This window comes from Salvelinus fontinalis, chromosome 26 (genome assembly GCF_029448725.1).
Source record: "Salvelinus fontinalis isolate EN_2023a chromosome 26, ASM2944872v1, whole genome shotgun sequence".
Classification (NCBI taxonomy): Eukaryota; Metazoa; Chordata; class Actinopteri; order Salmoniformes; family Salmonidae; genus Salvelinus; species Salvelinus fontinalis.
This window is the reverse complement of record NC_074690.1, coordinates 28,823,404-29,065,922: the sequence shown is the minus strand read 5'-3', so window position 1 is coordinate 29,065,922 and position 242,519 is coordinate 28,823,404. Positions and strand designations below refer to the sequence as shown.

The 242,519-nt window shown below is 41.6% G+C and overlaps 4 protein-coding genes across 10 annotated transcripts in view; 1 reads left to right on the top strand and 3 right to left on the bottom strand.

Moving 5' to 3' along the window:
- Positions 1-9,176, bottom strand: part of LOC129824059 (sickle tail protein-like) — a 58,684-nt gene extending 49,508 nt beyond the window's left edge. The window contains 1 exon segment of the mRNA XM_055883352.1: positions 8,581-9,176. Within this exon segment, the coding sequence (XP_055739327.1) occupies positions 8,581-8,806 (226 nt within the window). The 5' untranslated portion in view covers positions 8,807-9,176.
- Positions 9,177-67,674: 58,498 nt separating this feature from the next.
- Positions 67,675-68,944, bottom strand: LOC129824537 (pancreas transcription factor 1 subunit alpha-like). Its single transcript, XM_055884225.1, has 2 exons — positions 68,249-68,944; positions 67,675-68,131 (listed from the first exon to the last, which is right to left on the bottom strand). Exons 1-2 carry the CDS (start codon positions 68,847-68,849, stop codon positions 67,923-67,925), a joined length of 810 nt encoding a protein of 269 aa, XP_055740200.1. The 5' UTR covers positions 68,850-68,944; the 3' UTR covers positions 67,675-67,922.
- Positions 68,945-82,328: 13,384 nt separating this feature from the next.
- Positions 82,329-209,880, bottom strand: LOC129824058 (disks large-associated protein 1-like). Of its 7 annotated transcripts, XM_055883345.1 has the most exons (13): positions 209,691-209,879; positions 178,522-178,586; positions 160,211-160,291; positions 117,324-118,459; positions 111,707-111,933; positions 106,740-106,935; positions 105,019-105,259; positions 88,545-88,939; positions 88,172-88,257; positions 86,618-87,057; positions 86,324-86,412; positions 86,058-86,225; positions 82,329-84,199 (listed from the first exon to the last, which is right to left on the bottom strand). In XM_055883345.1, the coding sequence occupies exons 4-13, from the start codon at positions 118,401-118,403 to the stop codon at positions 83,984-83,986; spliced, it is 3,138 nt and encodes a 1,045-aa protein (XP_055739320.1). In that variant the 5' UTR covers positions 118,404-118,459; positions 160,211-160,291; positions 178,522-178,586; positions 209,691-209,879; the 3' UTR covers positions 82,329-83,983. The 7 variants fall into 7 exon arrangements, with proteins under 7 accessions (XP_055739320.1, XP_055739321.1, XP_055739319.1 ...); XM_055883346.1 differs by lacking the exon at positions 178,522-178,586 and having other exon boundaries at positions 86,058-86,210; positions 86,321-86,412; XM_055883344.1 differs by lacking the exon at positions 178,522-178,586.
- A 4,970-nt stretch (positions 209,881-214,850) lies between these two features.
- On the top strand, positions 214,851-224,986 carry LOC129824057 (carbonic anhydrase-like). The gene is made up of 7 exons (XM_055883343.1): positions 214,851-215,564; positions 215,871-216,068; positions 217,415-217,533; positions 217,644-217,736; positions 217,858-217,920; positions 218,033-218,188; positions 221,596-224,986. Exons 1-7 carry the CDS (start codon positions 215,519-215,521, stop codon positions 221,713-221,715), a joined length of 795 nt encoding a protein of 264 aa, XP_055739318.1. The 5' UTR covers positions 214,851-215,518; the 3' UTR covers positions 221,716-224,986.
- Positions 224,987-242,519: the final 17,533 nt, after the last annotated feature.

Sequence of the window (242,519 nt, the reverse complement as noted above, 5' to 3'; positions counted from 1 at the left end):
CTTCACGGAGTCTGAAGGCTGAGAAAGTCAGCCTTGAAAATATGCTATGAAGTGGTATGTGACAAGGTTCATATGACCTCATGAGCTAGAAAAAACAACACATGTGAGATGATTGCGAAGGAGTCCTGGGAGAGCAAAGCAATACTCTACTAATGTTTTACTCTCCACTTCTGTCTGCTCCCAAGGCTACAATGCCATCCTATTCAGACCCCTCATTTACTAGTCAAAGTAATGCACTATGTAGGGAATAGGGTGCCATTTGGGACACTACCTAGCTCTATCAAGAATACAGCCCTCCTGATCACTAACTCAATAACAGAAGTTATGTCGTCCCCCCGCCTTTTGAAACTCCTGGTAGGACGTTGGCGTGTCTGTTAAGAGCTGACACTGAAAATTCACTTATCCTTTAATTATCTAGATTGCCCAACAACTTAATCAAAAACCTATCCCTGTATCCATTTCATGTAAAGATATGGGGAGGTACGCCTCACCCACTTGAAATCAAAACCTGTGTTCAAAGTCATTAACTTGACCCTTCAGTCAGTTTTCAAAGATGTTGCGTTGGTGGTATTTATGTGCTGCCTGATATAGCCTATAGCCTACTAGGCCTATATATAACACTGATGGCATACTGTAGCAATAAAACACCTAATATCACAGACAGACTTTCACAATAATAGCTGCCTCACATGACAACAACCTGTTGCTTGGTTCAGGGTACTATAAATATAATGAAAGTCTAAACTGATTATGTACTGTTTAATAATAAGACATGCCCTACTATGCTCAATATCAGCTTTTATTAACTTCGCCAACCACAGTTTCAAAATGAATGTTCTTCTTTTGCTGTGATTTTGTTGCATTTAAGGTAATTTGGCATGCTATCAAGAAGGATTAGGTTAATTACAATAGTTTCAGTAACCTTGTGTGAACTTGCCCCAACATGGCTTTAGGGTACACTAATCTAATGGGTTATTAGCATCAGCTCATACAGAATGCGCTTACGTCTTCTCCCCCTAGCTTAGTCACCCTTGTTGCATGATTTACATCTCATATTATGCTACTAGCACTAATGTGCGGGGGAGTGTTTTCAATAACTGGCTTGGTGGGGGCTGTCAAGCATGTGGCGTGCAACAGAACTTTACAACAACAATGAAAGCACAGAACAATAATTTCCTTATATACTGTGAGAGGTTATGGACACCAAGAGAGGGGGGGGGGGGGGCAGTGGATTTTGTATTTTCTTTGCCTCTATGGCACGATTAGCCATAACATATAGCTACAGATAATGAAAGGCTGTGTCTATGCTCCTCTATTGGACTGTCAATCTACCAGAGGAAAGATAAACAAACGCCAAAGAAAAGTTTCATTCAAAAGGGTTAATTTCAAGTTAAATAGGTACATATCTGCAGGTTAGATGGGTAGCTACTGTAAATCAATCTGAGTCAACCATCAACTTGGAAGAGAGGAGACATTGTTCCAGTTATAAGTGAGTCGTTTGGAGAATTGAGGATGGTTTTCCAAATGGGAGAGCAGGAATTATTTATATTGTTTACGGGGACACTGGCGTCCATGATGCCAACTGTATGCATCTCATCCCAAGACTACACCAAAGCCACAGAAATAGCCATGTCACGCCAGTATCACCTAAATCATTCTCAACAAGGAATCAACATGAAGTCTAAATGGACTGAGCAGCTGTTTCAGATTTTGTGTTGTGTTCATTGAAGCACGCATCACAGTTTGTGACTATATAAAAAGACAAATGTCAATGGACCTGTAGTGTAGAGGCTGTAGCAGTGGGAGGTGGGGGTTGGGACTGACGGGATAGGATGGGGCGGACTTCCGTCTGATCTGAAATCACGCAGCTGACAGAACAAATCAGGGTCTGCTAGCTAGGCTGCTGCCTGCAATGCTAATTTTTTTGGAAGCACACTCACAAGGGTTACATAACTGAAAATGAAGTGACTTAGTCCAAATGAAAAAAGTCTGTTATGTCTAATTAGGCACAGATAAGTATTTTTGTGGTCAATAAGGTATACAATGTAATGACTTGCAGAAAATATTATTCACATCCTGAATCCATTTCTACCCCACATCATAAAAAACAGTCTTCATGTTTCCATTGACAGAGAGCATTTGGGTACAATTTCACAAGGTTTGCACATTATGTGGATCATTAATCTGATAGTCATACCATCAGATTTGGCCATCAATTTAATCTAGCCTACTGAATGTTGCTGTTTAAAAGCATCAACTTTCAACACACGTCAATACTTAAAAACAGATCTCTATCTTTGGAAACAAGGTGTTGATAAGGACAACATTATCTTTATCTAAAAAATAGGCATCACTTTGAAGCTGAAACCTGTGAAAGCGTGTTGAGATCTGTTTTTGCTTTAATACTACAGTTTTGGGTGATCTTGTGGTTTAGAGATTCATTTAAACCCCCCTTTCTGATATCAGAAACATATGCTTGAACTGCAGGAATGATTTCCACCAGACGGTGTCCACTGCAAGTCTTTGTGAGGCACAAAAAAATGTAGATTCAAAGTGAAAACGATAGCTATGATTATATACACCATTCACAGATGACTGGGAGTGTTGAGGCCGAACAAACAATTAGAAATGGGCAGGTACGAGCCTCAAGCCACCGTTTAGAGATACAGTTACACTCTATGCTAACTCTAATAACTGTGAAACATCAAAAATATGTGACAATTAATCATACACACACGAAACGCAACAGGTTGTTTACTCCAAACAAAATTGCAAAATTACTATCACTCACAATAGAAGACCAGTACTATTCTATTTTATCCTATTTTAACTCTACTGTATGTCATTTGCATTTCACAGCAAGTGTGAGAAGATGTGTGAGAATATTTAAGCCGAGGGCTCAGTGTGAGAAAGATAGTTCATCACAAAGTAAGGAGAAAGGGAAGACATTTAAAAAAAGGATTGTTTAAGGCAGTGGTCGCTACCCCTAGCGGTGGAACTGCATTGGGGTTGCCAAAATGTAAAAATAATACAATATAGAAGTACATATAGATTATTGTATGAGTCAATATACAAACGTTTTGAGAAATATAATTGGAAAGATACAATTTTAATGAGTAAAAATGATTGATGTAAAAATGAAAAAGTACAGATTTTAAGGTTGTGTCATTAGATTTGCGGCGGGGTGAAATTATTGGGGAAAAAATGGGGTCCCCAGAAATTCTGGCGGAAAAAATTGAGTCCCCACTGAAAAAGTTTGAATAGCAATGGTTTAAGGGTGGTTTAGCGCAACAGTCTTGTATCATGTCCCGAGAGGAGAGCAGAGGATTAGTGTTCAGATCTTTCTCCGAATACATGGAGCCGCTGTTGTTAAGTCTGCCACTGGCAGCAGCTGACGATAGATAGACAGCCACAACAAACGTAATCTGTTAGTTATAGGACATGTATTGCAGCCATTATTCATCAGCTTAAACGACCTAGGGAACCTGGGGTGTAGCCTCTCCGTGCATGAAGCCAGAATGAAATTTACTTGTAAAATACACTGAGAACTGGGCTTGGAAATCTAGCAATATTTTCAGAACTCCAAGAGGAAGTTCCTTAAATGCTGAATTATGACATTGAGCGAATTTTCCTATGACTTTGTTAAAATGTTTCTGGAACATCGCACTTGAAAAACATCCCAATAAAAAGCTGCAAAGAAAAGGAAAAGAAAAAATGAAAGTGGAAAGCAAAAATACTTTTATACTTCTACTAGTGTGAATAGGCCACATGCACCTGTGAGTTGAATTCTCTCACACCCTCATTTGTACCCTGGATAGTGTGAGAATTTTTTTTTCTCTTTGTGACTGATTCCAGCTGCAGAGTTGGCAAAGTCAAATACAATTTGCAATCAGACGGTCTGCTGCAGTAGTTGCTTTTGAACAGTGGCAGGAGATTAACTCAACTCTACTGAAAGGGAATGTGATGATAAGAGGGCAAATGTAACTAATCAGCACAATGAGAGCTACAAGGATTGACCCGAGGGCTTAATCCACTGGCAGATGAGAGGGCCTAGGCAGAACAATGTGGTCAGACTCATGTGCTTCGCCCAGGAATGCATGACAATACAAAATGACCCTCTGACAGGGTGATCTAAGCTCTCTGCATACTGTACAGTAATTGTGTGTGTGTGTGTGTGTGTGTGTGTGTGTGTGTGTGTGTGTGTGTGTGCGTGTGCGTGTGTGTGTGTGTGTGTGTGCGTTTGCGTGTGCGTGTGCGTGTGCGTGTGTGTGTGTGTGTGTGTGTGTGTGTGTGGGCGTGTGATTGAAACGGGGGAGGGGGGGTGTATGACTGCTACGGCACAGAATCATGTACAGTCGTGGCCAAAAGTTTTGAGAATGACACAAATATACATTTTCACAAAGTCTGCTGCTTCAGTGTCTTTAGAAATTTTTGTCAGATGTTACTATGGAATATAGAAGTATAATTACAAGCATTTCATAAGTGTCAAAGGCTTTTATTGACAATTACATGAAGTTGATTTAAAGAGTCAATATGTGCAGTGTTGACCCTTCCTTTTCAAGACCTCTGCAATCCACCCTGGCATGCTGTCAATTAACTTTTGGGCCACATCCTGACTGATGGCAGCCCATTCTTGCATAATCAATGCTTGGAGTTTGTCAGAATATGTGGGTTTTTGTTTGTCCACCCGCCTCTTGAGGATTGACCACAAGTTCTCAATGGGATTAAGGTCTGGGGAGTTTCCTGGCCATGGACCCAAAATATCAATGTTTTGTTCCCCGAGCCACTTAGTTATCACTTTTGCCTTATGGCAGGTGCTCCATCATGCTGGAAAAGGCATTGTTCGTCACCAAACTGTTCCTGGTTGGTTGGGAGAAGTTGTTATCGTAGGATGTGTTGGTACCATTCTTTATTCATGGTTGTGTTCTTAGGCAAAATTGTGAGTGAGCCCACACATGAATGGTCTCAGGATGCTTTACTGGTGGCATGACAGAGGACTGATGGTAGCGCTCACCTTGTCTTCTCCGGACAAGCTTTTTCCGGATGCCCCAAACAGTCGGAAAGGGGATTCATCAGAGAAAATGACTTTACCCCGGTCCTCAGCAGTCCAATCCCTGTACCTTTTGCAGAATATCAGTCTGTCCCTGATGCTTTTCCTGGAGAAGTGGTTTCTTTGCTGCCCTTCTTGACACCAGGCCATCCTCCAAAAGTCTTTGCCTCACTGTGCGTGCAGATGCACTCACACCTGCCTGCTGCCATTCCTGAGCAAGCTCTGTACTGGTGGTGCCCCGATGAGGCAGCTGAATCAACTTTAGGAGACGGTCCTGGTGCTTGCTGGACTTTCTTGGGCCCCCTGAATCCTTCTTTACAACAATTGAACCGCTCTCCTTGAAGTTTTTGATGATCCGATAAATGGTTGATTTAGGTGCAATCTTACTGGCAGCAATATCCTTGCCTGTGAAGCCCTTTTTGTGCAAAGCAATGATGACGGCATGTGTTTCCTTGCAGGTAACCATGGTTGACAGAGGAAGAACAATGATTCCAAGCACCACCCTCCTTTTGAAGCTTCCAGTCTTTTATTCAAACTCAATCAGCATGACAGAATGATCTCCAACCTTGCCCTCATCAACACTCACACCTGTGTTAACGAGAGAATCACTGACATGATGTCAGCTGGTCCTTTTGTGGCAGGGCTGAAATGCAGTGGAAATGTTTTTGGGGGATTCAGTTCATTTGCATGGCAAAGAGGTACTTTGCAATTCATTGCAATTCATCTGATCACTCTTCATAACGTTCTGGAGTATATGCAAATTGCCATCATACAAACTGAGGCAGCAGTCTTTGTGAAAATGAATATTTGTGTCATTCTCAAAACTTTTGGCCACGACTGTACTGTCGGCTACCGTAGCACTAGCTGTACATCGTCAGATCTATTATTCATTTGTGGTGCAGAGAAACTTCTACAGAACTTCGATACAGCATCCTATGACTGATACAGTACATCAACAGAAAACAAAGAGTTAGTAAATTGCCACTAAAGGCTTGCAGTACAGCAGTGAGCGCCTTAGACTACATGCTGAGTATTACAAAACATAAAGAACACCTGCTTTTTCCATGACATAGACTGACCAGGTGAATCCAATTGAAAGTTATGATCCCTTATTGATGTCACTTGTTAAATCCACTACAATCAACGTAGATGAAGAGGAGGAGACAGGTTAAATATGTTTTTTTAAGCCTTGAGACAATTTAGACATGGATTGTGTATGTGTGCCATTCAGAGGGTAAATGGGCAAGACAAAACATGTAAGTGCCTTTGAACAGAGTATGGCAGTAGATGCCAGGTGCACTAGTTTGTGTCAAGAACCAGAAAGCTGTTGGGTTTTTCATGCTCAACAGTTTCCTGTGTGTATCAAGAATGGTCCACCACCCAAAGACATTCAGCCAACCTGACACAACTGTGGGAAGTATTGGAGTCAACATGGGCCAGCATTCCTGTGGAACGCTTTCGACACCATGTAGAGTCCTTGCCCCGACGAATTGAGGCTGATGGCAAAAAGGGGTGTTTGTATATGTTTGGTATATTCAGTGTATTCAGTGTAAGTTTGGTATACTCAGTTTAAGTCTATAGACATTAAAGGACCAGTGAAGTTTTATATACAGTATATACAATACCATTCAAAAGTTTGGGGTCACTTAGAAATGTCCTTGTTTTTGAAAGAAAAGCACATTTTTTGTTCATTAAAATAACATCAAATTGATCAGAAATACAGTGTAGACATTGTTAATGTTGTAAATGACTATTATAGCAGGAAACGTCAGATTTTTAATGGAATATCTACATAGGCGTACAGAGGCCCATTATCAGCAACCATCACTCCTGTGTTCCAATGGCACGTTGTGTTAGCTAATCCAAGTGTATCATTTTAAAAAGCTAACCAGTATGCAATTATGTTAGCACAGCTGAAAACTCTGGAGCTGATTAAAGAAGCTGTCACGTCCTGACCATAGAGAGCCCTTATTTTCTATGGTAGAATAGATCAGGGCGTGACTGTTTTTTTGTTTGTTATTATTTTCTATGTGGGGTTCTAGTTTAGTTTTTCTATGTTGGTGTTAGGTATGATTCCAAATTAGAGGCAGCTGGCTATCGTTGTCTCTAATTGGGGATCATATTTAAGTAGCATTTTTTCCACCTGTGTTTTATGGGATATTGTTTTGAGTTAGTGTATGTTACACCTCTTTGTTACGGTTTGTTGTTTGTTTCGTTCTTTCTTTGTTGTTTTGTGCGTTTCTAAGAAATTATATGTGGAAACCATATCGCGCTGCAGCTTGGTCCGATAATTATTCCGACGACCGTGACAGAAGCAATAAAACTGGCCTTAAGACTAGTTTAGTATCTGGAGCATCAGCATTTGTGGGTTTGATTACAGGCACAAAATGGCCAGAAACAAGAACTTTCTTCTGAAACTCTATTCTTGTTCTGAGAAAGGAAGGCTATTCCATGTGAGAAATTGACAAGAAACGGAAGATTTTGTACAATACTGTGTACTACTCCCTTCACAGAACAGCACAAATTGGCCCTAACCAGAATAGAAAGAGGAGAGGGAGGCCCCGGTGCACAACTGAGCAAGAGGACAAGTACATTAGAGTGTCTAGTTTGAGAAACAGACGCCTTACAAGTCCTCAACTGGCAGCTTCAATAAATAGTACCTGCAAAACACCAGTCTCAACGTCAACAGTGAAGAGGTGACTCGGGGATGCTGGCCTTCTAGGCAGAGTTGCAAAGAAAAAGCCATATCTCAGACTGGCCAATAAAAAGATTAAGATTGGCAAAAGAACACAGACACTGGACAGAGGAACTCTGCCTTGAAGGCCAGCAGCCTCTTCACTATTGACGTTGAGACTGGTGGCCTCCCACTCCTCCTTCTATTCTGGTTAGAGCCAGTTTGCGAACACACAAATGCTGATGCACCAGATACTCAACTAGTCTAAAGAAGGCCAGTTTTATTGTTTCTTTAATAAGCACAGCAGTTTTCAGCTGTGCTAACATAATTGGAAAAGGGTTTTCTAATGATCAATTAGCCTTTTAAAATGATAAACTTGGATTAGCTAACACAACGTGCCATTGGAACACAGGAGTGATGGTTGTTGATTAACAATGTCTACATTGTATTTCTGATCAATTTGATGGATTTTTAATGGACAAAATTTTAGCTTTTCTTTGAAAAACAAGGACATTTCTAAGTGACTCCAAACTTTTGAACGGTAGTGTATGTGTAATAGCTTTTTTTTCTCCATTTTTGGTGGGATGGAGTTTTAACCTCCATGGTGACAGTTAATAGACCAATAAGTAAGAGAGTTCCAAACCTTTTCTGCAATAAGTGTTCCCCACCCCACACAGACCGCTCCCAGACAGTTGAACAAAATTCTTGCTTGAGAAAATGCTTTTTACTAAGAAGATATTTTTGTTTAAATTGACATTTTAATTGAAAATAATCACAGTAAGGAATTTAATTGTTAGCCAAAAATGTTTTGTTGTTGAAATAAAATCAGCTGCATTGGACCTTTAAGACTTCCTACCTTTGGCTGTGATGGAGCCGGACTTTTGGTGTCCCCCCTCCAGTGGTGTCTGCTGGGCAGGTTTGGGTCTCACAGCATGTAGGTTCCCCTCACTCCCAGCCCTCATAAGCCTCTCCCCGACCCGCAGCATACAGGAGCGATTACCTGCTGGGCACTCCTTCCTCTGAGAGGGCTGCTTGGACCCTGCCGAGGAGGGTCTGCCCTGCCTGGATGACTTGGATGTCATCTTTCCACCAGTCAGATACTCCAAGGCGTCTTGTATATCCCTCCGGCTTGCTCCTCTCTCTCTCACACACTTCTGTCAGTCAGTCAATCCAGTTGGTAATCAAACTCTGGTAATCAAACTCTCTGGGTGATCTCTGTAGGCTGAGTGTCAAGTATTGACTGGACACGAAAGCTGAGCTGTCTGTCGCCTACAAGAAAAAGGTATTTTAAGACAAAGCCCAGCTCCTTAGTTAGATAGACTGTAGTTCATCAGCTGAGAGTCGATTCCACGTGTGCACTCTGCCGCGCTGTGCCTTGCAGTACGGTCTGCATTGGGAGAGTCACAAGCCCTCTCTCTCTCTCTCTGTCTCTCTCTCTCTCTCTCTCTCTCTCTCTCTCTCTCTCTCTCTCTCTCTCTCTCTCTCTCTCTCTCTCTCTCTCTCTCTCTCTCTCTCTCTCTCTCTCTCTCTCTCTCTCTCTCTCTCTCTCTCTCTCTCTCTCTCTCTCTCTCTCTCTCTCTCTCTCTCTCTCTCTCTCTCTCTCTCTCTCTCTCTCTCTCTCTCTCTCTCTCTCTCTCTCTCTCTCTCTCTCTCTCTCTCTGTTAATCTCTTCACATGCTTATAGTAAACAATCCTTAAATGATCCCACACTGTTGACAAATGACCCCTAATCTAGTCAAACGGCTGCCAGGGGTAAAAGTTAAACCCATCCTTAATATGAAGGTAATCTCAGAGCAGAATGTTTAGCCTACACCATATTAATTCATAAGGCTGCAAACAGCACAGATGATTACAGTTTGACAGTTGTAATGCGTCTGCTGGGAAGGCATGGATTCCAGCGCATGCAGGCAGCTACAGCCTCACTAACAGAGAGGCAGATATATTCTGTAGAGTAGTGAGCTCTGCTCTCTGATAGGCTGCCTCTTGGAAATCTGCATGCCCTCCCGAGCTGCTGGTTAGTGAAGCGGTGTATTAAAGAGATTGAGCAGAAAATGTTTGTTCTGCTGAGTGTGACTCTCTATAGAAGCTTTCATGTCATGATATTCAGATGGATGGGTTGGGTTAAATGCGTAAGACACATTTCAGTTGAAATCATTCAGTTGTACAACTGACTAGGTATCCCGCTTTCCTTTCCCCTCCCTAGTTTTGAAGAGTCGGAAGAATTCAGGAATGTCACGTTCCTGACCTATTTCTGTTAGTTTGTTATGTGTGTTAGTTGTTCAGGACGTGAGGTTGGGTGGGCATTCTATGTTTTCTGTTTCTGTGTTGGTTTTGGGTTGCCTGGTATGGCTCTTAATTAGAGGCAGGTGTTTGGCGTTCCTCTAATTAAGAGTCATATTTAGGTAGGCGTTGTCACAGTGTTCGTTGTGGGTGATTGTCTTCCGTGTCTGTGTTTGTACACCACGCGGGACTGTTTACGGTTTGTTCGGTTTGTGTAGTCTATGTTACCTATTCGTGCGTTCTTCTTGTTTTATGTAAGTTCGTCGTTTAGGTCTGTCTACACCGTTTGTTGTTTTTGTTAGTTTAATCAAGTTCGTGTTTTTTGTTAAATAAATATGTCTGTTCTCTACGCTGCGCCTTGGTTCCCTCAATACTCCTCCTCTTCCGAAGATGAAGAGGAGGAGGAATGCCGTTACAAGGAAGTGTAACTGACCCAGTGATGCTCCAAGTATCCGACGCTCTAAGACTCCAACGCTCATAGCCTCCATTGCCTCAAGAGGATTAGGATGTGAGATGTGTCAGTCAGATAAACAGAGCCAGGAAATCACAAATGAAAGCCACCATGTCAACTAAACACCCTCTCCCTAAGCATTTCTTTGTGGGCACATTTAGAAACTTACGTATGTAACGATTTATCGTAAAAGGCTGGCTGGGGTTGGTTTTTACATAATAATAGATTATGTTTGTATGTAATCCCCTCTATTTAAAGAGTACACACAGGGTATTGTGGTGAAATTCATCTGTCTGTGTTGCTGGTTGGAACTAACCTCATTCTTATAGCCATAGAAACCCACAGTACAGGTTCTCCAACAGTTAAATGTGGGGTAATGGAATGTGGTTCAGCTTCTCACTAAACCACTGATCTCCTCTCTCCCTATCCTACTAGACCTCCAGGAGTTAAACTAAATGATCTGTATTACAATCCTCTATTAAGTCCTGGCCGCCTCACAGTTAAATGACCCAGTTCAATCATATAGTATAAGGGACCGATTCTCTCTGTAGTGAGGGAGGACGAAGACTCTTCCATTGGACTGTTCCCTCACCATGATACTGACACAGGATGGTAAAACTTCATCATCATGAGAACAGCCCTGAGGGGTTCCATGGTATTTGTTAATGAGGAGTTTCTGCATTGGTCACAGAAGTTCCTGAATATTGGTGACTTAACATTTGTATGGCACTGAAACATTGAGAACAAGTCCTGCCATAATATTTTCTGTAGGGTGAAGCTTTGGCTTGCTGAAATTCTTACCTTGAAGTTGTAGGCTTAACATGCATTGGAGACTGTTCTTGTCTTCAATAGAGTAGACCCCCAAACTATCTAAAACACAGCCAAATAATGAAATACATGTTTATTCACAAAAGGACATCCACAATCTAATAAGACAACTAAGTATATTATTTACTTACAGAACATTTCAAATGGAGAGCATGTTTATTGTTCAAATCAATGCCCTCAAAAAGAGCCGTCATGCAAATTTCCGGAGACCAATTTAAATGTAGCTCAGTCGGTAGAGCATGGCTCTTAGTGGATTCGATTCCCAGGTCCATCTATACATGAAACATTAATGCACGCATGACTGTAAGTCGCTTTGGATAAAAGCGTCTGCTAAAAAGCGTTGGTATACATTACATTATAGGCCACTACGCACTAAAACACTATGTTCTAAACTGTACAGACAGTATATGCATACAGAGGCATAGAAGTGTGTAGATTAGATGCATCATTAACTGTCATCATCCTCATGGCCGGAGAACCGCGATACATTTTTTATTTTGGGGGAAATCAGCTAACTTACTGCATTCTAGGCTAAGATACGTTCTTTGCAGTTTTAAAGCTAATTTCCTGGAATTCTACACTTTTTGCCATGAGGCAGGGATTTTCTTCTTCTGTTTTATAGCTCATCTCATGTTTTTGTTCACATTATTCACATTGTGCTATCATATGCTATCTGGGGGCCCCAACCCTCCAAAAATATACAGTATATATTATTTTTGCGTTGGGGCCCCCCTGGAGGTTGGGGGCCTGGGGCACATGCCCTGCGTGCCCGTTTGGTAACCCGGCCCTGGTCATCATAATGATTAAGATCACTGTCCTGGCTCTCTGTATCATATATGGGTGTGTGGTCTATTTGCAGGCTAATGTCCAAAAATATCTCCCCACCACATGTTCCAGGGGGAGACAGTTCTGCTGTCATGATTCTCTGAAGCATAAAAAATGGCTTTAATAGGGGTTTATTTTAAGAAGCTCTGCTCTGCTCTGTCCCTTCATGTCCTGAGAAAGGGCCTGGCCAAGGGGGTTTCCCTAGCCCTGAGAAATAGCACACAGACACAGGCAAGGAAGCACACAGAGGTCCCTAGCTATGCTTTCAGGTCTATGGGAATATGACCTGGCACAAGCAGTATGACCAGTATTTAGTGGGCACTTGAGAGGGCACTGTTTTACAATAGGGTAAATTGATCAATTCCAGATTAAAGCCTTGCAGAGAAACACCAGTAACTTAGAGGAAATGCTTGAAGATATACACCACTGATTAACGGGGGCTGAGCTAGAGCAGTGTTTGTGAGACAAGGGCGGATCCCAAAGGTGTTCTACAAAAACGTCTGTAGATTCCGAATTGTTTGAGCTACAAGATTGTTTTCCTTTACGACTCTCACAAGCTACAAAGAGTCGTTAGAAGATAAGGGGTTCCTCAACATAGAAGATCATTGGAAATCCTAGGATATACAGTAGTGTCTATAATACTATAATAAGCTCACATAGTTTCTGTGACAAACTCCACACAGTTGTCACTGACTAGTTGGATATTCATTTCCCAGTGAGCAAACAATTCCTGTACTTACATCATTCTTATAAATTCATTTTTATCAGGTTTTTCTTTGGTGGACCTTATTTTTTTTATTGACATTTGGCAACTGTTTATGTCAAATTGTTTTGTGTTCTACTTGTATCCCTGGTTGTCCTGAAAAAAAAAAATGGTAAAACACTTCATTGTGAGGCGAAATATGCAGTGCTTTCAGAAAGTATTCACACACCTTGACTTTTTCCAAATTTTGTTGTGTTACAAGGTGGGATCAAAACCTATTTACAGAAAATACTCTGTATTGTCAAAGTGGAAGAAAAATTCTAACATTTGTAAACAAATCCCAAAAATAAAACACTTATATATCTTGATTACATAAGTAGAGTCCCTACATGTTAGAATCACATTTGGCAGAGATTACAGTTGGGTAAGTGTAAAAGCTTTGCACACCTGGATTGTACAATATTTTCACGTTATTCTTTTAAAAATTCTTCAAGCTCTCTCAAGTTGATTGTTGATCATTGCTAGACAGCCATTTTCAAGTCTTGCCATAGATTTTCAAGACAATTTAAGTCAAAACTGTAATTAGGCCACTCAGGAATATCCAATGTAGATTTGCCCTTGTGTTTTAGGTTATTGTCCTGCTGAAAGGTGAATTGGTCTCCCCGTGTCTGTTGGAAAGCAGACTGAACCAGGTTTTCCTCTAGGATTTTGCCTGTGCTTAGCTATATTCCATTTATTTTTACCCTAAACAATCCCTAGTCCTTGCCAATGACAAGCATACTCATAAAATGATACATCCACCACAATGCTTGAAATATGAAGGGTGGTTCTCTGTGATGTGGATTTGTGCCAAACATAATGATGTTTATTCAAGATAGGAAGTACATTTCTTCATCCATTTTTTTGCAGTTTTACTTTAGTGCTTTATTGCAAACAGGATGCATGTTTTAGAATGTTAGTATTCTGTACAGGCGTCCTTCTTTTCACTGTGTCATTTAGGTTATTGTTGTGGAGTAACTAGAATGTTGTTGATCCATCCTCAGTTTTCTCCAATCACAGTCATTAAACTCTGTAACTGTTTTAAAGTCACCATTGGCTAGGTGTATTGATACACCATCTAAAGTGTAATTAATAACTGCACCATGCTCAAAGGGATATTCAATGTCAGCTTTTTTGTATTTTTACCCATCTACCACTATGTGCCCTTCTGTGCGAGGCAAAAACAAATACCTCCCTGGTCTTTGTTTTGAATCTGTGTTTGAAATGTACTCCTCGACTGAGGAACCTTACAGATAATTGTATGTGTGGGGTACAGCGATGAGGTAGACAGAACTGATAGGGTTGAACATCACATTTATGTAGCTAATAGCCAATGACAGGTGCTTTTCACAGCACAGGCTATAGTGTGAATTTTTCGATGTATTGAATGTCAATACTGTAGTCTTCTTTAATATCCAAAATGTATTGTGTATAACCAGATAATTGTAGCTGTACTTTGGTGTTGTTATTGATACTGAATGATGACTTATTTTAATGTTTGGAACAAGGTGAAGGAACAAGTGTCTTCTCAGGGCTCTCTCTGACGCCCTCGTGTGGCCATACATGGATATCATATTTGGGAACATTTTCAGACCCTGATTCGTTAAACTTTTTATTTTTTTACTGCAGAGTAAGTCATATACTATGCTTCATCAGTCAATGTAACATAACATTTTAAGTACCAAAACATCACATGACATTCAACATGAAAAAACACAAGCAATGTCTGTTTCATGTTTCTGAATGAAACCAACCTTGCAGCTCTTTTCTGCAGTGCTCAGAGTGGGCCCTTGATTACTGCTTCTCTGAGTGAGTCATCAGGAAATGTGATTTTGTCATGTTAATTTAGTTGTGCTTCCCTGAAAGCAGCAGAAGAGGCATGTGAAAGGACAATCTTGTGTAATTTGGCAGTGGGACTGAACTGATATAGAACATCCAATGAGAGGTGAATAAGAGAGGTTTGCCAAGTGATTTATGGTTTATTGATTTTATTGCCACTCTTGGCCACAGAAACTGATGGAGAGTTTACTATCACAGAGAAATGACAGAGAACATGGAGGAAAATGACTAAAATATCCTTGTAGGCCTTCAAGTGTTTCCTCTCCATTAGGCCCTGGTATAAAAGTGTTGCCAATTCACACACGGTTGGCATGAAATATGACAGTCATTATCTCCACAGACTGGGCATAAAGTGGTTGTGTGTCATAATCATAAAGGAGCCATTCTAGTTTTTACTGTTATTGAAGCACTTTGTAATGGTCTCAACTAGGACGGGATATAATATGGCTGAGGCTCCTCTCCTCAAAAGGCTTGTGACCATTAGAGATTCTATTTCTATCCGTGTGATGTCATCGCATAAGAGATCAGAGATGATGTTGGAGGGAACAGATGATAATATTATGGAAGTAAAATATCTGTAATCTGAATCATATACAATTAGTGTTCTGGCCCCTAAAATCGGTTTAAAACCTTTTGTATTACAACACTTCTCTGCTCCCACAAACAAACCATATGTCTGATTAAACCTCAAAGTGTCAGATGCTACTAAACCTCTGACTAATTAATTACTTTATTTATTTGCATATGTAGGCGTCGCAGTACGGATTATTTCAGTACGGGATGCCATTTGTTCCAAATATTCAAGTTTCCTCTGAGTGATGTTATTGTTGTTTGCTGTCCTGGGTGGGTTGGCCTATAAGAGCTTTGTTTAGATTTTTTTCCTGTCCAATCTGGCTCTCTCTGTGTGTGGACCATGTTGTGATCCCATGGGGTTAATTTGCTGACTCTGTCTGTCCCCTTAACAAGTCGCCTGCTGTGGGCTCTGGCTGCCTCTGAATGATTGTGTCATGTGCTGCCAGGCTTAATCTATTTTGTGGCCAGGGTATTTAGTGATTTCATCAGGCCTTGGCTTCCCCCACATGAGCTATAACTTTTACTCTCTATTCTATTTTAGAAGCTACAGCAATGTGAGGTGATATTTTGGACGTTCCAGATTTTGTGGGCTGAAAGCAAGATGATGCTTGATTCTGATTAAATCCTTTAGCAATAAATGAAAAATATTCAAATATAACTTTACATTTCTTAGAATGTTGTCTTTTTTTGTGAATCAAAATTCAATACGCATGCTATGTGTATGCTGCTTGCAGATTATATGGAGTCTACATTATGGCAACAGCCTGTTGAATAATTGGCTGAGTGCCCAACTCTGCCTTGGTTTGTTGATTAAAAAACAACAGCTTTGTTGACCTGATTACCACAAAGTACTAATAATATTAATTACTGGGGTACTGCATTACAAATGCCATTTGAGCTATTGTGGTTATTACCAGTGCCGTCATTCAGGGCAGGTGTTTCAGCCTAGTTCAGTGCTTTCTGTGGTGCCGTCATTCAGGGCAGGTGTTTCAGCCTAGTTCAGTGCTTTCTGTGGTAGAGGGGCAGCCAGTGGAAAATCCAGAGCGTAGGGGTTAGGTAATGTTCTCTAGTTGTACTGTGATTGGGTCAGTGTTCTGTCACTCATGGGGACACTACACCACCGCCAAATCTAAGGGTAGAGCTCGAAAATTCAAGCCCCTTGGTTGCTGCCAAAGAGTTACATTAGAAGTGCCCATCCAAGAAGGCTCAAGGTCATTGGCCACAGAAAAAATGATGTCAAATCACGTTATATCTGCAGTAGCTTTGATGGGACTGATCATCATACTTTCAAAATCTTAGCTAGCAGTCATCATCATGAATGAAGTTGACAATCTACTGGCAAATCATTTTCAATCCTTGTCATATGAAGATAAATAATGAAGATAAATCATTGATAAAATGTATCAGTGCTCATTGGCCATTGGACATGAACATTACATAACAAGTTGTAGATCACAAATTCAGCAATGAGTTGTTTGGAAGGAATCAGTGGCTAACTGCAAGCATTGCAAAGGATTCACTAACCTGATATTCAGTGGAGTGGGTGTGTGGTCCCAAGTCTGGGTTTAAGGTTTCTCTTTTCCAAGCTTAAAATGATTAACATTCAACATTGGCCATGCTGTCAATCCAGCAAGATTTATACCGTTCTCAAAACAACTGTTAACTCGGAACTGGGAAATCTGACTTCAGTGAGTTCAAGACAACTGGGAACTCGAGGAAAAAACGAGCTCCGACTGGGAAAATTTGTCTTGAACGGTCATCCAACTCAGAATTATAAGTCGGGAACTCAGGCCTCTTTCTAGAGCTACGACCTGAAGATTACTGACATCATCATGATTCAACCTCATTTTTTTTAGAGTTCCCAGTTGTCTTGAACGCACCATAAATCCAGAGAATGCCAGACTTTGATGAAAAAGTTGAATGACACATTCTTTCCCACAAAGGACCTTCCTGTTCAAGTGAGTACATTACAACAAGGTGTGTCAAAAAATGTAATGTATGCTGCTGCATAAATTATGTAATATGCCAGGGAGATAAGTATACTGTAGCTAAGAAAGTAATACTAAGTGTATGTTGTGTAGTAAGCTGTTAGTAGCCCATTAGCCTCACCCTAGTCATTTGGTCTATTTTCCCCTCTTAATTTAGCCTACTGTTCTGACTTGGTGGTGCACATGTAGTCTATATTCTGTTTTAGAGAAATGTAATCATCGAATATTGTAAGAGCTTTCATTGTCTGCTTATATGCCCCCTTTATTTATCCTATGGTTCTGACTTGGTGCACAGGGAGAATATTGTAACAACGGCCCATGTTCTGAATTCTGTCACTGTACATTTCAAAGTGCTGAACAAATAGTTATTATGAATACATCTGTCCTAGCTCACTCATTAATGTCTTAATCGAAATTACGGATTGACTCTTATCCGCTTGTCGTCCCCTTAATGCTAAGTTGTAATTATTTCGCCTCTATGACCTATTTATTGCCTACCTCCCTACTCTTCTACATTTGCACACACTGCACATGGATTTTTCTATTGTGTTATTGACTGTACGTTTGTTTATGTGTAACTCTGTGGTTTTTTTTTGTCGCACTGCTTTACTTTATCTTGGCCAGGTCGCAGTTGTAAATGAGAACTTGTTCTCAACTGGCCTACCTGGTTAAATAAAGGTAAAAAAAATAAAAAATAATTAAATTTAAAAAATGCCATAGTTTGCACATCTCAATTGTCAGTAGGAACCACATTTATTTAAGCAAATCAGCCATGTAAGTTATGTTTTTTAAGGCAGTAAATTAGTCTGAATGAACTGTTTCGCTGCGAGACAATGTTCTCTGATAGCCAGGTGTAGCAGTGGTAAGGTGTTGGGACTGCTGTTGGGATTCTGCTGTTGGGGCTCTGCTGTTGGGACAGCTTTCGGCCCTAACAGTTTGTGGGCACCGTTTGTCACCGTTATAGTGCAATTAATGTATTGTTTAGTGTTGTGTTGTGCAGTGGCTTTGCTGGCATACCTCCCCCCCAAAATATGGTTTGCCCTATCAAGATTTATACACTAAAATAGCCTCTGATTATTACCATTACAAATGTGTTACATAGACCTCCAGCTCAGGGTTGTAAAATTAGATACAAAATGTAACTTTACCGCAAATTAGCCTGCATCAACAGATTGACTCATGTGGCCTTTCCCTAAAATATGAATGTGATAGATGGGCAGTTTATCACTGCATGATCTAATTCCCCAATGAGGCACTATCCTATTACCACCAGAGGGCAATGTGTATCCTACAACTCTGCACCATGACATCGTAGTGGGAAATTGTCCTCAATTCCTTGCGTCCTCAGGTTCGTCCTCTTTCATTTCATACAAGCACATTAGTTTCCTCTCCTCGCTTCCGATTACCCTTGACCTTTTTCAAAACGAGGCGAGGATATACCCGAGCATCCTCCGCCGGAGGAGAGGAGCAAACTCCTCTGTTCAAATTGACACTCTCCTACATATGGCGAACACTAATCTCGATTAACCAGAAGTAAAAGTGAGTCTGTCCACGAGGGTTTAGGTGACCACTTCTCCGCTTTTTCCGGGTCTCGGAGAGGAGGATGTAGGAGTCGAGGAGAGGACCAACTTTTCCAATTGAGAATCTCACAAAATATCAGTCTTTTGTGACATAGGCCTAACCGATTTAAATTCCATGAAAATGGAAAGGTAAATAACAACACAATGGAAAGACCACAGTACAATCTTTCTCCTATGCATAATCAACCAATACAACTGAATTGTAAGCCTACTGACAATGTTGTTTATTTTGTGTATAATGTGTTAAGTTGCTGACACTTCTGGCCTATGAATAAACTTGACTATAACACATAGTCTATTAATAGCATTGCAAGAGGGCCTATGCAAAGGACAAACATCATCTTTACGTCTTTAAACTTTCAATTGCAATTAAAGCATTTAAACTGCAGTGAACATGCTTTTCTTACATGCCTCGGAATGACATTAGAAACAATTATATCAATTAGAGACAAAGTGTTCACAATGTCTTGCGTTTTCTCTATTGAAGAAACACACTTTCAAAATACTCCACAAGGGTCCTTCAGCTCCAGCCCTGTTCCACTGGTGTACTAATTCGTGACAATCAACAAATCAAATGACTGGTACAGCTCTCTCCACTAAATGCACTATGGGTAACCTATGTGCTTCATCAATAGAAATTGCCAGCATTACTGAAGGAGCTGATGGGATGAAGGCTGTTCAACATGTATTTGATAGTGCATGCATCAATATATCTCATTGCTCTATCTAACCTGTGAGGTTTAAATCACATTTTTTACATTCATTATTTTCAAACATTGGCAAATGTGTTCCAAAATTCATAATTTGATCATAACAAATGTCAAAAAAAAAAAAAAAAAAATGTTTTATCACAAAGTATTGCTTGAAATAATTATTACTTTTTTAATCTCCAATGTATGGTGACAAATGTTAGAATGAGACACTCATATTACCAGTAGGAGTCGTTAACAAGTGTTACCCTCTGAACGGAGACCCTTGTGTTTCTCTTCCTTAAAAATGTGACATTGTTCTTGGCTGCAGATGTCCTATTGTTCTCACCCAGTATGGTCAGGACAAATGGACTCTGACAAGTTGCCCCTCAAAACCAACTGTCTGAAAAAACAATGGTTTCAATTCTGTTAAAGTTAGTTAAACTTCCAAATACGCAAACAACCATGAATGAACAAGATGATTTCTGTAATACACACACTCCTCTGAATCTCCACGGCATTTAGGATAGATCCCTATTGATGTGTGTGGTATTGATCTTCAGCGCGTCTCCATTCCGAAACCACACAACTGTGAGTGAGGCACTGCATACAGAATATCTCACACAAATAGGATTATATTCACTAGTGAAGACAGAAAAAAGAATAATAATAACATCACCTTCCATTTATTGAACTAAACAGTTTTTTATTAATTAAAGTGACATATTGCCTTGGCCCTCAGGGCAGACTCAGAAGTACAGAAAGCAACGCTGTGCCAAAGGGGGAGGGGAGGGAACATACCTAGAGTCTGCTGCCTCCGTGACTGGCTATGGGTGGGGCTTTACCAGGGGAATACATTTCAGATTTAGGGATTATGTTGCTCAATCAGACTCTAAGAGATTATGCTATTTAGACAGACTCTTTGAGATGAAAACTATTTGAATGGTTTTCACATTGCGGGAAAACAATCAGCTTTGTGATTAGAGGCATCAAAGAACACCACAGATGTAAAGCGATCCCTTTTTGAGGTAAACCTTTTTCACTAATCTTAGGTCCATTAAATGTCAAATGTGTACAATGTAATTGGACGAATTTGGCCCGATTTCAATCATCCAAATACAATATGACAAGCTCAAATCCCTAACAGTGAAGCCTGTCTGAATCAATGCAGTCATCATACATTTGCACATCATCTGAAAGTTACTATTTTTATAATGCCACGCTGTTAAGAGCAGTTGGTTGATATGAAAAAAATATGTATAGATCGTTGGGCCAGTAACCCAAAGGTTGCTCAATGTGTCGTTCTGACCCTGAACAAGGCAGTTAACCCACTGTTCCTAGGCCGTCATTGTAAATAAGAATTTGTTCTTAACTGACTTGCCTAGTTACATAAAGGTTACATTTTTAAATGTTTTTTATAAAGAACAAATTCTTATTTACAATGACGGCCTACCCCGACGACGCTGGCCTATGGAACTCCCAATCACGGCCAGATGTGATACAGCCTGGAATCAAACCAGGGACTATAGTGACGCCTATTGCACTGAGATGCAGTGCCTTAGACCGCTGCGCCACTCGGGAGCCCTCTGAAAAGGTAGGTTACTTTGTACATTGCTTGCATAATAACCTAACTTTTTTGTTTCTTCATACAATAGCCACATTCACATGTTATATTACAAAATAGACTTATAAAATTGAAAAGTTTCTCTTTTCAAACAACTCCAATTATTAGTCTTGTGCTTTTTGTTTGAAATGCAAAACACTACAATCAGACCAGCAACAAATATTGTGAAAGGACTGACTCACAGTAACTTGTGCATTCCTCTACATTTGCTCATTGATTAAATTCACTCAGTATCCCCTTTCATCTCATTAGTTAAAAACTCCTATAACTTTAGGCCTAAATGCATGGCTCTTATATCTGGCCCAGTCCCCGCAGAGGGCATATGGAGGCTTTGTTGTGGGGAAGAGAGTGTTAGCAAGGGAGCAGCAATGACTACCCTTGCCTGCAGAGTTAAGCAAATTGATTGGCACACTAGGAACTTCGTGGAGTATTCACCCTTCAAAATTTGAAAGTAATACCAATTCAACAAAGTAGGAACCAAAACGAAGTAGTTACTTCAGCAGCTAGCCTGGTATCATAGACTAGACGTAACATAGTCAATGTAAATCTGGGACACTCAAATTAGTTGATATGTTAAATTTGCTATGCTACATGAGACAGAACATTATTTAAAGCAAAAACGAAGAGGGTGGTTGGTCGTGGTGGATGGGTGGGCATATATCACAGAATCTAGCAACCCAAAGGTTGCGTTTTTGAATCTCATCACAGACAACTTTATCTAATTAGTAACTTTGCACCTCCTAACTACTTTTTTAGTACCTTGCAACTTCTTAGCATGTTAGTTAACCCTTACCCTTTCCCCTAGCACTTTTAGCTAACCCTTCCCCTAACCTTAACCCTTTAACCTAACTCCTAACCTTAACCCTAAGCGCCAACCCTAACCCCAGCCTAGCTAATGGGTTTCACATGACTGGGCAGGGTATAGGCCCACCTACTTGGGAGTCAGGCCCACCCACTGGGAGCCAGGCCCAGCCAATCAAAATGAGTTTTTCCCCACAAAGGGCTTTATTACAGAGAGAAATAGTCATCAGATTCATCAGCTGTCCGGGTGGCTGGTCTCAGACGATCCCACAGGTGAAGAAGCCGGATGTGAAGGTCCTGGGCTGGCATGGTTACACGTGGTCTACAGATGTGAGGCAGGTTGGATGTACAGTACTGCCAAATTCTTTAATCAGCTTCTTGAAATGCCGCACCTGTCAGGTGGATGGATTATCTGGGCAAATGAGAAATGCAGGGATGTAAACAAACTTGTGCATACCATTTGAGAGAAATGCATATGCTTTTTGTGCATATGGAAAATGTATGGAATATTTTATTTCAGCTCATGGGACCAACACTTTACATGTTGCATTTATATTTTTGTTCAGTGCATTCGGAAAGTAATTCGACCCCTTGACTTTTTTCACATTTTGTTATGTTACAGCCTTATTCTAAAAAGGATTAAAACATTTTTTTCCCTCATCAATCTACTCACAATACCCCATAATGACAAAGCTAAAAACTGAAATATCATATTTACGAACATATACAGACCCTTTACTCAGTACTTTGTTGAAGCACCTTTGGCAGAGATTACATCCTCGACTGTTCTTGGGTGTGAGTTTCTCCCATTCTTCTCTGCAGATCCTCTCAAGCTCTGTCAGGCTGGATGGGGAGTGTCGCTGCACAGCTATTTACAGATCTCTCCAGAGATGTTCGATTAGGTTCTCATCAAGGCTCTGGCAGGGCCACTCAATGACATTCAGAGACATCTCTGACATCTCACTCCTGCGTTGTCTTGGCTGTGTGCTTAGGGTCGTTGCCTTGTTGGAAGGTGAACCTTCGCCCCAGTCTGAGGTCCTGATCGCTCTGGAGCAGGTTTTCATCAAGGATCTCTCTGTACTTTGCTCCATACATCTTTCCATCGATCCCGACTAGTCTCCCAGTCCCTGCTGCGAAATACATCCCCACAGCATGATGCTGCCACCACCATGCTTCACCGTAGGGATGGTGTCAGGTTTCCTCCAGACGTGGCGCTTGGCATTCAGGCCAAAGAGTTCAATCTTGGTTTCATCAGACCAGAGAATCTTACTTCTCATTGTCTGAGAGTCCTTTAGGTGCCTTGTAGCAAACTCCATCCGGACTGTGCCTTTTACTGAGGAGTGGCTTCCGTCTGGCCACTCTACCATAAAGGCCTGATTGGTGGACTGCTGCATAGATGGTTGTCCTTCTGGAAGGTTCTCCCATCTCCACAGAGGAACACTGGAGCTCTGTCAGAGTGACCATCGGGTTCTTGGTCACCTCCCTGACCAAGGTCCTTGTCCCCTGATTGCTCAGTTTGACCGGTTGGCCAGCTCTAGGAAGAGTCTTGGTGGTTCCTAACTTCTTTAGTTTTAAAATGATATAGGCCAGTGTGTTTTTGATGACCTTCAATGCTTTAGAAGTGTTTTGGTACCCTTCCCCAGATCTGTGCTTGGACACAATCCTGTCTCGGAGCTCTACGGACAATTCTTTCAACCTCATGGCTTGATTTTTGCTCTGACATGCATTGTCAACTGTGGGACATTGTATAGACAGGTATTTGCCTTTCCAAATCATGTCCAATCAATAGAATTTACCACAGGTGAACGCCAATGAAGTTGTAGAAACACCTCAAGATGACTATTGGAAACAGGATGCAGCTGAGCTCAATTTCCAGTCTCATAGCAAAGTGTCTGAATGCTGATTTAAATAAGGTATTTCTGTCTTTTATTTTTAATAAAAATGCAAAAATGTCTAAAAAAACTCTTTTCGCTTTGCCATTATGGGGTATTGTGCGTAGATTGATGAGGGGAAAAAAATATGTAATCAAATTTAGAATAAGTCTGTAACGTAACAAAACGTAGAAAAAGTCAAGGGGTCTGAATACTTTCCGACTTTACATTTTCCTACCAGTAGTGTGTCCACCAATGATTGTCTACATGATATATGTTTTTAATAACCTGCCCAGGGACTGCGGTTGAAAATTAGCCGGCTGGCTAAAACCGTCACTTTTACTGAAACGTTGATTAATGTGCACTGTTCCTGTAAAAATAAAATAAACTCAACTCAATCTAGCTTGTTGCGGATAAAAATCAGTACGCAATCACATGGTGCACACAAAATGTACATTTTTGCTTAAGTTTTCTTGTGTCAAATTAAAAAAGTGTTTCCATCGCATTTTCAACTCCACCGATAGTTTTGTCACAAAAACAGTTGGGTTAAATAGAAAATGTGCTACTCTGGTCTTGGCACGTACCCTTATTATGGATAAGAGCGAGAATGCTTTTATTTGTCAAACAGCAGTCAAGCATCAATCATCATGTCACTAGAATTGTTTTTACAGACACAAAAACATCCCCCCTTTTGCTTGGCTGGTGTATTTAGTTTTGTCGACATTTGTAAAATTAACGACCAACGTTTTGTTCCCATCAGGCCTGTCGTGACATTTTTTAGCCAACATGTACTTTACTTGCATAAAAACGTTGGATGGAGACCTGGTTAAAAATGCAATCCATGTAGTCAGAGCTATCTACAAGGTGGACACAGTCTGTGTGTCCCTAGTCTGTGTTACAACCTTTCACTGTGCATTCATTCCCAGCCATCACCATGTCTTGAGACATATAAATGAAGACGTCTTGAGACATCTCAAGACATGTCTTAGAAAATGGAGATGTCTTTAAGACCATTCATATACACGTCTCGAAAATACCAATGTCTTGAGACATCCGTCTTGAGATATTTTATAATTTATGGTTGTTTTCATTTTTTATTAGTTATCAATATAATAATCATTCACTCTACAATCGTTCACTCTTGGAAGAAATGAATATCAATGTCAGTTGACTGAAGAAAGTTCCATGAATTTTAAATGTTCAACATTCCAAAATTCTAAACATAGTCATAGTACAATTTTACATTAATGTCTTGAGACATGTCTTAAAGAGTGAAAACAGTGTCTCATCTCAAGACATGTCTTCAAAATGTGTCATAAGACGTCTTGAGACGTCTCAATTGTATGCCACAAGACATCACAAGACGCCTTAAAACAAAGGTGATGGCTTGGTATGTTGTCATCACTCTTATTGTACACCAAATATGAAAGAGCACTTGCTCTGCACTGTGTGTGCATGTCACTATAATGCTTTTGAAATATATTGACTGTGTATCGTTTTATTTCAGAATAACTACCTTAAAAAAAGAGAACATGTTGTAGCTTTTGCCAGTGACACAGGGAGTCGGAAAGATCTGATGAATGAGATCCAAGAGAAGAACTTCAAGATCGAGTGTATGAGTGAACAGTGGAGGGAATATGAGAAGAGAATCTTCACAAAGGTAGGATCAATGTGTTCTTCACTTTACCCACTTACTGTAGTGATGCAAATCACATATTGTATTTTGTCTTATAATATGGCTAATAATATTTGAAATTAAGAATGTTCAAACCTGAAGAATATTCAAGAATATTTCAAGTTTCACCTAGAGCTGCCGGTGGTGAACAATAAGATTGTAGTTAGTCAAGGTTAGATTAAAATGCCTTCCAGAGAGGGGTGGTGATATAGACACCTCTTGTTTTACCAAAAACTATTAATTTCTTATCACTCTTTCATCCCTCATACCTTTTATGTGGTGAGTGACACCCCCCCAGAAATCAACATTAATGAGATATTTAGTGTTAAAAGGTGAGGTGCAGTCCCATAATTGCCTTGTTTTAATGAGCCCAGGCAGACACTCATTCTATCTCCCTAAGTCCTCTCTTGGCCCTCAGTGTTTGAGTTTTGTCCAACCCAAGTGGGACTCTACTGTAGGCAGATGGCGGGGAGAGCAGTCACACAAAACCAGCCTCTCAAAGTGAAACGGATGACTGCAGCTCTGGAGAATCGCTCCTTTGTTCTTTGTGCTAATGAGAGTGGTCACGGCCATGGGAGAACCGCATGGCTAATCACCCGTAGTTACCACTCTATGGCAGATGGTGGAGCCAGAGGTAAAGGAAGTAGCATTCCTTATTCAATCCCAGAGGAAACAGTCTCAGTCAGACATGCGGTGTTCTGAGTTTTAGATACAGTTGTTTAGAGAGAAACAGAGACAGAGGGAGCCTCCATAAAACAGGAAAAACGTGTGTCTATGGCTGTCACTCATAACTAGTAGACATGGTCTTAGATGGGGGAGGGAGAAGAAGGGATGGATGGTGTTTGGTGGTGCATGGAGAGGTGATCATCTGTTGCTGTCGGTCGGGTTGGGGCTGTGCCAGGGTAGATGGAACAGTGCCCACAGTGATTACAGAGAGGACCAACTGGGTAATCCTCTGTGGCATGACATGTAGTCTAGCCTAACGCAGTGTCAAAACTGCAGTGTCACACGCAACGCAAGCACTCCTAACCTTGTAATCCCTCTAAATTGTTTATTCATTATTTGATTAACTCGGATACAGCAAAATTGGCTAGTCCGTAGAATGCATGCAGTTATGAAGCATGACTTTAACTATCTGTGTTCCGTTTTGCATTCTAATGTGGCTTTTGGCAACCTGAATGTATTGGGTGGGTCTCTGTTACAAAAATCTATTGAATTCACGCAGTTTTGGACTCATTCCAAATGGGAAAAAAAGGCATTCAAATTATTTTAAAAAGTGAGATTTCTTTACTCAAATATGACCGTTCTTCACAAAAGTACTGTCTTCTTTCATTCTAAAAGAAGAGGAGGAAACAAAACAAGGGAAAAGGAGGGTGGGGGGGACCTTGAAGCTTTGAAAGCCATTGAACGCCGGCACACTGCACAGTCCTAAGTGTGACAGGCATGCAAAAGCCCTGTTAATGTCCAGGGCATGAATGGTGACTGCAGCACAAAGTGGAGGGCCAATTGCGTGGATATCACAGGAACCTGATGGGCTCCATGCGGCTCCCAGTCTGAAAACTTCACTGCTCTGACATGTGATGTGATCCTGGTGACACTGGCAGCGCTGCCACTGAGTGAAGGCACAAAGGCAACAAGCCCCCCCCCTGGAAGCTGTGCACTCTGCAAACCCCCTGGTGTTGCACAGGCATACTACCCCCAGTCTCTCCCTTCAGCCCTGCCTAGTTACAGGCAGCGGTTGTTAGAGACCAGGGCAAAGACCGTGGATGGAAAGGCCCAGCTGCCTCTTTGGACTTCCAGAATAAATTGACCTGAATGACAGGGGCACACAAACAGTATGATGTGTATTATCCCTGTCAATAAAAATGTCCCCATTAATTATGGTCTTTGTATATAATGTACTGCCTTCTTTCTTCCGGGCAAAGAGGGGAGAGAAAAAACCTAATGGCCAGAGTTTTTTGTGTGTGTCTCAGCTTTTTATTATTCAGGGGGAAATCGTAGGAGGCAGAAAGTTGTACGATTGCTTTGTCTCTGAATAGGACTCATATTTGCCACGCAGCTTGAGCTGTGTGCCTTTTGTTTTGCAGATTAAAGAAAAAAACTAAAAAGGAGTTGTCATTTTTTTCTTCAGATCAGCTCTGAGGGTGTGGAGGACTGAGACAAGAGAGTGAAAAGCTAAAAGATGACATTGACTCCATGCAAATTGTCATGGAGCAGGTCTGCAATTCTTTGGAGGCTAAAGAGAAGCAGTTGGAGGACTAAGGTATTGTGTGGATGTTTTTCTTTTTGGTAACAAATCCTAATCCCTGCAGTTTTTTTAAGCACTGCATATTACAAGTTTATAGGATTTAAGACGTTAAGTCATATACTATGGACCATAAAATCCATATTGATGTAATTCTGTGAATCTGTTTAGTGTAACTGATAAATCTTTACTTTTAAACCCCATATGAAATACTTCATGTGCCCCCTGGAGCAGATATTGTCTGGAAACATGAGCTAATGACTCACAGTTAGGCAGCCATTGGTCAGATTGTAATGTTTGACGACACTTGTCAGATTGGCCATCCAGTCCACAGTGTGGGAGTCCTTCAAGAGAAAGTAAACAGTGCACAGGTGTATTTTCATGGATCAGTGTTTTATCTCTCTAAATGTTTGATGTTCATTCATTGCTTATGTAACTTAGGTAACCATCTGAATATGTCCCCCCGGGTGTATAGACACAAATGGAGCACAAACATATCTCACCAGATAAATTGTGATAGCGCCAATGCCTCATTTGACTCCTACATGTTATAATTCATATCAGATGGGGTTTTGAAGAGAGGGCATACCTCATTAATATGACGTTAACCATATTCTTTAAATGTGGTGTGTGGTGTTTGCCCAAGAGCATCTCCTCTTTTATATGCCCTTCATTAAAATACAATAAAGAACCACCTGCTAAAGGGTTTTGTATAGACTGTGACTAACATTAAGAGCTTTATCTGAAGGAGTTGGGTGCAAAGTTTGCAAACCCAACTTGGCTCTTGAACTTAGCGGTTTTAGGTCAGACCAGAGGAACAGTGGGTGGTAGGCCAAGCTCATCAATGGCGGAATTCCAGGTCAGAACCTTGTCAGGAACCAGGCCACACTGGGTTCAAGTGGACTTTCTCAGGCCACCACTGTAGAATAATGGGATGTGGATGGTCATGTTATACGACTCTCTCAAACTCCAACAACCACGTCTCTTAGGCCTGCTCTCCCCCTCCACGCTATTCCTATGAATGCCCAAAACCAGGTGAAAATGGAAGTGTTCCCTGTCTCTTGCTATTCTCTAAACTAACCAAAGTGCTCTTTCTACTTGTTTCAGCCCATAATCTAATTGATGTGAAAGCAATGTTAGAGGGTGAGAAGAAATGCCCTTCAAAAGGTAAAAGCAACAATGGTTGTTTTGCAAATAAAGCAAATGTAAATGTAAGGCAAAACAATTCAGCTGATCACCATGCATTGTTTTGTATAAAGTGGAGTGATTTTGGATAAATAGTGATCCCCGATTTGAATTCTAGAAGCCCATTGACTATGAATATCTGAAAGTAAAACTCAACACTGAGGACACCACAAGAAAGAAGGTAAGCATTCTTGTTTACAAAATATGTCTCAAAGCTCTCCACCTTCCACCTTGCTCAGGCTGAACTGCTGTTCTATCCACATTACACAGCCTGGGAGGCAGGTCTTCCTGGAAGTGTTTGCAGTCCACTAATATAGAGTGCTTGTGTGTGTGTGTGTGTGTGTGTGTGTCTGTGTGTGTGTGTGTGTGTGTGTGTGTGTGTGTGTGTGTGTGTGTGTGTGTGTGTGTGTGTGTGTGTGTGTGTGTGTGTGTGTGTGTGTGTGTGTGTGTGTGCGCGCAAGGGGAGGGGGGGGCATATGCCATGTCAATATAAGACAAGAGCCCTGTTTTCTGATAGATTTCAGTGCAGGTGACTGTTCTGTTAGTTTTGTCATCAAAATGAAGGATGCCAGCAGATTGCTGCGTCTCTCTTACTGTAAAGTAACTGGTAAGTGGAGGCAGACAATCTAAATGATTTTATGACGTACTATCAAGCTTTCACTGAGAAAACCAAGGTTAATATTTGACACGGTACAGGGGTTCCATTGGCAAAACATTTGGCAAATGGGCCTTGAGGGTCGTGCTTTAATGTGCTGGATTAGGATTATTTATCATGCTTTATTGATACTGTAAAGATAGATTATCTCTTTAATAGCTGTATGAGGTGTTAAGAATGGAATTCTGACAGATCATTTTACTGAATTGTGCTAGAAATTCTACAAATTGTGCCTATCAACTCTGTTGGAAAGCTCACCCCTACAGTATATATTTCTTCATTATTGATAGGACCTACCAGGTGTCCTATTGATTTGACCAATGTTAAAAAATATATTTTTTGACAAAACAACTACCCCTTTGTTTTTTGTTTTTCATTTACAAAAGATAGCAATCATCGCCCAAAGAAATGACATGGATTGTTGGTAAAGCAAATATACCAGTCATAATTGTTTTGACAGCCCCCCTTCTCTTTTCACTCTAAATACTAACCAGCAGCGGCAGAATCAAAAAGCTGACACTTCCTGTATTACGCAAGCACTTTTGCCACTTCTAACACACTATATTGAATGTGCTGCCCTGACCCTGTATGGTTGCTAGGATACATAACCCTGACATAATTTGAACCTAATTTAACTTTCGGAGTAAGATTCACCTCATTGCATTCCAAATTTGTATGAATTGATCAATACATCAATTAAATTGTATTAGGCATACATTGTTAGTTAATTTGTCACATAATACTTAAAATTTACTGCCGGCCTACTCCTCCCTCCAATCATAGTTTTCTTTGGAAATGCAAAACAATTGTTCATCTAAAGGAAGCGTTCATTATTAGTATCCAACAATAGCCTAGGTCATTTTGGGCGATGTCGTTGCAACGGTCAAAATAAGAGTGAACATCGTAGAAAGCACTCAACACATGAGCTGAAAGGAATCTGAACTTAGATACTGAGCGTCATCATAATCAAAACAACACTAATTGGCAATCTTGGTGAGAGGACGATCACCATTAGAAATTCAACAAAAACATATTGGTTGGAGATCAAAAGTGTGGCTTGTTGATAGACCCCACTCTCGTCACTTCAATAAACACAAAACAGCCAGGGATGAGTAGAGGTTAATGGTGTGTGGAGCAGATGGTGTGACAGAATCACCCCCAGAATCACCCCCTCCTTAGAAGGTGTCTAAACAGCTTCTAAAGAGCAGCTTTAGTTAAAGACTACCAATAAACACGTCCTTAATATCATTTCAATCATCAGTCAAAAGGATTATCCATATTTAGTGTAACAATTCAGATCCCTCTCTTCTCAAATGTCTTTGTTGCCTGGCCTTTTGTACCCGTCCTGTGACTGACAAACTCAATGTTAACTTCAACTATAATGTTTATACATAAAAATGGAAAATGGGGCGAAAAAGTTTTTCATGTTATTTTGGTGACTTAATCAATGAAGCAAAACATGTGATTCCATAGCTGTAGGCCACTGAGGGAGAGACTTCCAATGGGAGGCTAAAGAGTAGCCACTGAAAGCCCAGCTGGGTGTAAGCTTAACTACCCATCTAACAGGATCCCTGAATGTCACAATCACATAGAACACCAACGTTGGCTTGCATCAAGGATGAATTACGCATCTGTACTTGTAAGAATAGAAATGTATGTTCAGCTATAGGGTGACATTTTTACCATGGTGGGGAGATGTGCGTGTTGCGCCACTGCTTATAACTATAAACTAACTATCTAAGATGTGCCAAATAAGTGATCTTCAGCTCAGGGCTCCAGCTATGCATTTGGTTTGCTAACTTGCTAACTAAGTTGCTAGATTGCAAGATCAAGCTTCTTGGTTACAGCAGAGACAATCAACCTCTCCTGGATCAAGATTCCTGCCACCTACATTTATTTTATGCATCCCCCTGCCCTCAAAAATTCTAATTCAAGGGTTTTTCTTTATTTTTCCTATTTTCTATATTGTAGAATAATAGTGAAGACATTAAAACTATGAGATAAACACATATGGATTCATGTAGTAACCAAAAAAGTGTTAAACAAATCAAAATATATTTGAGGTTTAAGATTCTTCAAAGTAGCCATACTTTGCCTTGATGACAGCTTTGCACACTCTTGGTATTCTCTCAACCAGCTTCACCTGGAATGCTTTTCCAACGGTCTTGAAAGAGTTCCCACATATGCTGAGCACTTGTTGGCTGCTTTTCCTTCACTCTGCGCGGTCCACCTCATCCCAAACCATCTCAATTGGGTTGCGATCGGGTGATTGTGGAGGCCAGGTCATCTGATGCAGCACTCCATCACTCTCCTTCTTGGTCAAATAACCCTTACACAGCCTGAATGTGTGTTGGGTCATTGTCCTGTTGAAAAACAAATGATAGTCCCACTAAGCACAAACCAGATGGGATGGCATATTGCTGCAGAATGCTGTGGTAGCCATGCTGGTTAAGTGTGCCTTGAATTCTAAATAAATCACTGACAGTGTCACCAGCAAAGCACCCCCACACCATCACACCTCCTACTCCATGCTTCATGGTGGGAACTACACATGCGGAGATCATCCGTTCACCTACTCTGCGTCTCACAATGACACAGCGGACGGAACCTAAAATCTTAAATTTGGACTCATCAGACCAAAGGACAGATTTCCAAAGGACAGATTTCTATTGCTCGTGTTTCTTGGCCCAAGTAAGTCTTCTTCTTATTGGTGTCCTTTAGTAGTGGTGTCCTTTAGTAATTTCTTTGCAGCAATTCAACCATGAAGCCCTGATTCATGCAGTCTCCTCTGAACAGTTGATGTTGAGATGTGTCTGTTATTTGAACTCTGTGAAGCATTTTGGAAAGAAATAGCGCCCTTGTGTACACAGCCGGTAATACCGTATACCCCGGTATGGTACAGGAATGGTATGAAGGTCTGAAAATCTGGATAAAGCCCAACCCTAGTTTTACCATGTTTTGAGGCTATACAGTTTTTGGTTACAATTACATTGTTTATAAATTAGTAAAATATGTGGATATTTTGGGTTCTGATGGGGTAGGACAGTTAGAACTAAGCTCATGAGGTATTTCTAAGTTATATTCTTAAGGAATCAATGGATATATATAATACATTTAAAAAAAATTGATATAGATTGAGAAGTGAGTTATAGACGGGTTGGTTGTTCAGGGGGGGTGGGGGGGGGGGGTGTTGGCTTAGATTGTTGACAACATGTAGACTATATTTAGTCTCCAAATGTTTATTGAAAAAATACATACATTTGCACAATGAGCACTTGTTGTCTCTCAAAGACATTGTTACAGTTGTTGGTTAGTTAGCTAGTGAATTTTAGTCCTATTAGCATATAACATTAGTCAAAACAAGACATGGTATCAAGAACAAGATAACAGTAGTTGAAACGAGACACCTATGATTCCCCACATAGCAGCTTCTTGTCATTGTTGCTAGCTGTATAGCATCCCGGAGTCGCCTCTTCACTGTTGACGTTGAGACTGGTGTTTTGCGGGTCTATTTAATGAAGCTGCCAGTTGAGGGCTTGTGAGGCGTTTGTTTCTCAAACTAGACACTAATGTACTTGTCCTCTTGCTCAGTTTTGCACCGGGGCCCCCCACTCCTCTTTCTACTCTGGTTAGAGCCAGTTTGCGCTGTTCTGTGAAGGGAGTAGTACACAGCATTGTACGAGATCTTCAGTTTCTTGGCCATTTCTCATGGAATAGGACGCATGGAATAGCCTTAATTTCTCAGAACAAGAATAGACTGACGAGTTTCAGAAGAAAGGTCTTTGTTTCTGGACATTTTGAGCCTGTAATCGAACCCACAAATGCTGACGCTCCAGATACTCAACTAATCTGAAGAATGGCAGTTTTATTACTTCTTTAATCAGAACAACAGTTTTCAGCTGTGCTAACATAATTGCAAAAGGGTTTTCTAATGATCAATTAGCCTTTTAAAACAATAATCTTGGATTAGCTAACACAGCGTGCCATTGGAGTGATGGTTGCTGATAATGGGCCTCTGTATGCCTATGTAGATATTTCATAAGAAATCAGCTGTTTCCAGCTACAATAGTCATAAACATTAACAATGTCTACACGGTATTTCTGATAAATTTTATGTTATTTTAATGGACAAAAATGTGCTTTTCTTTCAAAAACAAGGACATTTATAAGCGACACCAAACTTTTGAACGGTAGTGTATTTAAATGGGATGCTGCACCAATTAGGCTGTGTGAGGTCAGTCATGAAAGCAGGTTGAAGTTAGGTCCATCATTCAGGCAGGTGCAGTCTGGCATCTTGCTAACCCTGTAAATTCTGTCTTCCTCTACCCAAATCATTATTATGGTGGATCTTTGTGTCCACCCACAGTGTCTTTAGAGGGCTCTTCAGTCAATGCAATTGAAGAAATGTACAGTACCAGTCAAAAGTTTGGATACACCTACTCATTCCAGAGTTTTTCTTATTTTTTTAAAACTATTTTCTACATTGTAGAATAATAGTGAAGGCATCATAACTATGAAATAACACATATGGAATCGTGTAGTAAGCTGATGACAGCTTTCTCTGTAACAGCCTTGTTTATTCATTTCACAGATGAAGTCGCTGGAACAACAGCTGGCAAAAGATATACAAAGCATTGAAGATTTCCGCCAGAGTGAAGTAATTGATATGACGTGGTAGCATTTTGTTACACCCGCAATAACATCTGCTAAACATGTGTATGCAACCAATAAAATTTGATTTGATTTCAATTTGATTTGCAAACGTTTTGTGTGTCGTGGAGGCCACACTTATATTTCCAATACTCTACAGGTACAAACGTGCCACGGTGAAGTGCTGCTATCTGTGTTAGGATTTGAGAGAAATCTGGGTCTCTCCAGTGAAGGACAGTTAGTCCATCAGTGCAGACATTAGGCTCATAAAGCAAAGAGAGGGGATAATGTGCTGGGATAGTGTGTTGACTCTGTCCTATTGATATTAACCATGGGAGTTGGGTTAGAATACAACCTGTTCTACATAAGTCAACACAGTGCCACAGTGCTGAAGTGCTGAATATTGTAACTTTAAAGTCCTGCCGCCTCATAGCATATCACCATATTGCTTCTGTCCTCACATTACCCAGCTGGATTTATTGAAGCACAAAATATATATATATATTGTTATAATTGCCCCAGCATATTTTTTATTATACACATTTTATGATTGTTTTAACACCTAGCCTTGATAACCCCCCACATATCACCTCACCTCCACCACTATATTGACTCTATACAGTTTACTCTATCAACAATAAAGCTGCAGCACTTCAGCTACATATCGCTCTCAGTCTTGCTTATTCATCCCTTGGTCCGGGGGGGGGGGGGGGGGGGGGGGGGGTGTTTCTGTCAACACACTGACCACATAGAGACCGACAGCTCCTGTGCTGAGAGAGACAGACGGGGGACGGGGGACGGGGGACGGGGGACGGGGGACGGGGTAGAAAGAGGGGAGAGACAGAGAGAGACAGAGAGAGAGCGGAATGCAGTGTGCAGCTGACACAACACGCTGATGGCTGGAGTGGATGGGCTAGCCTGATTAATGGGCCTCCACAATGAGGGGAGTTGAAAGTCCACTTCATAAAGAATGACTTAACAATACAGGGAGCATAGTGCCTGACCATTATGGATCTGTGGAGTTTTTGAATGGACAATGTGTACTGTCTCATCCTACTTAGGGCCATGGTCTTATTTAACACGTGCCCCTTGTACAGAAAGTCTCTAACCCAACCAGTTGACACGTTTCCTTTGGTTCCTGTTATTTGTCAGTGCAATGGGCTCAGTTGTCTATTGTTTCGGCATCTATGTGAGGCAACAAAGGTCTTCCTACATACGAGACGATTTTGCTGGGCGGTTTTCTCAGTACCTAAATTGTTATGAAAGACAAAAAAAAAACAATGACGATCAAACTGGAAAATTGTATGGATTTATAGGGTAACATATTCTTGTTATGGCCTGGTGCTTTATCCAAGCTGATGAGACTGGCTGTAGGCTACATCCTATTGATGCGGATAAACACCTACACATTTTCTCCCTTTCTAAAGACAATGAGCCATCCTTTCTTTTATTCTCAAACTGAGAAGAAACAAAACCCCATCCTGACATCCTTGTCTTAACTAGACCAACAACACAGGTACTGTATAATATTCCCACCACTCACCATGGCAAGTCTCAGTCTGTCCCTATTCATTCATTTCCACATAGGAACCAACTAGCTCTCCATCTCAAGCCTTTACAATGAAGACCTGCATTACTCCCTCAGATTATGGGAACATACAATATGTAAAATTTCCTGCTGTTTAATGGGCATTTCAATTAATGATAGGGTATTATATTATATTATATTATTGAATAATATAACTAAGAATAAATCTATGATTTCATGAGCATACATTTCCCTAGCCCCACCTCTCTTCTTACCAAACAAACAGTGTCAGGGTTAGACTATTGATATTACAGATGCATTTAAGACATTTTCATACAACAGACACCCAGATCTGTCTTGAGAGTCAGAATTTGTCCTTTGAGCTCTCTTACTTTATGGAGGTCCTCTTAAGAAAAGAGGATGTCCAGCAGTGACCTGAGTTGACCTGACCTTCACACGCCCCGGACCATATGCACTAAATCAGCTAACATGGCCATTCACAATGCTGGCTTAGGTTATGATTATAATGGTCACTAGTTTGTTTAAAAGCAACCATTGTTAGACCTGAGCTAGTGGGATGGCACAAAACATAAGACCCCCTATTTAAATAGAGTTTGAAAATGGCTAAAACACAGCTGATGTTCACTGATGACCACTGGCTAACGATGTGAGTTCCCAGAACTGTTTCAGTAGACAGGTTTTTACTTCTGAAATGTGCTGTGGAGAAAGAAGCTGAGGAGAAATGGAGTGCAGAGAAGTAGAAACAAAATTTCCTCAGGAGGCCATTTTAAAGGTCAAGCAGCAATAAAACAGCCTGTGGTGAGATCCATGGACACGCATGACATGATTTAAACTAACAAAACAGTAGAAGGAAACCGCTGAATAGATTCATCACTGGTTTCTTTCTATACGTCCAGGTTGTTGAAGGGGGAAAGGAGTTGATCCAACAACTCGATGAGCTGAAAAAGACGACCATACAGAAAAAATAAAAAGAGAAGTATGTATCTACTGCATATAATCCCATTCATGTTGGATTGTAAAGAAGAGAGACATGAATAGGTTAGACAATAATATGGTATAATGCATTATCTGGTATTAGTATTACAGTGGTGATGAGTAGGCCTTATTGCCACTATCCCTCTTCATTGCAGCGTTAAAGATCAACCTTGCTAAAACAAAATAATCTATAATAACACATATCATTCTAATCTCAGTGCGTCAGACTCGTAGGGTGCATTGCAACCAACTGGCAGAATGTAGCGCTGTGCTATGCATTACCGCTGGATTTCTTAAAAACGCTACTAACAGGAGATTACAGGCATATGCGTGTTAAAGCAAACTTGCAACTAAAAACCCACAAGATGAAATCAGCAGATCAGTTGATCTCTCATTGTTACTCTGTCAAGTGATTATGATACTAGACAGCTGCGACTAGGTTCTCTATTCCCGCCCCCAATGAAATATGGACCAAGCAGTAGCATCGGAAACTGTGAGGCTGATGAATGTAAAAATAGGCTACTTAATAGAGTATAAGTAGTAGGCCTGAATTTCATTCAAACGTTTTACCTTAAATGGCAAAATAATATAACATATGCAAATTTGAAATAAAAGTTTTTTAGCCTACATTTTCATTCAAGAAAAATATTTAGATGATATAACTCAATCATGATTGATTTAGTTGCACATCTCAAACATGGACAGTCCAGGGATATTTTACCCCCGGTCTTAATAAGAAATTACCATAACAGACAATTTTATTTTAAAGACAGTTGTATTTAATCGATATCATAAATTGGAAACATAAAATAATAAGAGTAGGCTACACCAACACTACTTTTACATTCATACAACGTGTTGGATAAATTGCCACAGTAGATTTTCCGTGGTAAACAAGGAAATATTTTATTTCAGTTGTATGCAATGATTGCCAAATAATGGGGGAATCAGCTAACTTCAACACATTTTTCCATGGTGCAGAGAGAAAAATTTGCAGTTTTATATTGCTATTCTTGTCACGCTTGTCATTATGAATGGACCAAGGTGCAGCGTGGTAGGCGTACATTTTCCTTTATTAAATGAACACCGAACAAAAACAACAAAATACCAAACGAAACGTGAAGCTAATAATATTGCTGATATGCAACTATCCATAGACAAGATCCCACAAAGCACAAAGGGGAAATATGATCCCCCAATCAGAGACAACGATAAACAGCTGCCTCTGATTGGGAACCATAACAGGCCAACATCGACATATAAACACCTAGATGACCCACCTTTAATCACACCCCGACCTAACCAACATAGAGAATAAAAGCTCTCTATGGTCAGGGCGTGACAGTACCCCGCCCCCAAAGGTGCGGACTCCGACCGCAAAACCTGACTCAATAGGGGAGGGTCCGGGTGGGCATCTACCGTCGGGGGTGGTGCGGGGATCGTCGCCGGAAGCTCCGGACCATGGGTCGTCGCCGGAGGAACCGGACCGTAGGTTTGTTGCCGTAGGAACCGGACCGTGGATCACCCACCACCAAAGGACCAAGCAGCGTGGTGGAATGGACTCCTGGACATGGGAGGAAATCTTGGACGGAAAGGGACCCTGGGCACAACCGGGAGAGTATCGCCGTCCTAAAGAGGAGCTGGAGGCAGCTCACTGGAGGCTTCGTGACATGGATCATCACTGGAGGCTTCGTGCCATGGATCATCACTGGAGGCTTCGTGCCATGGATCATCACTGGAGGTTTCGTGCCATGGATCATCACTGGAGGTTTCTTGCCATGGATCATCACTGGAGGCTTCGTGCCATGGATCAGCCAGAGTCTCCCTCCTGTCCGGAGCAGCCAGAGTCTCCCTCCTGTCCGGAGCAGCCAGAGTCTCCCTCCTGTCCGGAGCTGCCAGAGTCGCCCTCCTGTCCGGAGCTGCCAGAGTCGCCCTCCTGTCCGCCGCTGCCAGAGTCGCCCTCCTGTCCGGAGCTGCCAGAGTCTCCCTCCTGTCCGGCGCTGCCAGAGTCGCCCTCCTGTCCGGAGCTGCCAGAGTCGCCCTCCTGTCCGGAGCTGCCAGAGTCGCCCTCCTGTCCGGAGCTGCCAGAGTCGCCCTCCTGTCCGGAGCTGCCAGAGTCGCCCTCCTGTCCGGAGCTGCCAGAGTCGCCCTCCTGTCCGGAGCTGCCAGAGTCGCCCTCCTGTCCGGCGCTGCCAGAGTCGCCCTCCTGTCCGGAGCCCGCTGCGAGGGTCCCCAGTCCGGGGTCGGCGGCGAGAGTCCCCGCTCCAGAGGCGACACCTAACTGGGCCAAGACTAAGGTGGAGCGGGGTCCAGGGGTCTGCCCACCCAGACCCTCCCCTATAGGTTTAGGTTTTGCGGCCGGCGTCCGCACCTTTGGGGGGGGTACTGTCACGCCCTGACCTTAGAGATCCTTTTTATGTCTCGATTTTGGTTGGTCAGGGCGTGAGTTGGGGTGGGCATTCTATGTTGTGTTCTATGTTGTCTAGTTCGATGTGTTTGAGAACCACACCCGGCCAATCAGAGGCAGCTGTCTATCGTTGTCTCTGATTGAGAACCATACTTAGGTAGCCTTTTCCCACCTGTGTTTGTGGGTTGATGTTTTCTGTTTTGTGTGTCTTCACCTAACAGAACTGTTTCGTTTTCGTTCACTCTCGTTGTTATTTTGTTTAGTGTTCAGTTTTGAATTAAATTATAATATGAACACTTACCACGCTGCTTTTTGGTCTCCTCCCTTAGACGATCGTTACAATATCTTTAGAAAAAAATCCAGAAATTTATTATTTCAATATCCCTGAAGGTGTCTTTTTTTTTTTGAGACACGGTTACTACCTATATAAAAAGACCTGTATCTACCGTCCTAACACATACGGTGTAACTTTCCTGATTTAAAAATAATTTCCATATAGTTCATATACTGTACATGCATGTCCATTTGCCTTTGAAATTAGATTACAGATGTCTAGGGTTAGGATCCCCTTGCTAACATGTGGTATCAGGAGTGAAGTAAACAGGAATCAACCTGACTACACTCTCTTTAATATCTCGATTTGTGCCCTATTGACTTTCTGATCATTGGGATCCCTGCTAATGAGCTTAGCAGACCTGACTGGGCCAGATAAGTAGGCTTAATTATTTCTGTCAATATGAAAGGTCTCTCTCAGACAGAACTATCTGATGCACAGAAGCCCAAAAATGTATCCGCCAGATTATCTGGGTCATCCTGCTGACATTTGGAAACAATCCAATAACCTAACACAATATAACAGCATCATTAGGAATGGCTACTTCCTTATTTCCCTTCAAAATGTATATGATATGATATTATTCCAATTTTTACACCAGCCCACTGTATGTAACTTTTGGTTAAAGGTATCAATTCAAATTTGATGGCAAATATGGATATACATTTTATAATTCATATATGATTACATGTCTAACTGTTAGTTGTAGTAGAGTTAATTCGTGTTTTTGTGATTTTTATATCATGTACTTTATTTGTATGCTCTGTGAGGTTTTATAACTTGCTCTAGCCCTGTCCAAGTGTCCATTGATACAGATCTAGCTTTGTGTGAGAGATCCAAAGGGCCCTTGACGCAATAGCATAGAGTCAACAAGGCTAACAAGCAGCGTGGTGAAGGGTGACCAAGTTGAAAAGCCACTGGTCTTCAGGCCGAGTGGGCCGTGGGCAGTGAACTCTACATTATGCAGCCAGCCCCTGACTAAACCATGGGAATTCAGCCCATAGATCACCATTGACACTGCATAATTGAAACATTGGAGATAAGGCACCAGCCAGCATACAAGTCTTGACACTTATAAAGAGTTGACTAACACTGTTGTCACACAGCATATTCTGATTATTCTGTGGGTCAGTAATCTAAGATGTTCTAAATGATTTTGGCCTTGTGTTGCATGCTTGTGCTCTTTGATTGCTGACCATTTGGATGGAAAGGATTCAGATACTGAGTGAGTGGTGGGCATCCACTGAGCAAGGGGCACATATTACATTGCTAACAGGTTAAGCTATAGGCAGTGATTTGAGAATGTATAAACATATTTTTTACAAGGGTCTTTCTATATATTAGAGTACCAGTGAGGATTTCTTACACTGGACAACGTTTTACAGCTGTTGATAAGTCATTGATAATAATCTGCCAATTTTTTTCATGTAATTACATCAAGATATAATGGGGGATCATAGCTATATTCATTATAATTCACGAGTTGATTAAAAACCTATGTTTAACCCTTTATCATGGTTGATGTCTTTGATGGATTTGTCCAAAATCTGTCCTTGAATTTATGGCAGTGTAAATTGTCGTTATATCATATGTTAAGCATTAATCAGTTAAGTTAGACAACTTGAACCCTGTAAGAATCCTGGATATAGCTGTCTGACAGTTTCTTGTATAGAGATCTCAGAAATGCAGTGTAACTACCTAACATCTCTGTTATGTTATGGGGTGAAAACAGTTTTCATGAGCACACAAATCGAATGCTTCTAAACAGAAAGTCACATTACCTTGATACTTAAAACCTAAATCGATACTGTCATTAATGTGGTTCTTTTGGTGTCCAGCTGATTAGTTACGCTGTGATATTTTCACACAGGAGTTTTCTGATGACAGTCAAGTGAAGAACTGATTCACAGCAGGGTGTCCTTAAATTTATTAACAGAGAAAGTATCAAGGTAATGTGTTCATGTTTTTGTGCCTCGAAGTGGACACTCAGTGTGCAATTGTGAACAGGATAGACTATTGCGCAACACCCAATGCAAGGGGATTGAAGTAGCCTACTTACTTGAACTTGAATTTTGAGCTCAGAAATTCAAGTACTGGAATAGATCTACCTTGAAACTCAGAGTTTTCCTCAATTTGGTGCATGAAAAGCCCTTGTAATTATTGTAGCCAAAGCTCTCCTGCTCCCGTAAAATGATCTGTGATTTAATTTTTGATCCGTTTTTGTGAGAGATGTGGCCTCTTTCGAATGTTTCCCGCCGCTTCAATTGAAGGGTGTTGTGCTACTCTGTTGCGGTTAAAACCATGTGAAGGTATTATGACATCTAATGTTGACTTTAACTTGGCTTTCCATACAATTCCTTCCATAAAAAAAGATCCCCCATGGTTTTTGGTCACTTTCTCATTATAAAAACAGTAATGGTGAGATTCAAATGGTCAGATTAATGCTACCGCTATTCATGGCTTTATTATGTGTGCCTGTGTCGGGCCACTTAGGCTACAGAAAAATCGGCATGCATGCATCCAATCTATTTAGTAAGGCAATGTCCACATTATTCTCACATGTTTTGGAATGTAATGATACTATGAATATCAATGCATTGGCAAGGCCTAAAAAAGGCAGTATTCTTAAAGTGGTAATGACCTACTTTGACACTTTTTGCATGCTTAATTACAATTAATTGTCTGAAAAAGTCATTGAATTTGACTTGCCTATGTCTGTATGAACCCTGCTTAAATGATGTATAGTCCTAGTCCTGTGTTGTTGTATAAAGTTGGTGGAGTTATGGGTCAATTTGCGTATATTCACTTTTATTCCTCTAAATACAAGTGAAACTGCATGTAAATCCTATTTATTTTTGTTTCAAACCATTTAGAAATGTTGATCCCAATGTCACACATTGGCCCCATTATCTATAAAAAGAGCCTTAATTGTTTACATTTTTTGTTACAGATACATTTTAGATAACTGTCGTTTTTCTTAATATATGCACATACTATTTATGCATATTGCTTTAAACCTGCTTATCTCCTCATAAGCAATAATACCCATTGTTTGCTTTTAATCTATATAACATTCCAAGAAAAGTTTAATCTAAACACATACAAGTTAATGTTATCTAAAACAAAAAAATCAAAAGGGTATAAATGTTATATTTTTATGGCAAGCTGTTTAAAATGCAGTGATTTTATATCAAAAAATATCCTCAAAATATGTTGTTAGAAGAACATACAAGGTAATACATTTTGTCCGTCTTTGTCAGTGAATACGTCTGGCCCCCATATGCTTCAGTACAAAGCTATGTGAATAAGGCATTTACAAACCCAGGCCTACCCCATTAAACACTATAACAATCTTTGTTCATGGTAAGTTATCAGCCTCAATTAATCAACTTCAACAATGGAAATTCTGATGTGTTCAAGCACCCTGAAAGCTCTAGGTCAGTAGAAGGGCACATCAGAGCCCCGTTCTCAACTAAGCATCCTTTCATTTTGTTGCATTTTTCAAGTCTTAAACATCATTTTCCTCTATAAATGTTTCATATTTGAACAACTACTAGAAAAAGAAGGAATAAAATAAACAAAAAAGAGAAAAAGATCAGAAAGCCTAAAATGTTATTTATTCATGGATTTCTAATAGATTAAAAGCCTCCTAGTCACTCCCAAAGGACCATGTCCTCTGTGCTACAAAGTGAATGGTATTGTTATGGCCATTCCTCTGCTGTTCAAAGGAGGTAACCACTGGTTTGATTCAGTTACACGGTTTAGTAAAGTTCCCCTCCCACTGCGTTGGGGTCTATGGAGCGTCCATGACCTGTTTAGAATTGGCCAGGGAGATGTCGTGTCACCCCTCCCATGGGCATTACCCACATACATTTTTATTGGTATAGTGAAACCACTGCTTTCAAATCACAATTTATTGGACCGGACAAGAAAAATACACACTGTAAAGGTGGGAATCAATCCACAAGGATGGAGCAATACTCCAGACTGCAGTGTGTTCTTAAAAGTGGCAATGATCTTTGAATTAAGAAACTATACCAAACAAATGTATGTAGAAGTTTGTAAAATGCATTTGCTGCACACATTGAGTTTTGTTGCAAGATATTATACATGTCGTCAAGTAGGTTTATAAAAACTATATCATAATGACAGTTTTAAAGGTCCAGTGTAGTCAAAAGCGTGATTTCTCCTGATTTTATATATTCACACCATAAGGTTGGAAAAATACTGTGAAAAATTATGATAATGCCATTTTACTGTAAGAGCTGTTTCAAAAGGCCGCCTGAAATTACAGCCTCTTTTGGTGGGGTGGAGTTTTGACCTGCCTGGCGACATCATCAGGTGGTATAAGTTAATAGACCAATAACATAGAGTTTCAAACCTCTCTGCCAATAGCAGCTGGTTTTCAGGTTACATATCCCTCCCAATAGACTCATCCAAGTATGCCTCTCAATAGACCACTCCCAGACAATCCAAGCAAAATTCTTGCTTGAGAAATTTCCCTTTGCTAAGAAGTAATTTGTTTCGTTTTGACCATTACATTTTTTTTTTTAAATAGTAAGGTACTTCATTGTTACCCAAATGCAATGGGCCTTTAACTGTTTAATTTACAGCCCATGATGCCAATATATTTACATTTACATTTACATTATTTAGCAGACGCTCTTATCCAGAGCGACTTACAAATTGGAAAGTTCATACATATTCATCCTGGTCCCCCCGTGGGAATTGAACCCACAACCCTGGCGTTGCAAGCGCCATGCTCTACCAACTGAGCCACACGGGACATGTTAATGCCACATTGATTTCATTCCATTATCCCAGATTAAATCAGCTCCCTCTCCCTCTGTCCCGTCAGGTAAACATCATCCTTCACATCTGCAATCTGCCCTCCCTCAAAATAAGATACCTATACCAACGTTGATGCTTTCCAGACAATTAAACCAATTAGAAAGTTTCATTCCAGATACGTTTCAGTAGCCTCTTTTACCTTGTTATTGAAATACACATGCAATTGTGTTGCTATAAACGGTGTAGTTTTAGTTCCTCCTCTTTCCTGCATGTCTTTCAATTTTAGAAAAACTAATAATTAATAGACAATCATATTTGTCCCAACTAAAAAAATTACAAACACAACAACAGCATTGATATGTGTTCTTAGGAATATGAATTTAAAGAAAGTATTGGCATTCATTAACTCTCATTAATGTGTTCACTGAGTGCTTCTCTATTGGTGGAATGAATAGTGAAAAACGTCCTAACTGTATGCAGTCGTTCGCCACAGAGTCGAGTGTGTCTTGTGGATATTCTTTAGCTTTCCGCATGCCTCGTACAGCACAAAACCTGTGGAATGCAAGGCTTTAGAGAGGCTCTCAATGGCGCTGAGGCAATACTCACAATGAGTGTTTTGGGGCTCTGATTCACATAAGCCTTTACATATTCCCCCAGTGAAATAGAAGGGTCAAAAAACGTGCCTCAGAAAAGGGCCATCTGCTCTCCAATTCTCTATATAATCTGTTATACTTTGTATAATATATTGAGGATACCAAGTCAAATTTGCTTTCCCTCCTGTGTAGATGTAAATTTAAGGTGGGGAAATTCCTAGAATACTTCAGCTGTTTGTCTTCCCTAATGTTTGGGTATGTATGGGTGGATGGTATTTTAGCTGTATGCTGCAACATTATAAGAAAATCCAGCCAGCCACGTCACAATTTCGTCTCACTTTTCCATGGCTGCATGCAGAAAAGCCCCCACAGTCCTCTGCTGCAGGCCCCTTTCATGTCCATCCTCATGACGTTGAACGACAAGTTTATAATCAATTAGTAATTTCTCCTTCAATTAAACGTAATTTATTACTGATGATGGTTGGAATATGATGGTCTCTTTCACTCTGCCACAGTCCTCTTTATAGAGATTATGTGATTATGCATGAACTCTTTATTTCCAACAGTAGGTCATTTGGTGACTTTAATAAGACACTTTTACATTCTCGTCCGGCCTTCAGTAAAACACTATGGGCTGTAAGCTAACCATGTTGTCATAGAAACTGCTGACATATATATTATGTCTCTTAAGAGTCTCAGGAGGGTTTCTTACTCGGGATGCTGCTTCCTCTTTCAGAGTTTCTGCATTGGTTGTGAAACAACAAAGTGGGTAAATTTGGGTTGGACTTGAAGTAATTGCTTTCATTAAATGCTGGATAAATAGCAATTGCTGGTATGGTGGAGTCCAGCAGAGTTTCAGCACACAGGGTTCATCAGAGCTGGCTGGAAACCTTCCCAGTACCATGGCTCTCAGCCAGTCACCCAAGCTTATAGTCACTTAGTACAGAACTTCTCAGTTCAAGATGAATAGACCCACTGTCTGCAAGATACACAATCCCTACAAATTAGAATAATATATGCATTTGTCATTATTGATTTATTTGGATGTTCTTCTGCTGCACCAATCTATTAGCATAATTTAGTGAATATGTTTGGAAAGTAACTTTTGTAGATATATACAGTTCTTCCATAAAACATTGTCAGAATGAAAACCCCAACATCTTGTCTTTTTTAATTTAATAATTTTGTTTTCATATAAATCTGAATTTATCCTTCTAAACTGAAACATTTTGTGTCACTTGACTCTCAGCTGCATTTGTCTTGCAAACACATCCCTGCTGCGCAATGCTTAGAATAGGAAAATAGATAATTTGGACAGACAGCAGTGAAGTTCAAGCTAGCGAATAAGTGAAGGGCCTGTTTCATAGATTTACTTTTGTGAATATTAAAATGGGACCTGGTGAAAAATGATTCATGCTTTTACACTTCTGAAACCTGGCAACTGAGAGGAGAAAAAAATCTTTGTAGAACTCCATCTTGAAGAACAAAAGAGCTGGACACATTTAGCAGGATTGCAACGAGTTTTGTGTCCCAGGCACATGAAGTCCATCACGGAAACATATTGTATCGAAATAGTTTTGAGGAGAATACTGGGGATGAAAGAGAAAGGATCTCTTTGATCAGTGCCCTGGGGTCCCCGGCTCCCCGAGTGCAGTCAGACTGGCTGCAAGGCGTTATTCACATTCAGCTAGACACACTTACATCGCCTATGAATGAAATTAGCATATTTGTAATTTATCACATTTTTGTTTAACTTTTTTGTTTCGTTATGCAAGCTAAAAAGTTGACTAAATGAAAGTAGATCAATCATCAGCGGAGAGAGCCTTGCAATTAACAGTTTCCCAAAAGGCAGAGAACGCGTTTATCAAAATCTCTGTGTTTGATGAGATGTTGAACAAATTTGTTCCTAGCATAACTTTTAAAACAAACTTTCAAACTGTTTGTTGTGGAAATGTCCTAATAGGCCTTTAATTTAATTTTTGAATAAGTTTGTATACTGATCAGTAACTGTCAGGAATAAAGCAGGTCTACCAAAAATGTTTAATCGCTTAATTACGTTTAAGGTAGATGTAAGGGCATGACAATTATTGTAATGAATCTTTATAGGACATATGGCTATAGAAATATATATAAGGTTTAAATTAAAATCAAAACGCGGTGTCTTGTGATTTTATGAACTCAGAACTTCCAACCCAAACTTTTACTGCATCCTTGACGTGAAAGAGCGTCAATGAAAGGACAGTAATATTTCATATGGGGCACGCAAAAGCTGTGTACAATGCCTCATATTAAGCACGATATCCACTCCTCTTTCAGTCGAACAAAGGTCATAGCAAGACGTCTTTATGGCTAATTCAGTCAAAAGCCCATGTCCCATTCCCCCGTGGAAAGGTCAGTGTTGTTGTGTTTGGTCTACCAAGGGGGCTTTTCAAGCCAGCTGTCTGTCATTGCCCAGCTATTGGGTGAGCGCACACTCTCATGCTTGTTATATTGCTATATAGTGTTACTGATTAAAACATTCTGCAATATAGAACTTAATTATTTACAATACTTGTGTAGCATATACAACCAAATCACCAACATACTTAAAATGGAGGTACAGTTTGAGTTCTTATTTCTACTAAATAAAACAAGTCAAACAGTGTTATTGGCCTGTAATAGAGGATACCACTCAGATATTCTATACTATTATCAAAAACGAAATATACAAAAGTATGTGGACACCCCTTCAAATTAGTGGATTCGGCTATTTCAGCTACACCTGTTGCTGACAGGCAGGGGTGGAAAAAGAATCCAATGTTCATACCTGAGTAAAAGTAAAGATCCTATAAAATAAAATGGTTAAAGTGAAAGTCAACCAGTAAAATACTACTTGAGTAAAAGTCTAAAACTATTTGGTTTTAAATGTAAGTATCAAAAGTATAAATAATTTAACATTTCTAATATTAAGCAATCCAGACAACACGATTTTCTTGTTTTTTTTAATTTACGGATAGCCAGCGGCACAGTTCAACACTCAGACATCATTTACAAACGAAGCATTTGTGTTTAGTGAGTCAGCCAGATCAGAGGCAGTAGGTATGACCAGGGATGTTCTCTTGATAACTGTGAATTGGACCATTTTCCTGTCCTGCTAAGCTTTCAAAATATAACAAGTACTTTTGGGTGTCAGGGAAAATGTAAGGAGTAAAAAGTATATTATTTTCTTTAGGAATGTAGTGGAGTTTCAAGTTGTCAAAAATATAAATAGTTAAGTACAGATACCCCCCAAAAACGACTTACGGGTGTCCCGAGCGGTGCAGTGGTCTAAGGCACTGCATCGCAGTGCTAGCTGTGCCACTAGAGATCCTGGTTCAAGTCCAGGCTGCCGGCCGCGACCGGGAGACCCACAATTGGCCAAGTGTAGTCTGGGTTGGGGGAGGGTTTGGCCGGCGGGGATGTCCTTGTCCCATCGCGCTCTAGCTACTCCCGTGGCGGGCCGGGCGCATGCACGCTGAAACGGTCACCAGGTCTACTGTGTTTCCTCCGACACATTGGTGTGGCTGGCTTCTGGGTTAAGAAGACTTCTACTTGGTCACAATCCCGGATCCGGGAGCACCCTCATCAGTAAAAAAGCTGACTAGCATAGCCTAGCATAGCGCCACAAGTAAATACTAGCATCTAAATATCATTAAATCACAAGTCCAAGACACCAGATGAAAGATACACATCTTGTGAATCCAGCCATCATTTCTGATTTTTAAAATGTTTTACAGGGAAGACACAATATGTATTTCTATTAGCTAACCACGATAGCAAAAGACACAACTTTTTTCCCCAGCATTTTTTTCCTGCATAGGTAGCTATCACAATTTCGACCAAATAAAGATATAAATAGTCACTAACCAAGAAACAACTTCATCAGATGACAGTCTGATAACATATTTATTGTATAGCATATGTTTTGTTTGAAAAATGTGCATATTTCAGGTATAAATCATAGTTTTACATTGCAGCCACCATCACAACTCTCACCAAAGCAACTAGAATAACTACAGAGACCAACGTGAATTACCTAAATACTCATTATAAAACATTTATGAAAAATACACAGCATGCAGCAAATGAAAGACAAAGATCTTGTGAATCCAGCCAATATTTCAGATGTTTTAAGTGTTTTACAGCGAAAACACAATATAGCATTATATTAGCTTACTACAATAGCCAACCACACAACAGCATTGATTCAAGCCAACAATAGCGATAACGAATAAACCAGCAAAAGATATACATTTTTTCACTAACCTTCTCAAACTTCTTCAGATGACAGTCCTATAACATCATATTATACAATACATATAGAGTTTGTTCGAAAATGTGCATATTTAGCGGCACAAATCGTGGTTATACAATGAGAATAGTAGCCAAGCTGCCAACAAAATGTCGGGAGAAATCTTGGGAGAGGCACCTAATCTAATCAGTAACTAATCATAAACTTGACTAAAAAATACAGGTTGGACAGCAAATGAAAGATACATTAGTTCTTAATGCAACCGCTGTGTTAGATTTTTAAAATTAACATTACTACGACATACAGCGTGCGTTAAAGCGAGACCGCACCGAAATTAATGGCGGAATAGTAGTTTGACATTTTTCAACAGAACAACGAATTAACATCATAAATAGTTCTTACTTTTTGGATGAGCTTCCATCAGAATCTTGGGCAAGTTGTCCGTTGTCCAGAAGAATCGTTGCTCGGTTGTAGATTGTCGCCTTCAACTTTGGAATTAGCAGTAAACATTAGCCATGTGGCGAAGACGTGCCCAACTCACTATAACGCAGCATAAAGAAATATCCGAAAATCGCAATATACTGATGTAAACTGATATAACTCGGTTTAAAATAACTACATTATGATGTCTTTAACACCTATATTGAATAAAATCAGAGCCGGATATATCTAAGGCCTATAACGAGAGCTTTCCAGAATGCCATCCTGAGGTCTGTCTTGCGTCATGGCGAATGTTGAAAAGAGTGTACCCCACGTACCCAGACCCTTTATATGGCCTCAGATCTGCCTAGCAACTCCATTCCAATTCTCACTACTTGCTGACATCTAGGGAAAGGTGTATGCAGTGCATGTCGACCAATAGAAGACGTTTGTTTACTCCATGTGTAACTCTGTGTTGTCTGTTCACACTGCTATGCTTTATCTTGGCCAGGTCACAGTTGCAAATGAGAACTTGTTCTCAACTAGCCTACCTGGTTAAATAAAGGTGAAATAATTTTTTTTTTTTTTAAATTAATAAACTGACCCTAGAACAGACTGCCTGATTTCAGATTTCTCACTTCCTGACAGGAAGTTTGCTCCAACTTGAGTTCTGTTTTACTCACAGATATAATTCAAACGGTTTTAGAAACTAGAGAGTGTTTTCTATCCAATAGTAATAATAATATGCATATTGTACGAGCACGAATTGAGTAAGAGGCAGTTTAATTTGGGAATGAAATTTTTACAAAGTGAAAACAGCACCCCCTATTGAGAAAAGGATAAGAAGCTGTGTGACTTGGTTGGATCGTGTTTCGGGGGACTTATGGCTCTTGACCTTTTCCTCTCCCGAGTCCCTACGGGAGTTGCTACGATGAGACAAGGCTTTAACTACCAATTGAATACCATGAAATTGGGGAGAAAAGCATTGAACAAAAAAAAGTTGTAATTAAAAGTATTTTTACTTAAGTAAGTACTTTACACCACTGCTGACAGGTGTTTAAAATTGAGCACACTGTCATGCAATCTCAATAGACAAACAGTGGCAGTAGAATGGCCTTACTGAAAAGCTCAGAGACTTTCAACGGAGCACCGTCATAGGATGCCACCTTTCCAACAAGTAATTTCATCAAATTTCTGCCCTGCTAGAGCTGCCCCAGTCAACTGTAAGTGATTATTGTGAAGTGGAAACGTCTAGGAGCAACAATGGCTCAGACACAAAATGGTAGGCCACACAAACTCACAGAACGGGTGCTGAAGCGTATAAAACTCGTCTGTCCTCGGTTGCAACACTCACTATCGAGTTCCGAACTGCCTCTGGAAGCAACGTCAGCACAATAACTGTTCGTCGAGAGACAAGCCCCTAACAAGTCCGGATTAAGGATTTGGGAAGGGTTTGGTCGGGGGGTCAAATAAATAAAGGTTAAATAAATCAATAAATAAAATATCACCTTGTGCAATGCCAAACATCGGCTGGAGTACTATAAAGCTCGCTGCATTCTCTGGAGTGATGAATCACGCTTGACCATATGGCAGTTCGAAAGGACAAATCTGGGTTTGGCGGATGCCAGGAGAACGCTACCTGCCCGAATGCATAGGGCCACCTGTAAAGTTTGGTGGAGGAGAAATAATGGTCTGGGGTTATTTGTCATGGTTGGGCTAGCCCCCTTAGTTTCAGTGAAGGGAAATCTTAACGCTAAAGCATACAATGACATTCTAGATGAATCGGTGCTTCCAGCTTTGTAGCAACAGTTTGGGGAAGGCCCTTTCCTGTTTCACCATGACAATGCCCCCGTGCAAAAAGTGAGGTCCATACAGAAATGGTTTGTCGAGATCGGTGTTGAAGAACATGACGGACCTGCACACAGCCCTGACCTCAACCCCATGGAACACCCTTGAGATGAATTGGAACGCTGACTGCAAGCCAGGCCTAATTGCCCAACATCAGTGCCCAACCTCACTAATGCTCTTGTTGCTGAATGGAAGCAAGTCCCTGCAGCAATGTTCTAACATCTAGTGGAACACCTTCCCAGAAGAGTGGAGGCTGTTATAGCAGCAAAGAGGGGGACCAATTTTGTTGTTACAGCCTGCATTTAAATGGATTACATTTAGATTGTTTTGTCACTGGCCTACACACACAGACAATTCCCCATAATATAAAAGTGGAATGATTATTTTTCTATTTTTTTAAACAAATTACTTACAAATTTAAAGCTGAAATGTATTGAGTCACTATGTATTCAACCCTTTTGTTATGGCAAAGCTACATAAGTTCAGGAGTAAAAATTTGCTAAACAAGTCACATACAGTTGAAGTCAGAAGTTTACATACACTCAGGTTGGACTCATTAAAACTCGTTTTTCAACCACTCCACACATTTCTTGTTAACAAACTATAGTTTGGCAAGTCAGTTAGGACATCTACTTCGTGCATGACGCAAGTAATTATTCCAACAATTGTTTACAGACATATTATTTCACTGTATCACAATTCCAGTGGGTCAAAAGTTTATATTCACTAAGTTGACTGTGCCTTTAAACAGCTTGAAAATTCCAGAAAATGAGGTCATGGCTTTAGAAGCTTCTGATAGGCTATTTGACATAATTTTAGTCAATTGGAGGTGTACCTGTGGATGTATTTCAAGGCCTACCTTCAAACTCAGTGCCTCTTTGCTTGACATCATGGGAAAATCAAAAGAAATCCGCAGAAAAAAATGGTAGACCTCCACAAGTCTCGAAATTGCTCCCAAAGATGAACGAAACACTTGAAGGTACCATGTTCATCTGTACAAACAATAGTGCGCAAGTCTAAACACCATGGGACCACGCAGCCGTCATACCGCTCAGGAAGGAGACACGTTCTGTCTTCTAGAGATTAACATACTTTGGTGCGAAAAGTCCAAACCAATCCCAAAACATCAGCAAAGGACCTTGTGAAGATGCTGGAGAAAACAGATACAAAAGTATCTATATCCACAGGAAAATGAGTCCTATATCGACGTAACCTAAAAGGCTGCTCAGCAAGGAAGAAGCCACTGCTCCAAAACTGCCATAAAAAAAGCAAGACTACAGTTTTCAACAGCACATGTGTAAAAAGATCATACTTTTTGGAGAAATGGCTTCTGGTCTGATGAAACAAAAATAGATCTGTTTGGCCATAATGACCATCGTTATGTTTGGAAGAAAAAGGGGGAGGCTTGCAAGCCGAAGAAGACCATCCCAACAGTGAAGCACGGGGGTGGCAGCATCATGTTGTGGGCATGTTTTGCTGCAGGAGGGACTGGTGCACTTCACAAAATAGATGGCTTCATGAGGAATTTAAAATTATGTGGATATATTGAAGCAACATCTCAAGACATCAGTCAGGAAGTTAAAGCTTGGTCACAAATGGGTCTTCCAAATGGACAATGACCCCAAGCATACTTCCAAAGTTGTGGCAAAATGGTTTAAGAACCACAAAGTCAAGGTATTGGAAAGGCCATCACAAAGCACTGACCTCAATCCTATAGAAAATGTGTGGGCAGAACTGAAAAAGCGTGGGCGAGGAAGGAGGCCTACAGACCTGACTCAAAATTCACCCAACTTATTGTGGGAAGCTTGTGGAAGGCTAACTGAAGTGTTTGACCCAAGTTAAACAATTTTAAGGCAATGCTACCAAATACTAATTGAGTGTATGTAAACTTCTGACCCACTGGGAATGTGATGAAAGAACTAAAAGCTTAAATAAATAATTCTCTCTACTATTGTTCGACATTTCACAATCTTAAAATAAAGTGGTGATCGTAACTGACCTAAGACAGGGAATTTTTACTAGGATTAAATGTCAGGAATTGTGAAAAACGGAGTATAAATGTATTTGGCTAAGGTGTATGTAAACTTCCAACTTCAACTGTATGTTGCATGGACTCACTCTGTGTGCAGTAATAGTGTTTAACATGTTTTTTGAATGACTACCTCATCTCTGTACCCCACACATACAATATCTGTAAGGTCCCTCAGTTGAGCAGTGCATTTTAAATACAGATTCAACCACAAAGACCAGGCAGGTTTTCCAATGCCTCGCAAAGGGCTCCTTTTGGTAGATGGGTAAGAAAAGCAGACTAAAAGCAGAATATGCCTTTGAGCATGGTGAAGAAAATGAGATTTAAAAACAGGTTCAGCACCTGGTCTGACAGTGATCTTGCAGAGTTACTCCACCTCAAGAATTTTATTTTGGCGAAAGGCTCGGCACACGAATACTCAGGCTGACTGGCTCTCGTTCAGGCAAATTAGAAATGAGTTCACTCAGGCTATCCAGAAGGCCAACGTTAGTTGCTTTAATGTTGATGATGTGGTTCTTACTGACAAGGAGCACATGGCTGAGCTCTTTAATCACCACTTCATTAACTTCTTGAGAATACAGGGGGTGCTGTTTCGCATTAGCATAATTGCCTCTACAGACTAAACTGCCTCTTATTCAATTATTGCTGTTACTATATGCATATAACCATATAGCATTGGATAGAAAACAAGCTATGGTTTCTAAAACCGTTCCAATTGAGTCTCTGAGTCAAACACAGGTCATTTCACAGCACTTTCCCTGAGCCAGAAAAAGATTGCAAGATGTGTATGCTCGCTTCAAAGCTCTGCCTATATATGGTCACGCGACCTATGACCCGAATGACACTTCCTTCTTCTTCCTCTGGGTGTCTGGAAGACGTCAGAGGAGAAATTTTTTGTTTATCTTGTACTGACGTGAAATAAGATCTATTTCTTTAGCGTGACCGACAACTTCCGGTTTCTGAGATGCGCGTTTTCAGAGGTGGCATTGTCTTTTGTTATGCTGACGTTACGGATGAAAAATATCTCCGTGTCGAAGTTTGTTGGATACATGTGACCATATCACCGTAATGTATGTTTTTTCAATATAGTTTAATCAGATTATTAGAATTTTTTCGGGAGTTTTTCCGTGTTCCGTTCTTTAAATTTTTTAACTTTGGACATGGACCGTGCCAGTCGACCAGTACCCAGGCTATATGAAGAGGGGAAGTTGCCATTGTGAATGGATTGAACGACTCATCAGGACTAAGGACACCTTGATCAACATTCTGATGAAAGACCAGCAATAGTAAGACCCAATTTACGATGTTATTTCATATATCTGTCGTGCATGTGAACTGGTCGCGCGCGTCCAGCTGGTTTTGGCTGGCCTGGTTATGCTAATTAGCTAGTTATGCTAATTTCGCTATAAAACATTTAAAAAATCTGAAATATTGTTTGGATTCACCAGATGTTGGGCTTTCAATGTCTGTACGCTGTGTATTTTTTCTGAAATGTTTTAAGACAAGTAATTAGTTATATAACGTTGGTCTCTGTAATTGTTCTAGCTGCATCAGCACTATATCAGATTGCAGCTGCAATGTAGAACTGTGATTTATACCTGAAAAATGCACATTTAAAAAAAAAAAACTATGCTATACCATAAATATGTTATCAGACTGTCATCTTAAGAATTTTTTTGTTGGTTAGTGGCTATCAATATCTTAGTTTAGCCGAATTGGTGATAGCACCTGATGGAGTAAGAAACTGTTGGAGTAAGAAAATGGTGTCATTTTGCTAACGTGTTTAGCTAATAGATTTACATATTGTGTCTTCCCTGTAAAACATTTAAAAAATCTGAAATGGTGGTTTTATTCACAAGATCTGTGTCTTTCATTGGGTGTCTTGGACTTGTGATTTAATGATATTTAGATGCTACTATTTAATTGTGACGCTATGCTAGCGATGCTAATCAGTGTGGGGGGTGTGGGGGGTGCTCCCGGATCCGGGTTAGGTACTCTGTAGAGGTTGTCAGGATTCCTATTTGCCTCAGCCATGCCTCCTTGCCCGTCCAAAATTCTCTCATCTTCCACCCCTTCTAATGCAACTTGCCCGATGCTCCTCCCTCTTTTTCCCCACCCCCCCGCTACAAAGTTTCTCCCTGCAGGCGATCACTGTGTCCGAGGTGCTAAAGGAGCTCCTTATACTTTAACCTCAAAAAACATCTGGGTCAGATGGTTAAGACCTGTTCTTCTTTAAGGTTGCTACCCCTGTCATTGCCAAGCCTCTGACCTCTTTAACCTGTCTCTCCTCTCTGGGAGGTTCCCATTATCATGTTTTAGCGAAGACCCAGATGCAGACAGTGTCGAAGTAACAAAAGTTTATTACTAGAACAGGGGCAGGCAAAACGACAGGTCAATGGCAGGCAGAGGTCAGTAATCCAGATCAGAGTCAAAAGGTACAGAATGGCAAGCAGTCTCAGGGTCAGGGCAGGCAGAGGTCAATAACTGAGGGTGGTGTGACACGGTACAGAACGGCAGGCAGGCCCAGGGTCAAGGCAGGCAGAATGGTCAAAACCGGGAAAAGTAGAAAACAGGAATTATAGAAAAAGACAAGAGCAAGGGGAAAAAAGCTGATAGGCTTGATGGACAAAGCAAACTGGCAACAGACAAACAGAGAACACAGGTATAAATACACTGGGGATAATGGGGAAGATGGGCGACACCTGGAGAGGGTGGAGACAAGCACAAAGACAGGTGAAACAGATCAGGGTGTGACAGTACACCCCCTTCCCCCCACAAGGGGCGTCACCTGGCGTCCTACCTGGGCGCATACCTGGTTGACCAGGGTGCCAGCGTTAGAAATCAGCGATAAGGCCTTGGTCCAGGATGTACCTAGCAGGGACTCAGCACCTCTCCTCCGGGCCATAACCCTCCCGGTCAACCAGGTACTGGAATCCCCTACCCCGAGGTCGAACCTTCAGGAGACGCCTCACCATGTACACTGGTTGGCCGTCGATGAGACTGGGGAGAGTGGTGGGCCTGGAAACAGGAGACAAAGGGCTGTGAGCCATAGGTTTGATTTTAGACACATGAAATGTGGGATGTATACGGAAGGTACGGGGCGGTCCGCTTGTCATCAACACCTGGAGGTGGTCTTGAGAAGGGCCGACCGGGCTCTCTTCCAGGTATGATGACAGCGGCGAACAAACATCTGGGCCGAATGTATGCCGGCCTCTTGCTCAGGAAAGAGCGGGGGCTGATAGCCCAGGGAACACTCAAAGGGCAAGAGACCCGTGGCAGAGCAAGGAAGTGTGTTGCGGGCGTATTCGACTCACACTAGTTGCTGGCTTCAGGAGCTGGGGTTGGTGGAGACCAGGCAGTGAAGAGTCATTTCCAAGCCTTGGTTGGCTCACTCCAACTGGGTGTTGGACTGGGGTGGAACCCGGAGGCTGGCCGACAACCCAGTGAGGGTGCAGAACGCCTTCCAGAACTGGGACAAGAACTGAGGATCCCGGTCGGAGACCATGTCTACTGGGAGTCCTTGGACCCAGAAGACGTGCTGCATCATGAGCTGGGCCGTCTCTTTGGCAGAGGGTAGCTTGGGGAGAGGAATGACGTAAGCGGCTTTGGAAAACCTATCCACTACTGTCAGGATGGGGTTGTTGCCATCAGATGGGGAGAGACCCGTGACAAAGTCCAGGGCTATGTGAGACCAGGGACGGTGAGGGACAGGCAGAGGTTGAAGGAGACCAGCCGGAGCTTGCCGTGGAGTCTTGTTCTGCGCACAGACCGTGCATGCGGCGACAAACGCAGAGATGTCAGGAATAATGGTAGGCCACCAAAAGCATTGTCCCTCAAAGGCCAGGGTCCGACGGGAGCCCAGGTGGCAGACAAGCCTGGAGGAGTGGGCCCTCGCCAGGATCGAGGAGCGGACCGCGTCAGGAAGAAACATCCGGTTATCTGGGCCACCCTCGGGGTTCGGCTGGGAACACTGTGCCTCACAAACCAGCTTCCCTATCCCCCAGCTGAGTGCCGTCGCCAGGCATGAGGTGGGAAGGATGGTCTCGGGATTCTGTGTTGTAGCCATGGGGCTATAGCAGTGTGACAGCGCATCTGGCTTGACATTCTTGGATCCCGGTCAGTATGAGAGGGAGAAGTTGAACCGGGTGAAAAGCAGGGCCGATCTAGCTTGCCTGGAATTGAGACGCTTGGCGGTGCGGAGATATTCCAGGTTCATGTGGTCGGCCCACACAATGAACGAATGCTCCGTCCCCTCCAGCCAGTGCCTCCACTCCTTCAACGCCATCTTCACCGCGAGATGCTCACAATTCTCCAGATAGTAGTTCCTCTCCGTGGCGTTGAGGCAATGGGAGAAGAAGGTGCAGGGATGTAACTTGAGGTCAAGGGCAGAACGCTGGGACTGGACAGCCCCCACTCCGGCATCCAAAGCATCGTCCTCCACCACGAACTGGCTGGACGGGTCAGAATGAACCAGGATGGGAGCTGTGGTGAAACGTTGTTTGAGATCCCGAAATGCCCGGTAGGCAGCAGGCGACCACGTGTATGGAACCTTGGGAGAGGTGAGTGCAGACAGGGGGGAAGCCAGGGTGCTGTAACCCTGGATAAAGCTGCGATAAAAGTTGCCAAACCCCAGGAAATGTTGCAGCTGCACCCTGGACGTAGGCTGGGGCCATTCCACCACCGCTCTCACCTTCCCGGGATCCATCTGTACACTCCCTGCAGCGATGATGTGACCCAGGAAGGGGATGACGGAGCGATGGAATTCACACTTCTCCGCTTTCACAAAAATCTGCTTCTCCAGGAGGAGTTGGAGAACCTGTCGGACGTGAAGCACATCTTCTTGGGTAGAGCGGGAGAATATGAGGATTTTGTCGAGGTAGACGAAGACGAACCGGTTCAACATGTCACATCATTGACCAGAGCCTGGAACACAGCAGGGGTGTTGACAAGGCCAAATGGCATGACCAGATACTCGTAGTGACTGCTGGCAGTGTTGAAGGTAGTCTTCCACTTGTCCCCTTCCCGTATCTGCACCAGGTGGTAGGCTTTCCGTAGGGCCAGCATGGAGAACATGGTGTCCCCCTGAAGCGGTGCGAAGGCCGAGGAGATGAGTGGTAGTGGGTAGCGGTTCTTCACCGTGATGTCATTGAGACCCCGGTAGTCGAAGCATGGGTGCAGGTTTTTGTCCTTCTCCACAAAGAAGAACCCTGCGCTGGCGGGGGAGGCAGAAGGACGGATGAACCCTGCAGCTAGGGAGTCCTCAATGTTGGTTTCCATAGCCTTGATCTCCGGACCCGACAGAGTACAATCGTCCCCGGGGCAGAGTGGTGTCTGGGAGAAGGTCAATCCCGCAGTCATAGGGTCGGTGTGGCGGAAGCGAAGTGGCCCGGGTCTTACTGAACACCTCCCGAAGGTCCTGGTACTCCACGGGAATGGCGGAGAGGTCCGCGGCACCTTCCGAGCCCCCAGGAAGACGTCCCGGGACAGGCTGCGCTGACATCAGGCACTGAGCGTGGCGGAACAGGCTCCAACCCATGATGGCACCAGCAGACCAGTCAATAAGGCGATTGTGTCGCTGCAGTCAAGAGAATCCCAATACCACGGGAACCTGAGGAAAGTTAATGAGCAGGAATTGGATCGTCTTGCTGTGGTTCCCTGACACCCATAGGTTGATGGGGTGGCATTGTGGGTGACCTGGCCTAAAGAGCACCTGTCTAGCGCTCTAACATCCATGGGAATGGAGAGGGGCTGAGTGGGGATGCCTAGCTCGGACTCCATGGTAGCATCCATTAAGCTCTCATTAGCCCCAGAGTCGATGAGTACCCGAAGAGATTTCAACTGGTTTCCCCACAGCAAAATGGCATGAAAAGGGGTGTGAGTAAGGGGAGAGGAAAAGTTATCCTTATGACCCACCAGAGTGCTCGCTCCTACCGGTGACCATGGTTTTTTAGTGGATAGGTGGAGACAAAATGACCAGTAGTCCCGCAATACAGGCAACTCTTAGTGTGAATCCTGTATAGTTGTTTGGCTGGAGACAGCCTAACTCTGCCTAGTTGCATTGGCTTGGGAAGAGGTGAATTGGCAGCCTTCGGAGACTCAGGGGGAACTCGGGTAGCCTCGGGTTCTCTCAGCAACTGAGCCGTCTGGGACTTCCGGGATGCCTCAGAGTCGAGGTGGAATCCTTGGGTGAGCGAAATCAAATCTCCTCTCCTTCCTTCGTTCCCGTAGTCGCCCATCGATGCGAATGGTGGTTCCCGGGCCGCAAGCTCGGAAATCCACCGCATAGTCTGTCACACTGCGGGAGTCTTTTCGAAGCTGGAGAAACTTCCGGGCAGCCTCTCAAACTTTCTCTAACTCCACCACAAACTCCTCCAGACTGAAGCATATACCGACTGCTGTTCCCATACTGCCCTGCCGTAGCCTAGGCAAGAGCCCTCCAGGACATCAGCGTGATGAGGTACGCTATCTTAGAGCAGTCCGAGGGGAAGGAGGAGGGCTGCAGCTCGATAATGAGGGAAAACTGTGCGAGAAACGCCCGACAGGTGTCCGACTCACCATCAAAGCATTCCGTGGGAGGTAAACAGGGTTCCCGGGAAACTGGGTGGCCGGGGTGGCAACGCTGCTAACAGCCGGGTTACTGAGGGGCAGGGAGGTTACCATCGTGGTAGGCTGCCTAACTCGCAAACTTTTCGACCAAAGCCTGGAACTATTCCATAAGACCGTGAAGCAACTCCTCGTGCCTTCCGATGATGGCTCCTTGGGAGGGGTTGGCATGGCGGAGCTGGTCCGAGTCTACTGGGTGAGTCATGGCCAGTTCGTACTATCACGTTTTAGGGAAGATCCAGATGCAGACAATGTCGAAGTAACAAAAGTGTATTACTAGAACAGGGTCAGGCAAAACAACAGGCCAATGGCAGGCAGAGGTCAGCAATCCAGGGCGGTGTGACAAGGTACAGAACGGCAGGCAGGCTCAGGGTCAAGGCAGGCAGAATGATCAAAACCAGGAAAACTAGAAAACAGGAACTATAGAAAGACAGGAGCAAGGGGAAAATGCTGGTAGGCTTGATGGACAAAACGAACTGGCAACAGACAAACAGAGAACACAGGTATAAACACACTGGGGATAATGGGGAAGATGGGCGACACCTGGAGGGGGGTGGAGACAAGCACAAAGACAGGTGAACAGATCAGGGTGTGACACCCATTACTTGGAAGGCAGCCATGGTGCAGCTTTTACTTAAAGGGGGAGATCAAGCTGATCCTAACTGTTATAGGCCTATTTCTATTTTTGCCCTGTTTGTCAAAAGTGTTGGAAAAACTTGTCAATAATCAACTGCCTGGCTTTCTTGATGTCTATAGTATCCTCTCTGATATGCAATCTAGTTTCTGCTCAGGTTATGGATGTGTCACTGCAACCTTAAAGGTCCTCAATGATGTCACCACTGGCCTTGATTCTAAGCAATGTTGTGCTGCTATTTTTATTGGCTTGGCCAAAGATTTTGATACGGTAGACCATTCCATTCTTGTGGGTCAGCTAAGGTTTATAGGTGTCTCTGAGTGGTCTTTGGCCTGGTTTGCTAACTACCTCTCACAAAGAGTGCAATGTATAAAGTCAGAACATCTGCTGTCTCAGCCATTGCCCGTCACCAAGGGAGTACCCCAAGGCTCAATCCTAACAAATGTTAGAATTCTTCTTCAACTTCGATATTAGAGTATTTTGTGTAGATCGTTGACAAAAAATGGCATAGTGTATAGAGTGCATTCAGATAGTATTCATAGCCCTTGACTTTTCACATTTTGTTATGTTACAGCCTTATTTCAAAATTGATTTTCCCCCTCATTAATCTACACACAATACCCCATAAAAAAACTTTACTTTGCTCCGTTCACCTTTCCCTCGATCATGACTAATCTCCCAGTCCCTGCCGCTGAAAAACATACCCACAGTATGATGCTGCCATTACCATGCTTCACCGTAGGGATGGTGCCATGTTTCCTCCAGACGTGACGCTTGGCATTCAGGCCAAAGAGTTCAATCTTGGTTTCATCAGACCAGAAAATCTTGTTTCTTATGGTCTGAGAGTCCTTTAGGTGCCTTTTGGCAAACTCCAAGCAGGCTGTCGTGTCTTTTACTGAGGAGTGGCTTCCGTCTGGCCACTCAACCATAAAGGCCTGATTGGTGGAGTGCTGCAGAGATGATTGTCCTTCTGGAAGGTTCTCCCATCTCCACAGAGGAACGCGCAGAGTGACCATCGGATTATTGGTCACCTCCCTGACCAAGGCCCTTCTCCCCAGATTGCTCAGTTTGGCCAGGCGGCCAGCTCTAGGGAAGAGTCTTGGTGGTTCCAAACTTCTTCCATTTAACAATGATGGAGGCCGCTGTGTTCTTGGGGACCTTCAATGCTGCAGACATTTTTTGGTACCCTTCCCCAGAACTGTGCCTCGACACAATCCTGTCTCGGAGCTCATTGAACTATTCCTTCGACCTCATGTCTTGGTTTATGCTCTGACATGCACTGACAAGACCAAGGTGCAGCGTGGTGAGCGTATATATTCCTTTTATTTTAGAAAACGTTGCCAACAAAACAAGAAAACAAAGAAACGACTGTGAAGCTAAACAAGGCTATAGTGCCACTAACAAAGTTAACTACCCACAATCACAGGTGGGAAAAAGGGCTGCCTAAGTATGATTCCCAATCAGAGACAACGATAGACAGCTGTCCCTGATTGAGAACCATAGCATGCCAAAACATAGAAACACATATCATAGAAATAAAGGACATAGAATAATCACCCAAATCACACCCTGACCAAACAAAAAAAGACATAAAAATGGCTCGCTATGGTCAGGGCGTTATAGCACTGTCAAATGTGGGACCTTATATAAACAGGTGTGTGCCTTTCCAAATCATGTCAAATCAATTGAATTGACCACAGCGGTACTCCAATCAAGTCGTAGAAACATCTCACTGATGATCAATGGAAACAGGATTTACCTGAACTCAATTTCAAGTCTCATAGCGAAGGGTCTGAATACATATTTCTGTTTAAAAAAAAATACATACATTTGCAAAAATGTCTAAAAACCTGTTTTCGCTTTGTCATTATGGGGTATTGTGTGTAGATTGACGAGGAAAATAATAATTGCATCAATTTTAGAATAAGGCTGTTAAGTAACAAAATGTGGAAAAAGTCGAGGGGTCTGAATACTTTCCGAATATACTATATATAGTCTTCACCGCACTTGCTTGATTATCCATTAAAGTTAAGACGTACTTTCACTTTCACTCTGATCTCACGCTGCATCAAACATCACCCTCACTCATTTCACCCACCCAAAGAGTCACTCACTCCTTCAACATTCAGCGTCTTTTCTCAGTACAATCTCACATCCAATGTTTATTTCTTGAGCGTGTCTTGGTTTAAATGTGGTATTAATTGGTTAAACAATGCTAAATTACGTCGGCCAACAGGCTGTGGGGTGGTTTTAGATGGCTCTGATGGGTGCGCTCACCTGAACGTGCCAGAATATTTTACCTAAATATCTGTATATGATTTTCATAATTTAAGGTATGTGCGCGTAAACTTCAGTGCATTTTAAGATTCGACTATGGAACTATCCGTTACGCGTAAATGTATTGGATTTATATTATTATTTAACCAACATAAACCCATAATGCACGAACTGAACGACCAACCCTACATCATTTAAGGCCTTATTTGGTTATAGACAGGGATAATGTGGTAACATTGACACTACTACTGCTGCACAGGACATTTATGTTAGATAAGCCTGTTTAAGTGAAATATTTAGGCGAACATGGACCAAGTACACGACCTGTGATGTGGGTACTTTAGTCTATATTCAGAATTGGCGTAAAAGAACGGAGAAGTTCTCCATGCGCACCCTTACCTATCCATACACAGCCGAGGATATAGCTCCATGCGCAAAACGGACGCAGATGTTGGAGTATGTATGTCCTTCTCCTTGGGTCCACAATTACAATATTTTTCATCAATAATTGGTGTTCATTTTTCAATGAGTGTTACAAATGTGTTGAAATTGCGAAACTACTATTGTTTTATGCTCCAATTAAGAATAGTGTCCTTTTTGAAAAACAACTTGCACCATATTGTACGCGCGCGCCTTGGGAACACTTGTTGCCATGATCGGTAAGGCTATTGAGAAGTTAATATCCCGTAAAACACAAGTTACCATATCGAGGGCTTCCCCAGTTCAAAAGACTGGTGTCTTAGCACCATATGCTTAATGGATTCAGCCGTGGAGGCTTTAATAAAGGTAAAATGCGGTCTTTTAAAAGTTGGAAAGGGTCTTTTATTTAATTTAGATGGAGTACTTGCGCACAAACCAAAGCGCGCCTGGGCATTGACTCGCCCTTTCTTTCATGAAGCAAAGCGACCACCATGTAGCGTGTTTCATTACAGCATAAGCTTTTCATCACCCTGCTTTGTCCTGAATGAAAGTAATGCTGTGAATTAAAGAAATGACAATATTTTCTATCAGCTTGAACATCCAAGAGAAGGGCCCTCGAGCTTGGCAAAAATCAGGCACATCATTCATCATGTCATCCCGCACCTGTGGTCTTGCATTGAAAGTACACAAACCTATTCCTATTAACCTTAATTATTCAAAAACGACACAATGGTTGAAATAGAGCAGGATGAAGTCTGTTTATTGGTCGTAAATGTTTTTCTGAAGATCTCTCCAACCTCTTTGTTAGTTCGGCGCAGAGTCCGCCTCTTTCTTTCAGACAGAATAGCCCTGGAGTTTTCCATTTTCAATCGTAACATCTGCTTAATCTTACGGATCAAAATATGGAGACAAAACATATGTAATGGAGGATTTGTGAAATCCTTGTAATGAGTTATTAACAGGAGAAAACAATGGGGCCGGATGGAAAGAGCCGTATGGTAACAAGAGTCGCCAAATGAAACGCCTGACATTTTCCTTGTTGGTAAATGGAACCCGTTTGAACGCCAGGTGATGGTAAGAAAATCAATGTCCTTATGAGCCAGCCCAGATCTAAGTTCTTTTTTTCTAATTGGAAAATTAGCAGACATAAATTTAATTGGCTTATCAAGGCCCAGCAAAAGGCCGCAGTAATTGCCTGCAGATAGGCGGGGGGACACAACAAGATTGAATGTTTGCTGGCTCGTATTAAGGCTTTCAATCCAAGTGTATCATTGAACATGTTTTATTATAACAAAACGTCATGCTTTACAGTTCCCATATTGTATAGACAATGGTTAATGGAACATTAAAGACGAGAACCATGCCAACACGTCTTGGAGACATTGTAAAGGCCTCTCTCTTTGCTTGTTTTAAGCAGCTGCTGTCCAGGACCCAGAAGCACAAAAAGAACAAGTTTGAAATACCAGGTGCATCCTAAAGAACCTCGACGGGGATGGATATGTTACAGCCTAGGACATGTGAGAAGCAATAAAGATAGGCCTATCATTTGGATTGTAAGGCGCCTCCACGCCATGTAAAAGGAGAGGCGCCTGGGCAGTGCGTTCTCTGGCAACCTCGCCCTCCCCTCCATGGGTCTCTCTGTACACGTATCCCCGGGCCAAGTCCTAACACCTGTTGGATAGCCAAGTGCTAACGTCCATACTAACACAATAATCTATTTTGAATTATCACATATAATTATTGAATAATATTTGCATGTTTTTCAATAGTAATTTTGCGCCATTTGAGCATTTTGGTGCTTGGTGCGAAGGATTTAAAAGGCCACTCACGAGGTTCACACTGCCCATGGGCAGACTCAACTGGTGTTTGTTCAACCTCGCAGCTGGTACCCCGATGCAACCGTGGAGATACGTTAATGAAATCGCGGGAGTTCGGGGGATTTACAGACTCTGAGCCCATATTTTTATGCGCGATAATCCAAAGTATCAGCAGTTACTTACAGCTTATGAGAATCTTGTTAGGCGTCCTTCCCAGTGTTTACCATACGCTTATCTACGGATTATTATAGTGTTAATGGATGATGCATTTAGCCATGTTACTTTCATCTGATTAATAGAGATATGACTGAAATGTGTTGGATATCATAAAGTAGAACTAGCATACCTTCATGAAATAGCCTAATGTTCTTAGAAGTTGGTTTTCCAATGCAGGCTAATTATTTGTTATTCTCACTGTTGTCATTATTAGCCTATCACAGCTTTTTGTTTAATATTTCTGCATATCTTTGATCTGTCTTCTACAATTTATGCGCAAAAGTTATCCATTCGTTGGCTCTGAGTTGCATGCAAAATGATGCGCATAGGGCTGCGCTTGTCATGAACAGCCTGGTGCGTCATTTCTTATTTGCAACAACTTTCAAATGGTAACAATAGGCTTGATATGTTAAAACCCACGAACACATTAGGAAAGGTGTCACTGTAATTGACAGTGCACAATGACATAGCACATCCATAAACATCGTGTTTTTGTTTTTGCCAAGTTGGCACAGGCATACCTTGGAGCCACTTGGGTCTATATACGACTACCGCGCTAACATACGGCTGTTTTCTATGCCTTGTGACACATTTACTGACTATAAACTTGCCTTGCATGCCAAAGCAGTCAGCAACATGTAGTCAAAGGCTACTCGAATGCTATAGAGCATTGCACGCCATTTCAGTATCACTAACTTATTCTTAACGTAATTGGAGCTTGGCATGCTTTTCCAATGTTTAGCCGGGTAAGAAAAGGAATAAAACCTGTCAGCCTGTAAATGGTGCTCTTTTAAGCCTTGCCAAGACCAAGCACAACAGTAACAAGATATAGATCCAAGTGTTTGACTGCTTAAGCCTTTCCCTTCCGTTTGATTGGTATTGCACTAAAGGATGTTTTGAGGGGTTTTGTACTGTGCTTGCGCACAAAAACGCAATATCTCAATAGCATTAGGTGTGACCAAACAATTATGCTATACTGTTGTTTTGTTGTTCTCTGCCACTTCACCAAATGAAATAGAAATGTTGCCCCCGACAAAATAGATGAAGCCCAGCTACTTCCTGGGCCTTTTATTTCGTTTAAGGCTGACTTGCTGACTTTTGACTTTCTAATGAATGTAATTAGATGACATGGTCTCTTGTGTCGTGTCTAGGACGCGCATAACTGCGCTGTAAATGTAGCGGTAATACATCAAGAGATGGGATTATAGGTCTACTGAGATTTCCAAAAAGCAGATGCACGGAAAACTTGTAAAAATATTAACATCCAGTTTCAATTTAGGAAAAAACACACAATCTCATTCATATTTAGCAACAAATTCGAGTAGAGAAATAATAGTAACAATAATAACCATAATAATACTATATAATACTATGTATTATTATTAATAATAATAATAATATAGCAAGAAGTAAATAATCGAATTGCAAAGACTAATACAGAAAATGAATCTACCTTTTTTTTTACCCCCATCCGAAATGCATGTGTTACCCGAAATGCCCTTAGCCAGTTGGTTTTATGAATGTGTGTTTGCAAGTTTGGGCACAGGCATATATGTGGGCTACCACTACATAGATATGTGAGAGCTGACGTAAAATGGCAAGGGAACAGGTTGACAGGATGCCGCTACCACGGAAGAGTTTTGCCTTGAAGCACCTGCAGAACATTGAAGCTAACAGCTTTTACTGCAAGCCATCGGTCTAGTCATGCCCCTTTAAACAATATAATACACCAACATGATAACAGCTATGGTTTATAGCTGCAGGCCCTGCATTTTAAACCATTGAATTGTATCTGCATGTTAGTTTAATGTACATCTGATTTGCATACCTAATGTAGTTTGATATGAAGTTTGCGGGTGTTTAAGCTACAGATCTAAGATACATACAGGCCACAGCTTCATAAAACGTAGGGCTATGAAGGAGTTATCAGACTCCATCAGATACCCAGTAGAATGAACATAGTTGCTCATATAGTATACGCACATGCATGGGTTGAGACTGAGGCCCAATGTGCCCTGCAATTCAACTTATAATGCTCGATATCACTTAAGTTCATTGATTTATGCACTGTTATGCATGCGTATAACTTTCCTTTTATGGATATTTATCTTCATAACTTGGATTTTCAATCATACTTCTTAAATGTATGTAAGCATATTAGCCTATGAAGAAAAGTGGTATAGACCAGACAACACAAAGTATTCATAATTTAAGAGCATTTATCAGATTGAATATAAATATAAATTATTTTACAATTCAGTAGGCCTATAAAAATACTTTGGTTTTAGTATATTCATCAATGTTCAATTAAAACATATTATCATGGAAACAATTAAATACATGTTGCTATACATGGTGATTGCCATGCTGCCTGAATTAAGAATAGAGATCATTGACATATAAATATAATATTTACACTTAAATAATCAACGTCAAGAGAACATTATATATTAACATGGATTTACCATGGGTGTATAACAATACATACTTTTAGACATAAACATAACTTAATATTTATTGGACTGAGATTAAGCTTAAAGGAGGCTCGTTTTCAATGTTGGACAGGGAGGATTTCATGTGCAGTTTCCGTGGGTCCTCAGGTGTCCAGACTTTAGCGGTTCTGATTATGTTCTGGTCTTTCAGCTCTTTCTCGTCTTTCCAGGACAGAGAGTGTCCAGCGAGGGGAGGCAGCCCGTAGTCAGGGTCACTTGGAGATGGAGATCCTGAGAAAGGGACAAATGATTAGTAACGGACCAAGTCTTTAACAAATGAGTAATACAGTTCAAAGTTAAGTCATTATCATAGGCATTATCTAACCATATGAAATGTATGCTACTTACTTGTTCCTCTGTGGCAAATTATAACTTTTTTGGGTTGAGTCAGTGCGTCACTGTTGGAGTTTCGGATGCGCATGTCGGACTGCACGAGCTCAGCGAGGAAGTTGATGTAGCCAATGGCCAGGCGCAGGGTATCGACTTTGGATAGCCTCTTTTCGTACGGTAGAGTGGGGATGTGAGACCGGAGTCCCTCGAAAGCATCGTTAATTGACTGCATCCTCCGCCGCTCACGGATGTTGGCAGCCTGCCGTAATTGTTGCATCTCCATATCGGATCTCATCCGCCTCCGCCTTTTCAGCATCGGGCTATCTCCTCCCACCTGAGGCGACAGCTCTGAGGTGCTGTCAGTGCATTCATACGAGCAGGTAGACGAGGAGGAAGAGAAGGACAAGTTACTGATGTCACAATAGTCCCCATCGTGCGCTATCCTGCTGTCCTTATAGTAATCTTGGAAATGGCTGGTGAGAAAGTTGACATCGTCATCCAGAAACTCGTCGGTGTCCAAGTGGTCCCTGGAGGACTGGTCAGTAAAGAAATCATCGTCATCAAAATAAGGGGAGGAGAAGGAGTCCAGTTCAGTAAATGGATCCAAGACAGTGTCCATTTTTAGCTGTTGTTTTCGTGTTGCCCAGTAACAGCAAGTTTGCTCTTTGCGCTGTCTCTGGATGCTCAAGAGTTAGTTCAGCTGAAGGCTGGCACGCGAGGACTCTTATAACTACATCCATAGTCGTGTGCCATTAACCAAAAAAGCCAGCCAATCAGCGTTGAGTATACACTACGCTCCGCAGTGGAGGGTGCACCTAGAGATAATAATCTCTTACCACTCAGCCCCCCCCCCCCCCCCCTTCCATTTATGGCGCAGCGCTTAACCCCCTCCTGCCCTACATGGAAAACTGAACATAGGGGAAACAAAGCATTAGAGGACCAATGACCTACTAAGTCTAAAACCCGCAGCCACCCTAACATTGTACCTTTTATTCAATGCAGTTATTTTTAAGAGAAACTCGCACACTGCTCTTGCACGGATCACTTTTTAATATTGTATTTACTTATTAAAGCTTAATTAACCTGTCGGCCTCATTCTTGGCCTTCCTCAGAACTTTTGTGAACATTTGTATTTCAGCAAGAGCAGTGTGCAGGTTTCTCTTTTCTTTGAAGTAATCGCGTTATTCCCATTCCTTTATTGAATTTTGATTCAATACAACTATTACATTATTTGCTTGCAGCATAAGTGTCCACATCTGGTTGCACGTTTCCACAATAATAGATTATTATTAGGCTGTTATATTGTAATACACATCAGAGTCCTTTCCGAGGCTCCACGAAGGCTCCACGTCTTCATTCTCGTATTGATCTTTTGTCAATGCAATCTAAATTGGTTTCCTCTTATTCAAAATCTCAATTTCGAGAACAGAAAAAGTCTGCATTGAATAGGCTTATCTTGCATCTCCTGCACCCTTGCATCCATTGGGACTAACCAATGTGTAAAGTGAACAAAAAGATGTAGTAATTAAAGGTCGGTCATATAACAATGATAACATTGCTGACACCTCATGAAGGCAGTCATCTTAAAGAAGGTACCTGCCCAATTCAATAGCCGACCACTCGTGCCCGCAGCAAGCTGTTAGAGTCCTTTGGTCTGAGCACTTCATTATTGGAGGAGTCCAATTTCTATTAGAACCCATAGAACGCAGAGTAAACATTTGTATGAGAATAATGTCATTGAAATGAGACGTCATTTCAGTGATAGACAGGCGAACATAATGATGTGTTCATCAGTCATAGGTTTTACGATGCTGCTCTGCCTACACATTGGCTCTGCACAGTGGACACTCGCCTGTTCACGCCGCAACAATCAAAAGAGAATAAGAGAGCACTTTACCGACAAAGCAGGGGCGTTTCTTGCCTCTCAATAGCGACATACCCTCTGTCACCGTAAACGAGTAATTTATGACAAGAAGTGCTCTTATCTTAAAATATTGTGAAAAGGGCACAATGCAAAACAGCCACAAAACATTGAGAGCCCCTTGCAAGTGTAACTACAAAATCTGTAGCTCAAAAATAATGTCAGGCTACAGCAAAAAATATATGGAATTCCTCTTTGATGAACAGAATAGTTGGAAATAGGCCCACTTTTCCTATTGCCAACAGGGATGTTTTATTACGTGTCGTCATATATATGAAACCTTATGAAGTCCTATCATTATGTTACGATGTCTTCAAATATAGGAGAAAGGTTACAGACTGAGAATAGCTGTAGTTATAGTCATCATTATGAGATTATATTATATATAAAATGGGTTATAGATGCTTATGATTTGACAAAGAAAACTTGTATAACTGCATCATACCTGTTGATTTTAATGAAAGCTAGTGGTGATCATCTCAATGAGGGTTGATCTGTGGGATGATCATCTGTCTAGTGCAGAGTTGAAATGTATCCTATATTGCAGGCAATGCTCCAAATAAGTTATTCATTTTGTTTGATCTCAATCAAAGATAAGGATGCACTTATAGCGCAACACTTATATTGCAACAGGTAGCCTACCTGAAGGCTTAGTGAAATATTGGCGGGGTCGCCTATTAATATCAAAAGCAGCCACAAAATATCAGGCTAGCAAAATGTTCAAACTCAACTTGCATCATTTTAATAATCTCATTGATATTTTTGTTTCAGTTTTCACATTAAAGGTTGAATTCACCTGCCTTTATCGAAAAGTAGTCTATCTGGTTGTCTTGAAACCATGTGTGCTGGAGTATTTTTTAATTTAACCTTTATTTAACTAGGCAAGTCAGTTAAGAACAAATTCTTATTTACAATGACGGCCCCTGAACAGTGGGTTAACTGCCTTGTTCAGGGGCAGAACGACAGATTTTTACCTTGTCAACTCGGGGATTCTATCTTGCAACCACTATTATTATAGACATAATTGTACCCCAATGACAATTATATAAATTGTCTGATTAGGAAATATCTGACGATTTGTATCATGTGCTGGGCTAATATGTTGGATAGATGTCTGAAGAGGTTACACGAGACATAAATGTAAAAAGTGTCCCACCTTTTCTGAATTCACTCCAATAACAGTACTACAAGAAAACACGTACAGGATATAGTATTACAAGAACCAGAGCCTTGCCTAACCTACGGTGGGGGTAGGGAACAAAAATGGTTGCTAAATACATTTTCAAACACCAATACATAGTATCTACATTTACATCCCAATTTGGCACAGTGCATTATTTATTAGTTGTATAACCTTAACATCAAAACAGAAAAAACGATGTCACTGATTTTACCATGTGCTTCAGGGGATGAGCTTCCTGTTTGAAGCTTGCTCTGCCCCTCTCTATGATGTCACACCAATGTGATTTTGATCATGTAGTTTCTCTGCAAGGACTTAGTAACAATAGGTTTGATTTTCTCTTGTCAGACCAAGATATAAATGCCTCGGGATTAAGCTGTCCCAGTTTATATGATGTCCCATTATCCTTCTTCACCCTAGTTTAGATTTTTAAGGGAGGTTTATTTGTGTGCCAAAATTATGTTTTCGATGTTTGCCTTTTTAATTTAGCTATTGTTCGTTTTTTCTAGACTGCAGAATTGTGTAAAATAAGGATAAAGCTAGAAGTTAAGACAATATTGCTGAGTTACATTGGCGTATATCAATTAACATTTCATATAGTCGTATTCAAAACGAGTTCTGAATGTGCGTAAAAATGTGCCCAACATTCTATGAATGCGATACCAAATAGTCCATAGTATGGTAAGAAAACTCGACTTAAACCCTTCAGGTGTTCAGCACCATAATACAAGTCCTTTAGCCTAAGTGGTTCCATGAACATAAATAAATTCACCAGTAAAGAGACCGACACTGACGACAGAAAGTATTGGTTTATTATGGGGAAACTGGTGTCAGAGTAAAGGTAATGTGCCCCCACAGTGCGCGTCAGAGGGCGTTTACGCAGGTACCTGAAATGTTGACTGGTCGGAGTCTACGAAACTCCCATTCACTCCCATTCATATTAAGATGGAGGGGGTCACTTTGTTAGTCGAAGGAGAAAACAAGTCTTTAACTGTAGGCTCGCCGCAAGCTACAACATGAGGCATTGGAGGCACAGGCCGTGGGAATAACGCCACTTGCGCGGTGAGCCAGTCAATGCAACACGTCCCATAATAATGAGTGCTGATGCTGCTTTGCACCTTGCATGCGCATTTTGGTTTTCTTATAATAGGCCTACGTTTATGTTAGAAGAGCTAATATAACATAATATAATATATTTCCACCTATCCTAGACCTTTTAAATATATTGGAATTGGAAAGTATGCTATGAATCTGATAATAAACCCATTTGCTTGATTCATACTGGCTTTAATGATATGTTCATGTTTACATGCAATAGATCCACAGGTTTGCATGATTGTTTATTGCACCAGACTGGTGCCTGAGTGCTGACTGGTCGTTAATTTACAAATTGCTCGCAGACAGGACCGTGACTGTCAACGTCACACGATCAATTCACCAGTGTGACATACTGTATCTCAGTGCCAGCGGACGCTGCAAAGCGAGCGCCGGCATGGGAACAGCAACACTTGGGTCGCTTCAACAGACGGTATAATGGTGAACATTATAAATGAGGTGTTTTACGAAGGTCATGGTGTATTACAATTCACGGTGAGGGAGGGCCAGTGATGCATGATTCCAGGACTCAATAGCCTACGCCTATAGTTTAACTGTAGATTTTTCAAAGTAGCTTTACGCTCACTAATCAAGTGATACATTAACATATAGCCTACTTGGTGTCTGCTGTGCTTAAAACACATGGTTATGGAAAATCTCTTTCTTAGAAAGTGAAAAGCCCAGTGCAAAAGGTGGCCGTAATCATCACAGAAATCCATCTTGAGTGTCCAAAATATTTTCTAGAGATGCAAGACAAAAATGCAAACTAAATGGTTTAAACAGATACAAAACGATTAAATAAATGTTACACCTTGCTATGCAAGTTTACACGTGCTTTGGAGCGCACATGTAAACAGAGTATCAAGTGACAAGGTATTTTTGGGGTTAAGAAAATGTGCTATAAACATTTATGACGAGTATGTAAGTTTTCAGGTGAACACTAGCCTATGGGCCTAATCATTAATAATAGCACCTGTAACTAATGCATTCATAGGTAGTGCAATTTACCATAACGCGTCCACACAGAACGAATGATGACAGAAATCAAAATATTAAGACTCACAGGTTACCCAATGTAACCAGCATATCCTGTGGTGCTGGAGTCAGCCCTGCACCATAGTCGCACGTCCAGCCTTGTGCCATTAAATTGCTTTTATTCTGCTCGCACGCTTTTCTTTTTATCTCACATTTTTAGTGACCTGGTACCTGAAAAGCTTGCTGGTAAAGTGCCATTGACTACCACAACCATGCGTTTTCATGGACTGATTGAGGAGGTCAGAGTGTCAGCGCGAGGTGGATAAGCAAGCTGCCGAAACACTGGTGATTCCCTGGGAATCCCACCACATGCGCCGTGGCAACTGAAATAGCGCGCGGGGCGCTCGCTCTCCAGATTGCAAGACAAATTAGAACGGTGCTCATGGGGTCTGGAGAGACTTGAGTCATTGATAGCAATGAATGCAAACGAAGTTCTTAAACTAATGTATTGTTTGAGATATTGTCTTCTAATTTTCCACCGACACACTATTTAGGCGTTCTCTGCTCACCAAGTGCAGCATCCATAACTTGTTAACAAAATGTTTGAAGGCTTATAGGCACAGAATGCAGAGCAGAGTCTTGTGTTTATGATGTAGTGTAAATTATCATTACTTTGCTCATTTCCAACAAGTCTGATGATTAGCCTATGACTCAAACAATTATTAAACATTTAATCAGCGCACTTCAACAGGTAGCAAAATGAATGACACCACTAATCAAAGCTCCCAATGTCTCTCTTCCCTCCACCCATATACCCCTCTTCAGTCGACAACATATTAACATTACAATTGCTTAAGTAAATCATATATATATATATATATATATATATATATATATATATATATATATATATATATATATATATATATATATGTAGATCCTCAAAGACATTAAGGAAGATTATTGATTCACTATTCCTTGGCCTGATAGATTTTTAGCACTAATCTGAGAGTCTCTGACCGGAGCCCTGGGCGGTTAAGGCTGTTTCACGCAGAGAGATAAGGGTAGGGATATTCTAGCGTCATACACATTTTAATACAACGCAGGAAACCTGGTGCTTCCTGTCTGGTTTGTTCTCGTTTACAACATCTAATCTTTCGGTCTGTTTTCTAAGTAGCCAAAATAGCAGTTTAGTCAAGTGGGATTAAATGATAAGTGAATAACTAGCCCGACATATGGCTAACCATTCTGTACATGAAACATCCATATTGAGTTTCAGGGTGGCAATCTGGTGACCCGTGTTGACCTGTAGGTGGCCATTTACCGTTTCTCTCCCAAAGCGTCAGAGCTCATAGCGTCAGACAGACAGACATCCAGGCAAAATAAACACATAGGCCTACAATTTAAGTTGATTAGTTGGAATCAAGAGTGACATGGAAGGAAATATGCGCTGCTGCATGGGACAAAAATACCCTGCAGTTCTATGGCTCGTGTCTTGTCTCACCTGCATATGTCAAAGAGATAGCCTTAATTGCATTCTTTATCATTTAAGACCTTCCTATTCAAACTGACTTTTGATTTTGAATATGATTATGTTTTGCCATAGATAGGTGATGTGTTAAGCACATTTTGTGTGGGAAATGCGCTCTACAAATAAATACATTTTGCATTGGCTATATTATTTGATAGAATCTTGAGCAAATTGTTTTAATAGTATTATCACCTATCATTTTACTTACCTGCATGTAAATTGGCACAATCTAGGCTAAAGCAATAACCTGAAGAAAGGTTGAAGGTAGAGTAAAGAGTTTCAATTAGCCAAATAACTGGGAATTAGACACAATATAGAAGCCAGGTTGAGAATCTAGCCGGGACACTGGGGTTAACTCAATTGGGATTAGTGTCGGGTTAGAGTTTTTAGCAGAGGATCTGTATAGAGTTCTCAGTACTGCCTGGGGCGTTTGGGTGTAGAGCGATAAGTGCCCCCTACTGGCCATCCAATACCATGTACTTCCAGCAGCATCTGGTCTCCCATCTAGGGATGGACAAGGCCCAACACTCTTGAGTATCAGATTGCCCTGGGGCAGGTTTAAATCCAGATCAAAATAATGTTAGATTATTTTCCCCATATCCTCGGTTCATCCTCCTCCTTGTTCAAATGGAAACGGGAAAGTTAATTAATATTTCAACCAAATGTCATGGGATTATCAGCATGATCTTGATAATAAACTACAATGTGGTATCATTGGATGTAATCAAATAGCAAGGAGGGACCAACATCATTTAAGATGGCACAGGGTTATTTTAACCCCCCAAAATAAAGGTGAAAAGTTGATCCCTGATGTGAAATTTCACCCATCTGCTCTACCCTATCTTGACAGGTAAATGATATGTTCCTATGCATATCTGAATATGAATTATTGACAAACAATGGAATTTAACTTTTACACGAACATAGTTTTGATGCATACTGCCTTTAAATGGAGTAACTTAAATTGAAATGTAGTATGCCATCAGTGGGGTGCTCCTAATAAAGTTGCAGATGGAAATCTAATGTGTTGAGCTGACCATTTTTACCCTACACTTAACGAAAAGTAGGTCCTACCTCAAACCATCAATTGTTGCCATTTGAGAACCTTCTGGGGGGGGGGGGGGGGTGAAAACCTTTCACTAATAAAATGTTATATGCGGAACCCTTTCACCACTAAAATGTTGTATAACCTTTTTCACCACCTAAGGGTTCTACCAGGAAACAAAAAGCGCTCTCCTATGGGGAAAACAAAGAACCTTTTTCTGTTATATACACTCTTAGAAGTAAAGTAGGTCTGTGTCTGTTCTATGCAATACATTTATTTTGTCTGAACATTCTGTAATGTTTTCTGGCCATTGAGGACGCCTGGTGGTCAACAAGGATATTATCATAATGTGCAGGTATTAAACACGGGTTAACCATTTCAAGAGTACTGTAGCTTCTCCTCCTTTGTACATTTACATTTTGGGCATGTTTTAATTATACAATATGTTTAATTTATTTATGTCCCAATATTGCAGATATAATGCTGTTATTTTTGGTCAAGGAGTGGATCATTAATGGTGAGGCATCACATTGAAGAAAAATTGCTCAAAACACATCAGAAACAACCTTCGGAGTAGGCCTACTTTAAATGAAGTTATGGGCACAAAGACACATTCAACTCCATCTTTCATAGAATCAGATGGAATATTCATCATAAAACCATTTGATGTTCCCAATTATTTGAATGATTCCTTCACTGGCAAAGTGGACAAGCTTAGGCAGGAAATGCCAACAATGAACTGTGAGCCATCATGCTCATGCAACAAAATAAAAAGAAAGGAAAAGCATTTGAATTTTGTAAAGTTAGTGTGGGGGAGATGGAAAAATTGTTATTATCGATCAATAACCTCCTGGCATTGACAACTTAGGTGGGAAGCTATTGAGGCTGGAAGCTGACTCTATGGCCACTCCTATCTGTCATATCTTTCATCTGAGCCTAGAGGAAAGTCTTGGTCCTCAGACCTGGAGGGAAGCCAAAGTCATTCCGCTACCCAAGAGTGGTAAAGTGGCCTTCACTGGTTCTAACAGCAGACCTATCAGCTCTTTGCAAACTGTTGAACAAAATGTTTGACCAAATACAATGCTATTTCTCTGTAAAAAAATTAACAACATACTTTCAGCACGCTTATAGATAAGGGAGTTGTTTTTGGACCAGTAAACAATTTCACGATCTCTCTCAAATCACTGATGATTGGTTAAAAGAAATTGATAAGATTGTGGGAGCTGTACTGTTAGATTTCAGTGCAGCCTTTGATATTATTGACCATAACCTTTTGTTGAGAAACCTTGTGCTATGGCTTTTCAAACTGCCATATCGTGGATGCAGAGCATTCTAATTGAACTCAAAGGGGTTTCTTTAATGGAAGCTTCTCTAATGTCAGACATGTAAAGTGTGGTGTACTGCAGGGCAGCCCTCTACTCTTTTCTATTTTTACCAATGACCTGCCACTGGCATGAAACAAACCTGCCACTGGCATGAAACAAATCTAGTTAAGCAGCAGCTGGCCCAGAACAGAGCCGCACGTCTTGCTCTTCATTGTAATCAGAGGGCTAATACTAATTCGATGCATGCCAGTCTCTCTTGGCTAAGAGTTGAGGAAAGACTGACTGCATTACTTCTTGATTTTATAAGAAATATTAATGTGTTGGAAATTCCAAAATGTTTGCATAGTCAACTTACACACAGCACTGACAAACACACATACCCCACCTGACATGCCACCAGGGGGCTTTTCACAGTCCCCAGGTCTAGAACAAATTCAAGGAAACATACAGTATTCTACAGGGACATGAGTGCATGGAACTCCTTTACATGTCATATAGCGCAAGTGAACAGCAAACCTGTTTTCAAAAAACAAATAAAGCAACACCTCATGGCACAATAACTCTCCCTCATGTGACCTACTTGTTGTGTGTATGCACTGACATGTACAGTGCATTCAGAAAGTATTCAGACCCTTTGACTTTTTCCATAATGTGTTACGTTACAGCCTTATTCTAAAATAAATTAAATACATGTTTTGCTGAATCTACACACACAACCCCATAACGACAAAGCAAAAACAGCTATGACATTTTTGTAAACATATAAAAACAAAAAACAGAAATACCTTATTTACATACAGTTGAAGTCGGAAGTTTACATACACTTAGGTCAGAGTAATTAAAACTTGTTTTTCAACCACTCCACATATTCCTTGTTAACAATCTATAGTTTTGGCAAGTCAGTTAGGACATCTACTTTGTGCATGACACAAGTCATTTTTCCAACAATTGTTTACAGACAGATTATTTCACTTATAATTCACTGTATCACAATTCCAGTCGGTCAGAAGTTTACATACACTAAGTTGACTGTGCCATTAAACAGCTTGGAAAATTCCGGAAAATCATGTCATGGCTTTAGAAGCTTCTGATTGCCTAATTGAAATAATTTGAGTCAATTGCAGGTGTACCTGTGGATGTATTTCAAGGCTTACCTTCAAACTCAGTGCCTCTTTGCTTGACATCATGGGAAAATCAATAAGAAATCAGCCAAGACCTCAGAAAAAAATGGTAGACCTCCACAAGTCTGGTTCGTCCTTGGGAGCTATTTCCAAATGCCTGAAGGTACCACGTTCATCTGTACAAACAATAGTACGCAAGTACAAACACCATGGGACCACGCAGCCGTCATACCGCTCAGGAAGGAGACGCGTTCTGTCTTCTAGCGAAGGATATACTTTGGTGCGAAAAGTGCGAATCAATCCCAGAACAACAGCAAAGGACCTTGTGAAGATACTGGAGGAAACAGGTTCAAAAGTATCTATATCCACAGTAAAAGTAGTCCTATATCGACATAACCTGAGAGCCGCTCAGCAAGGAAGAAGACACCACTCAAAAACCGCCATAAAACATCCAGACTACGGTTTGCAACTGCACAAGATCATACTTTTTGGAGAAATGTCCTCTGGTTTGATGAAACAAAAATATATCTGTTTGGACATAATGACCATCGTTATGTTTGAAGGAAAAAGGGGGATGCTTGCAAGCCGAAGAACACCATCCCAACCGTGAAGCACGGGGATGTCAGCATCATGTTGTGGGGGTGCTTTGCTACATGAGGGACTGGTGCACTTCACAAAATAGATGGCATCATGAGGAATTTACAATTATGTGGATATATTGAAGCAACATCTCAAGACATCAGTCAGGAAGTTAAAGCTTGGTTGCAAATGGGTCTTCCAAAAGGACAATGACCCCAAGCATACTTCCAAAGTTGCGGCAAAAAGGCTTAAAACTTCTTAAGTGTAGGGGGCAGTATTTTCATTTTTGGCTAAAAAACGTACCCATTTGAAACTGCCTATTTATCAGCCCCCGAAACTAGAATATGCATATAATTGTCAGATTAGGATAGAAAACACTCTAAAGTTTCCAAAACTGTCAAAATTCTGTCTGTGAGTTTAACAGAACTGATACTGCAGGCTAAAACCTGAGGAAAATCCAATCAGGAAGTGCCTCTGTTTTTGAAACCTCTCTGTTCTTATGTATCCCTATTACCCATTTAAAGGGATATCAACCAGATTCCTTTTTCTATGGCTTCCCTGAGGTGTCAACAGCCTTAAGACATAGTTTCAGGCTTTTATTTTGAAAAATGAGTGAGAACGATCACATTGCGTAAGTTGATAGGTGGGGGCTCTCAGAGTGAGTTGTGCGCAACAGAGAAAGGCCATTGTTACTCCCGGTCCTAGTGAAAAACCAACACTCCCGGTTGATATATTATCGAATAGATATTTGAAAAACAACCTGAGGATTGATTATAAAAAACGTTTGACGTGTTTCTGTGGACATTATGGATATTATCTGGAATGTTTGTCTGCGTTGTCGTGAACGCTTTTTCCTGTGAATTTCTCAGCGAAACAAACGGGGGTATTTGGATATAAAAATATCTTTATGGAACAAAAGGAACATTTGTTGTCTAACTGGGAGTCTCGTGAGTGAAAACATCTGAAGATTATCAAAGGTAAACGATTAATTTGATTGCTTTTCTGATTTTCGTGACCAAGTTACCTTATGCTAAGTGTACTTAATGTTTTGTCTAGAAATCGATAAACTTACACAAACACTTGTATTGCTTTCGCTGTAAAGCATAATTTCAAAATCTGAGATGACAGGTGGATTAACAAAAGGCTAAGCTGTGTTTTGCAATATTGCACTTGTGATTTCATGAATATGAATATTTTCTAGTAATATTATTTCACTGTGGCGCTATGCTACGCTATGCTATTCAGCGTTGCTGATGACAATTATCCCGGATCCGGGATGGGTGGTTCAGAAAGGTTAAGGACAACAAAGTCAAGGTATTTGAGTGGCTATCACAAAGCCCTGACCTCAATCCCTTTGAAAATTTGTGGGCAGAACTGAAAAAGTGTGTGCGAGCACGGAGGCCTACAAACCTGACTCAGTTACACCACCTCTGTCAGGAAGAATGGGACAAAATTCACCCAACTTATTGTGGGAAGCTTGTGGAAAGCTACCTGAAATGTTTGACCCAAGTTAAACAATTTAAAGGCAATGCTACCAAATACTAATTGAGTGTATGTAAACTTCTGACCCACTGGGAATGTGATGAAATAAATAAAAGCTGAAATAAATCATTCTCTCTACTATGATTTTGACATTTCACATTCTTAAAATAAAGTGGTGTGGATTTTTACTAGTATTAAATGTCAGGAATTGTAAAAAACTGAGTTTAAATGTATTTGGCTGAGGTGTATGCGAACTTTCAACTTCAACTGTATGTATTCAGACCCTTTGCTATGAGACTCAAAATTGAATTCAATTGATTGAACATAATTTGGAAAGGCACACACCTGTCTAGATAAGGTCCCACAGTTGACAATGCATGACAGAGCAAAAACTAAGCCATGGGGTCGAATAAATTGTCATTAGAGCTCCGAGACAGGGTTTATGTCAAGCCACAGATCTGGGGAAGGGTACCAAAACATTTCTGCAGCATTGAAGGTCCCCAAGAACACAGTCGCCTGCATCATTCTTAAATGGAAGACGTTTGGAACCACCAAGACTTTACCTAGAGCTGGCCGCACAGCCAAACTGAGCAATCGGGGGAGAAGGGCCTTGGTCAGGGAGGTGACCAAGAACCCAATGACCACTCTGACAGAGCTCCAGAGTTCCTCTGTGGAGATGGGAGAACCTTCCAGAAGGACAACCATCTCTGCTGGACTCCACCAATCAGGCTTTTATGGTAGAGTGGCCAGACGGAAGCCACTCCTCAGTAAAATGCACATGACAGCCCGCTTAGTTTGCAAAAAGGCACCTAAACGACTCTCAGACCATAAGAAACAAAGATTCTCTGGTCTGATGAAACCAAGATTGAACGCTTCGGCCTGAATGACAAGCGTCACGTCTGGAGGAAACCTGGCACCATCCCTACGGCGAAGCATGGTGGCGGCAGCATCATGCTGTGGGGATGTATTTCAGTGGCAGGGACTGGGTGACTAGTCAGGATCGAGGGAAAGGAGAACGGAGCAAAGCACAAAGGGATCCTTGATGAAAACCTTCTTCAGAGTGCTCAGGACCTCAGACTGGGGTGAAGGTTTACCTCCCAACAGGACAACGATCCTAAGCACACAGCCAGACAAGGCCGGAGTGGCTTCGGGACGAGTCTCTGAATGTCCTTGAGTGGCCCAGCGAGAGCCCGGACTTGAACCTGATTGAACATCTCTGGAGATACTTGAAAATAGCTGTGCAGCGATGCTCCCCATCCAACCTGACAGAGCTTCAGAGGATCTGCAGAGAAGAATGGGAGAAACTCCCCAAATACAGGTGTGCCAAGCTTGTAGCGTCATACCCAAGAAGACTTGAGGCCGTAATCGCTGCCAAAGGTGCTTCAACAATATACTGAGTAAAGGGTCTAAATAATTGTGATATTTGTTAATTTTTTATAAATTAGCAAACATTTCTAAAAACCTGTTTTTTCTTTGTAATTACGGGTCATTGTGCGTAGATTTGAGGGGGGGAAACTATTTAATCGATTTTAGAATAAGGCTTTAACGTAACTGAATACTTTACGAATGCACTGTAAGTGTGAATGATAGATGCACACACACACTACATGTTAATGTTTTTAAATGTATGTAAATTGTAAAGTATTTCATAATATCTTTTTCGTTTTGTGTCGGACCCCAGTAACACTAGCAGTCGCCATTGGGGTCGGCTAATGGGGATCCTAATAAATCAAATAAAAAAAATAAAATCAGCGGCACTGATTGGTCAAGACATAAAAATAACATCAGGCTGACTGAAAAATGGAATCAGTCAGTGCAAATGAATACATGGTCAAGACCGGGAACAGAGTTGATAATTCTTTTATTCTGTGTTCATATGTATGCACATATAATCTCTATACAATACAACATAAGATCAGAGTAGCATGACAGACCACTAAAACAGAATCCAAACAGTAAAAAAACTAAATCATCAATAAATATAGTTAAATAAATAAACTAATACAAGTATAAATTAGGTATAGATTTTGTATTTCTAATATTGTCTGCATGCTTACAGGAACATCCTCATGTATAATTTCTGTACAAACACACACATGGCTATTTTCAAGTACAAGTGTAGTTTTGATTATGTACAGTATGTTCATGAGGCTACTTGACCGTATTGAAGACAGGCCAACATATCAAACGAGGAAATTAGGAAGCACTTTAAGAGAACCACACTCAAACACACTCACCTCTAAACACTGATGGACACACACACACACACACAAACCGACACACACACAAACCGACACACACACAAACCGACACACACACACACATACACACACGAGACCCTGATTTGACAGACTGAATTTCCATCTCTTCCTGAGAAATAACAGAGCTAAGCCTGCTCAACCACAGTCACATGGCCTTCCAGGAGTCCATTTGGGATTGAACTAACATACCAAGAAACTGTTTACTAATAAAACTAAGCCACTGAACTTGCTACTGGAAAGACATTGTTAAGAAATGAAACAACTTGCATCCCAGAGATGTTTTTAAGTGTCCCTCTCTATGTTTTTAGGGTATTTCATATTGGGTTGCTTATCACCACAAAGATCCTCACTTGTCATACAAATCTACACTAGACACCTGTCTGACTTTACAGAAGGGAAATCCCCAGGATGAGTCAATTAAGTACAGTTGTCCTTGTACCATTAATGATTAAAATGTTTAAACAGATAGTGATTCTCTAGAATAAGAAACTATGTCTTTAGAATAGACAGCCTCAGCAGACAAAACCAACAGAATTGGCTACAGAAAATGCATCCTTTTTTATCTAAAATCTCTGATCTTTACAGATGGGACTTCAAAACCAAAGTGTTCAGTTGTTTTACACATTTACTTGATCTGATTTCAAATGAATATTGTTTAAGCATAATATACCCTGTTCGTTTGCCAATTATGTTACAATCAAAGAAAAAACTATTGAGAAGGTTGAATGGGACATCAAGCAAGGGATTCTGTTTGGCCCATGCTTAGGTAAAAGTAAAAATAGCTAAAGAAACCAAATACTCAAACATACTTATTTGCTTTCTTTTAGGATATCAACAGGTGTCTACATTGATTAAGAATGCTATACAGTTCACAAGATCATGGTGTATGTTACACAGGTGTGGGTAAAAGTGATACACTTTTTAAAAGAAGGATCACGAAGGAGTCATCTTCAAGCGAGGATCTATGTTACATAGATGGAAACAAGACCACGATCAAATTTGTGAGAGAGACAAGAATATGTAAAAGAAACAACTATACTGTTGGCATTTCTCTTCCCACTACAGAGAAAAGAGTTAGTGTGGTTATATTACAAAATCTGTGTGGGTTTGTGTGTTCACAGGAACCATACCGTTAAAAGCTTATGTGTGCGTTTACCTGTGTGTGTGATCTAGTGGTGTGTGAGATGTAAGTGAATCTGTCTGTGTGGGTAGTGGTGAAGGTGTGCCTGCCACGGAGCTCATAGCCTGGTCTGGGCCTCAGGGATATAGATCTCGATGCTGTCTGCACTCTCGGTGGCTGAGTTCTGCCGCACCGACGCAGCTCGCTTGGCGGCCATCAAGCGCTTGCGCGCATCCAGCCGCTGCTTCTCTGAGCTCTCCAGGGACCTATCACGGGCCAGGGGAGGGTGACCTTTTGGGGGTTTCTTTGGCACAGGAGGGGGGATCCGTCTCTCCTGAACAGGGATGACAAATAGTCAGTTAGCCCTCGGGGGGAGGGGGGACAGGAGCGTAGACAGCATTAGTACACCTATAGCAGCACACGGCTAGCGCTACAGATAGACAACCACACACGACGCAGCAGCGGGGGGGCGACTGACTGCATGAGGTACGGTGGCCCAGCGAGGTCAGGCCCCGTGGTGCGTGCCAGATGGAATGACTTCTCAAAATCAGCTCACTGTCGACAAGAACAACAGAACAAAAACATGGAGAAGCGGTCAGGAAATCAATAGTATAAAATGCAACAGCCATGATACTGTACAGTAACAACATCTCTACAGTCGCTAATACAACAAATGACAGGAAATGGCAACATTCAACTTTTGGGTGTGATGTGTTTCACTGTGTTAAAGGATTTTGTATAAAACTGAATGAATATGATGGTGTATAGAACTATTGATGACGTATAAGTTGTAATGTGTGATTCACGCCATGTGAAGCACTTAAAGGTATGCGGTACATCTCATAAACCCTCACCATCTAGACCAGTGGTCACCAACTGGTCGATCTCCAAGGTATTCCTAGTCGAGCACCAAACATTTCTGTAAAAACCCCAACGATAAAGCCTTGCGTTCCTATTTTTATTTATTTTTTCATGCTGTTGGCGGTAGGTGCACTTGATTCAGCAGCCCTAGTGCCGGGAAGGCAAAGTGTTCCCATTTTTTAACCATTTCATGTGTCTGAAGGGAGAACGCCACCTACCCAGCAGGCCCAGAGAGCAAATCAAGTGCAACTATAGGCCTACCACTGGCCAATCAGTTAGCTCAGATCACTGTGTCTGCACAGTTTCATCAAACCATAGACTGTTAAAAGAAGACTCGATCGCACAGCAAAATCGATACTGTGAGATTTCAAATTGTTTAAAAACATGAGACTCAACGAATACAGCAAAGAGCTGCTGTTTTTATGAGCAAGCTCATGTTTAAGTTGTTATTCAGCAATGTCAACACTTAAAAAGCACGTTCTCCCTACTTCCACTTACGCTACAAACAGCACTGCCACTGCATTAAAGGAGTAGCCTCTAGCAAAGTGTTCCCATAAGCTTGCATTTATATTATTAGCGGCTTGTGTCTTTTTTAATATCCAGGAATATTTCACTTTCTCTGGACATAGGGGTAACATGAATTGGTCCATGAGGCTGAAATAATGCAGTGTCACTTGAGTTTTGCCATCAACTGAAAGACCGAGTCCCCTTTTGTCAGTGGAAGGAGGGACAGCAGAGGGACAGTGATTCGGGTGAGAGGCAGCCTCACTGCTGCTCTCTCCCTCCCCTCAGACTGACCATCAGATGCAGGCCATCACTCAGCTGTGCGTCACAAGTAATACTCCATTTTTTAAATATAATTTAACAATAGTCTGAGAAGAACAACATTGGCAGGGAAATTCAAGCATTCAAATTATGCAATGATAATGTATTGGGTGTATAGCCTACTGCACAAATTTCATTGCTACAGAACTGTTCTTAAATGGTTAATGTTGCATAGGCTTACGTTGAAGTCATGTTTAAAAATAATCTGAGCGGTAGATCTCAACTTGTATTTTGACTCATGAAGTGATCTGGACTCAGAAAAGGTTGGCGACCACTGATCTAGACAAAAGTAATTTGTTGCCAAACCAAAGAAAATCATTGATACAGTATGTTAACAAATAATAATTGTGAAGTTACAACAGCGATACTAGATCATGCAATGAGTTAAAGCTACTGATTTGTTTCTGCATGAGCAGTATATCTTGGCTGGTCGGAATGATGAGCTGAGTCTGCATTGACTTAGACAGCACAGACAGATACTAGCTGGTCCTGGACGCCTGTTTTACCTTTCTCTCCGGGGGGTCCAGGGGCTTCCAGTTGTTGGCCCTCAGCTGGTGCAGCTCATCAAACTTCAGGCTGATGTTCTCGATGGACAGCTGGAGCATGTCCCAGAAACCAGCCAGGTCCTGAGAGATGGGCCGCGGGCGGGCGTTGGGGTTCTGATCCCAGATCAGTAAAAAAGGGAAGAATGAAACAGAGTTTTATCTCAGATTTCATGTGAAGAACAGGGGGAGTCAAAGGAAACTGAAGAACTAGAAGAGTCGCACACCAGGTTCTCCTCACAAAGTTCCCGGAACTGCTGGAACTTCTGTGACATCAGGAGCTGAGCACTTCCTACGGCAAGCCTCATTTTCCCCAAGACTGTGGAGAGGAAGATAATGTAAATACAGATCAGATCACACAGCGAGAAATCAGAGGACTGTCTCATTGTAACGGCTGGAATGAGGCCACCTAATTGTACCTATCACAAGTACAATTACGCACAACTACGCGGCACTAGCCTCCACTGCACTCACACAATTGTGATAGGTAGTGGTGTAAATGCTTTTGGACAGGCCAGACTCACTGTCATCCGGCAGGTCATTCTCCTGTTCGTCCTGCTTCATCTGTCTGCACCAGCCCTTCATGCGGTCCGTCTCGGCCTGCAGCAGCTTGAGGAACCAGCGTCCGTCCCTCTGGCACACGAACTTCTGGACTACCTCCAGGGGATCTTCGGTCACGCTGTCGATCCAGGGGTCAGGCGGGGGCAGGATTGACGGGTCGAAGCACACATCATCGTAGTCGTCTGAGGTACAGGCGTGGTAGTGGTTGCCCGAGCCCTGGATGCTGACGGTGGAGGCAGAGGCTGGCGAGGTGGCGGCTTCGCGGGAGTACTTGCGGGACACAGAACCTGAGAAGGGCAGATCTGTTTCTGGGGAGTCCAGGGGGCTGTCTAACATGTCAGGCATGTCCAGGTCTGCCTGTACTGCTGCCGTTACACTGTTGGAGCGGATGAACTGCCGGTATCTGCCAACAGGGGGAGATATACATCAGTGCTCAGTCTGAGGTGACCTGACTAGGAAAAACTTGAACCTAATTTAAGGCTATACATAAGGTGCAGAGTTTTTTTCTGGCCAGGTCACAATGTGGTCAGAAAAACTTAAGGCCCTGCATTTGCTCTGAAACTACCAGTACTGCAATATTATATTCTCCATCCATTCTGATGGATGGAAGGTGCATTTTACCACATTTTGAGCCAACCCATGGTACAATGAATGAACATCCCACACAGAGTTTTAGTGTGGGAGGTGTATAGAGACACAGAGTGAGGGAAGGGAAGGGGCCCTAGGCTGCAGTCATCACGGAGCAAGCCTACTACTCTAAAACACCCACCACCCATGACTATTCCTTTAGAGGGAGCGCCCTTCACTACAGACACACAGCAGAGCTGTACAAGAACTGCCTCACGATGCCGATGACTATTCATGCTATATTTGTCCTATACAACATAGGGTGGAGCAGAACACACGTAGCACAAGGAAGAAATATACAATAAGGTTTATAACGTGAATAATTCCACTCTTATTCATATTCAAACTCTCACAGTCTTTAGTATGACTAAGCTGCCGTAGTGGGCAGTCAGTGCTCCTCATTAACAGACAGAAGTTGGAGAAACCAGCTGCAGTCAGCTACTTTAAAGTCTACCCAGACTATTTCTCCAACTTCTATCTCCAGTATTAAAAATTTGAGAATAATCTTGTGAGTGAGAGTAGGTGTTTGGTTTGCCTCATCAGACGGCAGTCGCAGGTGAGCTGGAGTTGACTCAGCTGAAGTCACTGAAGAGGTGTCACTGAAGAGGTGTCACCGGCGAGGCCAACAGACAAACACAACTCACTCACCATTTCCCTTTCAGAGAAATGGGGCAGGAAATTCCATAGTTCCAAATGTCTGTTTTGCTAGCACAGCTGATCCACCGCATTAACAACCCTAGGCACAAGCTGCTTCTTCCAGCAACCCCTGACTCACTTAGTAACGGCCTTCATTTGTAAATGGATGCCTTTCTCTGGACATTCACACAAGAAATAGTGAAGGACTGACATTCTGAACTGACTGATAGAGAGAAAGCAAGAGAGAGACTCACCCCCTCTCGTCCTCCACCTGGACCCCAATTGATTGGTACTTGGACTGGTCCTCCATCTCCAGAGCTTCCTCTTCTGGCCCGTCCACCTGGACATAAAATTATCCCAAAAACGAATTCAACCATAAACTAGACATCTATTTCTCATTCACTACAATATACAGAACACCAGGGTGAAGTAAATGTAAACATCTGCCACTAGAGGACAGTATAGAGCAAGAGTAGAACCTGTCAACTCAGAAAGGGGATGAGGATCCAGTCTCTCAAAACCTGGCTCGTGTCAACTAATTCATTTCTTATTATTCCCATGTCAGATCAAACAAAATGTCAAACGCCACCAGAAAAGTGGTTGTGAGGTAGTGTCCCCCCCACAGACCTGGATGCCGATGGACAGCTGGCACTTGGCCCGCCTGGCCTGCTCCTTCCTGCTGTCCTCAGTGATATGGGCCAGGGCCGAGGTGGTGGTGGTGATGGTGATGCTGCTGTTTGCAATATGCTGGCTAGCAGGGCCGTGGACCTGGGCGTTGGCCGCCTCAATGGCTGCCGTTAGGGCCTTCATGCTGTCGATGCTCTCTGTGGAGTTAGACAGGCCTGACTGGATGGTCATGTCTCCCTGCTGGTGACTATCCCTGCCCCCCTGGCCATGGCCATCCATGTAGGCATCCTGGGCCGACTCGGTGCTGCTCTGGGCTGTGATGGAGATGAAGGGTTTGGAGGTGCGGGGCGGCACCGGGGGAGGGGTCTTCTTATAGGTTGTGATGCATGATGACACTGTGGGGAACCATGGGAGAGGTAAAGTACTTGCGAGGGGGATATTTAGCACACACATGTCATAGCTTTCAAACATATCAAAGTAGGAATGTATATTCTACTCTCCCGCTTTGGACAGGTTTTAATGTTCTCATACACACAGTCAAATCTATAGGTGATCAGGGGAGGGCCACAAGTCTCATTGATGAAGAGGGAACATGTTAAAATCTAAAGAGGTAATGGTGATAGTAGTGGCAGAAGTATGTGAGCCAATTAATAGAAAGACATGAATATAACACAAGGGTTTTTATTCTGACTCTTTCCACCTCTTTTCTCTACCACACTCACCCTCTTTTTAAAGTTTGTGATGGCTTGTTTTTGTGATGGCTTACACAATCTAGTCAAGAGTTAACTGCTCATTACAAAATGTGCCATTACAGCAAAATAATGAGGGTTAGTCATTCATGCAAAGGTAGAGGGAAACACCAAAGCACAGCAAATGAACAGCCGTGGAGTTTCTCATAGAGCGCGGAACTGTGAGATGGTAAATCATGCAACACAAATTAGCAGACAGACAATGCATCTGTTCAGACTATACAATGCATTCGGAAAGTATTGAGACGCCTAGATTTTTCCCCATTTTGTTATGTTACAGCCTTATTCTAAAATGGATTGAATCTACACACAATACCCCATAATGACAAATCAAAAACAGGTTTGTAGACATTTTTGCAAATATATATTTATTTTTTAAAACTGAAATATCACATTTACATAAATATTCAGACCCTTTACTCAGTACTTTGTTGAAGCACCTTTGGCAGCGATTACAGCCTCAAGTCTTCTTGGGTATGACACTACAAGCTTGGCACACCTGTATTTGGAGAGTTTCTCCCATTCTTCTCTGCAGATCCTGTCAAGCTCTGTCAGGTTGGATGGGGAGCGTCGCTGCGCAGTTATTTTCAGGTATCTCTAGAGACGTTTGGTCGGGTTCAAGTCCGGGCTCTGGCTGGGCCACTCAAGGACATTCAGAGACTTGGCTTCAGCCTGGCCACTCTACCATAAGGCCTGATTGGTGGAGTGCTGCAGAGATGGTTGTCCTTCTGGAAAGTTCTCCCATCTCCACAGAGGAACTCTGGAGCTCTGTCATCGGGCTCTTGGTCACCACCCTGACCAAGGCCCTTCTCCCCCAATTGTTTAGATTGGCCAGGCAGCCAGGTCTAGGTGGTTCCAAACTTCTTCCATTTAAGAATGATGGAGGCCACTGTATTCTTGAGGACCTTCAATGCTGCAAAAATGTTTTGGTACCCTTCCCCAGATCTGTGCCTCGACGCAATCCTGTCTAGGAGCTCTACGGACAATTCCTTAGAGCAAAAACCAAGCCATGAGGTCAGACATGCACTGTCAACTGTGGGACCTTATATTATTTATTTATTATATATATATACACGTGTGCCTTTCCAAATCATGTCCAATCAATTGAATTTACCACAGGAAGTTGTAGAAACATCTCAATGATGATCAATGGAAACAGGATGCACCTCAGCTCAATTTCGAGTTTCATAGCAAAGGGTCTGAATACTTATGTAAATAAGGTATTTCTGTTTTTAAATTTATTGAATTTGCCAAAATGTCTAAAAACGTGTTTTCGGTTTGTCATTATGGGGTATTGTGTATATTGCTGAGGATTTTTTATTTTTCTTTCATCCATTTTAGAATAAGGCTGTAACGTAACAAAATGTGGAAAAAGTCAAGGGGTCTGAATACTTTCCCAGTACAGTACAGAGAAACTTCATACTTCTATCCACAGTAACATCAATACAGGTCCAACTGTACATCAATACAGGTCCAATTGTACAAGAAAAATGCTTTTCAAATGAGTTCTTAAATGAATGTTTCACTTGTGAGAAATATTGGGATTGTCTCCAATACATATTAGATATTTTATTCCATGGCAAGCTAGCAAAGTGAGATGTCAGTGGAGGAATGATCCATGTAGGGCGGCAGGATACTTATGTTACGTCGATGGAGAGACTTTGCTCTGTCTAGGCCCAGCCCCAGGTTCTGTCTGCTTTGACAAGTACTTCAAAACGCAAACTCTGACAGGACTGAATAAATAGCACCATGCCCTCAGACCACACAGAAGCAAAGAACAGTCTCTCTCTCTCTATCTCTCATACACAGACACACACCAACTCATGATCTCTTTTGACATCGCCACTTCTAAAACTTTGACGATAGAAATCAACTGTCTGGCTTTGTTTTTGATAAGCGATGGCTGGCAGGGAGAAGGAGCACACAGACACTACCAGCTCTGACAAACTGTGGAGCTAATTAGTGTGTAGCAGTGACCCCGCTGCACTCCGCCCCCTCTGCCCCTGAATCCCCCCTGGCCCTGCTGCCTGTACTGTATATATGCCTGGGATGGGAACTAACATTGTTTGAGTCCCGGGTGAGCCGCTGGTTGTTATCTGAAAAGGAAAAGCATGACTGGAGGTCTAGAGTCAGTTTATGGGACTTTGATGTGAAGGGTAGACAAGCACAGAGGCATTTTCTCCACTAGGCCGGGGGGAGATGTTACTGCAACAGCTTGACTGTTGGTGTGTGTGTGTGTGTACACATTGTGGACCATTAGATGACAAATATCTGTATATTACACACACCTGAAAAATCTATAGCTAATAACAAAACCATAATTTGTTAAACAAAGTCTATTGTAGGCCTCCCGGGTGGCGCAGTGGTCTAAGGCACTGCATCGCAGTGCTAGCTGTGCCACTAGTGACTCTGGGTTTGAGCCCAGGCTCTGTCGTAGCCGGTCGCGACCGGGAGGTCCATGGGGCGACGCACAATTGGCCTAGCGTCGTCTGGGTTAGGGAGGGTTTAGCGGTGGCGGGCCGGGCGCAGTGCGCGCTGACCAGGTCGCTAGGTGTAAACAGTGTTTCCTCCGACACATTGGTGCGGCTGGCTTCCGGGTTGGATGCGCGCTGTGTTAAGAAGCAGTGCGGTTTGGTTGGGTTATTTTTCGGGGATGCATGGCTCTCGACCTTCGTCTCTCCCGAGCCCGTAGTAGCGATGCGACAAGACAGTAAGTACTAACAATTGGATACCATGAAATTGGGGATAAAAAACAAACAAAAAACAAAGCCTATTGTGCTGTAGAAACAATACTCATTGAGGCAGAATACACATATTATGCTGTTAAATCAATAGCCTCCTAGTAGCAGGTCCTTCCAGGGTTGTGTATGACATATACTCCCCTCCATATGTATTTGGACAGTGAAGCTAATTTATTCTTAATTTGGCTCTATACAACACCATTTTGGATTTGAGCGCAAATGTTTCATATGAGGCGGCAGTACATAATGTCCCCATTTATTTGAGGGTATTTTCATACATATCTGTTTTACCATTTAGAAATGAACGCTCTTTATGTATCTAGTTCATAAGTATTTAGACAAATTCACTTATAGTGTCAATGCTACATCAAGTTTGCGACTTTCCAAACTTGTTGGATGCATTTGCAGTTTGTTTTGGTTGTGTTTCAGATTATATTTTTGGCCTAAAAGCAAGTGAATTGTTAATAAATGTATTGTGTCATTTTGGAGAAACTTTAATTGTGACTAACAATAGAAGATGTTTCTGAACACACATTCATGTGTATACTACCATGATTATGGATATGATTATGGATAATCATGGTAGTATCCACATTAATGTAGAAGTGTTCAGAAACATCTTATGAGCGAGAAAGTTATAAAAGACACAAAGATCATTGACCCACCCACCCCACAAAAAACAAACCTCCCGTTATTGGTAATGGTGAGAGGTTTTGTTTTGTTGTAGCCTCTGTAACCTTCTCACTCATCATTATTAATTAATTTATTCCTGATTTGTCTTAATCATGGCATTATCTGGATTAATTCAGAAGTTTTCAGGAACATCTTATCTACTCACTGAGAAAGAAAATTACACCAGTCATTACTCAGTTCCTATTGGGCAAAACATGACCCAAAAGTTTTTAGGACTATCCAATCTAATCATCACATTAGGAATGGCGCACGATGGCGCACGTGTGCAGCCGGTTTAGGTGTAGCCCTGGTCTGTCTTACACGGAACATAAATGCATAAATGTATTTTGTCTCCCCACACCAAACACGATCATGACACGCAGGTTAAAATATCAAAACAAACTGAACCAATTATATTAATTTGGGGACAGGTCAAAAAGCATTAAACATTTATGACAATTTAGCTAGCTAGCTTGCACTTGCTAGCTAATTTGTCCTATTTAGCTAGCTTGCTGTTGCTAGCTAATTTGTCCTGGGATATAAACATTGAGTTGTTATTTTACCTGAAATGCACAAGGTCCTCTACTCCACCAATTAATCCACACATAAAACGGTTAACTGAATCGTTTCTAGTCAAATCTCCTCCTTCCAGGCTTTTTCTTCTCTTGACTTTATTTTGCGATTGGCAACTTTCATAAATTATGTGCATTACCCCCACCGATCTATTTCGTCTTTCAGTCACCCATGTGTGTATAACCAATGAGGAGATGGCACGTGGGTACCTGTTTGGGAGTTGCAGGACTTGCAGTGCCATCTGTGTCAGAAATAGAACTGACTTCTATTTTAGCCCTTGGCAACGCAGACGCCTGTTTGCTAGCGCGAGCAGTGTGGGTGAAATAATTGAATAATATAGATTTCTACATTTATTTTGCAACGCTCGCGTACGCCACGCAAGCGGTGTAGTCAGCCTGCTAGAGGCCAGGCTGAATGACACTAACACTACCAAGAAGACTAATCAATCCGGCCAGATAATTAGTCTCCATTTCACGGACAGGCAGCACAGATCTGTGTGTTCCCTCTCTAAAGGCTCACACATCACACCGAACCGAATGTGGATCTAGCGTTCGTCTGGCAATTTTATCAACGCACTGTGTGTTAGGGACCACCCAAAATGTTACACGTGATTCTACATGTAAAATCGGTGCGCAGTCGGTTCACAAATTACGTTCAGCGATGCTAAGTACTTTCAACCAGCAAACACCATTGGTGTGTCTGAGCCCTAAGTGTGTGTGTTCCCTCCCTTATACACAAGAACAGACCGAAATACAGAGATGGATGTGTGATATAGCACATGAGCTATGTGGAATTCAATTTTTTTTGGTATTCAGCCATGCAGGTGGTGTAGGTGGAAGTATGTAAATATTTGTAAGTCATATCGTATGTCTATGTTTATACGTTGCACATCTGGCTTCAGGGAAGAGAACACTCATTAGCTAAGTACAGTGTTATGCACCATGATCTAATCAGGATCTTCCTACAGAGGAAACAATAACCACAGCAACAACAAACATGGCTGCTTACAAAAAAAGTGTTACTTGAGTTATTGATACCATCCTTACCTTCACTATTCTCTGTCACCAGCACAGTGTGGAAATTAAATTAAGATATTATTAAATTAAGACATAGGTAAGAACCCAAGAGAACGGATGGAGAACTCGAGTGTGTATGACTCAGCGTCTATTTATTGAGAGAGAGATCATCAATCATAATTGCGTCAGTAAGAGCTAAATATGAAGATGTAGGTGTAGGTCACATATGCTATAAACCACGCTGAAGATTACTGTGGACCAGGGCATCCATTGTAACACAAAGTACCATGACAACCATTTTACCATGACAACCATTTCCTTTTAATTGCCCACAATGTCGTCACTTTCGTTCTTCTCTGTGCGAGGCCTGGTGAAATGTGAAAAGGGATATGTGCTTTGTTGTGCTACAGTGCTGTGCCTCTATGTATTGTATATTTTTAAAGATCTCCATGGTACTGTACATGTTCTGGTTCACGATGTGAAGCGGAAAAACATTAGAAGACTTCAAAACACAGCCCCACTCCTCCACCGCAGGAATCTATAAAAGGATCCTCTTTAGCTCCATAAAGCCACTGTGCTAACTGCTAAACATGTTCTGCGGTGCATAGTGAAGATGATCCCATATTACCCCATGTAACATGCTTACAAACCCTGTCCATCAGGAATCTAATGCCATTCCATAACCATTTTCAAATAATAATAAAAATCAACTTCTTCCCATATGCATCTCATCTGTTCCAGTCCGCAGTAGGAAGTAGCTGTCAACAGATTCACAGTTTCAGCAGAATATTCAAGTATTCCTTGACAGGGTCGGAGTGGAGGCAGAACCCCTCTTGTGTGTTTTGGCAGATGCAGCGTCAGCGGAAGGAAAGACGGGCTCATTCATGCCCTGCTAGGCTGGAGGTTAACAGTGGTTGACAGACAGGCAGGAGCCAGGGCAGGGCCGGAGGGTGATGAATGAGGCCTTCTAGCCGTAGAAGCCAGATGGGTCATCCACCAGCGGTGTTACTCAGACTGCCTTGGGAATGATCTCAGTCCATGGTGGACTTCTTTCTGGGAATGAGGCACGGGGACAGGCCCCACATGACTCAGATCTCCAGCTATAACCAGTGTTGTTTACACGGTACGACAGCGTCTGATGAAGTAATAATCTAGGGTAAGATGACGGCTATTTGTATTCTACTGCCTTGTTTGGCTTGCTGGAGATGAAGGTCACTATTTTTTAAATAGTTTGTAAGTGTAAAAGCATTGCCTCTTGAAGAATTTATTATTAGCTGGCAGTGTAGAAACACTGTAAATGTCGCTGAAACACCTGACTACACTAGAACAACTAGTGTTTTGAGAGTGCTCTCTTTCCCAAAACACTGATCCCTACACTGAGTAACATCAGTACCTACACTCTATTCTCTAAGTCCAGGGGACATTCTCTTGTAACAGCTCTGACTGCATAACTCCTGAGCTGTAATAGTATCCCCTCCAAATGTTGCTCTCTCTCCTCATCGCTCTCTCCTCTGCTGTATGTATGAGCCAGCAGGAGTCCTAGGGCTCAGCTTGCACCAGTATCACACAGATGTCATGTACAATCACCCATATCTACTCTCAGCAGCAGCACCCACTCACCGCTACACACCAAAGGCCTCTTGGCATCCCATCATCTTAGCTGTTTAGGGAAACACGTCAATCACACACATCAGTCTCACAGATTACTAAGGATGGATGGAAAACACTTTCACAAGTATCATGGGATTAAGAAGCTTTATATCTGATCTGCCGCGTACCGTATGTAAAAATATAGCCTCGCTTTCCAGGCTTCCTCAAGTGATTAACGAGACTTGGAAGGATGGCATCACGAGTCTAGTAAAATATGACACAAATAATCAAGAATCACATGGTAATTCATCAGATAAACAGAACCAATTTTATCAGACCTACAAGGCTTCCTTGTCAATTGCATTCACCTAAAATAACCTAGATACCTGAGTTACAACTTTGAACTATGCCCATCTCCTGCTTTCCATTCCCTTAGGCAGATGGTATGTCTCAGGGAGCCAGACTCAGAGCCATGTACGAGGGGTAGAGGTGCCCTCAATGTCAGCACCAACACTCCTCCTCATTAACTCTCCCATAAGTCTCTCTCTGCTCTCTCTCTCGTACAGCAGTGCATAAATCTCTCACAGCACCATGGCGATGAGCCATCACTGGGATCGCCCCCTCCCTCCACTGCACACCAAGCGTCAATGTCAGGGCCTCACTCTGATGAGCTTGGCTCTCTTATTTCTGCCTCAAAACCTTGTGGACTTTCTTTTTCACAAAACCTTGAAGACCAAAAACCTTTTCCTCTCAAAACGTTTTGGACAAAAACCCTTTTCCTCACAAAACCTTGTGGACCAAACCCCCTTTCCTCTCAAAACCTTGTTGACCAAACCCCTTTTCCTCACAAAACCTTGTGGACCAAACCCCTTTTCCTCTCAAAACCTTGTTGACCAAACCCCTTTTCCTCACAAAACCTTGTGGACCAAACCCCTTTTCCTCTCAAAACCTTGTTGACCAAACCCCTTTTCCTCTCAAAACCTTGTTGACCAAACCCCTTTTCCTCTCAAAACCTTGTGGACCAAACCCATTTTCCTCACAAAACCTTGTGGACCAAACCCCTTTTCCTCACAAAACCTTGTGGACCAAACCCCTTTTCCTCACAAAACCTTGTGGACCAAAACCCTTTTCCTCACAAAACCTTGTGGACAATTTCTGTTGAACTGTGTTGTAAGGAGAAGAGTCCACAAGGTTTTGTGAAGAAAAGGTTTAGGTTCACACGGTTTTGTCAGGGCTGTACGCTCCGGTTCGATTCCCTATTCCATCTCTACTCCTCACAAAACAGCTTATGACGTTGTTGCTGCTGTTTCCAATTCACACACAAGCTTATCAAAGGATGTCGTGCCCTGTGTTCATATTCATATAATTATATATATTTTTTAGGCAGAATTATCTACAAAATTAAACGGCTTGTCTGCCTTTTTGAAATGGGTGGGGAAATGATAAATGGTGGGAAAGTAGGATATCAGAGATGCAGATAAGTCAAAGCACAGAAAGGGGAAGTGATTTGCATGGGCTTTAGATGTCTTAGCCTGGGTCTTAACTGAGGGTGACCTCTTTCAGGGCCATGCTCCCCTAATGCCTAATTCATCTTCTGCCTCATTAGAAATCTTCTTAAACTGCTTTTATTTGATGTGGACAAGGACGTCATAGGTCAGATTATCGAGAATTTATGAAAATGTACAATGCATAGACAATAACATACCTGTACAGTACGGAGTACAAAGAAAACATATACTGCTTCTGTGCCCACATACAATGAAAAATAGTACCACTCTCAAGCCCATTATCTTACATGCAAACTAGATTTCGGCATCATGTTCAAACTTCTGAGAGCAGCCTCTGATCCCCCCCACAGCTCAAATGTCTAGAGATGTTGTGGAGTGCTGACGGCAGAGTCGGGACAGGATGCAAATGCCAGCTTGATGTTTTCACTCAGCCCCAACGGCCATCGTGAAAGACCAAATAGTCCAGAAACTTCCCTACACATTTTCTCATCTAGGGTTGCAAAGCTACCATTAATTTACCAATGTTAGTGGAATCTTCAGAAATTAACAGGTAATCTATGGTAACTTTGGTAATTTATACTTGAATAACTTAAAAGAAGTGTATTCATATATAGTATTCGTTTTTTTACATCTGTGTCCATATTGTCCATCAGTTTCTAGTGGATAGACCATATGGTCCAAGAGAAATTTGTCCAATTAATGAAAAAAGAATCTAAATCAACAATGGCATTCTTTTTTATTAACTCTGCAACTCTTTTTTCTCAACTGCCACCAGTTTGGCACATAAACATTTACAACAAAGACATATTGACATCGTCAAATAAATAATGTGTATAAAATAAATAAACAATATTTCACACGTTTTTCTTTTTCTCTCTTTTGTCCACTCGCTCAAGCAGCTCTCCTGCGGGTCCAGCCCATATGTCTGCCTTGACTACCCCCGGGTGCAGAGCAGCAGGATGGAAGTAGCGAGCGCACATCTTCATTCAGACATGCAGCACCAGCAAAGAGTTGGAGGTAGAGTTAAATAAAGCCCTTATTATTTATCTGTTTCAGATGACTAGCTTGTTTTTCATCAACTATGCATATCTGAAGCCTGTTGTTGCAGTACTGAAGCATTATACGTTTTAAGAGCTAAACGAGAAGATAAGCAAATGGCTCCTTTATTTTCACAAGACAACTCAACATCAGTTAGAGAGATCTGTCCTTAGCAGTACTGTTATTATTTCATTCTACCTCTGCATGGTAACAGTACTTTTCATGATTATCTATAAACTCAACGATTATTTTCAAACTACATGTTTTAATTTAAAATATGCCAAAATGGTCCTGATGATAATTTCCTGGGACTACAGAGATGTCTCTTAACGTTTCATCCTGGGATGTCAAACAGAGCCTTGCTGTCAGTGGATTGCCACTAGAGTACAAGAATTCCCAGAGGAACAGTCAAATTAGGTTGCAGGAAGTTCAACTCAAATCAGCACGGACATCTGGGACTCATCTGATGGGACAGTCTCTAAGTTTGATAAAGTCCTTTGAAGCATTTCAGTGAAATTATAAAAACATAATTACATTTTTTATAAATAGCTTGATAAGTGAATTTTAGAGGGTCCTTATCATATACACACACTTTATCTCCGAAAATATTGTATTAATTACAGAAAATGTGTTTTTTCTTGTAAATACTACACAATGCCTGGAAGATAAACAATAATAAAAAGGGGATTTTCTTCAGATCCATTAACCACATTTGAGAAATTAGTGCCATTTCCAAGCCTATTACACACACCAGCTTGGATTTAAAATGTTCTGTATATAACAGCGATTTAATATACCAGGGAGAGACGATTATGTTCCTCATGCTGGACTGGACCAGGCAAGCAGCCATGTTTTGAACATAGCACCAATAAAAGTCAGATCTCCTCTCAAAGAGATACAGCGGTGATAAGCCTCAGGCTCAGCTCTACTTCCCCTGCTTAGAGCATCCTCAGGCTCAGCTCTACTTCCCCTGCTTAGAGCATCCTCAGGCTCAGCTCTACTTCCCCTGCTTAGAGCATCCTCAGGCTCAGCTCTACTTCCCCTGCTTAGAGCATCCTCAGGCTTAGTGCTGCTATGATTGTGTGTTGTGTGAGGGTGGTGTATGTTTTGGGAGTCAGGTGAACATACTGTGATGCTGTGGAGAGAGTCTTTCTTGACATTGACCTTTGCTGGTATGTGCTGCCCTGACAGTGTTGGTACAGTAGATCAATGTGCGTTGTGAAAGTGATAAACACAGACCTGTGGTGCTCTTGAGCGTCTCCATAGTGCTGGTGGTGTGAATTATAGGTGATCCAGGGGAGACATTGACCTTTATTGGTCTATTCAACGCTGACAGTAGTGTTTGTTTTTGCTCTTGAGGGTCTAATCGTGGTGGTGGTGGTTAGAGAAGACACTTCCATTTGCTACAGTGGTATGATAGAGCAGTGCGTGTTTTGACTCGCCAGACAAACAGAGCGACAGATCAAATCAAATTGTATTGGTCACAAACACATATTTAGCAGATGTTATTGAGGGTGTAGCGAAACACTTGTTTTCCTAGCTCCAACAGTGCAGTAGTATCTAACAAATCCCAACAATACACACAAATCTAAAGTAAAAGAATGGAATTAAGAAATATATAAATATTAGGACGAGCAATGTTGGAGTGGCATTAACTAAAATACAGTATATACATACTGCTTTACTCATTTCATATGTAAACATTATTAAAGTAACTAGTGTTCCATTATTAAAGTGGCCAGTGATTCCATGTCTATAGGCCAGCAGCCTCTAAGGTGCAGGGTTGAGTAACCGGGTGGTAGCCGGCTAGTGATGGCTATTTAACAGTCCGATGGCCTTGAGATAGAAGCTGTTTTTCAGTCTTTCGGTCCAAGCTTGGATGAACCTGTACTGACCTCGCCTTCTGGGTGATATCGGGGTGAACAGGCCATGGCTCGGGTGGTTGATGTCCTTGATGATCTTTTTGGCCTTCCTGTGACATCGGGTGCCCCCGGTGATGCATTGGGCAGACCGCACCACCCTCTGGAGAGTCCTGCGATTGCGTGCAGTTGCCATACCAGGCGGTGATACAGCATCTGTAAAAGTTTGTGAGGGTCTTAGGGGCCAAGCCAAATTTCTTCAGCCTCCTAAGGTTGAAGAGACGCTGTTGCGCCTTCTTCACCACACTGTCTGTGTGGGTGGACCATTTCAGATCGTCGGTGGTGTACGCCGAGGAACCTTGAAGCTTTTCACCTTCTCTACTGTGGTCACATCAATGTGGATAGGAGAGTGCTCGCTGCTGTTTCCTGAAGTCCACAAGCATTTTGCTGACGTTGAGGGAGAGGTTATTTTCCTGGCACCACTCCGTCTGGGCCCTCACCTCCTCCCTGGAGGCTGTTTCGTCATTGTTGGTAATCAGGCCTCCAACTGTTGTCATCTGCAATCTTGATGATTATGTTGGAGGAATGCGTGGCCATGCATTCATGGGTGAACAGGGAATACAGGAGGGGGCTGAGCATGCACCCTTGTGGGGCCGCTGTGTTGAGGATCAGCGAAGTGGAGGTGTTTCCTACCTTCACCTCCTGGGGGCGGCCTGTCAGGAAGTCCAGGACCCAGTTGCACAGGGCGGGGTTCAGACCCAGGGCCCCGAGCTTAATGATGAGCTTGGAGGGTACTATACTGTTGAAGGCTGAGCCATAGTCAATGAACAACATTCTTACATAGGTATTCCTCTTGCCCAGATGGGATTTGGCAGTGTGCAGTGCGATGGTATTGTAGGTGGATCTATTGGGGCGGTATGCAAATTGAAGTGGGTCTAGGGTGTCAGGTAAGGTGGAGGCGATATGATCCTTAACTAGCTTCTCAAAGCACTTCATGATGACAGAAGTGAGTGCTACGGGGCGAACTCATTTAGTTCAGTTACCTTTGCTTTCTTGGGTACAGGAACAATGGTGGAAGTATTGAAGTGGGAACAACAGACTGGGATAGGGAGAGATTGAATATGTCCGTAAACACTCCAGCCAGCTGGTCTGTGCATGCTCTGAGGACGTGGCTAGAGATGCCGTCCTGGCCGGCAGCCTTTGCGAGGGTTAACATGTTTAAATGTCTTACTCACGTTTGCCAAGGAGAACGAGAGCCCACAGTCCTTGAGAGCGAGCCACATCAGTGGCACTTTGTTATCCTCAAAGTGGGAGAAGAACGTGTTTAGCTTGTGCGGGAGCAAGACGTCGGTGTCCGCAATGTGGCTGGTTTTCCTTTGTAATCCGTGATTATCTAAAAACCCTGCCACATACGTCTCGTGTCTGAGCTGTTGAATTGCGACTCCACTTTATCTCTGTACTCACGTTTTGTCTGTTTGATTGCCTTACGGAGGGAATAACTACACTGTTTGTATTCAACCAAATTCCCACTCACCTTGCCACGGTTAAATGTTTTCAGTTTTGCACGAATGCTGCCATCTATCCACAGTTTCTGATTTGGGTAGGTTTTAATAGTCACAGTGGGAACAACATCCGCTATACACGTCTTGATGAACTCAGTCAACGTGTTCGTGTTTACGTTGATGTTGTTCAACCTGGAACATATCCCAGTCCGCGTGATCAAAACAATCTTGAAGCATTGATTGCGATTGGTCAGACCAGCATTGAATAGACCTTAGCACGTTTACTTCCTGTTTGAGTTTCTGCCTATAGGAAAGGATGAGCAAAATGGAGCCATGATCTGATTTGCCGAAGGGAGGGCGGAGGAGGGCCTTGTAGGCATCCCGGAAGTTGGAGTAGCAGTGGTCGAGTGTTTTAGCAGCGCGAGTACTACAGTCAATATCTTGATAGAACTTTGGTAGCGTTTTTCTCAAATTTGCTTTGTTAAAATCCCCAGTTACAATAAATGCAGCCTCAGGATATGTGGTTTCCAGTTTGCACAAAGTCCAGTGTAGTTCTTTGAGGGCCGCCGTGGTATGACCGAAGAGAATTCTCTTGGGAGGTAATACGGTCGGCATTTGATTGTGAGGTATTCTAGGTCGGATGAACAAAAGGACTTGAGTTTCTGTACGTTATCACAATCACACCATGAGTAGTTAATCATGAAACATACACCCCCGCCTTTCGTCTTCCCCCGGAGAGTTCTTTATTCTGGTCTGTGCAATGTGCTGAGAACCCAGCTGGCTATATGGACGGGGTCAGTATATCCGGAGAGCCATGATTCCGTGAAACAGTATGTTACAGTCCTGATGTCGCGCTAGAAGGAGATATTCCGAGACTGAACATTAGCGAGTAACATACTCGGCAGCGATGGATGTGTGCACGCATCCCGAGTCAGACTAAAAGTCCACTCTGAATACCTCTTCTCTGCCGGTGGCGTTTTGGAGCAGCCTCTAGGATAAGTTAATCTGCCCTGGGGGTACAAACAAAGGATCCAATTCGGGAAAGGCGTATTCCTGGTCGTAATCTTGGTTACCGCTGCTCTGATATCCAAAAGTTATTTCCGGCTGTATGTAATAACAAAAAACTTTCTGGGCTAATAATGTAAGAAATAACACACAAAAAACATAAATACTTGTCACGACTTCTGCCGAAGTCGTTGCCTCTCCTTGTTCGGGCGATGTTCGGCGGTCGACGTCACCGGTCTTCTAGCCATCATTGATCCATTTTTCATTGGTTTGTCTTGTCTTCCCACACACCTGTTTTCAATCCCATCCATTACCTCTTGTGTATTTAACCCTCTGTTTCCCCTCATGTCTTTGTCAGAGATTGTTTGTTGTCAGTATAGTGTTTATTTTGTATAGGTGCGCGACGAGTCTTCGTACCCATATTTGTTTATTATTCATTTTCTATTTAGTGTTATGGAGCATGTTTCTTGGACATTTATTAAAAGACTCCATTTTAGACTCCGTTTGACTCTCCTGCGCCTGACTTCCCTGCCACCTATACACACGTTTTTGACAGAATCTCTGACCCTAAATATATGAAGTCAGCAGGAGAGGACACGACGCTCATGGAGGTGGAGGAACGTGTCCGGGAACAAGCGGAAGAGATTGACTGTTTGAGCGCCGTCATGGATCGTATTGTCCAGAATATGGACCGCTGGGAGAGACAGGGAGTTTCTCCAGCGCCTCCACTACCACAACCGGGATCTCCCTTGAACGCGTTTTCCCCTTCTGAACCGAACAAGATCCATTTACCCCTACCCACGGGATACAACGGAGATACTGCCGGCTGCCAGGGTTTCCTCCTTAAACTGAGCTTGTATCTGGCCACGGTCTCCCCAGTACCATCCGACCGGGAGAAGAGTTGCGCCCTCGTCTCATGCCTCACCGGGAAAGCCCGGGAGTGGGCCAGCGCTGAGTGTAGAGAGGAGGATGTGGCGTTGGACCATTTTGAGGAGTTTACCCGCCATTTCCGGAGAGTTTTCGACCACCCACCCGAGGGCAAAGTGGCGGGTGAGTGCCTCTATAATCTGAGGCAGGAGACGAGGAGTGCAAAGGAGTTTGCTTTGGAGTTTAGAACCTTGGCTGCCGGCGCTGGATGGAGCGACAGGGCCCTGATCGACCATTACCGTTGTAGTCTACGCGAGGACGTCCGTCGGGATCTAGCCTGTAGAGACACCACCCTCAACTTCGACCAGCTGGTGGACATGTCCATCAGGCTGGACAACATGCTGGCTACTCGTGGACGTCTAGATCGGGGTCTGGTTGTTCCATCCTCCCGCACCCTCTCTCCCGAACCTATGGAATTGGGAGGGATGGTGCGCAGGGAGACCGGAGGGGGTTCCCGCTCGAGCACCATCTATGGTCGCAGAGATCACACTGCTGGTCGGTGCCGGGTTGGTTCCTCTGGGAATAGAGAAGGCAGGCAGGGCACTCTGGCATCACCCCAGGTGAGTAGGCACTATTCTCATCCAGAGCACTCTGCTGCACTAATGTTTGTCTCTGTCACTTTTCCGGATTTTTCCCTGCATTCCCAGTATAAGGCGCTAGTAGATTCAGGCGCGGCTGGGAATTTCATTAATAAAAATGTAGCTCATAGTTTAGGGATCCCTATTGTTTCTGTGGATATGCCTTTCCCTATTCATGCCTTAGATAGTCGACCAATAGGGTCAGAGATTCTGTCAGAAACGTGTGTATAGGTGGCAGGGAAGTCAGGTGCAGGAGAGTCAAACGGAGTGTAAAATGGAGTCTTTTAATAAATGTCCAAGAAACATGCTCCATAACACTAAATAGAAAATGAATAATAAACAAATATGGGTACGAAGACCCGTCGCGCACCTATACAAAATAAACACTATACTGACAACAAACAATCTCTGACAAAGACATGAGGGGAAACAGAGGGTTAAATACACAAGAGGTAATGGATGGGATTGAAAACAGGTGTGTGGGAAGACAAAACCAATGGAAAATGAAAAATGGATCGATGATGGCTAGAAGACCGGTGACGTCGACCGCCGAACACCGCCCGAACAAGGAGAGGCAACGACTTCGGTAGAAGTCGTGACAATACTGCAAAGTTGCTTATGAGCTAGAAGCAGAGCTGCCATGTCTGTCAGCGCCATCTTGCCAGACTGATCTGTGCCTAATCCGTGTGTATTGTAAGAGTGATTAACCGACTGACCTGTGCTGCTCTGGATGGTCCTGACAGTGGTGGTGGTGGTCCTGGGGGGTGAGGCGGGCAGCAGGGACGTCCCCTCATCCTCGGAGCAGCCCTGGTCCATGGCCCTCACATAGCTGTGGCTACGCATGCGGAAGCAGCTCGGCATGGGCAGGTCCAACGCATCCATGGCCTGCGACTCCATCTCGCTGAACATCTGCTCACACACCTGCTCTATCTGCCCGTTCACCTCCACCTCACTCACCTGCAAGGGGACAGGGATTGGTGGACGATGGGGGAGAGAGAGGGGGTGCAGCACAACCAGATATCAAAATTTCAGTATACTAATCCTAACCTGGGAAACGCACCATAGAATAGCCACTTACCTAGAGTTTAATAGCCGTTAACATTCAACGCTGAGGGGCAGAGTAAACATATCTGGAATCATTAGGAGAAGTAAAGGGAGACAACTACAACAAAAGAAGAGGAACCACAAAATAACAGTAACAAGAGGAGGAAGAGTCAGAGGGAATGGGAGAGTGAGGGTCAATGTTAATTGGAGAACAAGCAAGTGCAGTGGCTAGAGATTGTTTGGGATGAGGAGGTGGCTTCATTCAGGGTCTAAAACAGAGTCCCTTCTCAATTTGTCTTTCCTCAAATCCTGGCATACTCTCTCCTCGACTGCATTTCAAAAAACATTGGAGGAAAAGGTCAGAGGGGAGTAACCTTGGATCTTCAAGAAAAGACAAATTGAGAAAAAGCCCTAGTCTATGAGGGTGAGGGGTCTTGCAGTGGATCAGCGCAGAAACAGAGAGGATCATGGGAGATGCAGGGGATGGGCTTGACAGTAGGTAAGACAAGTACCAGAGCATCTAAGATGGTTCAATAACATACTGTAGGTTTAGGTGGGACAAGGAGGGTTTGGATACAGTCTAAAGCATACCACTCCTACACAAAAAGATGAGAGCTTGAGGCGCTTTTGGCAAGACTAATGCTGAGATGTTTTGTAATTCCATCTGATTTTCACTGACAACTGAGGGAGGGTATTAAAGAAGAAACAGTTGGTGAATACTGATCCTTTATCCAAATATTTATTGCATTTTAGTTTGGGAGATGATTGTTCAGTGAGTTATATTTGTAATTCCAGACATGAAAAGCAAAGGGCATAAGGTGACTGATTTTGGGTGACTTGTTTACTCCGAAATGTAATGTCCTTGGAATAGTTGAACATCAATAAGAATATGGTACAATACTTTGATTATTATCTTTGAATCAATCTTAAAATTATTATTTAGCTGAGAGTTAATATGAAGTAATGTGCATGACATACAGTACATTATGGAAGTCATATGATAATGGTTTATTTTTTATAATAATTTATTCTGTTATGCTATCTTTGAAATACTATGAAACAATTCACAACTGGCTTTAGAAGGCAGTGGGCTAGGATTTTTATACTGGTTGTAAGGCAGACATCCGGTGCATTTTTCCTGTATCCAATCTCGTGAGAGGTTTAAATGATAAATGGAACGGTAGTTTCATTTTGCTTCTCCTCTTTAGGTTGACTCTTGATGGTTGAGGGCTGAACATTGACATTGGTTTGAAATAAAATTCATCTCATTGCTGGAGAGATGAATTTGTGGCTGAGTTAATGGCTGATTGGACTGGACTTTGACTGGACGTGACTTTCCTCCCTTGCACAGACGTAGCACCAGAGATGGTGACGTAATGCCGGGAGCACCAACCTGGCTGATGGTGCTCATTGCCCTCATGTAACTCTCGTTTCGCGAGCGGTATTGGGGTGAGGAGAGCAGCGCTTTGGGGTCCAGGAGCCCTTTGGGGTCCAGGGTGTCCAGGCTCCTATTGATGGAAACTTCACTCACCGCCCGCAGGTAGCTGTGGCTCCGGATCTGCAGCTTCGGAGAGTGTTCGTTGGAGATCCTGCCAATGAAGACAAGTCAACAGAGTTCAAACAGGTGTTAATAATATTGGCCTCCTGTCGTTAGCCTGATCCCAGATCTGTTTGTGCCATCTTCCCAACTCTTTGTCACTCATTTTGAGTTTGTGTGACATTGAGATGGCAAGATCGCACAATCAGGCTACTCTGATGTCATGGGCTCTCATAAATGTGGACGTCATTGATGCATGTTAGTTATAGTCTGATTCACTGTGATCAGCAGTCAAAGGTATGGTGCAGTAGTTATGTCTGATGGACAGATCAAAGAGAGACGTTTCTGGAGCACTGGCAAGTTGTACCGGTGTCATAATTATAGTTTCATGAATCACAGCAACAGACTGGAACATTCTACGAAACAAATATTTTTTTAACACTAAGAATGTTTCTTTAACATGCTGGGCTCGATTTTAACAAACCTAACACAATGGTAAAGCTAAGTGCAGGTGGCAGCGCTATAGATTCAGCTGTGTGTCAGAAATATTGCTATTTTCACCATTACAATTAACGGCGGACTTGCTGGTATTGGTGCGAAAAGGCTGGGTATTGATGAATAAACAAGTTGTGGGTGTGTTGAGGCTTGGCCCCTCACCGGCCAATCACAACATGCTCCATGGCGAAATACTGTTGGTGGTAGTTTTAAGTTGTGTATTTACGTAATTTTATGTATTGCCCTGGAATCAACTCCAATTCTAATGTTAGTCCGTTATAGTTTGTTAAATGGCTTACAGAATTAAAATAACAATATGTAGACATGTCTTTGCTAAATACGTTAACTTGAACCCATTTGCATTGTTCTAAGTAATTTCCTGGCTTCAACAGCATTCACACTGATATATGGGCTCGGCATATTGTAAATTGGATTATGTCTGAGCAAAAACATGCCAAACATGGTCAATAAACAAGATTAAATTAATTATTGATAAGGCCTAAAAAGAGAACAAACAATTCTAAAAAGTCTAAAAACAAAAACAACTTGTTTTAAATAGGCTATGTCACACTTACAGGGACCATAATGTGGTGCCTGTGGGCATATAATATTAAAACAGTGAAGACTATGGAGGGTTTTACACACATCCAAACTTCTCAGTAGCTGGACAAAGATCCAATATAAAGAGAAAGGGAGAATGTCCACTCACTGTTATACTGCTCCCAAATAGGCCTATTTTATGAACCTAATCAGAAAAACGTCTTACAGATCTGATCGCATTCACACATCTCCAGAAGTTCCATAAAACCAGAAAGATGAATCATTCTAATACGTTTGGTTGTAATACAATGTAACGAAAAACAAGCTGTTTAAAAATACAACAATAAATACATGTAATGGTATCATAAAATGGCCAGGATAAAAAAAAGACAGGCATTGCTGTTGAACCAGCCTTCACTATAGTAGGCCTAAGGGAGTGCTTGGGTTTTGAACAGATGGAACATAAAACAAGCAATTTTTACAGGTTACAGATAACTTCTAAATACAAGGTTCATCAGTATTCACCGAGGTACTCATCTCTCGTTTCATGATGGACATGGACACGTAGCCTACATCATGGAGGGGGTTTTACGCACGTCCAAAACGGGACCTGCATGGATAAAATAATGTGGGCATGCCTACAATGCATAGATAAAAAGTGAATGTCAGCTCACTGTTTTACTCCTCTCAAACTTCATATTTTAATAAAGCTTTGGTGATTAAGATTTATTTCCAAGCGGTCTCAGGAGCCAAACCCTTTAAAATCGACAGTCTTGACTACTTTGAGATTGCATTGGGCAGACAAAAAAAACCTTCATTGAGAGGATGGGAGGCTATGCACCAAAAGCACTTTAGGCTACTCTTGTTTCATGTGCATATGGGCAGTGTGCGTCACGGCTGAATAGGCTGCGTTTCCGCTGTCAAAATTCATGCCATAACCAGCTTTTGGTTGGTCTTAAATATCCCTATCAGCGCTGCCTGAAATTAGCACTTTGGATCCTGTTTTTAAGGACACGCCTAAAATATTTCAACCCTGCCCATCTGAGCGCAAGCGAGCTGATAGAAGACAGGTTAATTGCCGAACCTGGCGTTAGGGCTGGAAAATGTCAGAGCGACAGTTTTTACATGACGAAATTGCAAACTAACGTCCAGCCGAAAATAGAGCCAGCTGTGTCTCATTTTCACCCTCAAACAAAATCAAACCATGTGAAATTAGATCGTAACAATGTGTCTGATCCCCTGTCATCAAGACGGGCATGCTCAGTGCACGTCACGTTCACATCAGATTTGCTTAAACCTCAATCTGAGGTTAAATACGTCCAACGAATCTCTTGAATGATTGACTTGATGTTTGTCCACTCTGCTCCTTGCATGTATTATAATGTGCATGTTTTTAAAATAGACCCTGGTTACAGCTGCAAAGCCCTACCTCCATTATGCACTCTCCCATAAAGCAGGTCGAGCCAGCCAGCGACCACAGTGCTGAGGAGAAACAGCTAAATTCACTTAAGGCCACCCACGCAACACTCTAAGCAGCAGCAGTGAGGGAAGCCAAGCAGACAAGACAGCTAGGACAGTGCTGGGTTGGGTTGGCACTTGAGAAACTCTGTGTCTAAACTCTGTCTGCTCTGCTGCTGCAGCATGGTTCATTCGGTTCAGAAACTTCTACTGAAACTCCACTGTGGTCCAAAAGCCTTCTGGGAGCTGGACTCCGAATCCAGCAGAACAAAAGAAATGGAAAAAGTTGGGACCTAAAGTGCTTGAAGGGCCAAGCTGCGGCTTCCTCAGTGTTTGGATCTTAAGGGGGGTTTGGTTATGCATGATGTCACTGGTGTAAAATAAGCCAAAATGTTTCTGCTTCAATCAGAGTTGGGGTTGTGTCGTCCTTTGACATATGTGCTGCGTGCTCTCCTTCCTTTACATTAGCCACCTCTATGACATTCACGGTACTATCAATGGCATGAAATAGCACTGTGTCATAAATGGTATTGAAATCAATGTTCACAGTAGTACAGTAATTGTACACCATGTAGTAGATCTCACAATATACTTGATGTATTATAGCAAATTAAACACATAAACCAACACACTGGTCATTAGCCATAAGTCTCTTGATCATTCCAAAGCAAATGATATGAGACAGCAATGGGATTCATGACAAAGCATATTTGTTTCTCTGTGGTATTATATCCCTATGACTTCTTGATTACCATTTGGTAACATGAATCATATGACTGTGGTGCATTATCTAACAAGCACTGAAGGAAAACAGGTAAACGTCAAGAATACGCACGCACAAACACATAGAAATGTGGGACACGTACAAAACATTGACTGTTATCAAACATTATCATTACATTATCAATAAATCCAAACCGGCCTATACAATAACTGCATCAAAATGGAAATAACATAAATTAATGACATATCCTCTGCCTGTAATCCAAGTCAAACAGCAATGAGGTTCCATTCTGTGAGTGCAGAACTTTTAAAGAGAAGTCCCCAGGCTAATTAATGTAATTACTCACCATACCTTCTCCAGCAGTGTGGGTACTTAATTAGAGATAGAGACATGCATGGTGTGTTTCTGAGGAGAATCTAATTCATATCCCTGCTATTAGTGAAAAGTCCAGGGAGCCTAGTTACTACTGTAGGCCTATGACATAGAGGGACAAAGAAAAAAATGCCAAACTATTAAACTATCTTCTTTTGTGTAATAAGTCAACCTTGTTCTTGTTGATTGGGAAGGTGATTTATCAGTGTAGATTATCACATCATTACACCACACAGTGAGTGGAGCAATAGGCTGAACCATGCATTTACACAGGCAGCCCTTCCACTAACTGGTATTTTGACCAGTCACATCAGATCTTTTCACATCAAACCTGTTGTCTCAGAGCTGACCTGATTCGTCAAAAGACCAATTAGTGAAAAATATATCAGAGTTGGGCTGCCTGTGTAAACGCAGTCCGAGGGCCTGCCAAACTGTTTCTAGCACCTAGTGGAGTTCAGAACTGGAACAAAATAACTAGGAGAGGCACAGTACGCTATCAAAGGCCAAGAAGCATGCAGACCTTCAGACAAAAAGGCAATACAAGTAGAGTTCAGAACATGGATCACAGTCAGCCATGTTTTTCACTTATGTTGTCCTTCAACCAATGCCTTTAGTGAAACGTTTGTCAAAGATCCATTTCACATTGAGATGTTTGTGTTGCTCAAGGATTGACAGATTTGTTCATTGTGCACATTGCAATGAACCAATAAGACTAGAATTAAGATCATTAACTGAAATGTTCATTTACACAAGTGTTTTTCACTTTAGCCACTTCATGTAAAACTAGGAGAACCTTACATTCATTTCCCCTGCTGTTTGAAACGTTAATACTCTTTACTCATTGAGTGGAAAAGGATGCAGAGGGGATGTATAAGCACCAGGCTGGGTTGTCTTTTGACTTGGATGCCGCTTAAATAAATTCACAAATGCGAGCTGTAAGCCCCAGATATGTCAGAGTGATACTGAAGGCTACGAGCAGCCTCTCTATATAATGGTATCAAATTATCCACCACTTGAAGGGAGTCCAAAGTACCATTAAAGCTGGAGGTTGGAGGACCTCATCCTGACACTGTTGTCTGATTTCTTCACGCTATGCTTCTACACCACTGCAGTAAACATTTCAGTAGGTACATCCCATGCCCCAAAGAATGCGACATCATAAGAACTATGATAGTTAGTTACATTAATTTAAAGTTAAAGTTATTTTAAAATGAGTTAAGGTGAGGAGTCTTACTTTAAGGTGGTCATTTCAGTCAGTGATGGCTGGGTGGCTTTGAGATAGCTGGCCCGTCGACCTTGGGCCTGGATCTTTGGACACAGCTTAGGACTTTCCTCTGAGTCTCCGCTGTCTTCATCCTCTGCCATAGCCTTCACGTAGCTGCCGCTGCGCATGCGCCGACACGGGATATCGTCCTCCTTCCCCTCCAGAGGTGAGAAGCCACTCCACTCATCCTGGGGAACCTGTGGGGATAGGGAAGGTGACAACAGGGCTTCAGGCACCTCCACGGATGACTGCATGGTGTCATATACCATCCACCTTGTCCAGTCCGGCAAACGAGGCGCCACAACAATATCCAACAGTCAGATGCACCTCTATTTATCTCTCTGTCTCGTACTGAGCGTTGAAGGTAATTGGTAATTAAGAGACTGGTGTGAGTTCGCATGATTACACTTAAAACCCCTTCCTGACAACCTGGGCATCTGTTAGCTTGCAGTCTCCCTATGGGCACAGCCTTATCAACAGGATGCTCACAGAGAACTAGGGTGTCAGGGTGGTATGACATTTGAAATAATCTGACTCTTACTACTATTGTGGGTTAAGGAAAATAAAAAATTGAAGAAGAAACAATGAGCTAGCCATATATATGGGCTAAACTAAATATTATAACTAGGGCACAAACACAACCTGGACTGAAACTATTATTAGTTGCTTAATAGATGAAGTATTAATATGAATACAACTAAATCCATTCCTCCATACTGAGAGAAATTATTGCACCCTTGGCTCAAAAAGGTTAACTCAGACACTTTGATAACATTTGTTACCAGAGAGTATCAATTTATCTTCCAATGATATACCTCATTTGGGTAGTTAGCATAGAGCATACAAAAATACTTTGGAGATTAAGTTGATGCTGGAGAAGAGAGAATCCCACTCCTCTGAAGTCTTAGTAATTACATGAATCACCACAGAGCCTTGGTAACTGAGGAGAAAGCCAGAGCAGAGCAGACTAGGATGCTAGGGCCTTTGACGTCAGAACAGAAATGAGCAGGTTGTTTATAAAAGGAGGCTGTGGAGGCAGAGCGACTCTATAACCGCCAACCGGCTGTATGCCCACACACTTCAACACAGTACACACCGTGCTTGTGCTGCCTCTGTCCCCTGCTCGCCACAGAAATAGGCCTATCTTCACAAGTTCACACAGACCCACATGTACCTTACCTAGCATACTGGATGTGTTCAGTGCTTTGTTGTTGTGATCACTCCACTATAACAGCCCTGTTTACTTTCATCTACTGATCCGAACTGTTCACTGCACATGGTGTGGGGATGAATAGTTGAAGATCTGAATGTTGTGTAGCTTGGCTACAGCGGTAGCAAATCATTTTGAGTTATAAGAATATGTCAGTAATTGAGTACTGTATGTTTGTGTATTTGTCACTGGGTTAAACCTGTTGAACTGTTTGTGTGGACATATATGTACAGAATACAGTATCCATAACTCAACAAATCTACTCACAACATAACATCGATGACAAAATAACTACACTAATTTAGAAGTTTTGATTTCAGAAAAGCTGCATAACATTTTGGGCATCAATTCTCCCATGGCACTGAACTAACGGACAAAACTGGTCTCCATTTGTACTAATAATGCAGCCACTGCTATCCTATCCCAGCCTTCGACACAAACCTGCCAATAATGTTGGTAGGTGTTTCTATGGTAACAGGGTAACTATATTACAGCAGAAAAAGACAGCAGGATATGAGGGAGTAAATGGGAAACATCTATGCAGACCAATACTCCAAGTCCGTATTCACGTAATAAGAAGGAATTCCACTCGACCACGCCCACAAATTGGGAAAACAAACATTCTTTCCTATCGACCCCCATTGTAAAAGAGTCAAATTTGTCGCTGATCTTTTGTTATACAGAAATAACAAAACATGCCGGAAAGCTGCTGTGTTGTTCAACGTACATGCAAACAGGTTAAAAAAATCCCAACCTACGGTTCGCAATGCTCCCACGTAGGGAAATAGAGCCTGCGAGAAGAGCCCTGAGGGTTCAGGCTATTCGGTGTGGGAAATGTGGGGACCATGTGTCCAAGTAGGCTACACGTAGCTATGTGTGTGGAAAACATTTCATCACAGGTAAGACATTTAACTTGTTTAGTACAGTCCGTTTGTAACGCCCTTCACTACTGGTAGCTGTACGGTCTGTTTCTTTGTGTTTTTGGTCTTGGCTAGCTTAATGTTCTGGTCGGTAACTGGCTAACACTCACTCAAGTGGCTGCTAGCACCATCATGAAAAGGGGCATGAGGGAAGACCTACAATTTTCAGTAGTTAGAAAACTTGGGAGCAGGCAATGTTTAAAAGTAATCTTTAGTCATGTTCTACTTTTCTTAAATGTAGTTTTGTAATTCACTAAAACAAGCAGACAAGAAAATTGTGTTCGAAAAGGGGAGGTATTTGCTGTGAGCCAATGTGGTAACCTAGGTTACCACAGGTTATTTTCTGTAATTCTGACTACTGACTGTCCAAACAGCAAGTTAAAAGTGACCAAATCGTATGTGTGTGTTCAGACAGCGGTCATCTGCTGACAAGGCTTTGCTAGTTGTCATAGTAACAACAGGTGTGTGTGCAGTGGTGTAGGTTGATTGATGGCGGTGCTCTGCTTCCTATCCTTCAGAAGTGATGTAGCAAGCTAAGTTGACAACAGTGCCTGCCATGGACGTTTCCCAGTTGCTTTGAATGTTCAAAATCATTGTGAAAAAAACACTTTTAAATAGCTTGGAAGATTCCAGAAAATTATGTCATGGCTTTAAAAGCTTCTGATAGGCTAATTGACATAATTTTTGTCAATTGGAGGTGTACCTGTGGATGTATTTCAAGGCCTACCTTCAAACTCAGTGCCTCTTTGCTTGACATCATAAGAAAATTATAAGAAATCAGCCAAGACCTCAGAAAAAAATGGTAGACCTCCACAAGTCTGGTTCATCCTTGGAAGTAATTTCCAAATGCATGAAGGTACCACATTCATCTATACAAACAATAGTACGCAAGTATAAACACCATGGGACCACGCAGCCACCATACCGCTCAGGAAGGAGACGGGTTCTGTCTCAGAGATGAACGTACTTTGGTACAAAAAGTGCAAATCAATCCCAGAACAACAGCAAAGGACCTTGTGAAGATACTGGAGGAAATAGGTACAAATGTATCTATATCCACAGTAAAACGAGTCCTATATTGACATAACCTGAAAGGCCGCTCAGCAAGGAAGAAGACATTGCTCCAAAACCGCAATAAAAAAGCCAGACTACAGTTTGCAACTGCACATGGGGACAAAGATCATACTTTTTGGAGAAATGTCCTCTGGTCTGATGAAACAAAAATAGAACTATTTGGCCATAATGACCATCGTTATGTTTGGAGGAAAAAGGGGGATGCTTGCAAGCCGAAGAACACCATCCCAACCGTGAAGCAAGGGGGTGGCAGCATCATATTGTGGGGGTGCTTTGCTGTAGGAGGGACTGGTGCACTTCCCAAAATAGATGGCATCATGAGGATGGAAAATTATGTGGAAATATTGAAGCAACATCTCAAGACATCAGTCAGGAAGTTAAAGCTTGGTTGCAAATGGGTCTTCCAAATGGACAATGACCCCAAGCATACTTCCAAAGTTGTGGCAAAATGGCTTAAGGACAACAAAGTCAAGGTATTGGAGTGGTCATCACAAAGCCCTGACCTCAATCCCATGGAAAATTTGTGGGCAGAACTGAAAAAGCGTGTGCGAGTATGGAGGCCTACAAACCTGACTCAGCTACACCAGCTCTGTCAGGAGGAATGGGCCAAAATTAAAGATCTATTCCATTAATGAACAATCCACTTATTCCAAAGGCAATTGCTAATAGAACAATACATTTATGGAACTCTAAAGGAATTTCTATTGTTGGGGACGTATATAAAGGAAAATACATTCATATCATTTAAACAACTCGAAGACGAGCATGAGCTTCCTCAAACTAGTTAAAAAAAAAAAAAACTTTAGATATGGCACTGGGTAAAAGAAATGACAAAATACAATTTCCCTAATACTCCTGAGGAATCACTGCTCAAAAATCGTATCCATAGTACTAGGTCAACACGAGGTCTGATCTCAAGGATGTATAACATACTCAATAATAATCTACCTACATATAATAACCTAACATACAAATGGGACAGAGACATAGGTTGTAATTATGACTCAGTTGACTGGGATGACTTGATTGAAACCTCTCAGAGCTTCTTGATGACAACCAAACATAGACAGATGCAATTCAATATGTTGCACAAGACATAGTTTACTGCATATAGACTGAATTTACTTGATAAGATAACTGACAAATATCCTAGATGTGAGATAAATACAGGAGATTATTGCCTCTGCTATGGAGTTGTCCCTACCTATAGAATTTGTGAAAAAATATCAGTAAAATTACATCAGAGATATTAGAGACAGAACTTCAAAATTACACCAGGATGTGGGTGTTAGGGAATATAACCTTGTTAAATACAGTATCAGATAGCACAAACAAATATGTATTTCTTCGTGCTGCTACAGCAGGTAAAAAGTGCATCTGAACAAAATGGAAATCAGAACATGCTCCATCAACACGACAATGGTTGAAGGAGGTGATGTCATATTGTACCCCAGAGAAAATATCATGCTCTATCAGGAAAAGCTACTCTCAATTCAGGAAAATCTGGGGTCCTTTGATGGACTTTCTTCCTAACATTCAAAACTTTTCTGATTGAGTGGAAGTTATCTGCTGATTGATGTCTCCACCTATTTGTTTTTTATTACTACAAAATTCCTTGCCTACTTGTTTAGGCTATATTTTATAATGAACCTTCTTTTGGTGTTTTATTTTATTTGAGTTATTTGAATTTGTTTAATTTGAATTACTTAGTCCTGTGGTTTGTTGGTTTTGTTTGCAAAGTAAAAAAGAAAATGTCCAATGGGGATTGTTATGTAAAAATGGAAGAGCCGTATTGATTTTGTTTTGACTGATTTAGAATATAGAACAAGTGAGAAAGAGATGAGAAACTAGCATACTGCACAGAACAACATTTACATATAATTTAGCTACATGAACATCATAATAATTTATAATCCTTCTTTTGATACTGCTGTAAAAACTGAGTGGAAGTGGAGTGCTTAGATCTATTTAGAGATGTGCTATTTGTGCTTCTGTTGGGCCAACTGTCTTGAATGTGGAATTTCAGATTTGATGGGTTTAGCAACAATCTTAGTGAACAACATCAGGAGAATAGTACACAATCATTCTTGCACACACACACACACACACACACACACACACACACACACACACATTAGGAAAGAATTAAGGAACCCCAAAACTGGGAAATCTATGAAATTAAGAGGTTTATAAACAGGAAATAATGCCAGTCACTGATGGGTTTAAAAGAAAAAAGCCTACTAAAGAAAGTAAGGCCACTACTGGGCTTGCACTTACTTCTCTCTTCAAATCAAATGAAAGTGGAGGGGGGGTAGGTCCTCTCCAGTGAGGTAACTAGGTGGACGAGGGGGAGGTTTAGGGGTACATTTTAAGAATTGCATACCTGCAAGAACTGGCATGAGCGCTCCTGCTGACAAGCCTCAGATTTCACTAGTGCTTTATGATCTAAGTTAACCGAGGCCTTCTGGTAGACTTGGCGAGCCCTGCTCACCGTTAGACTGGACGACCACAGGCTCTTCTTCATGAGTTGGGCGTCCATGCTTATGGGGATATGGGAGGGGACACAGGTGTGTTTTACTACATCGTTATTACTGCGCGACGTTTTCAGAGCGTGTTCGCTGATGGTGTTGTAGGCCTCCATGAAGTACTGCGACTGGGACTTGTCCGGGTGGCGGCCCATGGTCATGACTCCGGTGGGGCTGTGGAACAGGCTGTGGCTGTGGCAGACGTCTCGGTCATCCAGGAGGTCATCTGAGCTCCAGTACCCCGAGGTGGCGCTCCTTTGCTTTGGCTCTGCCGACTTGCAGCGCTCCCTGCTCTTGCTGCGTTTGCGGTGCTTCTGCGTGGGGGGCGTCTCACTCTCGGGGCTATTCCTGCTGCCATTGATGCTGCCCTGCTTGGAGTGCGTGTGTGGCCCCTCCAGGGAGTGGGACTTGGCGAAGAGTTTCTGGACGGAGTGGACCAGGTGGCGGATGCGTCCGGGGCTGTCGCTGCGTTGCTCCAGAGCCGTCCTCTTGTACTGCAACGTGTGGTACCCATCCCGCGTGAACGACGGCTGCCTCTCAAACTGGTCCAGCAGGTTGACTGGCAGGCGGACGTTTACGCCCTTGTTGGGGACCATGTTACCCACACCAACACCCACACCATAGGGCACCACAGGACACTCATCCTTCCCCATCTGATCCTTCAGCTCGTAGTGTGAGCTGCTGTAGTGTCGTCTGGGGAAGGTCCCATAGGGCACCACACTACTGTCTGAGGGGAAGGCAGCGTGGTTCCTCTGCTGGATGTGGCTCTGGACCTGGCCGTAGTAGGGGTGGTCAGAGGGGTGGGACATGGGCATGTCCATTTGGTTGATCAAGTAGGGCTTGCGATCAGGGTGGTGACCATGGCCTAGGGCATCGTAGGAACCAGGGTCACAGGTGACCACATGGTGGTGACTGCGGCTGCTTGATAGACCCTTCATGGTGTCTGTTCAGTCCACAGCCTGGGAACCGCTGCAGATGATGTTCCTGATAGGAGCTGTGAAGACAGGAGGGGAGAAACAACAACAAACTGTTAGAACAACTGGAAATCCAGACGGTAGACATTGTATGTTCCTTTTGTTTATGCGCTTAGTGCTCTCAAAACAATGTACTCAGTAATAATTATTTCTCAAATCTACTCTAATAATTGTGAAGGTTAGGATTGCGTATGGAGAGCTGAGATCCTAAATCAGTATTTTCAACACACACATAATGTATTGTCAGTGAAGCATTAGTTTCTGAGAGGTTATTTAAACACTCACAAAACCAGAGGAGTATTGGGTTCCTAGCATAGAGAATGACAGACAAAGAGGACATGTCAAGGAGTAAAAAGCTTCACTTCAAGAATACTGTCACAGTTCAGCTTCGATTTCATAATTCTGCGACACTAGCTAGTTTTCCTGGGCCCATGGCTTAGACTGGCTAACTGGTACTTTGATGTGCTTGTCATTAGTGAATCTCCATGAATATCAATGGTGGAACAGCGGGAGCGGCATCCTATCCCCTGGTGATGTCTCATGGTAGATCATTACTCTACTCGAACCATATGGAGAAAGACCATTTTTATTTTAGGGTTGGATCGAAATGTACAGAATTGGTACCTGGAGGAAAATGGGGGAGGGCTTTTTCAATTGCAGTTAAGGGCAGGCTTTAGTCTTTTTGATCTTGTCCAGGGGAGGGTCATGGCATTTGTAATTGATAAAATGTATATATATATATATTTCTGTATTTTAGAATCAGTTGCTTATTAGGCTATATATCAATGTGTGCCTGATGCCGCCCTTGATCTCTGATTATTCACTGGGCGCACAATATCAAGTGTGCCTATAGGCTATAAGCTACGAAATGCATGCTCGGAGAAGCACAGAGCAAAGTTACATTTCTAAGATAGCTGCTGGGATGGTGTAAAAATAACTAGGCTGCATTACACACCACAATGAATATTACAACCCTGAGCCCCGGCCTGCTCTGCCCTTGCGGATAAAAACCTTTTCTGTGTGCTGCCTAACCAGTGCTGCGCTGTGTAGGCCTACATTGGCAGTTCAGTAGGAGAGTCAAAGGCTTCTTCCCGCCCCAACATTTTTTTTATTAGGTCTATCTTGCGGGCAGACTAGCCTATAGCCTATGTTATTTTCAGTTTGAAAAAGAGAGTGCGAAGATGAGGAGGACCGGAGATAAACGTTGATACTATAGCTTGCTGCAGCAGCCTCGGCAGAATCAATCAGAAATGGACTGCTCATGGTGCTCAAAGTAGGCAAATTCCAGTATACATAATTGAATTAAACAATCTTAATTTAAAATTAGACGTTACTAACAACAAGAGGACTTTGTTTTGGAGCCTATTTCTTCTTATTTAAAAAATAAGAGGTAGGTTTGTCAGACGAAATTGGGCTATTGGCTGCAATATCCATAGATTTGTCTGCCAATTCCTCCACCCACCATGCACTCTTTAAATAACAACCCTTCACTGACACGGAGGTAGGCTAAGTTAAAACCAGGACTCGAATTGAGGGGGTATTTTATTCAAAAGTGATCTATAAGAACGCTTTGGTCCACGATGCTTTATGCTACAAACAAGTTGTAAATACGTGACTCCGATGCATATGGTGAAATCATTGTTTTGTTTCTTTGACATTCAGCAGCTGAGCTATAACCTTCTATAGCCGAGGAGAAAAATTGACTTTGCTTGGGAAGGAGCCTAATTCTGTCACTGTCAATTGATTAAGCTATTCACTTTCTGTACAATGGAATATGTTTTAACCCACATAGTTTAGGGAAACACTTGTGACCTTCTCTTGTTGGGTTACGCCACAGAAGAAGAGTAGCCAGCAGTTAAAGCATTTTTGTGTGTCGGTAGGCCTACTCTGTCTTTTATTTCACCTTTATTTAACCAGGTAGGCCAGTTGAGAACAAGTTCTCATTTACAACTGCGACCTGGCCAAGATAAAGCAAAGCAGTGCGACACAAACAACAACACAGGGTTACACATAAACAAACGTACAGTCAATAACACAATAGAAAATAAAGATTTTTATATTTATGTACAGTGTGTGCAAATGTAGAAGAGTAGGGAGGTAGGCAATAAATAGGCCCTAGAAGCAAAATAATTAAAATTTAGCATTAATACTGGAGTGATAGATGTGCAGATGATGTGCAAGTAGAGATACTGGGGTGCAAAAGAACAAGAGGGTAAGCTCTTTACAGATGGGCTGTGTACAGGTACAGTGATCGTAAGCTGCTCTGACAGCTGGTGCTTAAAGTTAGAGAGGGAGATATAAGACTCCAGCTTCAGTGATTTTTGCAATTAATTCCAGTCATTGGCAGCAGAGAACTGGAAGGAAAGGCGGCCAAAGGAAGTGTTGGCTTTGGAGATCAGTGCAGAGAGACCAGTGCAATATACCTACTAGAGCGCAGGCTACGGGTAGGTGTTGCTATGGTGACCAGCGAGCTGAGATAAGGAGGGGCTTTACCTAGCAAAGACTTATAGATGACCTGGGGCCAGTGGGTTTTGGCGGCGGATATGTAGTGAGGGCCTGCCCACGAGAGCACAGGTCGCAGTGGTGGGTAGTATATGGGACTTTGGTGACAAAACAGATGGCACTTTGATAGATTACATCCAGTTTGCTGAGTAGAGTGTCTGGGGTGGAAAAGTATGCAAAACTTTTAAAGTACCATGCTCAGATTCTTAATGACATCTCAGATTGAGTTATTTGAAAATAGAGACAGTTTTGTTGCAAACAAGACACACACTGATTTGGCATTAGAGAAATATGATAAGACATATCTCTGTCCATTCTTATACTGTAATTTCAGTAATTTGTGTGGTATAAAAAATATTCTGCTTATATGTAAAATTACGTAGAATTGTAGGACATGTTTATAAAAGGCTATTGTTTCTCGGACCTGCAAATACGATGACAGATTCATGCAATGCACTTACTATAAATTTGATCTTTCCAGTACTACTCTTGTCCACGGCTGTCCGTGAACCCACAACCTTCTGGCCCACAGCCCTCTGCGCTATAGAAATCCTGTGTTGCCATGTGATGCTTACAGGACAATAACAGTTTTTAATATGGCATATCTAAGCCTCTGGTCTATCCATGAAGTGAGGGTAAATGGTAGGCATGTTCACTGCTATCCACGTTGTTTTAATTATAATTTTGGGTATAGGGGGGTGTCACTTTTATTTTTAAGCCTCCTAGGAGTGTTTAGGTAAAATATATTTTGCTGAGGGGAGGGACATCCATTTTTATTTCAGCGAGGTCTGACTTTTGACACGTAAACCTTTTTATAAATAATTTTCACTCCCTTATTACTTTTCATTCACAGACCCTCTGGAGTGAATTTTTGAAAAAACATGTATCATTGCATTATGCAAATCTCCTGACATAAGGTAGGATGGAAATGAAGATTGTTTATTTTTATTTTGAGTTCTTCTGATTACAAGCTGGGAATAAATGTAATTGTAATATGAACCACAACCCAGTCTAATCACAGTCAAAAGAGAAAAGCCTCCTCCTCTCCACCAACCAACACTGACAACAACATCTTCACTGAGTCTTCTTCTGGTTGCACTGTACAACAGAACAGATCATGCTAGGCGCATCATAGTAATTGCAGCAGGCAGAGAGCCCTCATTCAGCTGTGTTGACTGTGTGAAGTTCGTCAGGACAGGAAGCAGAACCCGCCGGGTCGAGCAGCAGGAAAGAAGGGGGCTCAACGGGTGGCAGAGAGAAAGCAGCCAGCCCTGTTATTATTGGACTATTATTGGCCCCTGTGATCCTCTAATGGCACTGGGGGTTGAACCCCAGGATCATGGCATCACTCACCGTGGAGGAATGGATGTAGTCTAGAAGGCTGTCTCTGCTAGTTGACTGGCTTTAGCTGCCTGGTTTTCAACAAAGTATAAATGCTAACAGCTTTAGAGCATTTAGATTTTTATATAACCTATATTTAAACTAGGCAAGTCAGTTAAGAACAAATTCTTATTTACAGTGACGACGCTGGGCCAATTGTGCGCCGCCCTATGGGACTCCCAATCACGGCTGGATGTGATACAGCCTGGATTCGAACCAGGGACTGTAGTGACGCCTCTTGCACTGAGATGCAGTGCCTTAGACCGCTGCGCTACTCGGGAGCCTCGAGTGTGTAGCAACGGTAACTTTGGAAGCACACAATGACAGCCCACACAGTAATGATTTATATGTTTATGATATAGCCATCATGTCTAGAAATAACACAAATTACACTTGGAGAGGAACTGTCAAGATTGGGAGGCGATCTTCTTGAAAATCATGCTTGATTGCTATATTTGCCTATTGAACATGACAATCTGAAAAATTATTGGAAAAGAGTTATAAAACCTTTTTTATTTACAGTAAGTATATCTGCTCTGCTGTTTAGGGATATTTGTTTTAATCTGAGGTGTTACAGTGGCTGTTTCCCAAACTGCACCCTATTCCCTATAGAGTGCAATACTTTTGACCAGAGCCCTATGGGCCATTTGGGACGGAGACAGTGTGTGAGGGGAGTCTGGAAGTTGGTCTCCTCTACACCTTCAGAGAGAGAACATCTGAAGTACAGTATGCAGCCTCTCTCACCCCACAGAGGACCATCTTTCTGTGCTGCTGGCTTCCCTGACCTACTTGGCCTTCATTAGGCAGCAGGCTGCTTAACATAAGATGACAGCTCCACTAGTACTGTCCAGGCCAACTATAACAAGGTGCACTAGCTTTCCTTCACTGCTGAATCCTAAAGCATGGGGAACTTTGAAGAATAACTTGCAGTTGGTTGCTCAGTTTGTTGCCCAACAAACAATGTAACCAGAGAGCCAGCTACTTGTCAACTCTTCTCCAGATGCATTACCCAAGTGGTGCATTTGGTTGTATAAAGCATTTCGCTACACTCACATTAACATCTGCTAACCATGTGTATGTGACAAAATAGAATATGATTTGATTTAATACTGCTTCATCACAGTTTTGATTGAGGCAATATTACAGTAAAGGAGGCTTAATCAGATCTGTATTAAATCAAGTTTCCAAGTGAAAAATAAATAACTCATTATTTTCAACTTAACCACATTGGATACTTCACATTGTATGTTCAGATGGTCTTAATACTAAGGGTCTGTTCAAAGTTGTGGAAAGAGCAGTTTGAATGTCCCAACCTCCAATCACAGTCATTACCAGCAGGAGAAGGCCAACTACAGTTACAGTACATGTATATGTTAAATTACAACAGTGTTGCATGAAAACTATCCATCTGTCTGTTTCATAACTATTAATGAGAGTGGTTATGGTTAGTGAGTAATTGGTCTCTGAGGGAGAAGGGTCATTACACAGAGGCAAGGAGAGCAGATGGAGAGAGAGACAGCAAGCGAGAGAGAGAGAGAGAGGAGGAGAGACAGCAAGCAAGAGAGAGAGAGACCAAGAGAGAGGAGAGACAGCAAGCAAGAGAGAGAGAGACCGAGAGAGAGGAGGAGAGACAGCAAGCAAGAGAGAGAGAGACTGAGAAAGAGGATGAGACAGCAGGCGAGAGAGAGAGACCGAGAGAGACAGAGACCGAGAGAGAGGAGGAGAGACAGTAAGCGAGAGAGAGAGACCGAGAGAGAGGAGGAGAGACAGCAGGCGAGAGAGAGAGACAGAGAGAGACCGAGAGAGAGGAGGAGAGACAGCAAGCGAGAGAGAGAGACCGAGATTGAGGAGAGACCGAGAGAGAGAGACCGAGAGAGAAGAGGAGAGACAGCAAGCGAGAGAGAGAAAGAGGGTGAGAGAGAAGAGGGGGGATTAAAAGAAAAAGAGGAAGAGAGCATAGAAAGATAAGGTAGTTAGCTATCCCATTTCCAAACATACCATCAAGCATTTGAAACTCCACTGGGAAGCAATTTTCCTAACAAACAGGAGAGAATAGAGAATTGTAATTCAAGGCAGGGATCTGACAGACACACAGAGAGAAGTGCTTGCTTGACAGTATTAGAGTGCTGTCGACAGATAGACCAAGTTGTCTACATTTCAAATGGGACTCAGTTCTCGCCTTTGATCAGTTGTCCTCTACTGCTTTTGTGATGTTTCTTTGGAGCCAGCAACATACGCACATTTGACTACCTGAACAACTGAGAAAAATAACCATACAGTGACAGCATTATCAAAAGCATTCACGAAATCCTGACATCACACTACTGTTTCAGATATTGTCTTTGCATTCCATTGCCCGGGTTCATATTCTGAACATACCAAATATTTCAACACTAGGTTTGCATCTCAAATGGAACCCTATACCCTAGTGCACTGCAGTGCACTGAATATGGAATAGGATGCCATGCCCTCATCTAAATTAGCGCACAATATATAGGGAATAGGGTGCCATTTGGGACAGAGATTATGTTTTGAAGTCTTCCTAATTACAGATAAATGATCAACTTCTGTTACAATCAAGAGTAACCAATCAATCAATGACATAGTCTCTTACTATTTCCTGTGGATTACCGCTCTGTAAAGGGAATCCAACAACAACAACCAACTCTTCCAGGGTTATGATATAAATGAATCATGATATTTCAGGTCTCCTCCACAATAGTAGTGACAGGCAACTGAACGTTCAATATCTTGCTATTATCCCTTCTGAAGTGCAGAGATCCATCATGTGATGTCTCCTGACAATCCTCAGCCAACCCATTAGAGTTCCACCCAGCTCTACCTGTCTGTAATGAGAGGACCACTTCCCCATCCATCTCCCTGTCACAACAGACGCTGCCTGGGCCTGGGTGACACAGAGGTGAAAACGTGACATCTATATGGCCTTCAAAAGTCTCCAATTCACAGTGCTGTCATGTATGTAGTGAGTGAATTTCCGTCTGGACTTAGCTTTGACTATCATTCACAGTTTTGGTTAGGTACAGTAAGTGAATGTAAAGACCAGGCATTTGACTGGTCTTACTCATGCAGTTTGAGATATAGAGAAATGTGGAACAAATAAGAACACCCCACTGTAATACCAACATCATTGAATACAATTTTACACCACCACCACAGCAGCATATTGTTGCTCTAAGGCTTTTCTGAAATGATGCATGATTTGGTTCATTTGATTTAAAAGGACCCAAGCTGCCTATATCAGGCAGACAGGAAGAATAGAGACACAAATAGGATACCCATGGCCATTAGATTTGTGCATTGTAGTGCTTTGGGGACGACTAAAACAACTCACGTGAAATGCTCAAACTAGCATGTACAGGATATTAATTCTCAAAAACTCACTAAGGAAACGTATCTAAATGTTGGACAAACTGCATTCCCTAATGGAGAAGCGGAGACAAAAAAAACACATCAGATTGACAGCTAAAACCTCTCAACGATCGTTTTCAAAGCGCATGTGCCAAGCACTTTGCTGTCGGTTTATTTTAGAAAGCCGGCAAACAAAAGCCTTTGAGTCACAGAAATGCATGCCAACAGTACTGAGAGACAACATAGACTCTACATATCTCACTATATGGCCATCTCTTTATGGTTTGTGTGTTGCTTGGTAGGACATAATTATTATAATAAATGTGCAATCATTGGATGTTCTCCTGTATTGGAAAACTCATTGGTTTAACCATTAGATGCATCACCTATGGAACTAACACATTTCCATAACAGGTACCTCACATTAGATTATTTTATATCAATTATAAAGGAACAAACTGACCAACATGTTACAGTACAAATCTTCATCAATAAATGAGGTCAATTTGACACATTTTAAAGTAATTTGTCATTGTGGACCTCCGTGGCCCATGTTATGTATCTACAGAAGGCGTAAAGAATAAGCAATTCATGGCCAAGGCAACGATTACAATATGTCAATATCAAACAGGAGCCCAGCAAAGTTATTGAATGAAGCAGGAGACTTGCATCATTTAAAAGTAACTGTCCAATAAACATTATTTTCTCTCATAACCAAATAATGTTGTTGACTCATCCTATACTCATGTGGCCAAAGCATAAATTACAGGATTTTTTTTTTTTAAAAAGCCAGTCTCAAACAGACAATTTAAAAAAATGCTTTCCATTTCCTCAAAGAGAATGATATCATCCTCCTAAGGATGATGAGCTGGCCAATCAGCGGTCTACTCACATTAATGTTTTAATGACTGGTATATTTCACTCATATTGTAATTAATTATAGGTCATATTTCATAGAAATCTGGAAACACTGCACAGTTACTTTAAACAATGGATATATTTTTCTCTCTCTCTGTAACACTAACAATTTAGGTGTTAGATGTTTAATGTGATTATTTGTATTTATTATGGATCCCCCAGCTACTCTTCCTGGGGTCCAGGAAAATGAAGGCAGTTATATACAATAATTTAAAAAAACATTACACAACAGATTTGTGTGCCTGTGTGTGTCTATTCACAGTCCCTGCTATTCCATAAGGTCTATTTGTATCTGCTTTTAAACAATCTGATTTTACCGCTTGCATGAGTTACTTGTTCTGGAATAGAGTTCCATGTAGTCATGGCTCTATGTAGCACTGTGCACCTCCCATAGTCTGTTCTGGACTTGGGGACTGTGAAGAGACCTCTGGTGGCATGTCTTGTGGGGTATGCATGGGTGTCTAAGCTGTGTGCTAGTCGTTTAAAAACAGACAGCTCAGTGCATTCAACATGTCAATACTTCTCACAAATACAAGTAGTAATGAAGTCAAGCTCTCGTCTATTTTGAGCCATGAGAGACTGACATGCATATTATTAATGTTAGCTCTCTGTGTACACTTAAGGGCCAGCCATGCTATCCTGTGCAGGACTGGACCTTAGTAGACTGGACCTTAGTAGTCCAGGTGTAACAACTAGGGCCTGTAGGACCTGCCTTGTTGATAGCTTTGTTAAGATTCCCACTAGTTTATTATTAGCTACTGTTGCAACAATATGTTTTGACCATGACAGTTTACAATCCAGGGTTCCTCCAAGCAATTTAGTCTCTTCACTTCTACATTATTCATTACAAGGTTTAGGGTTTAGTGAATGATTTGTTTCAAAAACAATGCTTTTAGTTTAAAAAATATATATATTTAGGACTAACTTATTTCTTGCCACCCATTCTGAAACTGACTGCACCTCTTTCTTAAGTGTTGCAGTGATTTCACTTGCTGTGGTAGCTAAACGTGATTAGTGTTGCGTCATTAGCATACAGTGGCTTGTCAAAGTATTCAACCCCCTTGGCATTTTTCCTATTTTGTTGCCTTACAACCTGGAATTAAAATGTATTTTGGTGGGTTTGTATCATTGGATTTACAAAACATGCCTACCACTTTGAAGATGCAAAATATTTTTATTGTGAAACAAACAACAATTTGAACGTGCATAACTATTACACCCCCCGCCACACACACACCTTTTGCTGCAATTACAGCTGCAAGTCTCTTGGAGTATGGTCTCTATAAGCTTGGCACATCTAGCCACTGGGATTTTTGCCAATTCTTCAGGGCAAAACTGCTCCAGCTCCTTCAAGTTGGATGGGTTCCGCTGTAGTACAGCAATCTTTAAGTCATACCACAGATTCTCAATTGGATTGAGGTCTGGGCTTTGACTAGTCCATTCCAAGACATTTAAATGTTTCCCCTTAAACCACTCGAGTGTTGCTTTAGCAGTACGCTTAGGGTCATTGTCCTGCTGGAAGGTGAACCTCCGTCCCAGTCTCAAATCTCTGGAAGATTTCTCTCAAGAATTTCCCTGTATTTAGTGCCATCCATCATTCCTTCATTTCTGACCAGTTTCCCAGTCCCTGTCGATGAAAAACATCCCCACAGCATGATGCTGCCACCATGCTTCACTGTGGGGATGGTGTTCTCGGGGTGATGGGAGATGTTGGGTTTGCGCCAGACATAGCATTTTCCTTGATGGCCAAAAAGCTACATTTTTGTCTCATCTGACCAGAATATAGAATTCCATATGTTTGGGGAGTCTCCCACATGTTTGCAAATGTTTTCCTTTATGCAATGGCTGTTTTTTGGCTACTCTTCCGTAAAGCCCAGCTCTGTGGAGTGAACGGCTTAGTGGTCCTATGGACAGATACTCCAACCTCCGCTGTGGAGCTTTGCAGCTCCTGCAGGGTTATCTTTGGTCTCTTTGTTGCCTCTCTGATTAATGCCCTCCTTGCCTGGTCCATGAGTTTTGGTGGGCGGCCCTCTCTTGGCAGGTTTGTTGTGGTGCCAAATTCTTTCCATGTTTTAATAATGGATTTAACGGTGCTCCGTGGGATGCTCAAAGTTTCTGATATTTTTTTATAACCCAACCCTTAACTGTACTTCTCCACAACTGTGTTCCTGACCTGTTTGGAGAGCTCCTTGGTCTTCATGGTGCCGCTTGCTTAGTGGTGTTGCAGACTCTGGGGCCTTTCATAACAGATGTATATATATACTGAGATCATGAGACAGATCACGTGACACTTAAATAAAGTCCAGCTGTGTGCAATCTAACTAATTCAGTGACTTCTGAAGGTAATTTCTTGCACCAGATCTTATTTAGGGGCTTCATAGCAAAGGGGGTGAATATATGTGCACGCACCACTTTTCTATTTTGAATTGTTTAGAATTTTTTGAAACAAGTTATTTTTTAAAATTCACTTCACCAATTTGGACTATTTTGTTTATGTCCATTACATGAAATCCAAATAAAAATCTATTTAAATGACAGGTTATAATGCAACAAAATAGGAAAAATGCCAAGGAGGATAAATAGTTTTGCAAGGCACTGTACATAGACACATAGGCTTTACACAGAGCCAGTGCCAGGTCATTAGTAAAGATTGACAAAAGGAAGGGGCCTAGAAAGCTGCCCTGGGGAATGTCTGACTTTACCTGGATTATGTTGGAAAGGTTTCCACTAATTAACAACCTCTGTGTTCTGTTAGACGGGTAGCTCTCAATCCACAATATAGCAGGGGATATAAAAGCCATAACACATACGTTTTTCCAGCAGCAGATTATGATCAATGTGAAAAGCTGCACTGAAGTCTAACAAAACAGCTCCCAATCTTTTTATGATTAATTTCTCAGCAATCATCAGTCAATCAAATTTCAATCAATCAAATGCATTTATAAAGCCTTTCTTACATCAGCTGATATCTCAAAGTGCTGTACAGAAACCCAGCCTAAAACCCCAAACAGCAAGCAATGCAGGTGTAGAAGCACGGTGGTGTCACGTTCCTGACCTATTTATGTTAGTTTTTGTGTGTTAGTTGGTCAGGACGTGAGGTTGGGTGGGCATTCTATGTTATCTGTTTCTATGTTGGTTTTGGTTTGCCTGGTATGGCTCTTGATTAGAGGCAGGTGGTTTGCGTTTGCCTCTAATTAAGAGTCATATTTAGGTAGGGCATTCTCACTGTTTGTTTGTGGGTGATTGTCTTCCGTGTCAGTATGTTTGTTCGTACCACACTGGACTGTAGCGTTTGTTTGTTTCGTTTTGTTTCGATGTCGTCTGTTTCCTGTACGTAAGTTTATGTTTAGTTATGTAAGTTTATGTTCAGGTTGCGTTAACGTCGTTTTGTTATTTTGTAAGCTTGTTAAAGTGTTTTGTTTCGTTTCGTGTTGCCATCATATTTTATAATAAAGATGGCTTATTTCCCTAAGCCTGCGTTTTGGTCTGAGGATCCTTCTCTCCTCACCTCATCTGAGGATGAGGAGAGCACAAGCCGTTACAGGTGGCTAGGAAAAACTCCCTTGTCATTTGTGTAAGTGCCGTACATGTTGAATGCCCGTCCCTATAAGCATTGCTGAACATCTGTTAATTTGTTTACTGTGAAATAGCATTGTATCTGGTCAATCACACAATTATAAAAACAGCTATTATGTGATTTACTGGTCATTTACTGATAATCAATTTTCTAGCTGAAAGAATAAAAACCAGAATGTTACATGGACCTGAATGTTGATGGTTGTCTCATCTAATTGGATACTTCTTCAGTAAGGGTAATACTCCGAAAATATGTTAACAGTCTCAAATTCCCAGGTCTGATTGAGTTAATATGTGGTGCACATAAAAACCAGAAGCCTCTATAGCCCCTAACAACTGTAGCTAAATGCATCCTTGACAAATGGATTTCACCATGTGGCGCAAGCGCAGGATGGGAGGGAGTGACTGTGTGACGCTAATGGATCTAAACAAGGCTGTGAAAGGCTCTATCAAACGTACAAAAATGATACAACACACTACTGTACAATTTACTGTTGATACAGGTCTATTTCAAGTGGATGTTGTTTACAGTAAAGGACACATTACTGCAACATGTTTTCACATTTCCATGGCCTTCAGTTTGGGGTGTTAATATGGGTTGTCAAAGTGAGGCATGCGTGTGTGTTGATTTATACGTATATATATATATATATATATATATATATACTTATATATATATATATGTGTGTGTGTGTGTGTGTGTGTGTGTGTGTGTGTGTGTGTGTGTGTGTGTGTGTGTGTGTGTGTGTGTGTGTGTGTGTGTGTGTAAGCAAATATGCATACTGCTTCAGAAATATCGCTAAAGGAAGGACAGGACATGTCACCATGGAAACAAAATTAAACGTTGTTGCAAAATTCATGCAAACATATCTGATACATTCAATAACAGCTTGAACAATGACAAAATCGAATATATAGCCACCAACAGGGGCACTGACTCTTTGGGTGATGTCAATAAAGACACTGGTTGATTTCAATAAAGGCACGGAGGAAGACAGTCCTGGCATACTCAGCCACTGAGAACAGATAGTGCTCTTCTACAGGCTCAATATGCAAGATGGATACTACATACTTAGATAGTAGATACTTGAATGTAAAACCAACAGAGTTTAAAATCACAAACTTAGTGGGAATCTGAGGCTTCTGCGTATGGGAGCAGTGTGTTTTTTTCTTTATTGACTATTGTCTTTGAAGTTGATATGTTAATTCCAACATGTTTTACTGAACTATGTTTCCTAGAGGAAAGCTGCTGGGTGAGTGGAAAGTAAAGCCATGGGGGGGAAGAGGAGTTTTCTGGAATAGCAAATAGGGCATTCTAAAATGCCCAAATCTCACAGCACTGTGAACACAGTTGTATTAATTAAATATTTATGAAATATGAAATGATGCGACTTCTTATTATTTGTCAAACCTTTTTTTAAATTACTGTGACTATCATTGGGATCATATCCACCACCAATACCATAAAGTTTGAATTTGGAGTAAAGAAACAGCGAATGAGCGTTCAAGGCTAATTTATAAGAAGCTAACAGTTTTCACTGCGTTGTGTTCCCATTACTGGCTTGTCTGTGAGAATCACTATCAAGCAGGCGGGCTGGCTGTGCAAAAACCACCCCTGAAGCAGCAAGACAGGCCAGCCACATCTCTAAACTAATCTTAGCATGTTTAGTACAGTAGATCTACTATAGAAAACTATCCAATCCACAGGAGTAAGACAGAGGAACAAGAAAATTAGCTATGGGGCTCTCAGTGGCCTACATTCTCCATTCAGCGTTGGGCTGTTTCTTATAAGACATTGAATAACATTGTGCAACACTAACGGTGGTTTGAGGCTGACTCTCCAAGACATGAAATAACATGGTTCAAGGCTGCCCTGACTGACACTCCAAGGAGTGCACTCGAAGAACTCAAATCTGGTGAGGGATAGAAAATTCTCCTCAACTCTGATTGAAAACCCTATATAATTTTGCTCCCTAAAGTAAGGGACTATTGTCTGACCAAGCCAAATCCTCAGATTTATCACAAAATGTCAGTTCATAAATGGTTTAGATGCTAACAGATCAGTAGGCCTATGGCAAATACTCATGGATGGCCACATAGGCGCCAGAGACAGACTATTTATATTCACAACAGTATTTTATATTATTTTTAATAGTATCTTTAACTATTAGAAAGATTTAACATCACTTTGCCAAGGGAAACCCTCAAGCTAACACCTTTGCAACACACAGTAAGGTGAACTATCTAGGAACTGTAGTGTAGTGCCATGGTTGTTATAGTTAGTTGTTATCCTGAACCTAGGTATAGTGCACTTACTGCTATCCAATCAGCAGATCCATGTTACTGTAAGGGCATACCAGAGGAGGCAATGCTATTTGTGACACACCAGCCCAACGTGGGTGGATGACGCTAGTTCCTACTTCACAGTAGGGCCTTTAAAAAATATATATATGTTTTTGTGTGCAGAAATGCCTTCTTGAACATGTGACTTGTCATGTGCCTTAAAGACAAAATTTTATGGGATCCTTAAATATGAATACAATTTTAAATTAGGAGCCTAGTTTAGACAAGGAGAAAGCACTGTGCTATATAGGGAAAAAGACAGGATCTTTCCTGGCTAGCCATGATTGGATGAGATAATGGAGTGGTTGACCATGCTGATGGTTGGCCATGTGTTTACATGTGAAATCTTAAAGAGATGGGTGGGTCTATGGCTTAAGAGGGTATGAACGATGTTGAATGGGCGTAAACAAAGAGCTCTCAAGCACTCATCAAAATCTTTGTCTCCTAAGTGGGATAACAAGTTTATACATTTTTAAAGCAGCATAACTGTCCCATATGTCCTCCAATCACAATGTATGACATTTAATTTTGGAGCTCTGAATCTGAACTTTTGTAATCTATAAAAACAAGCATTTGGGATTTTTCTACATAAACACCTGTTGGGATGGGCCCTCACATTTGTGTTCAGGAGGCAGAGTACTGATGATCACCTAGCTGACAGTGGAAGGAGACAGTCTGATGGCAGCTCCATAAATCAAAGCAGACAACAGCACGAGGACACTGCTCAAGTGCTCTCTGGATTTGTATCACGTGTCTTCTGCACACTGACCTCCTTCATTCATCTGCCTCTATGATGAAATCCAGGGCGTACATGTCCCACGTGTACACACCCCACTGTCTTACACCCTCCTCTATCCGATTACAATATATGACCTGTACACTGCAAGTCTGAACAGGTCAGCTTGAGTTCATAGGCTGATGGCGAGAGACTGTATTGTTATCTGTTGCAGGCCATCAATCAATATTTACAGCTTTGTCCAGCCTAGCATCCATATTAGTGTGAAAGGAAATGGTTTGGTACTGTATGGAGGTTGCGGGTGTTTGCAATGTATGCATATACATTTCCTGTCTGCTGTCATAGGTCAACGATGACGTCATCCTGTTAAGAGTACAGACACCCATAATACATAGTCACATAAAAATTAGAAAGTGCGAGAAAAATAAATGTCAGAGAAAAACCTGCTGGAGGCTGTGTTCTCCAGTGCGCCAGGGATATACGTCAGAGCAGAATCTCTGTCTTTCTGAGGAAAGAAATGCGTTTCCCGCCCACTCACTCTTATGATTCAGCCCAGCCTGCACAGAGCGTGGGCTCAGACTCCTTTCTCTTTCACACAGAAAATAGCAAGCTCCAACACGCTTTTCTCTGCCATTCTGTTCAAAATGCAAAGATGAGCATCTGGACCAAATATATTTTATGTAAAGATTGAACACACAAATGCATGTCTGCGTATATGGACATTGTATGGACCCACCAGTGAACTGGCTGTAAACCATATTTGAATGGTATTCTATATGTAATCCTTCTGTCACATAGAATAGTTAATTGTCGGCGGAGCAACAATGTGAATGCAAACAACAGTTTCAATTCCCATTTCTGGCAATGGAACAGAATGCTGGCTGGCTGAGCCTATAGTCACTGATGTCACCCCAATAGGATGCTCCTATAGGATTTTGATCTATAGATTAAAACATTTTGTCGCTACCATTTGCAATTAAAATAAATCACCATGCATTACCACACTGCAGATGAAGGATATGGATTGGAAAGCAAATTAAAATACAGCATAAAGACATTCATAATGTATAGGTGACAACTCCAACTGCATACATAATCCAATTACTTTTGAGAGGAAAATCTAATTCCATCATATTTCAAACAACAAGCTTTGATTCCTAACAACCAACACCCTTTGAAACAGAGCTATTTAGGTTGTAAAATAGTTCTGCCTAAATTCTGAGAGAGAGAGAAAGATCCACCATTTGTGTTCCACATGAAAACACGTGCTAGAGGCATGCACTGTCATTAACGTGCTTCCGTACTTTCCCTCCTCACCAAACAAAGAGCAAGCAAATATCAAAGGCCTGTAGTGCTAACATATTCACTTGGAAAATATGCTAGCTATCTGCCTTGATTTACATTTCCTGAAAGAGCACAAACACTAGAAGCAGATAAACAAAAAACAGCATTTAAATTCAATAACAAATTGAAGACATACAAGATCTCCTTGGTCCATAATTTGTTCTCAATGAATACATTTCTTCAAGACTGTGAAATCCTATTGAGAATAAACTATTTTACTCTAAGAGCTGAGTCATAACTGCACTTGGTAAAAACTAACAGAAAAACCATTAGTCGTGACAATCCACAGAACATTCTAAAAAAGTAACTTTATGATGAATGTACCACAGCTAATTTTTCAGTGCACCCAACCATGTTTTAATTTTGAAACGGTCATCACATCATTAACATATCCTCCGGCTATATAGCCAAGATAGCAGACAACGACCAAAATAATATACACAGTCTATACATGTCACTGCCCTTTGTGTAAATGCCTCATTATCTGTGTGTGTGTGTGTGTGTGTGTGTGTGTGTGTGTGTGTGTGTGTGTGTGTGTGTGTGGGGGGGGGGGGGGTTAGAAGCCTTTCTGGTTTTTAGTCTTCAGAGTCTGAGTCAATTACTGCAAACTAAGGAACTCTCTCTCACACACGTACACACACACAGATACTCCTCTCCTCAACCCTAAAAGTCTGAGTCAGATCTTAATTACATACACTACCAACGGGAAACATTTATTCATCAAATGGCCTGTTTGTTCCCTGTAGATCTACCACAACCCACTCCTCCAGCCTTATCCTCCTGTTCAGTGCACTGCAGGGGGCTCTAAACATCCCTATCTCCCCACTGCAGAGTAACCTGGCTTCCATGAATCCATGTTAGGAATGAACCATGATGTCTCTAACACAGCACTACCGACTATGTCACATGTTTCTTTTGCTCTGCATCTATCTACTCGCTCAGGCTTTGGATTAATCCATTTCCAAAATAATGGGCAGCTCTGTAGAATGGACTCTGTTCAGCAGCAGTCTGTTGACATAAAAATGTAATCTCTCTGATATTGAACAACATCCTTTTGCCCTTAAATTTTTTATATATCTGTATTATTTTTACACACACAGAAGAATGGATTGGGTTGCAAAATAAACCCAAAATAAACCCACTGTACATTATCACAGCAGTTCATAACTGCTGTCCTCTCCATGAAGAAAACCAATGCAGCTTTTCAAGAGACTGATATTTGGAACAGATTCATGCATGTGTAACAGTTTAGCTTCCGTCCCTCTCCTCGCCCCTACCTGGGCTCGAACTAGGGACCCTCTACACACATCAACAACAGCCATCGCGCCACAAAAGCCACATCCCTTGCAGAACAAAGGGAACAACTACTTCAGGTCTCAGAGCGAGTGACATCACCGATTGAAACGCTATTAGCACGCACCACCTCTAACTAGCTAGCCATTTCACATCGGTCACACATGGATAATACACTACATGACCAAAAGTACAGTGTCTTGCAAAAGTATTCATCCAACTTGGCATTTATTCTATTTTCTTGCATTACAACTTCTAACATAAATTGATTTTTATTTGGATTTCATGTAATGGACATACACAAAATAGTCCAAATTGGTGAAGTGAAATTAAAAAAATTACTTTAAAAAAAATAAAAAAATAAAATAAAAACGGAAAAGTGGTATGTGCATATGTATTCACCCCCTTTGCTATGAAGTCCCTAAATAAGATTTGGTGAAACAAATTACCTTCAGAAATCACATAATTAGTTAGATTGGACACAGCTGGACTTTATTTAAGTGTCACATGATCTCAGTATATATGCATTATACACTGCTCAAAAAAATAAAGGGAACACTTAAACAACACAATGTAACTCCAAGTCAATCACACTTCTGTGAAATCAAACTGTCCACTTAGGAAGCAACACTGGGGCCTTTCATAACAGGTGTGTGTGTGTATATATATACATATATACATATATACATATATACACACACACACCTGTTATGAAAGGCCCCAGAGTCTGCCACACCACTAAGCAAGGGGCACCACCAAGCAAGCGGCACCAAAAAGACGTTGTGGAGAAGTATAGCTAAGGGCTGGGTTATAAAAAATATCAGAAACTTTGAACATCCCACGGAGCACCATTAAATGCATTATTAAAAAATGGAAAGAATATGATACCACAACAAACCTGCCAAGAGAGGGCCGCCCACCAAAACTCACAGACCAGGCAAGGAGGGCATTAATCAGAGAGGCAACAAAGAGACCAAAGAAAACTCTGAAGGAGCTGCAAAGCTCCACAGCAGAGATTGGAGTATCTGTCCATAGGACCACTAAGCTGTACACTCCACAGAGCTGGGCTTATGGAGGATTTTCCAGAAAAAAGACATTGCTTAAAGAAAAGAATAAGCAAACAGGTTTGGTGTTCGCCAAAAGGCATGTGAGAGACTCCCCAAACATATGGAAGAAGGTACTCTGGTCAGATGAGACAAAACGTTAGTGTTTTCCTTGATGGCCAAAAAGCTATGTCTGGCGCAAACCCAACACCTCTTATCACACCGAGAACATCATCTCCACAGTGAAGCATGGTGGTGGCGCATCATGCTGTGGGGATGTTTTTCATAGGCAGGGACTCGGAATCTGGTCAGAATTTAAGGAATGATGGATGGCGCTAAATACAGGCAAATTCTTGAGGGAAACCTGTTTCAGTCTTCCAGAGATTTGAGACTGGGAACGAGGTTCACCTTCCAGCAGGACCATGACCCTAAGCATACTGCTAAAGCAACACTCAAGTGGTTTAAGGGGAAACATTTAAATGTCTTGGAATGGACTAGTCAAAGCCCAGACCTCAATCCAATTGAGAATCTGTACTATGACTTAAAGATTGCTGTACACCAGCGGAACCCCATCCAACTTGAAGCAGCTGGAGCAGTTTTGCCTTGAAGAACGGGCAAAAATCCCAGTGGCTAGATGTGCCAAGCTTACAGAGACATACCCCAAGAGACTTGCAGCTGTAATTGCGGCAAAAGGTGGCTCTACAAAGTGTTGGCTTTGGTGGGGTGAATAGTTATGCACGCTCAAATGTTCAGGTTTTTTGTCTTATTTCTTGTTTCACAATAAAAAATATGTTGCATCTTCAAAGTGGTAGGCATGTTGTGTAAATCAAATGATACAACCCCCCCCCCCCATTTTTTTTAATATATTTTTTTAAATTCAAGGTCGTAAGGCAACAAAATAGGAAAACTGTGAAGGGGGGTGAATACTTTGACAAGCCACTGTATGTGGACACCTGCTTGGCGACCAGCTCATTTTAATATCATGGGCATTAATATTGAGTTGATCACTCTTCTGGAAAGGCTTTCCACTAGATGTTGGAACAGTGGAGAAGGTTTAGAGCCTCAACTTCCTTGGTGTCCACATCACCAACAAAATAACATGGTCCAAGCACACCAAGACAGTCATGAAGAGGGCACAACAAAACCTATTCCCCCTCAGGAGACTGAACAGATTTGGCATGGGTCCTCAGATCCTCAAAAGGTTTTACAGCTGCACCATCGAGAGCATCCTGACGGGTTGCATCACTGCCTGGTATAGCAACTGCTCGTCTTCCGACCGCAATGCACTACAGAGGGTAGTGCGTACGGCCCAGTACATCACCTGGGCCAAGCTTCATGCCATCCAGGACCTCTATACCAGGCGGTGTCAGAGGAAGGCCCTAAAAATTGTCAAAGACTCCAGCCACCCTAGTCATACACTGTTCTCTCTGCTACCGCACGGCAAGCAGGACCGGAGTGCCAAGTCTAGGTCCAAGAGGCTTCTAAACAGCTTCTACTCCCAAGCCGTAAGACTCCTCAACATCTAATCAAATGGCTACCCAGAATATTTGCATTGCCAGCCCCCCCCCCCCCCCCCCCAATTCTACACCAATGGTACTCTCTGTTATTATCTATGCATAGTCACTTTAATAACTCTACCTACATGTACCTATCACCTCAATTACCTCAACACCGGTGCCCCGCACATTGAATCTGTACTGGTACCCCCTGTATAGAGCCCCGCTATTGTTATTTACTGCTGCTCTTTAAATATTTGTTATTATTATCACCTCTTACTTTTTTAAAGGTATTTCCTTAAAACTGAATTGTTGGTTAAGGGCTTGTAAGTAAGCATTTCACTGTAAGGTCTGTTGTATTCGCCGCATGTGACAAATATATTTTTATTTTATTTGAACATTGCTGCAGGGACTTGCTTCCATTCAGCCACAAGAGCATTAGTGAGGTCGGGCACTGATGTTGGGTGATTAGGCTCGCATTCGGCGTTCCAATTCATCCCAAAGGTGTTCGATGGGGTTGAGGTCAGTGGTCTCTGCAAGCCAGTCAAGTTCTTCCACACCTATCTCAACAAATGATTTCTGTATGGAGCTTGCTTTGTGCACTGGGGCATTGTCATGCTGAAACAGGAAAGTGCCTTTCCCTAAACTGTTGCCACAATGTCATTGAATACTGTAGCATTAAGATTTCCCTTCACTGGAACTAAGGCGCCTAGCCCGAACCATGAAAACAGCCCCAGACTATTACTCTTCCTCCACCAAACTATACAGTTGGCACTATGCATTGGGGCAGGTAACATTCTCCTGGTATCCGCCAAACCCAGATTCGTCCATTGGCCAAATGGTGAAGTGTGATTCATCACTCCAGAGAACGCATTTCCACTGCTCCAGAGTCCAATGGCGGTAAGCTTTACACCACTCCAGCCGACGCTTGGAATTGCGCATAGTGATCTTAGGCTTGTGTGTGGCTGCTCAGCCATGGAAACCCATTTCATGAAGCTCCCGACAACAGTTCTTGTGTTGACAGGCAGTTTCGAACTAGTGAGTGTTGCAGCCGAGGACAGACAATTTTTACACGCTACAACACTTGGCGCTCCCGTTCTGTGAGCTTGTGTGGCCTATCACTTCGGGTGTGGCTAAAATAGCCAAATCCACTCATTTGAATGTCCACATACTTTTGTATATCTCATTCATGAATATATCTGAAATGCACAAATACCTATATTTAGCTAATCCTTTCCATTGAAGAATCAGCTGCCACCTACTGTGACAGCTGGATCCATTCCGACTGCATCATCATCCTCCCATACACGAAGGTTGCGTATCCCAAATGGCACCTTATCCCAAATGGCACCATAGGGCTCTGCTCAAAAGTAGTACACTATATAGGGAATATGGTGTTATTTGGGATGCAGAGAGCCTTTCAGCTGGATGGATGATCCCACAGAGCTGATTGTTCCACACTTCACCACTTATTAACTGCAGTGCCAGACAGCTCTGAGCAACCTCATTGGCTTTCACACCAGAGCTTTGGCTTTCACACCACAGCTGTGAGATGAGGTACAGTACCCTCCCTGGGTAGCTGATTCCCATCTTTGGCTGTTTACCAAATGGCACCCTATTCCTTACAAAAGTAGTGCACTACGTAAATAATAGGTTGCCATTTGGTAAATACCCAACGATGGGAATCAGCTTGGGTGTCATTTGGGACGCAAGCTTTGTCTTCCTGCTTATCTCCAGTGAGTGACAGTGGAATTAGAGCATGTGCATCCAGTCCCAGTCACAGGTGGACAGGCTTTCATCTGTGTTGATCAAAGGAGAAGGTCCAAACATGTACAGAAGACACACATCACTTTGCATGAATCTCTTAGTAGTTGCTACCCACATGAATAAAATACTACACTATGGTACTATGGTATAAATAGTAAAAACAATACAGGGAATATTAGTATTCACTGTAGTGTTTTTGCAAACTTTACTGTCGTACTTACTGTAGTATACTGTCATATTTACAGTTAACTATAGTACAATTACTGTAGTAAAATAAAACTGTAGTATATACACTGTAGTAATTAATGTAATAAAAAAAATCGTCACATTTTGCTGCCTTGAATGTATTCCCTTTTTAGATTTGAATGTTCAATTTTTCCCTGCAGATCTACACAACCTAATCTACATTTTCAATGTGAAAGAAAAATGTCCAAATTATTGCATATGTCTTCACACCTCAGCGTTAATGGAAACCCCTTTGGCAGCCATTACAGCTGTGAATAATTTAGAATAAGACTAAATTTGAAAAACTCTTAGGTCAACATTTATCCATTGTTTTTGTCAAGCTCAGTACATTTATTCAAGTACAGTAAATTTGTTTGGGAATCATTGATGGACAGAAATATTCAAACCTTTTATAAGGAAATTGAAGTCAGGACTGAGCCTGGACCACTGAGAAACACTCAACACTTCTTGGAAAGCCATTCTGTTGTGCATTTGGCATTACAAATTGTGTAACTGTCCCGCTGAAAAATAAAACTCTATCCCAGGGTTAGGGTTTCAAAAGACTGAGGCGGGTTTTCCTCTAAGTTTTTACCTGCGGTTTGCTGCTTTCATATTTATTTTGATCCTAACAAACTTCCCAGTCCCTACAGCTGACAAAAATACCCATAACATGATGCAGCCACCACAACACTTGAAAATACAGAGGGATTAACTCTGTATTGTGTTGTATTGAATTTGATCCAAGCCTGTAGTTTTAAATTTAGGCCAAAAAGTTCATTTTTTTGCTGTGTTGTCTTGCAGAATTACTTAAAAACTTCTACTTCATCACAATCCCGGATCCGGGAGCACCCCCATCAGTAAAAAAGCTGACTAGCATAGCCTAGCATAGCGTCACAAGTAAATACTAGCATCTAAATATCATTAAATCACAAGTCCAAGACACCAGATGAAAGATACACATCTTGTGAATCCAGCCATCATTTCTGATTTTTAAAATGTTTTACAGGGAAGACACAATATGTAAATCTATTAGCTAACCACGATAGCAAAAGACACAACTTTTTTTTCCCACCATTTTTTTCCTGCATAGGTAGCTATCACAATTTCAACCAAATAAAGATATAGTCACTAACCAAGAAACAACTTAATCAGATGACAGTCTGATAACATATTTATTGTATAGCATATGTTTTGTTAGAAAAATGTGCATATTTCAGGTATAAATCATAGTTTACCATTGCAGCCACCATCACAACTCTCACCAAAGCAACTAGAATAACTACAGAGACCATCGTGTATTACCTAAATACTCATCATAAAACATTTATGAAAAATACACAGCGTACAGCAAATGAAAGACAAAGATCTTGTGAATCCAGCCAATATTTCAGATTTTTTAAAGTGTTTTACAGCGAAAACACAATATAGCATTATATTAGCTTACTACAATAGCCAACCACACAACAGCATTGATTCAGGCCAACAATAGCGATAACGAATAAACCAGCAAAAGATATACATTTTTTCACTAACCTTCTCAAACTTCTTCAGATGACAGTCCTATAGCATCATATTACACAATACATATAGAGTTTGTTCGAAAATGTGCATATTTAACGGCACAAATCGTGGTTATACAATGAGAAAAGTAGCCAAGCTGCCAACAAAATGTCGGGAGAAATCTTGGGAGAGGCACCTAATCTATTCAGTAACTAATCCTAAACTTGACTAAAAAATACAGGTTGGACAGCAAATGAGTTCAGCACATTAGTTCTTAACCTGTTTGGGCTGCAGGGGCAGTATTGAGTAGCCAGATAAAAGGTGCCCATTTCAAAAAGGCCTCGTACTCAATTCTTGCTCGTACAATATGCATATTATTATTACTATTGGATAGAAAACACTCTAGTTTCTAAAACCGTTTGAATTATATCTGTGGGTGAAACAGAACTGGACTTAGAGCAATTTTCCTATGTGTATGTCAGAATGCAGAATTTTGCTGGCTGTTCTGAGACCTGTGTATTAATTTGCCTGTCCTCTATTGGTTGAGTTGCACTGCATACGCCTTCCCCTGGGTGTCAGCGAATAGGGAGACTTGAAATGGAGTTTCTAAGTAGTTCCCAAAGGTTATAAATTACTTGGAACCGAAGTGTCCCATCTTTCCACTCTTCGCTCTGACGCAGGGAGGGTCTTTGCATGTTATTTTAGAAGCTCCCGTTTTAGCTCCTAGATATATCCGGCTCTGTTTTTATTCGATATAGGTGTTGAAGACATCGTAATGTTGTTATTTTAAACCGAATTATATCAGTTTGTCAGTATATTGCGATTTTCGGGTATTTATTTTCGTGACGTTGTAGGAATTTGGGTATCTCTGGCCCACATGGCTATTGTTTACTGCTAATTGCAACGTTGAAGACAACGTTCTCCAACCTAGCAACGATTCTTTTGGACAAAGGACACCTTTCCCAAGATTCTGATGGGAGTTCATCGAAAAGTAAGAACTATTTATGCTGATAATTCATTGTTCTGTTGGAAAAACTAAAATGCATAACCGCCATTACTTGCAGTGTAGCCTTGCTTTATCGCAGCCTGTATTGCGCAGTAACGTTAATTTTAAAAAAGTAATTCAGTGATTGCATTAAGAACTAATTTGTCTTTCAATTGCTGTCCAACCTGTATTTTTTTAGTCAAGTTTATGAATAGTTTTCGATAAGAATAGGTGCCTTTACAAGATGGCGCCAGACAGATTGCTTGACGTTATGGAAACTATTCTCATTGTATAAGCACGATTTGTGCCGCTAAATATGCAAATTTTCGAACAAACTCTATATGCATTGTGTAATATGATGTTACAGGACTGTCATCTGAAGAATTCTGAGAAGGTTAGTGAAACAATTCATATATTTTGGTGGTTTATACGTTATCACTATTTTTGCCTTGAATCAATGCTGTTGTTATGTTTGCTATTGTGCTAAGCTAATATAACGCTATATTGTGTTTTCGCTGTAAAACACTTGATAAATCGGAAATATTGTCTGGAATCACAAGATGCCTGTCTTTCAATTGCTGTACACTATGTATTTTTCAGAAATGTTTTATGATGAGTATTTAGTTATTTGGCGTTGGTGTCTGTAATTTCTGTCTGCTTTCGGTGCAATTTCTGACTGTAGCTGCAATGTAAACTATGATTTATACCTGAAATATGCACATTTTTCTAACAAAACATATGCTATACAATAAATATGTTATCAGACTGTCATCTGATGAAGTTGTTTCTTGGTTAGTGGCTATTTATATCTTTATTTGGTCAAATTTGTGATAGCTACTGATGGAGTAAAAATAGTGGTGTCTTTTGCTAACGTGGTTAGCAAATAGATTTACATAGTGTCTTCCCTGTAAAACATTTTAAAAATCGGACATGTTGGCTTGATTCACAAGATGTGTACCTTTCATATGCTGTATTGGACTTAAAATTCAACCCCTTTGTTATGGCAAGCCTAAATAAGTTCAGGTGTAAAAAACTCCCTAACAAGTTGCAATGACTCACTCTGTGTGCAGTAATGGTGTTTAACATAATTTTTGAATGACTACCTCATCTCTGTATACCACACATACAGTTATCTGTAAGGTCCCTCAGTCGAGCAGTGAATTTTAAACACAGATTCAACCACAAAGACCAGGGAGGTTTTCCAATGCCTCGCAAAGAAGGCCACCTATTAGTAGATGGGTAAAAATAGGACATTGAATATCCCTTTGAGTATGGTGAAGTTATTAATTACACTTTGGATTGTGTATCAATACACACTACAAAGATACAGGCGTCCTTCCTAACTCCGATAGGAAGGAAACCGCTCAGGGATTTCACCATGAGGTCAATGGTGACTTTAAAACAGTTCCAGAGTTTAATGGCTGTAAAAGGAGAAAACTGAGGATAGATCAAAAATATTGTACTTACTCCACAATACTAACCAAAGTTTTAAAAAAGGAAGTCTTTACAGAATACAAATATTCCATAATATGCATCCTGTTTGCAACAAGGCACTAATGTAAAACTGCAAAAAAAAATGTGGCAAAGGTATTAACTTTGTCCTGAATACAAAGCGTTATGTTTGGGGTAAATTCAACACATCACTGAGTACCACTAACCCTAATCTGAATGAGAGTTGTCTATTAATCAGCTACCAAAAAGTAAGCTTACATTCATCATAAATATTCAAATTAGTTATTTCTGCCTATTGTATCTGTGTGTTTGTGGCCCATCCCCTCTCCAGCCAGGCATTATTCTGCACTTTTTGAGCTTATGTGTGTCACAATATCTATTCATTGAACCACTTTTGAAGTTAAGTATTTTTAAACAACCATCCATTCATTGGAGAAATTAGAGATGTGGAAAAACATGTTTGTGTTTTGTTCTTACTCGGGTAGGGGCATCTCAAATTTGGAGGCCTTGCAACTAGCTTACTAACACAATACTTGAAAATGCATACGACAACAACATTGCATTCACTCCACATTACTTGTCTATATGACAAAGTGAAAAGAAGGAAGCCTGTGTTAAAAATATCCACTCCAAATCATCCATTACGTTTGCAACAAGTCCGTTAACCTTTTCTCAATAGGGGGTGCTGTTGGCACTTTGTAATAATTTAGTTCCCAAATTAAACTGCCTCGTACTCAATTCTTGCTCGTACAATATGCATATTATTATTACTATTGGATAGAAAACACTCTAGTTTCTAAAACCGTTTAAATTATATCTGTGAGTAAAACAGAACTGGAGTTAGAGCAATTTTCCTATGAGGATGTGAGTGCTGAAATCTGCAGGCTGTTCTGAGATCCGTTTATTAATTTGCCTGTCTATTGGTTGAGATGGACTGCATACGCCTTGCCCTTGATGTCAGCGAATAGTGAGAATTGAAATGGTGTTGCTAGGCAGATCTGAGAGCTTATAAATGGGCTGGCAACGTGGGGTCCGTCCTTTCTTCTCTTCGCCATGACGCAAAAAGGACCTCTGGATGTCGTTCTAGAAAGCTCCCGTTATAGCCCTTAGATATATCCGGCTCTGTTTTTATTCGATATAGGTGTTAAAGACATCATAATGTTGTTATTTTAAACCGAGTTATATCAGTTTATATCAGTATATTGCGATTTTCGGATATTTATTAGTGCTGCGTTTTAGTGAGTTGGGCACGTCTTTGCCACATGGCTAATGTTTACTGCTAATTCGAACGTTGAAGACGACAATCTACAACCAAGCAACGATTATTTTGGAAAAAGGACAACTTGCCCAAGATTCTGATGGAAGCTCATAAAATAGTAAGAACTATTTATGATGTTAATTCGTTGTTCTGTTGAAAAATGTTACTCATATTCCTCCATTAATCTCGGTGCGGTCTCGCTTTAACGCACGCTGTATGTCGCAGTAACGTTAATTTTAAAAATCTAACACAGCGATTGCATTAACTTCTTATGGCTGCAGCCCGACGTTGGTACACTTATGACAACAGCCAGCTCAAAGTGCAGGGCGCGAAATTCAAAATATATATATTTTTAATATTTAACTTTCACACATTAACAAGTCCAATACAGCATATGAAAGGTACACATCTTGTGAATGCAGTCAACATGTCCGATTTTTAAAATGTTTTACAGCGAAAACACTACATATATTTATGTTAGCTCACCACCAAATACAAAAAAGGACAGACATTTTTCACAGCACAGGTAGCATGCAAAGCCAACCTAACTAACCAAGAACCAACCAAACTAACCAAGAAACAACTTCATCAGATGAGTCTTATAACATGTTATACAATAAATCTATGTTTTGTTCGAAAAATTTGCATATTTGAGGTATAAATCAGTTTTACATTGCAGCTAACATCACAGCTACCGTCACAAATAGGACCGAAGCAGCCAGAGTAATTAGACACCAACGTCAAATACCTAAATACTCATCATAAAACATTTCTGAAAAATCGATGGTGTACAGCAAATTAAAGACAAACATCTTGTGAATCCAGCCAATATTTCCGATTTTTTAAAGTGTTTTACAGCGAAAACACAATATAGCATTATATTAGCTTACTACAATAGCCTACCACACTACCGCATTCATTCAAGGCATGTTAGCGATAGCAATAGGCACGTTAGCGATAGCGAATAAACCATCAAAAGATATATAATTTTTGACTAACCTTGATAAGCTTCATCAGATGACAGTCCTATAACATCAGGTTATACATACACTTATGTTTTGTTCGAAAATGTGCATATTTAGAGGTGAAATCAGTGGTTATACATTGTGCTAACGTAGCATCTTTTTCCCACAACGTCCGGATATTTTTCGGACACTTTTTCTGATACACATATTCTGACCAAATAACTATTCATAAACATAACAAAAAAATACATGTTGTATAAGAAATGATAGATACACTAGTTCTTAATGCAATCGCCGTGTTAGAATTCTAAAAATAACTTCATTACGATATGCAGTTTACGTTATGGCGAGAGCGTGCCCAAAACCTGGCCGCAAACTACTAGTTCACATGTACGACAGATATATGAAATAACATCATAAAATGGGTCCTACTTTTGCTGATCTTCCATCAGAATGTTGTACAAGGGGTCCTTTGTCCAGAACAATCATTGTTTGGTTTTAGAACGGCCTTTTTCCCTCTCGATTTAGCAAGCACACTTGCCCAAGTGGCGCAAATCTCTCCTTCGTCAACAAACTCAGAACAGAACACGGCAAAACTCCCGAAAAAATGTCAATAATCGGATTAAACTATATTGAAAAAACATACTTTACGATGATATTGTCACATGTATGAAATAAAATCAAAGCCGGAGATATTAGTCGTCCATAACGACAGCTTATCAGAAGGCAAATCCAGGTCCCTTCTCGCGCTCTCCAGAAAACAGGAAACTGGTGACACGTCATGCCAAGAGCTATTATTCGACCCCAGATCAAGATACACACTCAATTTCTTCTCTCACTGCTTGTCGACATCTAGTGGAAGACGTATGAAGTGCATCTAAACTAATAAATATCAAGGACTTTAATAGGCAGGCCCTAGAACAGTGCATCGATTTCAGATTTTCCACTTCCTGTCAGGAAGTTTGCTGCAAAAGGAGTTCTGTTTTACTCACAGATATAATTCAAACGGTTTTAGAAACTAGAGTGTTTTCTATCCAATAGTAATAATAATTTGCATATTGTACGAGCAAGAATTGAGTACGAGGCCGTTTAAATTGGGCACGATTTTCCCCCAAAGTGAAAACAGCGCCCTCTGTCCTCAACAGGTTAAATGAAATTGATATATGTTTTATTCACAATTTTCTTTAACCATTTATGGTCTTTAATGCAGACAAGTTCCTTACTTTTTCCCACTTCTACTTGCCTCTTCCATTTTTGTGGTAATGCTGCAATTAGCTGGATGTCATTTTGGGTAGAGCAGACATTTCCAAATGTCTGTGTTAGCTGCATGTGTGACATAACTCCACCAGTCCTATTTACGATATCATTTACAAAAATAACTTATCGATTTTTTTTTTTTTTTTTGTCAGTTAGTATATTTGAGTTTAACCATTATTTGTTGTATTAATTGTTCTGTCTTTTTCAGGTGGATTAAACTGAAATTGCAACCAACTTTCTTAGGCTTGTTTAAAAACTAACGATAATTTGGAGATTTCATTTTCATATAACCAAAAGTGAGCAGTTGTAATCTGAATAAAGGGAAAAAGGCCATTCTTGAACATGGGGTGAGACAATCTTACTAATTTACTAGAGAACCATTTCGGATTTAAGTATAACGTTTGTATGACTGATGCCTTTAGTGAGAGGTCTAATGCTTTAATATTTAATCATTTCTGTCCTCCGAATTCATATTCGTTATATAAATAGGCCCTTTGTAATTTGTCTGGCTTGCCATTCCAAATAAAATTGAATATTTTTTGTTCATATAATTTATAAAGCAGGTCACTAGGTGTAGGCAAAACCATAAGCAAATAGGTAAACTGTGATATGACTAAGGAGTTCATCAGGGTGATTTTTCCACAAATAGACCGGTATTTTCCTTTCCATGGCAGCAAGATCTTATCTATTTTTGATAACTTTCTCTAAAAAACATTTGGTGTGAGAACATTTCTTTCTTTCGGGATTTGTATACCGAGTATGTCCACATCCCCATCTGACCATTTTATTAGTAAACTACACGGTAATGTAAAAGTTGAATTTTTTTGTGATCCAATACGTACACGTTAGGTTAGCAAAATTATCTAGATCCTTTGAGGCCGTGGAGGGATTCTAATTGTGGTTTTAAAATAAATCATCAGCATACAATGACACCAATGTTTTTAAGCCATGGATTTCTAATCCCTTAATATTATTGTTGGACCTAATTTTAACAGTTAACATTTCGATAGAAATAATAAATAGAAATGCAGATAGTGGACAACCTTGTTTTACTCCTCTTGACAGTTTTAAAACTTTCTGAGATGTAGCCATTATTTACTATTTTACATCTCGGGTTACCATACATAAATTTAACCCATTTTATAAGAGATTCTCCAAATTGAAATATTCTAGGCATTTATATATAAACTCCAGTCGTACTTTATCAAAAGCCTTTCAAAATCAGCTATGAAAACCAGTCCTGGTTTCCCCGATATTTCATAGTATTCTATTGTTTCCAGTACTTGTCTTATATTATCTCCAATGTATCGTTGATGTATAAAAACCTGTCTGATTTAGGATTAATAATATCCGACAATACCCTTTTAATTCTATGCGCTAAGCATTTTGCAAAAGTTTTTGTGAGAGGCCTCCAATTTTTTAAATAGACTGGATCTTTATATTTCCAATTTAAATCCTGTTTCAGTAATAATGAAATCAGACTAACGGTTTCTCTAGGGATCAGACCAAAATGCAGCAGGTTTTGAAAACATAATGATTTATTAAACGATGAAGACGCACACGAAAAAACACTTGGAAAGATTACAAAATAACAAAACGAACGTAGACAGACCTGAACTAGAGAACTTACATAATAACACGAAGAACGCACGAACAGGTACAGACTACAAACAAAACGCTACAGTCCCGTGTGGTACGAACAGACATACAGACACGGAAGACAACCACCCACAAACAAACAGTGTGAACAGCCTACCTTTATATGGTTCTCAATCAGAGGAAACGTCAAACACCTGTCCCTGATTGAGAACCATATAAGGCTAATTACCAATGACCTAAACATAGAAACACAAAACATAGAATGCCCACCCCAACTCACGCCCTGACCAACTAAACACATACAAAAATAACAGACAACAGGTCAGGAACGTGACACAGACGACCTTGGAGTGTCTGACATTCTACCATTTATAGATGAGTGGTTAAAACATGCTAATAACGGTCCTCTGAGTATATCAAAAAAAGGGTTTGGTATACCTCCACTTGTATACCATCCAGCCCTGGAGTTTTACCGGTCTTTAAATGCATCAAGAAGTTCCTCCTCTGTAATTTGGCCTTCACATGAGTCTTTCTGTACAGCTGTTAATTTTACACTATTAATTGAAAAAAATCTATACAATTAGCTTCGGTAAGTGGAGATGGAGGAGACTGAAACAAAAACATATGCTTAAAGTACTTTACTTTCTCTTTCAAATTATGGTTTGATGAATCATGGGTGACTCCAACATTTGTAACAAGTTTCAGTAAAATCTTTTTGGTAGCATTTCTATGTTGAAGATTCAAAAATAATTTGGTGCATTTGGTGCAAAGTTCGCTTTATTTTTATAATATATTGCACTTGATCTTTCTTGAAAAAGTTCCTCCATTTCTTTTTGTTTTTCCTCTAACTTATTCTGAGCCTCTATGGTACTGTTTTTATTGCTATCTATGTGTACTGTTAATCCTTCCATTTCCTTAGATGAGTACTGAATTGCATGGCCTCTAAAGGCACATTTAAGGACCAAAATATTGACAGCTGTTGCAAATAAATTGCAAAATAGTTGGGAAGAGATTTTCGATGTACTGATTCCATGGCACATGGTTTATGAACTGATACGCAAAACGACACTGGATTCAAAACTTAGAATTTAAATTATTATACAAAATTATTGCAACCAATAGAATGTTATATATATGGGGGATACAATCATCCCAGCTCTGCAGATTTTGCTGCGAAGAGGCAGAGTCATTTGAACATTTCATTTTGTACTGTCCATATGTAGCTCGTTTTTGGTCACAGGTCCAGGAATGGCTGAAGAATTGCAACTTTTACCTAGAACTAATCCTGCAGATAGCAATACTGGGTGATTTGAAAAGTCACTGTCAAATCAATAATATAATTATTTTAGCAGAAATGTTTATCTTGAATTTACAATCTGTAGAAGCTATGAGAATAGAACGGTTCAGTACTTTTGTGAAGCATCACAGTACAGTTGAAAAATACATGACAAATAGAAATCCAAAATGGATGGTGTTAATAGATAGATGGGATCTGAAGGGTGGGACTAATAACAAGATAACCAATGTAAAACATACTGTTAAACTGTAAAATGTATATAGGTTCAGAAATTTTATGAAATAGCACAGTTACAAATAGAAATCAAACTGGATGGAAGGAAATAGATGAAGGACTAAAAACAAACAAAATATAACTCTTGTAAAATAGACCAACAGACATGTCACTAACAGAAATGGAATAATGTGTCCCTGAAAAAAGGGGGGGGGTGTCAAAATCAAAAGTATGGGAAACAGTGTTTAAACACCTTTACAATGAAGATCTGTGAAGTTATTTGGATTTTTACAAATTATCTTTGAAAGACAAGGTCCATATGGATGGATGGATGGATGGAGGTACAGTTGAAGTCGGAAGTTTACATACACATAAGTTGGAGTCATTAAAACTCATTTTTCAACCCGTCCACACATTTCTTTAACAAATCATAGTTTTGGCAAGTTGGTTAGGACATCTACTTGGTGCATGACACAAGTAAGTTTTCCAACAATTGTTTACAGACAGATTTTTTTACTTATAATTCACTGTATCACAATTCCAGTGGGTCAGAAGTTTACATACACTAAGTTGACTGTACCTTTAAACAGCTTGGAAAATTCCAGGAAAGGATGTCATGGCTTTAGAAGTTTCTGATAGGTTAATTGACATCATTTGAGTCAATTGGAGGAGCACCCGTGGATGTATTTCAAGACCTACCTTTAAACTCAGTGCCTCTTTGCTTGACATCATGGGAAAATCAAAAGAAATCAGCCAAGACCTCAGACAAAAATGTGTAGACCTCCACAAGTCTGGTTCATCCTTGGGAGCAATTTCCAAACGCCTGAAGGTACCACGTTCATCTGTACAAACAATAGTACGCAAGTATAAACACCATGGGACCACGCAGCCGTCATACCGCTCAGGAAGGAGACGCGTTCTGTCTCCTAGAGATGAACGTACTTTGGTACGAAAAGCGCAAATCAATCCCAGAACAACAGCAAAGGAGCTTGTGAAGATGCTGGAGGAAACAGGTACAAAAGTATCTACAGCCACAGTAAAACGAGTCCTATATCGACATAACATGAAAGGCCGCTCAGCAAGGAAGAAGCCACTGCTCCAAAACCGCCATTAAAAAAGCTCAACTGTGGTTTGCAACTGCACATGGGGACAAAGAACGTACTTTTTGGAGAAATGTCCTCTGGTCTGATGAAACAAAAATAGAACTGTTTGGCTATAATGACCATTGTTATGTTTGTAGGAAAAAGGGGGAGGCTTGCAAACTGAAGAACGCCACCATGTTGTGGGGGTGCTTTGCTGCAGGAGGGACTGGTGCACTTCACAAAATAGATGGCATCATGAGGCAGGAAGATTATGTGGATATATTGAAGCAACATCTCAAGACATCAGTCAGGAAGTTAAAACTTGGTCGCAAATGGGTCTTCCAAAGTTGTGGCAAAATGGCTTAAGAACAACAAAGAAAAGGTATTGGAGTTGCCATCACAAAGCCCTGACCTCAATACTATAGAAATTTGTGGGCAGAACTGAAAAAGCGTGTGCGAGCAAGGAGGCCTACAAACCTGACTCAGTTACACCAGCTCTATCAGGAGGAATGGGCCAAAATTCACCCAACTTATTGTGGGAAGTTTGTGGAAGGCTACCCAAAATGTTTGACCAAAGTTAAACTATTTGAAGGCAGTGCACAAAATACTAATTGAGTGTATGTAAACTTCTGACCCACTGGGAATGTGATGAAAGAAATAAAAGCTGAAATAAATTATTCTCTCTACTATTAATCTGACATTTCACATTCTTACAATAAAGTGGTGATCCTAACTGACCTAAGACAGGGAATTTTTACGAGGATGAAATGTCAGGAATTGTGAAAAACTGAGTTTAAATGTATTTGGCTAAGGTGTATGTATACTTCCGACTTCAACTGTATATATATATATATATATATATATATATATATATATATATATATATATATATATATATATATATACAGCCGATACCGATTAAATCGGACGATTTTTAAAAATGTATTTGTAATAATGACAATTACAACAATACTGAATGAACACTTATTTTAACTTAATATAATACATCAATAAAATCAATATAGCCTCAAATAAATAATGAAACATGTTCAATTTGGTTTAAATAATGCAAAAACAAAGTGTTGGAGAAGAAAGTAAAAGTGCAATATGTGCCATGTAAGAAAGCTAACGTATAAGTTCCTTGCTCAGAACATGAGAACATATGAAAGCTGGTGATTCCTTTTAACATGAGTTTTCAATATTCCCAGGTAAGACGTTTTAGGTTGTAGTTATTATAGGAATTATAGGACTATTTCTCTCTATACCATTTGTATTTCATTAACCTTTGACCATTGGATGTTCTTATAGGCACTTTAGTATTGCCAGTGTAACAGTATAGCTTCCGTCCCTCTCCTCGCCCCTACCTGGGCTCGAACCAGGAACACAACGACAACAGCCACCCTCGAAGCATCGTTACCCATGCAGAGCAAGGGGAACAACCACTCCATAGCCATTTCACATCGGTTACACGAGCCTAATCTCGGGAGTTGATAAGCTTGAAGTCATAAACAACGCAATGCTTGAGGCACAACGAAGAGCTGCTGGCAAAACGTACGAAAGTGCTGTTTGAATGAATGCTTACAAGCTTGCTGCTGCCTACCACCGCTCAGTCAGACTGCTCTATCAAATCATAGACTTAGTTATAACATAGTTATAACATAATAACAGGTCATTAATATGGTCGAATCCGGAAACTATCATCTCGAAACTATCATCAAAGAAATGGAGGAACTTATTCAAGAAAGATCCAGTGTAATATATTACAAAAATAAAGCGAACTGGATGGAATATGGGGAAAAAATGCACCAAATTCTTTTTCAATCTTCAATATAGAAATGCTACCAAAAAAAACGTATTAAAACTTGTTACAAATGATGGAGTCACGCATGATTCACCAAATGATATTTTGAAAGAGGAAGTAAAGTACTTTAAGAATATATTTTCGTTTCAGGCTCCTCCATCTCCACTAACTGAAACTAATTGTATGGATTTTTTCCCTAATAATAATGTAAAATTAACATCTGTACAGAAAGACTCATGTGAAGGCCTAATTACAGAGGAGGAACTACTTGATGCAATTGGGGCCTTTAAGGATGGGAAAACCCCAGGACTGGATGGCATACCAGTGGAAGTATACAAACATTTTTTTGATATACTCAAAGGACCATTATTAGCTTGTTTTAACCACTCCTATATAAATGATAGATTATCAGACACGCAACAAGAAGGTGTGATATCATTATTACTGAAACAGGACCCAAGTGGTATATATAAAGATCCAGTCCATTTAAAAAATTGGAGACCTCTTACACTTCAGTGTTGTGATGCAAAAATCCTAGCAAAATGCTTGGCGCATAGAATAAAAAAAGTTTTGTCAGATATTATTCATCCTAATCAGACAGGTTTTTTACATGGACGATACATTGGAGATAATATAAGGCAAGTACTGGAAACAATGGAACACTATGAAATATCGGGGACACCAGGCCTGGTTTTCATAGCTGATTTTGAAAAGGCTTTTGATAAAGTATGACTGGAGTTTATATATAAATGCCTAGAATATTTCAATTTTGGGGAATCTCTTATAAAATGGGTAAAAATTATGTATAGTAACCCTAGGTGTAAAATAGTAAATAATGGCTACATCTCAGAAAGTTTTAAACTATCTAGAGGAGTAAAACAAGGTTGTCCACTATCGGCATATCTATTTATTATTGCCATCGAAATGTTAGCTGTTAAAATTAGATCAAACATTAATATTAAGGGATTAGAAATCCAGGGCCTAAAAACTAAGGTGTCATTGTACGCTGATGATTCATGTTTTCTTTTAAAACCACAACTAGAATCTCTCCACGGCCTCTTAGAGGATCTAGATACATTTGCTATCCTCTCTGGATTAAAACCAAATTATGATAAATGTACCATATTACGTATTGGATCACTAAAAAATACACATTTTACATTGCCATGTAGTTTACCAATTAAATGGTCTGACGGTGATGTGGACATACTCGGTATACAAATCCCAAAAGAAAGAAATGATCTCACTCCAATAAATTTTTATAGAAAGTTAGCAAAAATAGATAAGATCTTGCTACCATGGAAAGGAAAATACCTGTCTATTTATGGGAAAATCACCCTGATTAACTCTTTAATCATATCACAGTTTACCTATTTGCTTATGGTTTTGCCTACACCTAGTGACCTGCTTTTTAAATTATATGAACAAAAAATATTCAATTTTATTTGGAACGGCAAGCCAGATAAAATTAAAAGGGCCTATTTATATAACGAATATGAATTCGGAGGGCAGAAATTATTAAATATTAAAGCATTAGACCTCTCACTAAAGGCATCAGTCATACAAAAGTTATACTTAAATCCAAACTGGTTCTCTAGTAGATTGGTACGAATGTCTCATCCTATGTTTAAGAAGGGCCTTTTCCCCTTTATTCAGATTACACCTGCTCACTTTCGGTTGCTTGAAAAGGAAATAATCTCCAAAATATCTTTATTTTTTAAACAAGCCTTAGAAAGTTGGTTGCAATTTCCGTTTAATCCACCTGAAAGGACGGAACAAATAGTACAACAAATCTTGTGGTTAAATTCAAATATAGTAATTGATAAAAAAAACTGTATTTATCGAAGAAATGTTTAAAAAATGTATAATTTTTGTGAATGATATCATAAATAGGACTGGTGGAGTAATGTCACACATGCAGCTAACACAGACATATGGAAATGTCTGCTCTACCCAAAATTACAACCAATTAATTGCAGCATTACCACAAAAATGGAAGAGGCAGGTGGAAGGGAATAAAAGTAAGGAACTTGTATGTCGGCCTTATATTAAAGAACATAAATGGTTAAAGAAAAGTGTGATAAATAAAAACATATACCAATTTCATTTAAGGACCAAAAAAACTTACAGCTGTGCCATATAAATTGCAAAATATTTGGGAAGAGATTTTCGATGTACCCATTCCATGGCACATGTTTTATGAATTGATACGCAAAACAACGCCGGATTCAAAACTTCGAATTTTTCAATTTAAATTATTGTACAAAATTCTTGCAACTAATAGAATGTTATATATATGGGGGATACAATCTTCCCAGCTCTGTAGATTCTGCTGTGAGGAGGCAGAGTCATTAGACCATTTATTTTGGTATTGTCCGCATGTAGCTCGTTTTTGGTCACAGGTCCAGGAAAGGTTGAAGAATTGCAACATTTGCGTAGAACTAACGCTACAGATAGCAATACTGGGACATCTGAAAAGCCATAGTCAATCAATCAATAATATAATAATTATTTTAGCAAAAATGTTTATTTTTAATTTACAATCCGTGGAAGCTATGAGAATAGGAAGATTCAAATCTTTTGTGAAGCATCACAGCACAGTTGAAAAATATATGTCAAATAAAAATCCGAAATGGATGATGTTGGAAGATAGATGGGAAAGGTTGAGTGGAGCTGAAGGGTGGGACTAATAACAAGATAAACAATGTAGGGCATACGGGATCTGTGAAATGTGTATAGGTGCGGAGCTATTGTGAAATAGCACAGTTACAAGTGGAAATCAAACTGGATGGACAACAGAAATAGAGGAAGGACTAAGAACAAACAAGAGAGAACTATTATAAAGTAGACTGTGTCTGTAAAATGTGTATAAGATGTATAAATTGAAGGTAAAAACAGAAATGTTTATCAGTTTACTCCAATTGGGGGATCGGTGGTAGGGTTTGCGGGGAATAATAATAAAGGTATACTCTTTAAAAAAAGTATGTATGTCTATGTAGGTATGTGTATGTATATATGTGTATATGTATGCATACGTGAATGGATATATATATTTACCCCCAAAAATATGGGGGATTGGAAATGATGCAGACAATTACATTGGAAGCAACATTCTTTCCGCAATATTAAGCTGATCCACCCCCCCAAAGAAGAAAAAAAAAACAAAAAAAAAAAACTATCATCTCGAAAACAAGACGTTTATTCTTTCAGTGAAATACGGAACCGTTCTGTATTTTATCTAAGGGGTGGTATTAGTCTAAATATTCCTGTTACATTGCACAATCTTCAATGTTATGTCATAATTACGTAAAATTCGGGCAAATTAGGCGGCCCAAACTGTTGCATATACACTGACTCTGCGTGCAATGAATGCAAGAGAAGTGACACAATTTCACCTGGTTAATATTGCCTGCTAACCTGGATTTCTTTTAGCTAAATATGCAGGTTTAAAAATATATACTTCTGTGTATTGATTTTAAGAAAGGCATTGATGTTCATGATTAGGTACACATTGGAGCAACGATACGCACTGCATCGACTATATGCAACTCAGGACACGCTAGATAAACTAGTAATATCATCAACCATGTGTAGTTAACTAGTGATTATGATTGATTGATTTTTTTTTATAAGATAAGTTTAATGCTAGCTAGCAACTTACCTTGGCTTACAGCCTTCGCGTAACAGGCAGTCTCCTCGTTGAGTGCAATGAGAGGCAGGTGGTTAGAGCGTTGGACTAGTTAACTGTAAGGTTGCAAGATTGAATCCCCCGAGCTGACAAGGTGAAAATCTGTCGTTCTGCCCCTGAACGAGGCAGTTAACCCACCGTTCCTAGGCCGTCATTGAAAATAAGAATGTGTTCTTAACTGACTTGCCTAGTTAAATAAAGATTAAATAAAGGTGTACATTTTTTATTATTATTATTAAAAAAAAAATTGGGCCCAAATCGGTGTCCAAAAATACCGATTTCCGGTTGTTATGAAAACTTGAAATCGGCCCTAATTAAAATCGGCCATTCCGATTAATCGGTCGACCTCTAATACATGTATGTATGTATGTATGTATGTATGTATGTATGTATATATATATATACATTTACATATACATATATATAACTATATATGTATGTATATGTATACACAAACATATATACATATATATACACAAACATACATAACAGACACACACGTATGTATGTATATTTACCCAAAAAGTGGTAAATATATGGGGGATTGGAACTGATGCAGACAATTACATTGATTGAAGCAACAATATATCCGCAATATTAAAGCTGATCCACCCCTTAAAAAATAAAATAAAATAAAATATATATATAAATTAACTGTAGTCATTGTATCCTACCGTGCAAATAGGAGGCAATGCACACTCTAGAATGCCCTTCAAGCCATTCAGAAACGAGTCTTCAACAATGCCATGGTAAAATTACCATTACAAACTGGGTGGTTCGAGCCCTGAATGCTGATTGGCCAACAGCCATGGTATACCATGGGTATGACAAAACACTTATTTTTACTGCTCAAATTCTGTTGGTAACCAGTTTATAATAGCAATAAGGCACCTCGGGGTTTTGTGATATATGGCCAGTACACCACAGCGAAGGGCTGTGTCCAGGCAATCCGCGTTGCGTCGTGCGTAAGAACAGCCCTTAGCCGTGGTATATTGGCCATATACCACACTCCCTCGGGCCTTATTGCTTAAGTATGAAAGAGTGAGCTGATGTCAAGTGAGCAGCATCAGTTGTAAAGCAGACAGACACCCACAGTAACGTATTATGCTTGTCATCAACTCGTCAAACATATGTCTTGGGAATGCTTTCCTAGCTTCCATACAGTGAAGCTACAGTACTTGAGTACAGTTTTGTAATATGTTATAGACAGGGTTTTATTTTATGCTTCCACTCATCATCCTTCTACACCAAATTCTACTGTAAATACACTACTACCAGCCCAAAACCCTTAGATTTCTAACATGTATAATCCAATAATAATTGTTGTTCATGCTTCCTTCTCATCTCATCCACTATCTACTATACCATCAGATCTCTGCCCCTCCCAGAAATAACACCACTAAAAGACAAAAAAAATACACCATTTCTCTTAAGATTTAATGAGCAGCGTTTTCGCCTGGGGCGAATGGAGTACAGCTTCCAAGTGAGTGCCTTTTGCACTACGTCTCACCTTCTGGTGCACTAAGGAAAAAAAACATCACAGCTGAAAATGCTGGAAGCAAGATTTTTGTTTTTACTTAAAAAAATTTAACCACAGACCCAAAAGCGTTTGATGGAATATCTTAGGCAGAATTCTGACACAAATGTGTACTGTTAACTTGGCACAACCAATCAAATTACAAGGGTCAGCTGTGAAAACACATGGGGTATAGCCAATGCAGGGCCACATAAAAATGAAGGTTGTGTGCGCAGCTGTTAAAAGAGGCAGTGAATATTATGAGACAGTGTGAAAGCCCTCTGATGTTCACTTATGGGTCCCCTCCACTGTAGTCTTCAAACTGAATTGAGAATGCTGCCCTGCTGTGGTTCTGATCAGATGGCTTACTCCCTTTCTCTCTTCCTGGCTCCTCTCCACCCACTCCTCTCCTCACCAGCTCAGTGTGTCATAGCTAAAAGTTACTTTACTCCATCCCGGGACATCATGATCTTCATTACAGCTACAATTTGTTGTTTAGCTGCAGGCTTTCCCTTCAAAACATACCATCATACTTGGTATTCTCATGGCACTGGTTGTGGTGATATAAAGAACTAAGAAGACTATCATCAAGACACGTGCAGTCTGAGGTTAACTGGCCTCTCTCCCTGCTACCAGACCCTGTCTGTGTCCCAAATGGCACCCTATTCTCTATTTACTACACTGCTTTTGACCAGGCTGTACCAGGCTGCTGCAGAGCCTCTGTGTGTCACTTTGCTCCTGTTGTCTGCCTGTTGTCTCTCACTTCCCCGTGTTACACTGGGCCAAACTGACAGCTCTGACTACCAGGTCAGTCATCTGCCTGTCGCTTTGGCCTCATCTTTCTGTGACCAGCATTTTGAAGTGTAACTTTATACCTCCAGCAACCACTGGAAAGTCTGTTCTGATTTCTGCCTCAGGCCTTTATAGGTCCCTGTCATGATCCTTTATCACCCCTCTTCCCCTCTAAATATAAGAATTGCGGTACGTATCTGTGATTGAGTGGGTGTGTGGCTGAGGGTTTGTTTGGCTGAATGGCTTCATGTGAAGATAAATGTGTTTAGTCTGGTCTGACCTAGCCAGTGGCCACAGACAATATAATGTACACATGTATGCATTTCAATTAACCCAAAACAAACTCTTGATTAACCATTAATAATCCTACTCACCCTCTTCAATTCCCCTTCGTAGATTGTTGTCTGGAAGGCATCGGAATCCCTGTGCGTTAGCCTTCACACCGATATAGTCCACTGGAAAAAACAAAAGCAAACAAACAGAAAGGGTAATTTCATTAGGATGTATTAGAGATGTCTCATGAAACAATACACTGTCTATTTTTACATTTTAAAAAGTTAATTCAATAGAATTTTCAGTTCAGACGACAGTTGTGCAATCAGAAATCCTGAAGTGATAGTTAGACGCACTGACACTTGAATGCCTTCATGCTAATTTGGCCAGCTACAGTACAGTGGTGCAGAGATACCACAGCTAAATTATGAAATAGCTTCTTCAGCCGTACTCCACAGCCCTTTGTTCTGAAGAAGGAGCCATGAGTACAATTTGAGATAAGCCCCAGCTTTGCCCAAGGTCTAAAAAGAACATTTCCCTGATTACACATCGCCAGTCCCCCTAGCCCTAGGATGTAACACAGCATAAGCTGTTCCGGCAACATTGTTATTCACACAGACAAGCATCATTGGCTTTGATCATTAGATGTTATCTTTGATGAGACTCCATAACATAAACTTGTAAACTGCCAACAAAAAGAGGATATAATGACTTTGAACGCAGTGTTGATTTCCCAGATGAGCTGAATTTATGGTGTGTGCTGTGATTCTTTCTATTCCCAATCTCCCACAATGGCCCCAAACGTTCGTAACAATCAAAATCACTACACACACACACAAACACACCCACGCAAACACACACCTCTCTCTCATCCTAATAGGTTAGTAATAAGTTCAGGTAGTCAGTCGATTGCAGCACATGGAGGTTGCCTGGTTATGCAGTGCAAAACAGTGCACACAAAAACTGTTTAGGCTGTTTATTTCAGTACACTGCAACCATAACCTAACACTTCCAACCCACCCTCTCCTGTCCTCCTGCCCATATCTATTCCCCAACACTTCGTTCATTCAATTCATACCTAATGTAAAATCATGTTTGACAAGGTGGGAAGTAGACTCCCCATCTCCCTCTTTTCACGAACATGTAGAGAGTTATCTGGCTGTTAGAATTCATATTGAGCTTAGGCTAATTCAATTGTCAGCGATTTGCAGCGCTTATTGTAGCAAAGGTCATCATTAACATTAACATTAAGGATGGAACACGACTGGAACCACAACAAAATCCTCTGTCTAGGCCTACCTGGACTCACCTGCCACTGTCTAGACTGCCTCATTCATTTCTGTTGTTATCACGTTATGTTACAAACAAGTGTGTCAATAGCATGGTACCCTCAGATTAATAATCAACACGCTTGGCTCTAGATTACACCTATCTATACATACTTTACATTGTTTGTGAGATCAGACATAATATCATTATAATCCGAGTGTTCATTTTTAGTTGTTGCTTTCATTTCAGAGCATCTAATTTGTTAATGTTTCAACTGTAGCAAATTACTTATTTCAATTCCACAAAAAATTAACACCTATCAAAAGAAATGTAGCATTCTTCTCTTTCTTGTGATGTAATTGTTGATTCTTATAGACGCATTAAGACAATGTATTCCATTGAGCCCATTTCAGCCATTACCGGGGTGTGTTCGACAGGTAATTACAAACATTTCATAACGTTAATGGGGGAAAAAAACGACAGGCACAAAAAAGCGTATGAAAGAGTCACAGGAGTAAAATGAAAATCAATCAATCCTGCGAGATTTAAGTGACAAGGGGATGTTGCACCACTCAAACAGGAAATAGACGGCTAAAAAAGACAAGATGCTCAGGTGGACGTTGCACGCGCATTGCTCCTTATTATTATGCCTCTCCCCCAGCCTCAGCGCTCTATGACTGATGGGGATCATTTATGAGCCTATATCTATTACTTAATGTGATGAGGCAGCTTCCTCTCTCTCTCTCCCTCCCCCTGCTGCAGCGTCAAACCCAGTCGCCGGGACGCCGGAATAAGCTGGGGAATATTAAACCAGTGGCACAATGAGAAGATACAGCAGAGGAGCAGCGAGGAGCAGAGTAGAGCAGAACAGCCAGGGCCCTTGATGTATGGCACTGCCTAAGGGGCTAGGGGAACAAATAACTGCGGGTGGATAATGCAATATGTTCAAATTTGAAGGGACACGGATTGAATTTCTGTGCTACTCTGGCATAGGAATTAATGGAGGACGTTGATGTAAGGTGAAGAGATTGGGGTTTTGTTTTAAAGCAAACTTCCACTAGACTTTGCAGGTGGTAGTAATAGAAGCTCTTGTTGTGTGCCATGTCAGAACAGGGAAAGGGAAGTGACGCTCCACTTGTTCTCTGCCCTCCTGGTTTAAGTTGTTGCAATTTAACCATCTCGTAACATTTATCCTCTTCCATATGCTTTTGCTGTGTGTTACGTGACAATCTGAGTGAATGTGACATCACATAAAGGCCTCGGTTGGTGGGAAGTATATGAAATTAAACCTCCTTTGACCACGGCGGTTTATAGAACGGCTTAGCAACGGCCTCAGGAAAGCATAAGGTGGGTACTATTCAAAGTTAATTAAAATGTAATTTTAGATTATTAGCTGGCAAGGAGAGAGGAGGCAGAGAGAGAGAGCAATGCGGCAGGCAAAGCAGTTTAAAAGCAGAAAGGAACTGTACGGAACCATATAGCAGCTGCCAGGGATCATTGTGCTGAAAGGAGGTTTGTTCCACCTCAAAAAGCACAAGAAGAGGATTTCAACTCCCACCATCTCAGATTGTTCTGAAATAATTTCTGTAGTTATTAACAGATACGATTAGTATTCCTGAAACATTATTTAGTTGAAATATAATTTGATCTCTGAAAATTTCACCTAATTGTTTGCACCCAAATTGACCATTTTAATTTCTAGGATTCAGATGTTTCAAGAATGCCAATAGTATCTGTTTCGAACTACAGAAACAATTTCAGAACAACCTGAGATAGTTGGTGTCATGGCTTGAAATGGAACTATTCAGATCTCTCTCTCTCTCTCTCTCTCTCTCTCTCTCTCTCTCTCTCTCTCTCTCTCTCTCTCTCTCTCTCTCTCTCTCTCTCTCTCTCTCTCTCTCTCTCTTCTCTCTCTCTCTCCTCTCTCTCTCTCTCTCTCTCTCTCTCTCTCTCTCTCTCTCTCTCTCTCTCTCTCTCTCTCTCTCTCTCTCTCTCTCTCTCTCCTCTCTCTCTCTCTCTCTCTCTCTCTCTCTCTCTCTCTCTCTCTCTCTCTCTCTCTCTCTCTCTCTCTCTCTCTCTCTCTCTCTCCTCTCTCTCTCTCTCTCTCTCTCTCTCTCTCTCTCTCTCTCTCTCTCTCTCTCTCTCTCTCTCTCTCTCTCTCTCTCGGGCAGTACATTATCATCTGCACAAGTGATTTGTGGCACTGTTGTTTCACAAACTAATTTGTTTGTCAAAATTAATTTGTCACTCTTGACTGGCAATCATCTTTTGGAACGGAACGCTAAAAGTCAAAGTTGTTGACTTGAAATTGGCTTATTAAAATCCAACCACTGACAAACACACACTAGGAATGAGTTTGCACGTCAAAAGCACATCTGTCGGCCTACAATATGCTAGGACCGGGACAATACCAGTATCGCAAAATATTTTACATGGCAATTTTTTTTACACGCAGCAAACTAAACTCTGGTCCTTTAAAAACCTGCTGTATGTAAAATAGTGTGCTATTACTCTTATAACTCTTGAACCAGTAGCCTATAGCCCATTGGCTGTCCCAGAAGTAGCAATATACACAGTGTAAAAAACATTAGGAACACCTTCTTAAGATTGAGTTGCACCCCATTTTGCCATAAGAACAGCCTCAATTCGTCGGAGCAGGGACTACTAGGTGTCGAAAGTATTCCACAGGAATGCTGGCCAATGTTGACGCCAATGCTTCCCACAGTTGTGTCAAGTTGGCTGGATGTCCTTTGGGTGGTGGACCATTCTTGATACACATGGGAAACTGTTGAGCATGAAAAATCCAGCAGCGTTGCAGTTCTTGACATACTCAAACCGGTGCCCCTGGCACCTACTACCATACCCCATTCAAAAGGCACTTAAATCTTTTGTCTTGCCCAGTCACCCTCTGAATGGCACACATACACAATCCATGTCTGAATTGTCCCAAAGCTTAAAAACCCTTCTTTACCATGTCTCATTCCCTGTATCTACACTGATTCAAGTGCATTTAACAGGTGACATCAGTAAGGGATCACAGCTTTCACCTGGTCAGTTTGTCATGGAAAGAGCAGGTTTTCCTAATGTTTTGTACACCCAGTATATATATATATATATATATATATATTAGAGGAAAAAAGCACCTTGCTCTTGATTGCTGGATATAAAATAGGAAGTTTGAATGGAGAGAGCTTCTTTGGTGTAATGTGATCCCATTCGCTGGTGGTAAAAACTCAAGAGGAATCCTCTGTTCTCCCCGCACCCATTGTTTATCTTTACAATGAAATGTATTATGTCAGAATGCTCAAATGTTTGAAATTTCTAATCAAATGTATGAATTGTGTTAGGAAAACGTTCTATCAATCTAATTTGCATAAACATTGTGATTGGAAAACAGCTGTGAGGGTTATGAATCAGGATCAAATCCTCTGATCTCCTCGAGCTCATTAATGATAGAATGTTCATATTTGAATATTGCCGAAAGGCCAGTTTCTTTGGAAAATGACAGGAGTGGCAAGTAGTGGAATGTAATAGTTGAACAGAGACAGCAACCAGGCTAGCTGTGTAGTGCTAGGGCAAAAACAAAAATGTGCACCCCTTTGGGTCCCCAGGACCAGGATGGAGAACCACTGCTCTAGGCTAGATGAAGACCCATTCAGTTCAATAATGCCACAAAGAGGATATGATGCAGCTGTAGGCTAATTCTCTGACTTTATGTAAACACACTATATTTGAGAGAGAGGAAGATAGAACATGAATGGTGACCGGGGCGTGAAATGAGCTATTCTCCTAAACAATATTAATATTTAACTTCTATATTGCTTTTTATAATAGAAATCTCAAAGTGCTTCAAAAGAAAAAACAACAACATGCAATTCGTACAAAACGTAACGGATTGCAATTCATACAAAATGTTACGAATTTACAAAAACGTACAAAATGTTTGAAAACATTGCAATTCGTACAAAATGTTACAAATTTACAAAAACATATAATATGTTACAAATTGGTGAGGGTAGGTAGCAACACATCTGCCATGCTGATCCTCAACACTGGAGCTCCACAGGGGTGCGGGCTCAGTCCCCTCCTGTACTCCCTGTTCACCCACGACTGCATGGCCAGGCTCGACTCCAACACCATCATTAAGTTTGCAGACAACACGACAGTGGTAGGCCTGATCACCAACAACGACGAGACAGCCTATAGGGAGGAGGTCAGAGACCTGGCTGGGTGGTGCCAGAATAACAACCTATCCCTCAACGTAACCAACACTAAGGAGATGATTGTGGACTACATGAAAAGGAGGACAGAGCACATCCCCATTCTCATCGACGGGGCTGTATTGGAGCAGGTTGAGAGCTTCAAGTTCCTTGGTGTCCACATCAACAACAAACTAGAACGGTTCAAACACACCAAGACAGTCTTGAAGAGGGCACGACAAAGCCTTTTCCCCCTCAGGAAACTAAAAAGATTTGGCATGGGTCCTCAGATCCTCAAAAGGTTCTACAGCTGCAAAAGCGAGAGCATCCTGTCTGGTTACATCACTGCCTGGTACGGCAATTGCTCAGCCTCTGGCCGCAAGGCACTACAGAGGGTAGTGCATACGGCCCAGTACATCACTGGGGCTAAGCTGCCTGCCATCCATGACCTCAACACCAGGCGGTGTCAGGGGAAGGCCAGCCACCCCAGTCACCCAGTCACCCCAGTCACACCCCTGTTCTCTCTACTACCGCATGGCAAGCGGTACCGGAGTGCCAAGTCTAGGACAAAAAGACTTCTCAACAGTTTTTAGCCCCAAGCCATAAGAATCCTGAACAGGTAATCAAATGGCTACCTGGACTATTTGCATTGTGTGCCCCCCTTTTACGCTGCTGCTACTCTCTGTTTATCATATATGCATAGACATTCATGTACATATACATTCATGTACATACTACCTCAATTGGGCCGACCAACCAGTGCTCCCGCACAATGGCTAACAGGGCTATCTGCATTGTGTCCCACCCACCACCCGCCAACCCCTCTTTTACGTTACTGCTACTCTCTGTTCATCATATATGCATAGTCACTTTAACCATATCTAAATGTACATACTACCTCAAACAGCCCAACTGGTGCCTGTATATAGCCCCGCTACTTTTATAGCCTCGCTACTGTATACTGTTGTTTTATTTCTTTACCTACCTATTGTTCCCCTAATACCTTTTTTGCACTATTGGTTAGAACCTGTAAGTATGCATTTCACTGTAACCTCTTGTATTCGGCTCACATGACAAATAAACTTTGATTTGATAGCTAGGTGGCTAATGCTAACGTTATCTAGGTGGCTAACGTTAGCTAAGCTAGGGGTTAGGGTTAAGGTTAGGAGTTAGGATAAAGGGTTAAGGTTAGGGGAAGGGTTAGTTTACATGCTAAGTAGTTGCAAAGTAGCTAAAAACTAGTACGTAGTTACAAAGTTGCAAATAACCTAAAATGATAAAGTTGTTCATGAGATTCGAACACCTAATCTACCCATCTGTTATACGCCCACCCACCCATCCACCCCAACCAACTACCCTACTTTTGTTTTTACCTAAGTAACCTTCTGTCTTGTGTTATAATTGGTATGGTTACTAATTTCAGTGTCCCGGATTTACATTTATAATGTTACGTCTAGTCTATGAGACTAGGCTGCTTAATTATCATTCTTCTTCTCCCCCCCATTAGTTCCTAATAGTTTAAACACATTAGTCTCCTTAATTAGGACTAGCAGGGTCACAAGAGATTTGAATCTCATAGTTGTGCCATTATTCCCCAATAGCATAATAAGAGAAGGTAGCCTAAATTAAAACCTGAATGGCTTCTCACCACTATCCCCTATCTCTCCAGACATACTGGACATAGAGTCACCCCCTGATTAATCACAGGATCCATTAACCTGCTGCCACATGTAGGTCACTCCATTACCTCACAGACCCTTCTGTCTGGGAATGAGCCAACAGATTCTCCACTCGAGACACAAAAAGACTGAATGATGAGTCACAGGCTCAGAGGGGCAGAATAGCTCTGTGTGGGCCACAGGGATGATCTTTGGCCTTTGTAGAATAATTATCTTTCATCATGATACAAGGAATAACAAGAAACGTAGAATATCGACTCTCATAGAAGGACCATGAAGGCCTGTGGGTGGGCCACGATTTGGGCTGAACAGATCTTCAACTGTACAGCTAGTCTTCGACTATGTGACATTTGACATTACTCCCACACTGGCAATACTGTATTATTAAAGTTAAATACCACATGTATCATCAGTTATCATTTATGCAGGGACTCACTTTGCAGCCTAAAATGAACAACAGTCCTCAGCATTGGAGTAGCTGACGTCACAGAACGATTAAAAACACATCATTTATTTTTTTCATCAGGGGATTTGAAAAAGCTTTGCAGATATTAATCTTTTTTATTCCTTTGTAACGCCACGTTAAACCCAGAATAGCGCAGTATACAGTGTGCATAAAATGACAAATGATTCACAAGGTCATCTTTTTGGCTAAGTCAAATTGTCTTGACCTGTAGACATAATTTCAGTGTGTAAAACGCAGCAGTGACCTGACAATATTGCACAACTAGACGGTAGAGTGGCCATCCCTCTAGACTAGTCTAGGGTTAGGCCTACTGCATAACCAATCAGGTGTTAGGTCAAACGATAGTTGATGGCATTACTCAAGACCATGTTACCCAGATGAGTAATGTATTGGGAGCTAACACAAGTCTTCCAACAATACACTTTGTCTGCTTTGAATGATCAGGGTCACGGCAAAAATGTAACCGATTATTATACATCAACCCTGAGTCATTGACATAATTCAATGTCTTTCGAAATGTAAATATTGGCGTTTTTAAGAGCAAAATGTCAATAAACATTTTCTACAAGTATAGGTCTATAGCTAGGTTTCCATCCAATTGGTGACAGATTCATGCAAATATTCTACAAAGTTTATATTTTCCCACCAGAGATGTGTTTCCATCAAACTGACTTATTGTGGCTAAAAAGGCTGTGCGTGATGACATACAGTAGTGCACAAAAATAACATTTGTGGTTAAATTCCCATGTACTGTTTCCATCGCATTTTCAACTCTACTGATGGTATTGTGATAAAAACTGTTGCGTTATATAGCAAATGTGTCTACTCTAGTCTTGGCAAGTGCGCTCTAGCCAATAGCTCACAGATACAGTGCGGGTAGGCTACCTACATGATGAGATTATTATGGATAAAATAGATTTTTATTTTTCAAACGGGAGCCAAGCATCGATCATCATGTCACCAGTATAAGACCCTAGATATTTATTGGAAAGGAGCATCAAGCTCATCAACGTACACTTTCGCCACGGTTTGAAGTTCATCATAATTTATTTATAAAATGCATGCATTTCCACTGCCATTTCTACCATAATTAATTTTACCCACACAAAAAGATCCCAACATGTTGAACGATCAAATTCTCTGTTGTGATTTATAAATTGTACCGGCATTTCCTGCTTCCATAAGCCAGGTCATGACTTTCATCTGTATAAAATGGTTGGATGGAAACCTGGTTGATGTGATGAATAAAAGCGCAAGACACAGTTGCACTTTTAACCCCAGATGGGTACTCTAAACTGTAGTGAAACTGTAGGAGTAAGATGGCGCCGGAAGAAATGGCTGCCGTTTTACGGGCGCCTAACCAATTGTGCTATTATGTGTTATTTTTGTACATAATGTTTCTGCCACCGTATTTTATGGCAAAAAATAGCTTCTGGATATCAGGACAGCGATCCTTCACCTCGGATTAGACAAAGATTTTTTCTTCAACAAGCAGGACGCACAGGATGTACTTCAGACACCCGACGAGGCCGAAATCCTCGTCATTGGCAAGAGAAAGAGACGCAGGTATAGAGGACACAGGGTGGGGTGCCTCGTAAAGAACCGCTGACGGCGAGTGAGAAATCTGCCCTTACCATCAATATTACTTGCCAACGTACAATCATTGGATATTAAATTAGATGAGGTACGATCATGATTATCCTACCAACAGAACATCAAAAACAATATCTTAAATTTTCACCGAATTGTGGCTGAATGACAACATGGAAAACATTCAGCTAGCGGGATATACGCTGCACCGGCTAGACAGAACAGCACACTCCTGAAAGACGAGGGGGGGGGAGGGTCTGTGTATATTTGTAAACAGCTGGTGCACGAAATCCAAGGAAGTCTCTAGATTTTGCTCGCCATAAGTAGAGTTTCTCATGATAAGCTGTAGACCACACTATTTGCAAATATCAATTTTATTCGTTGCTGTTTATTTGCCAGCACATACGGACGCTGTATAAGGAAATAAGCAAAATATGAGCAAACAGGAAACTCCCCTAGAGGCGGCACTCCTAGTGGCCGGGGACTTTAATGCAGGGAAACTTAAATCAGTTTTACACAATTTCTATCAGCATGTTAAATGCGCAACCAGAAGGAAAAAAATTCTAGATCACCTTTACTCCACAAACAAAGACGCATACAAAGCTCTCCCTTGCCTTCCATTTGGCAAATCTGACCAAACTTCTATCCTCCTGATTTCTGCTTACAAGCAAAAAATTAAAGCAGCAAGCACCAGTGACTCAGTCAATAAAAAAGTGGTCAGATGAAGCAGATGCTACACTACAGGACTGTTTTGCTAGCACAGACTGGAATATGTTCCGGGATTCTTCCGATGGCATTGAGGAGTACACCACATCAGTCATTGACTTTATCAATAAGTGCATCGAGGACGTCGTCCCCACAGTGACTGTGCGTACATACCCCAACCAGAAGCCATGGATTTTAGGCAACTGAGCTAAAGGGTAGAGCTGCCGCTTTCAAGATGTGGGACTCTAACCCGGGAACTTATAAGAAATCCTGCTATGCCCTCAGACAAACCATCAAACAGGCAAAGGGCCAATACAGGACTAAGATTGAATCATACACCACCAGCTCCAACGCTCGTTGGATGTGGCAGGGCCTGCAAACTATTACATACTACAAAGGGAAGCACTCCTTATATTCTATGCTTCTGGTCTATCATTTATTTAATATCTCAATGTTAAAAGTTTAGCCGATTCCAACAGTAGGTAGCAACACAACTACCACGCTGATCCTCAACATTGGAGCCCCTCAGGGGTGCGTGCTCATCCCCCTCCTCTACTCCCTGTTCACCCACCACTGCATGGCCATTCACAACTCCAACACCATCATCAAGGCCTGATCACCGACAACTACGAGACAGCCTATAGGGAGGAGGTCAGAGACCTGGCTGGGTGCTGCCAGAATAACTAACTATCCCCCAACGTAATCAAACAAGGGAGTTGATTGGGGACTACAGGAAAGGAAAGAGCACGCCCCCATTCTCATCGACGGGGCTGTAGTGGAGCAGGTTGAGAGCTTCAAGTTCCTTGGTGTCCACATCACCAACAAACTACAATGGTCCAAACACACCAAGACAGTCGTGAAGAGAGCACAACAAAACCTATTCCCCCTCAGGAGACTGAAAAGCTTTATCATGGGTCCTCAGTTCATTAAAAGTTTCTACAGCTGCAACATCGAGAGCATCCTGACTGGCTGCATCACTGCCTAGTACGGCAACTGCTCGGCCACCTGTATATAGCCTCACTACTGATATTTTCACTGTCATTTTACTTTTTATTTCTTTACTTAATCTTTTGTTTACCTAATACCTATTTTTTACTTAAGAATTGCACTGTTGGTTAGGGCTTGTAAGTAAGCATTTCACTGTAAGGTCTACACACCTGTTGTATTCGGCACACATGACAAATACACTTTGATTTGATTAGGTAATAAAACCGTATGACTTCTGTTCCTAGAACACAGTTTTTTTGTCTCTGACTATGACTTTGAGCATAAAATCAGTAATTGTCGCAGACTCTTTGATATTATACAGTTGAAGTCGGAAGTTTACATACACCTTCGACAAATACATTTAAACTCAGTTTCACAATTCCTGACATTTAATCCTAGTAAAAATGCCATGTCTTAGGTCAGTTAGGATCCCCACTTTTAAGAATGTGAAATGTCAGAATAATAGTAGAGAGAATGATTTCAGCTTTTATTTCTTTCAGCACATTCCCTGTGGGTCAGAAGTTTACATGCACTCAATTAGTATTTGGTGCACTGCCTTCAAATAGTTTAACTTGGTTCAAACATTTTGGGTAGCCTTCCATAAACTTCCCACAATAAGTTGGGTGAATTTTGGCCCAATCCTCCTGACAGAGCTGGTGTAAGTCAGGTTTGAAGGCCTCCTTGCTCACACACACTTTCAGTTCTGCCCACAAATTTCCATAGGATTGAGGTCAGGGCTGTGTGATGGCCACTCCAATACATTGACTTTGTTGTGCTTAAGCCATTTTGCCACAACTTTGGAAGTATGCTTGGGGTCATTGTCCATTTGGAAGACCCATGTGACCAAGCTTTAACTATCTGATTGATGTCTTGAGAAGTTGCTTCAATATATCCACAATTTTAAATTCCTCATGATGACATCTAGTTTGTGAAGTACACCAGTCCCTCCTGCAGCAAAGCACACACACAACATGATGCTGCCACCCCTGTGCTTCACGGTTAGGATGGTGTTATTCAGCTTGCAAGCGTCCCCCTTTTTCCTCCAAACATAACGATGGTCATTATGGCCAAACAGTTCTATTTTTGTTTCATCAGACCAGAGGACATTTCTCCAAAAAGTATGATCTTTGTCCCCATGTGCAGTTGCAAACCATGGTCTAGCTTTTTAATGGCAGTTTTGGAGCAGTGGCTTCTTCCTTGCTTAGCGGCCTTTCAGCTTATGGCGATATAGAACTCGTTTTAAATGTGGATATAGATACTTTTGTACCCGTTTCCTCCAGCATATTCACAACGTCCTTTGCTGTTGTTCTGGGATTGATTTGCACTTTCGTACCAAAGTACGTTCATCTCTAGGAGACAGAACACATCTCCTTCCTGAGGCATTTAACGGCTGCATGGTCCCATGGTGTTTATACTTGCATACTATTGTTTGTACAGATGGACGTGGTACCTTCAAGCATCTGGAAATTGCTCCCAAAAGGATGAACCAGACATGGAGGTCTACCATTTTTTTTTCCTGAGGTCTTGGCTGATTTCTTTTGATTTTCCCATGATGTCAAGCAAAGAGGCACTGAGTTTGAAGGTAGGCCTTGAAATACATCCACAGGTACACATCCAATTGGCTCAAATTATGTCAATTAGCTTATCAGAAGCTTCTAAAGCCATAACATAATTTTCTGGAATTTTCCAAGCTGTTTAAAGGCACAGTCAATTTAGTGTATGTAAACTTCTGACCCACTGGAATTGTGATACAGTGAATTATAAGTGAAACAATCTGTCTGTAAACAATTGTTGGAACAATTAGTTGTGCACAAAGTAGATGCCCTAACCGACTTAGCAAACTATAGTTTGCTAACAAGAAATGTGTGGAGTGGTTGAAAAACAAGTTTTAATGACTCCAACCTAAATGTATGTAAACTTCCGACTTCAACTGTATGTGTCTGTCTCTAGGTGAGGTGATGTCATATAGTTTGGAAAGCTGAAAACTCTCCACTGTATGAAAACTGAAAGCTCCCCAAAGTAATTTGCAACAAATGCCGTCTAGAGCAAAGACTTAATGAAATAAATATGTAAAAGCCTAACTGATTGTTTCAAACTCCTTGATCTGCTCCTAGAATCCCATCTTTAATCCTAGATTAAGATTAATAGTGATTTAAACATGCACAATGTATTGGAATCTGTCCCATGTCCTTGTCCTGAGAAAACTGCTCATTTTACACTGTTTTCCTCAATCAGTTTATTATATCAAATGACATGTATTATCGATTGATGCAGATTTGTCTCTTATCACTTGGCCTAAGGAATTTACTTGGTCCATGTAGCAATCTGTTTATGTATTGCTCTCATTAATTTAAATGTGTGTGTTAATTCACACATTAAACTGTATCACGTCAGTCCTTCAAATGTAATTACATTAAAGAAACAATGTTTGATCACTTGTTGAGGCAAAGTCAATTTAGTCAATTACTGAGTCGTCAGATTTCACCCAATAGAAATGAATTGTTACCAGAAATCTGAAACCTAGATTACATGGATCTATTACTTACTGTTATATCTTTCTCTTCCCCAGATCAACCTGTTAATATGCCGATTTCCTACAAACTCTCCAAAGTTCTGTACTGTACTGCAAGCTGTATGTTGACAATTCAATCGTCCAAACTTTGCTCCCTCTCTGCGCTAAACTGATAAGATTATGAGCTTTACGGATCTATCTCGCTCTCCCGTTTCACCAGTAGCTGGGTAGAGAGAGAACAGTTACTGTCTGCAGTACAGTCTGATGCCCTCTCACTGTCTCATCTCAGGTTGTACACTGCAGGTTGAGTTCCTCTTCATATCCACTAGGAGGGTGACTGATCTAGAGTAATGGTTGTCTTAGGTCGTCCCCCCAATGGCACCCTATTCCTATTGGCCCTGGTAAAATGGTGTGCACTATATATAGGGTGCCATTTGGGACGCATAACATGTGAGACATATTCACAGCCTGCCTGTACTGTAATAAAGAAACACTTTGTTGCCTTGTTGGGGAATAATCCCCTTTTCTAGGATGGAAAGGATTCTCCGTGTCAGCTGGAATGATTCAAGTTAATGCTGCTGTTGGCATTGCCACTCTCTCAGTCAGTCAGAACCACAACTAATGTGCTGCTGGCAATCCAACCCCCCCTCCCTTCTCCTCTTTCCTCCCCACTCCCCTCCTCTCAGTTCTTTCTTCCCACTCAGTCATCCATTGTGACAGAGCCTAGCTCTGCATATAGCTGAGGATCCTCTGTTCCTCCACCCCAGCTGCAGTGGCCCAGATACTGTTAGTGGATTATTCCTCTGACATCACTGCATTGTGCGTTCCCATGCATTTTTTACTGCCTTTTGTGCGCGCTGTAACCACTCTTGATCTGTGTGTTTAAGCCTGTGGCCTTGCCCAAAGTGGTCTGACTGCAGTCACTGCACTTTTTCCTTCAGGAGGCTTAAGTGGCTCCATCCTCCCAGCAGGGGGACACAGTGCACACAAAGCGATGCACATGCATGCAAGCGAGCACACACCCACACTTTTCTAACGATACACACAGGACTTTACTCTCCACCAATACACAGTTTTGTCTCAACAGAACCCACTACCAATTAGAAGATAAGAAGCTGCGTTGGCAAGTTGATTAATTAAGCAGGCTTTTGCGATCGTCTCTGCAAGATAGTGTATACATCCCTGTTTCATTGTTCATAATTTTGACGTCTGCACTTTACATGGCATACTTCCCTACATTCCTCTTCCAGAGGGTAGAAGTAAACACAGGGGCGAGTGCATGGGGAAATCCTCATCCAAACTAAAAGTGGATCCTTCACAGTCTAGTTATAGTATCGGTCACTGTAAGGCTACCACAACCACACCACCACCCTCATCCTACAGAAACCAGGCCAGTATCACAAATCTGAACACTTAGCTCATGAGCTGGGACACTAACCTACTGAACCGTACATCCATCCATAATTCACACAGCATGGTACTACGTGAACATTCTCTGATAGCTTCTACAGTTGAGGGGAGCGCTGAGCAAAGACAGAATAACAGCTAACAGCTACAGCAAGTATGATAACCAATTTCATGACTGAGCTGAATAAAGTCCATTTCTGATCATCAACAGCCATTCACCACGATAAATAATGTAATAGTGAGTTACTTTGAAACGCTGCATTGGCCAAGTTTGGTGGTGAGGTCTGCTTGGTGCAATCCATGGTTCTGAACTAGCACCACTTATCTGATACTGTGTGAATAATACAGCCTTATCTCAGAGTTTGACAGCATTCAGTCTACAACCCTAGCAGCAGTAGGGATATGAGATGAAGGACTATGGGTGATATCTGTCTTGTGTGTTTACCACTGTTAAAGCTTACTTAGTAGATTCTATGGCAGTCACAATGTCTCATCAAAATGGCTAAATGTGACTCACCACCTGGATTTTCGGTCTTATGTAGCAAAAATTTGAAATTGTGTTTTTTACATTATATAAAAGTAGAGACTTTGAGCTACAAAATGGTATATCATACACTGCATTTGAGGAACAATGGGAAATGTAATTCTGGTTTGAAAGTTGATCAACTTGTAAACTCACTTTTGAGAAAATCACCTTTGAATGTTTTGCTATCTAGTGAAGAGCTCTTCTTTGTCTACACCCATTCAGCATCGTTCACACCCTCAACCTAAGCTTTAGCCCCACCCATCTCGTTTCGCTCTCGGAGCGAAACAAATCATCGACGCTCTGGCCGATGATTTGTTTACCTCTGGATAACATGAAAACAACCTAAATTGTTAGCAACAATTTCATTACGCTTTTTTGCAGACGTTTACTAACACCGGCCATATTCAACGCGTGTTGTACACACGTCACATTAGCTAACGAGCCAGCCAGCCAACGTTAGCTAGTTAAACAATAAACAGTGTCAACAATGCCACAGTGCTGGGAGCTAACCAACCATGTTCAATGTTAGCTAGCTAACATTAGGCTCTAACTAGAAGACCAAACGGCTCTGGGAAACTAATGATAACATCAGCTAGGGAGCCAGCCAGCTAACGTTACCTATCTAGCTAACAGTACACTTTAGCTTAAGACATATAGCTTGCTAGCTAGGTAAACAATATACCTAGCTAGGTAAACGCAGTGTAAGTTCACACACGTCACATAACGTTAGCTAACGACCCAGTCAGCTAACATTAGCTAGTTAAACAACAATGAACAGTGCCAACAATGCCACCGTGCTGGGAGCTAACCAACCATGTTCAATGTTAGCTAGCTATCATTAGGCTCTAACTAGAAGACCAAACGGCTCTGGGAAACGAATGATAACATCAGCTAGGGAGCCAGCCAGCTGACGTTAGCTAGCTAGCTAACAGTACACTTTAGCTTGAAATGAAACCACTTTGTCAAAATTAGAAAACTTGTAATATCTGAAAATGTAATGTAATGTTAGCTAGCTAAACGCTAGACTATCTTACCTGTATAGATCATCATGCATGTACGCGTCTCCCTGTCAGGAATGCCATGCCACGGTTGCCCTTAGTTTGAAGATGTAATCCGGAGACAGATATTTCCTCCATCTCTTTAGCTATCATACTCCAATTCCACTGATTTTAAAACTTGATCGTCCAGAAAGTGGAGAGCCACACTTATGCAGCTCCACTACACAACATTTAAAAGACAGTATTACCAACACAGACTGCCGAGATTCTATGGCAAACCAATCCGAACTCCTCTCTCGGCATGTCCAGCCCACTCATTATCTCAGCCAAATCTGAGGTTTGTAGGTTTTCAAGTCTTTGCCTATCCAATATACAGTGGAAATTTGGTCCGATTGCACTTCCTAAGGCTTCCACTAGATGTCAAAAGTCTTTAGAACCTTGTTTCAGGCTTCTACTGTGAAGCAGCGGATTTTGTTATTAAGGCACATCAAAGTTCACATGGTCAAGAAGGCATTTCTGGAAAAAAAATCATTTTGATAAAAACATTTTTTTTAACATTCAAATGGCTCTCCTGTGAAGTCGTGACTTGCAACATACGCCTAGTTTCCTGAATCGGGTCACAAATGTAATTGTTTCTTTAGAAAGGTGAAAGCCATGTTTTGATATCTTCACAGTACTGTGAGTTAAATAGAAACATGCATTAATTATCACATGATAGCCCACTAATGTGTCATTTCATGATTCATCTTGGTTTCATGAATACACAGAAATCATTGTTATATGGCATGTGGTAGTATTGCATTGTGGCATTCCAAGATTGGATGATATCCATCATTCTGAAAGGAATCAATACAGTGACCATTAAACCATGAAATACACAAACTTATGTCTGTTCTTACTAAAACACTATTACCGCCTAACATTTTAAATATCTTCAATCCCACTTTTTTGTCGACCATTGACATTTAAGGATAACATATGACTAGTAAATTATGGGAACCAACATATCTACTTGAGATTTAAGTGAAACATTGCAGTCAGAATTTGGAGTAAGACATAGCTCCCCACCATTTACTGGTTTCTATAAAATAACATTTCCATCTTTGTCATTAACTGACATTACAGTAAGCTCTCTTTTGTATTGCACTTTTATAGCTTCAGACAGGGATTGATAAAACATTTGGCCTGGGCAAAAATCTAGAGCTTTTGATATTCATAACATTATCAAATAAATCATAATATCAAGAACTGCAGAACCAAGTCAATTACTGTATTTGTATTTCATTTGGAAAAAATATTTTAATCTCTATTCACTCTCCCAGAGGACTTGTTGAGATGAGGATTCAAGTAATTAGAAAAATGAACCCGTTAATCCATTATGAAACAGCTCTCACAGTATGCAGATTAAAGTATGTCAAAGAAGTAGATTAATAAAATGGTAATTTAATACAGACATATCAAATGTTATTCGTTACATGCTTCGTAAACAACAGGTGTAGACTAACAGTGAAATGCCAACAATGCAGAGAGAAAGAAAATAGAGAAGTAATAACATGTAATAATAAAAGTAATAAATACAGAGTAACGATAACTTGGCTATATACACAGGGTACCGTTACAGAGTCGATTTACAGGGGTACGGGGTAAATGTGTACATAGTCTATATAATATATAGAGAGAGAAGTCAAGAATAGCCATTCTGATAATTTTAAAGTGTACTATAATAATGTACTGTAATCCATTTATAATCTCATACAGCTATCATAGTACACTCACAGTAAACATAAAATAATTGGATGAATCTATTCAACTGCAGTTTATTTTGTTTTATAGAAACAATTTGTTTAAAAAATAATGTGAGAAATGCATTTTTGCCTAAGATATATATTGTGACAATTTCCAGTCTACATTACAGTACATTTGAATCAATATTGTATCATGGTGCGCGAGAAGATGGCTGACATTTTACATACGTTGTTTGCTTTAAAAAAAAATGTATTCTGTACATAATGTTGCTGCTACAGTCTCGTATGACCGAAAATAACTTCTGGACATCAGAACAGCGATTACTCACCACGAACTGGAAGAAGCTTTTTTTCATGAAGGACATACTGCTTTCCCGGGAACAGGCCCAAATCCCTGTCATTTACGTGAAGAGAAGACGGAGGTCAGACAGTCTTCTGAGAATTCATAAACGATCGAATAAACCCCCACTGCCATCTGTTCTACTAGCTAACATGCAAACATTGGAAAATAAAAATCGACGACCGACGAGGAAGATTAAACTACCAACGGGACATTAAAAACTGTAATATCTTATGCTTCATGGAGTTGTGGCTGAACGACGACATTATCAACATACAGCTGGCTGGTTATACGCTGTATTGGCAGGATAGAACAGTGGCGTCTGGTAAGACAAGGGGGAGTCGAACTATGTATATTTGTAAACAATAGCTGGTGCATGATATCTAAGGAAGTCTCGAGGTTTTGCACACCTCAGGTACAGTATCTCATGATAAACTGTAGACCACACCATCTACCTAATCTGTAAATACGTAGCTGTCTACATACCACCACAGACCGATGCTGTCACTAAGACTGCACTCAATGAGCTGTATTCTGCCATAAACGAACAGGAAAACGCTCATCAAGAGGCGGCGCTCCTAGTGGCCGGGGACTTTAATGCAGGGAAACTTAAATCCGTTTTTACCAAATTTCTATCAGCGTGTTAAATGTGCAGAGGGAAAAAAATTCTAGACCACCTTTACTCCACACACAGAGAAGTGCACAAAGCTCTACCTTGCCCTCCATCTGGCAAATCTGACCATAATTCTATCCTCCTGATTTCTGCTTACAAGCTAAAATTAAAGCAGGAAGCACTTGCAACTCGGTCAATTAAAAAAGTGGTCAGATGAAGCAGATGCAAAGCCAGAGGACTGGTTTGCTAGCACGGACTGGAATATGTTCCGGGATTCATCCGATGGCATTGAGGAGTACACCACATCAGACATGGGCTTCATCAATAAGTGCATTGATGACGTCGTCCCCACAGTGACTGTACGTACATACCCCAACCAGAAGCCATGGATTACAGGCAACATCCACACTGAGCTAAAGGCTAGAGCTGCCGCTTTCAAGGTGTGGGACTCTAACCCGGAAGCTTATAAGAAATTTCTCTATGCCCTCCGATGAACCATCAAACAGACAAAGCTTCAATACAGGACTAAGATCGAATCGTACTACACTGGCTCAGACGCTCGACGGATGTGGCAGGGCTTGCAAGCCATTACAGACTACAAAATGGAAGCACAGCCGAGAACTGCTCAGTGACATGAGCCTACCAGACGAGCTAAACTACTTTAATGCTCGCTTCGAGGCAAATAACACTGAAACATGCATGAGAGCACCAGCTTTTCCGGGCAACTGTGTGATCACGATCTCCGTGCCAACGTGAGTAAGACCTTAAAACAGGCCAACATTCACAAGGCCGCAGGGCCAGACGGATTACCAGGGCGTGTACTGCGAGCATGCGCTGACCAACTGGCAAGTGTCTTAACTGACATTTTCAACCTCTCCCTGTGCGAGTCTTTAATACCAACATAGTCCCTGTGCCCAAGAACACTAAGGTAACCTGCCTAAATGACTACAGACCCGTAGCACTCACGGCTGTAGCCATGAAGTGCTTAGAAAGGCTGGTCATGGCTCACATCAACACCATTAACCCAGAAACCCTAGACCCACTCCAATTTGCATACCGCCCTAACAGATCCACAGATGATGCAATCCCTATTGCACTCCACACTGCCCTTTCCCACCTGGATGAAAGGAACACCTATGTGATAATGCTATTCATTGACTACAGCTCAGCATTCAACAGAACAGTGCCCTCAAAGCTTATCAATAAGCTAAGGACCCTGGGACTCAACTCCTCCCTCCACAACTAGATCCTGGACTTCCTGACGGGCCGCCCCCAGGTGGTAAGGGTAGGTAACAACACATCCGCCACGCTGATCCTCAACATGGGGGCCCCTCAGGGGTGCGTGCTTAGTCCCCTCCTGTACTCCCCGTTCACTCATGACTACACGGCCAGGCACGACTCCAACATCATCACTAAGTTTGCCGATGACACAACAGTGTTAGGCCTGATCACCGACAACGATGAGACAGCCTATAGGGAGTAGATCAGAGACCTGGCCATGTGGTGCCAGGACAACAACCTCTCCGTCAAAAAAAAGTGCTACAGCTGCACCACCGAGAGCATCCTGACTGGTTGCATCACTGCCTTCTATTGCAACTGCTCATCCTCTGACAGCAAGGCACTACAGAGGGTAGTGCGTATGGCCCAGTACATCACCGGGGCCAAGCTTCCTGCCATCCAGGACCTCTATACCAGGCGGTGTCAGAGGAATGCCCTAAAATTTGTCAAAGACTCCAGCCACCCTAGTCACAGACTGTTCTCTCTGCTACCGCACGGCAAGCGGTACCGGAGCGCTAAGTCTAGGTCCAAGAGGCTTCTAAACAGCTTCTACCCCCAAGCCATGAGACTCCTGAACATCTATTTGCATTGCCCCGCCCACCCCCTTTTTTACACCGCTGCTACTCTTATTATCTATGCATAGTCACGTTAATAACTCTACCGACATGTACATATTACCTCAATTACCTCGACTAACCGGTGCCCCCACACATTGACTGTGTACCGGTACCCCCTGTATATATTCTCGCTATTGTTATTTTACTGCTGCTCTTTAATTACTTGTTCCTTTTATTTCTTCCTATTCGTATTTTTTAAACTGCATTGTTGGTTAGGGGCTTGTAAGTAAGCCTTTCACTGTAAGGGCTACACCTGTTGTATTCAGCACATGTGACTAATTACATTTCATTTGATTTGAATAATGCATATGCTGAAACATCAACATGTCAGAACTAGTGGCTGTTCCTGAAACAAGAAAAACCTTTCATATTCCTCTCCACAGAATTTTGTGATGTTTCACATAAAAATAATTATACTCGGAAATTGTGAAATAGACTGCTACAGTGAATGATGGGGAAATTATATAAAGTTAACCGTTTTGACCAGTCAATCTGCCACCATCTGTTAGCAATCAACTTGACTATATTCCAATTCACTCACAGTGACTCACAGTGTACACTTACATAGGTTACTGTTGTGTCATCACAGAGGTCTTTAACCAGCCATACCCAGGGTACAGTAGTTAGTCACTTGGGCACCTCAGCATGTCCTGTTGAGTCTGTGTCAGAGCACACAGTTCCCCAAATCCTGACATGTTACAGTCACAACTGCTGAGGCTGGGATAATGACAAGATTATAATCTCTCCACCTCTTTCCTACAGCGCTCTCGATTTGTATAGTTGGGGACCTGGGGTTTACAGATACAAACCTATGTTGTCGGTGTAAAAACCTTTCATGTAAAAAAATGGTGTAACTCCAGATCACGATAGCCCACTGAGCTACAGTAGAACTTAGGCATGAGCTCTGAGCTAGCATGGGTCTTCAGGTCTCAGGTAGAGTTACTCATTCTGTACACCTAACCACCTCAGCCACACTTGCATGTCTTCTCTTTTGAAGAAAATTCATGCTTGGTCAAAACATGTTTGGGTAGAGAAAAATACTGTGTGTAAAATGATGCAAGAATATTTCACAAAAGGAAGTATATATAATTTAACTAAAGGATTTAAAATAGCTGTATAGTTATGGCCCATTAGTGTAATCTTCTTCACATGCTCCAAAACAGCCAGCTATTGAAATGTAATTAACCTTCTCACAAAGACACGAAGCAGTCGGAAGAGTCAACATCTCGTGAGGTGACAAATCTAGAACAAAAAACTCAAACCGGGTAAGGATTCCTCCTCTAAGAATAGCTATGTTCTAAAAAATAACAAGACACCTGATTGAGAAAGGCGCCTCGGTAGGGTGCCAAGGAACATTGTGAAGTCAAGGGACTGGACTGGCAAGGGTCCAGCTAGAAATGAAAAGTGAAGCACGCTCCAGTGGTCAGTCGGTTCCTGCCTGTCAGATCAACTACAGATGTAGGACCTTTATTTGATCACCCTGTTGCAGGACAACTTAACACGTGTAGGGTATGAGGTTTAAAAAGGCTTCTGAGGTTTGTAATTTCCACATTAACATTTTTTACATGATTTTGCCTTATGAAAAATGCATCAACCCTTACAAAAATGTCCATTAATTATACTCCACATATTAATTAACATTTCCTGTTGCTGCAGTATTATTTTACTTCTGTAGCAAACTGGCTCAAATTAAGATCTGACATCTGTAGTGTGGAGTGTAGGGACCAGGGGAGAGATTCAGGCCATGCCTTTGGCGCATTCAATTACAAAGTAAAGACGAACACAAACGGCATGCAGTGCAATGAGGAAAGTGGTTTTACTAAGGCACATTAATAACCTATGATTCAGACATTTGGGAGTGAATAAATTATGACTAAAAGTTTTTTTAAATGAACGCAGTTTGGGGTCATTTCAACTCAAATTAAGTTTTTGCTAAATATTGACATTACTTGAAATTATCATCAGGATTGGAGCTGTGGTGTGTAACAACATATTTAGCATACCTTCACATAATAATACACTGCTCAAAAAAATAAAGGGAACACTAAAATAACACATCCTAGATCTGAATGAATGAAATATTCTTAATAAATACTTTTTTCTTTACATAGTTGAATGTGCTGACAACAAAAATCACAAAAATGATCAATGGAAATCAAATTTATCAACCCATGGAGGTCTTGATTTGGAGTCACACTCAAAATTAAAGTGGAAAACCACACTACAGGCTGATACAACTGATGTAATGTCCTTAAAACAAGTGAAAATGAGGTTCAGTAGTGTGTGTGGCCTCCACGTGCCTGTATGACCTCCCTACAACGCCTGGGCATGCTCCTGATGAGGAGCATGCCCAGGACAGTCTGTGGTGCAACGTGGCGTTGGTGGATGGAGCAAGACATGATGTCCCAGATGTGCTCAATTAGATTCAGGTCTGGGGAACGGGCGGGCCAGTCCCTAGCATCAATGCCTTCCTCTTGCAGGAACTGCTGACACACTCCAGCCACATGAGGTCTAGCATTGTCTTGCATTAGGAGGAACCCAGGGCCAACCGCACCAGCATATGGTCTCACAAGGGGTCTGAGGATCTCATCTCGGTACCTAATGGCAGTCAGGCTACCTCTGGCGAGCACATGGAGGGCTGTGCGGACCCCCAAAGAAATGCCACCCCACACCATGACTGACCCACCGCCAAACCGGTCATGCTAGAGGATGTTGCAGGCAGCAGAATGTTCTCCACGGCGTCTCCAGACTCTGTCACGTCTGTCACATGTGCGTGTGAACCTGCCTTCACCTGTGAAGAGCACAGGGCGCCAGTGGCGAATTTGCCAATCTTGGTGTTCTCTGGCAAATGCTAAACGTCCTGCACGGTGTTGGGCTGTAAGCACAACCCCCACCTGTGGACGTCGGGCCCTCATACCACCCTCATGGAGGCTGTTTCTGACCGTTTGAGCAGACACATGCACATTTGTGGCCTGCTGGAGGTCATTTTGCAGGGCTCTGGCAGTGCTCCTCCTTGCACAAAGGCGGAGGTAGCGGTCCTGCTGCTGGGTTGTTGCCCTCCTACGGCCTCCTCCACGTCTCCTGATGTACTGGCCTGTCTCCTGGTAGCGCCTACATGCTCTGGACACTACGTTGACAAACACAGCAAACCTTCTTGCCACAGCTCGCATTGATGTGCCATCCTGGATGAGCTGCACTACCTGAGCCACTTGTGTGGGTTGTAGACTCCGTCTCATGCTACCACTAGAGTGAAAGCACCGCCAGCATTCAAAAGTGACCAAAACATCAGCCAGGAAGCATAGGAGCTGAGAAGTGGTCTGTGGTCACCACCTGCAGAATCACTCCTTTATTGGGGGTGTCTTGCTAATTGCCTATAATTTCCACCTTTTGTCTATTCCATTTGCACAACAGCATGTGAAATGTATTGTCAATCAGTGTTGCGTCCTAAATGGACAGTTTGATTTCACAGAAGTGTGATTGACTTGGCGTTACATTGTGTTGTTTAAGTGTTCCCTTTATTTTTTTGAGCAGTGTATATGATACTCGGTGGAGTGACTTGAATAGTTTTTTTACCCAGCGAAATATGAATCATCCATTTATTTGAGAGCCAGGCATTAGTGAGACTTAGTACATAGAAATAGTCAACAACATTTTCCATGCACAAGCAGACATGTTTCATGATAGTACATCCATTTTTGCGCAATGTGAAACTTGACAAGTTGTTCAATTTCCATTTTGTGGTTACTCAAGTCTGATTTGGATATATTTGGCTATTTTCGCATTACATGTAGAAGTTGTCCCTTTTCAGGTTTAGAAAAAGTGACTTCTTAATGCTAACTCGTTCGTATAAGCTGGTTAGCATAGCTAGCATACATAAGATACAGTGCCTTGCAAAAGTATTTATCCCCCTTGGCGTTTTTCCTATTTTGTTGCATTACAACCTATAAAATAAATAATTTTTTTATTTGGATTTCATGTAATAGACATACACAAAATAGTCCAAATCGGTGAAGTGAAAAAAAATAAAAATAACTTGCTTCAGAAAATAAAAAAAAATAAAAAAAATAAAGAAAAGTGGTGCGTGCATATGTATTCACCCCCTTTGCCACGAAGCCCCTAAATAAGATCTGGTGCAACTAATTAGCTTCAGAAGTCACATAATTAGTTAAATAAAGTCCAATTGTGTGCAATCTAAGTGTCACATGATCTGTCACATGATCTCAGTAAATATACACCTGTTCTGAAAGGCCCCAGAGTCCGCAACACCACTAAGGAAGGGGCCCCACCAAGCAAGCGACACCATGAGGAGCTCTCCAAACAGGTAAGGGACAAATCTAATCTGCCCGAGGGGGTTATTCAACTGGCCCCTCCGTTGCGATGTCCCCTGAATGCCCATCTGCTAGCCGTGGCCCGCTAGCTGTCTAGTGCATATCAGCTGTTTGCTGAATAGGTCCATTGGACAATTTCTTCGGCCACTATACCTATTCTGTCAATTGGACTGGTCCCTTTTACCACAAGGAACTGGTCCCCTTTACCAATCCATCACGACTAGTCTACCGACGTAAACACACGAGGAGGCTCCGCACGAGGAGGCTATAAACAGACTTCCCCCGTCGCGACGTCCCTCTGAGGCCATTCTGTTAGCTTGCTAGCCCCGGCCCACTAGCTGTCTGAATCAGCGTGTCTCCAACCAGCCTCACTACTCACTGGACCTTATGATCACTTGGCTACGCATGCCTCTCCTTAATGTCAATATGCCTTGTCCATTGCTGTTCTGGTTAGTGATTGTCTTATTTCACTGTAGAGCCTCTACCCCTACTCAATATACCTTAGCCAACCCTTTAGTTCCACCTCCCACACATGCGATGACATCACCTGGTTTAAATGTTTCTAGAGACAATATCTCTCTCATCGTCATCACTCAATGCCTAGGCCTACCTCCACTGTATTCACATCCTACCATACCTTTGTCTGAACATTATGCTATGAATCTATTCGATCTCGCCCAGAAACCTGCTCCCTTTACTCTCTGTTCTGGACGTACTAGACGACCAGTTCTTATAGCCTTTAGCCGTACCCGTATCCTACTCCTCCTCTGTTCCTCTGGTGATGTAGAGGTTGATCCAGGCCCTGCAGTGCCTAGCCCCACTCCCATTCCCCAGGTGCTCTCATTTGTTGACATCTGTAACCGTAAAAGCCTTGGATTCATGCATGTTAACATTAGAAGCCTCCTCCCTAAGTTTGTTAAAATCACTGCTTTAGCACACTCTGCCAACCCAGATGTCCTAGCCGTGTCTGAATCCTGGCTTAGGAAGACCCCCAAAAACCCTGAAATTTCCATCCCTAACTATAATATTTTCTGACAAGACAGAAGTGTCAAAGGGGGCGGTGTTGCAATCTACTGCAGAGACAACCTGCAGAGTTCTGTCTTACTATCCAGGTCTGTACCCAAACAATTCGAGCTTCTATTTTTAAAAATCCACCTTTCCAAAAACAAGTCTCTCACTGCTGCCGCTTGTTATAGACCACCTTCTGCCCCCAGCTGTGCTCTGGACACCATATGTGAACTGATTGCTCCCCATCTATCGTCAGAGCTCATGCTGCTAGGTGACCTAAACTGGGATATGCTTAACACCCCGGCCATCCTACAATCTAAACTTGATGCCCTCAATCTCACACAAATTATCAATGAACCTACCAGGTACAACCCCAAAGCTGTAAACACGGGCACCATCTTAGATATCATCCTAACCAACTTACCCCATAAATACACCTCTGCTGTTGCCTGCATCCGTAATGGGTCTGCGGTCACTGTCAAACGCTCCCTAAACTCTTCAGCGAACAGGCCTTTCTAATCGACCTGGCCCGGGTATCCTGGAAGGATATTGACCTCATCCCGTCAGTAGAGGATGCCTGGTTATTCTTCAAAAGTGCCTTCCTCACCATCTTAAATAAGCATTCCCCATTCAAATTTTTTTGAACCAGGAACAGATATAGCCCTTGGTTCTCTCCAGACCTGACTGCCCTTGACCAGCACAAAAAACACCCTGTGGCGTTCTGCATTAGCATCAAATAGCCCCCATGATATGCAACTTTTCAGGGCAGTTAGGAAAGCTAAGTCTAGCTTTTTCAAACAGAAATTTGCATCGTGTAGCACAAACTCCAAAAAGTTCTGGGACACTGTAAAGTCCATGGAGAATAAGAGTACCTCCTCCCAGCTGCCCACTGCACTGAGGCTAGGAAACACTGTCACCACCGATAAAACCACTATAATTGAGAATTTCAATAAGCATTTTTCCATGGCTGGCAATGATTTCCACCTGGCTACCCCTACCCCGGTCAACAGCCCTGCACCACCTACAGCAACTCACCCAAGCTTCCGCCATTTCTCCTTCACCCAAATCCAGATAGCTAATGTTCTGAAAGAGCTGCAAAATTTGGACCCCTACAATTCATCCGGGCTAGACAATCTGGACCCTCGCTTTCTAAAATGATCTGCCGAAATTATTGCAACCTTTATTACTAGCCTGTTCAACCTCTTTCGAATCGTCTGAGATTCCCAAAGATTGGAAAGCAGCTGCAGTCATCCCCCTCTTCAATGGGGGAGACATTCTTGACCCAAACTGCTACAGACCTATATCTATCCTGCCCTGCCTTTCTAAGGTCTTCGAAAGCCACGTTAACAAACAGATTACCGACCATTTCGAATCCCACCGTACCTTCACTGCTATGCAATCTGGCTTCAGAGCTTGTCATAGGTGCACCGCAACCACACTCAAGGTCCTAAACGATATCATAACCACCTTCGATAAGAGACAATACTGTGCAGCCATATTCGTCAACTAGGCCACGGCTTTCGACTCTGTCAATCACCACATTCTTATCGGCAGACTCAACAGCCTTGGTTTCTCAAATGATTGCCTCGCCTGGTTCACCAACTGCTTCTCTGATATAGTTCAGTGTGTCAAATCGGAGGGCCTGTTGTCCGGACCTCTGGCAGACTATGGGGGTGCCACAGGGTTTAATTCTCGGGCCGACTCTCTTCTCTGTATACATCAATGATGCCGCTCTTGCTGCTGGTGATTCTCTGATCCACCTCTACGCAGACGACACCATTCTGTATACTCCTGGCCCTTCGTTGGACACTGTTAACTAACCTCCAGACAAGCTTCGATGCCATACAACTCTCCTTCTGTGGCCTCCAACTGCTCTTAAATGCAAGCAAAACTAAATGCATGCTCTTCAACCGATTGCTGCCCGCACCTGCCTGCCCGTCCAGCATCACCACTCTGGACAGTTCTGACTTAGAATATGTGGACAACTACAAATACCTAGGTGTCTGGTTAGACTGTAAACTCTCCTTCCAGACTCACATTAAGCATCTCCAATCCAAAATTAAATCTAGAATCGGCTTCCTATTCCGCAACAAAGCATCCTTCACTCATGCTGCCAAACATACCCTTGTAAAACTGACCATCCTACCGATCCTCGACTTCGGCGATGTCATTTACAAAATAGATCGACATCGGCGATGTCATCAACATTCTACTCAGCAAATTGGATGCAGTCTATCACAGTGCCATCTGTTTTGTCACCAAAGCCCCATATACTACCCACCACTACGACCTGTACGTTGCCTGGTCCTCGCTTCATACTCGTCGTCAAACCCACTGGCTCCAGGTCATCTACAAGTCTCTGCTAGGTAAAGCCCCGCCTTATCTCAGCTCACAGGTCACCATAGCAGCACCCACCCGTAGCACGTGCTCCAGCAGGTATATCTCACTGGTCACCCAAAGCCAATTCCTCCTTTGGCCGCCTTTCCTTCCAGTTCTCTGCTGCCAATGACTGGAATGAATTGCAAAAATCACTGAAACTGGAGACAGATATCTCCCTCACTAGCTTTAAGCATCAGCTGTCAGAGCAGCTCACAAATCACTGCACCTGTACATAGCCCATCTGTAAATAGCCCATCCAACTACCTCATCCCCATACTGTATTTATTTATTTAATTATCTTGGTCCTTTGCACCCCAGTATCTCTACTTGCACATTCATCTTCTGCACATCTACCATTCCAGTGTTTAATTGCTATATTGTAATTACTTCGCCACCATGGCCTATTTATTGCCTTACCTCCTTTATTTGCACACACTGTATAAAGACTTTTTATACTGTATTATTGACTGTTTATTTCATGTGTAACGCTGTGTTGTTGTATGTGTCGAACTGCTTTGCTTTCTTGGCCAGGTCGCAGTTGTAAATGAGAACTTGTTCTCAACAACAGAAATGGAATAATGTGTCCCTGAAAAAAGTCAAAATCAAAAGTAAGTCAGTATCTGGTGTGGCAACCAGCTGCATTCAGTACTTCAGTGCATCTCCTCCTCATGGACTGCACCAGATTTGCCAGTTCTTGCTGTGAGATGTTACCCCACTCTTCCAACAAGGCACCTGCAAGTTCCCAGACATTTGTGGGGAATGCCCTAGCCCTCACCCTCCGATCCAAAAGGACCCAGATGTGCTCAATGGGATTGAGATGCGGGCTCGTCGCTGGCCATGGCAGAACTCTGACATTCCTGTCTTGCAGGAAAATACGCACATTGGACGAGCAGTATGGCTGGTGACATTGTCATGTCTTCGCTGTAACGCACAGCGTTGAGATTGCCTGCAACAACAACAAGCTCAGTCCGATGATGCTGTGACACATCGCCCCAGACCATGACGGACCCTCCACCACCAAATCGATCCCACTACAGAGTACAGGTACCGGTGTAACGCTCATTTCTTCGACGATAAACACAAATCCGACCATCACCCCTGGTGAGACAAAACTGCAACTCGTCAGTGAAGAGCACTTTTTGCCAGTTCTGTCTGGTGCATCGATGCTGGATTTGTGCCCATAGGCGACGTTGTTGCCGGTGATGTCTGGTGAGGACCTGCCTTACAACAGGCCGACAAGCCCTCAGTCCAGCCTTTCTAGCCTTTTGCGGACAGTCTGAGCTCTGATGGAGGGATTGTGCGTTCCTGGTGTAGCTCGGGCAGTTGATGTTGCCATCCTGTCCTGCAGGTGTGATGTTCGGCTGTACCGATCCTGTGCAAGTGTTACACGTGGTCTGCCACTGCGAGGACGATCAGCTGTCCATCCTGGCTCCCCGTAAGAGCTGTCTAATGCGTCTCACAGTACAGACATTGCAATTTTTTGCCCTGGACACATCTACAGTCCTCATGCCTCCTTGCAGCATGCCTAAGGCACATTCACGCAGATGAGCAGGGACCCTGGGCATCTTTCTTTTGGTGTATTTCAGAGTCCGTAGAAAGGCCTCATTAGTGTCCTGAGTTTCATAACTGTGACCTTAATTGCCTACGGTCTGTAAGTTGTCTTAATGTCTTAATGACCGTTCCACAGGTGCATGTTCATTAATAGTTTATGGTTCATTGAACAAGCATTGGAAACATTGTTAAACCCTCCACAATGAAGATCTGTGAAGTTTTGGATTTTTACGAATTATCTTTGAAAGACAGGGTCCTGAATGAGGGCCGTTTCTTTTTTTTGCCGAGTTTGACTTACATTATTTGTGTGCCGTTTTGTTAAATACTTTAAGGAGTAAAATATTATGGCAAAGATGGTTCTTCTTGTATTCAACCATTTCCCATTTATAGAGATGCCCTGCACCTAACGGTCAAATCTGGGACAGGTAAACACCTCATTTTGCAGGCAGTCAATAAATTACTATTGTCACACCCTTTTAGTGCAGACCTAAAACATACTGTGCTTGCTTGCCTATCTTTCACATTTTCCTTTCCAGCAGTGTTCCAGAAACTATGGTGGATGGGTAACAAGGACAGCACAGTACAGCTTGCTCTGGCTTGGCTTGTATTAGTAGTGTGAAAAGGTTCAAACTGCCCTGAGAGATTGTGGCCTACACCTGACCTAATGTAGTGTGCTGTTCCCTAGTGGTTCAGAGGATAAGCCATTGGAAGGACTCTCTGGGGACTAGTGGAGGAGGTGTGAGAGGAATAGGTAATTGCTGGGTTGACAGATAACCCAAAGCTAACTACTATGAGGAGGATATAAACTACTATTGACTCTACCAGTCAGTGATTGTAACAATAATACAAAACTGAGCGTGTACAGCAGTATGTGTTCCAGGAGTGTTTTCTCCTTTAGATCCACACAGAAAGTGGTCTGCAAGACCACAGATAGTGTCAGTCAGTTACAAAGGTCTATCACAGAGTCTTCTACAGGGTACCCAGCTTCCTATCAGCTTTCACATCTATTTCAAATTGAACCTCAGCCTTACTAACAGCTTTAATCAGAGGAAATGTATCGTCTTGATAAATTACAACATGAAAAACACTACACTGATCTATCTCCTGCTTTCGACTAGACTGTCTGAAAAACAGTTTCTGCTCCAGCCCTATATAATAGAATCCCATCTATTCTATAGTGGTAGAGACAGAGCTAGCTGCAGTTCTAAGAGCAAATCCTTGGCTGGCGTCTATTTCTGGCTGTATGGAGTCAATGCTGTTCAGAGATGAACTGACATTGTGCCAGTTCACTTGACACAGTGGACTAGCTGGGCTCTAATAAATCTGATTATGCACCCTCCTCCACAGTTGGACCTGCCTCTCTCCTCTATACTCCTCAGGACCCACTTGCCATCTAGCCCACTCCACATAGCTGCGGGAAGTAGGGGTGCAGTGTTTAAAGTACTTCAGTAAAAATACTTTAAAGTACTACTTAGGAAAGTACAGATACTACCTATGTATATTTGACTACTTTTACTCCACTACATTTCAAAAGAAAATAATTAACTTTTTACTCCATGAATTTTCCCTGACACCCAAAAGTACATTGTTACATTTTGAATGCTTAGTAGGACTGGACATTGGTTCAATTCACACACTTAAAGAGAACATCCCTGGTCATCGCTACTGCCTCTGATCTGGTGGACTCACTAAACACAAATGCATTGTTTGTAAATTATGTCTGAGTGTTTGAGTGTTCCTCTTGGCTATCCATAAAATAAACAAGAAAGTCGTGCCGTCTGATTTGCTTTATAAGGAATGGGAAATTATTTATACTTTAATTTTGATACTATATTTTAACAATTACATTTAATACTTAAGTATATTTAAAACCAAATACTTTTAGAATTTTACTCATAGTAAAAGTCACCCGACTTTCACATTTTCTATTAAGGTATCTTTACCTTTACTCAAGTATGCCAATTGGGTACTTTTTCCACCACTGGTGCTGTAAATAAGATATGTTTTTAATTTTAATATATCTGCAACAAAAAAACAGTTTTCCCTTTGTCATTATGGGGTATTGTGTCTAGATGAGGATTTGTTTTAGTTAATCCAGTCTGAATACTTAACGAATGCACTAATATATAATCACACACATACATAGAGTACCAGTCAAAAGTTGACCCACTCAGGTTTTTTCTTTATTTTTACTATTTTCTACATTGTAGAATAATAGTGAAGACATCAAAACTATGAAATAACACATATGGAATCATGTAGTAATGAAAAAAGTGTTAAATAAATCAAAATGTTATTTGAGATTCTTCAAAGTAGACACTCTTTGCCGTGATGACAGCTTTGCACACTCTTGGCATTCTCACAATCAGCTTCAGCTGAAATGCCTTTCCAACAGTCTTGAAGGAGTTCCCACATATGCTGAGCACTTGTTGGTTGCTTTTCCTTCACTTTGCGGTACAACTCATCCCAAACCATCTTAATTGGGTTGAGGTCAGGTGATTGTGTAGGCCAGATCATCTGATTCAGCACTCCATCACTCACCTTCTTGGTAAAATAGCTCTTACACAGCCTAGATGTGTGTTTTGGGTCATTGTCCTGTTGAAAAACAAATGATATCCAACTAAAACCAAACCAGATGGGATGGCGAATCGCTGCAGAATGCTGCGGTAGCCATGCTGGTTAAGCGTAATTTGAATTCTACATAAATCACTGACAGTGTCACCAGCAAAGCACCCGCACACCTCCATGCTTCACGGTGGGAACCACACATGCAGAGATCATCCGTTCACCTACTCTGCGTCTCACAAAGACACGGCGGTTGGAACTAATCATCTCAAATTTGGACTCATCAGACCAAAGGACAGATTTCACCAGTCTAATGTCCACTGCTCGTGAAGCTGCCAGTTGAGGACTTGTGAGGCGTCTGTTTCTCAAACTAGATACTCTAATGTACATGTCCTCTTGCTCAGTTGTGCACCGGGGCCTCCCACTCCTCTTTCTATTCTGGTTAGAGCCAGTTTGCGCTATTCTGTGAAGGGAGTAATACACAGCGTTGAACGAGATCTTCAGTTTCTTGGCAATTTCTCAGAACAAGAATAGACTGACGGGTTTCAGAAGAAAGGTCTTTGCTTATGGCCATTTTGAGCCTGTAATCGAACCCATAAATGCTGATGTTCCAGATACTCTACTAGTCTAAAGAAGGCCAGTTGTATTGCTTCTTTAAATCAGAACAGCTGTGCTAACATAGTTGCAAAAGGGTTTTCTAATGATCAATTAGCCTTTTAAAATGATCAACTTGGATTAGCTAACACAACGTGCCATTGGAACACAGGAGTGATGGTTGCTGATAATGGGCCTCTGTACGCCTATGTAGATAATCCATAAAAAAAAAAAAATCTGTCATTTCCAGTTACAATAGTCATTTAACACATCAACGTCTACACTGTATTTCGGATACATTTGATATTTTAAATGGACAAAAAAAAATGCTCTTCTTTCAAAAACAAGAACATTTGTAAGTGACCCCAAACTTTTGAATGGTAGTGTATGTAATCCTGATATAGTTCTGACACACAGTGAGAAGGGGACTGTGATGCGGAGGATGCTTGGTGCTTGACAATCAGTTCCACTTTGTGATACTGTGATTCTCCACATCACAGGCTGCAGTCACTTTGACACGGCTACTTTATCTACAAACTACAAACAGTATATTATTTGGCCTAACTCAATTGAAATGCAATATCTATCCTCCCTCGTAGTGTGTGGCACAATGAAGTTGACAACCAAATGTCTCTAAGTTGATTCTCCCTGTGTGTCACGAACATTGTTGGTCCATTTATTCCAAGGCGCAGCGTGCGTCGAGTTCCACATGTTTTAATAAATGAACCTCACCAAAACAAATACAGAAACAAACGAAACGTGAAGTAATGGAATGCTCACAGGCACTACACAAAAACAAGATTCCACAAACAACAGGTGGGAAAAGGCTGCCTAAATATCATCCCCAATCAGAGACAATGATAGACAGCTGCCTCTGAGAACCATACCAGGCTAACATAGAAATGCAAAATCTAGAGTACCCACCCTAGTGTCACGCCCTGACCATAGTTTGCTTTGTATGTTTCTATGTTTTGTTTGGTCAGGGTGTGATCGGAGTGGGCATTCTATGTTGTATGTCTAGTTTGTCTTTCTATGTGTTTGGCCTGATATGGTTCTCAATCAGCGGCAGGTGTTAGTCGTTGTCTCTGATTGGGAACCATATTTAGGTAGCCTGTTTTGTATTGTGGGTTGTGGGTGATTGTTTCTGTGTCTTTGTGTATGTCACCATACGGGACTGTTGCGTTTTCGTTCGTTTGTCCGTTTATTGTTTTGTAAGTTTATTCAGTGTTCTTCGTTAATAAATGTAACAAGGTATTCATATCACGCTGCACATTGGTCCTCGGATCCTTCTTACTACTCCTCTTCATATGAGGAGGACGACGAACGTGACACCTAGTCAAATAGGTGACCTAAACCAAAATAGAGAATAAAAAGGATCTCTGAGGTCAGGGCGTGACAGTGTGTTTAGGACTCTTGCTGATAAATAATAAGTAATTAAAGAAGTAATTTCAGATTGTGACAAAACAAGTGTAGAGAAATTGTACCATCTAAACCTTTGTGAACTATATTTTCAATCACCAGCTGTTTGAAGCTGGTGTCAAAAAATGAAAGTAAAAGATGCAAAAACCAAACATAAGAACGGAAAGCATAGAAATAGCACACTAGAACATATTTTAGACTTAAAGACTAATCTATAACTCACATTTCTATGGGGAATTTGGTCAGTTGCCCCAAAAAGTTATATTGCAGCTTTAAAAAGGAATACTAATCCAGTGAAATGTAAAAAGTGGCCGAGGATGATAGTAGCATAGCCCGATACGTTCATGGAGAGCAGAGCTCTCTTTCTTAGAAAATGGCAGAGCCTGACAGATGCCAGTTAAGTCAAAATGTCCTGTATATTACATTGAGATTATTTTTTTTATCAACTCTTTACTCAATTACTCCCTGCTCTGTCTCTGGACCAATTTTGACCTTTAATCAAATGTAATTCTTCTTGTTATTGTCTTTCCACAGAACAATACTTTACAATCCCACTGGGTCTCTCAAACATCGTACATATCATACGATGCATATCTCACAAACTCAGCAAAAATAGAACCGTCCCCTTTTCAGGACCCGGTCTTTCAAATATAATTCATAAAAATCCAAATAACTTCACAGATCTTCATTGTAAAGGGTTTAACCTGTTTGGCGTGCAAGCCCGACGTCGGTACATTTATGACAACAGCCACTTCAAGTGCAGAGCGCGAAATTCAAAAGATATATTTTTTAAATACACTGCTCAAAAAAATAAAGGGAACACTTAAACAACACAATGTAACTCCAAGTCAATCACACTTCTGTGAAATCAAACTGTCCACTTAGGAAGCAACACTGATTGACAATAAATTTCACATGCTGTTGTGCAAATTGAATAGACAAAAGGTGGAAATTATAGGCAAAAGCAAAACACCCCCCAAAACAGGAGTGATTCTGCAGGTGGTGACCACTGACCACTTCTCAGTTCCTATGCTTCCTGGCTGATGTTTTGGTCACTTTTGAATGCTGGCGGTGCTCTCACTCTAGTGGTAGCATGAGACGGAGTCTACAACCCACACAAGTGGCTCAGGTAGTGCAGTTAATCCAGGATGGCACATCAATGCGAACTGTGGCAAAAAGGTTTGCTGTGTCTGTCAGTGTAGTGTCCAGAGCATGCAAGCGCTACCAGGAGACAGGCCAGTACATCAGGAGACGTGGAGGAGGCCGTAGGAGGGCAACAACCCAGCAGCAGGACCGGTACCTCCGCCTTAGTGCAAGGAGGTGCACTGCCAGAGCCCTGCAAAATGACCTCCAGCAGGCCACAAATGTGCATGTGTCAGCATATGGTCTCACAAGGGGTCTGAGGATCTCATCTCGGTACCTAATGGCAGTCAGGCTACCTCTGGCAAGCACATGGAGGGCTGTGCGGCCCCACAAAGAAATGCCACCCCACATCATGACTGACCCATCGCCAAACCGGTCATGCTGGAGGATGTTGCAGGCAGCAGAACGTTCTCCACGGCGTCTCCAGACTCTGTCACGTCTGTCACATGTGCTCATGTGCTCAGTGTGAACCTGCTTTCATCTGTGAAGAGCACAGGGCGCCAGTGGCGAATTTGCCAATCTTGGTGTTCTCTGGCAAATGCCAAACGTCCTGCACGGTGTTGGGCTGTAAGCACAACCCCCAACTGTGGACGTCGGGCCCTCATACCACCCTCATGGAGTCTGTTTCTGACCGTTTGAGCAGACACATGCACATTTGTGGCCTGCTGGAGGTCATTTTGCAGGGCGCTGGCAGTGCACCTCCTTGCACAAAGGCGGAGGTAGCGGTCCCGCTGCTGGGTTGTTGCCCTCCTACGGCCTCCTCCACGTCTCCTGATGTACTGGCCTGTCTCCTGGTAGCGCCTGCATGCTCTGGACACTACGCTGACAGACACAGCAAACCTTTTTGCCACAGTTCGCATTGATGTGCCATCCTGGATGAACTGCACTACCTGAGCCACTTGTGTGGGTTGTAGACTCCGTCTCATGCTACCACTAGAGTGAGAGCACCGCCAGCATTCAAAAGTGACCAAAACATCAGCCAGGAAGCATAGGAACTGAGAAGTGGTTTGTGGTCACCACCTGCAGAATCACTCCTGTTTTGGGGGGTGTCTTGCTTTTGCCTATAATTTCCACCTTTTGTCTATTCCATTTGCACAACAGCATGTGAAATTTATTGTCAATCAGTGTTGCTTCCTAAGTGGACAGTTTGATTTCACAGAAGTGTGATTGACTTGGAGTTACATTGTGTTATTTAAGTGTTCCCTTTATTTTTTTGAGCAGTGTATTTAACTTTCACACATTAACAAGTCCAATACAGCATATGAAAAGGTACACATCTCGTGAATCCAGCCAACATGTCCGATTTTTAAAATGTTTTACAGGGAAGACAAAATATGTAAATCTATTAGCTAACCACGTTAGCAAAAGACTCCACTTTTATTACTCCATCAGTTTTTGACTCCATCAGTAGCTATCACAAATTCGGCCAAATAAAGATATAAATAGCCACTAACCAAGAAACAACCTCATCAGTTGACAGTCTGATAACATATTTATTGTATAGCATATGTTTTTTTTGGAAAAATGTGCATATTTCAGTTATAAATCATAGTTTACATTGCAGCTACAGTCAGAAATTGCACCGAAAGCAGACAGAAATTACAGACACCAACGCCAAATAACTAAATACTCATCATAAAACATTTCTGAAAAATACATAGTGTACAGCAATTGAAAGTCAGGCAAAAATGCTCCAAGACGGCGTAGCAGTGTAGACGTCTTTGTCGTGTCCCGTGTCCCTTGTATATATCTTTTTACATCTTTTTCTTCGCATATCTTTTAAAAATACTTTCTTAAACCTCAACTTCTAAATACTCTCCTGCAACCCGCCTCACCCAATGTGGCGTGGATCTGCTTTTTTCTAAAGTATTTCTATTTACTTCTGATCTGGAATCCATCTACTGAAGATAGCTGGTAGGCAGTTAGCTGGCTATCAGTTAGCAAACCATTGCTAGCGGTCATCAGCTAACCTTTAGCTCGGAAAGCTCTCGCTAGTTCGAACAACGTGACTAAAACCAGAGCATAACGGACCTATTTCTCTCCATATCCCCGGATTCCTACCGCAAACTCTGAACATTTTCATCTGGATCTTCGCAACTAGCTAACCACAATCCCGGGTGACCACTCCTGGCTAGCGTTTCCATCCCGGAGCAGGCACCGGAGCAGGCACCGGAGCAGGCACCAATTAGCCTGAAGCTAATTGGCTAGGGCTCCTGTGCTACCACTGAAGCCCACTCCTGGGCTACAAGACCCGGACCCATTTACTGCCGATACGGAGCACGGAACCCCGCCTATCCTCTACGACTGGAATACCGACATAATCTGCCCGGGGACTCCAAAAGGCCCCTCAGGCGTGACGCCCGCTGAAGGCCCATTCTGCTAACCTACTAGGCCTGTTAGCTACCTAGAGCTACCTGGAACCCTACTAATTCCACGACTGGTCTATCGACGTCACCGCACGAAGAGGCAAAAACAGACTTCCCCCCCATCGCGACGTCCCCCAAAGGCTAACTTGCCTGCCCCGGTCTGCTAACTGCTAGCTTATCTTGCAGCTAGCGCAGCTAGGAAGCTAGCACCAGTTAGCAAACACAATTCTACAATTCACAACCTCTCTTTCGCCATCGCTATCCGGCTTGGATTCTCTGTCGACACGACCACGTCTGGTTTGCAGACGTGCCCTCTACCGGTGCCCTCAACCGGCCTCCGTCTGAGCAGACCCCCTCCGTCTGAGCAGACCACCCCCCCGGGCTACTAACTTTAAACGCGTGCTAGCTTAGTGGAGGCCTCACTACTCCATCTACGGCTGCCCCCTGGACACTATGATCACTTGGCTACATAGCTGATGCCTGCTTGACTGTCCATTAATTCACGGTACTCCATTCTGTTTATTTGTGTTTTATCTGTCGGCTCTGTGCCTTAACTCAGGATCTGTGTGTAGTTAATCCGACCCTCTCTGCCCAGTCGTCGCCATTTTTACCTTCTGTTGCTGTGTTAGCTGACTAGCTGCTGTTATTTCACCTGCTGTTTTAGCTAGCTCTCCCAATCATGACCTGCAATCACTTTAAGCCTTATTGTATGTCTCTCTCTAATATCAATATGCCTTACATACTGTTGTTCAGGCTAGTTATCATTGTTTTGGTTTGCAATGGACCCCGTAGTTCCACTCTCCGTACCTCTGATACCTCCTTTGTCCCACCCCCCACACATGCGGTGACCTCACCCATTGAGACCAGCATGTCCAGAGATACAACCTCTCTTATCATCACCCAGTGCCTGGGCTTGCCTCCGCTGTACCCGTGCCCCACCATACCCTGGTCTGCACATTATGCCCAGAATCTATTCTACCACGCCCATAAATCTGCTCCTTTTATTCCTTGTCCCCAACGCTCTAGGCGACCAGTTTTGATAGCCTTTAGCCGCACCCTCATTCTACTACTCCTCTGTTCCTCGGGTGATGTGGAGGTAAACCCAGGCCCTGCATGTCCCCAGTCACCCTCATTTGTTGACTTCTGTGATCGAAAAAGCCTTGGCCTCATGCATGTCAACATCAGAAGCCTCCTCCCCAAGTTTGCCTTACTCACCGCTTTAGCACACTCTGCCAACCCTGATGTCCTTGCCGTGTCTGAATCCTGGCTTAGGAAGGCCACCAAAAACTCTGAAATTTCCATACCCAACTATAACACTTTCCGTCAAGATAGAACTGCCAAAGGGGGAGGAGTTGCAATCTACTGCAGAGATAGCCTGCAAAGTTCTGTCATACTTTCCAAGTCTATGCCCAAACAGTTCGAACTTCTAATTTTAAAAATTAATCTCTCCAGAAATAAGTCTCTCACTGTTGCCGCCTGCTACCGACCCCCCTCAGCTCCCAGCTGTGCCCTGGACACCATCTGTGAATTGATCGCTCCCCATCTAGCTTCAGAGTTTGTTCTGTTAGGTGACCTAAACTGGGATATGCTTAACACCCCGGCAGTCCTACAATCTAAGCTTGATGCCCTCAATCTCACTCAAATCATCAAGGAACCTACCAGGTACAACCCTAAATCCGTAAACATGGGCACCCTAATGGACATTATCCTGACCAACTTGCCCTCCAAATACACCTCTGCTGTCTTCAATCAAGATCTCAGCGATCACTGCCTCATTGCCTGTATCCGCCACGGGTCCACGGTCAAACGACCACCCCTCATCACTGTCAAACGCTCCCTGAAACACTTCTGCGAGCAGGCCTTTCTAAATCGACCTGGCCCGGGTACCCTGGAAGGATATTGACCTCATCCCGTCAGTTGAGGATGCCTGGTCATTCTTTAAAAGTTACTTCCTCACCATATTAGACAAGCATGCTCCGTTCAAAAAATGCAGAACCAAGAACAGATATAGCCCTTGGTTCACTCCAGACCTGACTGCCCTCGACCAGCACAAAAACATCCTGTGGCGAACTGTAATAGCATCGAAGAGCCCCCGTGATATGCAACTGTTCAGGGAAGTCAGGAACCAATACACGCAGTCAGTCAGGAAAGCAAAGACCAGCTTTTTCAAGCAGAAATTTGCATCCTGTAGCTCTAACTCCAAAAAGTTCTGGGATACTGTAAAGTCCATGGAAAACAAGAGCACCTCCTCCCAGCTGCCCACTGCACTGAGGCTAGATAACACGGTCACCACTGATAAGTCCATGATAATCGAAAACTTCAACAAACATTTCTCAATGGCTGGCCATGCCTTCCACCTGGCGACTCCAACCTTGGCCAACAGCCCCGCCCCCCCCCCCCCCCCGCTGCTACTCGCCCAAGCCTCCCCAGCTTCTCCTTTACCCATATCCAGATAGCAGATGTTCTGAAAGAGCTGGAAAACCTGGACCCATACAAATCAGCTGGGCTTGACAATCTGGGCCCCCTATTTCTGAAACTGTCCGCTGCCATTGTCGCACCCCCTATTACCAGCCTGTTCAACCTCTCCTTCGTATCATCTGAGATCCCCAAGGATTGGAAAGCTGCCGCTGTCATCCCCCTCTTTAAAGGGGGAGACACCCTGGACCCAAACTGTTACAGACCTATATCCATCCTGCCCTGCCTAGCTAAGGTCTTCGAAAGCCAAGTCAACAAACAGATCACTGACCATCTCGAATCCCACCGTACCTTCTCCGCTGTGCAATCCGGTTTCCGAGCCGGTCACGGGTGCACCTCAGCCACGCTAAAGGTACTAAACGATATCATAACCGCCATCGATAAAAGACATTACTGTGCAGCCGTCTTCATCGACCTGGCCAAGGCTTTCGACTCTGTCAATCACCATATTCTTATCGGCAGACTCAATAGCCTCGGTTTTTCTAATGACTGCCTTGCCTGGTTCACCAACTACTTTGCAGACAGAGTTCAGTGTGTCAAATCGGAGGGGATGTTGTCCGGTCCTCTGGCAGTCTCTATGGGGGTACCACAGGGTTCAATTCTCGGGCCGACTCTTTTCTCTGTATACATCAATGATGCTGCTCTTGCTGCGGGCGATTCCCTGATCCACCTCTACGCAGACGACACCATTCTGTATACTTCCGGCCCTTCCCTGGACACTGTGCTATCTAACCTCCAAACGAGCTTCAATGCCATACAACACTCCTTCCGTGGCCTCCAACTGCTCTTAAACGCTAGTAAAACCAAATGCATGCTTTTCAACCGTTCGATGCATGCACCCGCACGCCCGACTAGCATCACCACCCTGGACGGTTCCGACCTAGAATATGTGGACATCTATAAGTACCTAGGTGTCTGGCTAGACTGCAAACTCTCCTTCCAGACTCATATCAAACATCTCCAATCCAAAATCAAATCTAGAGTCGGCTTTCTATTCCGGAACAAAGCCTACTTCACTCACGCCGCCAAACTTACCCTAGTAAAACTGACTATCCTACCGATCCTCGACTTCGGCGATGTCATCTACAAAATAGCCTTCAATACTCTACTCAGCAAACTGGATGCAGTTTATCACAGTGCCATCCGTTTTGTTACTAAAGCACCTTATACGACCCACCACTGCGACCTGTATGCCCTAGTCGGCTGGCCCTCGCTACATGTTCGTCGTCAGACCCACTGGCTCCAGGTCATCTACAAGGCTATGCTAGGCAAAGTGCCGCATTCTCAGTTCACTGGTCACGATGGCTACACCCACCCGTAGCACGCGCTCCAGCAGGTGTATCTCACTGATCATCCCTAAAGCCAAAACCTCATTTGGACGCCTTTCCTTCCAGTTCTCTGCTGCCTGCGAATGGAACGAATTGCAAAAATCTCTGAAGTTGGAGACTTTTATCTCCCTCAACAACTTTAAAAATCTGCTATCCGAGCAGCTAACCGATCGCTGCAGCTGTACATAGTCCATCTGTAAACTACCCACCCAATTTACCTACCTCACCCCATACTGCTTTTATTTATTTTACTTTTCTGCACACCAGTATCTCTTCTTGCACATGATCATCTGATGATTTATCACTCCAGTGTTAATCTGCTAAATTGTAATTATTCGATTTATTGCCTACCTCATGCCTTTTGCACACATTGTATATAGATTCTCTTTTTTCTACCATGTTATTGACTTGTCTATTGTTTACTCCATGTGTAACTCTGTGTTGTTGTCTGTTCACACTGCTATGCTTTATCTTGGCCAGGTCGCAGTTGCAAATGAGAACTTGTTCTCAACTAGCCTACCTGGTTAAATAAAGGTGAAATAAAAATAAAAAAATAAATAAAAATCTTGTGATTCCAGACAATATTTCCGATTTATCAAGTGTTTTACAGCGAAAACACAATATAGCTTTATATTAGCGTAGCCACAATAGCCAGAAACACTTGGGCGCCGACGACCAGTTCACATGCACGACAGATATTAGAAATAGCATCATAAAATGTTTCTTACTTTTGGTGATCTTCCATCAGAATGTTGGACAAGGTGTCCTTTGTCCAGAACAGTCGTTGTTTGGATCTGGAACGGCAAATTTCCCTCTTGATTTAGCATGGGCACTTGCCAAGTGGCACTGATCTCTCCAACGTCAACAAAGTCAGAGAACGGAACACGGCAAAACTCCCGAAAAAATTTCAATAATCTGATTAAACTATATTGAAAAAACATACTTTACGATGATATGGTCACATGTATCAAATAAAATCTAAACCGGAGATGTTAGTCGTCCATAACGACAGCTAAACAGAAGGCAAATCCATGTCCTCTTTCGCGCGCTCCAGAAACAGGAAATGGACGGCCACGTCATACAAAGAGCTTTAATTCCACCTCAGACCAAGATAGACACAAAATTTCTTCTCTCATCGCCTCTTGACAACCAGGGGAAGGTGTATGAAGTGTACGTAGACTCTTACGTTCATTGCCCATGTATAGGCATGAAGTTGAACAGAGCATCGATTTCTGACATTCTACTTCCTGGTCAGGAAATGTGCTGCAGAAGGAGTTCTGTTTCACTCAGAGAAATAATTCAAACGGTTTTAGAAACTAGAGAGTGTTTTCTATCCAATAGTAATAATAATATGCATATTGTACGAGCAAGAATTGAGTACGAGGCCGTTTGAAATGGGCAGGATTTAACTGGCTACTCAATACTGCCCCTTGCAGCCATAAGAAGTTAAACACGGTTTCTCATGCTTGTTCAATGAACATGCACCTGTGGAACGGTTAAGACACTAACAGTAACAGCTTACAGATGGTAGGCAATTACGGTCACAGTTATGAAAACTTAGGACACTAAAGAGGCCTTTCTACTGACTCTGAAAAACACCAACAGAAAGATGCCCAGGGTCCCTGCACATCTGCGTGAACGTGCCTTAGGCAAGCTGCAAGGAGGCATGAGGACTGCAGATGTGGCCAAGGCAATAAATTGCAATGTACGTACTGTGAGACGCCTAAGACAGCGCTACAGGGAGACAGGACAGACAGCTGATCGTCCTCGCAGTGCCAGACCACGTGTAACACCTGCACAGGATCGATACATCCGAACATCACACCCGCGGGACAGGTACAGGATGGCAACAACAACTGCCCGAGTTACACCAGGAACGCACAATTCCGCCATCAGTGCTCAGACTGTCCACAATAGGCCTACAAGCCCTCAGTCCAACCTTTCTCAGCCTGTTGTAAGGCAGGTCCTCACCAGATATCACCGGCAACAACGTCACCTATGGGCACAAACCCACCATCGCTGGACCAGACAGGACTGGCAAAAAGTGCTCTTCACTGACGAGTCGCGGTTTTGTCTCACCAGGGGTGATGGTCGGATTTGCGTTTATCATCAAAGGAATGAGCATTACACCGAGACCTGTACTCTGTAGCGGGATCGATTTGGAGGTGGAGGTCTGGTCTGGGGCGATGTGTCACAGCATCATCGGACTGAGCTTGTTGTTGTTGCAGGCAATCTCAATTCTGTGCGTTACAGGGAAGACATCCTCCTCCCTCATGTGGTACTCTTCCTGCAGGCTCATCCTGACATGACCCTCCAGCATGACAATGCCACCAGCCATAGTGCTCGTTCTGTGCGTGATTTACTGCAAGACAGGAATGTCAGTGTTCTGCCATGGCCAGCGAAGAGCCTGGATCTCAATCCCATTGAGCACGTCTGGGACCTGTTGGATCGGAGGGTGAGGGCTAGGGCATTCCCCCCAGAAATGTCCGGGAACTTGCAGGTGTCTTGGTGGAAGAGTGGGGTAACATCTCACAGCAAGAACTGGCAAATCTGGTGCAGTCCATGAGGAGGAGATGCACTTCTGTACTTAATGCAGCTGGTGGCCACACCCGATACTGACAGTTGCTTTTGATTGACCCCCCTTTGTTCAGGGACACATTATTCAATTTCTGTTAGTCACATGTCTGTGGAACTTGTTCAGTTTATGTCTCAGTTGTTGAATCTTGTTAATGGTCACACAAATATTTACACATGTTAAGTTTGAAAATAAACGCAGTTGACAGTGAAGACGTTTCATTTTTTGCGTTTATTGTACATACAGTTGAAATTTACATACACCTTAGCCAAATACATTTAAACTCAGTTTCACAATTCCTGACATTTAACCATAGTAAAAACTCCGTTTTAGGACAGTTAGGATCACCACTTTCTTTTAAGAATGTGAAATGTCAGAATAACAGTTGAGAAGATTAATTTCAGCTTTCATTTCTTTCATCACATTCCCAGTGGGTCAGAAGTTTACATACACTCAATTAGTATTTGGTAGCATTGCCTTTAAGCTTCCCACAATAAGTTGGGTGAATTTTGTCCCATTCCTCCTGACAGAGCTGGTGTAACCAAGTCAGGTTTGTAGTCCTCCTTGCTCGCACAAGCTTTTTCAGTTCTGACCACACATTTTCTATAGGATTGAGGTCAGGGCTTTGTAATTGCCACTCCAATACCTTGACTTTGTGCTCCTTTGCCACAACTTTGGAAGTGTGCTTGGGGTCATTGTCAATTTGGAAGACCCATTTGCAACCAAGCTTTAACTTCCTGACTGATGTCTTGAGATGTTGCTTCAATATAGCCACAAATTTCCTCATGATGCCATCTATTTTGTGAAGCGCACCAGTCCCTCCTGCAGCAAAAGCACCCGCACAACATGATGCTGCCACCCCCGTGCGTCACGGTTGGGATGGTGTTCTTCGGCTTGCAAGCATCCCCCTTTTTCCTCCAAACATAAGGATGGTCATCATGGCCAAACGGTTCTATTTTTGTTTCATCAGACCAGAGGAGATTTCTCCAAAAAGTATGATCTGGCTTTTTTTTGTGGCGGTTTCAGAGAAGTGGCTTCTTCCTTGCTGAGCAGCCTTTCAGGTTATGTCGATTTATACGACTCGTTTTACTGTGGACATAGATACTTTTGTACCCGTTTCCTCCAGCATCTTCACAAGGTCCTTTGCCATTGTTCTGCCCTTGTTCTGGGATTGATTTGCACTTTTCGCACCAAAGTATGTTCATCTCTAGGAGACAGAACGCGTCTCCTTCCTAAGTGGTATGACGGCTGCGTGGTTCCATGGTGTTTATACTTGCATACTATTGTTTGTACAGATGAACGTGGTACCTTCATGCATTTGGAAATTGCTCCCAAGGATGAACCAGACTTGTGGAGGTCTACAATTTTTTTCTGAGGTCTTGGCTGATTTCTTTTGATTTTCCCATGATGTCAAGCAAGGACGCACTGAGTTTGAAGGTAGGCTTTGAAATACATCCAAAGGTACACCTCCAATTGACTCAAATTATGTCAATTAGCCTATCAGAAGCTTCTAATGACATAATTTTCTGGAATTTTCCAAGCTGTTTAAAGGTACAGTCAACTTAGTGTATGTAAACTTCTGACCCACTAGAATTGTGATACAGTGAATTATAAGTGAAATGATCTGTCTGTAAACAATTGTTGGAAAAATTACTTGCATCATGCACAAAGTACTTGTCCTAACAGACTTGCCAAAACTATAGTTTGTTAACAAGAAAATTGTGGAGTGGTTGAAAAACGAGTTTTAATGACTCCAACCTAAGTGTATGTAAACTTCCGACTTCAACTGTATCATATCCCAACCACAACCCGTGGGTAAATGGCAACAAAATCAATCAGACGCAAAAACACAGTACAGGGACAAAATGGAATCGCAATTCAATGATGCAAGACATGTTGCAAGGACTACTGTATAAAGGGAAACCCAGATATGTGGCGAACACCGATACCTCAGTCCCAGACGAGCTAAATCCTTTTTACGCTTGCTCCAAGGAAAACATTGATCCTCCTATGAGAATCCCCGCTGCAGTGTGCTCTCTTTCTTTGTGGACGACGTGAGTAAGACTTAAGTCTGAGAATACTTTCAAAGCAGCCGGCCCAGATGGTATGGCTGGAGTATTTATAAACATATTCAACCTGTCCCTATCTCATTCTGTAATCTCCACATGTTTCAAGTTATCCATCATTGTCCTTGTACCCAACCAAACAAAGGAAACTTGCCTAAACAGCTATCGCCCTGTAGCACTCACTTCTGTCATCATGAAGTGACTTGAGAGGCTGGTCAAGGACCAAATCAGCTCCACCTTACCTGACACCCTTGTTACCCGACACCCTGGACCCACTTCAATTTGCATTGCACCCCAACAGAACCACGGACAATTGCCACAGCACTGCATACTGCCCAATCACATCTTGACAACATGAATACCTATATGAGAATGCTATTAAATGACTACAGCTCAACTTTCAACACCATAGTCCCTTCCAAGCTGGTCATTAAGCTCATGGCCCTGGGACTGAACACCTCCCTGGTATGATCAATACCTGTTTAAAGGTCCAGCCTAGTGATCACACTCTCCGTAGCCAATGTTTTTTATTTAATTTTTTAATTTCACCTTTATTTAACAGGTAGGCCAGTTGAGAACAAGTTCTCATTTACAACTGCGACCTGGCCAAGATAAAGCAAAGCAGTGCGACACAAACAACACAGAGTTACACATGGGATAAACAAACAGTCAATAACACAATAGAAAAATCTATATACAGTTTGTGCAAATGTAGTAAGATTAGGGAGGTAAGGCAATAAATAGGCCATAATTGCAAAAAAGTTAAAATTTAGCAATAAACACTGGCGTGATAGATGTGCAAGTAGAGATACTGGGGTGCAAAGGAGCAAAAAAAAAATAACAATGGGGATGAGGTAGTTGGGTGGGCTATTTACAGATGGGCTGTGTACGGGTGCAATGATCGGTAAGCTGCTCTGACAGCTGGTGCTTAAAGCTAGTGAGGGAGATATGTCTCTCCAGCTTCAGTGATTTTTGCAATTCGTTCCAGTCATTGGCAGCAGAGAACTGGAAGGAAAGGCAGCCAAAGAAGGAGTTTGCTTTGGGGATGACCAGTGAAATATACCTGCTGGGGCGCGTGCTACGGGTGGGTGCTGCTATGGTGTCCTGGGAAATGTTCTTGTTACTTACAACCTCATGCTAATCGCATTAGCTTACATTAGCTCAACCGTCCAGTGGACGGGACACAGATCCCTCATGACCTTGAAAGTAACAAGAACATTTCCCAGGACATAGACATATCTAATATTGTCAGAAAGCTTAAATTCTTGTTAATCTAGCTCCACCGTCCAATTTACAGTAGCTATTACAGTGAAAGAATACCATGCTATTGTTTGAGGAGAGTGCACAATTTTGAACATGAAAATGTATTAATAAACAAATTAGGCACATTTGGGCAGTATTGATACAACATTTTGAACAGAAATACGAGCCTTTTGGACCTAGACTTGGCGCTCCGGTACTGCTGCCGTGCGGTAGCAGAGAGAAAAGTCTATGACTTGGGTGACTGGAGACTATGAAAATTTTTGGGGCCTTCCTCTAACAACGCCTTGTATATAGGTCCTGGATGGCAGGAAGCCAAAGAGGCTGTAGACTGGATCACCGACGACAATGAGACAGCCTACAGGGAGGAGGTCAGAGACCTGGCAGTATGGTGCCAGGACAACAACCTCTCCCTCAATGTCAGCAAGACAAAGGAGATGATCGTGGACTACAGGAAACAGAGGGCTGAGCACACCCCCATCCACAGGGCTGTAGTGGAGCAGATCCAGAGATTCAAGTTCCTCATTGTCCACATCACTAAGGAATTATCATGGTCCACACACACAAACGTAGTCGTGAAGAGAGCACGACAACGCCTCTTCCCCCTTCAGGAGGCTGAAAATATTCGGCATGGGCCCACAGATCCTCAAAAAGTTATACAGCTCTACCCTTGAGAGCATCTTGACTGGCTGCATCACCGCTTGGTATGGCAACTACTTGGCATCCGACAGGAAGACGCTACAGAGGGCAGTGTGTACAGCCCAGTACATCACTGGGGCCGAGCTTCCTGCCATCGAGGACCTCAATGTCAGAGGAAGACCCTAAAAAAAGTGCTATCTGATGTAGGTATTAATAATATTTAGGAGGGGAAACCCTGGCAATACCTGCTTAGTTACATAGATACATCTGCAACACTGATGTCTTCTCTCTAGTCTTCTCTCTGTGAGAATGATAACGCCCATCTCTGTCCATGACTTGAAGCAATACTTTAGAGCAACAGTATACATCTATGAAATACTACAATTTGTCCCCTGATTAGTAGGCTATTTGATATACTAATAGGAAGAAAGTGTCGTTTGATCAAAACACTCATGTTCAACTATGCAAATAGCAAAAACTTGTTTCCAAACACTTATTGAACAGTTAAATGATTCACGAGCTATAGACACAGCATGCACTGCATTCAAAGACGAGAAAATAACAGAATACTGTCAGAAAATGTGCATGCATTCATCAATAGCTTTAACTCAAACAGCGCACAGACTATTCACGGCATGTGTAGGAGCAGCAGGCTTGGCTCCTGCTGTCTTCATCATGCTTCATATGTTGCGCTGCTGTGTGCAACGGATGTGGGCTGCTGTATCGGCGCTACAATTGTGGAATTTCAAGTGTGTGTGATACAACCATCGTGGTGGTGATTACAATGTAGCCTATTTTAAAATAATGCCTTTCGTCCAACAAACAGTTGTCAAAGAAGGTAGATAGTAGGCTAATGTGGTCCATTCCTCACCATCAGTATATGTATCAAATCAACCACTTGCTATTTGTATGGAAGAAAACATGCAACATATCGGAAAAATATTCAGAGCTTACCTTCAGTGTATTCTCAAGTCAAAATTCATGAGTGGAATGATATTCGATAAATCCTAAATGAAACAACCGTTTATGAGAAATAATAGAAGCGACTGGTGGTGGACAGTATAGGTATCAAACCGCACGAGCCTCTGCTCCATGCACCTGACAGCTCGCTCTGTTGATGCAACGCATAGAGGAGGAAAACCCACACAGCAGAAATCAAGATGCCACTAAGACCCGGCATGGCGGATGGACTAGGGACAATCAATTGTTTTTGGCTGCTAAGCTGTTGCGATGGAGACAATTGCGTAGGTAATATAGAGTATAATTATGAATTATTTATAAAAATGTTTTCCTTCAGCACATAAGAGACAATTGCCACCAAACATAGAACTGACTTCACAACAATGAATTGCTCTATCATATTTTCAACAAAACATATACACTGAGTGTACAACACATTAAGAACACCTTCCTAATATTGAGTTGCAACCCCTTTTGCCCTCAAAACAGCCTCAAACCGTCGGGGCATGGACTATAAGGTGTCAAAAGCTACTCACAGGGATGCTAGCCCATGTTGACTTAATTGCTTCCCACATTTGTTTCAAGTTGGCTGGATGTCCTTTGGGTGGTGGACCATTCTTGATACACACGGGAAACTGTTGAGCATGAAAAACCCTGCAGCGTTGCAGTTCTTGACACAATCTGCCTGGCACCTATTACCATATCCCGTTCAAAGGCACTTAAATCCTTTGTCTTACCCATTCACCCTCTGAACGACACACATAGGCAATCCATCAAGGCTTGAAAATCCTTCTCTAACCTGTCTCCACCTCTTCAGATGTTCCTAATGTTTTATACACTCAGTGTATTATATTTTTGGTGATTTTAAAAATGGTTTAAAAAATATATATACATTTGTCAGAGATATGAATACCTGTGCCGAACAGATTTATGTAAACATACATCTAGACCTTGTAACATCCAGTTATTTAGATGACTTATGTTGAAAAGAACTGAGGTCGGGGCGTTCATATACTTTAGTTGAACTTTACTCAGAAGAATGCTGGAATTACATAGTTCACATGGCATATCCCTCCTGCCCGCTGGCTACTTTAAAACATGGAACTGGAATCGCACACTCTGAAAAGACGGACTGGATTATGGCATAACGTTCACTACGTTACAGACCTAACAAAGGAAATTGACTGTGGGCTATTAATAGCCTAATTATACAGCATTTCCTAGAGTTGTGTCCAATATAATCCCTAAAAAGCAACAGCAGATTGTTCCCATCCATTGCCAGTAATACTGATCCATGTAAGTGCTTTTATCTCAGCAATGTGTAAAGAGAGGGGCAGTGTATTGTGTGTTAGGGGCCCTTAGAAAATAAAATACAACATTTAGTGTGCCCAATTTTCTAATTATTATCTCACACAGTGTAGCTGTGTTAGTAACTAATGTGGCAATGATTGCATGATTGAAAGCAATGCTTTACATATTAAAGTGAAATGCTGAGGGATAACTTTCAGGACTACAAAACTCAGTGTCCTCCAGCCCCCTGCCTAAAATTCTACAGTTTTGATAGTAGTGAACCACTTACCATAATAGTATCATACAAACAATCTTTACTGTTTATGTCCAATGTGTGCTATAGCTTTACCGGTTTCATACACTGAGTGTACAAAACATTAAGAACACCTTAATATTGAGCCGCACCCCCTTTTGCCTTCAGTACAGCCTCAATTCGTCGGGGAATGGACTCTACAAGGTGTCGAAAGCATTCCACAGGGATGCTGGCCGATGTTGACTCAAATGCTTCCCATAGTTGTCAAGTGGATGTCCTTTGGTTGGTGGACCATTCTTGATACACACAGGAAACTGTTTAACAGGGAAAAAAACAGCAGGTTTGCAATTCTTGACACACTCAAACCGGTGCGCCTGGCACCTGCTACCATAACCCGTTCAAAAGCACTATTTTTTCTTGTCCATTCACCATCTGAATGGCACACATAACACTCCATGTCTCAATTGTCTTATAGCTTAAAAATCCTTCTTTAACCTGTCTCCTCTCCTTCTTCTACAATGATTGAGGTGGATTTAACAGGTGGCATCCATAAGGGATCCTAGCTTTCACCTGGATTCACCTGGTCAGTCTGTCATCGAAAGAGCTGTTTTGTACACAGTGTCTCTCACACATTGACATTTTTATAAAGAAACATCACATACTGTAACTATACACTCACACAGCTCAACATGCTGACCTATCAAAGCACTAGACAATAAGAGATTCTCCCATCCTGTGAGGTAATAGGGACTGTGCATGCAGAGAGGAGATGGCAGGTTATTCAGTGGAGATCAAATGGGGACTGGCATCTGCTTTGAAAACAGAGTGGGCTTGTCCACAACTGTGGCTCATTAGCTATCATGCTGTCACTATAAACAGAGGGGGACATGAAGAAAACCCATGACAACTGCAATTTAGTCCGCCACTGAATTCTGCTGATAAATCAAAACTGTGAAAAACGACAACAAATTAGTTAGTGAAGATGATAACAAAGTTTTTAAGTTTGGGACTGAAGAGAGTGAAATGAAATCTTGCTTTTTGGAGAGATTGGCATTCATTTTGTATGAACAGACCATTTAGGCTATAGTATACTCTAGATCTAAACATTTCCTGATCAAAAACAATGACATGGATGTATTTATTTTATAAGAGTATAGAAACATAAAAATGTGAGGAAAAGCATTCCACTTCGTTGTCTGTAAAGGTCAAACTGTTCTGTCTTGTCAGACTGCTGATGCCATTTCCTGTCGGTCAGAGAAATCGGCGTAGGAATCAAATATCGTAGAGAAATGAATGGGCCAAATGAGATCACGTCAGAAGATCCTTGCGTTAGTGCCATTTGTTCCCATACTCAGGCTTACTATTCCATCTGAACTGGGGACAAAAACACACATCTGTGCCATGAAAAGAGGCTAAATCACACCCTTTCAGAGCTGAGATTCCTCCGTATTGATTTTGTTCGTAGGATGAGATGTATTTTGGTAAGAAAAAAAAGCTGAATGGATAAAATCACGATAAATATCTTTGTATTTGCTTCAATTGTAAAAAGCCTCATTTAGTCTAAGTAAGATCTCAGATGGCTGCATTTTTTTTACAAGAAATACAATAAACACTCACTATTAAATAATTCCTTGCAGATGTTTTAGGTTTACTCTCTGTACCAGATGCAAATGTATTTATATTCTACCCTAACAATGTTGTCTACACCATCAATGGGCTCCTGAGTAGTGAGATCTTTGTTGAAAGGTCCCCAATCATCTGTAAATCTAATTTTAGTACTCTGATTTCTACATGACACTACCCCATCCTCTCTCCCACTATAGACCCAATTAGTCATTGTCATTTGGTCCCTTGCTAATAGTTTATAGGTAGAAATGACAAATCAAGCCCTTCTTTCTGTGGGCTTAATGAGTCCTTTTCACTGAGACTTTGCGAGAGCTTGGGACTATAAGGTTCTATGTGCAAAAAGAAGATTGAGATAATTGGCTTCAAAGTTCCGAACCCTCATTGGTTTGAATGGTGAGCAATTTTTTAAATTGTATTCTTTTGACCTCAACATGAACTGAGGTATTTAGAGTACTATATAGGTAGAGAACATTGAACAGAAGGCTGTCAATAACTCTGTTTGGACAGAAATGCAGATAGAACCTTATAGTCCTAAGGTCTCGTAATAGTACTGATCATCTTTAGGCCACTTACTCAACTGGAGGGCTGACGTGTGTGGTCATATCAGTACAACTAACTACAGAGGAGAGCCTCTCTTTTATGTAAATGTTTCTACACAACTTTTGACTATTTCTGGCATTCTTTGGATGGAAGGTTGGGCATCAAACATGCCTTTTTGTTTCTTTCTGTATCTAACAAGATGTGTCTAAATAAGATGAGTCACAGTATGATTTGCCCTAATATGACTTGACAATATATATATATATATATATATATATATATATATAATACTGATATTGTACAATTAAAATGTCTATAATTGCTGACACAAACTATGCCGCACCCTAACAAGTGTGTGTATGTGCATTTTGCAGTGAAAAAAATTGTGGCAAAAAAATAAATAGTTCAAAGGATGCTGAAGCACTATTTAAATTATATAATCTTAAAGCAGACATTATACTTCCTACTTCCAAGATATTCTGTACTGTGTTAATTATCTATCATCTCATCCAGCCTTTGCAAGTCAAAATGCACAAAGGGATGTGTTGGCATTGAGTATGTGTGTCAGTGACAAAAACGATATAAAAGACTAGCTACAGTACATGTTGAGAAGCAACTGTCAAATATGGGGACCCAATTAGGGCTTACATAAAACACATCAATGTGTTTCTAAATAAAGAACTGGCACATGTGTGATTGTGTCATATGATAAATATGCTAATTTACATTCACCACAAGAGAATGGGATATCAAAATGAGTGAAATGTTGATTTATTTCTAATCAACGTTTCTGCATTGTCGGTTTTGAATTTTTCTGGTATAGAAAACTCATGAAAATAAATGTACATCTCCAACCTATATGCTTACAGCACACTGGTTAGATCCCAAACTGTATCGCATATAGCCTATTCATTATTATTTAACTCACCTGCGCCACCTTGTTAAAGTTTGGTAGGAATTATGTCAAGAAGCGATACCCAGCAATTGCCACAAGTTGTAGTCATTGCTAAGAAGAGAGTAGACATATGCGACAGCCAATGTCTGTGATACATCATTGTACCAGTAGATGGAAGCAAATGCATATGACATTTTCTTGGACTTGGCATAAAGCAAAATGTCCTTTTAATGATTAAAATACACAAATCCTGAAAAAAGCATTTTAAAAGGAATATTTTGAATTACCAAAAACTATGCGTCACATTATCAACAAAATGGAATGTATAATTCATTTGCACTTGTTTCATATCACTCAACTCACTCCAAATGACATTTTTTTAACCTATGTTATAAAGTGACTAATAAACTGGTAGGCGCCTAAAAACCAGTTTTGCCAAATTATTTATTCCCATCTGGCCAAATATTGTGCCAAGTCTAATTGCCTGTAGGCCTACTACTGGTGACTGACGTCCTATTGTATTTGTCCCTTTAAGCGCTGGAGAGGAAGAGTCTATTGCGCGTATGATATTAGGTTTTTACGCTGACAGGACGCCGACTTCAAAGGGACATCGGCAGTTCATATAAAATGCATTGCAGTTTGATTTGTAAACTTGTTTTCCGTCTGATCGATTCTGCTCTTTTCACATCTCACATGCGACAGGCTAAGTCTTCTACTAGTGGCTGAGACAACGTAGAAGAGCTCAAGGTCAGTGAAACTGGCATGCCTCGCTAACAGAAGAAACATCTATTTTCAGGATAGCACTATAAACCCCTCTCAGAGGACACCATGCTGAACTACACATTAAATGTGTGTGTAATTTACTAACAGCAAAGCTTTTGGCAAGACAACATTGTCTGGAATGCACTCACTCAACAGGTTCTCCTTCTTTCTCACCATCTGAGACAAGGTCGACTGATAGAGCAACGCTCTCCACAGTGAATGGGACCAAAGGAACGTGGTGTGATGCGGTTCATGTATTGATTCTGCTTGAACACCTGCTTTGATGACGCCAAAAGATAACGAGGCTACACCCACCCACTTGAGGTACAGGACAACTGATACAAGGGGAAGTCTATATAGCCTAAACCCTGACACCTGTTGTTCAAGGGTATCACAAATTGGATCCTTGCATCGAGGTCTAACCATTTGAAAGGGATTATATTTGCGTAGGAGCAGATGTCAATAATCATGTCTCATTGCTGGGGTTACGGACCATCTGACGGTGAGGCATTCAGTATCATGACGCTGACTGCACTTTTTGAGCTTTTGCAAACTACTAGTTGAAACTAAATTGCAACAGTTGCATGAAAGAGTAGCTCTATGCATTTCTTATCTGAAAATAAATAAATAACTGCAGTAAATACGTGTTAATATTTTCTGGTGTGTTACTGTAAATAAATAATTAGCCCAACATTGTTAGGTTATTGTCATACGTTTATGAATGTATCTGTGAGAACACAATTGGACTGTTTAGAATAGAGTGAATGATATTTCCTCTGTTTTGTCTTTGTCCTGTTTTCTACCATAGGACCTGACAAGTGGTGTAAGCACTTCCCCATTGCTAATGGGCCCAGGCAGTCTCCTATTAATATTATTTCTGGCCAAGCATCCTACGATTCTGCCCTGGAGCCTCTCAAACTGAACTATGACCCATCCAACTCCACAGACATTCTGAACAATGGCCATTCCTTCCAAGTTGGCTTTGTGGATGATACTGACAGTTCAAGTAAGCCTTAGAATCCATATGTAATTATATACATTACATGATTATCTCCGTTTCTCACTTCACAAAATATGACCTTCATTTTCTATACAAGTTACATTCTGATGGGTTCTGAGGTGGGGATTCAGTAAGGTAAGGGGCAACAAGAGAATGAGGGTTGCTGCAAACTGGTTACATATTAACTCCGTGGCTGTGTGTCAAACAAATATCAAACACGGTAGTGAATTAACTTCTGGATGTGCCGTCTTTGTCCATTGTGCATATAGGCTGCTGTACAGTAGATAATATTGATAGGTGACTTGAGAGCAGGCAGGTGTTTGAAAAGATGCTAGTTGTCGGGTTGTTGTCTATTGACGTGGTGCCGGGAAGCAAGCACACCTGTCTGCAGACTAGATTGTTCAAAATGAACGTTTCCTACCCTACCTTATCGTTTATTTTATAGCAGTGTATTTTACGATCAGGATAATCATCTATGAAGTAAGCATATTGCAGTATTTGCTTCCCAACGTGTTCCTTTTGAGTTGTTAAGGAGATAGTACTTTTGCATATATAACACACTGTGGCTGAGGAAAAGCACTACTCCCAATATAAATGAACCCCAAATCAATGTAGTTATCATCATATTGCTTTCCCGGGTAAGGGGACAGTAGCTCTTCGGCTGCATCAGATTCACAACTGTCAGTGTCCATGCTAGCTGGGCTAACAACAAATGTAGAATTCCTGATGCTAGCATTGGATGTGCTCATGGAAGCAGAACAACTTGGGTCGTCGGCAGGTGTAGTACTGCTGGTAGTAGCAGTACTACCAGTAGAGCTGGTATGTGTCTCTATTGACGCGGGCATAATTTTTTTTTTTTTTAACAATTAACCATTTTCGAGCAAACGGAATGAGCAGCAGCTACATTTGGCTACATGCGGACCGTTGGTGGAATTCCCGCGAGGGAGTGACGGTTAATGTGATCGGATGTTAATTATTTGACTAAGCTACCTGTATTTGACATTGTGTTATTTCGCTGAACACTAGATGGTTTAAGTTTATATTTGGCAGTGAAACGAGGCTACTCAGGCGAGAGGGAAAAAAACTCACCCAAATGTATAGCCCCGTTGAAAAATATAAATTGACTGTTTTTTAAAAATGTGAATAGAAAAAATGTGAATCACATTTTTATTTGGCGTACCCCTGAGGAATACCTGCCTTAAATCAATTCAAATGCAACAGCCTGTAACTGTAGTAGATGACTAGTAATCATCTGTTATTTGCCTGCATTTGGACACTTTGGATATTTTGAAGAGCAACATTAAAACTGTGTGCGTGTATGTTTGTGTGTGTCCGTGCATTCCTGCTCGCAGCACTGACCGGAGGCCCCATCACCGGCACATACAGGCTGAAGCAGTTCCACTTCCACTGGGGAGCCAGTGATTACAGGGGCTCTGAGCACAGCGTCAATGGGATCAAGTTCCCATGCGAGGTAGGCAGTTCAAGACCTAGATTTTACAACAGGACAAGCTGTATGGCTTCAGATCAGTATTTTGATTGGCTACCTGAGCTAAACCTGACATCTTCTTTCTGTTTGTAAAGCTCCATCTGGTGCACTGGAACACCAAGTACCTCAGCTTTGGTGAAGCTGTTAGCCATCCCGATGGTCTTGCTGTAGTTGGAGTGTTTCTGAAGGTACAGATCTAATACAATTTAAATGTTTAGAATTAGTTCATATGCTATTTATGCTTCCTTGTGATGTATTCTAAAAGTAGCCTGATTCCCTTGTTTGACTGTGAATTCTTGTTTTCTATAGATTGGTGCTGCAAACCCCAGACTACAAAAGGTTCTGGATGCTCTGGAGGCCATCAAATCAAAGGTGAAATCAAAACTGACTACTACTGAAATTACGCTGTAGTGGGAATTGGATGGGATTTTTAAAGTAAGTCTTTGTTTAAACATGTCTAAATCACAATTTGTGTCTTCTGTAGGGTAAGCAAACTACGTTTTCCAACTTTGACCCCAAAACTCTGCTGCCTGACTCACTGGACTACTGGACATACAATGGCTCCTTGACCACTCCCCCTCTGCTGGAGAGTGTCACCTGGATTGTCCTGAAGGAATCAGTCAGTGTCAGCATAACCCAGGTACAATAATTTTACACAGCACCTTCATTGTCACTAATCAACTTCCTCAGTTCAGCCCCAATTCATTGACCAAGGTCAGCACTGGTGTAGCACACCCTGCCACACAGCCCCCGCAAGGTTAGAAGTACTCTAGTTTTTATAGTCAGAGAAGTTTAGCCATTCACTTAATGGACTTTCACTTTAGATGACATTATCGGGGTGGCCCATAGTGCTTATTTAGTAACTCCTGCCAGTATCATTTGAGTAGCCCACACTTCTGAAAGTAGCCTACACCCATATTAATATACCAAGCATGTGTAGTACAGGTATGTTCTTTCCCTATATCATGGGCTAAAAAAGTATTTGTTGCTCGATGCGGTCTTAGAATGTTCGAAGTCTGTCTGTAGATAATTTATAAAAACAATCTGTGTTCCTATGATGAAACATATCTGCAACAGTACACACCAGACACCTCCCCAATTATTAGACATTAAAGAGTGGACCGTTTCTTTTATACTGTTTTTCGCAATGTGTATTCATACAGTGCCTTCGGAAAGTATTCAGACCCCTTAACTTTTTCCACATTTTGTTACGTTACATCCTTTTTCTAAAATGGATTAAATTGTTTCCCCCCTTAATCTACACACAATACCCCATAATGGCAAAGCAAAAACGGGTCTAGAAATGTTGTTAATTTATTTCAAATGTAAATGTGATTTTTCACAGTTTTATAACTATTCAGACCCTTTACGCAGTACTTGGTTAAAGTACCTTTGGCAGCGATTACAGCAGAAAGTTTTTAGGTATGACGCTACAAGCTTGGCACACCTGTATTTGGGGAGTTTCTCCCATTCTTCTCTGCAGATCCTCTCAAGCTCTGTCATGTTGGATGGGGAGCGTCGCTGCACAGCTATTTTCAAGTCTCTCCAGAGATGTTTGATAGGGTTCAAGTCCAGGCTTTGACTGGGCCACTCAAGGACATTCAGAGACTTGTCCTGAAGCCACTACTGCATTGTCTTGGCTGTGTGCTTAGGGTCATTGTCTTGTTGGAAGGTGAACCTGAGATCCTGAGCGCTCTGGAGCAGGTTTTCATCAAGGAGCTCCATACACCTTTGCCTCGATCCTGACTAGTCTCCCAGTCCCTGCCACTGAAAAACATCCTCACATCATGATGTTGCCACCACGCTTCACCATGGGGATGGTGCCAGGTTTCCTCCAGACGTGATGCTTGGCATTCAGGCCAAAGAGTTCAAACTTGGTTTCATCAGACCAGAGAATCTTGTTTCTCATGGTCTGAGAGTCTTTAGGTACCTTTTGGCAAACTCCAAGCGGGCTGTCATGTGCCTTTTTTACTGAGCAGTGGCTTCCATCTGGCCACTCTACCATAAAGGCCTGATTGGTGGAGTTCTGAAGAGATGGTTGTCCTTCTGGAAGGCTCTCCCATCTTCACAGAGGAACTCTAGAGCTCCGTCAGTCACCTCCCTGACCAAGGCCCTTCTCCCCCGATTGGCCGGGGGGCCAGCTCTAGGAAAAGTCTTCGTGGTTCCAAACGTCTTCCATTTAGGAATGGAAGCCGCTGTGTCATTGGGGACCTTTTAATGCTGAAGATTTTTTTGGTACCCTTCCCCAGATCTGTGGCTTGACACAATCCTGTCTTGGAGCTCTACGGACGATTCCTTCGACCTCATGGCTTGGTTTTTGTTCTGACATGCACTGTCAACTGTGGAACCTTATATAGACAGGTGTGTGCCTTTCCAAATCATGTTCAATTAATGTAATTTAACACAGGTGGACACCAATCCACCTGTAGAAACATCTCAAGGAGGATCAATGGAAACAGGATGTACCTGAGCTCAATTTCAAGTCTCATAGAAAAGGGTCTGGATGCTTATGTAAGTAAGGTTATGTTTTTTATTTGTAACAAATGTTCATGCATTTCAAAAAAACTGTTTTTGCTTTGTAATTATGGTGTATTGTGTGTATATTGCTGAGGATTTTTATTTATTTAATCCATTTTACTGTAAAGTAACAAAATGTGGAAATAATCAAGGGGCCTGAATACTTTTCAAAGGCACTGTATACTGTATTCTTGATAGTTAATTCTAATACCTACTACTTGTACATTGCACTTTGTTATACTGTTTATTTATACACTGTATTCTTGACATAACCCATTGTAATGTACAGTATCTACTGCTTAGTATATGTTATTGGTGTATATATGTATAGATTGTATTTGGATTACTGATAGTGTTATTTGGGTTAACTGAATTAATTCTGATTTCTTATTTCTAGTTTTTGATTATTATTTGTGTACATGTTTGACATTTTTGCTGCACTGTTAGGAGCTAGTAACACAAGCATTTCGTTGCATCCGCTATAAAATCTGCTAAACTGTATACGCCACCAATAAACTTTGATTTGATTTATTATTGAAGCTCCATGCTGAGCCTTGGGGATATCAAATCCCGAAGTCCAATTTCACCAGCTGGCATTTAAATGGGTCCCCAAGGAGACTTGTTTACTGAAAGGTCAAAAAGCTGCAGTCAAAAGCATTGTCTCACATATGTCATCATGAAGATGGTGTCGATTTAGGGAGGGCTACATTCAGCCATATGCATTGCTGGGGTAAAGTTAAGGTGTAGTGCAAGGCAGCAATAACCTGGGTGGAGAGAGTTTTACAGTTCTGACAGAGTATTGATGCAATGTTGTGTTGCAAAAAGCCTTTCACCTACATGCAGTAGGACAGTCTAGGACCCATGACTGAAGAGTGTGAGACTACAGAACAAAGAAAATTAATGCACTTACAGAAGTTTTTGGGGATTTCACTTTTCACTGTAAATGAGAACAAGTTGAACAGTGTCAATTGATACTGTACACCTACATTTTGAACTACTTTTACTAGGAAATGAGACTGTATAGACTCTGCAGCCGGTCATTGTCATGGTATGCATAATAATATCAATTTAGTGAAAACATTTTCATTCTTATAGTAACCTGAATGTACACTCTATGCTTACTTGCTTATGGCTGTACGTCGATGATTACTTTGATTCCAATTGTGGGGTTTGCGCTAATGCCAAATTTACATGGCTTTGCATGCCAATACGAGACCCACATGGTTTGCCACGTGAGGTTTAGGTGAACTCTCCACCAGAGAGGGGTTCCCCTGCTGCACGCTGGTGTCATTGCGCATACTGTTCTATTCTCCACTCTTTATTCTCAAAACTTCACTCTACATTGTGATCAGTTAGACCTCTATTGGTACTAATTTGGTATTGTTTTAGGGATTATATGATCTAAATATAGGAAATCGTTTTTAGAGAGCAGTAAGCCACAGCAACCACTTTAGCATGAGTCAAAGGCCGCAGTGTTGACATTCTGATTCTAACCATTGTATCTCCCTTTCCCTCTCTCGCGCTTGACAGATGGGTAAATTCCGCAGCTTGAAGTTCAGTGGGGACGGAGAGGCACATTGCTGCATGCAGGACAACTACAGACCCACTCAGCCTCTCAAGGGACGCAAGGTCCGCCGGTCCTTCAAGTAAACAGCCACGTGTCACGCCATCCATCTTCCCCAGGTTATATATATCGTGTGCCATTTTAGCACATGCATTGGTGTCAGAATCTGCTAATTGTTAACCCCATTGACAAAACGATCAGTAAATCCTACTAAATAGAACATGTAAACCTAAACCAATGCAATTTAATAACAAGAGCCAGTGCAGATGAGATTCATGCGCTGGTATGGATGGACAGCAGCTCCTGTACTTTATATCCATGGCCTGCCAGCCCCTCCTGTAATCCCTGACGATCAGCCTCAGGATCACCCCAGATTAATGTCATTTAGCTGCTTGCCTGCCCCTGCAATAACAGATGACAGTCAGTCAGTCAGAGATAGAGGCCTTTAATGGTATAATACTACAGGGCTTTTTTCTTCTTCTCTACTCTCAATAAGCACAAACAGTTGCTATGCAAGAGATGGAATCTTGAATGAATCCTTAAACACTTTCCATTTTTGTATTGTATCCTCACATCGTCATCTATGTATTGTTTGATTTTGTCACTTTAGATTACAGGTCCATGCCAAAAATAAGAGATGCAATTTAAGTTTTATATATATATTTTTGTACTCATAACTTACCTCTCTACCTACCGTCACCCCAGTGCATTATCGTTGTCTTAAAATCATGAGTGAAAGAAAATGTTGTGTGAGGTGTCATTATGTCATCCAAGTCCCATCCACTATAATGAAATCCTGTGTTAATATCGGTAACCTTTTATAAAGTCAATGTTTATGGAATGACACATCTGTTGGAAAGCTTTGCACATTTTTTGGGGTATATTGAATTACCACACTACAGAAATGTCAGTTGCCCTTTGGCTGTGTGGGATCAGCCTTACCCAGCTAGGGAAACAGAGACCCCACTGTTGATAATCAGACATCTTCCTTTTAAGTATAGACAGAAGACCTATTTTGCAGTCATGTGCCCTTAACAAGGAACTATTCACCTATGAATTCTCCACCTCTGTGGTTCAGGACAAGTTAATCAATCACGTTGTGTGGTACAAACAACAGTCACTCCAATTAAATATGTCTTTGTGATTAACCCATTCACATCCTTGTACATAATCAATATGCGCCTCAGAGCAAATTACTTTTGGTGTAAATGCTTGGATTTTGGTGTCAAAATAGTTAGTAAAAGTGTCTAGACAGGCCACATTGAAATGTTAAGATTATCGTACTTCCAGTGTCAATCAAAGTTGGGATTTTGAGAAAATGTTTAAAATGACTTCAGCATATCTATGTTGAAAAGCATATAGTATTGTTCTTTGACCTGTTCTAAACCCAAATATGCCTAATATATGATTCAACTCAGTTGTTTGTGATGTACAGCCATTTCTGAATAGTACTATATTTAGTATTTGGACACATGGGGTTACTGTTTTTTTACACATTTCAAGAATTAAGTCATGTGAATACAATCAAATGATCAGAATAATTTTTGGTATATAGATTGTCTGGACCAATATACACTGCATATACAAAACCTGCTCTTTCCATGACATAGACTGACCAGGTGAAAGCTATGATCCCTTATGATCCCACATCAATCAGTGTAGATGAAGGGGAGGAGACATGTTAAAGAAGGATTTTTAAGCCTTGAGACAATTGAGACATGGATTGTGTATTTGTGCCATTCAGAGGGTGAATAAGCAAGACAAAATATTAAAGTGCCTTTGAACGGGGTATGGTAGTAGGTGCCAGGTGCACCGATTTGAGTGTGTTAACTGCAACACTGAGTTTTTCACACTCAACAGTTTCCCATGTGTATCAATAATGGTCCACCAGCCAACTTGACACAACTGTGGGAAGCATTGAAGTCAACATAGTCCACCTCAATGCCCCAACGAATTGACTGTTCTGAGGGCAAAAGGGGGAAGGTGTTCTTAATGTTTTGTGCACTCATTGTAGTTGTCTATTTGTATTATTTAAGGATCCCCACACTCCTGGGGTCTTGCAACATTAAGGCAGATATATAGCATTTTAAATATTACATTTCTTAACACTTTACCCAATACATTTAGCGTGTTCCTTCAGGCCACTACTCCACTATCACATATTTACAATACAACATCCATGTGTACATGTGTGTGTGTGCCTTATGAGTATCTGTGCCTGTGTGTGTGTCTCTTCACAGTCCCCGCTGTTCCATCAGATGTATTTGTATCTTTAAAAAAAACTTTTATCTGATTCTACTGCTTGCATCAGTTACCTGATGTGGAATAGAGTTCCATGTAGCAATGGCACTATGTAGTACTTTGCACCTCCCATAGCCCTGTGCACCCCCCCATAGTCTGTTCTTGACTTGGAGATTGTGAAGAGACTTGCTGGCATGTCTTGTGGGGTATGCATGGGTGTCTGAGCTATCTGCTAGTAGTTTAAACAGACACCGCGGTGCATTCAGCATGTTAACACTTCTTACAAAAACAAGCAGTGATGAAGTCAATCTCTCCTCCACTTTGAGTCATGAGAGTTTACATGCATATTATTAGTGTTAGCTATCCATGTATATATAAGGGCAAGGCGTGCTGCCCTTTTCTGAGCCAATTGTAATTTTCTCTCTTTGTGGCACCTGACTACACGACTGAAAAGTGCGACAAAATTAGGGACTGCCTTGTTGATAGTGTCGTTAAGGCAGAGCAGCACTTTATTATGGACAGACTTCTCCCATCTTAGCTACTGTTGTATCAACATGTTTTGACCATGACAGTTTACAATCTAGGGTTACTTATTCAATTTCCACATTGTTTATTACACTATTTAGTTGAGGTTTATGGTTTAGCAAATTATTTGTCCCAAATACAATGCTTTAGATTTTGAAATATTTAGGACTAAGTTATTCCTTGCCACCCATTCTGAAACTAACTGCAGCTCTTTTTTAAGTTGCAGTGATTTAACTCGCTGTAGTAGCTGATGTGTTGAGTCATCCACATACATAGACACACTGGCTTTACTCAAAGCCAGTCACATGTCATTAGTAAAGATTGAAAAAAGTAAGGGGTCGACCGCTGCCCTGAGGAATTCCTGATTCTACCTGGATTATGTTGGAGAGGCTTCCATTAACCCTTGCCATGTACGATCACATATTTGTGATCATTGTTGACTGGTCCCTGCAGCATACCATCACAAATATGTGATTGGAACAGTAGTAACAGAACATATGATGAAACAAACTTGTCTAAACAGCATTGTTTTCTGAAAAGCATCTAAACAATGTTTTGTACTGCTGGGAAATAAAGGTCTTCACAACTTTATTCATCAATTTCACCTTTTATTGAAAAAGATAAATGCGAACGTCATCATCCAAATTTCACACAGAACATATCCACAGCTAAACTCATTCCATAAACCAGTCTAAATAACAGGTTGCGCTAACAAAAAACAAAACAGTTAGCGACCTAACAGCTAGACTTGTTTACAATTTACCACATCTCTGGTGAGCACAAGGGAGAAATGTAATATGGTTTAGAAAAGAGATGGGTGTCAGCTAAGCTAACAGCAGCTAAATTCTTTATGATGGTAGGTATGTTTGTTTATGTTTGACAAGTGAAACTCCCAAATCCCAAAATGCCATTCACTATAAGACGCAAATAAAGTTTGCTGCGCCCATTGCCTGAAAATATTAACCTAATTTGTCCACTTTTCAGCATATTACAAATCTTCAATGTACTTGTTACAGTGTACACAAGAACCGGAGCACATGACATGACAAGTAATTTACAATTTTTGACAAATCACAAAGCAATTATAATGTTATCCCCTCACAGATCATCACACCAAATACAAGCCTACTGCCTAGCCTAACCGTAGTGTGAAAGTTAAACAGGGATGAAACCATTTTAGGGGGGTTTGTGGGGATAGAAATTGAGGGAGGTATCGTGGAGGGATGTGATGCAGGAAATATTACTATGATGGGGGATTTATCAATAAAATGGGGGGCAAACACAGGAGAAGTTTATACGCTAATTAAAAATAATACCCCTGGAAAGGGGGGGTCTGAGCTGGCAACCCTGAGGTACCATAGCCACAATCTGATGCCGGGTTCAAGACAACTGCAACTCGGGGAAAAATGAGCTCTGAATAAATAAATACAGTAGGGAAAGAGGTAGTTATTTGGGCTAAATTATAGATGGGCTATGTACAGGTGCAGTAATCTATGAGCTGCTCTGACAGCTGGTGCTTAAAGCTAGTGAGGGAGATAAGTGTTTCCAGTTTCAGAGATTTTTGTAGTTCGTTCCAGTCATTGGCAGCAGAGAACTGGAAGGAGAGGCGGCCAAAGGAAGAATTGGTTTTGGGGGTGACAAGAGAGATATACCTGCTGGAGTGCGTGCTACAGATGGGTGCTGCTATGGTGACCAGCGAGCTGAGATAAGGGGGGACTTTACCTAGCAGGGTCTTGTAGATGACCTGGAGCCAGTGGGTTTGGCGACGAGCATGAAGCGAGGGCCAGCCAACGAGAGTGTACAGGTCGCAGTGGTGGGTAGTATATGGGGCTTTGGTGACAAAATGGATGGCACTGTGATAGACTGCATCCAATTTATTGAGTGGGCTATTGGAGGCTATTTTGTAAATGACATCACCGAAGTCGAGGATTGGTAGGATGGTCAGTTTTACAAGGGTATGTTTGGCAGCATGAGTGAAAGATGCTTTGTTGCAGAATAGGAAGCCAATTCTAGATTTAACTTTGGATTGGAGATGTTTGATGTGAGTCTGGAAGGAGAGTTTACAGTCTAACCAGACACCTAGGTATTTGTAGTTGTCCACATATTCTAAGTCAGAGCCGTCCAGAGTAGTGATGTTGGAAAGGCGGGCAGGTGCAGGCAGCGATCGGTTGAAGAGCATGCATTTAGTTTTACTTGTATTTAAGAGCAATTGGAGGCCACGGAAGGAGAGTTGTATGGCATTGAAGCTCGCCTGGAGGGTTGTTAACACAGTGTCCAAAGAAGGGCCAGACGTATACAGAATGGTGTCGTCTGCATAGAGGTGGATCAGCGACTTACCAGCAGCAAGAGCGACATCATTGATGTATACAGAGAAGAGAGTCGGTCCAAGAATTGAACCCTGTGGCACCCCCATAGAGACTGCCAGAGGCCCGGACAACAGATGCTCTGATTTGACACACTGAACTCTATCAGAGAAGTAGTTGGTGAACCAGGCGAGGCAATCATTTGAGAAAGCAAGGCTGTCGAGTCTGTCGATGAGGATGTGGTGATTGACAGCCTTGGCCAGGTCAATGAATACGCTGCACAGTATTGTTTCTTATCGATGGCGGTTAAGATATCGTTTAGGATCTTGAGCATGGCTGAGGTGCACCCATGACCAGCTCTGAAACCAGATTGCATAGCGGAGAAGGTATGGTGGGATTCGAAATGGTCGGTAATCTGTTTGTTGACTTGGCTTTCGAAGTCCTTAGAAACACTCTTGACCCTGTAGCAGTTTGGGTCAAGAGTGTCCCCCCCTTTGAAGAGGGGGATGACTGCAGCTGCTTTCCAATCTTTGGGAATCTCAGACGACACGAAAGAGAGGTTGAACAGGCTAGTAATAGGGGTGGCAACAATTTCAGCAGATCATTTTAGAAAGAAAGGGTCCAGATTATCTAGCTCGGCTGATTTGTAGGGGTCCAGATTTTGCAGCTCTTTCAGAACATCAGCTGACTGGATTTGGGAGAAGGAGAAATGGGGAAGGCTTGGGCGAGTAGCTGTGGGGGGTGCAGTGCTGTAGGGGTAGCCAGGTGGAAAGCATGGCCAGCCGTAGAAAAATGCTTATTGAAATTCTCAATTATAGTGGATTTGTCGGTGGTGACAGTGTTTCCTATCTTCAGTGCAGTGGGCAGCTGGGATGAGATGTTCTTATTCTCCATGGACTTTACAGTGTCCCAGAACTTCTTTGGGTTTGTGTTGCAGGACGCAAATTTCTGGTTGAATAAGCTAGCCTTGGCTTTTCTAACTGCCTGTGTATATTGTTTTCTAGCTTCCCTGAAAAGTTGCATATCACGGGGGCTGTTCGATGCTAATGCAGAACGCCATAGGATGTTTTTGTGTTGGTTAAGCTCAGTCAGGTCTGGAGAGAACCAAGGGCTATATCTGTTCCTGGTTCTAAATTTCTTGAATGGGGCATGCTTATTTAAGATGGTGAGGAAGGCATTTTTTTTAAATAACCAGGCATCCTCTACTGACGGGATGAGATCAATATCCTTCCAGGATACCCCGGCCAGGTCGATTAGAAAGGCCTGCTCTCTGAAGTGTTTCAGGGAGCGTTTGACAGTGATGAGTGGAGGTCGTTTGACCGCTGACCCATTATGGATGCCGGCAATGAGGCAGTGATCGCTGAGATCTTGGTTGAAAACAGCAGAGGTGTATTTAGAGGGCAAGGTGGTTAGGATGATATCTATGAGGGCGCCCGTGTTTACGGGCACTTTGGGGTGGTACCTGGTAGGTTCATTGATAATTTGTGTGAGATGGAGGGAATCAAGCTTAGATTGTAGGATGGCTGGGGTGTTAAGCATGTTCCAGTTTAGGTCGCCTAGCATCACGAGCTCTGAAGATAGATGGGGGGGCAATCAGTTCACATATGGTGTCCAAAGCACAGCTGGGGGCAGAGGGTGGTCTATAGCAGGCGGCAACGGTGAGAGACTTGTTTTTAGAGAGGTGGATTTTTAAAAGTAGAAGTTCAAATTGTTTGGGAACAAACCTGGATAGTAGGACAGAACTCTGCAGGCTATCTTTGCAGTAGATTGCAACACCGCCCCCTTTGGCCGTTCTATCTTGTCTGAAAATGTTGTAGTTAGGGATGAAAATGTCAGAATTTTTGGTGGTCTTCCTAAGCCAGGATTCAGACACGGCTAAATCATCCGGGTTGGCAGAGTGTGCTAAAGCAGTGAATAAAACAAACTTAGGGAGGAGGCTTCTAATGTTAACATGCATGAAAACAAGGCTATTACGGTTACAGAAGTCATCAAAAGAGAGCGCCTGGGGAATAGGAGTGGATCTAGGCACTGCAGGGCCTGGATTTACCTCTACATCACCAGAGGAACAGAGGAGGAGTAGTCATGTAGTCATGATTTGGCCTCGTATTTTTCACAGTTCCCAGTTGTCTTGAAAGCACCATATGTCAGTCGAGTGAACTATCCCTTGTTATAACATATTTGGTCTGACAGACACTTACATGACAACCAGAATGCATTGTATGATGTCAACAAACATGGCACCACACATAGCTGGAAAATAGCTCAGCAATAGCTCATCATAATCAGTACAATCTCAGAAAAGATTACAATCTATGCAAGAATCGGAATGCATGATTTGGCACCAGTACTTGAAAACGTGAATAAAGCAGTAAATGATCGTGGATGTCAGGAAACAGCAGAGGGAGCACCCACCTATCCACATCGACGGGAAAGCAGTGGAGAAGGTGGAAAGTTTTAAGTTTCTCGGTGTACACATCACAGACAAACTGAAATGGTCCACAAACACAAACAGTGTGGTGAAGAAGGTGCAACAGCACCTCTTCAACCTCAGGAGGCTGAATAAATTTGTCTTGTCACCTAAAACCCTCACAAACTTTTACAGATGCACAATTGAGAGCATCCTGTCGGCCAGTATCACCGCCTGGTAAGGCAACTGCACTGCCCACAACTGCAAGGCTCTCCAGAGGGTGGTGCGGTCTGCACAATGAATCACTGGCGGCAAACTACCTGCCCTCCAGGACACCTACAGCACCCGCTGTCAGAGGAAGACAAAAAAGATAATCAAGGACAACAACCACCCGAGCCACTGTCTGTTCACCCCACTACCATCCAGAAGGCGAGGTTAGTACAGGTGCATCAAAGCTGGGACCGAGACTGAAAATCAGCTTCTATCTAAAGGCCATTAGACTTAAACAGCCATCACTAACACAGTGAGACTGCTGCCTACATACAGACTTGAAATCATTGGCCACTTTAATAAATGGATCACTAGTCACTTTAATAGTGCCACTTTAATAGTGTTCATGTATCTTGCATTACTCATCTCATACTGTATTTTATAACATCTATTGCATCTTGACTATGCCGCTCTGTCATTGCTCATCCATATATTTATATGTATATATTCTTACTCCATCCCTATACTTAGATTTGTGTGTTTTAGGTAGTTGTTGTGGAAATGTTAGATTACTAGATTAGATTACTTGTTAGAAATTACGTCACTGTCGGAGCTAGAAGCACAAGCATTTCACTACACTTGCAATAACATCTGCTAACCATATGTATGTGAACAATACAATTTGATTTGATTTGAAATACATTATGCTCCATACATACATACAGTATGCTACAGTAGAAACAACATGATATACAGAAAATAAAAAAACGTTTGTGCAAGTTCTGACTAGAGATGTGCAATGTCTTCATACTTGATCTGGGGAAACACTGGGGAAGTGCTTGGTCTCTCGTTGAAGAGAGAAGTATGTCCGGCTCAGTAAAGCCTCAAACATAAATTGTCTGCAACAGTGAAATGAGGAGGCGGATCACACCTCAATTCAAACTGTCGTTAGAAAATACAAGTTTCTCAAAAAAAAAATTAAATGGACAAGTTGAAACAGAGCCTATAGATAATTAGCAGGCAGAGTTCCTTGGTTTGAGGGCAGAGCAGGTTAACTGTCGTGTTGAGTAACAATCGCATTTTGGAACAGTGAGTGCATTCTGACATCATACACATAAAAAAACTCACGCTGTGGCAACCGTTAGAGACATTTGGAACTCAAACGTGAAAAGGTTAAAGAACACCCTCTGTGTTCTGTTAGACAGGTAACTCTTTATCCACAATATTGCAGGGGTATAAAGCCATATCACACACGTTTTTCCATCAGCAGACTATGATCGATAATCTCAAAAGCTGCACTGAAGTCTAACGAAACAGCTCCCACAATTTCTCTCAGCCAATCATCAGTAATTTGTGTAAGTGCCGTGTTTGTTGAATGTCCTTCCCTATAAGTGTGCTGAAAGTCTGATGTCAATTTGTTTACAGTAAAATAGCATTGCATCTGGTCAAACACACTTTTCCCAAAAAGTTTACTAAGGGTTGATAACAGGCTGATTGGTCGGCTGTTTAAGCCAGTAAAGGGGGCTTTACTATTCTTAGGAAGCGGAATTACTTTTGTTTCCCTCTAGTCCTGAGGGCACACACTTTCTAGTAGGCTTAGATTAAAGACATGGCAAATAGGAGTGGAAATATCATCCGCTATTATCCTCAGACCCCTGTGGCTTGTCATTGTTGATAGACACATTTTTTTCACTTCTTCCACATTTTATGGAATCCAAAATTACAATGCTTGTCTTTCATCATTTAATCAGTTATACTTGGATGTGTAGTATCAGCGTTTGTTGCTGGCATGTCATGCCTAAATTTGCTAATCTTGCCAATGAAAAAATCATTACAGTAATTGGCAATATCAGTGTTTTTTTTTGACGAATGAGCCATAGAGATGGCGCTGGAGGAGATGGCTGCCGTTTTACAGGCTCCTAACCAATTGTGTTATTGTGTGTTTTTTTGCGTTATTTGTAACTTATTTTGTACATAATGTTTCTGCCACCGTCTCTTATGACCGAAAAGAGCTTCTGGATATCAGGACAGCGATTACTCACCTCGTACTGGACAAAGATTTATTCTTTAAGGATTCGGACGCAAAGGATTTACTTCAGACACACGTAAAGGCCCAAAATCCCCGTCATTCGCATGAAGAAGAGACGGAGATATCTGGGACGTAGGTCGGGGTGCCTTGTAAGGATCCGAGGGCGAATGCGTAATCCGCTTCTAACATCAGTTCTATTAGCCAACGTGCAATCACTGGATAATAAAATGGATGAGCTCCAATCAAGACTATCCTACCAACGGGACATTTAAAAATTGTAATATCTTACGTTTCACCGAGTCATGGTTTAACGACGAGATGGATAACATACAGCTGGCTGGGTTTACGGTGCATCGGCAAGATAGAACAGCTGCCTCCGGTAAGACGGGGTGGCGGTCTGTGTCTATTTGTAAATAACAGATGGTGAACGAAATCGAATAATAAGGAAGTCTCAAGGTTTTTCTCGCTTAATGTAGAGAATCTCATGATAAGCTGTAGACCACACTATTTACCAAGAGAGTTTTCATTTATATTTTTCATAGCTGTCTGTTTACCACCACAAACTGATGCTCGCACTAAGACCGCATTCAATGAGCTGTATAAGGCCATAAGCAAACAAGAAATTCTCATTCAGAGAGTGGCCGGGGACTTAATGCAGGGAAACGTAAATCTGTTTTACGTAATTTCTACCAGCATTTTAAATGTGCAACCAAAGGAAAATAAACTCTAGAACACCCCCTCTGCAACTGGATCCTGGAGTTCCTGACGGGCTGCCCTCAGGTGGTAGGTGTAGGTAAGAGCACATCTGCCATGCTGATCCTCAACACGGGGGCCCCTCAGGAGTGCGTGCTCAGTCCCCTCCTGTTCTCCCTGTTCACTCATGACTGCATGCCCAAACACGACTCCAACACCATCATTAATTTTGCAGACAACACATCAGTGGTAGGCCTGATCACCGACAACGATGAGGCAGCCGAAAGGGAGGAGGTCAGAGACCTGGCAGTGTGGTGCCAGGATAACAACCTCTCCCTCAATGTGATCAAGACTAAGGAGATGATTGTGGACTACAGGAAAGGAGGACTGAGCACGCCCCCATTCTCATTGACAGGGGCTGTAATGGAGCAGGTTGAGAGCTTCAAGTCCACATCACCAACGAACTATCATGGTCCAAACCCACCAAACCAGTCGTGACGAGGGCACAACAACGCCTATTCCCCCTCAGGAGACTGAAAAGAATTGGCATGGGTCCTCAGATCCTCAAAAGGTTCTACAGCTGCACCATTGAGAGCTTCCTGACTGGTTGCATAACCACCTGGTATGGTAACTGCTTGGCCTCCGACCGCAAGGCACTACAGAGGGTAGTGCGTATGGCCCAGTACATCACTGGAGGCAAGCTTCCTGCCACCCAGGACCTCTATACCAGGCGGTGTCAGAGGAAGGCCCTAAAATGGTTCTCTCTGCTAGCGCATGGTATGCGGTTCCGGAGCTCCAAGTCTAGGTCCAATAGGCTTCTTAACAGCTTCTACCCCCAAGCCGTAAGACTCATGAACAGCTAATCAAATGGCTACCCGGACTATTTGCATAGTCACTTTACCTCTACTTACATGTACATATTACCTCAATTACCTCGACTAACCTGTGACCTCACATATTGACTCTGTACCGTTCCCTCCTGTATATAGCCTTGCTTCTGTTATTTTATTGTTGCCCTTTAATTATTTGTTATTTTTCTATTTTCTTTTTTCTATTTACATTTTTTATTTATTTTTTACAACATTTTATTTGAGTAAATACTTTAACAAATACACTTAAAACTGCATTGCTGGTTAAGGGCTTGAAAGTAAGCATTTCACTGTAAGGTGAAATACCTGTTGTATTCGGTGCATGTGACAATAACATTTTATTTTATTTGATATGATTCAATGAATGTTGCAGTTGAGGTTGCCTTTTTGCCAAAAATTTCACTTAAGGTGCTGCAAAGCATGCTATTATCATTGTTTATGTCATTTATCTTTCATTGTATACAGTGCCATCGGAAAGTATTCAGACCCCTCGACTTTGACAGTTTGTTTACATTACAGCATCATTCTAAAAAGGATTAAAACATGTCTCAACAATCTACACACAATACCCCATAATGACAAAGCAAAAACGGGTTTTTAGACATTTTTGCACATTTATATAAAAAAAAAATACAAAAAATACCTGATTTACATAGGTATTCAGACCCTTTGTTATGAGACTTGAAATTGAACTCAGGCGCATCCTGTTTCCATTGATCATCCTTGAGATGTTTGTACAACTTGATGGAGTCCATCTGTGGTAAATTGAATTGATTGGCCATGATTTTGAAAGGAACACACCTGTCTATATAAGGTCCCACAGTTGAAAGTGCATCTCATAGCAAAAACCAAGTAATGAAGTCGAAGGAATTGTCCGTAGAGCTCCGAGACAGGATTGTGTCGAGGCACAGATCTGGTCAGGGAGGTGACCAAGAACCCGATAGTCACTTTGACAGAGCTATAGAGTTCCTCTGTGGAGATGGGAGAACCTTCCAGAAGGACAACCATCTCTGCAGCACTCCATCAATCAGGCCTTTATGGTAGAGTGGCCAGACGGAAGCCACTACTCAGTAAAAGGCACATGACAGCCTGCTTGGAGTTTACCAAAAGGCACCAAAAGACTCTGACCATGAGAAACAAGAATATCTGGTCTAATGAAACCAAGATTTAACTTTTTGGCCTGAATGATAAGTGTCACGCCTGGAGGAAACCTCAAACCATCCCTACGGTCAAGCATGGTGTTGGCAGCATCATGATGTGGGGATGTTTTTCAGAAGCAGGGACTGGGAGATTCGTCAAGATCAAGGCAAAGATGTACGGAGCAAAGTAAAGAGATCCTTGATAAAACCTGCTCCAGAGTGCTCAGGACTGCAGACTGGGACAAAGGTTCACCTTCCAACAGGACAACAACCCTAACCACACAGCCAAGACAACACAGGAGTAGCTTCGGGACAAGTCTCTGAATGTCCTTGAGTGGCCAAGCCAGAGCCCGGACTTGAACCCAATCGAACATCTCTGGAGAGACCTGAAAATAGCTTTGCAGCGACGCTCCCCATCCAACCTGACAGATCTAGCTAAACATTGTGTCAGCATCCGGCAGTGATCAGCTTGGTGGTTGCATAGTAACGGCGTCACCAACCCGAATTCCAATCGAGCTGGAGCCATGTTGTGAAACTGGGCTGTGCTGGCTCGGGTTTCACTTGACCCAGCTCAAATTTTAAGTGCAAGTGAAAACAGGGCTTAAGTTTTTGTCTAACTTGTTGGGAAAGTGATCAAAACTGCAGCTGTTTCATGAAGTTAGGAAGAAAAGCAGTTATCTGGTTCTAAAACAGCTGCACCGTTTGATTGGTAGAATACATTCCTGTTCTGATTTGAAAAGCAGCGAAGTAGAGGAAGATTTCATATGCTCTAAATTGGTGCAGGTATATTGTGTAGATACAAATAAATGATGATATTTGCATTTTGCAATGCATTAAATGTCTTTGAATTAATACATTACTTCATATTTTTTGTCTGCTGTAATTTTACTTGGCTGAAATATGAAAATATGAAATATTTTCCCACAGACCCTTCTCAGTACATGATAGGTACAGTTCTGGCAGGCCATGACAATTTCAAAGAACATAATCTAGATCAGGTATGGAAGTCGCATGACCAGTTTCACAGCTCAAGGCAAGAACACATCCTATGATAGGTGTGGAGATTGCATGACCAGTTTCACAGCTCCAGGCAAGAACACACCCCTTGGCCAGGTATGGAGATTGCATGAACAGTTTTACACAGTCAACTTCAGATGCATTTTAGTGGATTTCGTCAATTAAAACTTAGTGTCTCATTTGTTCGTATTACTGTGCAGCTAGTACTAGGAACCAATATAAACAGGGTACAGTGAGGGCCGGAATTATTGGATCCCTTGATAAAGATGAACCAAAAAGACTGTAAAATAAATAATACAAATACGAAGGTGTATTGTACAGCTGAAGTCAGAAGTTTACATACACTTAGGTTGGAGTCATTAAAACTCATTTTTCAACCACTCCACAAAATTCTTGTTAACAAACTATAGTTTTGGCAAGTCGGTTAGGACATCTACTTTGTGCATGACACAAGTCATTTTTCCAACAATTGTTTATAGACATAGTATTTCACTTATAATTCACTGTATCACAATTCCAGTGGGTCAGAAGTTTACATACACTAAGTTGACTGTGCCATTAAACAGCTTGGAAAATTCCAGAAAATGATGTCATGGCTTTAGAAGATCCTGATAGGCTAAATGATATAATTTGAGTCAATTGGAGGTGTACTTGTGGATGTATTTCAAGGCCTGCTTTCAAACTCAGTGCCTCTTTGCTTGACATAATGGGAAAATCAAAAGAAATCAGCCAAGACCTCAGAAAAACAATTGTAGACCTCCACAAGTGTGGTTCATCCTTGGGAGCAATTTCCAAACGCCTGAAAGTACCATGTTCATCTGTACAAACAATAGTACAAAAGTATAAACACCATGGGACCACGCAGTTGTCATAACGCTCAGGAAGGAGACGCGTTCAGTCTCCTAGAGATGAACGTACTTTGGTGCGAAAAGGGCAAATCAATCCCAGAACACCAGCAAAGGTCCTTGTGAAGATGATGGAGGAAACAGGTACAAAGTATCTATATCCACAGTAAAACGAGTCCTATATCGACATAACCTGAAAGGCCGCTCAACAAGGTAGAAGCCACTGCTCCAAAACCGCCATAAAAAAGCCAGACTACGGTTTGCAACTGCATATGGGGACAAAGATCGTACTTTTTGGAGAAATGTCCACCGGTCTGATGAAACAAAAATAGAACTGTTTGGCCATAATGATCATCGTTATGTTTGGAAGAAAAGGGGGAGGCTTGCAAGCCGAAGAACAGCATCCCTACCTTGAAGTACAGGGATGGCAGCATCATGTTGTGGGGGTGCTTTGCTGCAGGAGGGACTGGTGCACTTCACAAAATAGATGGCATCATGAGGGAGGAATTTTTGTGGATATATTGAAGAAAAATCTCAAGACATCAGTTAGGAAGTTAAAGCTTGGTCACAAATGGGTCTTCCAAATGGACAATGACCACAAGCATACTTCCAAAGTTGTGGCAAAATGGCTTAAGGACAACAAAGTCAAGGTATTGGAGTGGCCATCACAAAGCCCTGACCTCAATCCTATAGAAAATGTGTGGGCAGAACTGAAAAAGTGTGTGCAAGCAAGGAGGCCTACAAACCTGACTCAGTTACACCAGCTCTGTCAGGAGGAATGGGCCAAAATTCACCCAACTTATTGTGGGAAGCTTGTGGAAGGCTACCCGAAACGTTTGACCCAAGTTAAACAATTTAAAGGCAATGCTACCAAATACTAATTTTGTATATGTAAACTTCTGACCCACTGGGAATGTGATGAAATAAATAAAAGCCGAAATAAATCATTCTCTCTACTATTATTCTGACATTTCACATTCTTAAAAGAAAGTGGTGATCCTAACTGATCTAAAACAGGTAATTTTTACTAGGATTAAATGTCAGGAATTGTGATAAACTGAGTTTAAATTTATTTGGCTAAGGTGTATGTAAACTTCTGACTTCAACTGTATGTTCAAAACATTTTTTAAATTATTTTATTTTATACTAATATGTGACCAAATGTTTAATTGACCCCAAAATCAAAAATTTGCAATGGCCATCTCAGTCTCCGGAATTGAAGAGAGCCCATAATCACATATAAAGGATATCAAGGATCTGGAAAGATTATGTATGAAGGAATGGTCTAAGATCCTCCTAATGTGTTCTCCAATCTAATATAACATTTTAGAAAAAGGCTCAGTGTTGTTATCCTGACAAGGGGAGGGTGATGGTGTATTGAAAACAGGGGATCCAATAATTTTGACCCCTATCTTGCTGCAATTTTTTGTATTACTTCTTGAACAAAATCAATTTCTCTGCGCAATTGTATTGGTATAAAATAATATAATTGCTAAATTTTTGGATCATCGGTATTTGAATTATTTATTTCATACAGTCTTTTTTGCTTATCTTTATCAAGGGATCCAATAATTTCGGACACAACTGTAGATCTTAATATCATTTTATCCTTCGTCTTTGCTAACACGGTATGTAAAATTTTTAACATCCAGTCTATAACAACAGTCATAAGCACACTGTTTTTTTTGATGACAACATCTATGTCTCTGTTTCAGTAAAACATATTTTGGTTATGAAACCTCATGTACACACAGCAATATATTTTGTGTAAGCAGACATGAAAAATACATTTCTACAGAGTACTACAGCATCATAAGCCATAGAATTTGTTTTCAAGATCTCAAAATGTTTAAGTTTTGTAGTAATGATTTCCATTTGCATTCTGCCAAAATCAAATAGGGAAGTGAGGGTAAAAAAGTTTTGTTCAAAAATTGAGATCACTGTAGCAGTGACCAGGGTTTGGAACTGGTTCAGGGAACAGAACCGGAAACTGGAAAATATTTTAGAATAAAGCTGTAACATAACAAGTGTGGATATAAGGTGGGATGTATAGACATTATGGACAGTATGTGGACAGAATATGTAGTATATCTGAATAATATGTGGATAGAATAGTATATGTACAGCAATAGCTGAATATAATTGCCTTGACTAGAACACAGTATATACATATGAAATGGCTAAAACAGTATTTAAACATTATACAGTGACCAGTGTCCCATTATTCAAGTTACCAGTGTTCCATATCTATGAACATAAGGCATCAGCCTCTAAGGTGTGGGGATGAGTCACTGGGTGGTAGCCGGCTTGTGACAGTGACTAAGTTCAGGGCAGTTCAGGGCAAGTTCAGGGCAGGGTACTGGGTGGAGGCTGGCTAGTAATGGCTATCTAACAGTCTGATGGCCTTGAGATAGAAGCTGTTTTTCAGTCTCTCGGTCCCAGCTTTGATGCACCTGTACTGACTTCTCCTGTGGCTCGGGTTGCGTGGCCACGCAGTCATGGGTAAACACGGAGTACAGGAGGTGGCTGAGAGTGCACCCTTAGTGGGGCCCCTGTGTTGAGGATCAGCGTAGTGGAGGTGTTGTTGCCTACCTTTACCCCCTTGGGGGCGGCCCGTCAGGAAGTCCAGGACCCAGTTGCACAGGGCGGGGTTCAGTTACCGGGCTTAATGATGAGCTTGGAGGGTACTATGGTATTGAAGGCTGAGCTGTAGTCAATGAACAGCATTCTTATATACAGTTGTTCAGTTTATGTCTCAGTTGTTGAATCTTGTTATGTTCATACATGTTAAGTTTGCTGAAAATAAACGCAGTTGACAGTGAGACGTTTCTTTTTTTGCTGAGTTTATATTGAAATCAGAAGTTTATGTACACCTCAGCCAAATAGATTTAAACTCAGTTTTTCACAATTCATGACATTTAATCCAAGTAACATTCCCTGATGTAGGTCAGTTAGGATCACCACTTTCTTTTAAGAATGTGAAATGTCAGAATAATAGTAGAGAGAATGATTTATTTCAGCTTTCATTTCTTTCATCACATTCCCAGTGGGTCAGAAGTTTACATTTTAACTTTAAATTGTTTAACTTGGGTCAAACGTTTTTGGTATACTTCCACAAGCTTCCCACAATAAGTTGGGTGAATTTTGGCCCATTCCTCCTGACAGAGCTGGTGTAACTGAGTCAGGTTTGTAGGCCTCCTTGCTCCACACGCTTTTTCAGGTCTGCCCACACATTTTCTATATGATTGAGGTCAGGGCTTTGTGATGGCCACTCCTTACGCCATTTTGCCACAACTTTGGAAGTATTCTTGGTGTCATTGTCCATTTGGAAGACCAATTTGCGACCAAGCTTTAACTTCCTGACTGATGACTTGAGATTTTGCTTCAATACATCCACATCATTTTCCTCCCTCATGATACCATCTATTTTGTGAAGTGCACCAGTCCCTCCTGCAGCAAAGCACCCTCACAAGATGATGCTGCAACCCCCGTGCTTCACGGTTTGGATGGTGTTCTTCGGCTTGCAAGCCTCCCCCTTTTTCCTCCAAACGTAACAATGGTCATTATGGCCAAACAGTTCTATATTTGTTTCATCAGACCAGAGGATATTTCTCCAAAAAGTACGATCTTTGTCCCCAGAAGAGGACTGGCCACCCCTCATAGCCTGGTTCCTCTCTAGGTTTCTTCCTAGGTTCTGGCCTTTCTATGTAGTTTTTCCGAGCCACCATTGCTTGCTGTTTGGGGTTTTAGGCTGGGTTTCTGTACAGCACTTTGAGATATCAGCTGATGTAAGAAGGGCTTTATAAATACATTTGATTTGATTTGATGTGCAGTTGCAAACCGTAGTCTGGCTTTTTATGGCGGTTTTGGAGCAGCAAGGCTTCTACCTTGCTGAGCGGTCGACTCGTTTTACTGTGGATATAGATACTTTTGTACCGGTTTCCTCCAGCATCTTCACAAGGTCCTTTGCTGTTGTTCTGGGATTGATTTGCCCTTTTCGCACCAAAGTACGTTCATCTCTAGGAAACTGAACGCGTCTCCTTCCTGAGCGGTTTGACGGCTGCGTGGTCCCATGGTGTTTATACTTGCGCACTATTGTTTGTACAGATTAACATGGTACCTTCAGGAGTTTGGAAATTGCTCCCAAGGATGAACCACACTTGGGGAGGTCTACGAAAGGTCTTGGCTGATTTCTTTTGATTTTCCCATGATGTCAAGCAAAGAGGCACTGAGTTTGAAGGTAGGCCTTGACATTTATCCACAGGTACACCTCCAATTAACTCAAATTATGTCAATTAGCCTATCACAAGCTTCTAAAGCCATGACATCATTTTCTGGAATTTTCTAAGCTGTTTAAAGGCACAGTCAACTTAGTGTATGTAAACTTCTGACCCACTGGAATTGTGATACAGTGAATTATAAGTGAAATAATCTGTAAACAACTGTTGGAAAAAAAACTTGTGTCATGCACAAAGTAGATGTCCCAACTGACTTGTCAAAACTATAGTTTGTTAACTTCTTGCGACTACAGGGGGTGCTGTTTTCTCATTAGCATAATTGCATTACAGATTAAACGGCTTCCTACTAAATTCTTTATCGTACAATATGCATATTATTACTATTATTGGATAGAAAACAGTCTATAGTTTCTATAGGCGTTGGAATTTTGTCTCTGAGTGGAACAGAACTCATTCTACAGCAATTTCCCTGACATGGAGTCAGATTTCACACATTTTGGCCCCTGATCTGGAGTCAGTTTAACCTGTTGGGGATGGGGGCGCTGTTTAGACTATTTATGCTAATGTGGCTAATTTTTTAAACGGCTTCCCACAAAATCCTTGATCGTACAATATGCATATTATTATTATTATTGGATAGAAAACAGTCTATAGTTTCTATAGGAGTTGAAATTTTGTCTCTAAGTGGAACAGAGCCCATTCTACAGCAATTTCCCTGACATGGAGTCAGATTTGAGAAACGTTGGCCACTTTTCTGAAGTCATTTAAACGGGCACTGTCGTTGCTATGACTATACGGACACTTCTTACGTCTTCCCCTGGATGCCTTTACGTGATGACGATTCCAACGGGCTCGATTGCTCGTTCACAGGCACTACAAATGAAAAAAACCTTTAGCTAGCAAGTCTTTTCTTGCTGCGTAACGCGCGTGGAAGACACCGACCCTCTCCTGTTCCAAGCATTAGTTTAGCCTGTTATATTTCTCCGGTCATCTTTTCACTCGTTATAGGAGTTACAAACATCACAAAGTAGTTAATTTAAAGCGTTTTATAGCAATTTATATCCGTTTAGTGCGATTTTGGGACATTTATTTTTGCAACGATGTGAAAAGTTGGGAACGCTTTTCAGTTCATCCCGAACGTAGTTGACATTTCCACATGGCAAGAGGACAGCTTTCCACCAAAAGACGATTTCTCCCAAGAAAGGATCATTTGCCCAAGATACTGATGGAAGAACAGCTCAAGGTAGGACATTTTTATTATGATAAATCGTGTTTCTGTCGAAACATTTTAGTGGCTTAGGACGCCATGTTTTTTGACGTAGCTTCGCTTGGCGCAAACTGTATTGAAAAGTAAGGATAAATTAAAAAATGTAATAACGCAATTGTATTAAGAATTAAATTGTCTATCAATCCCTGTCCACCCTATATTTTTTAGTCACGTTTATGAGTATTTATGTATAAGAGTAGATCACTGTCTAAGTGGCGCAAGGACGTTTTCTTTACCAGCTTGTCTACATTTCACATTGTCTAACCATGATTTTGGTGGCTAAATATAAACATTTTCGATCAAACTGTATATGCATGTTGTAATGTGATGTTACAGGAGTGTCATCGGAAGAATTCTGAGAAGGTTAGTGAAAAAATTAATATCTTTTGGCGATGTTGACTTTTATCGCTCACTTTGGCTAGAATCAATGCTGGGCTGCTATGTGCTATGTGCTACGCTAATATAACGATTTATTGTGTTTTCGCTGTAAGACACTTAGAAAATCTGAAATATTGTCTGTATTCACAGGATCTGTGTCTTTCGATTCGTGTATGCTGTGTATTTTTACGAAATGTTTGATGATTAGTAGTTAGGTAAACACGTTGCTCATTGTAATTATTCTAGTCCATTTGTGATGGTGGGTGCAATTGTAAACTATGCCATATACCTGAAATATGCACTTTTTTCTAACAAAACCTATCCCATACCATAAATATGTTATCAGACTGTCATCTAATGAGTTTTTTTGTTGGTTAGGGGCTATAAATATCTTAGTTTAGCCGAATTGGTGATGGCTACTGGTGTTGGTGGACAAATAAAAGATGGTGGAATATGCTAATGTGTTTTTAGGTAATAGATGTACATCTTTACATATTGTGTCTTCCCTGTAAAACATTTTAAAAATCGGAAATGTTGACTGGATTCATAAGATCTGTGTCTTTCATTAGCTGTATTGGACTTTAATGTGTGAAAGTTAAATATTTAAAAAAAATATTTTTTTTGAATTTCGCGGCACTGGTTTTTCAGTGGGGGGGGGGGGGGTGTGCCGCTAGCGCCACGCTGATCCTAGACAGGTTAAAGGCCACTGTGAACGCTATCAGGATACGG

Bases quoted from the DNA above. Each gene is read 5' to 3' on its own strand.
- LOC129824057 (XM_055883343.1), top strand. From the start codon at position 215,519: ATGTCAATAATCATGTCTCATTGCTGGGGTTACGGACCATCTGACG. The intron at 216,069-217,414 runs GTAAGCCTTAGA...TCCTGCTCGCAG, and splicing joins GGATGATACTGACAGTTCAA to CACTGACCGGAGGCCCCATC. The intron at 217,737-217,857 runs GTACAGATCTAA...TGTTTTCTATAG, and splicing joins TAGTTGGAGTGTTTCTGAAG to ATTGGTGCTGCAAACCCCAG.
- LOC129824058 (XM_055883345.1), bottom strand. From the start codon at position 118,403: ATGAAGGGTCTATCAAGCAGCCGCAGTCACCACCATGTGGTCACCTGT. The intron at 87,058-88,171 runs GTGAGTCTCTCT...CCCTGTTGGCAG, and splicing joins CAGGTGGAGGACGAGAGGGG to ATACCGGCAGTTCATCCGCT. The intron at 86,226-86,323 runs CTGGTGTGCGAC...TTCCCTTTTTTA, and splicing joins GGGAACTTTGTGAGGAGAAC to CTGATCTGGGATCAGAACCC.
- LOC129824537 (XM_055884225.1), bottom strand. From the start codon at position 68,849: ATGGACACTGTCTTGGATCCATTTACTGAACTGGACTCCTTCTCCTCC. The intron at 68,132-68,248 runs GTAAGTAGCATA...TCCCTTTCTCAG, and splicing joins AATTTGCCACAGAGGAACAA to GATCTCCATCTCCAAGTGAC.